Source organism: Furipterus horrens, unplaced genomic scaffold, assembly GCF_987537825.1.
Source record: "Furipterus horrens unplaced genomic scaffold, mFurHor1.1.pri manual_scaffold_5, whole genome shotgun sequence".
NCBI lineage: Eukaryota > Metazoa > Chordata > Mammalia > Chiroptera > Furipteridae > Furipterus > Furipterus horrens.
This window is the reverse complement of record NW_028327175.1, coordinates 51,358,283-51,576,773: the sequence shown is the minus strand read 5'-3', so window position 1 is coordinate 51,576,773 and position 218,491 is coordinate 51,358,283. Positions and strand designations below refer to the sequence as shown.

The window sequence follows — 218,491 nt, the reverse complement described above, 5'->3', positions numbered from 1 at the left end:
AATATAAAACATTTACAGTCATATAGAGTATTAAAACATTGTTTAACGAGTATTGTCCTTTTTTAAAATTTAAAAAGTAAATTGAAACTAATTCTATTTTGAAACATTTTTGAGAAGTTCACTATAAGTTCATGTTTCTGGAGGGATGGCAGAATCAATCAAACGACATCACACTTGAACTCCAAAAAGGGGGGAATCAGAGGGCTCAAGTGGGAGTGACTCAAAAGTGTAAAACCAACTACTCCCCCATCCACCTGGGGAGTCTATATTGACTCCCATGTTGAGGGGTCGCTGTGGGGGCCACTACAGGAAATAATCTAAAGAAGAAATGAGAAATATGCCCATCAAATGTGTGGAAGACATTTAACTAAGCAGCAATAATACATGTGTGGGAAATAGGATGAAGAACCTTCTTGCAACATTGTACATCTAGAAACAGAAAGTACATGGAGATTGTTAAGTGCTGTAAAAATCTCAGGGAAACAGCTGAGCACGTGCCACGCTAACCATGTAGCGCGGGAGCACTGTTATCAATCCACAAATATACATTTGTATCTTGGTTAGTAGGAAGGTCCGAAACGAATAAGCTCAGTTCTGTGTATTTTGTAGGAGCAGCAATCTTGGTTCCATAATTAAACCTTAAAATTAACCATTGCCAGAAGGTTGAAAACCCCAAAATTCAACAACAACAAAAATCATAATTTCTAACCAGTATTCACTAAATGTTTATTACCTGATGAATAACAAATAATTTCATCCAACAATCTTTAAATTGCTTAAAACTGACAATATTTAACTTTTCAAATTTCATATTATCTTATTCCTTCTGTGCTCTACTTTCTAAAAGCCTGATAAGTTTAGTTTTTATCAAAAATTCTTATGCTCTGAGTGAATAAACTGGTGGCATTATAAAATTATTTTAGTTCAGATGAAAAGGTAAATTCTTGCCAGACATTTCACCCAGGTGCAAATGATCTAAACTGAAACAAATGCAAATATAAATTAAAATATTATATCACTCTTAAAAACTCATAAACTATATTCTACCACTTTAGGCTTTATTTAGGTTTGGATTTTATGTGAAGCTTACCATCCCTGAAATGTTCTAATTACATAGCACAAGTCTTCATATTCAAAAGTGTTTCTATTTTAAGTCAGGATGAAACAGATTTTCTACACAAAAGCTCTGTTTCTAATAGGAATATCCCATGGTCACGCTTTATGCTCACACAAAGATGGGCTGTTACTGGAGAGTTGTTTTGTACGGTTGGTGTTTTTCATTCTCTAGTTTTTGTTCAAAACATATTCTTCATTTTAATCAGGAAGAGAAGTCTGTAATTTCTTCCATTTCAAACTCATCTGTCCATTTTTGCAGGTCTTTTGCATCATTTATCGTCCATAATTTTGTAAAACACTTTAGCCTTTTCCTGAAGAGAAAATAAAATAGTATTTATTTTATATATGAAACTGTTGGGGAACAATGCATCACATTGAAAGCTAGGAAAAGTCCATGACATCAGAGTCCCCGGCAGGGCTCTGTGGTCAGGAAGTTGTGCCAACGTCAGCGGGCTGGTGAAAGGAGTTTTCAGGGCTGCCGCCATAATCAAGCGACTGGGATTATCGATCAGCACTACTGCCTCCAGGCAGGGGACAGCCCAGCTTCTTCCCTTTTCTGACTCAGCCAGGGGCTGTGTATGCTCACATGAAAAAAGTAAAACTGATTTAATAAAACAAAACTAACTAATGAAAGAGTAAAATGCCAGCATAACACAGACCAGCTTTTTTTCTGAAGAAAGCATCCCAGTTTTCAGGGTCTGAAGCTGGAGTATCTGAGTTCCCATTACTGCTCCACCACTAACTACCTGTAGGGCCCTGGTTTCTCGGTCAGTAACAGTACCTATCTCACGAGGCTGTTATAAGGGTAAGTTAATGCATGTAAAGCAGCAAGAACAATAACTGGGTTAGTAAATGACTGCCCAGACTTGTTTCTGTGCACAGTAAGAATTCAATAAATATTAGCTATTATAACAAACCCACACCCATGCACAAGATTTGGTTTGGTTTCTTTGATCTGGCCAATGGAATTGATGAGATAAGGATGTGTAGTGAAAAGGTAAAATAATAAATATAATGTCCTGATAAATCATTAGATTCCATCCCAATGCAACCTCTTCCTACAATTCTCTGTCTTGTAAAGATAACTTTCTAGATTTCAGAATGTCAAATAGTAGTTGGAAAAGTTAAAACATTTATAAATTACCTGTGAATTTTTATTGCTCTTGCTTTTTAGGCTATATAGTAGCAATACCTTGCAAAATATCTTTTGTAGTGAAATTTTATTCTAGTTTCTTTAGGGAAAAAGAAAAATCACAGCAAGACAACAAAAGAGGAATTAAAATTGTCTTTGTACTTGGCAAAGGACTAGGGCTAAGTTTATTTGTAAACTCTCCTAGATGATTACTTTTCTCTCTGGAAAATTTTTATATTAATCTATTTTGTAATAAATGATTAGAAACAGGCTGCTGCTGATTACATCATTTGCTTTAATTTGGCACTGCAGAAATGATCCAGAACAGGCTGTCAATAGAGAAAGCTACAGGTCATTTGTACTGCAGCAATTTGGACCTGGCCCACCACCACTTCCCACGGCAAGGTGCGAGCACAAGGCAGAACCACAGAGGAAGGAAGAAGAGAAGCAGAAGTTGGTTGCACACGGTGTACTTCAGTTGGCACCCTGCCCAGGCTCTGTAGCTTCAGCTTCACTGGAGAGGACACTCCAGCGTCATCGCAAGATGTCGATTCAACACGGGAGGAGACAGATACCGTGTCACTCCCGAGTCGGACTGCACAGCCCTTCTCGGCGGTGCAGATAGACTCTTAAGAAGCTACACCATCGTCTCTCGAGACGGATGGCTGCCGATACGATACTTCAGTTGGCAACTATTTCTTTAACTAATACTAGGCATCAATATTTCAATTTGGTCATGATTTCCAGAACAAAAAAATATTATTATAATATGGTGGCCAAACAAGATTTTCTATTTTATCTACCACCTGTCCAATCATGGTCATTGTTATTGACAAAAAAGTAATGTCCTTCCCCCACCACCCCCGGAAAATCAGAATCTCCCTCCAGGTAGAGCAGGAGTCAGGCAGGAGAAAGATGAGGAGCTTATGTTGTTTGATAATATAATCTTATATTTAGTCAACAGAAGGCTGTAATTCATTATTTATTAATGTGATCTCTTCCTAGGAATATCTTCCTTCCAAAGTATACCTTGGATTTATATTAAGATTAGTTTATATACTGACTATATATAGGCTGGATATTAAAGGTAAAGGGCAGAATGCACTCACACAAGTATTCTAGGGGACAGAGAGAAGTCAAGTTTAGAATGAAATATTTGTCAAAAAAAAATCCACAGGGACTGAAATTCCAGTCAAGATGGAGGCGTAGGTAAACACACCTCACATTCTCGCACAACTACAGCAAAGATTACATCTAGACTACAAAACAAGTAAAACCCAGAGTTGTCATAAAATAGAGCTTTATGGAAGTCCAACAACCAAGGAATGAAAGAAGCCACATTCATCCAGACATGTAGGAGGGGCAGAGACACGGAGATGCACAGAGAGGAGGAGAGGCACGGAAACACGGAACAGAAGGTCCCACATCCACGTGTGGTGAATAAAAATTGGGAGGGATATCTATGGAGTGAGGGATCCCAGCCCTAGACAGACCACACAGCTGGGGTTCCAATGCCAGAAAGGCAAGCCCCCATAACTTACGGCTGTAAAAACCAGTGGGAGTTGGGTGGTGGGAGAAACTGCAGGATTCTCAGGAATCTCCTCTTAAAGGGCCTGCAACAGCCTTAGGAGTTAGGCAGACTCACTCCCTCTGGGATTCAGCACCAGGGCAACAGCTGGAAGGGCACCAGGGGCATATGGGGAGAAACTGAAGTGACTAGCAACAGGGCGAGTGCTGGGAGACAGCTTCCTCCCAGGCAAAATTCCCGAGGCTGAGCAGTGGCACTGTCTCTTCTCCAAGCCCTCCCCTACACAGAGCCACAGGGCATGACGCAGGTTGCCCCATCCTGGTAATTACCTAAGGCTCCACTCAATATAACTTACAGGTGCACTTTTCCACAACAGGCCATGCTACTAAGTCAAGGAATCAAAGCAGCTCTATGTAATACACAGAAACAAACACAGAGAGGCTGCCAAAATGAGGAGATAAAGAAATATGGCCCAAATGAGAGAACAGAACAAAATTCCAGAAAAAGAACTAAATAAAATGGAGATAAGAAACCTATCAGGTACAGAGTTCAAAACACTGGTTATCAGGATGCTCAAGGAACTCATTGGGTACTTCAACAGCATAAAAAAGACCCAGGCAGAAATGAAGGTTACATTAAGTGTAATAAAAAACAATCTACAAGGAACCAACAGTGGAGGGTATGAGGTTTAGAATCAAATCAATTATTTGGAACATAGGGAAGAAATAAACATTCAACCAGAATAGAAAGAAGAAAAGAGAATTTTTTAAAAATGATAGGATAAGGAGCCTCTGGAACATCGTCAAATGTACCAACATCTGAATCATAGGGATGCCAGAAGGAGAAGAGGAAGAGCAAGAAATTGAAAACTTATTTGAAAAAATGAAAGAAAACTTATTTGATTTGGTGAAGGAAATAGACATACAAGTCCAGGAAGCACAGAGAGTCCCAAACAAGTTGGACCCAAAGAGGACCACACCAAGACACATCATAATTAAAATGCCAAAGGTTGAAGATAAAGAGAGAATCTTAAAAGCAGCAAGAGAAAAGCAGAGAGTTACCTACAAAGAAGTTCCCATAAGACTGTCAGCTTTTCTCAAAAGAAACTTTGCAGGCAAGAAGGGACTGGCAAGAAGTATTCAAGGTGATGAAAAGTAAGGACCTACAACCAAGACTACTCTATTCAGCAAAGCTATCATTTAGAATGGAAGGGCAGATAAAGTGTTTCTGAAACAAGGTAAAACTAAAGGAGTTCATCAGCACCAAGCCATTATTATATGAAATGTTAAAGAGACTTATTTAAGAAAAAGAAGATCAAAACTATAAACATTAAAATAGCAATAATTCACAACTATCGACAACTGAACCTAAAAAGCAAACTAAGCAAACAAGCAGAACAGAAACAGAATCACAGACATGGAAATCACTTGGAGGGTTATCAGTTGGGAGGAAAAGGTGGAGAATGGGGGAAAAAAGAAGTACAAATTGGTAGGTATGAAATAGAGAGATGTTGAGAACAGTACAGGAAATGGAGTAGCCAAAGAACTTGTACGCATGACCCATGGACATGATGAACTAAGAAGGAGGGGATTGCTGGAGGAAATGAGGGTACTGGGTGGAGGGGGACAAAGGGAAAAAAACTGGGACAACTATAATAGCATTATCAATAAATCATTTTTTTTTAAATCTACAAAGTTACATGCAGACACTGACTACAATAACCTCGTTACATAATACTATTATTTTCATTCATATCCTGACAGAATTCTTAATTTCTGAATGCAAACATTACATATCTGAATGAAATATATGAAAAAAGAGGTACCCCAAGTGTTTTATATATTGAGGTTTCTTTTAATTTTTTTTAGTACAAATGAATGTTTTAAGCAACTAATGTGTTGCCACACATTAAGGAGTTAACTTAATTCCTTAGAAAAAATGACAGAAAAAACAATTTAGCAACTTCATAGATAGAGACTGGGCTAAGCTTTGGGAGAGCTGTTTTCATTTTACTGTAATTAAATGTTTCAGAATATTTGAAGAGGTGCTTAAAGGACAGTCCACTTCCTTGGACAACTTGAAGGTTTCATTATAAATTAAAAAATGCAACACAACCATTCTGACCTTTTCATATTTACTAATCCTTCCAGCTCTTTTGACTTGCTAGCTGCTTTCTTTAAAATTTCTCCAGGAACATCTGCTAGTTTAGCCACATTTAGTCCATAACTCCTTGCTGCAATTCCTTCGGTTATTTGATAAAGAAAAGTAACAAAATCAGCGGCTTCTTCACCTATAAAAAAATAAAGTAAAAACAAAAAAGGAGATGAAGAAAACCATGCCTGAAAGTTGAAGGATTATTAGAGGATTAAATAAGACATTTAAGTTTTCATAACTTAAATAAAATTTATAAACTGAAAAAGAAAGCCACTGTTCCATATCACCTGTTAGTTTCTTTGATCAATTTTACATATCCAGAAAAAGAATACTGTTTGAAAATGCTTTTGCATTTAGGACCTTTCAGCTTACTTAGAATAGTTTTTTTTTAAATGATTCATTGCAAGCTAAGGAATACTTACGTTTTATGCTGCTCACTGAAAATTTTGAAGTAAACATCTATATCAAAAAGAGTGATACATGCTACACTATAATTTCTCCTTTAAAAACAGATTTTTAAAGAAGTGTTACTCCAGTGAGAGAATGTGTACAGTCTTGTATGTATGCGATCTGTAAAGTAGCATATATAAAAGCCGTTTCTAAAAGTGCTATAAACAAAACAACAAAAACAGAAGGAAATAGTGCACGTTGCACAGTTTAAATAAGATGGAGAAATTCTGGTTTATTAAATATCCTAGCAACCCAGATCCCACTTAGGACTGACGAGTTTATTGCTTCACCTGTCAGGAAGATTCTTAGCCCACACCCCTGAGCTGTATGCCCTTTAGGAACTGCCTTAACTGAAAAGAGCTGCTTCACCCAAGGTCACGATCAATCGTCTTGAGCAGTCTGCACCCAGTGACAGTTTGCTGTGCAGGATGGCAGGCAGCTTCTGAGACGGCCACCAAAGATCCTGCCTCCTGTGTTCAGGCCCTGTCAGTTCTTCTCCTTGAGTGCAGGCTGGACCCAGTGACCTGCTTCCCATGAACAGAATATGGCAAAAGTGATGCGATGTCACTTCTGAGATTGGATTATAAAATGGTGACCTCTGCCTTGGGCATTCTCTCTTGCTGCTTGCTCGAGGGAAGCCGGTTGACATGTGGGCTGCTCTATGAGAGGCCTATCTGGACAGAAACTGGTGTCTCAGCCAACAGCCACACGAGAGGGCGGGGAAGTGGATCTCACTGGTCAAGGCTTGACGTGGTTGCGTCCCAGTCAGCACCTTGCTTGTAGCCTTGTGAGAGATTGTGAGGTAGAGGTGTCAGCTCAGCTGATTCCTGACCCACAGAAATTTGGACATAATAGTGTTTGCTATTTTAACCTACTCTATTTTGGGGTAATTTATTATGTGACAATAGATAACTAATAAAGAATATAAGGCCTGACTCTCTCACCCCAAGATGAGGTAACTCTGAAGGACCAGCCCAGCCTCAGAGTTGCCTGTAGGGCTGGCTGGAGCCTATGGCTGCATCCCAGCACAGACCAGCACAGCCCAGCCCTTCCCAGGCCAGCCCTTCCCAGGCCAGCCCTGCCCTGCCCTGCCCTGCCCTGCCCTGCCCTGCCCAGCCCTGCCCTGCCCAGCCCAGCCCTGCCCTGCCCAGCCCAGCCCTTTCCAGCCCAGCCCTGCTCAGCCCAGCCCTTTCCAGCCCAGCCCTGCCCAGCCCAGCCCAGCCCTGCCCTGCCCTCAGTGTTGATCATGCTGCACTCCTCAATAAACCTCTGGCTTGCAAATCTCAGGTTCAGCTCCCTGAGGAACCCAGTCTACATCACATGTACATACATATGAATTAAGAACTTTTAAAGAATTGGGATATAATGAAATACAATAATACAAACACAATGCTGCATACAATTTAATCTTTGATCAATCTAAAGCACATCGTGGTTATGCAGCTTTTATTATAAAACTCAGTTTAATTGCACTGTGTTGCAAAAATGTGCAAGATGAACAAGACTCACAATGATTTCTGATATCCTAGTATACTTACTGTAAGTTAATCAAGAGACTGTTCTCATACATTTTTTATTTGATAAATGTGTATGCATTGTTCTTTTATCAGCTAAAAACTAAAACATCAAGCGTGAACGCAACAGAAAAAACAGAATAATGGAATTTTCCTTAACCTCCTCTAAGAATTCAGCAAGAGGCAAACAATACTTTTCTAAGGGTGGGTGCTGGAAGTGGGAGGTGAAAAGAACGCCGACACTCTCGGGAATTACAGACTGAAACTTACTTTAAGGAGCACTAAGAATACCTTCTGCCTCCAAACAGAACTTAAGGAACACAAAGAACAGGTGAAGACAGGGTGGGAATAGACAGGAAAAGCAACGCGGAGAAACCAGTGCCTGCTGACCTGGATAACGCTTTGTTACCTGCAACGCTCACAAGACAAAAAGTAAAGTGAACTGCAGCAGGCAATCCAAAAAGCAAACTCTTCTCATCTTTAAGACAAATATTTTCTTTATCGCTTCAACAGGGTTAGTCCTAACTGATCTCCCTCATGCTGTTCTTCCTTAAAAAAAAAAAAAGATTCATTCATCTGTCTGCCTATCCATTTATAATCCATCCATCCTTTTCTGAAAGCCTACGAAACGCCACAAAACCCCTTTTCTTACGCATTTTTTTGCTTTATATATAATATGTAGTATATGTAATATATATAGCTATATAATTTCTTTTACATTTAATATAGTTATCAAATAAAGCTAAATTATATAAATATTGTTCTAAATAATTTATTAATATGCCTCAGTATTAATTATGGTAGTTTTTACACCATCAAAGTAAATAAAGTGACAACTCTTCCACAGTCACGTAGGGGACCTCACTATTATTTATATAATTATGCTCCCCCTCGCCTGGCTTTTGCCCCTGCCCTTCACCTCTCTTTGATGGGAGGGAGAAGGATACGTGCAGGGGAAATGTGGAGGCAGAGAACAAGGTGGAACAGATGGTAAAATAACTCTTTTCTTTACAGCCTCACAATAAAAATTCTTGGTAAGAATTTAACTTATAACCTATGACCATTTCTTAAGTGGATATTATTGAAAAGCTTACCTGACACTGCTTAAAGTAAGAAAAGTAGTAATTCCTGTTTCTGCTTGTTAGAGAGAAACAGCAAAACCTGTTTTAAAACCAAACTACTACAGGCAGTTTTGCCCTGGCTGGTTTAGCTCAGTGGATTGAGCGTCGGCCTGCGAGCTAAGTGTCGCTGGTTCGATCTTCCAGTCAGGGTACATCAGAGAAGGAAAACTCTGACTCCAAAAAACCTCCGCTGCCTTGCGGCATACCTCTTCAGGGGAAAGGCTAAGGGAGTAAACCCTGACAGAAAATCCGGAGCCGGAGTCCCTAAGGCGGTTTGACGTTGTAGTCAACACCGGCAACTCCTGCGGCGCACCTGAAGCCAAGCTGTATCGACTCCGTCTTTCCCTTGGACCCTTCAGCTGCGAAGAGAGGGGGGGTCTGCTGCATGGGCAACAGCAGACCCTCCATATTACCCTGCCCAGGCTCTGTAGCTTCAGCGTCATCGCAAGATGTCGATTCAACACGGGAGGAGACAGATACCATGTCACTCCCGAGTCGGACTGCACAGCCATTCTCGGCAGTGCAGATAGACTCTTAAGAAGCTACACCATCGTCTCTGGAGACGGACGGCTGCCGACGACGACTACAGGCAGTTATTAAAGAGATGTACCCTGATCAAATAGACTCTGAAATCACTTTTAAGGACCAATTCATTAAATTGTGAGGTTAGGCGACTTGTCCAAGATCTTATAGACTGGAATAGCCAAAAACACAGGCTTCTTTCAAATCCACTGCTTTACCTACCACACCATGGGAAAGAGATAACAAGAGTATTCTGGAAGCCATCCAAAGGGGTATTTGGAGCATTTTACTGGTGAGCTATGTAATGGCCTCTAATTTAGACAGAAGAGGAATTAGGTCAGAGGTATCAGCTGAAGCATAGCTACAGCCAGGAAAAATATAGGAATTGAGCAGGCAATGGAGCAATGCTTCAAATTGTTTAAGTGAAAATGATTTTCAGCCTAACGTTGTAGCCCTTGCTGAATTATATAGCAAGTATGAAGGCATAATGGAGATGTGTCATTCAGGCAAAATCTTAAAAATTTTATCGCCTTTAGTTGATATTATTAGTATCTATTTCACCCATAAAGAAAACCCTGATTTATAAAGGAGTTAACTGCCTGACCATTTCACTCAGGGAACAGTGTTCTCATATCCAGCTCCAAAAGTTGATCCTGATTACAATCTAGGCAGATCAAAGTCACACCTGCCATTCTCACCTCCAAGAACTGGTTAAAGAATGAGCATGTGATTCAATTCTGAAAATGAGATGGGATAATGATGAGATGCTAGTGAGCCTCTGAGAAAAGTTCCTGTGCTCCTAAGACAAGAGTCACAGGGAACGCTGATCCCTTCTTTCCCTTTGGACACTGTGGAGTCTGGATATAATGCCAGCAAGGGCTGCAGCCTTTTGCCACTGGCATGATGATGAAGCCAGCAGGGCAGGAAGCGGAGCCTGGAGAACTACAAAGAGGACTTGTAATGGGAGATTATATACATCCTTATTGTTTGAGCCAGCTTGCATTCAAGTGTTCTGTTACTTGCAATCAAATGCACAGTGAAGAGGGAAAGAGAATTCCTAGGACAGTGGTAAGGGCAGGTCTCAGGACAATAGCTGGGCGGCCTTGGGAGTAATCATGTCAGATAAGCAGGAGAACAAAGGACTCCCAGAGGAATGACCCCAACAGGGAAAAGTGGAACTAGCAGATCCAATCATGTAGAAAAGTGTCTAGAGGTGTTTTACAAAGCTATTGGAGGATACAGGGAGATTCAACCACAGATACAAATAAAACAATGAAATGAAAAAAATAAAAACAAGGCAATCATTATCTTCAGGAAAACAGAAAAAGTTGTACAAGAAAGAAAATGTACTTGTCTTCATACCTGGATCATGAGTAAGCAATGCTTACTGGCAACAATAGTGAAAACAAATGAATATACATAAAACAAAAAAGAAGTGAAACAACTATACTGGATGACAGGAATGGAAAGCTGAAGACCTCCATATAACACAATGAGAGGTCAATCAATATTAAGTCAAGCTGATGAACCAAGAGGGGAGAAACTAGAAGAAACAGAGGAAAGAGTTGGAAGTGGTTGCCTTCAGACTGGGAAGGGGAGATGGCACAGAGCGCAGGGCGGAAGCAGGGGACTACTGACTGGTAGCTTGAGCCTTTAAGCATCATTTAATTTTTTAAATTATGTTCATGAGTAAAACTTCAAATCATTAAAAAATAAAATGGCAAAATACAAGATGTAAGGCTCTGGGTTAGCAGTCAGTTTGTAACAAATGTTTATCACTGACCCTTCCCTATCAGTGAATCTATTTTGTTTAACTCACCACGTTTTAGCTTATAAGCTCCTCCTGCCACTTTGGATGCAGATTAATAGATATAAAACTGCTTCCATGAGATAATTTATGATGTGTTTTTCAAGACTATATGGTGGTGAAAGGCAATTGCCTAACATTACTTTATCTTAGGTCCAGGGCTTTGTTTTATTTGGGCTAGCTGCCTGATTTCTTTTTCAGGTTCATCCTTACTGCTCTTCCAAAATACAATTTGGACTAGAGTGTCTTGGATAATGGATTTTCCATAATAGCACACCAACTGTGTGACCTGTCACTGGCCAACAGCCTGGTGGCTTTAAAAAATCACTACCACAGGAGAAAAATTATGCTAAAATCTGCCTCATTACATATAGCACTTGATTTGTTTCTACTGGCTAATGGTGTTCTTTTTCATGAAATGTCTCATTTCTGTGACACTAATAGTAAGAGGAAAGGCTGGGAGAAATGCTGCAGATCCCACACAGAGGTTCTAGCAGGAGAAGAGAGCCTGCCAGCAGAAGACATGGTTTCTAGGCTCGGTTCAGCCCCTAGCCAGGTGGCCGATAGAGGCAAGCTATGTACTTCACCCGTCTGACATTCAGTTTCCTTGTCAAATTAAGATAAAACATGTCCAGTATAGAACATGGTGCTTAGTAAGTAATTAACGTTAAATAATGTTTGGGGGAAAATATTGGGCATTTGAAAAAATGACTAATCATACTCTACACTTCACTGTTATGGCATCTTTCCTGGGATCAATCTAAGAAGAAAACCTAAATGTCCCCCACAAGCCCACCCTCTTCTTGTAAAAAATGAGGTAAGGAATACCAGGGAAAGACTCAGAGATGGCAAGGATAAACGTGAACTCTATTTGACCCAAAGCTTAGAGAAAATTAATTTGGACAAATGTCACTTAAAATCAACATTCGCAGCTTTTATTATTAACAAGCAGTAAGTTCATGTTCCTATAAACTTTAAGTTATCAAACAAGAAAACCAACAACATTCTAGTGTACCTATTACAGGCATGTTCCATACCTGGATCTTGTCTGCTTTCATCCTCACTGACCAAGAATCCCATGTGATAATTCCCCACCTGTTGTGAATAATTCTTCTCTAATTCACACACTGGCGGATAATGGGTGACAAACAGCGTTAAGGATTTCACCTAAAGTAATAAGACATATAATAAATGTTATTTTAAAATTGTATTTAATTGAAACTTTTCCCAATTTTGTTTTGAAGAATTTTAAATCTTCATTAAAGTTGCAAGAAAAGTAAATGAACACCCGCATACTCTTTATCTAGACTATCATTAACATTTTGCCATATTTCCCTTTCCTTCCTCCCTCCCCACTCTTCTCTCTCTCTCTCTCCCTTGAACCATTCAAAAATCAATTGTAGACATCGTGACACTTCATCCCTACCTTCTAAGAACAAAAATAGTCTCCTACATAATCATAATAAAATTATTACACTCAAGAAATTTAACACCTATATACTGCTATTATATCCAACATAGAGCCTACAAGTTTCCCTATTCCATTAATGTTCTTTATAAATGTTCTCTTTTTAATCAAGGATCATGCAGTGCACTTAGTCATGTCCCTTTAATTTCCTTTTATCCCGTAGCGTTCCCCGGCCTTTTCTTTTTTGTCTTTTATGACACTAACATTTTTGAAGTACCCCAGAGAGCTGTTTTGCATAATGTCCCTCAGTTTAATCTGACTGACTGTTTCCTCCTGACTCAATTCAGATTACACCTTATTGCCATGAATATCATATATCTATGTAGGTGACATAGCCTTTTCAGTACATCACACCAGGCAGCACATATCAATTTGATCCATTATTGGGGGTGCTAAATGTGAATTTTGTTTAAGTAGGTGCCCAGAAAATTTCTTCATTGTCCTGATACCTCTTTCCTTTGAAATTAACAAATATCTTGTGGGGCGATATAGTACTTTGAGTTTCCAACAATCTTTCATTCAAAGGTTTTACCACCTAATGATCATCAATGCCTGAACCAATTATTATTATAGTGGTTAGGAAATTATTAGTCGGCATTCTATAAACAGTGCTTTCCCTTCTCCCCACCCTACCTCCACCATTTTAAAACATATTTTTATTTTGTTGGTATCAGTATGGACTCAATAGATTCTTTAATAAGCATTATTTTAAAGTACACATTATTATGTATTATAGAAATCCCTATCTTAAGAGAAGGTGACATCAAGTCATGGTCTAAAAATTAGTATAAGAGGGTCATTAAATTAAAGAACTCCAGTTTTGATTCATCTGCCATTCACCTTATTAAAAGTCAGAATGTGGGCCCTCTCTCTTACAACAATTACGAACAGAGCTATTAAGGCAGGGTTTCTTTGACAAGCTGCTCTTCAAATCTTTCCTGAAGGGTCTCTCTGAGGTGCCTTTCCTTGGGCTGATAGGCATTTCTCATCAGCAGCCTTAAGGATTTGCGCTAACCACTGCTCTCCTTGAGGCCACATTAGCTCACAGCAGCCACACGTAACCTCCCCCATTACTCCTCTCTGGTCGCTCTTTCCCACCTGAGCAATCAAAACACATCATGAAAATAAGTATTTTCATCCGTAAAAAGGATGGAGACTCTTGTTCCAGAAGAATCTTCTTCAATGACTTCCAAGATAAATTTTATCTAAAAATAACTTTCTTTACTAACATTTAATATATCCAAAAACTGCTAGAGAAGCAATGAAAACTGGACTGACAAATTCAATTCTGTCATAATTTGTTCCTGAAGGTTCTTAAATGAATCTTTGAAATATTACCAAACTGGGAGGTGAAGATTTGGGGGACCATGTTAAAGGGACTTATTTAAGAAAAAGAAGAAGATCAAAACTATGAACAAATGGCAATAAATAAATATCTATCAACAATTGAACCTAAAAAACAAACTAAGCAAACAAGAAGAACAGAGACAGAATCATGGATACAGAGAGTATTTTCATGGTTGCTAGATGGGAGGGGGGTGTAGGAGAATGGCGAAGAGGTGAGAAGATAAAGAAGTACAAATAGGTAGTTACAGAATAGCCATGAGGATGTAAAGTACAGTATAAGAAATGGAGTAGCCACAGAACTTAAACACATGACCAGGACATGAACAATGGTGTGGGGACTGCCTGAAAGAGTAGTGGCGGGGGGTGGGGGGAGTTGGTGACCATGGGGTAAAAATTGGGACAACTGTAATAGCATAATCAATAAAATATAATTTAAAAGAAAATGAGGGAAAGACACCGAGACAAAAGAAAGTGTAGAGCAAGATAAAAAACAAAAACCAAAGAGGAGATATGCCTGAGAACAGGTGATAGAGAGGGAGAGACAGGGATAGAGCAAACTGAACATAGACAGCAAGAGTAAATAAAAGGTAAGAGTGTGATGGAGAAGACAGGGACAGCAAGTTTGACACTATCAAAATTTCACACTGAGATGCTTAGAAATACACTTTGAAAACAGATATGCAGTGTAGGAGGGCTGTTACTGAACAGAAAGACACAAAGAGATAAGATCAAAGACCTTATCTCAACACCTTTTAGGACATTGTTGCAAAAAATTATGTCACAGGGTAAAAACAGCACTATCTTCTTTCTGTTATTTCCTCAAGGATTGGTTTGCAGGTGGATGGTCCCTGCTCTTGATATAGAGTTTGCCACGAATAATAAGATACAGTTCTGGGAGGCACATCACAGAATTAACAACATTATTTAGGGCCAATCTATCCAAGTTCAATGTATACCATTCGAATAATCAATTGCAATAACAGGGTCAATTGTAACAATTAAAGATACTTTTGAATATTTAGATTCTGAAGTCAGGAAAACAATTTGTACAGCATGTACCATTCATGTACAAAAAAAAAGAAGTAAGATACTTACATCTCTAATAAAATGCTCAAGTGTAGCATAAGCAATGGCAATTCCATCGTGGGTGCTCGTCCCTCTTCCCAACTCATCCATGATAACCAAGGACTGTGATGTTGCTTTTCTTATTATTTCTGCTGTGTCCGTCAGTTCCTCCATAAATGTACTCTGTCCTTTATATATATTATCTGCAGCACCCATCCTACAAATAAGATGAAGGCAGATTTTCCTCTGAACATTATTATTAGGGAACTAGGCATTATTTCCTGAACAATAAATATAAAGATGCTTAGGGTTCTATACACCTTGAGCCATTAAGAGCTCAAGTTACATAAAAGTAAAGAAAACATATATTGGATATAAAGAGTGCCTGATATTAAATTGCACCTGTAGAAACATTCTGGATAGAAGACTGAAATACTGGCCAGAGCTCCTGAAAAGAAGGGACACTTCCGACTCTGCCTTTTTCTGACCATTCATTTCAAATCAAAGTTTTGGTTCTTACAGGGGAAAACAGGGCTTTTCTACATCATTGTATTTAAAATCCACAAGTAGTAGAATATTGTACAATTAAAGGCTTTTTTACTAAAAACTAGAATTATAGAGGTTTCATAACTTCGGACACTTAATATAGGTTCCTAAAGTTGATTTCATGATACACCTCTTGGAGAGGTCAAGAAACAGGTCCAAAAAATGTACAGGTTTCTTTTTGCTGTAAGTCTTAGAGCCTTTACTATCGCATTTCTCTAACATCTCACCATGAACCCCTACAACGTCTACTGGAGCACCTGGTGATGATAGAACACATTTGGTCTACAGAACACATTCGGAAAAACATCTACTTAGTACAAAAAGAACCTGAAAAAATAAAGGAATATTTAGGTAACACTCACTCAAGATCATTCAGTTAATAGCAAAACCTTGAATTCAGATTTTCAACATGCTAGCTACCTTTGTGAATTCTGGTAACTATTTTCTAAGCAAAGTACCATCATCAAAGTAGTTTTGTTATAACAGTTCACATGTGACCTACAGAAGCATAATGTACCTTTTATTTCTGCAGAAAAAGAGCCTTGACCGTCCTGGGGCTGGAGCCCTGCGCAGGGCAGGGGAGCTGAAGTGTAAGTGCCCACAGAGCGTGGAGCCTGAGCAAAGCTGCCCTAGCACTGAGTGGCATTTAGAACTGTAATTAACTACAGCATCTGTGATGGAGCTGATACGGTTTAACTAACACCGCTGTCAACTTTATCCATTTTAAAGTCAATAACTATACAAAAAATAATTTATAAAATGTTGCTAGCTTATAAGCATTTTGGCTACTTTTTCAAAGTTAAAGTACTATTAATTTACACCTTAATTTTCAATGTTTACTAATATTTCCCCTACCAAAAAGCCAGAAGCATCAACTTTCCTATCTCTGCAACCACTCTGAAATCTTCAGAATCATGTTTGAACCCCATTTCACATTTTTTGGTTTTATTCTTGACAGGTTGTGAGCTGACAAAGAGAACAAATCTTTGACTGATAATCAAATAGCTCTCGTAAGGCAAATATTGGGGGGAGGGGTCTATGATTCTCAAGAATTAGAATTACAAGCAAACATGGGATAAGATTTCAATGCAATAGTGTACATATCATACTTAAGTGCTTTCTAGAAACCCTACAATAATACCCTGGTCTCATTGGCAATTTCAGGAATTGGAGAATGCTCTTGAGAAAGATATTCAAAGGTGAGATTTCAAATCAGAGAGAAGTGAAGAATGATGAATAAATAAAAAAGATGCTAGCTAATTGGTTATTTCAGAAGAAAAAAAACAAAGATGTGTCCCTATCCAAAATAAATTTATATGAATTTAAAAGCTTAATGTAAAAATAGAAACCATAAACACACCAAGCAGTATAGATGAAATTTAATCTCTATAGACAAGTGGCTGTGGGGAGGGGGGGGGGTGGCTTTATGTACATAGTGCCAAAACACGTGAAAAGCAACACCTCATGATACCACTGTGCCTTGCGGTATTTTTACAGGGTTTCTGTCCTTTAGGAGGCCAGGCCAGATTTCAGAGGATCTATCGTCAGGCCAGTGGTTTTCAAATATCTTTTTAGCTACTAAATTCTTTGTTCAAATGAAATTTTGCAAAGAAATTCACTCTGCAGAGGAGGTAAAAGAAAAGCCGACTTGGTTAAAAACCCAGCACTATTAGGTCCTTTTCTCCATCCCAAGGGGGCTCTTTGGGACTCTTTAAAACCCCATAGAACAGTTAGCATTCGGAGCCAACATGTTTCCTATTACAATTCTATTTTCCATAGCACCTGATGATAAAGTAGAAATGCTGCCCAGGAGATGCTGAAGAAATACAGGCTTATTAACCACTCACCGAGGCCACTGGGGAAATATGAGTTTATAACTGAGGGAATTGCATATTGATAAAAATATTTTGTTAAATTAACTTCTCTTAAGAAATATATAGTATGTTTATTTTTGTAATAAATTTCAATAATATAATGGTTTTATATGACCCTGATAGACATAGAGTTTTATCACTGAACACATTTTCCTTTTCATCTTTATTTATATTTTATTGATTATGCTATTACAGTCGTCTGATTTTTCCCCCACTGCCCCCTCCACCCAGCACCCCCCATCCCCTCAGGCAATCCCCACACCATCGTTCATGTTCATGGGTCATGTCCATGGGAATGACTACTCCTTTCCCTATGCTGTACTTTACATCCCCACGGCTATTCTGTAACTACCTATTTGTACTTCTTAATCCCCTCACCTCTTCATACATTCCCCTATATGCTGCTCTCATCTGGCAACCATCAAAACACTCTCCATATCCATGATTCTGTCTTTGTTCTTGTTGTTTGCTCAGTTTTTTAGATTCAATTGTTGACAGGAGTGTATTTACTGCCATTTTAGTGTTCATAGTTTTGATCTTCTTTTCTTAAAAAAGTCCCTTTAACATTTCATATAATAATGGTTTGGTGATGATGAACTCCTTTAGTTTTTTTCTTATCTGGGAAGCTCTTTATCTGCTTTTTGATTCTAAATAATAGCTTTGCTGGGTAGAGCAATCTTGACTGTAGGTCCCTGCTTTTCATGACTTTGACTATTTCTTGCCAGTCCCTTCTAGCCTGCAAAGTTTCTTTTGAGAAATCAGCTGACAGTCTTATGGAAACTCCTTTGCAGGTAATTATCTGCTTTTCTCTTACTGTTTTTAAGATTCTCTTTATCTTTAACCTTCAGTGTTTTAATTATGATGTGTCTTGGAGTGGGCCTCTTTGCATCCATCTTGCCTGGGACTATCTGTGCTTCCTAGACTTGCATGTCTATTTTCTTCACCAAATTAGGGAAGTTTTCTTTCATTTTTTTCCCAAATTTCTGGTTTCTTGCTCTTTCTCTTCTCCTTCTGGCACCCCTATGATGCGAATGTTGGAACACTTAGAAGTCTCAGAGGCTGCTTATACTATCCTCGTTCTGGGTGATAGGGGAAGCTATGTCACTGGACCCTATAGGACATCTACTACATTAGGCCACGCTACCAAGACAGGGAGTCATAGCAGCTCTACCTAATACATAGAAATGAACACAGGGAGGCAGCCAAAATGAAGAGACAAAGAAACATGGCCCAAATGAAAGAATAGATCACAACTCCAGAAAAAGAATTAAATGAAATGGAGATAAGCAATCTATCAGATGCAGAATTCAAAACACTGTTTATAAGGATGCTCCAGGATCTTAGTGAGGACCTCAGCAACATAAAAAAGATTCAGTCGGAAATTAAGGATACACTAATTGAAATAAAGAACAATTTACAACCACAGTAGAGTAAGTAAAGCCAAGAATCAAATCAATGATTTGGAACATAAGGAAGCCAAAAACAACCAATCAGTACAATAAGAAGAAAAAAGAATCCCTTTCATCTTTGTTACCAGTACACAACTGTATAACATTTTGTAATAGCAAATAGCTACCTTGAGTTTATCTTATGTTTCTATCCTTATTTCTCTTTGATCCAATGTCTCTGGATACCATATTACTCTTACATATCTTGCTCTATAGTATATATCCCAGCAAACTGCCTCAAGTAAGTCTTCAGAGCAAGGCAGGATATGAATTAATTAATGCTAATTAATTAAAGTTTGTAACTTTTTACTAACTCAGTAAGCATTTACTAGACATACTACTGAACAATGACTGAAATTTTTTAAATGTTAAAATATGCTGAAGATTTAAAGAACTGCAGAACATATATCATTATTAGCATTCTGTATTATATTTATATTCAAATGTAATAAAAAATGCATTTTTTAGGTTTCATCTTAGAATTAATTTGCTCTGGATTGACAGGTTACAGTTATGTGGTTAAGAGAAAAAATCACTGATATTTTCAGGAGAGGCGGCTGAGTAATCTTTCTAATAATCCCCTTATTCCCTCCTCACCTATAACCTTATATAGGTCAACAAAGGTTAACAAAGCATCAATGGAAGAAATAAGTTATTTTTTGAATTAGTTTCTAAATTCAAGAATATTTTCATGAAAAATTGAACAAGAATTTCTTTTTATGGGATTTTGATATTTTGAGGTAACATTCTAGATATTGCTAAATTATAGTGATTGGGGTGGGCCTCTGTCCCTTCAAATCACAATCCCTGGGCCTTACACAAGAAAAATGCTAACATGAGGGAGAAATACTGCAATTAACTGGGGGCTGGGGGGTGGGGGTTCATACTGAATAATAAGTAATTGCAGCTTAAATATCAAAATTGTTAAATAGAGGCAATGATTCTTTGTATTGCATCCTTTTTGACACACTTTAATTGCTTTTAAAATAATTGTGGGTTTTAATATGAATAAAATTTACCATTTTTAGGTGTATAGTTCAGTGGTATTAAGCACATTCACAATGTTGTACAGTCATCACCACTACTCATTAGCAGAACTTTTTCATCATCCCAAAACAGAAATACTGTGCCCATTAAAAAAATCCCCATTTTCTCCTCCCCCTAGCCCCTAGTAATCTCAATTCTACTTTCTGTTTCTGTGAATTTGTGTATTCTAGGTTCCTCATATAAGTGAAAGCATACCCTATTTCTCTTCTAAGTGCTTTGTATAGAAGGGCTTTAATGTTACCTTATTTTGCCTTCTTTTGGAAATTGAAGATCTTCTAGTCACTCCACTTTGCTAAAAAGACTTTGCAGAATTCTGTATCTACATTTCTTGGGATTATTTTTGTATATTAAGTAAATTTTACAAAAGAAAATTAATCTCCTAATTAACAAAGTACTCTAACTTTTGAAAGGGATGGTGTAAGTATGGAAGAAAAACAAAATTTAAAGTCTAGGAAGAGAAAAAGTTGCAAAAGAATACCAATTTTTAAAATATGTAGATACTGGATTGTATTTAAAAGGTATAAAATGCAAAGTAGTATATCTGTATTGCATATAATGAAACATAACCATTAACCCAGAAGTGGGATGAAATCACAACTGATTTATCAGTATATGTGTGCATTTTTTAAAAGCCTGGAAGTCCATATAGCTAAATAATAATGATATTTAGGTGGTGAAACTATATGTGCCTTAATTTTTTTCCTTTTTGAGCTTTTCAATAGTTTTAAATTTTGCACAATGAACAAACATTACAGTGTAATTAGAAAAACAAATATTTTTAAAAATCACAAATGATACATTTAAGAACCTTTTATAATCTATTGTATCCTTATATTAAGGCAGAGTAATTACCAGGTTAAATAACTAGCTTTCTTTCAGCAATATAAAAAAATACTTTATTAGCAGCAATGTAATTATTATAATAGATAAGAAAAGCTTTTGTTTCTCTAGTATAACTGTTTCTAGTAACAACTGCAATCAGATCACACTACGGTATGTAAAGTCAATTTACAAGAGCTGTAACAATGAACTGCAAATATAGCCAAGCAAACACCACTGTAGAAATCTTCCAATTTTAATTGAAACATTACTGAGAATCAAGACAGCAATCCAAGAAAATGCCAAACATGTATTGGCTCACAAGAAACAATGTTCATTGGAACAGTCTACAAAGCACATGTAGACCATTTACGAAGGATACAGGTGTTTTCCTATCAAAGGAAATCCACAATGTACTGATGGGGCAAATCATTCTCTAACACATCTACTAGCCCACCCCCAAGAATTTCAAAGGAAAATAACTAACAGAGCAAATGCTCTTTACCAGCCTTAACTATATCTCTGAAAATCACATATAATTAAGGCCATCAAGGAAGGGTAAGATTAATCAGGGTAATTAATAAGATCAGTAGAGGAGAACACGACATAAGTTGAGGATGCATCCTTGTAAGTGAACTCACATTATGAGCTCAAGCAAATTACCTCTCTAATTTTGTTTTCCTTCTGTAAAATGTCAAGAACTGAAATTGAACAATGGCCCCTAAATCTGGATATGTTTCAGATTTAGGTTTTGAATACAGAGTCCAAAGGTTCCCTTCATCATACTGTTACAGAATGGGGGTCTCCAAAAATCCCCAGAGCCTGCGGGTTGGGGGATGGGGAAAGGAAACAACTTTAAAGATGCCTTCACATGCCTGTGGCTAGTGGCTAGTGTCTTTGTTACGCAAATGGCTTTGGTTCTTCCAAGGCTCCAAGAAGATGGGAGGGGTTTTGGACCATGGAATGGTACAGAAAGAGCACACAGAGCCTGCGTAAGGTTCTGTGAATGGTCAGAACTGGTAACCATGCCCACTGCATCAGAGGACGCAGTCAGGGATTTAAAAATAAGCAGCAGACATTTTAGGGGGAGAACACCATGCAGCTTTGAAAGGAAAGGGAGAACTCCATGCGGTTTACAAGACTGGGAACTCCTTGCAGTTCTGCATTAAGAGCTGAAGGGCACCACAACAAAGGCAAAACCTCCCCAGTCAGGATCAAATGATTGGGAGCTGCCGGTAAAGCTAAACTGTGTCTGAGAAGTAGGAAAACTGTATCTCTGACTTTTCTAAAATTAGCCTGGTTTGGTAGGGGGAGGCAGAATTATGTGTTTGTTGGTGTTTTAAAGAAAATAAGACTTAATGGCGGAAATACGCATATAATCTAAATCTATATAACTATTAAATAAACAATTCTTTTTCTTTTTCACTAAACTCTGGTATTGAGAGTTATGCTTCTGGCAGCGGGCAATCGGGCCCCTAATAACTGAACAGCCAGCCCATGGGTCCCGTTTCAATCAGAGCAGCCCGTGGGGTTCTGTTACAATACCAACTATAACAGTAACTCCAGGCGATCTCTACTGAGGGGACCTGCCTAGAATCTGCACTTAAAACCCAACCATGAGGCACTGCATTCATAAACTCCAGCTATGAGACATTCAATGCATACAACCACTTCTCATCAAAAAGATGAAGTGAGATATGCCCTGTTGGCTATGACATGGTTACAGGAGCTAAATAAACCACAGAGATATTGATAAGGTAACATTTGTGATGCTAATAAAATTCATAACAGCCTCCTCATGTAGTAAAATATCACTTATCATGTGGCTTTTAGTGCTGGTATTTACTACCAGGTAGAAGATAGGTACTGATTCAACGTGTTTTCTTTCTGTCCAGAAGGATATGTGTTTTTTAACAGAGTACAAATACTCCACAGTAGGTGCTCAGTTATTTGCTGAATTAAACTAAATTGGCAAACACATCAGTTATCCATACAAAAGCAAACATTTAAAATAATTTAAGCATTTGAATGCCTATTACCTTCCAATTTCCTCTCAAAATGAACACACTGGTGCCATTCTGATTACATCGCATTCCTGAAGCTGGGTGCCATAAGAGAGTTTACATGGGTAGCATGGCATGAAAATTATTAACCAGGGACCACTTAATGTAAAAAACCCTTTCTACCAACATTTAACTGACATAAATTATGTTGAGAGAAGCCAAATTGTTTTGCTTTTTAAAAACCAGACTTAATAATTCATTGCTTTTCTAACACTTAATTACTGTGTCTAAAAAAGTGGAATGAGGTTTAAGTTTGCATTTATCAGGATAATAAACAACAGATCTTTCTTCGGTGATGTATTCAAAGATGGTAATGATCCTTAGAAATATGTGTCTAGAAATGGTTCACTGGTGAGTATATATATCACAATACACTGATACAAGTATACCAAATTAGAGGAAAATGTGTATGTTTGCCAAATTCTACTTAAAAAAAATGCTTCCTATTTAGGAAAAGGGTCATATGAGGTTACAGCATTCAAGAAAAAAAAGATTCCTAAAGTTTTCTGTTTACAGCTTTTCCCATATTTATTTATAATTCTTATAGCACAATGCACAGCACATAGTAGGCACTCAATGATTACTTATGAATGCATGAATTTAAACCTAGTGTTGTAAATGTCCTATTAACAGTACAAAAATAACCAATTTAAAGATAAAGTTTGGAGCCAAATTTTATGCACATAAAATGTTTTTTAATGTTTTTTTCCATGAGGCACAAAAAGGATTTGAAGTGATTTAGAATAACAATATATTTATAATAGAATTATAATTTCTATGAAACTAGGATTATAAACCATACAGTAGATTCTCAAATTTAAGGCAGCAAATTTAGCACAACCTTATAAAATGCTAATTTGGGATCTCACACTGAAGATTCCAATTTAATGGGTCTGTGATCGGCCTTAGAAAGTAGCATTTTTAACAAGCATCTCTGATTCTGCTTCAGCTGTTTTAAGAGTCACACTAGAGACATACTCCGTGCAAGAAAAGAAGGGAAAAACTAACATAAATTTGCTTCCACACCTGAGTCTTGAATTTAGCTCCTGCCTTCTTGGCAGTCGAGACCAGAAGGAATTAAAAAGAAAGCAGCCATTGGGAATCACCAGAGCGAGGCCTGGCGGTTTGTCAGGGAAAGCCAATAAACCACTTTAAATCTCTGTAAATGGCACGGCATGCACATACAGAGAAAAAATTCCTTAGCATTAACAAAGTGATTTATCAGATGGCACTTTGTGTGAAAGATAGTACGTAACAGAAATGAAAACATCCTTATGAGAAATTTTGGAGAAAATATAGAAACGTTATCAAACGGGTTATTTCTTACTCTAATTTAATTTTAAAGCATATGGAAAAACTGTTACACACTGCCGGTGAGATTCTAAAATGGTCCAGCCTTTTGGAAGAACAAGAAAGGTACATAGCCCTTACACTTCATAGTCCTGTGCCTACATAAAGCCTAGATTCAGAAAACTCATTTACGTGCACTAGGAGGTATGTATAAGGCAAGTATCAAGACTGTACTTGCAACAAATCTGAATCATGTTAAATATCAATCAAGGAAAATAAATCAACTATAATATATGCATACAATGGCATATCATCACTAGAGAAAAAAATGAGTAGACTAGGATTACATGTCCCCGTATAGATAAATTTCATAAACATAATAGTGAGGTGAAAAAAGTCACTTGCAGAAAGATACATAGTGTGATATGGTACCTATGAAGTTTAAAACCCTACCAAATAACTCTGTGTAATGTTTCAAAAACTGTATCTACATATAAAAATAGAGAAATTCATGGGATGGAAACCAGAGTCAAGAAGGGCAGTTACTCGGGCTGGGGTGGAGGGGAAGAGGGTTAGGGAGCAGCGAGGGCTTGCCTGTACTGGCAATACTTTATTTCTTTAGTGGGGTGTTAGCCACATGGGAAATTGTTACGTCTGCAGTATTTCATAATAAATAAATGAAATATATGAGGGCATAATATTAATCCATATCCTAGTAAAGATCCTAGAGATATAACTGCATGTGGTCCACAGAGACCACTTACCAATGGTACCAGGAGAAAAGGGTGGGGAGGAGGGAAGGGACAGGGAACAGCAGTGTGTCCCAGGGGGAGCTCTCTGAAGTCAAAGAGACCAGGAATCTCATCACAGCAGATGCTCTACAGCCACTGAAAGGTACAAGGCTAATCTGTATGGATAGAGAAATGTCCCCCATGTATTAGGAAATAAAATCAAGATACATAATAATACTGCTTAGTGTAATACCATTTTAAAAAGAGATTTATGTATACCTATAAATTTGTAAAAAATTATACAAAGAATCATTAAAAGTTGTTGACCTGAGGAGAAGGTGAATGTTTCACCTTATACCCTATTGTACTGTTAAATAGTTTTCATAATAAGCATCTATTACTTTTATAATTAAATAACTGAGCCCTCCAGCAAAGGATCACGGAAAGGCGTCTCAACCTTGGCTACACTTCAAAACCATCTGGACACTTGTAAAATTCAACTTCCACATCCTGACCTAAGCCAACTGAAGGTAGGATCCAAGTATCAATATATTTTTAAAACTCCATAAAAAATTCAAAGGTTTAAAGTCATTGTCTTAGATGTGTAAATCACAGTGTTTCTGTTATGAAAAGTAAAGACAACAATCTTGTATAATGGTCCAGAAAGAAAGCCATCAATTCCTAAAGGAGAGAGAATTAGCATATAGGTTGAATTAAAAACTGTTTTGGAAAAGTGAAGTCTGATATGCTTAAGTACTTGGGGAGGTTTAAATCTCAGAACCCCAAATTCTATGCTACTGTGTAGGCAAAAGAAATTTGCCCCAGAAAAAAAAGTGCTCCCAGACAGTAACCATATAAGCATTTCACTAGACTCCTATAAAACCTCTCATTTTGACTGATGCTGCCCTTCATTAATTAATTTCGGGGTGGGTTGGAGGGGGAGATTGTATTTTTTGTTACATGGGTTTATTTCAGATTTTAAAAATATTTATGAGCAAAAGAAAAGTCACCATATTCCTCATGATAGTTTGGAATACAGCCTTCTATCTGAATGGTTTTCTCTGCATATATTTACATATGTAATTTCTCATACAAAAGTGTACTCATATAGGATGCCAGTTTTGTAACCAGCTCTTTCTCATGCATTGTAACAAGAATATCTTTTCACTACCTCTGGATGGGCCCACCAGGACTGGATGCTGAATAAACAGGATGTGTTTGAAGGAGTTAATTCAGAATGAATACTACTATACTGAAACAATGAATTTGGCGCTGGCAGGGTTTAAAGCTTAGTTCTTTTCCATAGTGAGTAGTAAGCGGTCCAGCTCCTTAAGGCTGCTCCTGGTACATGAGATAAAGGCATGTCACCATACCAGCCACACGGAGAAAATGCCCATGTTCTAAGGCAGCACACTCTCTCTCAGCCACTTCCTGAGTAACAAGAAGAATGGTATGGCCAATGCTGAAGTCTCCTGTACCACTGTAGTTTCTACTGTGACATGGAAATATAACGGTCATCTCATCACAGAACAGCCTCAGTGCTGTGCCACACTTTACAAGTTAAGATTACTTCTTTAATAAGACCCTCCTCCCACATTTCCCAGTATTCCCAAAAGCACCATCATTCTCTGCTCTTGGTCACCTAGACTCGATGCCTTAATCTTCATCTCTAGTTCTTCATCTATTTTTCCTCATCCATTGTAGTTGCCAAGGCCTATCAATTCTCACTCTACAACATCTCTCCTCTGTCCTCCATCCACTTCCATTCCCATCAATCTAATAAAGAGTGACTATATTACCATCATCCCTTCTTAGAGTCTATCTTTCATAGTGCTGCCAGATTAATCCTCCCGAGACCTAAACTGTACCTCTGGTCACATCACGTTCCCACCTACAAGTCTTCAAGGATGCTCCACTGTCTATGAAATTGGTATCTACTTGCCTGATCCTCACTGAAGGGTCAATTCATTCAACAGCCCTGTCCTAGAGTGTCTGTTCTGCATGGTTCTAGGTTAAGAGGGGAGAGAAATGTACAGAACAGGAAACTCATTTTCTGGGAACAGACAACACAACAGCAGGGGTAATGTACACAAATAACTATAAAACTAAAGATGGATAAGAGTTTGAAAAGAGGGAAAACACATGTAAGGTGGATGTCCATAGATAAGAGAAATTAATTCTGGCCATGGGGCTCAAGAAAGACTTCATGAAGGAGGAGGCATCTGAATGAGATTTGGACCAACAGATGACACTTGAACAGGGAAAATAAAATCAGTGAAACAGTCATTTCAGTGAGGGACAGGCCAAGGAATGGCAGAGTTGCTGAAACAACAGAAGCAGCCACCTCCCTCAAGCCTTTTTGTTTTACGAGAAAAGTTAACCTTCATTTTGTTCTATTACTGGTATCTAAAAACCTTCCTAACTGTTATTCTCCTCACTGAGAAGATTCTCTTTTCAGACACCTTACATTACCCAAGATGTTTTTTCCTCCTTTTTCTATTTTTCTCTTTATTAAATCTGTCACTCTCCCTAATAATATAACCAAAATAAAATACCTAGTGCATTTTTCTTACAAAATAGAAGATTAATTACAATTTTAAAAACTGAAGAAAGAGTCTTTTAATTTCTCATGTTAAGTTAACTTACAAATATTTGGAGATCAAAATAACATCTCTTTGGTGACATGACATCAAATTGAATTTAGGTTGCTTCGCTTTGTTCACTCTCAGATTAAAAACCAAGCTTTAAAATATTTTAATGTTTACTCAAGTACATCAATATTAGCATGTGATATGTTCTGATGTGATTCCAGTGTCAAATAAATGTGAAGCTGGACAGTAAGTCAAACACTCCATATACACACCTTGACTATATAGACTATAAACTGTATTCATTTATTTCTAAAAATATAATGTAATAAGTATAAATAATACTTTAAGAACTAGCAAATCTAATGTCTAACCACTATGTTGTACAACTGAAACTAATAATAGTATTAAATGTCAACTGTAACTGAAAATGTTTTTTGAAAAAAAATATTGAGATAAGTTTGAAGTGACAGATTACTTGAATTAGTGGGATGCTCACATTATAAAGAACAAAAATGTCAAATCACTATTTTGATCACCTGAAACTAGTATAAATAACATAATATTGTAAAACAACTATACTTATGTTTAAAAAATTTTTTTAATTGATAAATCTGTATCAATAGATTAAACTATGACTTCTAGTTAGTGAGACCAGGATATTTCACCCATATTCCTAATAAGGCATAAAGTTTAGGTTTATATACTGAGGGTTAAGACCTAGTCAGTTGCATGTAATGTTCTTAATATGAGAAATTATCTTGGGCCAGTGCCTTTTTCAGCCTATTCTCAGTTCCAACCTACAGAACAGGGAGAATGCAACAGTTTCCAGACTGTGCTCTACAGAGCCCAGCAGCCAACTCGCCAAGCCTCCCACCTCTGCTTTTATCTGTTTAAATACTAATCTGCTACCTAAGATTTTCTTCAAAGTAAGAATTTAGTAACTAACAATAACTTGAAAAATACTGGACAAAATGATCTCCTACATTTCTCCTAGTATTAATATCCATGATGAAATGATTTCTTTAAGTTCTAAATATTTTAAGAGCATATTTGTTCATTTAAATATGTACCTAAAAAGAAAATTCATGTGACAATGTGGGCTTGATTTATTTCAGAAATATATTTAAATAGAAGTAACACTTTTACCTTGTGAAAATGCCATCCACAATTCCAATTGTTGCTTCCTCTGCAGGAACATAGGAGCCAATCTGAGCCATGATAGTAATCAGTGCAACTTGTTTTATGTAGGAGCTCTTTCCACCCATGTTTGGTCCAGTAATTATCATTACTCTCTCTGAGTCCCCCTGAAAAATTAAAAAGCAACTTCACTGTTGTACCAGGGGAGCTCTTATTTGTAATATTTACAATTGATTCCATAAATGGGAATGCATTAGGTAAAAGATTGTTCTGGGGTACCTAAATATTCACCAATTACATACACAGAAGCAAAGAGGACCTATTTGTCTTCACCCCAGTCGGTGCTACTGCAGAAAAGTGAATTCTCAGCAGCACACAGTCATTCCTCAGCATAAGAAGGGAAATTAACAAGAAGCAACCTGAATTGGTTAACCACTATGGCTTTCTCATTAAACAGTCATCTACCTGCCTATATGTGTGTTTTACATTGTTTACATTTAAAATCTATGAAATTCTATTTGTTTATCTTAAAACTACAGTTTATTATATGTCTAACTGCCCATGGCCCTAATTTGGAAGGACATAACTAAAGATTTTTAAATTGTAAATAAAACACTTTTTGTAACAGGCAAAAATGACACAAGAAATGAAAAATATGAATACTCCTATATCGATTAAAGAAATTAAATCTGTAATTAAAACCCCTTCCCCAAGAAAAACTTCAAACTCAGATAAATTCTTGCAAACATGTAAGAAAGAAATAGCACCAATCTTACTAAAACTCTTCTAGAGAACAGAACAAGAGGGAACTCTTCCCAAATCATTTCAGAAGGCCAACATAATCTTGATACCAAAACATGACAAGTACGCAAGACAGAAAAATTATAGGCCAATTTTATCCATACATATATATGTAAAACTTCAACAGCCAATCAATAATTCACCACATTAATAGAATAAAGAAGATAAATTATATGATAATCTCCAATGATACCAAGAAAGCATTTGATAAAACTTCATTTCCATTCATTAAAAAAGTACACGAAAAGAAAATAGAAGGTATAAGGGTTGGGGAAAAAAAAATGAAACTGTCATTATTCCTCTATGTCATAACTGTGTTCCCAGAAGATCTAAAAAATCTATTAGTATCAATTAATGAATTTAGCAAGATGCTTTGGTATAAAAGTCTAGCACTCCTCTTTTACTAGTATTACTGTATTCCCCTACCACAGCTGAGAAACAGAGCGTGGAGAAGCTAAGTACCTTGCCCAGCAATACGGAGCTACTCAGTAGCAGAACTGGAATGTTAAGTAAAGATCATCCTCTGACAGATGTTTCAAAACGGCAGGGGGTTGAGGAAGCCCTGCTCAGTGACATGGAATTATAGTCACCGCTAAATAAGAAAAGAGCTGCCCTAGCTCAGGGTCCCTGCCTGGGTCCACCACTGAGTACACTAGAATGACAGTCAGTCAGAAGATCCCTTAAGTCAGGAGATGCACAGCAGTAAGAGAAAAAAAAAAATGTCACATGTTAATTTCCAAGACTTGGGGAACAGCTAATTTTCTGCGCGCGCGCGCACACACACACACAAAAGCTTTCTCTCTTGACAGGTACAGATACTAACATCTATCTTTAAAAGGAATCATGGTAGGACTATTTTTATAGTAGCTCAGACTACTGAAAAAGCTTGGCAGTTTCAGTGTTTTATCCTGAAATGTCAATCAGTGGCAAGCTACAGTAAGAGACACTCTAGTGAAAGCCTCCACCAGACAAGCTCTCAGCCAAATCCTTACACTTTTAACCTAAGGCAAACTACAAACAAGAAGCAGGAGCATGAGGCTGGAGGGTACAGGCTGTACACTGAGATGCTAAGGTCAAGGCCCAAGTCCTTCTGCGCCTCGATGCAGCTCAATTTACATTCCACTAAGCACCAGTTGTCACTCAGCCCAACTCCCTCATTTTATAGATGAAAAAACTGAGGCTCCTGGAGTACAGTGGCCCACCCAAGGTGACAGTCAAGTAACAGCAGACCAGGAGTTGAATTTACGTCACCTGTCACCTTTAGGCACTGTCCTACTACTACACCTGTGTACCAAAAAGTGGTACGTGACAAAAATTTAAAAAACAGAACAAGAAAGTGCTAGAATAGAAAGAGATCATTCTGGCAGCGATGGTGAAGGCTCTAAAGGGACAGTAGTATATTTGGGGTCTTGAAGGATGAGTAAGGGTTCAGTCAGTGGAGATGGATAAAGGGCAGGGAGAGAGAAGAGGAACATTCTGAGCAGAAGAAAGAAGGCCAGGTCAGAACACTAAGAAATGTCATACAAAATGCCCCTCTTTTTCTGTTTCAGAAGTAGGAGGAAAGGGGCACCTGAGAAGAGAAGTGACAGAATACAATGTTCAAATGCCATTAATATTTCCTCTAAATTTTTAACAATATGATGCAATGATCTTGCTATGTGAAAAATACACCTAATAACAAAATCTATGAGACTAACCCAGCCACTGAATTAAATTAAGCTTAAAACTGAGACATATTTTACAGCATGCATTATTGTTGTTCTGCTTGGTAATTAGGTACAAAGAGTCAACAGCTTCTGAATATTATTGTGATTAGTCTTAACTTTTATATAGCCAAAACAAGCTCTTCTGCGGAGGCTAGAAGTATTTACCCTGGGAAAGGGAGGAAACGGGAAGATTGTGGTCCTTGGTCCCCTCCCATGCTCCCTCATCTTTACCTATAATGTGCCACACACCGTGCCAGGGGCTGAGGCCCCTGAGGTCTACCCAGTGTCTGCCCAGCCCCACTCTAGAACACACGGGCCCTGGATTTACCCTGGGCCACAGAGACCCACAGGTTCCAGCGCTTCCTGGGAATCTTCCTGCCCTGTACATTTGACTCACTTTCTTCCCTTCAATACACGGAGAAACTGTTGACCACACTTTTCCCTTTCCCCTTCCCAATAAGGTAAATTTTGTATTATTTCTATTTTAAAAACATAAACTAAAAATCCCAACTATAATTGCTGTAAGAAAACACACCCACCCATTAGAAAGTCATTTGGTTTAATAAACAAACAATCCCACGGTGCCAACCTCCTAGCCCTCCCAGTGGCAGGAGGGGCGACCTCCTTTTGTTCTAAGCAACCTTTTTCCTGTCCTTTTATTCCAGTGTGCCATCACAATATGACCACTTCCTGTGTGTGCTGAAGTATAAAAGGTTGGGCAGCCTGGCTTGCCTCAGAATACTTCCGGTTTGCCGAAACAGATCAAGATCACCTAACGCAGGTAACCTCTGGCAGGTCGACTCCCCCTCTGGGTATTAATTTACTCACAAGTATGAAGAGGTGGTTACACTAAACGATCCCTAACTTCCCTTCTAGCTATACAGTATAATTATTTTGTACATTGTGAAATGCTTATTAACATCCTGAAAAATAATATTTTGTTAAAAAAAAAAGGACAAAAAGTTTAAAGTGAGACTTGGAGATGGTTCAAGGCTTCCAGCTAATCCTTATTTATTTAACAAATCTGACTGAGTATCTGCTATGTGTCAGAGAACTGTGACTGATATAGTGGGATTATCACTAAACCAGGGAAGCATATTCCCTGTTCTCTTCAAGCCCACAGTTCACTGGGATCCACAAGCCAAAAAAAAAATAAAAAAGGCATTATAATTTAGTGGGATAAGTACTCCAATGAGGAAAAGCACAGAGTGCTTAGGGCATGTGATAGGGGTACCCACCCCAGCTCTGCTTAGAGAAGGCTTAGTGCAAGAGGTGACATCCAAGACAAGACTTACGGAATACGTAGGAGAGCGAGGTGGAGTGTGGGTATGTGTGAGGGAACACCATCTGCCAGGATCCAGAGGCACGGTAACCTGGGCCTACATGGCTGGGGTTTAAAGCATTAATGGAAGTGGGAGAATGATGGGATATGCCAGGAAAAGCCGTGTGGGTGCAGGGTACAGAAGGAACTAGAGGTGGGCAAGGTGGAGGTGGGAAGAGCTGGTGGTTGTAAAATCCACAAATACTCAGATTATAAGGGGAGGATAAGGGAAGGGTTTAAAAGAGTATTTCTTTCTATTCTTTTTGGAGAACTCAAACAAGGATTCCTAAAAGATGAGGCAGGACTAGGTCTGAAAGGATAGGAAGAGATACACACAATAGCATCTTGTTACCATGATATTTTTATTTTTTCATGTTCAGGTTAAACTAACTCTAAACTAAAAATAAGATAGAGAAGATGTTTAAAAGATTCTTGGAAAGGTCTCTTCATTTACACCTGCCTTCAGTGAAACTATTCCTCCAGTGTTAGCGCCTGAGAGGGCTTTTCAAAAACCTTCCTTACCTTTTTGTACAGTCTGTCTTAGTAACAGATCGAGGACCTAAACTCCCCGCATATCACTGTGATCGCTCTGAACCCCATAACTCCAGCTCAGACCCCTCTCCTGGTCATTCAGTCCATCTTTACATTAGTGTTTCTACCTAATGCTCCACAAGCAACTCAAAGTCACAGTGCCTTCCTACTTGGTCCTTTGCTATTTTTCTGCCAGGCCACCTACCAAAGCAGATCCACAATAATGTTAGTTCGTTATTGACTATTTAAATGTCCTCTAGTTTGAAATTCCTGTGAAGTCTGTTGCCAGTCTTTCTACTAGGCAATCTTTGAGTTCCCTTGTAGTCTTTTAAAGTATTCTATTGGTGTCAATTTAATTGAGTGCATCTGTGCATCTCCCACCAGATTAAGGAGGTATAGTGCATCTCTTTCTTTTTCTTTTGAATTTATTGGGATTTATTCTATTGAACTTATTGGGATTTATTCAGGTACACAATTCCACAACACATCATCTACACAGTGTTGTGTGTTCACCACCCCAAGTCAAGTCTCCATCATCATTTATCTCCCCCTTTACCTTCTTCTCCCCTCCCCCCAGCAATCACCACACTGTTGTCCATGTCCGTAAGTTTTTTCTTTTTTGCCCTTTTTGCTCAATCCCTCCACGCAACCCCCAACCCAGGACTTCCCGCTCACCCCCACAGCTGTAAGCCTGCTTATTCCTTTCTTCTTTGTAAGCCTGACATCAAACACAATACTGACGCAAAATACATGTCAAAATCCATAAGAACAAAATATTCATAAAATAATGCTGACAAAAAACTCATAGATAAATGGAAGGTTGTGAAATGTGGGGAAAAAAAAATCTTAAAACCAGGAGAGGAAAGTGGGCAGAAAGTTGGCTTGTTCAGAAGCACTATAATAAGTTCATGTAACACACAATCCAGAAAAGTATACTTATAACTGAATGTAAGAAAGACCACTGCTTAAAATTACATAATTATCAAAAGCAACAATGTCATTTGACTTTCAAAAAATTATTTTCAGGGTATATTTTATAATTAATGCCTAAAAAATATTTTAAATTGAGTTTTACATAGTAAGTTCTTTTTAACACTATCCCTTTATACCCTGCAAAATAGAATGCACTTCACCATAGCAACAGTTCTATATCAACTCCTACTCAAGTTAGAAAAAGCATATGTAAAAGAATCGAATATTCTGGAATATCCCAAGGTGCTTTGCTGAAATAAATCACTGCATTTATTTTATAAAAATTTTAATATAAGAGGTCAACATTTCTTTAAAACATTCTTGTAATTAGACAGAAAGCTATTTGAATTTCTCAAATCTGGCTTTACTAGATAGTATAATAGATTATTTTAAAAAAGAAGAAAATAAAAAAGGAAAAAAGAAACAAAAAAATCAATGTCAAGGATAACATGCTTGGGGTCAAGTTGGTTGGCATGCTGGGGGATGGGAACAGTAACAGGAAATGATGTTTAAGTGATTTATAAGTAAAATATAAAGCAAGGTACTAAATGTTACAACCATATTATTTTCTCATGAAAAGCTATATACCGTACTGATATTATGGGAACTGAAAATTCTTATGTTCGCATAATCTTCTTTTAAGACAATAAAAGCATTAGTACTTATTAACTTGTTTTGATAAATTAAGTAATTTACAAATTCCCTAATGAGAATGAACAAGTTTACAGACACTGGGGACCGGGTTATATACTACCAAAAATCTCTGTCTGACATCAAAATGTAACATTAAACTAGATGTAATTCAAAGCACTTCCTGCCACACCACCCTTGCGGCTTGCCAAATTCACCAAGTGCACATCTTGGTAACCTTTGCTCACAGCCCAAGATGACTGTTACATTCCCAAACCCCCTGATGTTCTTGGCTTCCTTTCTCTGATCTAATTTCCAACTGCTCCCCTACATTTCAATTCTTCCACTGTCCTCGGAAAAATTCCCTAATACTTCTACATTTCTAATCTCCATCTTTAACATTTCCTTCGCACACTGGCTTAAACTGAAACCTGGCTGTCACTCTCCTGCGGTCCTCTCGTTTGGATGCGGAGTTTTTTTGCCACATCCTCACAGCAGTATCTCAGAGTTTGGAGACTCTCCCACCTCTGCTTCTTTAGGGCTTTACTTGTCCTGCAGACATCTACAAACCTCCAGGCCCCAAGTCTATACCCTGAGATCTGATACCTAGACAACCTTCATCTTCCCCCCACAAATCCTACAGTTATCTTAGATGATTTCAACATTCACACGGGTGACCTTTCCCAAACTCCATCCTTGATGTCCTACTCTCCACAGCCCTTCCTAGGATCTTGACATCGCCCAGAAGAACATAACCTCTGAAATCCTGAAGCCACACATCTCATTCTCTGATAACGTCTCTCTCACTTCATTATGCCCTACATACTCATTCTTTGATCTCATCACCAGATGAATTTACTCTATGCTTAAAAAGACTCTCTCCTTGACCAAACTCTAGTCAGACCTCAAATTTGACCTATAAAAACCACACCTTCTCAGAACAAATCATTTCATTTACCCTCCTCACTGAGAGATCAAACTAACAGCTCCAGGCCACATCCTTAGGATGACTCCAGCTACCGTTCAAGTGCCTGCCTGAGAAAACATATATCGCTGCCAGGAGAATTTACTGTTTGTCTCAGCCAAAACCTGGTGGTAGGCAGAGAGGCCCCGAACCTTCCACTGGAGCAGTTACTTCAGAAAGCTTGCGATTATAAATCTTCCCCTGTCCCTTTGCGATGCAAAACCTCACCCACCTAGAAGTGAGTTCTCAAGGACACCAGAACCATCTCTTTGAAATATAAACATTTCCTTCCCAGTCCCTGTGGGAGGGTATGAGCACCAGTTGCCAGTTATTAAACCTAGACAGGTCTCACATTAACCAATCCCTTTTTGCTTTTTAAAATCTGCTCATCGCCCCCAACACCCCCCAATCCCCATCCTTGTTCTCTCATCCCACCTTTAAAATGCGCAGTCACTCATACAAACTGAAGATGATTTCAGTTCATACTGGACTCTTTCCCGTATTGCAATATTACTGAACAAAACTGCCCTTACCACTTTAATTAGCATATAGCTATATTTATCTTCAACCATGTAACTCTATGTAACACACACACACACACAGCCCCTCCCAGAAGTTCACCTTTTTCCCCAGCTTCAATCACTGTCTTGCTAGTACAGCAGTCCCCCCTTATCCATGGTTTCACCTTCCATGATTTCCATTACCTGAGATCAACCAAGGTCCAAAAATATTAAGCAGAGAATTCCAGGAACAGACAGTTCCTAAATTTTAAATTGCACACCATTCTGAGTACAGTGAATCTCTTGCCATCCTGTTACGTCCTACCATGAACATGAATCATCCCAAATTATATTGTAATAGCTTGTCTTCTCTGCTAGACCACAAGCTCTCTGAGGGCAGGGAGTATCTCTGACTTGCTTACAACTCTGTCCTAATGCTTGCTTCACTGCCTGGGGCTAAATAGGCACTCTGTAAGTATGTGTTAAATTAATAGATATTTAGGATCATTAATGTAAGAGAACTCTAAAACAGATGACAAAAACTCTTATCACTTAACTCAGACAAGCATCTCTGATTCTTTCAACAGAATAACTGAATACAGTGACGCACCAAAGCACAGAACACAATACACTGAAAGGAATTTGCAAAACCATGGTATGATCCACTCCCTTAACATCTGGGTTGCATAGGATAACTAATTAAGACTAATCCCTTAGTTGCTAAATCTTTTCCTCCACAAAACACCTTTCACTGGAAAAGCTCCAAATCAATATTTAGTAGTAAATATCAAAGTATAGGGGACTTCTGGTCAAGACGGCAGCACAGGTAAACACAGCTTGCCTCCTCACACAACCACATCAAAAATACAACTAAATTATAGAAAAACCATCACTCAAAACTGTCAGAAATAGAATTGAATGGAAGTCTGACAACTACAGAATTAAAGAAACCACATCCATCCAGACAGGTAGGAGAGGCAGAGATGCAAAAGGGGCTGGGCCCACATCCATGTGTGGTGGACAAAAACTCAGGAGGAATATCTCAGGAGTGAGAAGTCCCATCCCCACACCAGCCCCCAGCCCAGAGAGCCAGTGACAGGAAAATAAGTCTCCATAACTTCTGGCTGCAAAAACCAGCAGAGACTAAGTTGGTGGAAGAAACTTCTGGAGTCCCAGGCAGCTCATCTTAAAGAATCCACACACAAGACTTACTCAGACTCACTCCCTCTGAAATCCAGCACAAGGGTAGCAATTGAAGGCACCAGTGGCATACAGGGAGGAACTGAAGTGTTTGAACAGTTTTCTCCCAGACGAGAAGGCAGGCAGAGGCCACTGTCCCTTTTCTGAACCATCCCCCTACAGAGCCACAGAGCCAATAGGCAGGTGCCATATCTGAGATTCCATCAATCTGGCTAACACTATGTGCCCTGCCCTGGAGATCTCCATCCTACCCAACTTACAAGCCCATGCTTCACAACTTCCTAAACCTCTCAAACAAGCAACAGCTGACCTCAGTGAGCTATAGGCCCGGCACTAGCAGCAGCCAACCTAGACTCACAGCTTGGCTTCACCTGGGAATCTCCAAGCCCAGCACAAGGAGCAGCCATCTCAGATTGCTTTAGAGCCCAGGCAGGGTGGCCCTGGGCAAAACAGTGGGGGCTGACCTTGGCCTACACCACCCGGGAAACCCCAGAGCCTGCGAGAATCTTAAATGCAGCAAGAGAAAAGAAGTTAGTTACCTACAGGGGAGTTCCCAAAAGACTATCAGCTGATTTCTCAAAATAAACTGCAGGCTAGACGGGAATGGCAAGAAATATTTGAGATCATGAAAAGCAGGAATCTACAGCCAAGAATGTTCTACTCAGTGAAGCTATCACTTAGAATTGAAGGGCAGATAAAGAGCTTCCCAGACAAGAAAAAACTACAGGAGTCCATCATCACCACGCCATTATTATAAGAAATGTTAAAGGAACTTATTTAAGAAAAGAAGATCAAACTATGCACAATAAAATGACAAAAATACATATCTATCAACAATTGAATCTAAAAAGCAAACTAAGTAAACAAGAACAGAGACAGAATCATGGATATACAAATCATTTTGATGGTTGCCAGATGGGAGGGGTATAGGGGAATGGGTGAAGAGGTGAGGGGATTAAGAAGTACAAGTAGGTAGTTACAGAATAGCCGTGGGGGTATAAAGTACAGTATAGGAAATGGAGTAGCTAAAGAACTATACGCATGACCCATGGACATGAACAATGGTGTGGAGATTGCCGGAGAGAGTGGGGGTTGCTGGGTGGAAGGGGACAAAGGAGAAAAAATTTGGACAACTGTAATAGCATAATCAATAACATATAATAATAATAATAAATTCTAGCCAAGGATTAGTCCATTTAAAGCCAAAGTTAGAACTTGGGTAAATTTTAAAAAACATTATTTGGTATATAAAAGTTTGTGATCAATGTTATCACCTTTTACATATTTTGGGCATAATGCAGTACTTACTGATAAATTTGTACTATTGGGAACATACTGATCTTGTTCTCCCAGCAACACGTCAATCACAGGGTGCCGGCCATTTTTTATTATGATTTTCCTTTCTTCCTGTAGAGTTGGTCTGTAAAAAGAAGCATATTTTAATTAACAAGCATGAAAAATGACTTAAAAAGTCTCTAGGATAACGTAGAAAATTTCTGTGGTTAGTCTGTCAGATAACAAAACCTTAAACATGAACGTTAGGAACCTACGTCCACAAGTCTTTGAGTATAAAAGTTCAATTTTCACTATAAAATAAAAATTGGGAAGAAAATTATTATAATAATAGGTCTCTGAAGCACAAACTTTATCACAATCTTGTGATGGCTCCACTACTGAGATTTACCTTTATAAGATCCTTTTATTTTTTTTATATTTCTATTATTTTCTAAGATATTTTCATTAATAAAAATTACAGTTCAGATCATTACTATTTAAATTATTTTCAGTAATAAGAATAAAATAAAATCATGTAAAATCATTTCTAGATTTAATTATTACATTAATATAAATTATGTGTTGGACTTCGGGACAGAATGCCTTAAAATTTTCATATTTCATTTAATTAAGGCATCTTTGGTGTCTTTGGTATTTTTTTGGATACAAAACATTTTTATGCTTTGCTGGTCTTGTTTTGTAAGCTTTAATATTTGTTTCTATCTATAGCTTTATCTAACAGATCCTCAGCAGTCTTTGGAAGCTGCTGCATAGATGAGTAAGCTGTTCTATTGTTGAATATTTAAACTGTTCGGATTTTTCACTATTTGAAGCAATGCTGCAATGAACAACCCTATATGTGTGTACATATGCCTATGTTTCCCTAAGCTAAAGGAAATTTCTGCAGTGGACTTTCTAAGTCATAGTATATGCATATTTTTATTTTAATAGGTAAGAGGAGCTAGCTGTTATCAATTTGCCTTCCTACCAGCAGGATATGAAAGTTGACTTGTGTTTGCATATCTTCACCTAAAGTTGGTATTATCAATTTCTAATTTTTAATAATGTGGTAGTGAATTGTGTTATCTCATTGTTTTCATTTGCCCTCATTGACTAAGGCTGAACATCTTTTCCTCTACTTCTTGCCATTTGTTGGTCATTTTCATCATCATATCATATCAATGACCTCCTCAAGTTCTGACACTGAACTTGCACATATAAGTACATTTCTGAACTTATACCACCAAGAAATACTACTTTCCTAAAGACTTAAATTCTTCAACATATCTGGCTAACAAAACCCTAAGAATACACACTCACATTTCCCAAAGAAAGTGACTAAACTATCTTCTGAGTAAACAATTTGAAACCAATCTTTGGAAAAACATTTGTAACTACAGAAAAAGGGTAGTTTTTGAACTTTAGAGTATAATTCTAAGAACAGAATTTTTATCTACATGGGTTATGAATTCATTGTAAAAGAAAAAAATGAAACCAGCTGTAAATGGTATCAGCTTTAAAATAAAATCTGAGGTGCTCTGCCAAGTGCAACCAATGTATCATACTCATGACACTGATATGATTTCTCAGGTTTTCACTTTAGAATAAAATTTGGAGTGATTTATTCTGCTCTAAAATCTACACTGATTTATTCTGTTGCTACCAAAATTATATAATGACAAAACACTTCCTGCTAGAGTAAGAAGTAAATGATAATTCATGGAGCTGAGATGATAGCACAGTTAATAGTAAAAAGACAGGAAAATCATGTTGATGAAATCTTATGGCACTGAAGAAGATCTGAGGAAATCTGGATGCTGCCTGGAAAGAATGAAACAGTAAACTTGAATGAATTTATTTATTTTATATTTTTAAAATTACATCTTTCTCTTTTAACCACCACAGAGAAACAGGACATGATCTATATTAATTAAATAGTATAAAATCCAGAATACAAATTGAATAAGAAGACCTAGAATAAGAACTTTTGCCTAAAATGGATAAGGTATCTTAAGAGAAAGAAAAGATTGTAATTGATGAAGCCAAATAATCAATTTGAACTAACTGCAATAGCTCAAATGCACTAAAATCTTTAAATAAACTAGAAATCTAAGGGGAAAAAAGTATAAACTTCAGATTCTTTTCTTTTTCATGTGATAGCTATATTCTTTTTATTTTTTAAGTATGTTTTATTGATTATGTTGTTATAGTAGTCCCAATTTTTTCCCCTTTGCTCCCCTCTACCCAGTACCCCCCTTCCCTCCAGCAATCCCACCCCACCCCCCTTAATGTCCATAGGTAATGCATATAAGTTCTTTGGCTTCACCCTTTTATATATTATTCTTAACTTCCCCCCATTTTGTACCAACCAATTACGCTTCTTAACCTCTGCACCATTTCCCCATTTTTCCCCTTCCCCACCCCACCCAGGTAATAACCCTCCAAATGATCCCTATACCTATGATTCTGTTCCTATTCTGGTTTGCTTAGTTGGATTTTGTTTTAATTTTTTAGATTCAATTGTTGATAGTTGTGAGTTTGTTGTCATTTTAGTGTTCATAGTTTTGATCTTCTTTTTCTTAAATAACATTTCATAAAATAATGGCTTGGTGATAATGAACTCTTTTAGCTTTACCTTGTCTGGGAAGCACTTTATCTGCCCTTCCATTCTAAATGACAGCTTTGCTGAATAGAGTAATCTTGGTTGTAGGTCCTTGCTTTTCATCATATAGAATACTTCTTGCCACTCCCTTCTTGCCTGCAAAGTTTCTTTTGAGAAATCAGCTGATAGTCTTATAGGCACCTCTTTGTAGGTAACTTTCTGCTTTTCTTTTGCTGCTTTTAAGATTCTCTATTTTTAAACTTTGGCATTTTAATTATGATGTGTCTTGTTGTGGACTTCCTTGGGTCTAGCTTGCTTGGGACTCTGTGCTTCCTAGACTTGTATATCTATTTCCTTCGCCAAATTTGGGAAGTTTTCCTTCATTATTTTTTCACATAAGCTTTCAATTTCTTGCTCTTCCTCTTCTCCTTCTGGCACCCCTATGATTCAGATGTTGGAATGTTTAAAGTTGTCCCAGAGGTTTCTAAGCCTCTCTTCATTTTTTTCAATTCTTGTTTTCTCATATTGTACTGGTTGACTGTTTTTTTCTTCCTTATATTCCAAATCATTTATTTGAACCCTGGTTTCCTTCCCTTCACCATTGGTTTTGTGTGGATTTTCCTTCGTTTCATTTAGCATAGCTTTCACATTTTCCCTTATGCATTTGCCATACTCAAGCATATCTGTCAAGACTGTGAGCATCTTTATTACCAGTGTTTTGAATTCTGCGTCTGTTAGGTTGGCTATCTCCTCGTCTGTTAGGCTAGCAATCTCCTCATCACTTAGTTCTCCCACTGGGTCCTTGATTTGTTCCCTATTTTGGGCCATATTTCTCTCTCTCCTCATCTTGACAGGCTCCTGTGTTTGTTTGCCTCTGTGTTTTAGGTAGAGCTGTCCCACTTGTTATGTTGTAAGGGGCGGAGCCTTAGGGATTCGTCAGTACAGGGTGACCCGTTTCAGCATGTTATGGCGCTGTATGTGGGGGAGGGGTCAGAGAGGGAACAATGGCGCTTGCTCAGCACTTGCCCCTTTTCCAGGCCCTTCTCCCACTTTCATATGGGACTGGCACCTCTCTAGCTATTGCCCTGGCCATTGTACCCAGAGTGGGTGGGTCTGTGGACATTCTAGGGCCGTGGGGGCCCTTTAAACAAGCAGACTCTACTGAGAGACTAGCAATTTCTTCCTGTGCCCCAACCCCCACAGTCAGAAGCAATGAGGCTTGATTTTACCTGGTGCAGGAACTGTGAGCTGCACAGTCCAGTCAGGAGCTGGGAGTGCTCCCCAGGTGTCCCTCCCCACTTTTTAAAACATATGACTGCGCTTTCCACTGGCCCGCTGCCACCACCACTACCATACTGGGTCCTCTCCGCACCGGCTCCGCCCCTCCTATCTGTCTGGATGAGTATTCTTCTTTATATCTTTGTTTTTTGGACTTCCATGCAGCTCAGTTTTCTGGAACTTCCGGTTGTCTCTAGTCTTGAGGTAGTTATATTCCTTCTTAGTTGTGGAGGTAGACCCAGTGTGTCTTTCTAGGCCTCCATCTTGGCCGGAAGCCCTCAGATTGTTAAATACTAGCTTAAAATGCATTTTAGATAAAAGCTTCCTATTCCACAGCTATTTACACTCAATTTTATGGTTCTGAAAAGAAAAAGCTGATCGCATTACCTAAAGGCTATGGCATGATTTTTCATTTAAATTTTTTCAGATGCATTTTTCTAAATGTATGATATCCAATTTAGTTAGCACTTTAACATGTGCAATAGTTCCTGAAATTGCTTTATTGATAGAATAGGTGATTTGGAACAATTCTACTGTCGACAAATACAAAGTGGGTAAAGAGTAGAAAACAGCTACTTGAAGGGATCTAGGAACTAACAAGAGAGCAAGGAATTACCAGGCCTAGATCTAGGGTAAGACAGGTTTCCAGGAAGGGCATCTGCTGATGTCTGAGGCTGAGCACTATGGACATCTTTGCTCTGGACTGAGACACCCAGAGGCTCACAGACCCGGCCTAAGAATACATCTGAAGTAAGAAGTGCAGCCTTTGAAATCTTCGAGTCATCTCAAACCCAGAAATGGGTAAATTGATGTCAGTTTGTACATGTGTCTTGAGATGCCTTCTTTCAGACTAAGTACATCATCAAATTATTTCTACAAATGATCTAACAAATACACTACCCAAAGATAATCAAAACAACCAGGCATTCAAGGAGATACATGAATGAAAACGAGCAGACAGTTGAATTATCAACACAGACTTTAAGATAATTGTGCTTTCTGTGTCTAAGAGACAAAGAAGATTGTGGATTGAAAGAGAACTAAAAACTATTTTTTTAAAGTAATAAATTATTATGGGTATGAAAAATACAAATAACCCGTAAGTTCAGGTAATTCTTTCTGATTTTTGAATAAATAAACAGCTTTCAACAGTAACAGTTACTATTTACTAGTGCTTATCTTTTTTCTGTTCCTGCTTAGAAGTTTCATATATCTTCATCTCATTTAGTCTGTACAACGTCTCTATGTGAGAAACAGGTATTACTTAGTCAATGCAGAAACTGAGACTCAGAGAGGTTAAATAACTTGCTTAAGGTCAGCTGATAAGTAACCATATTGGTATTTAAAACCCCATCCCTGTCTGACCCAAAGCCAACACTCTGAAGGACATGCCTAAAATAGACTCAAATTTTCCTTATGCAAATCAAGGGGTCTCTTGATATATTCAATATATACTGGAAGATGAAAAAACAAACAAAACAAAAAAACAGGGGAAACATCAAACTGAAAAATCTGGGACCAAACTTGCATACAGCAGATACTCTAAAAATGTTTGTTAATTTTATGATGAGTCTAGGGATGAATCATAGTTTTACAGTGACATAATAAAAAGTATATTTTTACTCCTCAGAGAGATTTTGCTAAAACTAATCTCAATAAAATATTTCTACAATTTTAAGATTTACCCTATTTACTAATTCATAACTTTACTTCTTATGACTTTATATATAGATATATAAGAATTAAATAAAAGTACATGGTTAGTTAGTAACAGAGGGTGGGCTAGAACCAAGCATTCTGACAACAAATCTAGATACTGATTATTATATCACATTGAAAATTATATATTATGTGTAATACGTTATGTTTGGGTGTACATATAAATATACCTACAAACATATAGATAAGAAATTTTCAAATTGGTATACTGTGGCAAACCACATACCTGTCCTTCATTTTCCACTACCCATAACATCAGCAGCAGCAAATGGCAAAAGGCCACCTGAAAAAGTATAAGAAGGCACAGACCAGGCACAAGTATTCTTCAATGGAAAGAGCTTTATCTGAACACACTAAGAGCACAGGCTGTAGCCAATCCTCTGCTTAATTCAAAACGGAATCCATTAGGGAAAGTTTGTTTCACAAACCTTATGCACCAAGAAAGAACTCCTACTAAGATAGCAATACATAAGGAAGAAATCAAGTCAACTGAAGGTAGACTCTTTATTTTTCCAGAACTAGATTCAACTAAATTTATGTATCTCGTCTTTATAGACAATTAATAGAATATAATTTCCCCCATTTACTGCAATGTAAAGTTTCAAGTCTAAAATGCCTAGGCAAATCTGTTTATTTCAATCATCTGATGTGACAAGAAATTGGGCAAAAGTGAAAACACAAAAATCCTATTTTAAATGAAACTATCGCACCTGACACTGTAGGTACGCACCACACGTAAATGGACAACAAAACAAAAGGAGCCAGGCAGTGAAAGACAAATACCATCTGAACTCACCTAACACAGGACACTAATGAATAACACAAAAAACGAGCAAAAGAGAACCAGAGGCATGTAAACAAGGAACAGACTGACAGTGACCAGGGGGGAGGGAGGAGGGAGGAAGGAAAAAAAGAAGGGGAAGGGGTCTACTCAAGGAACTAGTATAAATGACCCAAGGACATGCACGACAGGGTAACAGGGTGGGAATGGACTGTGGAGGAAGGGGTGGGTGGGGTGGGGGGTGAGCAATGGGGAAAAAGGCGGGACAACAGTAATGGAAAAAAAATTTTTTTTAAAGGAAACAGAACAGCAAACTGAGGATATTCTTAGTCTATAAATGGCACCTTCAATTCTCCTCCCACAAATTAATAAATGCTTTACACTAAAGAAACAATTTTTGACATCCACCATGGGTACTATGCTAGGTATAGAGGACATTTAAATGTTTAAAAAGATATTTGGTACAAACTAGAGAGGAAACCAAGATATGAAGGAAGTATGAATAGCAAAACATTTCTAGTAATAAATTCTGTGTACCATAGGCACTGACAGACAGTATCTCTTCTGTGTTTTCTGCTTAGTCCTCACAATAAGCCAGTAAGTTAAATACTCTATAATGTTTCTTAGGGATACGAAAACAGTAAGGCTTTGAGCCTCAAACTGAATATTTGTGTCTCCCTCCCAAATTCATATGTTGAAACCTAATGTCTAATGTGACGATATTAGAAGCTGACTAGATCATAAGGGTAGAGCCTTCAAGAATTGGCTAGTACGCTTATAAAACAGACCCAGAGAGCCCACTTAGGGAGCCACCAGCACAAAAGTTCAGCCTGGGGGTCCCATGGGAGCTAGCCTGAGCACAGAGCATCATGGAAGTGGACCCACCAAGAGAACCCTCTCAGGAGCGGGCCCAGGCACAGAGCCACCATGGGAACCTAGATCATTGCCCAGAAAAGCAATGGGCACAGGACTGCAACCCCAGAGGATCTGGAAGGCAGGACCCACCTCCCACCAACCCTTCACCCCCAATCCCAGTGGCCCTAAAGGACAAAGAATTGAGCAAAAAGACAAGCTCAGGCTTAAGGTTTGGGCTTAAGGAAGAATAATTTGACAGCAATAGGGAGCAATCTGCCTCAGAATGACTGATACCTTAACAGTCACACACAGCTGACTGAGATATTTAAATGAGACTTCTATAAAGTTAAAGATAAAAAGTGTTTAAGTGAAAGGTAACAAATGAAAGTACTGCACCTTTATAAAAATGTCACCATATAAACTTAAAAATTAAAATATATAATATTCACCTCTAGAGTTATAGTGAACATCTGCTTTCACTGTATTCAGTGATACAGCAAGCAAGAAAGGAATTTAATTTTAAATCAAGTTAAGTGTATGACTTTCAGCTTCACGAAGAGTCCAGCATATTTGAGTAATTTCAGTATTTTGTAATAAATACACTAAAACTGATTGAATAATGTCATCTGATCTAAAGCACTGAAATAGGGGGGAAATAAAAACTATATTACCTGCAGTAATTTCCTTGCTTAGCGACCTTGGCCAGGGAGAAGATGCAGTCAACAGCTGCTAGGTGATGTACCGCTTTACACAAGGGGTGATAATGTTCACTGAAATTCCTACAGAAGCAACAACAAAAAGGTGAGCAAAAACAATTTCTTAGACTAATAAAGGCTGTATAATAAGCACTTTATTAGCTAAGAGAAGCTAAAGCAAAATAACTAGTCATAACTAGCAGCTACAAGAGATGGAAATTACATGGAACTACTTTCCTGTTTAATATAATAATTTGATTACTGAGGCTTCTTTTTGTTTCATTTGAATAGAATTATATACACTTAAAACAGCTTTTATAGCCTGAAAAAGAAAATACAGCTTTTATACAAAAATGTCTACGATTTAATAACATGTTGCACATTTCATCTCTTCATGACATTACAATTTAGATATAATTAACATAAATGTAACAATTATTTTCATTTAGCTTTGCTAACATTATGAACTACCCAGATAGGTCCGCTTCCCTCTGTGCTTCTCCATCATAGCATCAATCAAACTAGGAATAACAGTTTCAATATCTTCCTCTCACACTGACTGGAAGCTTCTCCATGGTGGAGTCCATGTCCATCTTATTTACCTATCATTACAGCCCTAACATCTAGCCCATAACCTTGAAGGCAAGTTAAGAAAAGTTTTTTTTTTTTAGTGATCTGCAGTTATCTTATTAATAGCACACACAGAAATTTATTTTTCTTTTTTTTTTTTAAGATACTGGTCATTGCCTCAAATCTTTGGCTAATTAATTAGCTGATGGTCTAGAAGCTGAGAAAACTCTTCTGAAAGACTGATTCAGAATAAACACAGGAATGTATGCAGGTGCTCTCTCTCACTTGCTCGCTCTTGCTCTTTCTCGCTTAAATTACTCTGGTATCTCCTGCACAGGTATCCCTTACATCCCTTTAAAAACCAACCCCCCAAAAGAGAGTATTATGCTGAAAGCTTCTCTTAAAATAGATTTCTCTATTGTACTGTGGGTTTCAGAAACTTTCAGATTTAGTCTGTTTGCTTCTTAGAAACAAAGGTTTTAGAGTGCTTTGTAGCTTGAAGTAGGTATCCAGATCAAGCTACTTGTCGGCAGCCGTCGTCTCGAGAGACGATGGTGTAGCTTCTTAAGAGTCTATCTGCACCGCCGAGAATGGCTGTGCAGTCCGACTCGGGAGTGACACGGTATCTGTCTCTTCCCGTGTTGAATCGACATCTTGCGATGACGCTGGAGTGTCCTCTCCAGTGAAGCTGAAGCTATAGAGCCTGGGCAGGGTGATATGGAGGGTCTGCTGTTGCCCATGCAGCAGACCCCCCCTCTCTTCGCAGCTGAAGGGTCCAAGGGAAAGACGGAGTCAATACAGCTTGGCTTCAGGTGCGCCGCAGGAGTTGCCGGTGTTGACTACAACGTCAAACCGCCTTAGGGACTCCGGCTCCGGATTTTCTGTCGGGGTTTACTCCCTTAGCCTTTCCCCTGAAGAGGTATGCCGCAAGGCAGCAGAGGTTTTTTGGAATCAGAGTTTTCCTTCTCTGATGTGCCCTGACTGGAAGATCGAACCAGCGACACTTAGCTCGCAGGCCGACGCTCAATCCACTGAGCCAAACCAGCCAGGGTTAAGATCAAGCTACTATATGATAATTATTCCTATATTATCACTATATTGATTTTTTAGAATCTGAAATTTCTGATTTTTCTTATAACATTAGAATATTTTATATGAATGACTTTTTCGGATACCAAAACATTTTAAGTATCCAGCTTTATTTTTGTGTTATTTGTGAATTAAAGTGTATTAATAGTATATTTTATACTTCTTTGAGTACACAGAACATAATGAATGTAATTTACCTATTTCTCACTAAATTAAAGTTCATCAAAACAAACAACATGAATCCCATCAATAGTGTTAAGAGTGTGTGCAAAATTCCAAACACAAAGGAGACTGGCCCCAGGCATCAGACAGGCTGCGCTCAGCTGCCACCTTAAAAATGCCTCTCAGTTTTGAGGATACCACATGCTGCGTGGACATAACACTCCACAGTGGCTGCCCAGAGATTATGCCTTGTCCTTCATGGTCTGGCGTTGGTTTACGGTCTGACCACTCATTAACCTCTTGGACTGTGCCTATTCTGTCCCTGCTCTAATTACTGACCCATCTGGTCTCCCTATCCTGGCACTCTCTCTTTTGCCAGCGAGCAGCCACACATGATGTTTCTGCCCTTGTCTCTCTGGATATGAGTGTCGAAGGCCCTTTGGCACTTAAAAAAGTCCACTTTTTCTTCCTCTCACTCCGTCCTTCTCAGGTCTTGTCTCCGCAACCCTAATTTGCTACCTCTCAGGTTGAGGGTAACTGCATCTGATGATATTCTAACTTTCCAGAACTGAAATGAGTGGCATAGTTCTCAATAGGGACCATTTTAGTATTAAAAAAAAAAAAGCAGGGAGGGATAAGGTAATTATTTTGCTATGGACAAAAAATGTTTTTTCTCAGGATAATTAAGTCATGAATAAAATAAAAAATGATGATAAATCTTAAACATCATCCTCATAACTCTTATGAAGCCTTGTTTGACTTCTTGGTATTTATCTATTTTCTATACTTTGCCAAATTTCAAAGACAATGTTCACTTAGAAAAATTACAAGCTGAAAATTGAGCAAATTCAGATAACAATCTGATAGACTGGGTTTATGTCATAGTAACATACAATTCTACCAGCCAACTTCAGGATGAAGCCAAAGCATATAATTTAATCTCTGGTCAAACGATACTGCTGGACCCATGGGAAGCAGATTAAGACACTTGGGATCTGAAGCTGTTATGAGAGTTTACCATCAGATGTTGCTCAACGGTATGTGAAGTTTCAAATGTGGAACGTATTTTTTATTCTTTATTTGAGCTACTATAGGAAAGACATTATAATTCAATCTTTAAAGAATTTGCAATTGAGGTGATTATTCAATAACCACAGCCCATCTTCTAAAACACAAAAGAACTTTTTTGAGTGTTTCATTCATAAAATTTCTTAGTCTTGATTTCTTGCAATATTTTGATCAAAAGTAATATGACTAATGCACAACAGTTAGTATCTTAGTAAGAGACAAATACTCTTGTGCAGCTGGTATTCAATCCTCTGATGTCAGGTTCATTGAGGTTCATAATTTTTAAATGACATCAGATTCATACCATCTGGCACCTCAATTAATAGTTTACATAACAATCAACGCTGTTCTCAAGTGGAAGTTATAACTGCAAATCTCTAATTAAATTTCAGTCAGTATTCTTTTTAAGATAAAAAAAGACTTTAATATATATTTATTTTGAAAGTAATATGTATATAAAACTTGTGAAATCATGTATTTGCAAAGTAAATTAAAATCTCCAGAAACCTTTCCATTCAGAAATAACCAGTTAATACTTGAGACTATATATACACACACTTATTGAAAAATATAAATAAATGACAATAAACATAGTTTATTTTTAATATAAAGATCTGCATGCTATACATATATGTGAATTTACACATACATAATGTATCATACTTTAATACTGTTTTGCACCCTTCTCTTCACTAAACAGTATATCATGAGTATCATAATCTCCTGCTATGTCATATTTAATGTTGGCTTGCTCTTAGCAGCAGCTCTGGACTACATCAGATGGGTGTATAATGAAAGCAGAATTCTCCTGGGCTATTTTGGCATAACGGCGCAGGCAGAGGGCTGATACAGTAAGAAAGATATAATGGTGGGTGATAGAAGAGAACAGTGAAAGAAGAAGAAAACCAAAGAGAGATTGCAAAGGGACAATAAGGAACAAAGAATGAAGGAGAATGCTCAAGATTTTAGCCTGGTAGACTGGACTTTCTTTAGTCTAGAATAATGACAGGGAGAATGTTAATCGATTTATAAAATCATGTACACTAAGAATAGAATGAATATGAATCACCTCACCAAATCCCAGAACCTAGAACCTGGCCCTTAAACCCCCAAAGAAGTAATTTCAGTCCAATTTTCATGTCCTCAGTGATACTACTAAGAGAAAAGCCAAAAGAACTATGAGACTCAAGGACCCCTAAAACCTTTAAAATGGGAAATTGTAAGTAAATTGAGAAAGGAACTGAATAAACTAAATTTCCATCCTTGGGTTCAAGAGTCTGAGTCAAGATAACCTCAACAGACTCAGGATACGTAAATTAGAATCTTTCTAATCCCATAATTCAACAGTCTCCTGGGCAAAAAGAGATGACACCAATATTTTAAAAACTGTCAAGTAGTATCTTTTGTTGTTCCTTTTTTTTTTCATTTGTTAGACTGGTTACTTTATACATATAAAGCTCCCTGAAGGAACTCACTGAATATTTACAGTTCAAGTTTTTAAAGGGAAAGACTAACAAATTCCTGTTTAGAGAGATGACTACAGACAGCTTCATCACGGACAGACTGCACAGCCTGAGAGTGAAGGGTACAGACCCTACTGTCAAGACACCCTGGCTTGAATCTGGGCTCCAGTCTTCAACCTATGAGCAACTTCTTATTTCTGCATATCATTTTATTCAGTTATAAATTGGGGGGTGATAATAATACTTAATCCACAGGGCTCTTGTGAAGACTGATGAGGCAGTACATATTAAAGTGCTCAGACAAGTGGTGGTTCAGAGCCGGTGCCGACAAACTCATGAAAGTCAGCTGTGCACATCTCCCTCACTCCTGTCCAACAGTAGCTTAAACTCAGTCATGGTGAAAGCATTTCATTACAGAAATGAGCAAACACCACAAACACTACTACTCTTCCAGAGAGTTAGCTGTTAACCAACACACTGCTGACTTAAACTTGTCAATATGAACACGAGTACTAATAAATCCAGAATATGAGACATTCTTTAAGACAATGGCAAGTACTCTCCAAAAATAATCTCATATTAATAATAATAAATAAAAAAGGTGGCAAACTATTCTAGATTGAAATAGATTAAAGAGACAGAACAACCAAATGCAATGTATAAAAGTTGATTGGATCTTTCACTTAAAAATGAGAGAAGTAATTCAATATATTCTTAAATATTAATTTTTCTTAGGTGTGATCATGGTGTTAAGATTATACAGCAGAATGTCCTTATTTTTATAAAATGTATACTTAAGTATTTAGGGGTGAAGTGTTAATGATGTCTAAAACTTACTTTTAGATGTTTCAGGAAAAAAAGGTGTAAGAGATATAAAATATATATGACAAAATGTTAACACCTGATAAATCTAGGTGAAGGGTACATAGGTATTCATTTCAACTTTCCCATAAATTTAAGTGTTTTCAAAATAAAAAGTTAGGGACAAAACAAAACAACTAACCCATACTTATCCAACTCTGAAAATGTTAAGCCTTTATATAAGAAAAGTGCACAAAGTCCAAGGTGGAATTTCATAAAAAAGACTCTATTAAAAATCCTTAGCAACAAAATGCTAGAACAGTAACAATACAGTATATATATTTGGTCTCTCACCAAAGACTAAGACGAGCTTACATTTCAATGGATTAAAAATAAAATCAGAGAACACATGTACTCAACTACTTTATGGCAGGTCACAAGCAGTAATCTCTACTTTTCTTTTTGATGGAAAGACTTTCTGGTCTAATTCTCATAGCAAAAAATCAGATTATGTTTTTCATTGTAAACTCACTCTAGAAAATCAAGCCATTCAGCATTGCAGTCAAGGACTAGTTGCTCCCGGAGCTGATTCAGACGTCTGTAATTTTCTACAATAAAAGGAGAGTGAAAGCGGCTCACAGCTTTTGTGCTAGAAGAGGGGAAAAACATAAGTAGGAAATCAAGGTTACTAAGAAATTAGTAATGCCATCTCTTCATAAAAATTAAAGTAGTTATTTATTATTTTCTGATGAACCTTAAAAACAAATAGCTGTTGGGGGAGAGAAATTAGGGGAAAAGGGGACAACTGTAATTGAAAAACCAAAAAAAAAAAAAAAATAGCTGTAAATAGAGAACATTCTTTAATTATGGCCTGATCTCTGTTGATTCCAAAGATCTTTGTTGTAAATAAAGTACTTAAGAGTTCATAGGACTTTGTTCCGTAAGCTTTTAAAATGCATTTCAAATTAAAACCATATGGCAAAGTCAAAGTTTAGAAGTTTCATTTCATAAGCAGAAAGCTTTTTCCTTTAAATTATACTGAATGAAAATGAGTGCTTAAAACAGGAAGAACAGAAGAAATAGTGAAGAAAAAAAAAAAAGTCCTGAGCCACAGCTCAGAGGTGGATATATTAGCGAAGGCCATATAAATCCTTATATTTTATACTTTTCTGTATCGTTAATGCATTCCAGTAAAAAAAGAAAGATATAGAGCATTATAAAGAATACAATGCATTAATTCAGGAGGCAAAGAGTTCTCATGATCTAACTGTAGAGTTACAGTGACCCTGGACAGAAAGAAATACCATGTGCTCCTTCTCTGATCTTGCATATAATCTCTGCTTCATGAAGAAGCTGTAGAGCACAGTGGGGGCTGCCATGGGTCCCCAGTCACAGAACCTGGGCCAAGGCCCCAACTCTGCCACTTACTCGCTAGCTGTATGACTTTGGGCAAATATAACTGACCTCTCAACATCACTTCTGCCATCTATAAAATGGGCATAATAATAGTATCTACCTCCTAGGTACTGCTGAGAGGATCAAACATATAGTGGTTAACAGAGTACCTCGTCCCTAGTACTCAATATTAGGATTTGTTCTGTGGTGGTCATGGCGGTTGTTACTGATGTTGATGTTGTTACTATGATGAGACCTTCAAAAAGAAAAGTCAGGGTTGAGTGATAAGCAGGTGATGACAGACTGTACTCTGTTTGCTCCCCATTCCTGTAATACACTGTCACAATTATCTTTAATTTGGCAAGTTACTGGACTAGGGGTAACCCTTTCACATTCAAAATCTGACTAATGATATTCTAACCTATCCCTGTCAGGACTCTGATGGCCAAACAACAGATTAAAAATTATAATGAATCTTCCCCAAACCATCATATTTATTCATTCAATTTACATCACAGAATGTTCAAAAGATGCTGGCACTGATTTATGTCTTGCCTGTTGCTTTTAAATTATGTCATCTAGCTTTCTATGCAAACATATTTATCATAGCTTTCTCTTCTGACAAAACTCATTTAGTGAGACATTTCAGTTACTGTTCTATGTAGGCTAACATGATTTCTAGTAATTTCTCTTCATAAAGCATATTTCCATTCATTAGCTCTAGTATAGGACAAAAGGAAAAAACGCCTGCAAAAACATCTCCTAAAATCAACAATACTCAAATGCCAATTACAGTTTCTGGTAACTTAAAAAAAAAAAAGGATGGTGTTTAGAGCTAAAGAAACCCATAGCTGGTCTTTAGCATCCTTTCAGAGTGGCAATGGATAATAATTTAATTAAAATAATAAATTAATAACCATTCACACACCATTGTCAAGATTTTCTTCCACTCTTAACAGAGTTCTGTCATACCATCACCAGCTATAGTCACTCCTCTACTAAGGCAAATGCAACATTTCCATTTCAAATTCATGCAAACATATTAATAACAGTAGCAATAAATATTCCACAAAGGATACTACTCACAGGAGGATATACTTTTTTAATACCACTTCTCTAAATGAATCCCCTTTTGGGGATTAATGCCTAACCAAGGAAAAAGGCAGAGTCTCAATGTAGTTCTCTAATTTTTTTGATTAATTTATTTTCATCAATTCATGATATAACTCACAAAAAAACGATGTAATGAACTATTATAACTATGTGCCATGGAAAGCATTGAGAATAAAGAAATGCAGAGCTCAGTGAAGCAGAAAATGAAATTTCAGCTTCATAAAGAAATGTCAAGTATAGCATTCATCAAAAAATTCAAGCAACCAAATTAATCTTAGAATTGGAGGTTCCTCAACTTTTTTCTTTCATGTCTTTAAAATGTACTCTGAGTTAAAAAATAAACAGTAATTTACAAAACAAGAAAATAAATGTTTACTAATAAAATACCCTTTGGGAAAATGTTTTAAATGAATGAAAAATAAATTTTTTCTTTGGTTAAATTTCCATAAAAAAAATGAAGGGTAAGAATGGCTTTTTATGTCAAGAATGTCATTATTATCAGTCAGTAGAACATAGATATACAAATGTCATTATAATTCATGTTAATTTAAAAATAGATATTTTTAAACCTACCTTCCAACCTTAATCCAATCAGTTGGTATACAAGATACAGCAGAGTTCTTTATTTCAATCATAAACTAAAATAAATATAAATAAGAATTAGATATTTAAATAATTAAGCATTATATTTTAAAGCTTTCTCAAATTTATGCTAAAATTAATTATAAATAGTAAAAATTATTCTAAACAATCAAAATAAATCCAGTATTGTTCTTGGGAGAGTTTATATGTGTCTATAAATCAAATATTACTACTTAGGGTTCCAATACTTTGGATAAAGTACAATTTGTATTGAACAATAAGTTTGTAATAAAAAAGATAATTTGGCACTTTAATGTTTATAATATTGTTTTGTGCATAGTATGAATGGTGATTTTCTTCATTAATGACCTGTATCATTTATTAGTACCCACTTATCTTAAGAATTCTATTACTCAGTAATAAAAATGAATTTATAAGTATATAAAATTGTTAATGTTCAATTATTAGACGTTATACAAGTTTGCAACATGGCCCCTCCCCTATTCTGAACAGAAAAGGATTTATTATCATAGTTTTTAATCCAAGGAACCTAAGTCCTCTAAAAGTATCCTCATGAAGGAAGCAGTGGCTTCCCCAACTATTAAGGAAGATATTTCTTCCCATGAGTACTTTAAGTTTTCACGTATATGAACCATATCTTCATATATCTAACTGTGCTCTCTATTAGACAGCTTTTCTGAAATCAGCCAGGAAGCAAACGAAATCAAGTTTTTCTTCCACACCTTTCATTTTTAGCATTCATTATATATCATCTCATCTTCCTGCTCACATTTCTATATTACTGCAATGAAATTCAATGTTTTATTCAAATAAATAAACTTATTTTGTATAGTATGGAACTCAGAAACTCTGTGGCCACCACTAATTTTAAAAGGCTGTAAGAACATTTTTACACTAATCAGTTTTATAACATTTCAAGTATTTATAATATGCTCATTATTAATAATATTAGCCTGGCTCTTGAGTTTATTTTTCTTTCAACAGAAATACTGTAGCTTTTACATTAATTATAATTAGAATAGTTAATTTTAAGAATTTACATTCTTAGCAAAAATTTTATAACTAATGATGTCCTCTTGTATTGAGAGGAATTAACAATTTCAAATCTGCCACACCCAGTTAAACAATTAAGAGTGAAGAGTCCAAAAAAGTCTGCTTTGCCTACAAAAAGTGAGGGTAAAAAACACAAAATAAACATCACGAATGGGAAAGATAAAAGCACTTTATGCTAAAAAATTCTGCTTAAATATTACTTTTAAATGTTCTATGAGAACACATATTAGTCTTTTGATAAAATAATTCTGGGAAAAGCTATCTATACCAAAGGCAAACTGAAAAATTTGGGAATATACTGGGTCATAGACATTTAGGAAAGACACATTAGACCAAAATTACTAACAGAGCTCCATCAGCGTGACTAAGGGATGGTGGGAATTTTGAAAAGGAGCCCAAACTGCCTCACTGAGGTCCCTGGGTGGCCAGCTACACTGGTTTGCTTAAGTAATTTGAAGTAATTTGCCATGACAGCGCTGGATTCAAATCTGTGTCTTATACGCATTACAAACTGCTACTGGTCATGGTCCTCAGGAGCAGCTTATAAAGAGTCTGAGCATAACTCTTCAATCTGTAAGTTCCAAGGGTTTACCTTCAGGACCAGAGCCCCTCAAGCAAGCCCCATGCAGAACCAATACAGGCTGAAGACAGTGTGAGCGTCAGGAAAGGCCACGTGGACCCCCTGCATGTTGAACCCCCAGGGTCACTTCCTCAGGCAGGTGGTGGTCCTGTGTTTCCTCTTTTTCTTTTTTTTTTTTTTTCCTTTCAGTGGTCCTGGGTTCTCAGCCTGTGTTTCTCCTCAGAATTGTCATCAACTAGCAGTTTTTTCCTCTTCTACACTGGTTATGGGAGAGGAAATTCTCTATTGCCTTTTACAAACATCCCAAGAATGGGCATAGAGGCCTTTTGTTTAAAGATTTTATTGCCAAAGAAAAGAAAACCAACTGAGTGGGAAATTAACATATATTTCAGAAATCTGAGAAAGTTCTCATAGTAGCTTTCCCTGCTCTCCAGTTCCTGACTTTCACTTCTTAGGTGTTGGTGAGAGAAGTCTGCCTTCATTAGTTCTAGTGATCTTTCATATGCTTCTCCCGGGTCCAAGTCTGCCGTGGTTAAATGTCAGGTGTTGTTACTCCAACTATGGCCTGCAGTACCCCTGGGCTGGCGTCGTTGCTAAATTGGCTGAAATTCTTACCTCAAAAACTGCTGTTTTCCCCAACAACACACTTACCCCAATTCTCTCCCCTTTTCTTTCTCACTCTCTCAAGAATTTTCAACTATACTTTTATGTATAAGTAAGATTTAACAGGATGCTTTCCACATCTTAAACACACTAAACAAATATTTGGATATGCTGCGTGCTGTGAATTAATACAATTTTTTGAAAGGTTTTTCTCCCAAATTTCATTTCTTTTCCTTAAGAATAATAACAATACTGCATCAAATCTAAGTATCCATCCCATATTCAAAGTTAGAGGAGAATTCACTATATACACAAAGTATGAGAGAGACTATCACAGAAGTAGTGAACTATGTAAAGCTATGTAAGTTTCTGCTTTCATTATTTCCTTATAAACAAATACTTTCAGAGTCAGACAATAAGGTACCACAGTCAGTAAGACTTGGCATTCTAATGAGTATATAAAAACTGCGAACAGCAGTGAAAAATGAATGTTGTCAAAAGTATCCTGGATTGACAGTCTGTCTACTTATTTTAGATAATGAGATCCATGTACCATGTGGGACTGCTATAAATAGGTTTACAAAAATTATTACAGAAGTTACTGTATAGAAGTAAAACTTCAGACAGAAGAAAAGGGTATAAAATAGAAACAAGCATATAAAATAAGGGCTTCCCTCCCTCCTCTCTCCTTTCCAGAGGTAAGCATATTTAATGAAGTTTGTTCTTAGTCCTTTAAGTATCTCAAAATAATCTGTTGATACCTTAAGTACAGATTTTTTAACAGAATTTGATTATAACAATGCCAAATATTTAGAGTTCATTTGGTGTTTATTTAAATGAACAGAATCACTAATTCTCAAAAATGTTATAAATGTGATTCTACATTAATTTGTACTATTAAAATTCTAAAGGTTTTTAAAAACCAACGGGACTCCATCCTATTGTTAATAACTAGGAAATTTCTTGCCTCAAATTCATCGCTCTAACCTAGTAAGGCTATGTAAAATATAAGATAATGCATCTCCCTCCCTAATCATTTGTAATCCAATCACTTCATCTCCTTGCAGTACTTTTTCTTAAACTTCAATGCTACCCTAATAAAGAATAACTAATTTAGTATCTTTAATAAATTCCTGTTCATTTTTACTTAAAAACTACCATTTGAATCCAGGACTATCTTCTCCAAGCATAAGCTTTATTTTAATTAGAATAGTACAAGCTCTAAAATGTCTGGATTTTATCAAATAAAATCCATGACATTGATATTCTTGAGTTAATATTGTGAGTACAGAGAAATAATGATATGGTAGAAACACTATAGTAAGACAAAACTGGGATGAAGCTGGGCTTCTGACGAGTGTAACTTACCTACATATTCCAGTTTTCTTTCCAGCAACACTGGAGAAACCCCTTCTTGTGTTATTACAATGATTAAATTAGATAATAGATGCAAAGCACTTAGCACAGTTCTAGACTTCAACAAGTACTTGATAAATGGTGACTATATTACTGTTGTTATTATATGAGTAACATCTGTGGAGTGCTTTATGAATAGAAAGCACATCTGTGTATTTTACACAGTTCGTCTTCACGGCAGTCTCACAACAAAGGTGCCCTTCCATGGTCACACAGCATGTGAGTGCCAGAATTGGCACTTACCCTCAGCTTTCCCCACTGTAATATCAGGCAATCACTTTCTACTACATATCTTTTATTGGTATTACTAAACAATTTGGATCATCTCATTTCAATAAATAGCCAGAACAGTGGCACTGAGGTCACTTGTCATTTTGCAAGGTCTTGATTGTAGGTGCAACTGAGACATACAATTAAATATTTGGTATTTGCCTATTCAAGGGAGAAAATGGACTGTAAATACTGTCAAATAATTTTTCTGTTATACAGAGCTCCATGTGGAATACGCCATAAAATGTTTGCCTGATTATAACATCTTAATAATTTTAGTCCAGAAGAAAGGCCGACTTAATGGTCTATTATTAATCTGTTAGATTAATGAACATAATTTACTATAGTTTCTTATTTCAAATAATCATATAAATCCACAATCTTTTGGCTAAATATACAAAACAATGTAAATATCTAAAATTTTATTTGAAAGCTTTTCCCCCCTAAGAAAAAAATCTACTTTTAAAATCCCAATAAAATGTTCACTTTGTAGAAATTATTCACAGATATCTTAATTTGCTATTTTAACAAAGCAGAATGTCTCAGTTTCCTCCAGTAGAATCTTTATCTTTTATTAAACGTAAGATCTAGAAGAGGCATGCCTCAAGACTCAGAACAGGACCAAAAGGAACCACTACCCTTAAAAAGCATAGTTTTTCATGGTTCTCATTCAGAATTAATATCAAACTTTAAACAGAGGTACACATAAAAACATTCTAAACAGTACCATAATCCCATGGAAGACTCACTAATGTAGGTTTTCACTATAGCTTTTGCTTTTTGGATTTTTGTTTTTTAGCACCTACGCTCCTAACTTCAGAGAATGCCCTGCCATTTAATCACTGTGTGATCCAATCACCGCAGGTGGTTCACTTTGTTTCATTTCATCATCTGCAAGCAAGGGACCAAAGACTAACTTCTCTCTCTTAGATTAGGGTAAATTAATTTTATAATTTACTATTGGCAATAATGAAGGTTTTCTATAGTTTTTTTTAATTGATTTGAGAGAGAGGGAAGGAGAGAGAGAGAGAGAGAGAGAAAGACACCGATTTCTTGTTCCACTTATTTATGCATTCATTGGTTGATTCTTGTATGTGCCCTAATGAGGACCGAACCTGCAACCTTGGCACATTGGGATGATGCTCTAACCAACTGAGCTACCCAGCCAGGGAGCTATACTATAATTTCAACAGATAATATTAAATGACATGTAACATTAAGTTGCATGATTTTGCCAAGTTTATTTACTATAGTAAATAAACAAAATACTTATTATAATAATTCTTATTTTTAAAAAAGGTATTATAACATATTTCTAAGGAACAAAACTGAAAATCTGAAAAAATGTTTTCATCCTATCCTCATATTTTTATTAACATTTTAAAACAGCTTTTTTACTGAGGAAAACAAATGCAAATAAAAATTTTAACATTACCTCCTGTCCTGATACTGTCACATATTGTGCAGAAGGATTTTTCAGTATTTTTCGTATTTCTTGCAGATGTATTTGGATCTTGTCAGTAACTCCCTGAATTTCATCCTTCCTCTTTTTTATCAAAGGGAAGTCAGAAAGGTCTTTGAATAATTCAGTTTTATCCCCAATTCTAAAAAAGTTTAAAAAAATGCAAATATATGTAATGAAGTGTATAACATACCAGTTATTATTTTTCATAGCATGATGAAAATATAAAACTGAAAACTGCCACTAAGTATTTATGGATAACTTTCTTAATTTCTTTGAAGACAGATAAGTGACTCTAACATCATTTTTGTTTTGCAAGTTCATGATTCCAATGGTAAAACCAAGAGATAAATTTAAACATTTGTTGTTTGCCTATTCAGAAATAAACACAAATATAAATACTGTCAAATCCTTTCTTTTATACAGAGTTTTCTGGGGGATGAACTGTAAAATGACTACTTATTAAAGGATAATTTTGCTTTTGCAGTTTCAAAATATAAGGGCAGACCCTCCCTCGAGTTCTAGCAAATGAGTACACGATGCCATCAAACACCCATTTTGGGATTAATAAACTGCTACTGCTTGCTCTTTCTGGACTTTGTATTTTCATCATCTGATACCTGAGTAAGTACTACATCTGTCCTAGGTGATAAACTGCCTAAATTTTACACAGCCAAGTGTTACTTCTAGATGGAATCCTTTAGTACCCAAATCACAATTCTAACTTCACAGGCAACTTCCATTACTTTCAATGATGCTTAAGAATCCACACATCATATGACAAATACATTAGGACAAGCAAATTAAAACTCTCACTGCTGGAAAGAAAGAACTAAGAGTCTGCTACTTACTTGGCAGCTTGTTCATTAAGTATCTTTAAGTAATGCTCCACTGGACTTAGGAGTTCAGGAATTTCTAAAAGAAATGTCTGGAGCAAGTCTGACTGAACGTGGGAATTAACAGCAGGTATTAATGCTTGAAATTCTGACTTCAGGTGATAAAGGGTTTTGACAATCAAGAAGAATTCTTTGGTGGAACACTGAAAATAGAAAAATACTTTACCTAAATAATATATAATACATGAACATAAAATTTAATTAGTGGTCAGAATAAAAGAAAAATTTAATTTATTCTATAAACTAGTTAATTGAAATAAAATACTGTTTATACCTTCTAAATGTTAAGTCAATAAACTTTATAAAATAATATTTTAAAATTATAAGAAAAATAACTTGGGATAGGGATAGCAAGGCCAATGCTTGCTCAATATCTTTTTATTTTCAAGTACATTGAGGACATAGCAAAAATACAGTAAAATGTCAAAAATATAAAGGACAATTCTGGGGAAATCTCTGTAAGACTTTTGAGAGATAGATAAAGGACAAAATTCCCCAAAATATAATGAGTTCTTACAAATCTTACATGGAAAAGATGAATAATCCAATAGATAATGGCTCAATGAACTGAATATGCAGTTCATAAAAAAAGAATGTCCAATAAGCACATGATTAACCTCACAATTAGGACTAGCAAAATAAAAATACAGGATAGAATTTTTCACTTATCAAAATACCGAAAATTTTAAAACTTGATAATAACCAAGCTACAGAGGGTATTTTTTAAAAAGGCACTTTTATATACTATTCATAGATAACCTTTTGAAAGACAATTTGGTATATCATCATATTAAAAAAGTACACATATTCTTTTATGAAGCAATTATACTTTTAAGAACTTAACTAAAAATATACTGTCACAAGTAGTGAAAATGTGTATCTGAATATTTATAGTAAATATTTTATAATATTTAAAAGATGGATAAGAAGCCAATATCCAACATGAGATATTAGGGAAAAACTCATACAAAGCATAAAACAGTTTTTAAAATTCAGATGTGTATATATTCTGATGTACAAATTTATATGGAATGCCATAATTTCAACATATATTAAATATACATAGTATACACATATCATATATATTTACACAGTAAAACTTCATTTCTGATTCTTTAAATTATGCATTACTCTATAGAAGTAAAAATATTTTAAAGAAACTTTCTGGAAGGGAACTCATGTAATTTATTCTGGGTAGTGGGTAGTATGTGGGGATGGTGGAGGAAGACTTTTAACTCTGTTTCATACCCCAGTACACTACTGTAATCTTTCAGATGAACATGAATATTTTTTACTTTGGGGTTTCTGAAAAAGAGAATGGGCTAAACATGGTCATCAAAGATCGTTTAAAAAGGCATGACACCACAGGACTATCTAGGAGAAAAACCAACAGCAACATCATCTTAGAAGTTCTAAAGTAAATAGACAAGTGGTAACTGACTCAGAAGACTCAAAATATTTTCATCTTAAGCTGGCCCTGAGGAAAACTAGGACTCAAACTGAGTTATACCAAGAATCCCAAAATACTTAGTAACTGGTGACACAAATTAGCTTTGGAAGTGAAAGTTGCAGGAGAGGGCAGGTAGAAAGGAACTGGTTAAAAGTGATGTAAGGAGCAATTAAATCCCTAGATCTCCTATTTCTCTCCACGCCACTGAGCAACCACAACTCTCCCACCCCACAGAAGACTAGTTTTAGTTTCTGGAAAAGGTAAAACATAGGCTATCCTGAATCAGCTTCAGGCACCTTGAAGGATGAGGGTACCACCAGTAGCAAGGATTAAAAGAATGGTTGCAAACTGAACACTGAGACTCCCGGTTGTCCCCCTCTAGATCCCAGAATACTAGTCAGGAGACTGAAAGAGTCTTTGGAGAATCTCACAGCCCAAGAGGAGAATTCTAGATACTACAGCAGTTCTCCCAATAAATGAACCACCTAGTTCACTCTATAGTTCACCTAATATTTTGCAAGTAACATACAGAGGCCTTCCTATAGGCATTTTCATCCTCCCCCTTAAAAAATGATCAGACATCAGATAAGAAATTCTAATATGCAATGCAAAGACCAAAACAATCAATCAATAAAACCTGATGGGAATAGAGCCTATGTAGATAAAAGAAAAAATTTTAATAGTAATAATAATAATAATATCCTCAATTAAACAGAATATTTCAAGCATGAAACAAAAATGGGATGCTGTGGGAAATAAAAACATTAAGAGAACAAGAAAACATTCTTAAAAACTAAACTATGATAGCAGAAATGAAAACTTCAACAGAAGAGATAGAAGATAAAGGTAAGGAAATCCCCAAGAGGTAAAGCAAAAGTATAAAGAGATGAAAAATACGGAAGCAAGTTGGATACTCAGTTCAGGAGATTCAATCAATTCAAATAAGAGAACCCAGAAAGAAAGAAAGAATCGATAAAATAATTCAGGAAAACTTCCCAGAATGTCAGGATTTAAGTTGCTATATTGAAATGGCCCAATATAATGAATGAAAATAGTGTTAAATCAAGACAAATCATCGTGAACTTTTAGAACACTGGGAACAAAGAAATAATCCTCCAGTTTCCAGAGAGGTGGAAAAATTAAGAAGAGCAAAAAGAGTCAAAGAATTAAGAATCAGAATGACTTCATACTGTGCAACAATAATAGTAGACACTAGAAGACAATGGAGTAACAAAATTCAAAGGAAAATATATAATTTTTATTGAATTTATTTGGGTGACATTGGTTAATACAATTATATAGGTTTCAGGTGTACAATTCTATAATACATCATCTGTATATTGTACTGTGTGTTCACACACCAAGTCAAGTCTCCTTCCATCACCACTTATCGCCTCTTTACCACTTTCTACTTCCCTCACTCCCCATTCACTCAGGTAATCACCATACTGTTGCCTGCGTCTACAAGGATGTTTTCTTTGTTGTTGCTGTTTTTGCTTAATCCCTTTGCCTTTTTCACCAAATCCTACAAACCCTCTCCCCTCTGACAACTAGCTGTCAATCTGTTCTCTATGAGTCTTTTTCTATTTTGTTTGTTAGTTTATTTTGCTCATTAGATTCCACATATGAATGAAATCATATGGTACTTAACTTTCACTGGCTTATTTCACTTAGCATAATGTTCTCCAGGTCCATCCATGCTGTCACAAAGGGTAAATTTTCCTTCTTTTTCATAGCCAAGTAGTATTTCATTGTGTAAATGTACCACTACTTTTTAAAAAAATCAATTTGTTGTTCCACTTTATTTATGCATTCATTGGGTAATTCTTGTATGTGCGCTGACAGGGAATCAAACCTACAATGTTGGCATATTAGGACGATTCTCTGACCAAATGAGCTACCCAGCCAGGGCATAGCCCAGGTTTTTTTTTTTTTTTTTCCTCTCATCTTCTGATGGGCACTTGGGCTGCTTCCAAATCTTGGCTATTGTAAATAATGCTGCAATAAACACAGGAGTGCATGTATTCTTTCAAATTAGTGTTTTGGGTTTCTTTGGATATATTCCCAGAAGTGGCATCACTGGGTCATAAGGCAGTTCCATTTTTTAATTTTTGAGGTAACTCCATACTGTTCTCCACACTCTGCATTCCCACCAACAGTGAAAAAGGGCTCCCTTTTCTCCACACCCTCAACAATACTGGTTTATTGATTTATTGATGATAGCCATTCTGACAGATGTGAGGCGAGATAACCTCATTGTGGTTTTTATTTGCATCTCTCTGATGATTAGTGACTTTGAGCATCTTTTCATATGTCTGTTGGCCACCTGTATGTCCTCCCTGGAAAAGTGTCCATTCAGGTCCTTTGCCCGTTTTTTAACTGGATTTATTTTTTTTAATTTTATTTATTTATTTATTTTATTTTTAGAGAGAGGGGAAAGGAGAAAGAGAGGGAGAGAAACATCACTGTGTGGTTGCCTCTCACTCGCACCCCCAACTGGGGACCTGACGTGCAACTTAGTCATGTGCCCTGACTGGGAATCGAACCAGCGACACTTGGCTCGCAGGCCGATGCTCAATCCACTGAGCCACAGCAGCCAGGACTGGATTATTTTTTTGGTGTTGAGTTTTACAAGTTCTTTATAAATTTTGGATATTAACCCATTAGCAGACATATCATTGAAAAACACATTCTCCCATCAGTGGGCTGCCTTTTCATTTTGTTGATGGTTTCCTTTACCATGCAAAAACTTTTTAGACTGATGTAGTCCCATTTATTTTGTTGTTTCCCTTGCCAAAGGAGATATAGCAGAAAAAATACTGCTATGAGAAATGTCTGAGTTTTTACTGCCTATGTTTTCTTCTAGGATTTTGAGTCTAACATTTAAGTCTTTAATCTATTTTGAATTCCTTCTTGTATATGGTGTAAGAAGGTGATCTAGTTTCATTTTTTTTGCACATATCTGTCCAGTTTTCCTAATACCATTTATTGGATAGAGTGTCCTTACCCCATTATATGTTTTTGCTTCCAAAGGAAAATAATTTGTAGCTTAGAATATCATAATCAAACTACAAAAAATGTGAAGGTAGAAAATAAAAGACATTTCCAGGCATCAATGTTTCAAAATATTTACTTTCAATACCCTTTCCTAGAATGCTTCTTGAGAATGTATTTCACCAAAAAGAAGAAATAAACCAAGAGGAAGACATGAAATACAGACAACAGAAGGTTTAATTCAAGGGAAATAAAGGGAATCTAAGAAGGTAGTTGTACAATAGATAAAAAGGGCAACTGGTCCAGGTTGGATCAGGTCAGAAGGGTTAAGAAAGTAAAATGAGTAAGACAGTTCATGAAAATAAATATCTTGAGGTAAAAGAGATTTAGGGTTGAGTTAATGGTAATTTATACATAAGTAGTATATGTAAAATGTACTAATGCTAAGAACATATTTAAAAAGACAATATTTAAGTATAAAGAATGAAGTAAATTAAGCAAAAAAATAAAAAGTTAGGACCAACTGAACAAAAGTTTAGTTAAAAGTGTATCATAAAACACCTCTTCTCCAGGAATGCCACTGTATGCTGGGGAAGATACATATAGGAAACTAGACTATTGGCATAAATGTGGAAACTAGAAGCTTTTTGGTTAACAGTCACTTAATGATACATCCTAACAAAATAGAAGAACTAAAAATGATTTTTTAATAGTAATATAAATGAGAATTGTAACTTGAAAAGCAAGAAAGGGGTTGATTTTTCATGCTTGGATTTGATGTAAAGTTTAAGTGAGCAACAGAAGCAGACTGAGAAGCAGAAGTGCTTTCCAATCAAGTCCTAAGTGCCCACTGCAGGTTGTGTTCAAGTTTCTTTCAATGGATCTGCAAGAAGGCATGATCCATTTACCATGAGGGTAAAGCAGCAGCTCCTGGAGTCCCCGGTTCAGCCCCATCTCCGCCAGCAAACTTCTCTGTGGAATAGCTTTAGACTTGACCCGCAAATGCACAAGCAGAGCATTGCAGAACCCAAGCTCCACGCTGAAAATCTGATTTCAAGCTGATACCAGTCTGGATAAGAAACTATTCTCACCTACGAGAAAATCTGGAATCACTGCCCTTTCAACATTTACTAAGTGCTAGTATCCTTTAAGTGTATCTGCCAACCTTAGCAGTTATGTGTCCCTTTCTTACAAAAAAGTTTTTGAGTAAAGTTAATTGGCTCTTGCAAATATCACTATTTTCTAAGATCTGAATTTTAAGTTCTATTAAAATAAGTGTTTATTTTATTTCAGGGTTAGTCCACTGGGATCCCCTATTATTATCTTCATAAAAATATGTGTTTGGGCCTATTCCAAGGCACTTTCCACACAACCAGATGGCCCAGGCTTACCACTTCCACAACATCCGAGCTCTGTTCCTTGCCACTTTATGAATTTCACATAATTGGCACAGTCTGTACCCAGGATACCACTCACCATGTGGTGTATGCAGCAGAAGATTATTTAGAGTAATCTAATGATAAAGAGCAGACATGTGTTCGATGGTGAGTTCCAAGAGCCAGCTTACTATCTATAAAAATTTGGCTTAAAGCTTTTAGACTTCCTAATGATTTGGTCTGTTGCCATATCATTTCTGATCTTCATTTTTCAAACCAATCTTTAGGCATATTAAGTATATTAAAACAGCAAACATGAAAACAGCAACAAGGAACAGCTTCTGAAGGAGTCTGACTTTAGTTCCTTTAGTAAAGTGTATTTTGAAACTCTAAAAGTCATTCTTTCTCAACATATTAGATACTGTTACAATGAATTAAGATTCTATACCGTATGAGCTCACTTATATGTGAAATCTAAAAACAATAAAACTAAACTCACGGACTGGTGGTTGTCGAGTGGTGGGAGTGGGTGCAATGGGTGAAGGTGGTCAAAGGCAAAGTTCCAGTTATAAAATAAGTAAGTCATGGGGATGTAATATACAGCACGGTGACTGTAGTTAGAAATACTGTATTCTATATTCAGAAGTTGCTAAAGAGAGTAACTCTTAGGAAATGGAGTAGCCAAAGAACTTAAGACACATGACCCATGGACATGAACAACGGTGGGGAAATTGCCTGAAGGAGTGGGGGAAAAAATCAGGACAACTGTAATAGCATAATCATTAAATATAATAAAATTTTTTAAAAAGCTATCATCATAAAAGGGAACCTTTGTGCACTGTTGGTAGGACTATAAATTGGTGAGGCACTATGAAAAAAGAATATAAAGATTCCTCAAAAAATTAAAAACTAGAATTACCATATAACTCTGCAAATTCTACTTCTGGGGACTTATATTTAGGAAATAAAAACACTAACTCAAAAAAGATATATGCACCCCTATGTTCACTGCGGTGTTATTTACAATAGCCAAGACATGGAAGCAACCTAGGTGTCCATCAACAGATGAATGGATAAAATAGATGTGACATATATATACAATAGAATATTACTCAGCAATAAAAAGGAATGAAATCTTGCCATTTACAACAACATGGATGGATCTACAGGGTATTAGGCTAAATAAAATAAATCAGAGAAAAAAAATACTGTATGATTTCTCTTGTATGTGGAATACCCCCTGCAAAATATATATATATACATATATATATATCAAACAAAACAAAATAAAAACAGACTCAGAAAGATATTAAAATGATAGCTGCCAAAGGAGAGGGATGTGGGAGAATGGGTAAAAAAACGTGAAGAGGAATAAGAGTTACAAACTTCCAGTTATAAAATAAATAAGCCACGAAGATGTAGAATACAGCACAGGAAATACAGTCAGTAATACTGCAATGACTATGCACGGTGACAAATGGTTACTAGACTTAGAGTGGTGATCACATTGTAAGGTATATAAATATCCAAACACTCAATTGTACACCTGACACTAATATACTATCATAAGCCAACCATACTTTGATAAAAATGTTATAAGTTTTCAAATAAGGAAAAAAAACTTAGCAACTACATGGTGATGGATGTTAACTAGATTTATTATGGTAATCATTTCACAATATATACTTATCAACTTATTACATTGCACACCTGAAACTATGAATAATATGTTATATGCCAATTTTTAAAAAGTATATTATGATCTTTAATAAGAGTTTTTCAACTTTATTAATACACAAACCTTATGAAATACAAACATCAAAGCCAGGTTTAAAGAGAGGCAAATTTCTGGTCAAGATGGTGGCATAGGTAAACACAGCTCACCTCCTCACACAACAACAGCAAAATTACAAATAAACTACAGAACAACCATCATTCAGAGCCATCAGAAATTGAGCTAACTGGAAGTCCTACAATTGTGGAATTAAAGAAGAAACCATATCAAGACTGGTAGGAGGGGTGGAGACAAGGAACAGGGTGGTTTCACACCCATGTGTGGTGGATAAAAATCAGGAGGTATAACTTAGGAGCAAGGAAGGGGTCTCAGCCCCATACCAGGTCCCCCAACCAATATTTCAAGTGACAGGAAGGTAAGTCTCCATAACTTCTGGCTGTAAAAACCAGTTGGGATTGGGGCAGCAGAAGAAACAACCGGATTTTCATCGCTAAAAGGGCCAGCATGGTCTTAGATCATACACAAAAACACCCACCCAGGGATTCACCACCAAGGCAGCAGCTGGAAGGGTGCCTGTCACACACGGCAAAAGGGTGAAATGACTGGAAATGGAGCAAACACCAGGTGAACCACCAGAAGCCAGAAGCCAGGGAGTGGCACTGTCCCCTCTCCGAGCCCTCGTCACACAGCCACAAAGCAGTAAAGTAAGTTGCTCCACCCTGGTGATTACCTAAGGCTCTGCGCCACACAACTTACACGTGCCTTTTCAAAACAAGCCACACTGCTAAAATAGGGAGTAAAAGCAGCTCCTTCAATACACAGAAACAAACATGGGAAGGCTGCTAAATTGAGGAAACAAAGAAATATGGCCTAAATAAAAGAACAGAACAAAACCTCAAAAAAAGAACTAAATGAAATGGAAACAGCTAACCTACCAGATGCAGAGTTCAAAATACTGGTTATCAGAATGCTCAGAGAACTCTTTGAGTATAGCAAACACATAAGAGAAGAAATGAAGGTTACGCTAAGCAAAATAAAGAAAAATCCACAGGGAGCCAACAGTGAAGGGAAGGAAGCCAGGGTTCAAGTCAATTATTTAGAACATAAGAAAGAAAGAAATATTGAACCAGAACAAAATGAAGAAATAAGAATTAAAAAAAAGAAAATGAGGAGAGAATAAGACTATGAGACATCTCCAGAAGTGCCAACCTATCAACCATAGGGATGCCAGAAGGAGAAGAAGAGAAAGAAATTTAAAACTTATTTGAAAAAATAATGAAGGAAAACTTCCCTAATTTGGCAAAGGAAATAGACATACAAGTCTAGGAAGCACAGAGAGTCCCAAACAAGTTCACCCAAAGAGGACCACACCAAGACACATCATAATTGAAATGCCAAAGGTTATAGATAAAAAGAGAACCTTAAAAGCAGAAAGAGAAAAGAAGAGTTATCTAAAGGGGTCCCTATAAGACTAATAGCTAATTTCTCAAAAGAAACTTTGCAGTCATGAAGGCACTGGCAAGAAATATTCAAAGTGATGAAAAGCAAGGACCTACAACCAAGATTACTCTACCCAGCAAAGCTATCATTTGGAATGGAAGGGCTAATAAAGTGCTTCCCAGACAAGGTAAAGCTAAAGGAGCTCATCATCACCAAGCACTTATTATATGAACTGTTAAAGGGACTTACTTTAAAAAAAGAGGGTCAAAACTATGAACATTAAAAAGACAACACACAACTATCAACAACAGAATCTAAAAATAGAAGAAAAGAATAAAAAAAGCAAACAACCAGAACAGAAATAGAATCATAGGTATGGGGATCATTTGGAGTGTTATCAGTTGCGAGGGGAAGGTGGAGAATGGGGGAAAAGTAGTACAAATTGATAGGTACAAAATAAGACAGGGAGATGTTAAGAACAGTATAGGAAATGGAGAAGCCAAAGAACTTGTATGCATAACCTACAGACATGAACTAAGGTGCGGGAGGGGGGGGACTGCTGGAGAGAATGGGGGCACTGGGTAGAGGAGGGAATAGTGGGAAAAATTGGGACAACTATAATAGCGCAATCAATAAAATATACTTTAAAAAAAAGATGCTGTCCAGAAGTGTAGCCACCAAAAACCCGAAGACCTTGGGTTAAATACTAATTCTCTTACTTACTAGCAAGTTACTAACCCTCTCTCAGCAGCATCATTTTAGCCAAAGTAATGCAAGCTGTTATAGCATTATATATAGACAGCAGTATACATAATTTCCCATCAGTACGAAGGTGATATACATGGTATTTTTTCAATGTCTTGAAGGTTTTATAAAGAACAAAGTGTCTAATGTAGGTGAATGACTTCTACAATAGGTATAACAAACATTTAACAACAAATATAATGTAAATATAACTAATAATTCTTTTAAATTTAGGCATATTTTGAAATAAAGTAAATTCTTTCCCTAAGTATGAAAAACCTGCTCTGTCATTTTTATGACTTAAACTATAAAGCTTAAATGATGAAAATCAAAATAATTCGTTTAACCTACCTTCACTATCTAAACTTGTTTGCATATAAAAACCACCACAAATACCATATAAGCAGAGTTTTCTTTTAAGTCAAGTAAAAAGCTATTCTGAGGTCAAAATAATTGGTCATCTCTTTTTAAAAGTAACTAGTCTAAGTAAATTACCTATTTGGATGATGATCCACACTATAAAGCTGAAACATGAGAATATTCTCTATTACAACAGAAGGGCCTTTATGTGTTGCTGTAGTTAACAGAAGTGGGCAAACTTTATTTTCACAATGCAAAAATTTTAGTAACCTTAATTTGTGCAGTTAAAATTTTTGAGGATTCTCTCATGCTATCTGCAACATTTTATAAAATACAGTAACAATATAACAATAAAGCTCTGAGATGGTTTCCTTTAATATGTGGAGTCTTCATACTGAGGAACATTATCAGTTTTAATAAATTTGATTTCTATCCCACTTACCTTTTTGTAATAAATGCTACAAAGTCCTCTCTCTATGTCAGGCAATTTCCATAGATGATTTTCTATCTGACCAAACACACTGGATTCTGACTGGAGAACTTCAGATACAGCATCCAGCCGAGCATTTATTTCCCTGTGAGAATAGAGTAATAGCAATCATGAGATATGTTAGCAATTCAGAAAGTAGACATTTTCCACTCTAAAGCCCAGCATTATGATGAACCACTTAGAAAAGCACAAAGAAAACTTCTCCTCCACATCTCTGGTCCTTTCTTGACCCACATTATTTGAATCAAAAAGCAGGTATCACACAATGAGTCATTAGGTGAGACAGAGGCTGGCTCATCGGGTTTTCCTCTTCTCCTGGGCAGACACAGAGACTGCACTTCTTAGTCTCCCCTGAAGTTAGGGAAGGCCATGTATCCAAGTTCTAGCCAATGAAATGTGGGTAGGAATAATTAAGCCACTCCTAGTCCTGACCCAAGAAAACCTCCTGTGCGTTTGCGCTCTCCCCCTTTGCCAGCTGAGCCCCAGGCAATCTTGTTGACTCCCTCAGCATGGGCCCATGAATGGAGCAAAAAACCTTCCAATCCCAATTCACTGCCCACCGGACTTATATTAGAAACAAGTAAATTTTTATTGTATTTCAACCAGTTGAGGATTTATGTGCTGTAACTGCTTGTGTCAGTTTGGCTACTATAATAGATCTACAACTGTCAACTAGATTTTCCTCTCTGACTAAAATGACTGACTATCTCAGTCAAAAAACAATTCATTCAGTTAACCAATTGCTTTGGTAGAAGAGTTGGTGGTGGTGGTGGTGGGTAAACTGGTCAACTGTTCGAGTGAAATGGGATTAGGCATGTAGAGCCTGAGCAAAGACTGGGAGCAACAGAAAGTGCAAAGGACGTGACATCAGGAGACATGGGCAACCAGGAACGCAGGGTTTTATCAATGCATACACCCCAAGTGACGGGTCACCTGGGAAGAAATGGTGAGGCTCTGTCAATTAAAAGTGGAAACCTAACTAAATGTGTCCTATCTGCGCTGTGGCCCATCTAGTTCCTGTAAACACCAAAGGCCTACACTAGGTATGATGGCCGTATGTGGTATTAAAGACTGAGACAAGTAAACCTATTTGGTGGGCAGCAGGCCCTCAGTAAGTGTTGTTTTGAATGAGCAAAGGAAAGAACAAGCAAGCAAATGAAAGAATGAACTGGCATTTGGGTGGAAAGGGAGACATTAGCTCCTAAATACACATCTGTTTTTCAAAGTTTTGTTGGTATCACACATATTCATGTGAAAAGGCAAACCTTACATCAGAATCCTGCCTGGATGACTGTGAAATTGAGTACTTTGCAATAACTGAATGCTTTTATCTTTATTATCTTTGTCCTCTGAGGCCATGTCTGTTCATGATACAGAAACTAATTTCAGGTCTCATTTCTGTTCCATTTTTCTCCGGCTGTAAAACAGGCATTGGTTAGCAGAACACAGCAGAACAAGCCAGAGCTTGGTAGACACACAGACTGGCTCTTCCATTCTCACTGGGGTGCTCGCTTAAATCCATCCATTTCTCTGCATCTCTACTGCCATCGCAGTAGGCTAAGTGAAAGATCACGTCTCAGAGAGACTACTACAACAGCCTCCTAACTCCCCGGCCACATCCACTTCTGTCCCCTTTTCCAATCCATTCACCGCACGTGAGCCTGAGAGGCCCTCCTAGAACCCAAATCTGTTCATGTCATACCTCTTTAAGCTCATCAATGACTTGCCGTTAATCTTAGGTTCAAATCCAGAACCTTTAACTGACCAACAAAAAAAACTGATCCCTGCTTCCCTCTCAAGCCTCACTTCAGAGTATGTGTCTCTCTGTTCTTCTCAGTCCAAGATTCAGACAGACTGGACTTCTGAATTGTATAACATCATAGCTTTTAAGTTTACTGCTCACTAAACTTTAAAGTCTTTTAATCTTTCTCACAGCCTACAAGCTTGACTTGTTTTGCTAAACACCCTTCCTCGGAAAGGACTTTCTAGATACTTTAGACCAAATTTAATCTTTTGCCATCCTTTTCCATACCATTCTATTTTCTTTCCATAGTGAAAACTGTAATTGTATTTATTTCCTCACTGTCTTTTCCACTAGACTGTAAGCTCAGTGAGAACAGGGATCATATCTTCATTCCCATAGTTCTGGGATCACAGTATGTGCCCGATAAGAAGTTGTTGAATTCAATTCAATTCAATTCAATTCAATCCCAAAGATTATATATAAAGTAAAGCAAGATGAGGTTAAAAAAAAATTAAATTTTCTTTGCATAGGATTGTTGTGATAAAATAAATCAATGTTTTACCCTAACTTTTAAGCAAAATGCTATACAAATATAAAGTTTTATTTTAATAACTCACTCATGAATAAATGAAAGATGACAACAAATGGAAGAGACTACGATGATGCTACAGATGGTATGAGGACAGATAAAATAATGCCATCTGTGAACATATAAGGCAGCCTATAAAAATAGCTACTCTCAAAAATTATAAAGGTTGTTTGAGATAAGAAAAGATAAAAGCAAAAGAGGTTAATAAAAATCCAAATCATATTTATGAAATCCACCAGAACATTTTTTTAAATAGACACAAAACTATAAATTTCTAGAAAAGAGACTAAAAAAGGCTGTGCTAAGTTGGTTTTCAATTTGGAAAAATACAAAGGTAATGGCTTTTATTTTAGCCTAATGACACCACAGGCAAAAGCAAGTCACTATGAATTATTCTGGATTTAACCCAGCCTCCATTTGTTATAGGGAGGTAAAAGCTTGGAGGTTAATAATTAGGTAGGTAACCTCAGTTCAAATCCAGGTTCTACCATTTACCAGTTATTTAGCCTTGCTCTCGTTTCTCCATCTATAAATGAGAATAATAATGTCCTCTCATAAAATTGTTACAAGAATTCAGTGAAATAATACGTGTTAAGCACTTCGTACAGTGCCTAGTATAAAGTCAAAATATGTTAACTGTCACCATCATCATTTTTTTCAAGTATATTTTGTTGATTATGTTGTTACAGTAGTTCCAATTTTTTTTCCCCTTTGCTCCCCTCTGCCCAGTACCCACCTACCCTCCAGCAATCCCACCCCCCTTAGTTCATGTCCATGGGTAGAGCATATAAGTTCTCTGGCTTCACCCTTTCCTATATTATTCTTAACATCCCCCTGTCTATTTTGTACCAACCGATTATGCTTAGTCCCTGCACCATTTCCCCATTTCTCCCCTTCCCCCCTCCCAGCTGATAACCCTCCAAATGATCCCCATACCTGTGATTCTGTTGCTATTCTGGTTTGCTTAGTTGGATTTTGTTTTTATTTTTTAGATTCAGTTGTTGATAGTTGTGAGTTTGTTGTCATTTTAGTGTTCATAGTTTTGATCTTCTTTTTCTTAAGTAAGTCCCTTTGACATTTCATATAATAATGGCTTGGTGAAGATGAACTCCTTTAGCTTTACCTTGTCTGGGAAGCATTTCATCTGCCCTTCCATTCCAAATGATAGCTTTGCTGAATAGAGTAATCTTGGTTGTAGGTTGCTTTTCATCACATTGAATACTGCTTGCCAGTCCCTTCCTGCCTGCAAAGTGTCTCTGAGAAATCAGCTGATAGTCCTACAGGCACCCCACTGTAGTCAACTCTCTGCCTCTCTCTTGCTGCCCCCAGGGCTCTGTCTTTATCTTTCACCTTTGGCATCTGAGTCATGATGCATCCTGATGTGGTCCCCTCTGGGTCCAGCTCACCCGGGACCCTCTGTGCTTCCTGGACCTGTATATCCATCTCCTTCGCAAAATTTGGGAAGTTTTCCTCATTTTTTTCAATTTTTGCTTCCGCTTTCTGCACTGGTTGACTGTTTTTTTCTTCCTTGTGTTCCAAATCATTGATTTGAACCCTGGTTTCCTTCCCTTCACCATTGGTTTTGTGTGGATTTTCCTTCGTTTCACTTAGCATAGTCTTCACTTCTTCTCTTATGTGTTTGCCATACTCAAGCATATCTGTCAAGCCTGTAAGCATTCCTATCACCACTGTTTTAAATTCTGCGTCTGTTAGGTTGTCTATCTCCTCATCTGTTAGGTCGGCTATCTCCTCATCGCTTAGTTCTCCCACTGGAACCTTGAACTGTTTCCCCTTTTGGGCGACACTTCTCTGTCTCCTCATTCTGACAGGCTTTTGTGTTTGTTGGCCTCTGCATCCCAGGTACAGCTGTCACTCCTGTTATGTTGTAACGGTGGAGCCTTAGGGATTTGTCAGTATAGGGCGACCTGTTTCACCACATTGTGGCACTGTATGTGGGGGCAGGGTCCGAGAGGAAACAATGCCGCCTGTCCAGCACTTGCCCCTTTTCCAGGCACTTCTCCCACTTCCGCACCGGACTGGTGCCTCTCCAGCTATTGCCCTGGCCATCATTCCCAGAGTGGGTGGGTCTGCGGACGTTCCAGTACCGTGAGGACCCTTCAAACAAGCAGACTCTGCTGAGACCGGCAGTTTCTGCCTCCACCCCAACCCCCACTGGTCTGCATAGTCAGAAGCAATGAGCCTTGATTTTCCCTGGTGCTGGGACCCTGGGCTGCGTGGTCTGGTGAGGAGCTGGGAATGCTCCCCAGGTGTCCCTCCTGATTTTTAAAATGTGTGACTGCGCTTTCTGCCGGCCTGACACTGCTGCCGCTGCCGCTGCTGCTGCTGCTGCTGCCGCCAGCCACTACCACACCGCATCCTCTCCGCCCCAGCTCCACCCCTCCTACCTGTCTGGATGAGTATTTCTTCTTTATATCTTTGTTTGTTGAAGTTCCATGCAGTTTGATTTTCTGGAACTTCTGATTGATTCTAGTTTTGAGGTACTTGTATTCCTTCTTAGTTGGGGAGGGAGACGCAGCGTGTCTGTCTACACCTCCATCTTGGCTGGAAGTCTCTTTATTTTTTGATACCATCATCATTTTTATGGTGGTCTTTATTGGCTTATAAAATGTGTTTGGTAGATTCCACAACAAACAGCATGGGGAAGGGGAGAAATGGCACCCAACATATCAGCCTGGAAATAACTATGTGTAGACAAAATTTAAGACACTGATATACGAAAAGTTATTTTGTGCAAAGTGAACAACAAGGAAGGATTACACAAGGAAAGCTGGATCTGGGTGTAGCAATGACTTTAAGTACTGTGTGGAGACTGGTTAGTAGGCTGCATTGAGAAAGAATGCCATAACCATTACAAATATCTAACACAGACAGGAAGAAGGTAAAAGGGTGTATGGTACTGTTTACCACAAGTCACTCGTAACTGAGACAGCTATAATTCTACTTTATCTCTTGTAAGCAGATCAGAATGCAAAGAAACAAAAATGACTTCTAATCAAGTTTTTAAAATAAAAGTTTGCATTAGTAGGAGTGAGAAGACTTCCAAATAACTGTAAAACAATATGTCAGACCACTAGAAGAGAGAACAATTACTGTGGTGCAATCAATCAATGAAAAAGATTTGGTGACAGTCAATAAAACAGGAAGTAGCACTGTCAATTAGGTGACAGTAAAGATATTATTCTGAGATGCCCTAGAGTATTCTACAGTTGATCTTAAAACATGATACATTCTAAAGCTTCCTCAATAAATGGTGTTGAAAAAACTGGAATGAAACTAGACTGCTATTTGACACCATACATGAAAAGTAACTCAGAGTGGATTTAAACACTTTAGACCTAAAACAATAAAATACACAGAAGAACCCCTGGCTGCTGTGGCTCAGTGGATTGAGTGTCGGCCTGTGAACCAAGTGTCGCTGGTTTGATTCCCAGTCAGGGCACATGACTAGGTTGCACATCAGGTCCCCAAAAGTCCCCAGTTGGGGGCGCAAGTGAGAGGCAACCACACAGTGATATTTCTCTCCCTCTCTTTGTCCTTTCCCCTCTCTCTAAAAATAAATAAACAAGTAAATAAATAAATAAAATTAAAAAATAAGACAAAAAAATACACAGAAGAAAACACAGGTACTAAACTTACAGACCTTGGTCTCAGAGAGATGTTTATGAATTTGACCCCAAAGGCAGCGAAAGTAAAAGAAAAATAAGTGATAGGGATACATCATACCAAAAAGTTTCTGCACAGCAAAGGAAACCATCAACAAAACAAAAAGGCAAAACCAACCATCTGGTAAAGACACCTGCAAATGATACTGCAATAAGGGGCTAATATCCAAAATATAAAGAATTCATACAATTCAACGACAAAAAAATAATACAACTGATAAATGGGTATAGAATACTTTTCCCAATAAGACATACAAATGGCCAATAGATATTTAAAGAGATGCTCGAATGTAGTAGCTATAAGGAACATGCAAATCAAAACCTCAATGAGATACTACCACCTCACACCTTTTAGAATGGCTGTTTTCAACAGGACAAGAAATAACAAGTGTTGGAGAGATTGTGAAGAAAAAAGAACACCTATACACTGCTGATGGGAATGTAATCTGGTACAGCCAGTATGGAAAACAATCTGGAGGTTCCTCAAAAATTAAGAATAGAGTTATTACTGTATGACCCAGCAATCCTTCTTCCGTGGTATCTACTAGGAAAATTTGAAAACATGTATTTATAAAGATGTATGTACCCCTTTGTTCACTGCAGCATTATTATTCACACTGGCCAAGACATGGAAACAACCTAAGTGTCCTTCAATGGATGACAGGATAAAGATGTGGGAACTTCTGGTCAAGATGGAGGCACAGGTAGACACACTTCAGCTCCTTTCACGACCAGGAGAAATATCACAACTAACCTCAAAAAATAACCACCCATAACTGCCAGAAAATCAAACTGTATGGAAGTCTGACAACCAAGGATTTAAAGAAGCCATATTCATCCAGACAGGTAGGAGGGGTCAAGATGGGGAGCCGGGGCAGGAAGGATACAGTGTGGCAGCGAAGCAGCAGCGACAAGGTGGCAGCAGCACCTGCCAGTGGAATGGGGCAGTCCCACATCACATGTGGAGGATAAAAATCGGGACACCTTGGGAGTGAGCAATTCCAGCCCCAGGCCAGACAGCGCAGCCCAGGGTTCCAGCTATAAAAACCAGTGGGGGTTGGAGTGGCGGAAAAAACTGCCAGTTTCTCAGGACAGTCCATTTAAAGGGAGGCACAGTCCTAGAATGTACACAAACTTACCCACTCTGGAAACTACCACGAGGGCAACAGCTAGAAGGATGCCAGTCGTATATGGGAAGGGAGTGAAGTGACTGAAAACAAGCGAGTTCCGAGCAAGCCTCCAGCAGCCAGGCAGTGGCATTGTCTCCTCTCCGGCTCCCCTCCACCCATACAGAGCCACAAAGCAGGTTGCACTGCCCTGGTGAATACCTATGGTTCCACTTTATACAACTTAATAGGTGCGTTAAGACAGGGAGTCAAATCAGCTCTACTCACAGAAACAAACACAGGGAGGTTGCCAAATTGAGAAGACAAAAAAATATGGCCCAAGTAAAAGAACAGAACAAAACCTCAGAAAAAGAACTAAATGAAATGGAATAGCCAACCTATCAGATGCAGAGTTCAAAACACTAGTAGTAACAATATTCAGAGAACTCATTGAGTATGGCAAAGGTATAAGGGAAGAAATGAAGGTTACACTAAGTGAAATAAAGAAAAATTCACAGGGAGCCAACAGTGAAGGGAAGAAGCTGGGGTTCAAATCAATAATTTGGAACATAGAAAGAAATAAACATTCAACCAGAACAAAATGAAGAAATAAGAATTAAAAAAAAAAAAAAAAAATGAAGAGAGACTAAGACAACCCTGGGACATCTCCAGAAGTGCCAACATACAAGTCATAGGGATGCCAAAAGGAGAAGAAGAGCAAGAAATTGAAAACTTACTTGAAAAAATAATGAAGGAAAACTTTCTTAATTTGGCAAAGAAAATAGACATACAAGTCCAGGAAGCACAGAGAGTCCCAAACAAGTTAGACCCAAAGAGGACCACACCAAGACACATCATAATTAAAATACCAAAGGTTAAAGTTAAAGAGAGAATCTTAAAAGCAGCAAGAGAAAAGAACAGTTACCTACAAAGGAGTTCCCATAAGACTATCTGCAGACTTCTCAAAAGAAACTGCAGTCAAGAAGGAACTGGGAAAGAAGTATTCAAAGTGATGAAAAGCAAGGATGCTACAACCAGCAAAGCTATTATTTAGTAAGGACAGGCAGATAAAGTGCTTCCCAGACAAGGTAAAGCTAAAGGAATTCATCACCACCGAGCCATTACTACAGAAAATGTTAAAGGGACTTAATTAAGAAAAAGAAGAAAAACAAAACTATAAACATTAAAATGACAACAAACTCACAACTATCAATGACTGAATCTAAAAAACAAAAACAAATTAAGCAAACAACTAGAAGAGGAACAAATCATATATATGGAAATCACTTGGAGTATTATCAGCAGGGAGGCAAAAGGGGGAGGAAGGGGGAAAAGGTAAAAGAATTAAGAAGCATAATTGGTAGAAACAAAATAGGGGGAAGTTAAGAATAGTATAGGAAATGGAGAAGCCCAAGAACTTATATGCAGGACCCATGGACATAAATTAAGGGGGAGATTGCTGGAGGGAATGAGGGTACTGAGCAGAGGGGGGCCACGGGGGGAAAACTGGGACAACTGTAATAGTATAATCAATAAAATATACTTTAAAGAAAGAAAAAAAGATATGGTACATATCTACAATGGACAACTACTCAGCCATAAGAACAGATTAAATATTGCCATTTGCAACAGTATGGATAGATCTTGAGAATATCATACACTGTAAATGAATGAAAAGAAGACACCTGAGTCATTTCATTCCATATGGCAAAAACATTGAAGTTGATGTTCTGGGATGACAAGAATTGTTTTGTACAAACAAAACACCAAGGACTAAATGTGGGTGTCCGTGGAGTCCTTCACATTTGGAGGTGAACTGATGATGACATTACAATTTGTTATGTATGGCCATCACTCAGAAATTCAGTGCGTGACCTACAGTTATTGCCTTGTAAAGTCATGTGATGGAGTCTGTACCCACTGGTTGCTATTCATTAATATGTCTTTATAATTCTAACATAAGGTTATTTAGGGGGAAAAAGTTAAAATGCAAACTGCTGAGGCGAGGTGGTTTTTGTTCTAATTTCTTCTGATAGATTTTCTCATAAGACAATTTATATAAAATGAATAAATTCAACTAGATATTAACACATTTTTCATGCAATATGGCTGAATCAATGACCTAAAGACATTTCTAGTAGAAATATGAGTCATGAGCCCTCTCCTAGGGCCTAACTATCATTACTTGGATCTATCTACGTTCACCTTTCACATATACCAGTCATTCAATGAGTAATTACTGAGTGCTTACAAAGTACCAATTGTAGAAGTAGTCAAAGATGGAAGGTAAAAGTGTGACAGCAGAAGCTAGTAAGGTAAGCAGGGACCTGGTCGTGTGAGTAATGCAGACCACGTAAGAGCTCGGACTTTATCCTGAGAGCCATGAGAGGCAGTAGCCAACATCTGAAAGGACAAACAGCAGCAGCAGGAAGACTGGCCAGAAAGGTGTTTCAGTAATCCAGGAGAGTGATGTTAATAATCTGAACTTGGGTGGAGAATACAGGAATGAAAATAGCTCATACTTTCAAGAGATATTAAGAACATAAAATTAATAGGAGTTGTGTATGATAAGGAAAGGAGGGGGGGGAAGGAGTAACTTGTGTAATGAGATGCACTATGATGCTATCCACAAATATCATGTTCAAAACATTACAGATCCTGAAAGAAAAGCTTTATTTTATGTATGAAATTACATTCTAAAAAACTATTATGAATATTTACCTTGTTGCAAACTGTAAGCCACCCACCCAACAAGCTTTCAAGGTCTTTCATTACTCATGTTCCAGTGAATCACCATTTGTACCAATGTAAAACAATCCATCCTTTTCAGAATATTAAATAGAACAATTTTTTGACAGCTACTCTCCATTATCAGTTTAGGCCACAATCGCGAGTCTTTGAAAAGAACATGATATGACTTCTGCTCTTGGTAGCAGTGGGAATGGGTACTTTCAGACCATCCTCACTGAGGACAATTTCAAATAAAGCATAAAAACATTCATAAAAGCATCAAAGAACTAACAAAATGGTCAGGAATAACTATACTAAATCTAAAAGAAAGGAAGAGCCCAGAGAAATAATCCAATAGTTAAAGGCACTTTTGCACTAAAGAGGTATACCAGAAGAATATGTTGTAAAAATGAGCTGGCCTCATAATAAGGATGAATCTGTGACCTGAATTGGCATCATTTGAATATAATGCAACATGTCAAACACTGAACTTGAATTAGGATGGTCCCAGACAGGTAGTGCCACCAAGAATCTGGCAGAAACAAATAGTTATCCTCTCTAGGAGAAAGCACCTTCATTCTAGTCCTCATACTATTCTTAAAAATATATTCTCAGCCTTGGCTGGTGTGGCTCAATGGATTGAGCACCAGCCTGTGAACCAAAAGGTCCACCAGTTCGATTCCTTATCAGGGCACATGCCTGAGTTACAAGCCAGATCCCCAGTTAGTAGCATGTGAGACAGCCAATCAATGATCAATGATTTTCTCTCGCACATTGATGTATCTCTTTTTCTCCCTCCTTTCCCCTCTCTAAAAAATAAATAAATAAAATCTTTAAAAATACATATGTGTATATTCCCAAATAATATAATCAGCACACAAAGAAAATTAAGCATAAAAAGAAATCAGATGAGTAAGAATCGATAGAAAAAAAAACATCATTAAAACAGACATACAAACTACCAAGCTTTGGTAAGAGGCAGGGGGTGCTGCTGAATGATTAGAATTACTCAAAAAATCAAAAAAGAAATAAAAAAGAAAGCAAATAAAACACAGAACAGGTGGGAGAATTAGAAATCAAATCAGTTATAAAATTTTCATTGCTTTATAGGTGATCTTTCTTTGCTCTCTCATTCTTTCTAAGATTTTTTTTATCTCTGATTTAGTGTCGTACGATTGAGCAAAATGTGGATTTTTTTGCAATTGCATTTTGGATTCAGTGTTTCTAAACCTAAGGATTCACATCTCTCATGAAATATAAGAAATTCTCATCTTTTATTATGTCTTTGAATATTGCCTTTCTTCCTATACCAATTTTCTTTTGCTGTAAAACTGATGAGGATTATGTTTAGACCACTTAATTCTCAACTTGTCTTTCACTTTCATCTTTCAGCAGCACACTGTCTCTCTGTACCACACCGTAGGTAACTTCTTCAAAGATTGCCTCACATTTCAGTTATCGCATCTATTCCTGTTTAACCCACTGTTGCTAAAAGCTGAATATGTATGGTTCTTTTTGAAAATCAAACTGATCTCTTTTGATGTTAGTTCTGTTCCGTGATCATGCTTTTTATTTTCTTTTGCATTTCTTTTAACTTGGCAGTTTGATATTTATCTTTCTAATTCCATTATCTATTCTACTGTTCACAGTTTCTGCTGACTCGCGCTCCTGGTTGCTTGTTTCCCCTCTTTTGTAGCTATGGTTTGTGAGCTTAGAGAAGAGCTTCCTCTTTGGGATTCCTCAGACGCCAGGACTGACGAAGGGAGGATTTGCATTTGCTTCCACTAGGAACCCTTTGGTACAATGCAACCATTTTAAATAAATTTCACGACTTGGACATTGCTAGACCACACAGATAGTACAGACTGGAATACCAAACCTGAGTGAGGGTGGTCCTGTGATTAACTTTTGGAAACTTCTCCCCCTTATGAGATGAGGCTGAGACAGATGTATCTCTTTGGTCCCTCTCTTTCCTGAGATTATGATCCTGTGAGTGTCCCACATTACTATAGGCTCCCGAACTTAAAACAACACAAGGTCCTTGACTCCTGTTTCCCTCAAGGCTTTTTAAAACCCAGTGCTGTTGAGTATCAACATCTTCACAGGCCTAAAGGGCAGCTGCAACACCAGAGTCAACTCACTTCCATTCATAGCTCCTTTTTCAATCTGTTCCCTGAGTCTTTCTCTGTATTTATTTATTTTAACAAGCTCAGCTATATCTGAAAAGGATGTTTGTTATACTTTATGGAACATTCTACTTGCTTCATATAGGGAAACATTTTTAAGACATTAAAGCCACAGAAAATGAAGTCCTCCCACAGCATTTTGAGTGGATATATTCTGAAAATCCCTACCCATAAGGGCATAAAGAGAGAAAGGAAAAGCTGGAAGAGCCAAGAAGGAAATATATATAGATAGATAGTCAGATAGATAGATAACCTTATTTTTCTTGTATTTCTCCTCCTCAGCCCAAATGAAAGTTACTATTTACTGCAGGTCATCTAAGCCAGCCTAGATCTCACTGGAGGCCCTGATACTGTTAGAACAACGTAAAGACCAGCTACAGGTTCCTAGATAGTTGCAACCCAAGAGGTGCTAGTTCACCCACACACATTTACAGTCAGAGAAGACATTTATGGTCAACTTTTTCTTGGCAGCAGCAGGCCCCTTTCTGTTTTCACTCACATTCACACAGCAAAGGCACAAGGTCAACACCAACCTATTACGGCTCTCAGTTCCATGCCACCTACTGCTCTTATTTTCCCTTTCCAGGCAGTACCGTGTCTCAATGGGCTGAGTAAAATCAGAGTCTCCACAGGTGAACACAGGTTCACGGAGCATGGGAAACCACAAAGAATAAATAGGGCCTCCTAGTTAACTTCAAGAAGTTCCAGAGAGTTAAAAATGGCATTGAGTTTTCTTGTTATACATTAAATGTTAAGTGGAGAAAATACATAACATCCTTTGAATCTTGGCCAAGGCTATGAATCAGAAATATAACCATGAATAATGCTCCAAATATAGAGGGTTACCAAAATAAAAAGTATTTAATTATTCAAGACAAATAACTATTGTGAACATGTACCTGGTGCTTTAGAAAACAAAAGTATAGTCAATTGCCAAGGACCTATATCCTAACACCCACCACTTTCAGTTTTCTTAATTTTAATTATTTATGTGATTTAAATGCCAAGAATAAACTATGCAGTCTTAATTCTCTTAAGTTATTTTCTAAAAATCTAATTTGAATTATAAAATATCCTTCAATTACTCTAATTGTGGTATTGAGCTACACAGTGAGTGACACGTAAGTATTTTATTTTAGATACAAAACTTCCCCTATTTGCATCTCCCTCACTTTACTAGGAGACTGTAACTTGACCGAATTAGATTAGAAACTCCTTAAGAAAAGGAACAATGTCTTGTCAATGAGACTAAACAATACAAAATTTAAAATAACTATCTTATACTATGAAGGGGAAGAAACAAAGTATAGAGTACTATATAATTATGCTCCATATATGTAAAAGGAGGAGGGACATATGTTAATATTTGCTTATTTGCTTTTTAAAACAAAAAATCTCTTGAAGGCTACACAAGAAGATAACAACTGTGATAATCTAGTAGGAAATGGGCACATGTGGGGAAGGAATAAAGAGGCCAACCTTTCACTACATATCTTTTCAGATTTTTAAATTCTGGAACTATGTGAAAGTACTGTCTGTTCAGAAATTTCGGTATGTTAATTTTTAATGCTAAAATAAAAGTATAATAGAGATGGCAAGATACTCACAAACTCTGGATATATTTTAGAGGCAAAAGCAGTAGGACCTAGTCTTAGTCTGGATGTGGTTGTCAGAAAGGAAATGTCCAGAATAAATGCTAGGTTTCTGGCCTATGCAAATTGTTAGGTGGGGCTGTTGGTTCCTAGAATGGGGAAACCAGGAGGAAGAACAGGGCTGACTACATCACATCTGAGATACCTGTGATATGCCTAAGTGCTTCTGGATCTAATGTGAATATATAAGCCTAGAGAGCAGAAGAGAGTAAGGACCAGAGATACAAATTTGGGGATCATTGATATTTTGATATTTATAGTCATGGGAACAGATAAATTTACATGGGTAGGACGAGAGGTAGTTAGAAGAAGAGAGAGGAGGGTAAGGTAAGGAAGAAAGCTGAGCTCCTACGGTTCAGGTCTCAGGACCTCCGACACTCAAAGGACACACAAAGAATGAAAAGCTAGCAAAGGAAACTTAGAGGAAGCAGCCAGCAAACCAGGAAGGAAACAAAAATGAAGTTTCCACTTTAGGAGAAAAACAAGAACAGACTGTACAAAAGTCCGGAAATAAAGTACACTTCAGTGTGTTGTAAAATCTGTAAATAGTAAAGAGCAATATAATCAAATATACATTTTAAAAACAATCTATGGATAATGCAGAGTAGAAATAGAGAAGGGCAAGACCAGAGGCATGAAAATGCTTAGCTTCCCCAATAAACAAAAATCCTTCCATGAAAAGACTTTGATCCAACTGTCTTTCATAAAAAGTGGCTTTCAGAAAGGCAAGAAGATAGACCACTATATCTTGCCAAAGATTCAACATTTTCATTGTTAATCAAATTAACTCATCCATTAGAAGCAACAAAACATTTCTCAGAGTCTGCTTCATGGTTAATACCGCTGTTCTGTGTGTGCCTGCATACATGCACCCATGCACACAAACATGCACATATACACACGCACACACAGACAGCTGTGCTTCCAAGAAACAACTCTCTCACTGAAGGAAATGCTTCTCTCCAACCTGCTGTGCCCACTCCAACTGAATATTTCCTGAGGCAGAGATGCCCTAGCAAATGTGGGTCTGGAGCTGCTAGTAATAATGGTGACAAAGTCATCAGCAGCGTGTGAGTTATCAGAGAAGCTGTGGCCACAGGCAAGATTCTAAGTAGGGCTGCAAGTAAGACATAGCCCCAGAAGAGAACCTGGGGTAACAACAACATTTAAGGTGCAGGAAGGAGAGGTACACGTGAAAGAAATGTGCAACTACTTTTGTTTAATATTTTAAAATGTAGAGTAAGTTACTGAATCTTGAATATGTCTATGATGACCAAATCTGCCTTGGAAATTAATATTTTGCCTAAAGCATCACATTAGACTCATCCCAGATTTTTCAAAGTTTCTTCCCCCTCCAATCAAGATTTACAAGCATAATTTGCATTTTTAGGCTTTTACCAAACTAATAAAATACATATTGTGTGTATATAAAAGATTGACAAGACCACATCAACTCAAAGCAGCAGAAGAAATTCAAAGATGGAACATAAAAAATAAATAAATTCAATATAATTAAAAGTTCTCAGGACTAATGGCTTGCCAATGTGACAGGCATTTATAAGAAACAGCCACAGGTGCCCTGGCCAGGTGGCTCAGTTGGTTGGAGCATCATCTGTACACCAAAAGGTTGCAGGTTCAATTCCCAGTCAGGGCACATATCTAGTTTGAAGATTCGAGCCCCAGTCAAGATGCATACAAGAGGCAACTGATTGATATTTCTCTCTCATATCAATGTTTTTCTTTTTCTCTCTCTTTTTCTCTTTCCCTTCCTCTGTCTCTAAAAGCAATCAATATATCCTCAGGTTGGAGGAGGGGGGGAAGGAGGACGAGGAGAAGAACAAGGAGGGGGAAAGTGAAGAGGAAGAGGAGCCGCCGCCACCACCAGAGAACTGCACTGGAGAATCTTCTTCTTGCCTAAAATTAACAGAACTGATCAAAAGTAACAATTACAACACATAAGAAAGTATAACCTATTTATAAAAACTTGTGTGGCTTCAGTAAAGTAAAATCCAGTCTAATAATCTAAGTGAATTCTTTGACTCAGTAAGTATAGGGCAAAAGCCAATTTATACGTTCTAAAAGTCACTAATAAATTCTGCACCAAGGAGGTCATTGTATAGAATAAAAGTTGGTGAAGTGAAAAATCCTCTGAAACTTGAAACATTTGGTCCTGGATTTACAAACTATGGGACTGCCTGGGAGCTAAAAAAGGCTAAAAATATAAAGATCTTAAAAGATTTAAAAGAATTCACAGATGACTGACAAATAATGGGCTCCTGGAGAGCTGCAGAAGATCCGCGTTATACTGCTAAATTCCCTTGTCACCAACTATTTGTTCTATGATCTCACCACAGAAGAAAACCTGGCCCTAAACTTAAATTTTGGCTGCCAATGTCAGAGACAGAATATTAGCCTGCATGAACCGAACCACTGATGTGATCTGTTTGGGGAATAAAAAGGCATTAAATATATAACTGACCCACTGACTAATCAGTTAAAAGATTTTCTCAATGCATTTCTTTGGAATAGGTTGCAAGTGTTGTTAAGATTTAACTGGTATTATTTTGAAGTGGATTTTAAAGGATTAGGAAGATAGAAGTTTTAAAACTATGACCTAAAACAAAAGGGCAAAGGAAAAAGTTTTGTGTTGTTTTCAGCTACATAAGTGCAAGGCTGGTTTTAACTTCACACTTTAAAGTGTTGTGTTCAATGGGTGGCATATTTTCTCTTAGCCTTTCTGGGAAGGGTAGGATCACAAGAGCTACATGATTCAGTCTCTAAAGAGCATACAACATGGTCTACTGAATTTATCTCAAATTAACCTTGGTTATAGAAAACAAATTTAGCCATGGCTGTTGTAGCTCAGTGGCTCAGCAACCAAAAGGTTGCTGGTTTGATTCCCGGTCAGGGCACATGCCTGGGTTATGGGCCAGTTCTCCAGTTGTGGGTGTGCAAGAGGTAACCAATCCAAGTATCTCTCATACATAGATGTTTCTCTCCCTCTCCCCCTCTCTCCCTTCCCCTATCTCTAAAAATATAAATAAAATCTTTAAAACAAAAAACAAATTTACCAATGAAAATAAACATTTTAATTTACATGAAAACACCTGCTAGTGCAACTGTTTCTGATGAATCGTCGTCGTCGTCGGCAGCCGTCCGTCTCGAGAGACGATGGTGTAGCTTCTTAAGAGTCTATCTGCACCGCCGAGAATGGCTGTGCAGTCCGACTCGGGAGTGACACAGTATCTGTCTCCTCCCATGTTGAATCGACATCTTGCGATGACGCTGGAGTGTCCTCTCCAGTGAAGCTGAAGCTACAGAGCCTGGGCAGGGTGATATGGAGGGTCTGCTGTTGCCCATGCAGCAGAACCCCCCTCTCTTCGCAGCTGAAGGGTCCAAGGGAAAGACGGAGTCAATACAGCTTGGCTTCAGGTGCGCCGCAGGAGTTGCCGGTGTTGACTACAACGTCAAACCGCCTTAGGGACTCCGGCTCCGGATTTTCTGTCGGGGTTTACTCCCTTAGCCTTTCCCCTGAAGAGGTATGCCGCAAGGCAGCGGAGGTTTTTTGGAGTCAGAGTTTTCCTTCTCTGATGTGCCCTGACTGGAAGATCGAACCAGCGACACTTAGCTCGCAGGCCGACGCTCAATCCACTGAGACAAACCAGCCAGGGAGTTTTCTGATGAATATTTTAACCAAATAAAGTACTAAGAATTGCTGTGGATGCTCAGGTGGATGTCTTTCCATCATCTAGAATGCAACACCCTTAGGCTGCCGCAGAGAGCCATTCTGTCTGCTCTTGCTCCACGAGGTATACTTATTTCACTTGAATACTGAACCAAAGTAGATACTTCCATTTTCAGAATTTCTTCTTTACCTAGTCAGCCTCCCCTGTTTGAAGGTCTTTGTGGTCAAGAAGAGAAATCAAAATGACTCTCGAGAAGCAGAAGTGATCTGGTAATCATCATCGTCAAAATAATGTCTTAAAGCTTATTACTAGCACTAATAACAATATCTGCTCTCCTTTTTTGAAGATGACTATTTCCTAAGCACAGTATAAAATGCAGCCAACAGTGATACTTTTGTGCAGTTTAAAAGAGAAATGCACTGAAGCCCCTAGCATAGTGCCTGGTATGTCATAAAGGCAGTCCTAGTTTACTCATTACTTACACCTGACCTCTCTTTCAGACGCCTGCTGATATTGATTTAGCTCAGTCCGCAGAACCTCTCCGTAAACCTGGTCACGAGCCCCCACCACCACCACTTTGACCCTCCTACACACAAGCCCAGCTCTGACCCTACCATTCCCATGCTCAGAATCACTGAATTAACTTCCTCTGCTATCACTGAATTAACTTCCTCTGCTACCAACTCCTCAGCCTAGCCTTCAAAACCCTCTATAAAAGGCAGCACCCCATCTCTCCTGCCCTTAGCACCATATTCTACTGATGACCCAAACTAACTGCAGAACTCCCTTTCCCCAACACACCCCATGTCTTCCAATCTGCAAACTGGCCCATTCTTGGGGACAAGGAAAAAATTCTCACAGTATCAGACAGTATATTGCCAGATACAAAATAAAATCTTCCCCAATTTAAAATTGGGTTCTTTTAAGTCACAGTAACCTTCGTTTCAAGGAGGTCAATAAACCTTTAATTTCCCAACTTTATACAATTTCAGATTAAACACACACAGGCGCACGCACACACAAATTGCCTTTACCTTAATTTAAGAAGAGGCTGAGTCACCCACTTCTTTAACTTCCGTCTCCCAAATGAAGTTTTAGTATGGTCTAAAACCCAAAATAAACTTCCTTTGGTTTTCATATCAGTCTAAGAAAGATCAGAAAACAAATTTTATTAACTAGACAATTGTATTTGTTCCAAAACTGTTAGTTGATCATGTGTCCTAATTATTCCATGTATCATAATTTTCAATGTTATATATGCCTAGCATAAAGTATGGCTCATAACAGGTGTTCATTTAATGTCTGATAAATGAATACATGTGTGTATATATAACATAATATATACATATATACAATGTCTGTCCGGAAAAAATCCAACCATTGTTAATATAACAAGAATGATTTGCACAACATCGATGCAACCTGGCAGCCAAGGATAGTGGACTGGAATGCACCTGCGTGAACAATGCCACTTCACTGTACTATTCAGTGTGGGTGGTAGACATCACTGAGTGATGATGTGTACTGTGTGGCTGTCGCTTTCAAAATGACTGAGCAAGTAGAGCAATGACTCTGCATCAAATTTTGCATTAAGCTTGAACATTCCTCTGTGGAAACTATTCACATGACTCAGAAGGCTGCAGCTATAGGTAACTGGTGACTGTCAACTTCATCACCAAGATGCACCTGCTCGTGCATCGTGTCTCGTGCAGTTTTTTGGTGAAACATTAAACCAACCAGGTGACTCAGCTCCACTACAGTCTAGATCTATCGCCCTGAGACTTCTGATTTTTCCCAAAACTAAAATCACCTTTGAAAGGGAAGAGATTTCAGACTGTTAATGAGGTTCTGGAAAATATAATGAGGCAGCTGATGGCGATGAGAACTGTGTGAGGGCCCAAGGTGCCTACTTTGAAGGGGACTGAGGCAGCATTGTCCTATGTACAATGTTTCTTATATCTCGTATCTTCTTCAATAAATGTCTCTTCTTCATAATACATGGCTGGATACTTTCTGGAGAGACCTCACATAAACACACACTGTATATATACAAAATATTGATATTTTGCACAGAAACGAGATAGTCTATGTGTCATTTTTTGTTAACTAAGAATAAATGATTCGGAAATCTCTTTTGAAATATATATTTGTCCTAAGCATTTTGAAAATATAATTATATGCTTTTCTGCCTTAGAAAATACAGTAAAAATAAGTTAATTTTCCTTGGGCAATTCAGTATCTCCCAATGCCTCAGAATTACTGCTCTGAAGACCGATGCTCTCATGACAACACTGGTCAAGTAGAAGGTGCTAGAGATCGACGGGAACTTGCACTGCCCTTGGGTAATTTACCCTGGAAGGGTTTTATTTTAGTCTATTTTATTAAATTCTTAGTAAAAGTTTATTAAATCCTTAGTAAAAGTTTACCTATTTATACTTTGCCATTTGAAAGTTGAGTCATAAAAACATTCACAATTAACTAGAGATGATGGTTTATTTTAACCAAGGTTTCATTGTATGACAAAAAGTCTATGAATAGATTAAATCTTGTTTGGAACATAAAATTGCAGTTTTCACCTGAGTGGTTTTGTAAAAACTTTTTCCTTTTCCTTCAAATTATCAAGCAGGTACTTACAGAATACCTCCCCATGTATTCAGATGTATAATTGGCAAAGGTATATTAAGACATTCCCTCCCTGAGGGCACTTATACACAAGTTTGGGAGAAAAAGACTCATAATTAGGACACAATGCCACCTGGCAAAAATAAACTATAAAAGGTACTACATAAGCTCTGCAGGCCTTAGGAGTTTAAAGCAGAGCACACACAGCAGCTACAGTAGTGGATGCTACCGAGGATGGAGCTGGACAGGCAGAGCTGACCAATGAGGGTCCAGATCAACAACAGCACCACCCTTTCTAAGACAAGAGCCTGACTGGAATGCCTGCAGAAGAAGACAGTGGAGGGGAATCATGTTCCAATTACCTGGCATCACTGGAGAAGCAGGCTCAGATGAGAGAGAGAGAGAGAGACAGAGAGAGAGAGAGAGACAAAGAGAGAGACCCAGAGAGAGAGAGACAGACGGGGGAGACACAAATTCAGTTATGGCTCTACTCTCCCTGACACCTCATTACCCCTTTTCACTGCTTACCCATAAGGGAAGCCAAAGCTGAAGTGCAAAGACACACAGATGTTCATTCTCAGCTTCTGTTTCTACAAGGACCCAAGTCTTAATTAAGGAAAGGATTTTTAAAGGGTATTTTGATTAGAGATGATTTTTGCCTTAGGAATGTGATTTCAGAACTGACTGCAGAGTAGTGGGATTTGAACAGGGAAAATGTGGTAGAATAAGGAAAGCTTGGAATGCTGGGGCTGTGTCCACAGGCTCGGACTGAGTTTCATCCAAGGAATGTATTTTTATTCCTACTACTGTTTCCTATCATGGGGATGTATATAGAGTTGATGAGAAAGCCTTGTGGGAAAGATTCTCACTTCCGGATAATAGAATGACAAATAAAAATGTTATTGAAGAAAAGTAAGGTGGACTCTAGTGTACAAGGATAGCTTGGAAGAGGGAGAAACTAAATAAGAGAAACTAATTAGTAATATACAAATACAGGAGTCAGGAGAATAAATTCAGCATTTAATATAATTCACAACTATAATAAATTTTTCTGAAGAGCTTTAAACTATGTGACTCAGATGGTTCATTTTCTCTACTACTTACTCAAATGACTTGAAACTGCTTTTTATTTCTATGATTTTGTTATGATAACATTAATTTTATAATATAATATCCATAACCAACTGGCAATTTAATAAATGAAAGCAATAATTTCAATGACTCCACTGTCTTCCTAATTCATTAATAAAGGGCAAATAAACAATAATAGGAGTTTGAAAAGGAAAATAATACACATCTTACAGTCTAATTGAATATCATGGTAACTTGTTTTATATTCTACGTAATGAAATAATACTGCAGACATTTAAAAAATACATAGAAAAATATAATCAAGCAGACAAAAAAATCCACTTCATATTAATTTTCAAAGATGATGTTCTTTCAAAGAAATTTTTGACACAGAAATTATCTGGATGAACATGTTACTTCAATCATTAAAAAGGACAGCTCTATAGCTCCCAAAGTAACCCCACAGAAGCACCTCTTGAGCTGTATTTGAATCTCCAAAGAGCGAGCACTACAATTATCAACTAACAGATAACAGGCAGAGCAGTCAGTTGAAGACAATACAGTACCGGTATTTTCAGCTATACTGCTAAAAGAAACTGCTACCTTATTCCAAATTTTGTTTTCAAAACCATTTTGAATCAACTAGCCCTCATGTTTACCTGACCTGATTCTGTAGGATTTCAAGATTCCTTAGTGTTGTTCCATTAATTGTCAAAAATTCCATTTCACTTGATAACTGTTTAAAATTCCTGTAAAAGAAAAAATATGAGCCGTGATGTAAGTGCATAAAGAACATTTAAAACACTAACTAGAAATATCCTGGTAACATTTGGCAAAAGTTAGCTCTTTGATAGAGAATCAAACCAAAAGGATATTATTGTCTTGCACTGATGCTGGTGTCATTAAACAGATTGATGGCAAAGTAAGGACAATTGCTCTCAAACCAAACACAAGAACAAGGGAGGAAAGTGTTACCAACAATTTTTTAATATATATTCCCAGAAGTAGAACCAAACACAATCTTTTATCATTGGCAGAGCACGTGGTACTGCAGTATCTTCAGGAAACAACTATGTAATTAGCTAGAAAAAATATGTCAAGATACTTAAAAATGTCCTTATTCTTTAATATGTAGTCATCTTGATAAACCCTTTAACAGATTTTAATCAACATTCTGATATGTGCAACAAAGGTTATTTACTCTATAATTAACAATGCATATTAAGGAGGCTACTGATTTAGTATAGAACTGAAAAAGTAGAAGCTATTACTTCCTTAAGCTCAAAGAATTCACTCTCCTTAAGTCCCCATAACTATCTCAAGTAGACTAAAAGTTCAATAAATTTCAAATAGACTTGAGCATTGAGTGGCAATATGATTAATAAATGTATGTACAATGTCATATTTGTCCTTATCAGTCTTTCACATTAAAAGTAATCAATGCATTACTGATACAGGAATTCAATTTCCTTTATAAGCCAGTCAGTCCTTTGACTATTGTGTCAATAGCACTTACAAACTTGATGGCTTAAAGGCAAGAAATAAAATATACTAGCAAGATCACTAAACTATTTGGAGGGAAAGCATGAGTGTTTCCATTATGAGCCTAGCCACACATCATGGCTCTAATAAGATTTAAATAAAACCCAGTTTCCCAAGCCAGTTATGGAAACAAGCCCTCATCCAGGAATCTAGAACCTAAAATCAAAGTCAGCATTCACTGCAAGATGCCTCCACTTCTAGATGACTCCTCAACTGAAGCGCCACAGCCCTGAAAAAGAAATAACTTGCTACTCATTAGGAATGTGGTCTAGTAACTGAACGCCATCCTTTGGCAATGTAATTTATCTGTGGCAGATCTGACCTAGCTTCCAAAGGATAACTTGTTAATGATTTTCAGAGGGAAGCAACTCCAACACCGATGGATACCAAGTGTACAGAGCCCTTTCTTTCCTTCTTACAGCAGTTGACTTAATTTGCCTTGCATTACCGCAATTTATGTTCTTGGACTGCCCTCATGAACAGAGCTTAGCTCCGTGGAGGCAAGGGTTATCATGTCATACATTTTGCACTACCTGTAGGTCCTAGCAGAAAGCAGATGCTCAACAAATGTCTGTCATCTTCCTATAGGGAAACCAGCGTGGGCTTATTTTCCTTTGCTTAAAAATGTCTGTGAACACCCAAGGTAGGTACTAAAATGTAAAACATTATTTTCAGGAAGAAACAATTAGGCAGTGACTGCTGTGAAGCTGACACGTGTCTGCAGAGCCTCGTGGTCACAAATCCAAGATGGAAAAGCTGACATCTAGACTCAAGAGTCGGTGTCTCACCAGTTTCCATGTGTTTAGATATAAGTCATTTACTTTCCCTGTTCATGAAAGTTGGGTTCAACCTACACAATTAACACTTGAGTACCTTAATCAGACAGAGACACTGGCATGAAAGAAAGACTAAGCAAGAACCCATAATCCAGCAGCCTTTCCTAAAAACATCTTAGCAAGCTGCCTTTATCTCTCCTGAATATCAGAGGTGTAAAATAAAGTGTCATTTAAGCAGGGGAGAGAAAAAGGGGGGAAATGGGACAACTATAATAGAAAAACAATAAAGAAATTAAATTTAAAAATAAATAAATAAAAGATATGTGGACTGCACTCTGGTTGGTGTGGCTCAGTGAATTGAGCACCAACCTGTGAACCTAAGGGTTGCAGGTTCGATTCCCAGTCAGGCACATGTCTGGGTTGTGGGCCAGGTCCCCAGTTGGGGGCGTGGGAGAGACAACCACACATCGATGTTTCTCTCCCTCTCTTTCTCTCTCCCTACCACTCTCTCTAAAAATAAATAAATAAATAAATCTTTAAAAATATATACATATATGTGGACTGTCCAGAAACACTGCTCTGGTGCCTTCACCCTCACAAGAACTTTTAAACCCAACAGTCCATACCCTGAAGAGTGGTGTCTTAGGTAAGGATTCGAAAGAATCCCGTTCCATCCATTATCTGAGGGTTTTGTCACCTCACACCCACTCAAATCCAGCTCCTCCTATGCCTTGATTGAACCTTTGATGCAAGGCACTGTCAGAAGATCAAGAAGACCCAGCATTAGAATTTCAAGATGCTTATAGAAGTGTTTACGTGACTGCCCCTTTGTGCCTGCTTGCTAAAAAGTATATGTGTTACAGAATTTTGTTTGGACTAACATACAACCTAGTAGACAGAGGGCTAAGGAGGAGGCTCAGAGCCCTAACTTACATATAATTACTGGGGTTCCCAATACTTACAATATCAAAAAGAACCAAGTAAACGTGAACAACCAAATTGGCTTAAGTTAACTCCTTTTACTGAGCTTCACAGATCTGTATATACAGTATTACAAACTGATAACAAGGCCCCTATATCAGCAAAATGATCACGGCTCACTTTATAATGATACTCGCTCTGTTGCAGCGGTCTGGAACCAAACCCACAGTATCTCTGAGGTCTGTCTGTATAGGTTCTTTCCTCATTTAGCAGTGTTAATGAGATGTACATATATTTTTGTTTGTTTTAGATTTGGTTTTTGCCATTACTGAACAAATCATCTAAGCCTCAAGTAGATGCTGGGAGAAGCAGAATTTCTTTAAGCTGATATCTGCATCAATTTTAATAAAAGATCAATCACTGAACAATCTTAAATTAGGCTGCTCCCTATGGAACAATAATTACCAAGCAATTATAAGAACCAATTTTGCTGTTGGGTTTCCCAAATATTTGGCTGATAATATGTTCTGGAACTGGGACTCTTCCATCCAAATACAAAAAAAAATTTCCTTATGTCAGACTTCTGTCCATTGGAAATTGTATAGATTTTTGAACTAAGGGTTGAATCTGCCAGCATCCTTAGGAATTCAATGGTATAATATCACTGATATGAAATACTCAAACAACTATGAATTATTTATCCTTTTGGAAGAAGCCAAATTTATGTGCTTTGAAATAAACCTCATAAACAATGCTTGGGTGGAATTCATGCTGTGTGAACCTGGAGAGAAATATTATAAGTAACATGGGAAAAATGTTATTAATATTTAAGAAAGGATGCTTTTGTTTCTTTAATTTTTAAAATGGGAGGAAATATACTTGCTACTAATTTGCTAGAAAATTTTAAGACACTATATCATTCCTAGACTAGTTAAAAATAAATAAACATCTTTCTGAATTAGAGACAGTAAAGGTACAGACCTTATCTTATCTGAAAGATCAACCCCTTTCAAAGATCCTACTTAAATTATTTAAAAATGCAAACAGACAAAAAAAAGTCTATCATGTTACACATGAAATCAAGGGTGAAAAATAGGTATCTATACAGTTTTCAGAAGTCATTCATTTACCATTTCCCTAATCTTTTGGTGGTTAATTATTATAAAATTTATTTTATTAAATTTATATATTTTAATTATTATAAATTATATTTCAATATAAAACTCCAGTTTTATTATAGATTCACTTCTTCTTTAGTTATAACTAAACAAAATGAGTATCTTTGCATTCCTAAATGTTTCTAATAACCATATTAGAGAGGAAAATAATAAGAAAGATGTTTTAACGGGTCGCCCCGGAAAACTGCCAGGTTCAATGATTCACTAGAAGGATACACAGGGCCCAGCATACCTTCATTCGGCTCTGATTTCTTACAGTGATAGGATACAAGGCAAGATTTGCCCTATCTAATAAAACCTCACTTAATCCATCCTTAAGAACAATTCCTGAAAAGAAATATTTTCCTCCAACAACCTCTGTAAAAGCACAAAGACCTTTAAATAAATGTATATCAAGATTTTTATGAAATATGCAACTTTTGTGAAATCATTTGCAAAACAACACAATTAAGTTTTCCCCCAATCACACAGCTCAAGTAAATATAATCATACCTTACATTGCTGAACTTTTAAAGCAATACAACTGAATTTTAAATACAGAAGAACATTCACGTTTTCCAAAGTAATCACTTTGAGAAGCAACATTCTTTTTCCAAGACATGAGAACTGTGGAATTACACTCTGGGAATTTATATTCAGAGTCAAATCACATGGCACCCATAAAACATCATCCCTTACATTTCATTTTTAAGCAAAAAAAAAAAAAAGGTATCAGTTTGACCACAATCTTTATTCATTAATCTTGGCTCCCAAGAGTATTTTTGCAATTTCTAATCAAATTTATGCTCACAGGATGAATTCCTCCTGTATTAACTGACTGCCTACTAGGTGCTCAGCATATGCTGGGTGATATACAATGTGAGGGCCTAAAATTTGGACCTCTTCATGTCTTTTTTATTTGGCTCTAGGGAAGTCAAAGGAGGGGTTACCCAACAGGCAGATTAGACACATACTAAGTCACCAGCAGATCCAGTGCCCTGATCATTCCCCAACAATACCACCAAACAGAAGTTCAGCTGCACTCAACTTATCAAGTCAGGTAATTTTAAAATAAGCTATTTTAATTTCAGTACAGATAAACATTTTATGTTTTAGTGCTTCATATTATTTTTATTTTGAATTACATATGAGGAGGACACAATAATGCTTTCAGATCCAAATTCACTTCTAAACACATGAGAGCCAGGTTTTAGAAAAAGTCAGTTTTCTTATTTCAATATTAATAGTTCATTACTGGGTGATGTAGAGATAGAAACAAAAATTTTCTTTTTTCAGAATCAAATCCTTCTGCTTTTATTTATTTTTAAAATTTTTTAAATTACAGTTCACATTCAATTATTATTTTGTGTTAGTTTCAGATGCATAGCACAGCGCGTAGATAATCATATACTTTACAAAGTGTCCCCCTTGATATTTTCAGTACCGAACTAGTAATGGGCAAGCTCTTAGTCACTAGTTCTACCTCACTTAGTTAGAGGCTCCCTATTACGAATAAGTTAAAAGGTAGATGGCTTGTCATTCTTTATGGGGATCCAACACAATCAACCATACACAGGAATCTCCGCAACGTTTTCTATTATTGGATCCTAAAGTAGAATCCATGAGGTACAATGCCAGGCTGCTACTTTTTAAAATAAAACATTCCGGCCATACCAGAACATACACATATTAATACAGTAACCAGGTTAAAAAATAAATGTCAAGCTGCACTTCCCTGTGCCCCCTCCCCCACCAACCTTTATGGTTTCCCCTCCAGCCCATCTTCTGAATTCGTTGTTGCTCATTCCCATGCATGTTCTTTAGACCTTCTCAATATATGTGTGCATCCTTAAGTAATACACACTACTGATTCACATGTTCCTAAGTTCATATAATAATCTGTGTTGTGTGCCCTTCAGCAATTTGATTTTTGGATCAATATAATGCTAATGAAATTTTTTAACATATTGATCCATGTAACTCTAGTCCATTCATTTTCACTGCTCTATGACACGAATGTAGGACAATTAACCTACTCTCCTGCCGATGGACGTTTCGGCTGCTTTTAAACAGGACAAAAGTACTTCCAGAGAAATGACATTCTGTTCTATCCTAAATACTACATACTAGAACATACATCCAAAAAAAAAAAAAAAAAAAAAAGACATTACAAAAACTCCCCCAGGGGCCTGCCTTTCTTCCACTCTCTCCAACAGCCACAAACCAGCACCACCTCTTTGTTCCTTAATTCACACTCAGCCATTTTACTAAGATAGGTCCTATCTGTACAACCACCTCTGCAGAGGAAGAAACAGTTTACTTATCCAGGATCAATATGATGGAGGCTAATTCTTTCCAGAGCCAAAGACAAGGGGTTGGGGAAGGTGGAATACAACAAGGGAAGAAAATTATCTCCCTACCTTTTTTTATTCCACTGGCTTTTAAACTAGTATTTTCCTAGAATGTCACTTGCCAGCTTTTAATTCTCTGAACTCTATAAAGTTAATCACTCTTTTAAAAAGCTGTCTATGTCAGAAGCTGTCCTCTTTGCCTCCAACTTTACGGCCTATGAAATAAGATCTGAAACCAAAAATAAGAAAGGCAGTGAAATTTTATGAATGCTTTTTAATACCACTTCTTAACACTACTTCTTATTACCACTTGCCAATTAACTGTGCTTTAGAACAAAGCACCATTTTGCAGTCAAAACTACATTAAACAGCTGATGTAAATACCAAATAACAGAATTCTTAAGGATTCTATCAATATTTTTATATCAATTAATATTGTTAATATTCTTCAGCAACAATACCATATAGTTCATACAATGCTTGCCCTGGAATAATGTGCTATCAATAGCAAGTAAACTTCTCTGAGTATAGTACTTACCAAATTCAAGAGATATTGCTAATATAACTAAGCCCACCCCTTTTTTATCTTTAAGGAATCACTTACTTGGGTTTGGAAAGCACCTTTTCCAAGTTAAATTCTTTGAGGTATTTTATTATGGCAGCCAAAGAGCAAATCACAGGCTTCGCCAAGTTAATGATGCCAGAAAAACTTTGAGAACCTAAAAAACAAAATATATATCTTCATTGGGATTATTATTCATCATTATTAAAAGCAAATGTTAAGTTAAATAAAATTTAGTTTATGGCTATTAAAATAACAGTTTAGACAATATCTCCTAAAACTGCTCTCTGAAAAAATGTAGATGATTATGCCTACCCAGAGTATTTGGACAAGGGCATTATCTGATGATAGAATAAGCCTTCTTGGAAAGCAATAGAGCAACTTTTTCAAAATGGAAAAGGCTCATCTTCTTTGACCCAGTAATACTCCAAATGCATGTCAAAGATGTATAAACAAGGAAGTTGAAAAATCTTTTACAATACTAAAACACTAGAGGCAACCTAACAGAATGTCAATAAAATAACGGTTAAATTGTGTTAAGTCCAAATTACTATTCACCTACTAATAGGAATGGCTTATCGCTATCTGTACTGATATGAAACTATCCATAACGTATTGCTGAGTGAGGAAAAAGAAGGCTGTATCATCATTCTCATCTCTCAGCAGGGATACTGCAACAGCTTTCCTCTGGTCTCTCAGCTTCATCCCTGTGCATTACAGGGCATTCTTAACCGAACAGCCAAAGAATCCTTTTTAAAATGTACATAAAATCAACAGACTACCCTGCTTAAAAGTCCTCCAACATCCTCCAACTCACTGAGAGAAAAAGCACAGGTCCTTAAGTCTACAAGGTCCTGCACAACAACTTGCCTTCCATCTTCTCTTAAACCTTGGGCTCCCCTCGTAGCACTCTCCCTCGCAGTTCCTTTGTTCCAGCACCCAGGTTCCCTGCTATTCCTTACACATACCAGGCACTTAAAATATGTTGTGCTTACTGCTGTCTCTGCCTGCAACTCTGCCCCTTCACATGTGCATATGGCCTTCCGTCCTTACTCCTTCAATCTCTGTTCACATCTCTGTTCCAGGGCCATTTTCTCAGTGAAGCCTTCCTTCACCACTCTGTTTAAAAGTTCACCCTCAGGGACTAAGAAGTACAAATTGGCAATTACAAAACAGCCATGGGGATGTAAAGTACAGCTTAAAGAATACAGTCAATAACGCTGTAGTAACTATATATGGTGTCAGGTGGACACCAGACATATTGGAGGGATCACTTTGTAAGTTATATAAATATCTAACCACTATGCTGTACACCCGACAATGATATAATACTGGATGTCAACTTAATTTAAAAATAAGAAAAGAGTCACCCTCTTTCTTGCCTTACTTTCTTCATAGAACTTATCAGCTTCAAACACACTAACTTACTTTATTGAACAAAACATCTCTCACTATTAGAATGTAAACTCCAAAGGGCCGGAATTTTTCTGTTTTATTCCTTATTGCATGCACAATGCCTCACATAACTGACGTTCAATAAAAACTAGTTGAATGAATAAATTCAAGTCATATTAAACAAATGTACACAATTATGTATGTTTATATGTATATAAACACATGTGTTTCATGTGTAAACATCATGTGGACTTGTACATTAAAAGATTCATATGGATTTGTGGGGGAGACTTTTACTTTTTTCTTTATACACACTGTTTTGACTTTTTTTGCAATAGGCATTTAATACTTTTAGAAATAAAAAAATATTACAAAATATCCTCCTCAAATCAGTAATACAAAGTATCTTATTAATTTCAACTATAGCTTTGTATAAAAATAAGGGGTAAATAAAGAGTTAAAACCCTTTCTCCTCTTCTGGGAATTTCATCTTCTTTTAACTTCCTAGCTCTGTTTCCCAGGAAACCTGATAGAGATGAAATGCCAGTGGGTTATGAAGTAGCACTGCATATGGTAAAAATGACCTGAAATCAGTAAATTGCACCTGAACTAGGAGAAATTATAAATACCTGATTCCAGAACTTTGGCCTTCCCTGAGAGTACACTGACTCCTTGAACTTGTCATGTCTTTTGTAGAAATCCCAGCCAGGGAAATGGGTTCCTGCAGGACACGGGGCTTCAGAGCCACACAGACCCAGCACCTACCTAGTGAGAGTCCCTTCTTTGCAGCTGAGCTGTTACTGACAGAGGAGGGGAAATGTAAGCACCAATGGCTCTGGGAACTGCTACAAAGACTGCTAAGGACTACTCCCACTAAAAGGGAAACATGTGCCCTGCCAGCAAGCTAGGCTGTCTGCCTGATATCCTAAGTGATCTGATGCCAAGAGGGGCTTATGGTAGTCTTGTGACTTAGTCTTGTCTTTCGTTAAGCATAAGAAGATGACCCCTCGGTGACATCGCAGACTGGCGTCATAGTGGATTACACGCCCAGACACTCCATTCAATTTGGCCAAGTCACCATGAGATTAAAGGGATGAGGGGAGAAATGTTAACAAGACACTGCTGCCTGGGAGGGAGCTGCTCTACCTACGGTCTAACAGTGAAAGCTCTGCAGCATGTGATAGGGATAAAAACAGACCTGAAAATTAGCGGGACTGGCAGGAAGGAGGGGTACAGACCAAAGCAAGCACTGATACCTGGTGAAGAAATGTGAATTAGACAATGAATGGTTACCTAATATATTAAGACCTTGTCATTAATGTTCTGGTTTTTAATTCTAATAATCAGCCTTTTGAAATGCTACCTTTCATGAAGTGATTTATCCAAACATCCTATAAAACAGCAAGGAAAATAATGGGTCATCTTTTAAGAGAAACAAGAAGGAAAATTGGTAAGTATCTCCTTACACTCCAATGAATATGTCAAATACATTAAATTACTAAGTGGTTATAACTACAAAGAAAGAACTACAGTGGTGTTTTTGATGAGTGCAAGAAAAATAAACTCTTCCCTTTACTTCTTCCAGTTATGTGTTGATAACTATTTAGTTTTCATTATATTGAAAGTCAAGCTTGCACCTCTATTCAAACCTCAATTCAGTTCAATCTGAGGACACAGGGCTAACATGTATATAATATTTACCATTGGTGTCTACATCTTTTGCGAAAAACTCTGTAACCACCTGGAAAGCATGGCTGTATTCAAAATACATGTTATCCATCCTTTCTACTCGAATTCTGTCATCCCGCACACTGAAAGAAAAGAATAATGAAAATGTCAAAGATAATTCTTCATAATCTTGAACTATCTGTATTTAGCCCTTAGCCTGACCAAAAAAAAAGTTATTCCTTATTCTCTACTAAATTGAAAAAAAGAAAAAAAAGATCTAAAGTTTCCTGGTTGAAAAGTTCCATTTCATAAAATATAATTATTATTTTTATAACTGGTATCTTATACCACCTAGCACACTGTGAATACTTAATTATATATATTGTCATTAAGAACTCAGTGAAATTAAGGTCAATTATGTTAAAAACTACAAAAAAAGAGAAAAATGGGAAAGCATCATTGTAATTTAATTACATCATCTAATTAAGTACTCCAGCAACAGAATACATCATCAGTAATTCTTTCTTTGAAGTACAGTTGAAGTCTATGTCTGGTGGACAATTTGCTAACTCTACTTATACCACAGCCTCCAGTCAAATACAGTAAATTCTCCTTAGGTCGACTCTCACCCTTTATTTAAAGTGGTTCTACAGTCTTTTTAAAATTTTTATATACAAATATATGAAATGTGTTTTTCCATGTTCACATACACATATATGATATACATATCATACATGTCATTGTTTTATAAAAACAGGATTGTATCGTACAAACTTTTCTGCATCTTGTTTTCTCACTAAGCAGTAACTCTTGGCAATCCCTCCATATGAAGTACCCTACCTACAACTCATTTTTTTTTAATAGCTGAAAAGTATTTCATAGTATGTAAAAGCCCTAACTTTTACATGCTATTACAACCATTTCTTTATTATATTCATTTGGTGTTAACATTTTGTCACATATTGCTTTAAAACATTTTAATCTAAAAAATAACAAAATATTACAGATGTATAACATCCCATTGTTAAAGAAAGCGTAATTTATTTATGTTTTATATGACTGGTTGTACTTACTGTTAAATTTACAGGAGTGGGCAGAAGTAAGTTAATGATAATAATAATACAATAAGTAATAAATAAGTAATAATACAAGAATAAACTCAGTTTCATGTACTTACAGCTGTAAACCTACTTTTGCCAATTTCTGTATTATAGATTTATACTGCTGTAAAGGAAACCTTTGCTTCTATTATATTTACTAAAGTATTATCATTGGTGTGCATGGGCCTATCAATTTTTATATGTAACAAGTATGCTGAACATTAATTGGGTTTTTTGTATCATCTGTTAAAAAAATTGTTTTTGTGTCTATTCTACAATTTCTATTCTTCATTTCTCTTTCTACCTCATTACACTGCTGGCTAAGACATTCAGGGCTGTGTTGAACAAAGGTAATGCAAACAGGCATCCTTTGTCTTCGTACTGACACTCACAGGAATGCTTCTAAAGTTTCAACTCCTAAATATAACATTTGCTGCAGGTTTTTGAACGACTTATTAGTCTAAGGTTTGGCAAGCTTCCCAGTTTGGGCAATAAATAAAACTTTAGCATAAAGCATTATTGAATCTTACCTAATGTTGTGTCTAATGTGTTAAAATGATATTGTGGTTCCTCTCACTTAATTTAATATATTCTTCACATTTTCTGATGCTGAACAATTCTTGCTTTCTTGGGATATAACATACTTGTTCCATGTTGCTCAAATGGTTATAAATTGATTTCTTAGTGTTTTAACTATTTTTCCGGGAAACTTGTTCCAGCATACCTGGCTTCAAAAGCTTTTTCTGTTCTACTACAAGACAGGCAGACATAAGCAGATTCAGGAAGAAATCTAAGAGGAAGGATTTTCTCCCATCTGTGGTGCTGAAGAAGGGTTTTTCCACCTTAATCCACTGGAGAGAGAGTGTCAGACTAACTATTGAAAATCTCTTATCAATTTTTATCTTCCTGTAGACTCCTTTAATACCTGGATTTTATGAAGCCTACGGCAAAGTTATTATTTAGTAACTCAAAAAGCAATGGATGACCTTACATGAGCTCCACAGTGTTTTTGTACAAGTTCCTAGAGTAAACACAAGAGGCAGCTGGTAACTCAATTACTGTTCTAATTAATGTTTTGTTTGATAAGCAGATAAGGATTTAGAAACCCATTAAATATAATAAAAATGGATTTGTCAGTTATCCTTGAGGCTTTCATGGAAGTATTATAACAGTGTTAAATTCATCATTCTGCAATCTGTACATTAAACATCCTCATGCAAATTCTTTTTCACAAACTGGTTGGAGTTAAAAATTTCACATCTGTGTTTTCCTTGATTTCTAAAATTGAGGGAAGTTGTAACACTTGTATACATAATGAGTAATACCCAACCAGAATTCTGTCAAACTAGATTTTAGTAAATTTCTACATTAAACTGAGAACTGTTCACCTAGATTTCCTCAAACTGCTGTCTACAGAATACCTACGTCAGAATCACGTGCAACACACAGTAAAAGCACAGATCCCACACCTCAAATGTGTCCAATGTGAACTCAGCAGGAAGCTAGGGGCTTACAGGGGTGAGTCACAGGCATACTGCAGACTGAAAACACTAGACTACAGGAACAATACTGGCAGCCACCCAAGAACAGATTACAAAGGAGAAATGTAAATCTTCCCCAATGATAGTCTATGTTTCAGATGCTCTATTTAAAAAGGGCAGTAAAGATCTTTTCACAAAAAAAAAATTTAAGTCAACTATGGTCACATACTTGACCTGGGTCTAAAATACTATGAAAACACCTCCCGTTTCCCACCCTCTACAGAGACTGCCTGTTCCTCCCTGCACCAAGGCTGTGACCCACGTTCTGTGCTGGATGGAGGTCTAACAGCAGGATGTGGGTCTCAATCATTACATGGAATACACCAAGCTAGACTGTTTTAAAAATAAGAGTTCTAATTTTTAAAAATTCTTTTTAGATGTGATATGCCTTTCTGTTGCCAAATATATTGTTTTTTGAAAAATTAAATGATGATAAAACTTTCAACAAGTGTGCTGCCCATACTAAAAAAAAAAGGGGGGGGGGGGCTTCAGACCCAATAATATCTTTTAATGTCAATTTGGTGACTCTCTGGTACTGAATAATAGACTACCTACAAAGATTTTGAACTAACATACATTCAATTGTGACCAAATAAATGGCAGCTTACCAGTTTTATGATCTAGTTTTTAGAAACTATCATTTTTGTAGACAAAAAGAGCCTTGTTAAAGACTGACAATCTACTCTAGGAAAACTCACAAGGTCTCTTCTGACAATGTACTTACTGATAATAATAATACTGATTGAGTTCCAGGCTTCCTGACTGAATGGTTAATTCTTTCTTTTGAGGACAGAATGCAATAGAGGTCTAGAATGAATAAAAGAGACTATGCACATAGTTACCGTGTCTCTATTTTAGAATTAGTATGAGATTAATTTTATCACTGCTTACAGTAGGGAACTATCACTACTCTCTTAGAAGACTAAGGGCTTTATGTGAAATTATAATTATAAAGACAACCACAAAAACAAAAATATCAGAATAACCCCATAAAAGTAGCAAGGAAAACAGACCACACAGTGAAAGATTCCTTAAAAGATATAAAACAGAAAATAAAACAAAATGATACGGGTAAGCTAATATCAAATATATCTGCCATACTGACAAATATAAATTTGCTAAACTTGCCTATTAAAAGAAAATTAATCCCAGATTGGATTATGAAGTGGGGGAGAACCTCTATACCAGCGGTTCTCAATCTGTGGGTTGCGACCCCTTTGGGGGGTTGAATGACCCTTTCACTAAGACCATCGGAAAACACATATATAATTTTATACTGTTTTTGTGATTAATCACTATGCTTTAATTATGTTCAATTTGTAACAATGAAAATACATCCTACATATCATATATTTACATTACGATTCATAACAGTAGTAAAATTACAGCTATGACGTAGCAAAAAAATAATTTTATAGTTGGGGGTCACCACAACATGAGGAACTGTATTAAAGGGTCGCGGCATTAGAAAGGTTGAGAACCACTGCTCTATACTATAAACAGGAACACAAATTAAATTCCAAAACACAATAAAAGGATAGCTGTAGGCAAAGGCAAATATATAAAAAGAAAGCTTGGGATAAGATTTTATTAGCAGGCAAGAGAGAATTCAGGACAAAAAGCATTAAATAAGACAAAGAGAGGCACTTTATAATAAACAGGGCACATTGGATGAAAAACTTTCACCCCTTGTTATTTTAAAGTACTTTTAGATTTTCAGCCCTGGCTGGTGTGGCTCAGTGGATTGAGCGCCAGCCTGCGAACCATAGGGTCGCAGGTTTGATTCCCAGTCAGGGCACATGCCTGGGTTGTGGGCCAGGTCCCCACTTAGGGGTGCATAAGAGGCAACCACACACTAATGTTTCTCTCCCTCTCTCCCTCCCTTCCCCTCTCTCTCAAAATCAATCAATCAATCCTAAAAAGAAATAAATATATAAATAAATAAAATACTTTTAGATTTTCAAACCACTGGAATATACTACTTATTCAAAAGTTAAATGTCTTCCTTAAAAAGAACAAGAGAAAGAAAAGGAAAGAATGGATAACAGGACTTGTGCAGGAGCTCCGAGGAGGCAGTGATCCACCTTCTTGTACTTGAACCTGGGATGCTGAAAGTATGGAGAATGAATGACTGAAGCAATCCTGCCACCTTGTGGAACAAGATGGGAAGGCAAACCCAAGGAGGAGAGACACAGAAGAGGCCCTAAATCCAGCCGTACCTGATACTAGCATACTTTCAAGCTTTTCACTTACTCAAGCCAATATGTTCATTTTCACCTTTAAAATAGTCAACTAGAAAGTATGGGATTTCTGGAAAGAAAAAGAAGTCTTTTGATCTCCAAAGAAAGAAGTGGACATAACTACACAGCTTCTTAGAAACATGGTAACCTCTACTGAAGTCCAGGAGGTTGTACTAAGGTGAGGAAAACCCAAAGTCTGATTTCAGAGAGTGAATCTGCTTCAAACCAAACCAAGAGGCAGAAAGAATACAAGTCAGAGATTCTGGAGACCAGGAGGAACCCCCTCCCAACCCTCTGCACAGGCAGAGGTAAAGGGGACCTTAGCCAAGTTACCACTAGGGACAAGAAATTAAAAAGCAAATTTAGGGCCAGGCCCCTGCAGAATTAAAAAGAGCTGAGATAAAGAAACACACTAGGACCTACGCCTGGAGGACAGGCCTGTTGGGACAAAACAGGAAGACTAAGAATTTCTTCACTCACTGTGTGAATTCCATGGGGCCTCAGGCAGAGCCCTAAAGCCCAGGAAGTAATCCAGCATGGATGATGCTTGTATTGTTCAAAAGACTAAGAGAGAAGGAAGGTATTATCTTAAATAAAAAGTCTCCCCCTAGTGGGGTAGCTCAGATGGTTAGTGTCATCCCAATACGCCAAGGTTGTGGGTTCAATCCCAGGTCAGGACCTATACAAGAATCAACCGATGAAAGTATCAATAAGTGGATCAATGTTTCTCTCTTTTTTTCTCTCTCCCCTTTCCTATCTCTATCTTACAAAAAAAAAAAAAAACTTCCATCTGCAAGGAGATAAGGAACACTAAGAGCGCTCACACTTGGGAAACCAAAGAGAAAATGTAAAGCAGAGGAAATGGAAGCACAAAGCCCTCGGACCTAAATAAGACATTCATGTCTGTCTGTAGCCAGGAGCTCCCAGCTCTTCTTCCCTGATCCTGGGAATCTTCTCAAAGGCAGAATTCCCTTGTGACAGTATTTTAAAACTTCCATCCTTTCTTAATGTTTCAGTCCACCACAATCCTGGTCTTATTACCACCCATCTACACATAACATACCTCCAGGCATGTGTGCGCATTCTTATTTAACAAGTGGGCTAAGAGTTACCTCCTCTAAGATGCTTTCCCAGAAGAATGACCACATGCTGGGACAGCCTGTGCTTTCTACTGGACACATGGGTCTGTGGTTGGTAAAGCAATACCTTCAGAAATAAAGCTACTTTGTTTTAAGCACACACATTTTTTTGTCAGAAACTTTATTGCCAGAGGTAGAAACACAAACTGTAATATGCATTATAAAGGAATGAAAATTTCATGAAATATTAACCAAATGTCAACTATGCTATAAAACATTACTCCTTTTGAAATGCAGAGGCAGAGGTGAAGGAAAGGAATGGTTGCTTCCCTGTGTTTTTCCTGAGGCTGTATAATGTAGTGGTTAAGAGCACATGCTTCAGAGCCAGGAAGTTTGGACCAAATCCCAGTTCTGCCACTTACTAGCTGTATAACCCTAGACTTAGCTCCTCTCTGCCTCAGTTTCCTCATCTATAAAATCTGTGTCAAAAGAATAGTAGCTCCCTCACAGGGTGTATGTGAAGATTAAATCAGTCAATCAATACAAACACCTTAGAACAGAGCCTGATAGTGTTAGCTATTGCTGTTATTTTTTATTACTATTATTATGTTTATTATTACCGCTATGTAGAATGAGAGATAACAGTAGTCATGTGCTCAAAGAAAAAGAGAAAAAAGGGGAAGAGAGTTTTAGAATAAAAGTAACTGGGCAGACGAGCACAAATAAACATGTCAGCACTAATGAATATTCTCAGTAGCTCGTTAGCCATGTCTCTATCAGTGCCTCTTTCACTCCAGGGTAACAGGATGAAAGTGGGGAAATTCTAATGTGTAATTTCAGAAACTGCAGCCCTTCCCCAAAATACCACCTCACCTACTCCTGATGCTTGACATGACTTTAAATAGACACACAGCATTTTCATTTCATAAGCAGAAACGAAAGGAGTTACTCAACAGTCACTTAACTAGCAGTCTTCAAAGATGAGAAAACAATAGATACAGAAAGACTATTACTATATACGAAGGAGAAAAGAGAACTTCAATCCCTACTCTCAGACTTTGCCCCCAAATTAAATCAAAATATTCAACAGTTAAAAGTAAAAGCTAAAACTATAAAACTTCTAGAAGAAAACATAAAAGAAAATCTTCATGACCTTGAAGTGGGCAAAGATTTCTTAGAACACAAAAAGCACTGACCATAAAAGAAGAAACTGATAAATTTGACTTCTATCAAAATTAAATCCTGTCCTTCCAAGGTCATCAAGATATTTAAAGTCAGGCCACAGAGTGGAGGAAAATATTCACAATACATATATCTGACAGTGGATTTTCATTCAGAATCTAGAAAGAATTCTTTCTAGCTCAATAATCACACAAGCACCCCAATTTTTTTTAATGGGCAAAAATAAAAAAAGATACAGGAATAACCAATACACACATGACAACATCACTGGTTATCAGGAAAAACCAAGTTAAAACCAAAACAAGACACCACTTCCCACTCACTAAGATGGCTAAAATTTAAAAGACTAGCAATACCAAGAATTAGCAAAGATGTGAGCAACTACAACTCCCCTGTCCTGCTGGCGGGAGCGTATAACTGAGGCACTGCTTTTGACAAACTTAGTCTGGCCCATTCTTACACAGCTAAACACTGATCCATACGGCCCAGAAATCAACTCCTATTTACCCAAAATAAAAACATATGTCCATAAAAAGACTAGCACACAAATGTTCTTAGCAACTGTACTGAAAATAGCCAAAAATCCAAATGTTCAACAAGAGAATGAATGAACAAATTTTGGTACACTCATATAACGTAATACTGCTAAACAATAGAAAGGAATAAACTACCAATACACTCAACAACACGGGTGAACTTCATAGGCACTGTGCTGAAAGGAGCTGGACACCAAAGAGTACATACTATACCAATTCCATGTATGTAAAACTCTAAAATAGTCTAAAATATCCTACAGTGAAAAATCAGATCAGTATTTGCAAAGGGGCACAGGGAACTTCCTTGGAAGACAAAAGTGTTCTTCATTGGAGTGGGGTAATACCAATGTATATATTTATCAATTAATTAACTCGTGCACAGATAATGTGTAAATTTTATTGTACGTAAGTCATACTTGATTAAAGTTAATAAAAAAATAAAGCTTTTGATATATGCCATAGAATTTATACAATCACCCTAACACAAGGTAAATTTTTTAAAATAATTTATGCTTCCTGTAGATAAAGATTTTTTCAATTGCATGACCACAAAATTATTACCTACCATTATATTTGCCTTTTAGAAAAAACAAAAGAAAACCTACTTTTCTGAGAATGCCAAAATCTTATATAATCCTGAAGAGGACAACCAGCATTAAAATATTCTCAGATCAGTGGAAATGCATATCAAGACATTTTTCTCATGCATGATTAAAAGCACTTTCTTGGCAATACTCACAAAATCAAGACCATTTCACTCAAATCAGATGCCTTTTGAGTTCATTAACAAGCTCATGCCTGCCTCAGACAACCTTAAAAAACTACCCTTCCTAAATGTTTTCCTCTATCAATACTAACTCTAATGTTATCCCAAGAAAGAGTTGCTTAAAAAAAAAAAAAAAATTTTGAGTATCTGGAATTCACAATACAATAAATTAAAAATAATACATAAATCTTCACTGTTCAAGTAGCACAGGGACTAATGAAAAAAAGAAACTGAATTATGTTAAAATGGGTTGAATTATGTCCTCCTAAAATTCATATGTGGCAGTCCTAACCCTCAGTGTATTAGAATGTAACCATACTTGGAGATAAGGTGTTTATAGAGGTAATCAAGCCCAAGTGGGGTGATTAGGGTGAGCCCTACTCAGGATGGCTGGTGCCCTTATAAAAAGGTGAAATTTGGACACAGAGACACACACAGAAGAAAGATGATGGTTTTCCGTGACTCAAGGAGAAAGGCCTGGAATAGATCTTTCCCACAGAAGGAACCAACTCTGCTGACCCATTAACTTTGGACTTCTGGTGTCCAGAACTGTGAAACAATAAATAGCTGTTTTTAAGTTACCCCATGTACGATACTTTGTTACAGCAGTCCTAGCAAACTAATGCACCATATATTAAAAGACTCATACTTATAAATAAATTACTGGAATACCAGGAAGATTGAGGAAAATGCTGAGGTTGTATAATATCTGCAATTTCAAGAGTGTAAACATTCTGATCATGGCTGATTCTTTTTTTTCTTTTTTTTTGCTCTTTAATTGTTATTCTGTTACAGGTGTCCGAATTTTTCCGCCTTTGGCCTCCTCCACCCAGCTCACCCCCTACTCCCATAGTCAATCCCCACACCATTGTCCATGTCCATGGGTCATTCATACATGTTCTCTGACTAGTCCCTTCCCCTACTTTTCATTATTATCTGCCCCCCACACCTCCTCTTTGGATACTGCCAGTCTGTCCCATGTTTCCACGTCTCTGGTTCTATTTTGCTTGTTAGTTTATTTTGTTCACTAGATTCCTCTTATAAGTGAGATCATATGGTATTCATCTTTCATTACTTGGCTTATTTCGCTAAGCATAATTCTCTCTAGTTCCATCCATATTGTTGCAAATGGTAGGAGTTTCTTCTTTCTTTCTGCTACATAGTACTCCACTGTGTAAATGTACCACAGTTTTTTGATCCACTCATTTACTGAATGAGCACTTAGGCTGTTCCCAGCACTTGGCTATTATAATCAGTGCTGCTATGAACCTCTAAAAACAAAGCAGCAAAATCATACAGATTCCCTAAGCCACAAAGAGAATTCTGGAGGATGAAGATGCACTCACTAAGCAGCACCAAAATATAAGTTTTCCACTTTTGAGGTTAGAAGAAAGACACCCAATAAACATCTCACATCACCACAGCCGCAGGACCTACTGAATGTCAGCACTGTTTTCTACACAGAGCCAGTATTTAACTTGGAATTGTAGTTTTTTAAAAAATCATTCTTCATATCTATGTGTTTACAGGACATTGCACTACACCAGCACTTTGACAAAGGAAGTATTGTAGCATATAAGATAATGGCAGGAGTGAATAAAACACACACTGTCCCTGAAGTAAAATCTGTACATTGTTAGTTTAGAAGAAAAGATAAAGTGGAAGTAAATATGCAACCAGAAAGCAAGATGGAAGCTTCTCTCCTCAAAACACAGAGCCTGAGAAATAATCTAAGGAAGCCCTTTTCTCTGCAGTACCGGGAAAGTGATAGAATGTGATGAAGCTAAGCTCCATGTCTCTTTGTAGCAATAAGTAGGTGGGAAGGAGGCAGGATATGACAATCAACTTGCAGGCCAGGCTGTTCCCGCTGTTCTCTGGCAAGTAGAAGAAGTAGGATTTTATTCTGTATGGGTGGGCAATCTCTTGTCTTAATTTAATCACTCACAAGTAAACTCTGTGATATGTGTGTGGGGCTGATAGTTAAGAGTTACATAAAAGACTGTCAAGTATACTTACCTATGTGGTAATCCATACATAAATGATACCCTGACTTAAAAACTAGAAATTACTCAGACTCAAAAAGGCCAATGATCACTTTATCAACTACTTCCAAATCCCCAATGTTTCAGTCAAAACTACAACTATTATTTATATTTATATTTGCAAAGAAAGTAATGTCTACTTCAGTAGTATAAAACACCTGTCAATTTTCAGCTAGTGTGAAAAATGAGGCAGAAGAAACGGGACATCCAAGGAAGAGAGGAAGTGGTTGACCTAATTCCAGTAAATAGTCACTGAGTAACAAAAAGCTCTTTGAAAACACAACCCACCTTAAGAAAAAGATTTTATACATCATTACCCATACCCACACATATTGATAGTGTATTGCTCTTTGTTACTGTTACAAATTACTACAAACTTAGTGGCTTAAAACAACACACATTTATTATCTTACAGGTCTGTAGGTCAGAATTCCAACACTGGTCTCACCAGGCTAAACTCACGTGCCAGCCGGACTGTGTTCCTTTCTAGAGGCTCTAAGGCAGAATCTGGTTCCCTGCTTTTCCCTGTTTCCAGAGGCAGTCTACATTCCTTAGCTCGTGCCTTCTTCCTCCATCTTCAGAGCCCATTTTGGTGGGTCAAACACTGCATCATTGCATCATTCTGACCTCTTCTTCCTTCTTGTCATCTTCCACATTTAAAAGACTCTTATGATTACTCGGACCCACCTGGATTAACCAGGATAATCTCCCTATCTTAAAGTCATCTGCATAGCAACCTTAATTCCTTTGCCATTTAACCTAACATATTTACAGGTTTCAGGGACTGGGACAAGGATAGCTTTGGAGGGCTAGCATTCTGCCTACCACAGATATAAAGAGGTAGAAAGACAAATGAGAGACTGATAGATATATACAAATAAATGCTACTTGACCATCTGTGTCTGTTTCCTCATTTATAAAAATTTATAAATTACATAGTAGTTCCTATATAATAAGAGTAACTACTTCAAAGAGTTGATATGAAGATTACACGAGTTAATATGAGTAATGGCCACAGAATATACCTGGTGTATAGTAAGAGCTTCGTTAACTATTTTTTACAAATTCTCATATCATCTTTGTTGAAACTTTTCTCTCATTACAGAATGTACGTTCCCAACACCTGTCCAGTTGTGTTACCTAGCCCTCTAGACCCTCTCTTGCATGAAGCTTCCCTACATGGTATTAAACTGCATTATCTAATAGAGTGGCTACAAGTCATATGTGGCCACTGCGCACCTAAAATGTAGCTCATCAGAATTAAGAGATATTGAACATAAGATGTTGTCAGCCAGACTGAGTTCCTTGGTGGCTGGTTGTATTTCTACTTCTGGGTGAGTCCATGTGTGTGTGGATTGTCTGACAGAGAAAACATATTACTCATTTATTGAAATTTAAATTTTTAAAAGTCAAAAGAAAATGGAGACTTCGAAGCTATTGGAGCAAGAAAGTGAGCCAAGGGACCTAAACTCTACAGAAGCAGACAAAATCCAAAAGAAACATGTTCCTTACAAAGACTGTGAGGAAAAGGGAATATTCAGGTGATAATTTTTCATAGGCCTCAGGTACCCTGTTCATAAACTGGTAGTTTCAGATTTCTGTCCTTATAATCCATTTTGACCTGGCAGGCCTTGAAGGATTAGTTATCGATTCAGCCCTGTGGTAGCGGCTGCCTATGAACAGCATTGGGGCCAGGGACCTTCAAGACTTTCCCTAAGAGGAGCAGAGACAACTGAACTCAGGAATTTATCCACAGATTGTATGTTGGAAAACTAGAGGGGGCTCATCTGACCAGAGAAGGACGCCTTCGTCCCAAAATTTTAAATCTACCATCTGGAACACCTTGTTGTTTACTCTGTGAATCTGAGAAACCTTGCTCCATGTTCTCAGAAAATGCTTACAGCTGTACAGACAACTCTGCTGGTTTATTTTTCCACACTTCACACCTTTCTGTAGCCTTTTCTAGGATGGCCTTGGTTCCCTGATAACCATGGAAATGGCCCTTAGTCAGTGATATATGCAAGGTGCTTAGTTTCTAAGTGCATTATAATTTTCTTACTGGATCATGGTTGAAGGACAAGAGTATAGGTGAGTGAGGAGAAATCATCCAGTGTGAAACCAATGGCTAATAAAACCAAGTTTTTCAAATAACAGGAATCATATTTTACAATGTTATTTGAGAAGTTGCCTTAGAGGTTCCAAGACAGTGGGAAAATTGAGTCCATTTCATACGACCAACCAAAAGAATATACCTCATCCTTTTAAGTCATTGCTTTCAAAGATAGCTTCTTTTAAAGACTGAGTTACTCTTGTAACTCATAACCTTAAAAAATAGTTTTTAGCTCTGGTCAGGTGGTTCAGTTGATCAAAATGCCATCTGTACACGAAAAACTTGCAGGTTTGATTCCTGGTCAGGACACATACCTAGGTTGTGGTTTCTATCCCTAGTCGGTGCATGTATGGGAAGCAACTGATCGATATTTCTCTCTTTCTCATTGCCTCGCTCTAAAATCAATAAATATATCCTCAGGTGAGGATTAAAAACAAGGTTTGTATTAAATATTGAGTACAAAAGAATATTTATGAAATATATGTAAGGTATAACAATTCACAATACAGCAAAAACCTGTGTACCAGCTACCTATTTTAAGGAAAAAAATATGACTGTTAACTTTAAAGATTCCTAGATATCTATATCCATTCTTTTTTTTCTTTCCCCTCACAGCTAACAATTATGCTGAATTTTGTGTTTACAATTCTGTTGCTTTTCTTTATAGTTTCCACTATTTAACTATGCACGTTTCAGTTTCATATAAATATTTTATATATTCTGTGACTTGCTTGCTTTTTCTATATATCATCCTGAGATTTAGCTATATAGCTATAATTCATTTTCACTGCTGTGTAGTATTCCATTTTATGACCATATTACAGTTTTTAATTCATTTTCTATCGATAGAAATGTTGGCTGTTTGAAAGTGTGATATTATAGTACTATTATAAACATTCTTACATATTTTTACTGATGGATATGCAGAGGTTGCTCTAGGGCAGAGGCTAGCAAACATTTTCTGTAAAAAGACATAGAGGAAATATGGCCATATGGTCTCCGTCACAACTACTCACCTCTGCCATTGTAGCATGAAAGCCGCTATGGACAATAAGTGAAAAGAATGAAAGTGGCTGTGTTCCAGTATAAGTTTATTTACAAAGGCAGGAGTGACAGGATTCAGCCACTGTTTGCCCACCTCTGTTTAGGCTATATATTAGGAATATGGTGTCACTGAACACAGGGTATTTGAAGCATGCAAATACCTTCAACTTGACTAGACAATGTGTACTCTTTTCCAAAGATTTTTCTATTTGTTCTCTTTACTAACATTTGAAGTTGTCAGAATTTTAAATTTAGGCCAATCTGGTAGATGAATATGAAATAAAATCTCATTTTGGTTTTAATTTATGTTTCCCCAATTAAGGTTGAGCTTTAAAAAAAAAAAAAGTTTATCGGTCATTCCTTTTCTGTAAAATGCCTGATAAAAGTCCTGTGCTGACCTTTTTTTAAAAAATTAAGAATAAGTATAAAATATACAATGAATTTTTAAAACTCAGTCTATAAACTTTTTTTAATTTTTACTTATTGATTTTTAGAGGGGAAAGGAGAGAGAGAGACATCATTTTCTTGTTGCACTTACTGATGCATTCATTGGTTGATTCTTTTATGTGTCCATACCAGGGACCAAAGCCACAACCTTGGTATACTGGGACAACATTCTAACCAACTGAGGTATCCAGCCAGGGCTAAAAGCTCAATATATAAAAATATATATATATTAAAAATTGCATATAAAAAAGGATATAAAATTAATGTTGAAATACTTTTGATATGTTGAATTAAATGTATCATTAAAATTAATTTCCTGTCTCTTTTTATCTTTTTTTAAAATCCTCATCTAGGAATATGTTTATTGATTTTAGACAGGGGGTGGGGGAGAGAGAAAGGGAGGGAGAGAGAAAAACATCGATGTGAGAAACATCAATCGGTTGCCTCCAATATGCACCCCAACTCAGGATCAAACCTGCAACCTAGGTATGTGCCCTGACCAGGAATCGAGCCCACAACTTTTTGGTGTATGAAACAATGCTTCAACAAACTGAGCCATCTGGCCAGGGCTCTTTTTACCTTTTTAATGTGGCTACCAAAAATTTTAAATTACATTAAGTGACTCACCATTGTGGGTCACATTACACTTCTGCAGAGTGCTGCTCTAGACAGAATTATTAATCTCTCCCACTCATGTAGTCTTAGTATTTAGTTTACTTTTCTATCACACACTAGATCAATCTGCTTTGTATTGGAGTGATTTGTGTATGTTCTGGCTCTCCCATAGATTGGTAGCCCTTAATAGGTAAAGCTCATGAATATTTTCATCTCAGTAAAATCTGTGGTAATTGCACAATAAGTGCTTGTGCAGCTGAGTGGAAAAAAAAATTATTCAACTAATATGTTATTTGTATACATCATTTGATTTACTGTTAACAGGAATGCCCAGAAGTCAATTTGTCACTCTTTAAAGCAACTTTTTCTTGGGTTAAAGATAGGATTAGGATGTATAGCAAATGGTAAAACAAAGTTTCATAAAACAACACTTAGCTTATTACATACAATGCACCCATCTATCTTCAACTCTATGCTATTCTACCCACTTCTTTTAAAGTGATCACCGCAGCCCATAAAACTGCTTTATAATCCACTAATGACTGGTGACCACATTTCAAAAAGCACTGCCTTGATGCGCCAGGTCCAGGCCTTCCTGGATTAACACAAAGCATCTTAAAGATGTCACGTGATACTTAGCACTTCTCTGATCTCAATGGCTCCGCCAGATAAGGAATTAACCCTGCGGTGTGGCCGTGCTCCCACATGCCAGCATGGAAGGCATGCAGATCCACTTATGACGCACTCTCCTCCCTGACTTTCTATTAGGCCTGGAAACAGAATGGTATGTTCAGGGTCCACTCCCCTGAGAGGCAGATCCCAGTTCAGCCTGGCCAAGAAGAGCTGGTCAGAGCTGAAGGTACGAAGCACAAGAAAGAGTTCATTACAACACCGAGGGAAATAGTACTAGGAACTGGCCCAAGTTTTGGAAATGCTCGGATGTAGTGAGCGCCCAAGCAAATGTGGAGAAATGTCATCAACTCAGTACTATGTATATTAGATCAAAAATATATAAAATCAAATACTAGACAGGCATTTTTCTTAAAGAAGGGGAGAAGGAATAAGGGAAGGAGGGAGAGTAAGAGAGGTGGGGGAAAAATGGTAGAGGGGACTTCACAGACTCTTACTGCTCCATGGATTAAGGCTTGGTCCAGTGGCTACAAAGAAACCACAAAAAAGAGGATAGGAGGGAAGAGAAATTCTTGCCCAAAAAGCAAGAGATAAGAGAATATCAGAGTAAGCAAGAAAAATTATAAAAATTAGTAAGAACTCTTCCTTCAGTAGGTTTGATGTGAAGTTGCTGAAAAAAATTAATAACACTATAATAACTAAGTACAGTGTCAGAGTGGTACTAGACTTATTGTGGTGATCATTTCAGAAGTCATATAAAAGTCTAATTGCTATGTTGTATATCTGAAACTAATATGTCAACTGTAATTGAAAAATAAAAAAATATATTAAAAAAGAAAAGAAACGACTAATAAATAAGTCTAAGTCCACAAATGCTCAGAGATAAGTAAGTCCAGAGGGGTTCTGAGACAAACTAGCCTCAAGTTTCTGATATAAGGTAGACAGTGAAAGAAACTACACTAGAAAGGACAAAAGTGAAAGGACTCTCTCTTTGAGCTCTGAAGAAGAGAAAAAAATAAATAATTGGAGAGATCCTAAGGACAGATTTCAATTAAGGAGAGTCTTGTATTTATTTTGTTATTAGTTTATATCTTAATGATAGAAGGTAGACTTACCAGCATCAGGTAGGACGGGAAATCTAGTGGACTTTGACACTTACTACTTCGGTAACCTAATAACTTCAGAATAAAATGCTTTTTAATCAGTACATTTTGCGCAATTAAAGCTTCAAGCCAAAATGAACAGGTGTATTTACAAAAGTGTAAGTATTAACACAGTTTTGCACATCTCACACAATTGCTTCCCACCTTTCTGTTCAAGCTGGCCCTGCCTTGGGAGTGCTCTGTAATAATCAGTAAGATCATTCCTCCAGACTCTTCGAAGGCTATTTCTTCTTATTCCACTACCATCAATAAACCATTTAAGCTTTTCAAGAAGAGATATTCCTGCGGAGTAATACTCAATGAAAGACACAAGAAGGTTCCTTACTAAGATAAGCCCTGCTGCAAACACTTATAGAGTGACTATCAGCTATTAATTTATCATGTTTTAAAATATGAATTTTCATATATATGTAGGATGTTTAAACAAGCTAATTTAAAGTGGTATTATTTTTTTATTTTTTAAGAATAAAAACAGTAAGGAAAAATGATAGGGAATTAATATGGTCTTCCCAAAAGAAGTAAATGAGTTAGCTATGTCCATTCCATTTCAACATACATTTATCATCCCACATGTTATATGTGTGAATTTCCAGCTACTACAACAATCCCTGTTTACAAAACCCAAATCATTTTTCCTAAGAAAAACAAATAGGAAATAACCATTATTTTCCTTATTCCAAAAGTCATTTGCTTAATTATTCATTTATCAAGCATTTATTAAGTACGTACTAAATGCAAACTACTATGATAGGTGCTGAGAACACAAAAGATCGTTATGTTATAGCTTCTACCATCAGCCACCCCTTCTCAGTCTTTTTCACAGGAAACTTTATCCAACCCTTCCTTAAGACTGCTTTCTCTCCACTGTTTCACCTTCGATTCCCCTTCACTTTCAAGTTACACTACCCTTCTCTCCAAACCCCACTTCTGTCCTGCCTCAGGCTACCGTGCCCACTCTGGTAGAGAAGACAACCAAACTAGTTTCTACTCCCTAAGAAAACCACACTCTCTCGCACCTCCTTCTGCCTTTCCGTTATTCTTCGAGTCTCCATTCCAGCACACTCTTCTAGGAAGCCTGGCCTAACTCCTGCAGGCAAAGGTACCAGTTACTCCCTAAGACCTTAATAACTGGCACTTTTGTTCTAATTATTTATTGCCATGATTACCATCCCTTAGTCTGTAAGAATCTGGAAGGTAGGGATTTTACTCATTTTTATATCTTCACCAGCTAGTAATGAACTTGGCATAAGCACCCCATAAATGATTTTAAGAATAAATGAACGAATGTATGATGTGTAATTCAGAGGACATACCAGGAAGTTGAGAATCTACTGGACACATGTATCAATACAGATATTTTTTAGGGATAAGAAAAGGATAATGAATTAAAATTTATGGTTGGTTATCTAAATAAATAAAATAAACTTGAAGGAAGAATAAAATACCTTAATTAGAAATGTGAACTATTATGAAAAAATAAAAAGTAATCCATCTTCAGGCCATTTATAGGCCTCAAATTAATCATTTGTTATTTCTTTGAAATTCTCATTTAGATTTTTTTTTCGTTACAGAAATGATCCCATTTATGTTGAATTTATCTCAAACACACACACAATCGAAATGGCAAGATAAATGTGACAAATATTGCCCCTACAATGTGCTCAACGCAATTATCTAATTTAAATCATTGCCCCTCCACCTTCAAAATGTTGCCACATCCACGAACACATTATCACTACAACCTATTAAGTTTCTGTGAAATTAACCCATATTTTATCAACTTGATTCTTTCTACACCATACAAACTTATGAAATCATGGATTTGATTGACTAATTATATGATTGTAATATACCTTAAGTAAATATTTAACTATGAAAGTAAAAAAGATTTATCTGAGAACCACTTAGAATTCTATCAGATAAGTAAAACAGGTATAACTCGGCCGACTTGTATCACCCACCTACAAACCATCCTGCTCCAGAGCCCTTCCTCGCTCAAACTAGGACTCTGCTCATGGTACATGCCCTTCTCTGCGCTCTCTGAATTCACTTGATATTGCATTTTCTTCCAATAATTTTGATTTTTGAACATTAATACTTAATTTTTTTGTAATAAACAAGGATGGGGAAACTTCATAAGAAGGTAGGATAACTTAATCAACATGAAAACATTCTAAAGCTAAGATTTAATTCCAAAACTACTTATTAAAGTAGTTAAAAAGTTTTTACTTACAAAAATATTTCAACAGTAGTAGTGGGAATTTCAAAAAACAAAAGTAGAATTACCCATAGTATCACATTAATGATCCTTTTAAAGGAGACTTTGCTAGCATGGGTGGGGGGGGATGGACCATAATTTTTCCTGTAATGTTTCTTTATATATATTCTCAAGACAAACAGAAAGGGTAACAATCAGAATAAAACATTAACTTCCTAAGATTTAAGCTGAAATCTTATAAACATATTTAAATAAAGATAATTAACCTAAGAAAAATTGATAGTTCATCATTATTTAAAAATAAAAAGTGTACCTTAGTACAATCTTTGACCAGTTATTCTAAATTACCATATGATGCAAAGTAAATAAGTTTATACTTTGAGAAACAAAAATATGTTTCAGTGGTCTTTAAACTGTGATCCACAGAATATACAAAATCCTTTGGAGACCTCTTGTGGTCAAAGTTAAGAATACCAAAACAAATACATAGGGGACTTTTAGCCTCTTCACACAACATCATCAAAATTACAACTAAAATACAGGAACAACCATCACTCAGAACCATCAGAAATCTAGCTGAACACACGTCTGACAACTACGAAATTAAAAGGACCACATCCATCCAGACTTGCAGGAGGGACACAGACATGGATTGGGCTGGTCCCTCATCCAAGTGTGGATAAAAATTCTGGAAGGGTATCTCAGAAGCGAGGAGTCCCAGCCTACACCAGGCCCCACAACCTGGGTTCCAGTGCCAGGAAGATAAGTCCCCAAAGCTGGCTGCAAAAACCAGTGGGGATTGAGTGGTTGGAAGAAACTGCTGGAGCCCCAAGAGGTTCCTCTTGAAGAATCAACACACAGACTCACCTACTCAGACTCACTCCCTCTGAGCTCCAGGAGCTTAGTGAGGACCTCGGCAGCATAAAAAAGATCCAGTCAGAAATAAAGTATACACTAATTGAAATAAAGAAGAATGTACATGGAAGCAACGGTAGAGTGGATGAAGCCGAGAATCACACCAATAATTTGAAATATAAGGAAGCAAAAAACAATGAGTCAGAACAAGAAGAGAAAAGAATCCAAAATAATAATAAAGTATAAGCAGCCTCTGGGACAACTTTAAGAGGTCCAACATTCATATCATATGGGTGCCAGAAGGAGAACAGAAAGAGCGAGAAATTGGAAATCTATTTGAAAAAATAATGAAGTAAAACTTCCCTAAGTTGGTGAAGAAAATAGGCATGTAAGTCCAAGAAGCACTAAGAGTCCCAAACAAGATGGATGCAAAGAGGCCCACACCAAGACATATCATAAATTAAAATGCCAAAGGTTAAAGATAAAGAGAGAATCTTAAAAGCAGCAAGAGAAAATAAGTTAGTTACCTACAGGGGAGTTCCCAGAAGACTGTCAAAAGAAACTTTGCAGGCTAGAAGGAAACGGCAAGAAATATTCAAAGTCATAAAAAGCAGGGACCTACATCCAAGATTGCTCTACCCAGTAAAGCTACCATTTAGAATGGAAGGGCAGATGAAGAGCCTCCAAGACAAGAAAAAGCTAAAGTATTTCATCATCACCAAACCATTATTATATGAAATGTTAACGGGACTTATTTAAGAAAAAGAAGATCAAAACTATGCACAATAAAATGGCAATAATACATATCTATCAACAATTGAATCTAAAAACAAACAAGCAAACAAAAACAGACCGATCATGGATATAGAGAGCATTTTGATGGTTGCCAGATGGGAGGGGGTGTGGGGGAATGGGTGAAGTGGTGAGGGGATTGAGAAGTATAAATAAGTTGTTACAGAATAGCAATGGGGATGTAAAGTACAGTGTAGGAAATGGAGTAGCCGAAGAACTTACATGCATGACCCACGGACATGAAGAAGGTGTGGAGATTGCCTAAGGTAGTGCAGGGTACTCCGTGGAGGGGGGCAAAAGGGGAAAAATCAGGACAACTATAATAACATAATTAATAAAATATAATTTTTTAAAAACTATATGTACACTTTAAAATGTATATTCTATAACTCCAAGCCATTCTTCTACCTTTTTCCACATAGTTTTATTATTTCTTCAATATTAAAAAGATATCAACCAGTAACTGACAAAAGTGCTATTTTTACCTTCAAGTTTACAGCAGAAGAAAATGAGGGGATTTTAAGTCTGAGACAGGAGAATCTACCTATCACTATTTAAAACAGGCAAGAAAATACCAACAAAACAAATTTTCTCCTCAAAAATTCAATGCTATATTGTTTACTGATAGGAAACATGGAACAGAACTTTGGCAAGGTATGTTTTTCATACCTACTAATTAAAAGCATTCCTATCCCAGTTGCTGATTTTTTTTTTCTTTTCTTTTTTTAATATGGCTACAACTTGTATCTGAGGTTGATAAAAGCTAAATCTTATGGCTGCCAAAATGGACCCACTAGCATTTAGGGGAGAAATTAAGGTAGGACCACACTTCACACAGTAAAGCAAAATAAAGAAAAAGTGAATTAAAAGCTGAATGCTAAAATTAAATTAAATTTTTAAAGAAAAATAAATTGACTAAAGTAAAGTATAGATGTTTATTAAAGTATTTTCAGAATGCCAAGAGATCTAAGTGTAAAAATGGAATTCTACCATAAGCATGGAGGACTTAATTGGTCCAGTCTACTAAAAACACAAATAGTGAGTTAAAATTAAATAAAAAATGTTTCTTAAAGAGAGTTGAAAAAAAAAAGGAAAGGAAAGAGGAAATCCCCAAGAGCCAAAGCAATACAAGAACCAGCTGTAGATGAGAGAAGACACCATAAAGGCGATGCACATAGAAAAACAGAAGGTCCAATATACTTTTCTTCTTCTGATAGGAATTCCAGAAGAGAACAGGGGAGAGGCAGTATTAAAAGAAATAATGGCAGAGAAGGAGGAGGAGGGGCAGGGGAGCAGAGGGAGGGAGAGAAGAAAAATTGCTTCCACTACAGAGAGCTTTCTACACTGTATTAATTTACTTAATCTCCATACAATCCTGTAAGGTAAGCACTCTTATTATCCCTATTTTTAAAGAAAAAGAAATCAAAGGACAACACAGTTGAGTAATATAGCCAAAATCACTAAAGGAAGAGCCAATTCTCCAACCCAAAACCTATGTAACGGAGACACCTATTTAACCGCTTGACTTCTGAATCTCCGCTTCTCCATTCTGTCCATAAATAGAGACTAGTTTTAGACACTGCACAGAAATGTGGGTTAACTTTTGACTTTGCTTAGTCTGATACGCAAACAAAATAAAAATTACATGTGGTCACTAAACACAGGAAGAATTACATACTCTCTATGATAACCAGAGAAATACAAATTAAAACAAGACAAAGGCAAAGGCAGCCACGGAATCTGGAAAACCCACAAATGTCACCCAAACTATCTGTGGTAGGCCAAATGGCTTTTACGTCACATCTGATGAATAAACATTTAGGCATATCACCAGGCAATGCTGACTGCCAGCCAAATAATTCAGTTTTGACAACATCTTTGTGGAATGTTTTGATATTTTACTAAATTATGCCCTCATTGTTTTATAAAAATAAATAGATATCAGAAATGAAAGTGTTGATTCAGTTGATTGACTTTAATCTCAATTACAGTTGACCTTTGAACAACTCAGGTTTGAACTGCACAGGTCCCCCTATATGTAATTTTTTAAAATAAATAGTCAGCCTCCATATCAGTGGTTTTCACATTCACAGATTAGATCAACTGAGGACTGAAACCAGTATTTTCAATGCAAGCCTGAAATCTAAGGCTGAGGAGGGCCGATTGTATGCATTGTTCTGCACTATTTTATATAAGGGACTTGAGCATGTGTAGTTTTTGGTAACTGGGTGGAGTCCTGGAACCAACTCCTTGCAGATACAAAAACTTAACCAACTTGGTAAGTCTGGGTGGAGTCAAAACTAATACACAGATTTTTAACTGCTTGGCAGGGGTAGGGGTGTCAGTGCACCTAACCCCCAAGTTGTTTTTATGAGTACCCACTGAAATATTGGCAGATAAAACAATGTTCTTTAGGATTTGCTTCAAATGAATAATCCAAGGAAGGAAGGAGTAGGGGTATGGATGAAGTGAGACTGGCTGAGCGGAGAAATGTTAAAGCTGCTAGCTGAAAGATTCATGGGGGTTCACTATACTATTCTGTATAATTTTGTATATGTTGGAAATTTTCCATAATAAAGTAAAAAAAAAAAGGGAAATTTTCAGTAAAAAAAAATAACAGGATACAAAACCGATTCAAAACATAAACCCAAGTTCATAAACAAAAAAAAGGTGATCTACATCCTTAGAAATAATATACTAAAATGTCTAACAGTAATTATCCGTGGGCTACAGTATTTGAGTTATCTTTTTTTTGTAACTCTCAACTTTTCCTACATAAACACAGACTAATGTTATAATCAGAAAAAATCTATTATAAAAGCATGTTTGAAAGACATTTGAGTCAAATGAAAAAGGCACATTTTTAACTCTAAGAACAAAGAAACACATGGAACTTTACTTAATCAGTTAGTTTGATTTTCTAACTGATCTGTCCGCTTACTAACTGAACATCTTTATGGGCTCTCCTGCATAGTCAAATTCCTCAATATATGAAGGCTTCTTACGGGAGCCCCAGCCCCTTCCAGTATCTTCTCCCACCAAACTCCTCCAGGTGGCAGTAAACAGAAACAGACTCAGACGGAGAAAGATGACAGCTCGTGGAGCGGGTGGGGTGGTTAAGGGGTGCAGGGATCAAGCAAAAAGGGAAAAGGACTCGTGGACATGGACAACAGTGGGTGATTGCTGGGGGGGGCGGGGGGGAAGGGGAGTAAATGTAATGGATAAAAAAGTACAATAAAGATTAAATTTAAAAAATAAAATTATATTAAATTAAAATAAATAAAATTTTAAAAATAAATTAAGTTAAAAAATAAAATAAAATAAAAACTAGGCACCTTTATGTTTGTCACTTAATACGCCTTGTTGATTACAAACTGCCAGACACAGAGCACAACCACATCTTCCTCTGTATGCCACAGTGCCTACACTTGCCTTATAAATAAGAGGTGTGACCTTAGATCTAATAAATAAAACTCATGGACAGAGTCACAAATTGAAACTTATAGCACAGATAATGTATTTTCAAAATTATATGAACTTTCTAAGAACTGAACTCTAAATTATCTCCAGAAACTAAAGATTAATGACCAATTAACAAGATCAACTTCTAAAGTCCTAGTGATACTACAGGTAATTCCGTTTTTCTTTTTAAGTTTCTACTACTACTGTTGAAATATTTTTAAAAGTAAAAACTTTTTACCAACTTTAAATCTAAGTTTCAGAACCTGCACCGTTCTCCAGTGCTGTGCCAACGTACCTGACAGCGGTGGCTTGGTGGAGGAGCGCCTCTGTTTGCTCTGACAAGCGTGATGGAAGCAGCAGCTCCACCGGCTGCAGGCTCAGTATCCGCGTTTCTAGCTCCGAACGGGAAGCAGAGTCCTGGAAACTATCAAACACGACCTCACCTGTGGCAGGCTGCACTCCCTGAAAACAAATAAAACGCAATGTCACAGAAAACATGTTTTCCCAATTATAACTATGGCACAGCATGAATAAGCATGCAAATAGCAAAGACGACACACTTACTAGTATGTGCTCCATTTCTAACGAGACTGAAATCTGTCTGCTTTCCAATACTCCTAATGAGAAGTCAGACCCACCAATATCCAAACTATGCTAGACGGGATTTAAAAGCAATACCGAGTCCAAGTCCTCCTTGATCTAACACACCTGACAGAGTCACTGTGACAAGTTACCAAACCCTCATCTTCCTCCTCTCTAAGTGGGACTAAACCAGCCTACTTCATAATTTTATTGAAAGGTTCAAATCAGAAAACATAAATGCTTTGTAAACCATATAGCACTGTACAAAAGCAGTTATCACTAAAAGTACTTAACTGGTATTTCCCTATTAACCTGGCCAAGCGAGTAGTAGTAAATTATCATCCAATTATATAAAATTGATAAATAAAAAGTATAACTTTGGCCCTGACTGGTGAGGCTCAGTTGATCGAACATCATCCTCCAAACCAAAAGGTCACTGGTTTAATTCCTAGTCAGGGCACAGGTCTGGGTTGCCAGTCAGGTCCCCAACTGGGGGCATGCAAGAGGCAACCAACTGATATTTCTCTCACGCATCGATGTTTCTCTCCCTCTCTTTCTCCCTCCCTTCCCCTCTCTCTAAAAATAAATAAAAACTTTTTTTAAAAAGTATAACTTTAGCAAAAAGATCAAATATAGCAAACTCTGAATAAACCCCAAGCAGATTGTCCATCCAGGGACTAACCATGATAACGAAAAGCCACCCCATCACCCCCAGTCAATAATAACAAAGATAAACTGGAGAAGATCATGGTTTAAAAGAGGTGAAAAAAGTTCTTAAGCAATTTACCCAAGGTCACAGGGTGATAAAGCAGCACAGCCAAGATTCATGTAGTCTGACTCCACAGGCGACACTCTTACCCACTACGGATACTTAAGAAATGTGCGGAGCTAGTTACATACTGTATTAGCTCACAGGAGAAAAAACAGCCAATCCCTACACTCACATGTGGCTGATGGAAAGTCAGCTGATACTGTCTCTTCTGAAAACAGCCTGGCATTTTCTAGGAAAGATGAAAACATCCACACTCCATAACTCAGCAATCCCTCCCCTACATACGTACTGTTGAGAATCTCAGACACATGCACAAAAAAGGTCTATAGCAGTGTTCTTTGTACAACCAAAACTGGAAAGAACATATATGCACATCAACAGCATAATGAATAAACTGTGGAGCACACAATGCAATACAACACAGCAACTGACAATGGAAGAACTACTACAGTAAAATATGTAAATAAATCTCATATGCAAATAGTACTTTGTAAACAAAAGCAACAAGACCCCTCCAAAAATAATACATACAATATGTTCACATTTGTATATAGTTTTAAGGTGGTAAAACACACTAAAAGCAAGGAAATTATTGTCATAGAAATCTGGATTGCAGCCCTGGCTGGCGTGACTCAGTGGACTGAATGCCAACCTGCAGACCAAAAGGTTGCCAGTTTGATTCCCTGTCAGGGCACATGCCTGGGATGCAGGCCAGGTCCCCAGTTGGGGGCTCAATGTATCCCTCCCGCACTGATGTTTCTCTCCCTCCCTTTCTTCCTCCCCGCTCTCTAAAAATAAATTTAAAAAATATTTTTTTAAGAAAGAAAAGAAATCTGGGTTACGATCACCTCTGTAGGGAAGGGACCTTCTGTAGACAGTGTTGTTCTTCCTGACCTGAGTGCTTACCTCACATTACATTGTAATTATGCATTCTGTCTTATGCCCTTTCTTCCTCTTGAATATTTTATAATTTTTGAGAATCCTTCGGTTTTGGTTCAAGCAACCTCCTTAATTCTAGCCCAAAGGCCTTCCTCTAGAGCCCGGGCAGCTGCACTAAATTATATTAGTATACATATATGTTTATTTCCTAATCTACAAACCAAACATTTACAAGAGCCACTGATAGAAGTTCAAGTAATAAATTTATCAGCCAAGCATCCCTCCGCTTTTTTAAATCAGAGAAATGGTTTATATTGTAACACCTGCAACATCTGTTACCGTGTGATACGTGACACTGAGACACCAAAGTCAGTCTGTGTAAAACTACACCCCCAGAATGAAGACACAAGGCATGATCTCAGCACTACTCCCACAGTAAAGCCTTTGATTTCAGACAATCAGTAACCAAAACCTAATTCCTAGGTAGCGAATGGGGAACGAGTGACACTCATTACGATGAGGACAAATCCACCAATAAGAGTATTCAGAGTAAAGGAAGAAGCATTCCACAGCAGCCACCTTGTGTTTGAGAAGTCGGGGCAAATTCTGGGGGCCTTGTCCAATAAAGAGTCGGATATAGGAGCCTGGAGCTCAAAAGAGAGGTGCAGCCTGGGCCCAGAGCTCTGGATATCTTCAACCCAATAGGGGTTGTTAAGGTCAAAAACAGGTCCCAAGAAACACCTGAGATGCAAACTACCAGTCCTCATTTTTCTCGCATCCCAGTTCATACACTGTGGTTAGCTTTGGCAGCGGGCCAGAGGGTATTTCTAAAAGCCCCAAGTTATATACTATCAACTCTGTTCTTTAGTTTCAGGTAAATATAAAATAGCACGTTACCTACAGTAATTCCTAAAAGCAAATAACCTTACTATTCATAAATAAATCCAAGTGCCCGTCACTAGAAAAAATGCTTCTCAAGGATAAAAAACCATTTAAAGCTACCAAACAGTAAGGCTAACTCCCTAGTGAAAGGCTTTTTGGTTAAGTAAATGTCAAGTTAGCAGAGTAATGTAACCAGAATAAATTAAAAGGTCCTTTGGAGACATTTGGGTTGTAAGAATTTTTGTTGATATTGCAGCTAATTTCAAAGAAAAAACAAAATTAGTTATTACTTAGGCAAGGAGTTCAACTTTTGCTTAACCTTCAACAGAATAAGAGAGTCTAACAGTTCTGAAGAATCCTAAAAAGTCTATGATTTTAAGCAGAGTCCATGCAGGTCTGCAAAGAGGCAAATCTAGTCACAAATTGCCAGAAGACAAGATCAATAAAACTATGATTCATAAAGTATATTTATGTGGAAGGCTGATTGTAAATATTCATAACATTAATTAAATATGAAGTTTTATATTGGCCCATTATCACCTCTCCTTTCTTCTATCCTTTCCTCCAAATCTATACACAACAATTCCATATCAGTGTTTAATTTCAAACCTCTAGAGGAAATCTGTAAAACCCTTTGCTATCCACGCATGTGCTGGTTTAGTGTTTTATTTTGCTATTGGTATATTGTTCACATTCATGCCTATCACTGTGTCTGTCTTCAACCCTAAACTCTTAGCGCACATGAACAGAAACTATCCAGATCTCTCATGGCATAGAGTGCCAAGTACCCATATGAGAAAACTCTAACTAGTGACTTAACATATAAAATTATGAAAAGAACCTTTTTTTAAGTACAATTACTTGAGGGCACACTTCATCAGATATCCTCATTATAAACCATACATGACTGCTCATTTTGAGATACCATGAACATCTTTTATTTGTTCTTCACCTACAAAGTACTTACCACAATTCCAATGAAAATGTTCCCCTTTTTTTTGTCCTTAATATTTTCCTTATTTTCACAGATGCACAGAAGATAGCTGGTAGAAGTATCAGTAATTAACTCATCAATATTTATAGCATCATCCAGCTGGACTAAAGGATTCACATGTAATAATTATTAAAGAAAAACATATGCTACGTTCCCATTAACTGTTTTCTCCTTTAAACTAATACTTCATTTTTCCAGGCATTTTTATTCTGCAAAAAACTTAACAGAATAGGGCAGATAAGTGGTGATAGAAAATAATAAATTTAAAAATAAATTTTAAAAAATCTCCCACACAGCAATCATTTTTCTGATTTACTCCGATCATAGTTATATGCCTTCTGTTCCCAAAGACGTAAGTCATGAAGACAGACAACTAATATCTTCTCACTTCCACAGGGCCTAGGAGGGTCCCTCAGACCCTGTAGAAACCCACGCTAATCCTCTTCTTTAGACATGAATCCTTAACAATCCCCTAATGTTTAATTCCATAAGTCAAAGCATGAATACACTAAAATAGTATAAATTACTTTCCTCCTTTAAAGTGCCTAATAGCTCTCAGAAATAGCAAGAGAATTTTTCAAAGACAGGAAAAAGAAAAGGAAACAAATACACACTCATGTATATAAGTGCGTGTGTGTGTTGAGTCCATTAATTAAATTATCAGGGATAAATAATGATTTTAGACGAGGTCAGTCTGGAACATCCAATCTGGGGATCAGCAGATAAGAGCTATAGCAGGAGCAAAAGAGAGGAAGGAAGGGGTACTGTTTTAGAAGCAGGCTTCGATTCATGATTTAGGGTCCATTTTGAATGACAACCATTCTCTAGTCATAATATTTAAGTATATTTTATTAATTATGCAGTTAGTTGTCCCAATTTTTTCCCCTTTGCCCACCCCCCTTAGTTCATGTCTACGGGTCACATGTGTTTTAGCTTCTCTTTCTCCTATACTATTCTTAACAACCCCCTCTATTTCGTTCCTACAAATTATGCTTCTTAATCCCTGCACCATTTTCTCCCATTCTCGGCCTTCCTCTTCCCAGCTGATAACCCTCCAAATGATCTCCATATCTATGATTCTGTTCTTGTTCTATATGTTTGCTTAGTTTGTTTTTGTTTTTTGTTTTTAAGGTTCAGTTCTTGATAGATGTGAGTTTGCTGTCATTTTAATGTTCATAGTTTGGATCTTCTTTTTCTTAAACGAGTCCCTCTAACATTTCATGTAATAATGGCTTGGTGATCATGAACTCCTTTAGCTTTACCTTGTCTGGGAAACATTTTATCCGCCTTTCCATTCTAAATGATAGCTTTACTGTATAGAGTAATCTTGGTTGTAGGTCCTTGGTTTTCATCACTTTGAATACTTCTTGCCAATCCCTTCTTGCCTGCAAAGTTTCTTTGAGAAATCGGCTGACAGTCTTCTGTGAACTCCTTTGTAGGGAACTCTCTTCATTTCTCTGGAACTCTCTTCATTTCTCTTTCTGCTTTTAAGATTCTCTCTTTATCTTTAACCTCTGGCATTTTAATTATGATGTGTCTTGGTGTGGTCCTCTTTGGTTCTAGCTTGTTTGGGACTCTCTGTGCTTCCTGGACTTGTATGTCTATTTCCTTCGCCAAATTAGGAAAGTTTTCCTTCATTATTTTTTCACATAAGTTTTCCAATTCTTGCTCTTCCTCTTCTTCTGGCGTCCCTATGATTCGGATGTTGGAATGTTTAAAGTTGTCCCAGAGGTTCCTAAGCCTCTCATCTGTTTGTTCATTTTTGCATTCTTATTTCTTCTTTCTATTCTGGTTGAATGATGTTTACTTCTTCCTTTTGTTCCAAATCATTGATTTGAATCCTGCTTCTTTCCCTTCATTGTTGGTTCCTTGTAGATTTTTCTTTATTTCACTTTGTGTAACCTTCATGTCTTCCTTTATTTTTTGCTATACTCTACGAGTTCTCTGAGTATTCTTATCACCAGTGTTTTAAACTCTGCATCTGACAGGTTGGCTATCTTCATTTTGTTTAGTTCTGTTCTTTTATTAGGGCCACATTTCTTTGCCTCCTCAATTTGGCAGCCTCCCTGTGTCTGTTTCTGTGCATTAGGTAGAGCTGCTTTATTCTGTCTTAGTAGTGTGGCCTATGTAGTAAAGGCACCTATAAATTGTGTGGGGCAGAGCCTGAGGTAATTGCCTAGGCAGGGCAACCCACTTCATTGCTTTGTGGCTCTATTTGTGGAGCAGACATTGCCACTGCCTGGCTTCTGGCGATTATCTGGTAGTCACCCCATTTCCAGTCACTTCACCCATTTCCTGTATGCAACTGGCACCCTTCCAGTTGCTGCCCTGGAGTTTGCATACCTTCAAAAACCATGCAAGTCCTTTACATGGTGAAAATCTGGCGGTTTCTTCTGCCACCCAGTGCAGGCCCTTAGGGAGTAAAAATCCAGCAGTTTCTTCCCTTGCCCCAAACCCCACTGGTTTTTACAGCCAGAGGTAATGGGGGTTTATCTTCCCAGTGCTGGAACCCTGGGCTGTGCAGTCTGGTTTGGGGCTGGGATCACTCAATTCCAGTGTATCCCTCCCAATGTTTATCCACCACACATGACTGTGGAACTATCCATTCTATCACTTGTCCATGGCAAGCACCTCTCCACCCCATTTCTGAGACTTTGCCCCTCCTACTTGTCTGGATGAAGGTGGCTTCTTTAAATCCTTATACAGCTCAATTTTCTGATGGTTCTGGTTGTTATTTGTTTTTGAGATCTGGTTGTAATTCTTTCTATGGTCGCATGAGGAGGTGAAGTGTGTCTACCTACACCTCTATCTTGACTGGAATTCCTTAGTCATAATATTAAAAAAATGAAACAGTCTTCCTAATTTGGGTAGAAGCTAAGCAGGTCTCTAAATAAGCAGATTTGTAACAAACTGTAACAGAAATATTACTTTCACACAGTATCGTTTAAGATCTCATCCCTACATTCTTTTTTTGTTTTATTTTTATTGTTTATACTGTTAAGAGTTGTTTCTGCTTTTCCTCCCTTTCCCCACCTCCACCCAGCTCCATCCACCCTCTCCCTACCCCAAGCCAGTCCCCATACTGCTGTCCAAGTCCATGCGCTGGGCATGAATGTTCTTTGGTTAATCCCTTCACCATCTTTCATCCCATGCCCCCACCCATATTCTTTTATTCTGAAAGACCTGACTCTACTCCATAGCACAGATTTTAAAATACATCGTTATATCATTTTATATATAATTGTTTGGTTTTTAAAAATTAAAATAAATTTATGACTTTGTTATTAAAATCATTATGCTTCAAGTAGCTCAATGAATTTATGATTGATCATAAATTTGGAAGCAATCATTGTGCAGACTAAGGATTCTTACAAAGTGAGAAAACTTCACCTATAACCTATTTTCAAAAATAATACAATTTTTATGAGCTAGCAATTAATGAAGATGGCCTATGTTTCATAAACTGTGTGCTGGCTCTGTAGTTTTCTTTTCTCATTTTGAAGTTAGTAACTTATTTTTTAGGCCTTGTTTCAGGAAGATCTGGAGGAGCTTACAGGCCTAAGTGCCTAACAACTGCCCACACAGGTCTAGGAAAGATGTGATTTGAAATCAGTAGCTAACCTGGCATTATCTTGTATCAGGCTGTCCCTTTTCTTGCTTTTAAAGTATGACAAATTCTCCTTTTACTATAGCATTCAGAAAAAAAGGCTTGTTTCCTGCCATTTCCAGCCCACAGCTCTTCAGTAACATACTAATCAAAGATCAAAGTATCACTCAATCTCATCAAAAAGATATCCAAAGAATAGCTTTTTTTTAAATGCTACTCATAACAAATATTTCTGAAATTTAAAAGAAAATTCCTATTCAAAAAGGATATCTTCTCCAATAAGTGTAGATTTTGTATAAATAGCAGTCAATTTCCGGGAAAAGACTGAACTTTTGTTGTCCCCAATGGCCTTTAATGCTGCTGTTTCAGTTTGCTTCACAACTCCCACCTTCAACAAAAATAAGAAATATTAAATATTAAATGTGATGAGAATATTTTAACAAACATATTTGGAGATTTTAAAAGGTCAATTCTGAAACACCAGTTTTTTAAAAAAATTTACCCTAAATATCTATTACGTTAAAACTCATGAAGATATAATTCTAATAATTATGACATACTTTCATTTCCCCAAAATGCCAAATTCCAAAACCAGTTAGAGCCTACCACCTTATAAAACATGTTCTCTCTCTGGAAGAGAATTGGATCCCCTGTTCCCACAAGTCAAAGCCAAAGCTGACCTTATATCCCTTTGCCACAAGGCGGCGAACGTGAACAAACAGTCTGTGAGTAGGTATGCTTGCTGTCATAAAGTTGTGATCTAAATGGCAATAAATATTGAGCTCCCGGGCTGCAATCTAAAAAATTGAAAAAGAGAATATTAATAACTTTCTATTTCATGATTCCCTGTATGGTATTTGTTTACTTTGTTAAAAACTCATCAAGGCATACAGGTTGGGTTTGTGCCCTTCTCTGTGTGGTGTATGAATAAAAAGTTTAAAACTCATTCCCTCTGTAGAAGCCTATAGTTTAATCTAGTATTTTTGGCAGTTACCATGGCCCAATCTCAGGGTCAACATCTGTATTGATAAATGACTCGGAAGAATATGACAGGTCTTCTTCTATGTCATTAGCTCTATCAAACTGTAGTGTTGAGATTTCCCTATAATGGAATTAGAATAAGAAACTATAATGGAATAGGATTTAATATCATAGCACATGCAAATAACTAAAAATTAGGAGATACTAAGGGTATGGATACATAAATTATAAACTACCTAGAGAGAAGGTATCTTTGAGGAAGTGGGAAGAGAACCCCATAGTCTGGTTAGCTAATTAAAGATGCATGAGTGATGGAAATGCAGAAGCAGGTACTATCTCCTGACTCCCTGCTCTGTGAGACAGCACCACGGCTCAAGAGACTGCCCACTAGAGCCACAGAACTCTCATTAGAACACACTCACGCCCCTACCCCACCCATTTCTGAACTGTATTAGTTCATCACTGCAGGGTAGGGCAGGAAAACATCAACCTTTACTACAGTCAAGTCTAAATCTATCATTTGATCTAGAAAGCAGAGGAGAGAATAGCATTTCCTTTCACCCCTTCATTTAGAGGATGCCAACTACATATTTGTGCCTGTCTGTAGAAAACATGCTGACCCTGGTTCAAAGTCTGACTTCATAACACAAAACATGGCATAATGTCATCTTAACTTTCCTGCCACAACAGGACTAGAAAACTGGAAGAAAAAAGGTTGGCCAAGTCTTCACTTCCCATCCATGAGGCAGCAGAAGTGCCACCTTGTCATTCTCTGATAGGGGACAATCCAACAAGGCCTAAAACTACAGAATCATCAAAATCACCCAGGACTCCAACAAAGCATTTCCCTAAGCTTGCCCTTAAATGCTCAAATTCATTTCTAACTTTCTTAACTCAGGCCTACATCAAATACCCAAAGTTAAATACAAACCCAACTTAGACTAAGATAGCAAAATGACTAATATAGGGACCTGGATGACTTCAATCATCTATTGGTCACTGGCAGAGTTAATGGGCTTTTCCACTGAGACTTAACAATGTTACTTATGAGCTGTGAAAATTCATTAATTAAGGGTAAAATGAGGAACTTACATCTTAAAAACTTTTTCTTGCTTGAGTCATTAGGAAACATAGATACATGATTATGGTACATTAATTAATTGATTCATTCCATCAACTTTTGGTGGATAAAAGCTACTGAGTTAATACTAAGCACCAACATTCCAATAGGAACCCCTCACTTCCTTCCCAACAAGTCTAGCACTCACCAAGTTTGTGTTTATTTTTAGTTTTTACTTTAAATGGCAGCATTTTTAAAGGGTAATTGATTACATTCACTTCTACAAAAGGTCAGAAAACAAAACAAAATACTGGAAAATATTTAAAGCTAGACAAGAAAAACATAAAAACAGGTTTGAAAACACAACTTACCTCTGCATCTTCCCCAAAGAATCTATATTTATAGCCACACTCCACACACAGAATGGCATCTTTCTGCTGCTGCTTCAGTTCCATGTACTGTAACTCTAATGGTGTGTAGATGCTTTTGCTCCTTTTGTTAGGTGGTTTATAATCAGAAATTTTCTGTAAGTTTTTATAACTCCCATGTGATGATCCAAAATGACTGAGATCAGAAAGTGTCTTGTCCTGACAACCAAGTGATTTTTTATAGTTAAAAAAGTACTAACTATAACATAAGTTCCAAGAAACAGAGAGTGCAAATTTGATACAAAGATAACAATCGGTGAGCCTGAGAAGTACAAAGCGATTTTTTGTAGGTTTAAAATTTTTTCGAAAGACAAAAAAAAAAAAAAAAAAAAAAAAGAGCCAAACTAAACTACTGTATAATTTTTAAAGCAAGTTTTAAAAGTCTAAAAATTTTAATGTTTTATAGACTTTTTACTTTAATTTCATTAAACCCATTGTAATCAACATTTCTCTTTTCATTATTCATTTCAGGTGTGTACGGCACAGTCAGCAGGCATGAATCTGTCTCTAGATGTAAGGCAGAATCACCTTCAATAAGCATGAGAATAGCTAAAGTTGCAATGTCTTACATTTCCAGCACAGTCTAAAAGATAGTATATTCCATAAATACTCCAAGAAGAAAACACGATTAGAAATTTTAGAAAAGTGGTGTTGTAATTTACAATATTTTTAAATTAAATTTATTGGGGTGACAGTAATTTAGAGATTTCAGTGCTTCTCCGTGTTTTTTTTTTTTTTAAAGGAGTTCATGTGTAATTTAATGACTTATGGTTGATTTAATTACTAGTATGCTTCATGGAATAAAAATAAAATAAAATAAAAAACTTTTGTAAGGTATAAACCACAAGGTTACATTTTCAACATCAGTATTCCTGCTTTCCCTACTTTCCTGTATGAAAACCATAATTAATTCACAGCTCAGAGCAAATTCCTTCCTTATAAGACTTATTCATACAAAAGGTAAAATGAGACAAATCTGTAGGATGAAATTAACTTCTAAGTAATTGTTACTATGTCACTGCCAACATGTAAAAAAAAGTTACCAGCTACCCCTGGAATTAAAAATATAGCCTTAAAAACTAGGGGCCGACAAGGGAAGAAAAAAGAGAAACGTCCTATATGGCCCAGAGGGGAGAACTCCGGTCCAAGAGAAAACCCAGAAACATGTATTTTACACTTGCTAAACGTTTTAAAAATTCAGCTTGGCTGGGACAGTAGGTATAGATGCAATTTATCTGAAAGTGTAGCCCAGCAAACTTCTGAAGATGCGCAATAACACAACAGTTAGGTATGGAGTGGTGCAGCAAGAGGAAAGTGGGTCAACATATCATACTGGATAAAGTATTTGCTTTTAATTTTGATGGGGACTTTCTTCTTCATTTCCATGACTTTTTTGTAAACTGCAAGAATACTACATACTGAAAAATGTAATACTTCAAAAAATATATTCCCTAGGGAGGGAAATTTAAAAGTCCTTCCTATAAAGTCCTTCTTCGTATGTAGGATGAGAGTAGGCACCTAGGAAAAAGTTTTATGCATACATAAGAAGTCTGTCCAGAAGGTATCCAGCCATAATATGAAAAAGAGACATTTATTGAAGAAGATACAAGAAACATGGTACACAGGACAATGATGCCTCAGTCCCTTTCAAGTAGGAAACTTGAGACCTCACACAGTTCTCCCAATAACCATCAGCTGCTGTACTGTGTTTTCTTGAATCTCATCAATGGTCTGAAATCTCTTCCCTTCAGAGGTGGTCTTAGTTTTGGGAAAAGCCATAAGTCGAAGGGTGAGTTCTGCTTCTGGGCTGTAGGGGGTGTACTGAGTTACTGGGTGATTTGGTGTTTTGCAAAAAAACTGCAGGAGACATAATGCATGAGCAGGCGTGTTACTGTGATAAATCTGCCAATCACCAGTTGCACATAGCTGCAGTCTTCTGAATCACCCAAATAGTTACTGCAGAAGACTCTTCAAGCTTAACACAAAATTTTATGCAAATTCATTGCTCTACTCACCCAGTTACTTTGAATGCCACAGCCACACAGCACACATGCTCTCACAATGGTGTCTACTGCCCCACTGACTAGTACAGTGAAGTGTCATTATTCACACATGTGCATTCCAGGCCACTCTCCTAAGCTACCAGGTTACATCAATGTCATGCAAACCATTCTCGTTCTATTAACAATGGCTGGACTTTTTAGACACACAGGGTTGTTGACCTCACACTAATGGTCCCAGACCATTGGGCATTTAAGTTTATTCAGTAGCTTTTTGCCATTTGTCTGTGACCTTCCATGCCATCAAATACTCAGCTAGCACTTGTAATAACTTCCATATACCATTTCTAGGTGTTCCTTCTAACTTGTTACTTCTAAATTTCTATGAATCAGAAATGCCAAGTTAGCCGTTCTATTCATAAAGCAATAGTAAATAAGCTTCTGTGAGGCCCTAGAGTAAATTCTTTAATTAATAAATTGTGAGCTTCAGTAGACAAACTTATTGACCTCTATATTTTATGACCATTAAACTCTGGTCAAGTGCTTTTAAGTACTAAAAAAAATAAAAAATAAAAACAAAACATCATTTTTTTCCTGATGATCTAAGATAAGTTAATGGATGCAAGCTTGGTATTTTTTCTGAGGAAAGAATCTATAGCTTTCATTAATTTTAATCACTCAAAAAATTTTTAAAGACTATTCTGTAAGAAAGGTGTCACTCACAGAACCATGAGGACGCAGTGAGCAGAAGAAAAGAAGTTTATTGAGGGAAATTAGCAAGCAGGGAGGAAGCCATGCTGCGAATGGCCCAACACCGGGCTCCTACAGAAGGAGGGGGTTATTTTATAGGAGGAAGAAAAAAGAAACTGTTGAATTCAGCCATTTTATCTCGTCGCTGGAGTCTGAGGGCTGCTCAAGGCCAAACGGAGCTCGGGTTGATGCACCCCACTATCATGGAAAACTCCCAGGCAGGGGGGATGGGGGAGGGGGGATGGCGTTGGAAACCAAGGTTGTCATATTCCTCTAGTTCAATGGTTCTCAACTATGACTACACATTAAATCGAGAGCTTTTTAACACTATTCGTGTTGTAAGAAACAAGGAAATAGTGACTCCCAAACCAGTAGAAAGATAGTCATCACCAGACAAAGGGAAAATGGGAGAAGGGAGTTGACAGCATTAGCATATTTACAAATCATAAAATGGACATCCTGAAGGGGGAAAGATAGCCATCACCAGACAAAGGGAAAACAGGAGAAGGTAGTTGACAGTAGTAGCATATTTACAAATCACAATAGAGGCATTTAGATAATCCCGTTAGGTTGTAACTCAGGAGTAACCAGTAATAGAGAAACGGAGGAGGAGGGGAGGGGGACCTAAACACATTACTATAAAACCAGTTTTCTTTGTCTACTTGGCACCCACATTCTCCTGGTTGAGGGTGCACCTGACTCTGCAAACTTGTGAATAAACGCCTCGCTTTGCTGCTCAAGTCCTGTGTCCCAGTTTTTATTGTGAGCATTTCTCATAATGTCCAGTTCTTATTGAAAACTAGTTATAATTCTAAGGACAAGTTCTTACTACCAGTATTTTTTTTTAAGTTCTCCAGTGATTCTAATTTAAAGCTGGGCTAAAAAACACTATTCTGATTTGTAGATTTCAATGACAGAGCAAGAGTTAAATTTCTTGATTTTGCAATGATGAAAAACATTAATAAATTATAAAACAGTAGGAGAAATGTATTCATTTGGTTTACCTTTGAATTTACTTTGTATCAGCCAAGCTTTCAACTGAAAACCTTAAAACATCTATATAAGCTGCCGATCGTGACAATCCAGGCTAATCATGACAACTACTAGCAGGACTATAAGAAACTGTGCTTGTACTATCAATAAGAATCCCAAGTCAGTGAATGGTTTCTGATCCAGGCACCATACCTCAGAATCACCTGGGGTTTTTGCTTTGTTTTGTTTTAATACAAACCAATTCATCACTCCTTAATACAAGGTAAATCAGAATCTCCAGGTATTTCAAAATAAAATAAAAAGTAAAAGCTCCCTTTGTAGGAGATCGTTTTGTGTAGTATAGAAAGTTGTAACCACTGCACATGCCAGGCCTGAAAACGGGAAAGACCTGACTGAAAACGGGAAAGACTTGACCGAAAACGGGAAGCAGCTGGTCGCATGCTCCAAATACTACACCACTGGTCACACGCTAGGGGGAAGGAATAGGAACGTAATGTACCTTTTGAGGCCTGTCCTGCTTTATTCAGCTTTAGATCTGTATCAGCAGGATGTTTAACTGTCAACAGAATCCTTAACTCAAGGAGTACAATCTAATCTTTTGCAATGTGGTCTGACCAGAAAGTCTAACCTATTGTTACAATGTATTGATCTATGTTCCTCTTTCATAATCCTCTTTATGGTTGTGTGGAGGGCTGCTTTTGAAAGCCAAGCATTTCTGCATAGCTAACTCAATAAAAGCTCTACTGAGAAAGGGATCAGCAGCATTGTTCTCTGAAGAGTGCTCTCCCTTCCTCTCCAGGTCATTCATCTCTGGGTCAACTTCTTCATCTGCAATTGGGGAACTGCGAGTCAAGGAACTCTCACACCCCTTAACTAATTCAGATGATCATGCCCTGAGTGGGCCCACAGAACCTAACGGCACCTCAGAAACTATTATTCTTGGTAGTTGGGTATTCATCTATATAATTGTTACATACCTTTTGACTAGTTTGAGATTTGGAATCTTCGGAAGAAACTGCATTCTTTGCACGCAGAAGATCAATATCATCAAAATCAGTACATTTTGGCAGAACTGCAAATCTTTCCTGAAGAGGCTCTCTCCAGACTCTATTTTGAGGAGGGGCGGAATCGCAGCAGAATTCTTTCAGTTTTTCCAGAGACTTTGAAATAATCCTGGTCCTCAGACATTTCTTTGCCTCTTAGCAAATCATAAGAAAATAAAACAGTAGTATTTTGTCTCATTATGTCAATTCATAACCAGCATAGGGTTTTTAAAGAAGGAGTTTTGTCCTAAAGAAATAGCTCTAGCTATAATACAAGAAAATAAAGAAACTTGAGTTCAAGGTAAAGATGGCATACTTGAAACATCTAATTTCTAATTTCACTTGGTCCTAAAACCCCATTAGAAACTACAGGGCTTTGGTTGTTGTTGTTCGGTTTTGTTTTGTTTTGTTTTAAGCTATAACTCCATTAGTACAGAAAGAAAAGGGGAGGTGAGAAATGCAAATAAATATCTGATACTAGACGAATGAATATGCAACAACCAATTTAGCATACCTGAAAGCTAAATCCTAAATCAGTAGTGAAGAAAACCAAGACCCAATCCTATATTTACGACACAAAATGCTTAAAAGGCTCAGGAATTAGGGCACCAGTAGCTCTTAAACTAGAATAAAGGAAGGTCCTAAAATAAAGAGGATTGGTTCAAAGTAATTGACCCCTAGCCCTCCTATTCTACCCTATGTTCAAGGGCAGCTGTCCTTTCTCACGTCAGCAGAGAAGTGGAAACTTCTGTGGAAAAGGCAAAACCAGGCACAACTGAGTTGCAGTACTTACTGTGCCTGAACCAAAAGAATACTAACGGAAACAGCCTCACTGTATGCTGAGAAACACAGCCTCTTCTGAGAGCCTCTTCTCAGAACAGTGCCCTCCACTAAGGCAGTAGCTGGGGAGACTCTGGACTGGGAAATCTGACCAGCTCAAAGAGAAAGACCTAAAGATACTGACCCCAGGAATGCAATCAAGGAAACCAGACCACTGCTGCACTCACACCTGCTTTCCAGCCTCCACAGGTTTACTCATGCTATTCTTCTTCCCTGGTACGGCCTTGCCACCAATTTTCATGTCAAGATTGCACTCATTCATCAAGAGCCGTCTCAAAGCTACCTTTCCTATGAAATGCTCTGCTAATTCCCCAACTTAATTAAAAACTGCCAATTAGCAGTTATCTATAAGCAATTAATCCATAAAAAAAAAAAGAGAGAAATAATCATTTACTCGTTATCTGCTTTATGACAGAAAACATTGTTACCTTTTAGAGCAATACTATTTAGGTAGCTACTATTACATATAAGGAAACAGGAATTGCACTTATTATCTATCTCTTACCTTCCTTTTTAAAGCAAAAGCATTCTGAGGGCAAAAGTTGGGTTTTGTTCATGTGTAAAAGTTTAAAACTTTTCATATTTCTATTTAAACCTCTTCTTAGAAGTATACTTTATCTTATCTCTTATTAATCTCACAGCTAGAAAAATGTCTGTGTGAGTCTCTTTGATTGGATATATTCATCCTATTTAGTATTACTCTCTTCCTTTCAAAATACTTACTTGAATCAATCTTCAAAAGTGTAAGTTTGTATATTACACATAGGCTGTCTTCCTAAGGATAAAAAAAAAAACTTTCCCAGGATGGGGGTGGGGTACAAATCTTGCAAAAGAAAGAATATGTAAAACTGACGTGTTATAAAAACTTGAGGGGATGGGGATGTAAGTACAGTACAGGGAACAGAGTCGAGAATATTGTAATAACTATGTACGTTGCCAGATGGGTGCTAGACTTATCAGGGAGATCACTTTGTAAATTATATAACTGTCTAATCACTATTGTGTACACATGAAACTAATATAAAATAATATTCAATGTTAACTGGAATTTAAAACAAAAACAAAAACCAACACTTGAGGTGAAGCAGCCAGCAACTCTTCTGGCTGGTGGACACTCTTTTCTTCCCATTACGTTTTTTTTTTTAAGTAAAATGTAAAGTTCATATTTCAAAAACTTCCATGTCTATGGCCTTATTTCCACAAGCTTCAGAGTTCACCTGACTGGATCTGGAGCATTGTGGATCTAGGGGCAAAGACTTAATGTGTGTGTGTTGAGACCCTTTGATGGCTTCCTTTCATGCCCTCCTCACCATCCTTCCCTACCCTACCACCCAACTTCCACCACTGCCAAGGAAGATTCCACCTCCAAGCTTCATCCCTGAGCTACTGTGAGTTCAGAAAGGCTTATGTCGGTGCAGGTATGGGGATAATGAAGAAAGCATTTCCATTTTCCCTTATCACAAATTGTCTGAGACCAAAAACCAGAGAAAAATCTGCTCAACCACATACATATCCAACACCACCTATAGATATATGGGACCTAAGGAATGGTGGTTTTATCCAAAGCCTTTTCATGTACAGAAAAAGCAGCTTCATGCTAAAAAAGGACAGGCGAGATCTACATGTCTTGACATTGAAAATTGTTCAAAATGTTCCGCTAAGTGGAAAAAGAGTTGCAAATTAACACATACAGTATAAAACAACTTATAAAGTGTCATTAGCTAATTTGTGGGTCTATGTATGTACCTATATATGTGTATAAATAGAAAAACCTGAAAGAATATACAGTACCCCCCAGAATTAGCAATAGGCCTCACTGAAAGAGAGGGGTTACAGGGTCTTTCACTGTCTACCTTTTACATTTCTGCATTGCTTTTTTTAACAAACATGTTTTACTTTTATAATTAGGACAAAATTAGCTAGAGGGAACTATAACCAAACTGCAGGACTCCAGCTCTTATCTCCACTCGTACACAAACCACCACCACTTAATGGAGTGGGCCACTCCATAGCACAATGGAGATCTTTCTCCACAAAAAAAAAAAAAAAAAAAAAAATGGCACAACTCTCTGAAACAGCCTCTTCTGACCCCTAGATAATGCAAGGATATCAGAGCCATGACTGGTGAGAATGAAAAACCATAACCAAACAACTTACCAAGGTTCCCAGACATTACTGAATCACTTTGTCCTTCCTTTTCTTTGACTTTCTTGGCTTTCTTTTTAACAGGTCCATCATTCTCTAGTGGTCTCTTTTTACGTTTGTCAATTTCTGCAACCTATAGAAGTTAGAAAAGGATGTGTTATCTCTAATCTCAAAACATGATGTATGCGAAATAAGTTAAGCCTTACTTCTGAATGACAGCAAGGACCTTGCCGTCCTCCTTCCTAGCATCTTCTACTTTGATGTCTGAAAAGACCTGTGGGTCAACCTTTTAACTATCAACAAAGACAAGCTGGAAACTGACAGGTCATGAGTCTCAGTATCTCAAGCCCTGCTACAATTAATTAGAACCAAGCTGCCATCTTTCTTTACTCAATCAGCCTTTATTTATCTCAAATTATATAACTTGAATTACCCTACTTACATACATCAATAAAATACCTTTAAGAGAGAAAATATTTATTTAGAGCTGTAATTAGATAGACAATAAAAGAACAGGATCATTTTTGAAATGTTAACTGTAATTTTTATGTTCACCACTGAAGATGCTACAAGATTATAAACATTTGTTGGTAGGAAGTCTGTCAAAACCTTACATCCTTCACCAAATTCTAAATGGTGGGTATAAAATAAAATCTTGGTGAGTCATAAATATGTGGACTATCATCAAAAAACAAAAAAAAGGAGAGAACTAATCACTATACGGAAAAAATATATATAAATTAAGGGGATACGATTTTGAAGCAGCCAAGCTGTCACTCTCATTAAAATTTAGAGGGTGGCAGAAAACAATCACCATCAACATCCTCAGTTTGAGAAATACTGAAGGAGGGTACCCAAGGAGGGCTCACCCCTGTGGCAGTGTTCCTGGTTAAAAAAAACAACAACAAAAACACAACTACTTATTTTACTCAGTTGAAGAGTGGCACCTAAAAGAGCCCTAACAAATAAGATAAATAAAGGTTATTTTCAACCTTCAATCAGGTTTTTAAAAAAAAAAAGAGGGAGTAAAAGATATATCCTCTGCCCACAGGCCCCTACCCTCATCAGAATAAGAATCAGGAAACCTGAGTTCCTGTCTCTGGTCTGCCATTAAGAATCTGTGTGATTCTCGGCCTCAAGTCTATTACCTCTAGGGGAAACTACAATTTTTGAACGACACTTAGAATGGAGGATGGCCTAGCTTTCCACGCCTTCACCTGCCTGAATCTGGCCCCTTTCTCTTCTGGCACCATCCTCTTCGTAATTCTCGCGCACGTGCCCCGCCTCCTCCCGGCCCACCCACAAGCACCGCCCCCTCTCCCGACGACCCCGCCCCGTCCTGGACCACACCCACCACGTGTGGCGGCAACAGAGGCTGGAAAGTGGACGCTGGAGGCGCTGCGGAGTCAGAATCAGGTTCACCCTTCTCCCCTGCACCCGTGAGGGAGGAGGTGGATTTCAGGCTTCCCGCAGGCTGGAAGAATCTGCTCAAAACCGCTTGCCTTGTAGGGGACGGGCCAACAGCGGCCGCGCCATCGGAGGCTGGCTTTCGGCGCGACATCGTGGAGCAGGGAGGGACACCCCGGAGGCCGGGCTGAGCAGGAGCGCGAGCCCGCGGCCCCAGTTCCCGAACGTCTGCGGGGGCGAGCACGTCGCGACCCAGCTGCGCGCCAGGGCAGGGGGCGGGGAGAGGGCGGGGAGGGGGCGGGGTCTCGCGTGCACAAAAGGAATCGGGAGGGGCGGTGTGGCCACAATTTCGCGCCAAGCTTCCTGTGGAATTCCGACGTGGCCGGCCAGTTCCGAGGGTTTTAGTGCCGCCGTCATGGTTCGTCCCTTAAACTGCATCGCCGCTGTGTCCCAGAACATGGGCATTGGGAAGAACGGAGACCTACCATGGCCCCCGCTCAGGTGCCTGCGGGGCGGGAATGGGTTGGTGTGAGGTGACAGAGGCTGGTACAAGCTGCCCTTGGTGGAAGCAGCCGGACCTGGCGGTGCTGGGCCTACTCAGCGCTGGAGGATGGGGTTGGACTTGCGACCTAACCTGCCATGAGCTGGGCCTGGGCTTCCATGAGCCGGGAGACCAAGTTATTGATTTCCGTCTCGTTTGTGCTGCCCCGAGAGGCATTTTCCCCGCGGCCCCCTGCCCCCGAGCAAAGTCCTAGTCCTGGAGACCGCCACCGTCCTGCGCACCCTTTGTCGGGCGCGTTAGAGCTGGAGCCCACGGTAAAGTGTTCTGAGTAACAATGTGTTTCTCTAACTTGTAGGAATGAATACAAGTATTTCCAAAGAATGACCACAACCACTTCAGCAGAAGGTAATGGGGAATTTTTAAGTGATTGAGGTTCCCCAAGGGTCCTGCTTGAGTAAGGTTACCAGTGCAGATTTTACTTAAATGTGAAGTTTTCCATGTTAAACTGGGACCTTTTGTCTTACCACTGATCTGTATGAAGTTTGCGAAGTTCTTTTAAATTTTCTGTGGGCGCGCATGTACAGCTGAGGTATTGGGCAGAATTGGCAGCTCGGTAGAAGTTGGCTCTAGAGACCAGAGAAGGCCTTTGGAATAGCAACTGGAAGAGATGATGAAGCCTGAACTAAGACAGTGGAGGCAGTAAAAGTCCAAAGAACGGTTACATGATTCTCGATTTGGAAATCATATTTTCAGCTTAAGAGTCTGCGTGATATGGAAAATAGTGTGCAACTGTAATGATTTTGAGGTGCTTGTAGGATATTCAGGCATACGATCCTAGGGGAATTGAGACACTGGAAAGAAAAGGATAACCAAGGAAAAGAATATGGGGTTGGAGAATACCCATTTAAAACCTAAGATCTATAGTTGGTCATAGAAGGAGGAATAGCAGAGTAAACAGAGACGGTCAGAAAGGAGCAGGGGCAGCACAACTTTAACAGAACAGATACAAACTTGGCACTTAGGTCACTGATAGAGACAAGATGGCAAGAGCTTGCAGCTAAAAACTTGACATGAACCACCCTCTATAATCCTAAGTAGTCTGGTAATAAGAGGAAAATACGGAAAAGTGCCTAGTCTTAATACTTGTAGTTTGTAAGTATTTAGTGTTTTTGTTTTGAAAAAATCAGGCTAATAATGATTCTTTAAGAAAAGGTAAATGCACTCCTTTTTGTAGTAGTTTGTCACAACATACCAAGAATGAGAAATGTGTATGTTCCTTTGATCCAAACATTTGACTCACAAGCTTTTTTCTCCTAAATTATTAAACCAAAAATGGAAGCTATGTGTATAAAGTTTTTAAGGAAAGAGGCACCAATTGAAAGTATTTTAAGTAACTGAGTGAACTATTATCTTATCTTTTAAAGTATGACTATCAATGTAAAGTACACAAATATGAATACTATATCAGTTAAACAGTACTTTTTAGATGTCAGACATTGTTCTAAGTCTTCTAACCCCACAGTCCTAGACACAGGAACTACAAGGTGAGGTAAAAGGAGATTTACAGTTGTGAGTACACAACACACAGCTTATTCTTGTATTATTACTTATTAATTATTGTATTCTTCATATGAACAACTGTAAATCTCCTTTTGCCTAACCATTTTATAGATATGGATAGTAAGGCACAGAAGATTAACATGACTTGCTCAGTAGATAACAATACAATCAATTTGAGTACTTTGACTGAGAATCATTGCTTTTCACTACTATATTATACATGACTACAATTGATTAAAACTGTGTTGTATATAAGTTGGATAAAGCCAAAAGGAAAAATAATTATTATATTTAGATAATGGGTGATAAATAATAAATTTTAGTAAAGTGTTACAATTTTTTAATTTTTTAAAGCAGATACACTGGATGTCAATATGACAATTATATGTATGCATACATATAAATATATGAAAGGCTATATTTCTAAAATATGTCTATTCTTTCTTTGTGATTTTATAGGTAAACAGAATTTGGTGATTATGGGTAGGAAGACCTGGTTCTCCCTTCCCGAGAAGAATCGACCTTTAAAGGACAGGATTAATTTAGTTCTCAGTAGAGAACTCAAGTAAGTACCACAACATAAATTCACCACACGAAAAATCATGTCCCAGCCCTGGCTAGTGTGGTTCAGTGGATTGAACATCAGCCTGCGAATTGAAAAGCTTCCAGTTAGATTCCCAATCAGGACACATGCCTGGGTTACGGGCCAGATCCCTGTTGGGGGTATGCAAGAGGCAACTGATCAATGTTTCTCACCCTCTTGTCCCCTCTCTAAAAAGAAATAAAATCTTTAAGAAAAATTGTGTCCCATTTCTTATGTTAGAGGTCAGTATAGGACAAAGTAAAGTACTATGAATGTAGCTATTGATGAAGCTGTGTAATCACATAGGTGATTAGAGGAAACAAATAAGCAGTTATTTATGCCACATCATTATAATTTACTCTGTTACTTAAATGAGTGATTTTAGCACCTTAAAAAGGTTATATTAGGGATAAGTAAGGGAAAGGATTAGTCAAAGAACCCGTATAAAAGACTCATGGACAGGGACAACGGGGAGGGATATGATTGCGGGAGAGGGGGTGGGTTGGGTGGGGGAGAGAAATTAGGGGAAAAGGGGACAACTGTAATTGAAAAACCAATATAAAAAAAAGGTTATATTAAATCTCACTGTGGTAACAGAATTGCAGGTTTCCTTGAACCATTTATTCAGTTCAGTAGGGAGAAATATCAGTTACATAATGTAAATTAATAATTCTTTTCAGCTGCACATAAAATCATAATACATATGTTTGGGGACTTGCCAAAATTAAGTGGCTATCACTGGACCCAGCCCTAAATGCAATAAGATATAAATTTAAGACGGGCAAAAGAATTGGTCATAATCTTGTGTCCTGTTTGTTATTCCTAGTTTACCAAAATACCCAAATAGTATTTTGTACTTCTTTACCTTGAGTTAAAAAATTTCAGTGTATTGAAATGATCCTAGAGATCCTAGGAGAAGGAAGTATGTCCAGTTGGCCTCTGCCAGGAATTTTCTGTCCTCTAAGCTGACATAGTTAGTTCCTGATGCCTGGAAATGAACTGGAAAGCGGGAAGGCCAGGGCACATGGGGGAGTCGATAGCATTAAAACTTCCCATGAAGTCAACTCCAGTGCTTTTACCTTCACCATAACTTCCATGTCATAACTCCACGTGTGATATATCCTGATTTCTATATATTTTTGTTGTTGTTTACATTGATCCTAACCCACTAAAATAATTTTCTGAACCTCAAGGGTCTGTCTGGGGGCTGGCTGGCCTGAATTGGACCTTAAGGGAAAGTTTGGGATTGGCATGGTAGTTGTTTTTTAAACTACTAATATCATCATTAAAAAAATATCTTACAGGAAATTGGATTACACAGTTGTTGGGGCTGGCTAGGGAAGTCCAAAATTTGTAGGGCAGGCCATCCAGAAGGGGTGGCTGGAACTCTTCAAAGGCTAAAGCTGATGTCTGCAGGTGAAATTTCAGGGAAACCTCAGATATGTGTTTAAGGCCTTTCAATGGATTGAATCTGGCGCACCTAGATTAAAGTCATCCAAATATCAACTTTTAGTGTCTGAATAACTGAGGAGTATAGCCTAACCAAGGGAACACATCAAAGACCATCACACCATAGGAAGGAAAAAACATTGCTTAACTATAGGCCAAGGGAGTTCAAGCTTCTATAGACTTGTCTCCCAGATCCCTCCTAGAATGGCATGAGTAAAAACCTGTAAGGAAGTGTACTAGAATACTTGCATTGATTGTCTTTGGGTGATGAGGAATATGTTGATGTGCATCTTGCCTCAGTCTTCATACTGTACTCTTTCTCCTGGTTGCTAGGATATTCTGTTATCTTTTTACTTGGTAAAATCCAAGTAACAAACTATTATCATTTTCAGAGATTCTTTAATAGTGTATTATTGAATACTAAAGATTATTTATGGCTAGCTTGAGCTGAAACAAAGAAAGAAATCTCAGTGGGAGAGGTGTTCAGTTGAACCAGTCGTCGTCGGCAGCCGTCCGTCTCGAGAGACGATGGTGTAGCTTCTTAAGAGTCTATCTGCACCGCCGAGAATGGCTGTGCAGTCCGACTCGGGAGTGACACGGTATCTGTCTCCTCCCGTGTTGAATCGACATCTTGCGATGACGCTGGAGTGTCCTCTCCAGTGAAGCTGAAGCTACAGAGCCTGGGCAGGGTGATATGGAGGGTCTGCTGTTGCCCATGCAGCAGACCCCCCCTCTCTTCGCAGCTGAAGGGTCCAAGGGAAAGACGGAGTCAATACAGCTTGGCTTCAGGTGCGCCGCAGGAGTTGCCGGTGTTGACTACAACGTCAAACCGCCTTAGGGACTCCGGCTCCGGATTTTCTGTCGGGGTTCACTCCCTTAGCCTTTCCCCTGAAGAGGTATGCCGCAAGGCAGCGGAGGTTTTTTGGAGTCAGAGTTTTCCTTCTCTGATGTGCCCTGACTGGAAGATCGAACCAGCGACACTTAGCTCGCAGGCCGACGCTCAATCCACTGAGCCAAACCAGCCAGGGGCTAGTTGAACCAGTAAATCTCTTCAAATGATGAGTCTAATTTCTTCTTTATGACCCCTCTGTGGTATGTGTAATTAGGTTTGGTTGTTTAATATACAAGGTTTGTCTAGAAGGTATCCACTCATGTAATATGAAAAATAGAGACATTTATTGAAGAAGATACAAGAGACATGGTACATAGGACAATGATGCCTCTGTCCCCTTCAAAGTAGGCTTTCCTAAGAGTCCCCAGGGAAATTGGGCCAGAATTCCATCTGCCATGTCATCTTTTTTGACATCAGGCACAGTGGAAAAAGGTAATGTTTATATGGTACCTGGGGGATAATCAGGTGAGCCTTCCAAAAGCCATAAGACAGAGGCCTGAGGGCTCTGCCTAAATTAGGCCACTCCATCCAGGGTCTGAGGAAACCAGAAACTGACATCCTTGTTATCCATGGCCACCAGTTGAAAACGTATTGTCAATATAAGAAGTTGCAGCTCAGGCTCCAACATCAGACTGCTGGAGTTCGAATCCCAGGATCACCATTTCCTAGCTGTGTGACCACTGGTTGCCTAACCTGTCTGCCTCAATATCATCTGTAAAAATGTGCCTATGTCCTGTGTATTTACATAGGACAGCTAGTAACATGAAGGGTATGCCTGTAAAGTACTGCCTGATCCCACTACTTGAGAGAGCAAATAGGCACTTCAATAAATGTTAGATGTTTTCTTTCTAATGTAACAATCCATCAGGTAAAAAGCAGCCTCCCTTGAATAGTGCTTTTAAGGAAAGGTATGGAAATATGGTATGATGGGAGTGCCTACTATGTGCACTTTTTATGCCAATCCTTTGAGGGAATTCAAGCCTCTTAAGATCCAAACAAGATATCAAGCATGTTCACAGGCTTCTTGACAGAGTTTGTGTGCTACCACATACCACCTCTCCGTTGTCCGGGAATCCCATCTCTATTAGTTTGGAATAATTATAGGAAGGAAATTTAGCATTGAAATAAGTGACAATATTAAGTGCTTGCTCTGTTATTTACTGTGTTAGTTTCGAGCATTTGTGCTGTAAAGGAGCTAAGGAACTAATGAACTCAAACATTAGCTCAACTCTTTGCTTTTTTTCCCTCCATCTGGGAGTCCAGTGTTTCCTGTGAAACTTATTTCTAAATCCCTAAATAGCAACATTTTGCAGAAGTATTTCCTCCTTGCCTTTGTTAGATCTAAAATCTGAAATAAATCTCTAAATCTGTTCTTTGTTTCCCTTTCCAGACTCACTGTAAAAGAGCAAAGTAGTAGTCTTTACCTTAATCCCTGAAACCATTTTCAAACCATTGTTCCACAATCTTCACAAAATAATTGCCCCTTTCTTTGAAGTCCACATGCTTTTATACCACCTTGTAAATCAGTCACCATTTTCCATTCTACCCTATGTCCTGTCACCGGTCCCATTCTAGACATTGTTTACTAACTAGATTATCTTCTCTCCCAACTCCAAATGTCTCTTCTGGATTCATTTATCTCCCTGAACAGCATAATCCAACCCTGTCACTGCAGCTGCCAAGTACCTCAGAGGGTCCCTTGGCTCATTTAACCTCATCCTGGCCTCCAGGTCTTTTTCCAGCATGTACTCAAAATACATTCTTTGTGCTATCTTAACTCCTTTAGAGATGACGAAGAGTGAAGTTACAATTTGTATCAAGGAAGTGAGGGAGGAGGCAGACAAAAGAATGAAAGCCTCATTGTGCACATCCCTCGTTTATAAAGGGAATTATAACCCTCCACCCACCCCCACCCACAAAACACAAACCGTTGTAGAGCTTGGGAGACATTGAGCTACTCAAGGTATGCCCTGAAATTAATTAGCCTTTCTACTTTTGGATTTTTAATTACAAAAGTAATAACATGTTCACTTTTTATTACTTCATTCATTTCTGTATTATTTGAAACATGAAATTTCTTTTCCCACTCACGACATATTAAAGTTTAATATTTCTAACTAGTCACTCAAGTATATTACTTTTTCCAAAATTTTATCATGAGACGTCACAGTAAAACTTTACAGTAAACCACATAGCTTCTACCATTAATATTTTACTGTTTGTTTTATCATTCACTCATTTTTCAGTTAGTCTTGTTCTTTGTATGCATTTCAAAGTAAATTGCAGACATTTTCCCCTACATACTTAAGCATGTACATCATTAGAGTTCAGTATCTCTATAGTTCTTTCCTTTTGAGATAAATATTACATACAATGAAATATACAAGTCTTAAGTGTATATTTCCTAAGTTATGACAAATGTATGCATCTATAGAAGTCTGTTATCAAAGATATAAAACATTACCATAAACCCCGGTAAGTTTCGTTATGCCTCTTCCCAGTGAGTCTTTACTCCATCCCTCCAGAGATAACTACTATTCTGAATTTTTTTTTGCCATAAATATCTCAAGATAACATAAGTGTTTTTGTTTTTTGATTCATTGTGGACCATACATACACAAATGTGGGTTAAATTACTTATTGGTCACATGCCACACTGATGTTGACTTTTTTTTAAGGATTCATATTTGTGATGATTTTAGTTTTATAATTATTGCATCCTATACAGATTATCTGACTAGTATGAATGGCTTTTGTAGACATTATATGTAATTATTGTGCTTAATCTCAGGGAACCTCCAAAAGGAGCCCATTTTATTGCCAGAAGTCTGGATGATGCCTTAAAACTTATTGAGGAACCAGAATTAACAAATAAAGTGGACATGGTTTGGATAGTGGGAGGCACTTCTGTTTATAAGGTAAGTAAAGTTATCTATAAATAGTGTACAAAGAAGTGTTCTACTCTACTTTCTTATAGCTTCCCTGCCATCTGTGCTTTTTAAGTAATGAGCAAAGGAAGTACATTATCCCTACAGTACGTTAGACATATTATCAATCTGAATTATTTGTTTCTTGATATTGTTGAAAATGGTACGACACTATAAATAAAAATATACACATTTTTAAGTCTTTACCAGTTTATATCCTACTCAAAATAGTTGATGTTTCCAATTTAAAAAACATTTAAATCCTTCCCTTAGAATTGTACTTGGACTGTACTGTTTTCTCTTCCCTCGTGTGCCCTGATACACTGAGTTATCTCATTTTCTTCAAGGATTAATACATCTCTTACTGAGAAATGTACACTTTCAGTTGATGTACACCAACCAGATGTGTATGGATTTGTTAAGAGCAGAAAGCATAGCCTCAACAATTTTCATATAATGTGAGGGGTTGGGAAAAGTATTTTACTATTTTATATCATAAGGGAAAACAGTAGGTAACAGAGAAAATATCCCTTGTTCTTTACTGCCAGCTTTCAAAAATTTTGAGGGTAATAAAAGGAATTTTCTTACTCTTTTAAAACACTCATGAAAGATTAACATTTATGGGGAGGGAAAAAATCAGCCCTTACCCTTTGTGAGCTTGTTGTAACATATGTATACTGAAGTTACCTGAGAAAAAAGAGGTATACCAGGATATTAGATGGGATTACAAAAAACTGTTTCTTAGGTTCCTGTTTCTGCAACCTTTTAAACAATATAAATACTTAAATTCATTCATATAATTTGATATATCTATATGTAGTAAATAATAAGGAAGTAGAACCTCCAGGTTATAATTTTGTATTATCCACCTACCTCACATCACAATAGCTTGTGGAACATTTAGGCTGCTCTTCGCATGGGCCAGACTGGGCCTACTAGCCTGTTTTGGTAAATGACATTTCATTGGGACACAGCCACAGCCATTGGTTTAGTATTACCTTTGGGTGCTTTCACCTAAAAGGTAAAAGAAACCATACGGCCCACAAAGCCTAAAATATGTACTATCTGACCCTTTATCGAAAAGGCTTGTCATACATCATTAATTTGGTAAAGACTTTGAAATGCTGTTGTGGTTAGTCCTATTCAGTTTTCCTAATTATTAGTACGGCAAGAATTGGTAGAATATTTTATTTGTTTGGGGCAAGAGAATAAATGGCATAATACTATAATCTGCAGAACTGAAAAGAAAAAGTAAAATTTGTTCTGTGCCCTAATTTGAAATTTTTAAGATAACAAACACTTGAAATTTTATTTATATGTGTGTTTCTTTTTTCTTTTTCAATCAAGAGTTATTGCTTTCTTGGAGCGGCACTTAGGACTCATGGCTTTTTATCAATAGTATTCTAGGCAGTAGTTAGAAAGGTCATTAACAATATGAGGCAAAATACAATCCTTAGCAACAAGAGGCAGAATAAATTACCTACAAACATTGTAACTATCTCCTGGGAAATGGAAGCATTATTAAATTTTATGTAAATACACTAAGTATGCCCTTGGGATTTTCATTAGTCAAGGTCTCATGAAATTATACTATTTTATCCATATATGTATATGTAAATTTTTCTATAGCCAGTAAGTAGATAATTTGGGGTTCTTATTTCCTAAGCAACCATCAAAGAAAAAAAGACAAAACTGAATGCTTAAATGAAAAAAGAGTTCATTTAAGCAAACTAGAGGCCAGAATATGTTTTAATTCCCTCTAATAATTATTGATAATGATTAGTGCCATTCTCAACATAAATAGGGCATGCTTTGCAGGGCTTCAAAGTAAAGAATTAAGATATTTAAATAGCATGCTATAGAGGTTTATGCAGAAGCTCAGTTAACTTTGGATTTGGCAAGACTGAAAAACGACAGTGGAATGTTGGGGAGGGAATTCATACCGAGTTGATTCTCGCAGCAGCGAGTGAGAACAGGAACACAAGATCCACCTTTTAACTCCCATAGCGGTGGGCTAGACAGCATGCAAATCCTCTGTGCTGCCTGAACAACGGGGGCTCATATATATATGAAATTGGACAAAAGTAGCACGGGGACAACCAGAACTGAGATAGTGTAACACTTGTGCACTAAGGCAAGCTCTTAGGTAAGGGTGACCTGGGAAAACACATGCACGTGAAGGCGAGAATCCAAGCTCCATTCACCCTGACACAACAGAGGTAACAAGTCATGTAGCAGGTCTTAATACCCAGTACAAACTTGACTACATTATTAAAACAAACAAAAATTTTGAGTTTCTATTTCTTTTGACACAGATAAATAAGGAAATTGATAACTTTTGTTTTATTTCAAAGGAAGCCATGAACAAGCCAGGCCATATTAGACTATTTGTGACAAGAATCATGCAGGAATTTGAAAGTGATGCATTTTTTCCAGAAATTGATTTGGAGAGATACAAACTCCTCCCAGAGTAAGTAAAGTGTTATCAATTAACCTGAAGCACTTTTGGATTTCCAGTTTAAGAACTATAAGAAAGAGTATGTCTCTACAGATTGAACTTGGGGTAGTAATATATTTTAGAGCCAAATATTATAGAAATTTCTGGAAATCTGCTTTAACAGACTTGGGAATGATTTTACCGAAATCTAGAGTAGTCCTTTGTTCATTCATTCTGTGAGGTCTGTGTTTAGCATCAAACACTGTCCTGGGCATTGGGGAAAGAGTGTTTACTGAAACAGATGCTGTTCACTATTCTCCAGATCACATTTTGGTAGTAGAGAGGTAGAGTGGCAAATAATAGATAAACATCAGAAGAGTTGCTGTGTGGAGAATGGAAATAATGTGATGTGATAAATACTGTATAGTCTGAGAAGTTCTTTCTGAAAAGTGATGTCTGCACTAGGATCTAAATGACAAGAAGAAGCTAGCCACACCAGAAGCAGGGAAGAGCATTCCAGGAATCAGAAATAGCCAGTGCAGAGACCCGGTGGCAGCACCAAGCTTGGCAGGTCCCCTGAGCCTTGAAAGCCACTGAGGGCATTCTGAGCAAGGGGAAGGCCCGAAGGGATCAGGCCAAAGGCAGGTTTAGAGGGCTTTACAATTGAGTGATGTTGTTCTAGCTGTTTATGGAGAATGGACCCGAGAGGACAGGAGTGAAGCTGGGAAACCAGTTAGTTACAGTACTTCAGGTGAAGGGTAAAGGGTGAAGGGACTTAGATAGCAGTGGTAGAGATGGAAAGAAGAGTTTACACTTGCTCTACTATGTAGTTGTGATTTTTGCATGAAACTGTCTGATTTTGAAAGCTCATAGCATTTTTGTTGAAAAACACTTTTCAGCTTAAAGATTAATTATATCAACACTTTCAACTAGCTTTTAACACATTCTTTCAAATAGTCTCAGTTGAATCCAGTCATTATTCTTTGAGTGCATTTTTGTAAATACTTCCTAAAAACATTCAGAGCCAATTCTGAATAAATGTATGGCTAAGCTTTAGAATAATAGTTTATAGAGTAATAGGTGGCAGTCCTGAGTCAAATGAAATATATAACAGATTTTCTTGGGCTCTAAACTAGCTCTAAACAGCTAGAGTTCAGGCTTTTGCTTATAGTTTCCAAAGGTGACTGCTTAGAAAAGTCACACTTACTAATTTCATATATATTTATATAAAAATATATATGTGTTTCTTTGCCGCACTATATATATTTTCTCTTATACTGCTTAGGTTGCTGATTGTCACATTATATGAATATTGATCTCTGTTCCTCATTTCTTATCTTTCTCTTTGCTACTAATGAAAGAATAGATTACTGTGTAAATCAGCTTCATATTAAATACTTTTCCAAATCCTATGCTTCTCAATCAGAACTCTTCCAAAGCTCTGATCCTTTTAGGATACTTGATAACTTAAACACCATTCTGGCTCTCTGACTCATAGAAATGAAATATTTTATATCTTTACTGAAAAATGATTCACACATCACAAATTCACCCATTGAAAGTATACAATTCAGTGGTTTTAGTGTTTTCACAGAATTGTACAGTTATCACCACAATCTTAAGTTTAGAACATTTTCATCACCCTCCATAAAAAACGTGTACCCATTAGCAGGCATTCTCCATTCACCTACCCTCCTAGACCTAGGAACCATTAATGTATTTTCTGTCTCTATAGAGATGCCTATAGAATTGGCTTCTTTCATTTAGCATGCCATTTTCAAGTTCATCCATGTTGTAATACAGGGATGGGCAGAAGAGGCTCACAGTTGTGAATATGTGAAACACAGTTTATTCTTGTCTTATTCTTTATTAATTATTGTATTATTTTCCATATGAACAACTGTAAAGCTGCTTTTGCCCACCCCTGTATATATCAGCACTTGCTTCACAAATTTTCTCCCATTATTTAAATGGTCTTTTCATTTTCTATTTCTAATGTTTTTTTCATTTATACTTTTTTTTTCTTTTCACTTTCTAAATGATATCATTTGTAGCACAAAGGTTTTTAATTTTGACATTGTCCATTTTTTCTATTTTTTTCTTTGGTCACTTGTCCTTTTGGTGTTACACCTAAGCCACCATTGCCTAATCTGAACTCACAGAGATTTACTCCTATGTGTTCTACTTAAAAGTTTTATAGTTTTAACTCTTGCTTTAAGTCTCTGGTCCATTGTAGTTAATTTATGTATAGTGTAAGGAATAGGTCCAAGTTCATTCTTTTATTAGTGGCTATCCAGTTGTCTTAGCACTATTTGTTGAAAAAACTATTCTTTCCCCCATTGAATTATTTTAATACCCTTTTCAAAAATCGGTGGACCATAAATCTGAGGGTTCATATCTAAACTCTCAGTTCTGTTCCGTTAATCTAAATGTCTGTTCTAATGCCAGTACCACACTGTCTTGATTAATGCCACTGTGTAATAACTTGAAATCAGAAAGTACCAGTCCTTCAACTCTGTTCTTTTTCAAGATTGTTTTGGCTGTTCTCGGTCCCTTGCATATCCATATGAATTTTATGACCAGTTTGTCAATTTCTGACAAAAAGCAAGCTAGGATTTTGATAGGGATTGTATTATATCTGTGGATCACTTTGGAGAGTACTTTTTGTCTTCTAAACCATGAACATATGTCTTTCTACTTGTTTAGGTTTTCTTTAATTTCTTTCAGCAATGTTTTGTAGCTTTCAGCAACAAGTATTTTATTTTCAGACTGTTCGTAGAAATGCCATTGGTTTTTGTGTATTAGTCTTGTTTCCTGCAACCTTGCTGAACTCATTAGTTCCATCTGTTAGTGGATTCCTTGAGTTTCTGTATATAATACCATTTGCAAACAGAGATAGTTTTACTTCTTCCATTCCAATCTTGATGTTTTTAATTTCTTTTTCTTGCCAAATTGCCTTGGCTAGAACCTCCAGTACGATGTTAAATAGAAATGGCAAGGGCAAAACATACTTGTGTTGTTCCTGGTCTTAGAGGGAAAGCATTCAGTCTTTTACTGTTAAGTATGATGTGAGCTGTGGGTTCTTCATACATGCCCTTTATCACATTGAAGATCTATTTATGCTTCATTGAATGTTTTTTATCATGAAGGGACATTGGACTTTGTCAAATGCTTTTTCTGAGTCTATTAAGATTACGTGGTTTTTGTTTTTAATAAGACAAAATACACCAATACTAATACACTATTACACTATTACATTGCTTTGGAAGTAATGTGTAGTCCTTTTTATGTGTTCCTGGATTTAGTTTGCTAATATTTTGTTGAGGGTTTTTGCATTTATATTCATAAGAGATATTGGGCTTTGGTTTTTGTTGTTGTTTTTGTTTTTTTTGTAATGTTTTCACCTGGTTTTGGTACCAGGATAATAATGGCCTCATAAAATGAGCTGGGAAATGTTCTCTCCTATTTTTTTCAAAGAATGTGTGAAGAATTGTTATCAGTTCTTCTTTAGATGTCTTTGAAAAATTTAATGATGTATAGATTCAGGTAGGAAATGCTGTGCAAAGCCAAAACCCAAAGAAATTCATCCAAAATGGACCTTCTAAACAAAGTTATGTGAAAAAAATAAGAAGTCCTTTTCTCCATTGCAGAATTTTATGGTCATCTTGCTTTCAAGCCTGTACCAACAGCCTCTTTAACATGGGGTGGAAAGAACCCCATTAGGAGAGATATAGAGTAGGTCATCATTCATGACGTAGAGAAGGAAATCTCTGAAGACAAAGAGAATATATGTTATCCCTAAAAGTCTGTAACATTGCTCAATTTTTGAGCTGTTTTCTCTCCAAGCAGCTGTACATTTGGGAACTTAGTCTTGCTCCGTACTGTTGGGAATTTAGTCTTGTTCCCTACTGTCCAGAAATGAACAGTGATCATTATTCTTTGTTCCCCATAGCAACCACTTAGTTTATACCCTCATTATCACAATCAGTAGGCCTATTGTGAATTCATAGGTTTCAGTACAAACACACTGTTCTTTATAAACATCATACTTCCTGGAAATAAACACACTATTATAATGAAATCTAGATGAAAGAGGACATTTGTGAAGAATGAAGAGAATAAAATTAAGAGTGTAGATGAAGCCACAAATGGTGGAAACCTAAAAGCAGAAGTTAATTTTAACAAAGTAACATGGTTTTACTTTGTATCTGCCTCACCACCACCAGGGGCCATTGTCTATGCAGTTACTCTTTTGACAGCACCGTGCCAGCCTGTCCTCTAAAGCTACACCCTCATTCATCTTACCTGGAAGAAATCTTTCTACGTATCTTGGGCTATTTCACACTAGACTCCAAACAAACCTGCAGGCCCCAGTATTTTATGCCAACAGTTTTTTGCTTAAGGAGTTCCAAAGAGGCTTCTTTTTCTAGTTACTCACCTTTCATGTGACCATTCAGAAAAACAGCATAACAGACCAGAAGTATGCCTTTGAGGCAGTAGTTGGCTCCAGAGCTGGGGCCAGATGCCCCTTATCAATGGACAACTTCAAGTAGGTTTCAGATGGGCTGATGGTTCCTCTTCTGTTCTTCCTGATTGACCAACAGGACCCTGGCATATTTGTCCACTTATTCGTGCATCTCTCTCCTCCTGAGGCTGTGGTTTCTATGGAGTCGTCATTTTGTTTTAGTTGTGCTTTGTCCCGTATAGATAACTGTTTCAAGAACTGTATTTACCTATTCCTTAGACTTTCCATCAAATCACCTCTGTATTATTCTCACAATGCTTTTTCACTTCAGATCTTATGTTTCTTTTATTCATTGGCTTTCTGAAATGCTTGAAGATTCTAGAGGGCAGTCTCTGTCTGGGTGGTTCATAACAAACAGGAGGTTTTTCCTTCAAGTCCTGTTAGACTTAAACTCGGAGTTAAAGTGTAGCTCTTAGGCAATATGCCCCTCAGAAAAATTTGCAATTACGGTAATGAGGTGGTTATAATCATGGAAACAGACTGAATATGTGAATATTGTGGAAAGTAAAATTAATCTTAAGCAGAATTAAATTTTAGTTTTATAGAGAAGATTATCATTAATACTATGGCTAGTGACCATGTCCAGCCAGTAGCTATTTCTTAGTTCTTATTTATGGTTTTGGAAATAACTTTGATACTTTGCTTTTATCTTATTAACTGACAATCTTGGTAGTCGAGAATTTTACACACAAAAAAATGTACATGTTGCTTTTGGTAATTAATTCCAAATATATTAAAGTCATGGTTAAAAGTTGGCCTACTAAAATGATTTCTTTAGGAAAGGAAAAAGCTATCCTACTACTAAAACAAACAGCTCAGAAAACAGTAAAAAGAAACATAGCTTTTTCCTCTGAAATATAAATTATTCGAGAAAAAAGTCTTTTTCTTTTCTTTATTATGCTATTATTTCATGTATATAATTCTTTTTATCAGACTGTCAAAATTTGGTCAACAAAAGTTTGATTGTTTTTATTACTCAGTATTGTGTTGGATATTACATAAGATTTAAATTTTTTCCTGTATTACCCTCGCCTACAATGAGTTTAGAAAATAGGGGAACAAAACAAACTAGTAATATTAATAGACAACATTTGAAGAGCATTTAATGTAATGTGCTCACAATACTAAATTCTTTATGAGGCTGACAATATTTTATTGATAGCCAAGTGTCACACGCAGAACCAGAGTCAAACAGAAGTGTTATTAAAGCAGGTGTTCCTGGCCCCCACCTGAACCATAGTGGGATGCAGCCCATGCAACACTAAGGAAGCGCATCAAGATTTGGGTTGGAAACTAGAATGGTCAGAACAGCCTTCAGTGAAAGACCTAGATTTTGTTTGTTCGTTTGCTTGTATTTTGTTGGTGATTGTATTTTCATCAAGTCTTAAGACTTGCAGAATGTTCTTAAGAATTGTTATATTAACTGGGTGACAGAGTGGAAAGATAAAAGAGAAGCTGCTAACTGCAGTTAGTGTTTGGGGGAAGAATTAGGAATCAGAAGGAAAGGAAAAATATATACTTTTTTTAAAACTTCCCATACATTTTGAAATTTGCCTTTTGTTTACATATGTAGTGTATCTGCATATTCACCCAGCTTAACAGTGGTTTATGCCTTTTGGCTTAGATTCAGGGAAGTTATCTTTTTAATTGATACATTCATTAATTATATGTATATTTCTTTAACAGATACCCAGGTGTTCTTTCTGGTATCCAGGAGGAGAAAGGCATTAAGTACAAATTTGAAGTATATGAAAAGAATGATTAATGTGAAGGTGTTTTCTGATTCCTTTCAATTTGTTCCCCATCCCCTCTAAATAATTATATATTTAACCTTAGAAAAAGACTTTTGTCAGTTCAGATCTTATGTTTCTTTTATTCATTGGCTTCTGAAATGCTTGAAGACTCTAGAAGGGAGTCTCTGTCTGGGTGGTTCATAACAAATAGGAGGTTTTTCCTTTGAATCCTATTAGACTTAAACTCAGAATTGAAATGTAGTCATATGATAATTGGATATGGATAATTATTTGTAAGCAATGTGTTTTGATTTATTAGTCTTAACCTTAACTAGACTTGGTTAAAATTAATCTTAACTGTGCTATATCAGATACCATTTGTGAAACATTTCTTGTTATAAATGTCTGAATGTCCATCAAGGACCAGGATTAGGTCCCCAGCACCTACCTAGGGTAACATACTACCAAGACACCACAACGGGAGAGTCTGCTGGTAACATAAGTTGAAGCCATAAGTATTGAGATAAGAGCTAGACAAATCTGTCCAAATGTCTGAAATGGATTATAAACAGAACAGTTAGACTAAGATATTAAGAGAAAATTAGGTCAAAACAGGGACCGTTAATTACTCTATGAATATCGCACTTCTGAAGAAAGTTCTGTTCACTCAGAGAATCAGTAAGTTGAAAACTGCATATATTCCATAGGGATAGTAAAGAGGCAAGTAGAAGACTACCTTTTTGATCATTTAAAGAGGTGTCTGAGGCCTTTTAAAAACTTTGTTTCTGATCTTCAGTGAGATTCCATGGAATGATACAATGATAGAACAAGAATAGGCTGCTCTTCACACAAAAAAGTAACCTAATAAGGATATGGCTAAAATTAAAAATTCAAAAAGAATGGATATTGCTATAAACCAAAATTAGTAAATTAGAAAATAAACCTCATAAAAAATGAATATTAAAACATGTTCTATCCATGTTAGCTAATGTTTGAATTTTAGGGTATCAGAAAATAACATTTTCTGCCTTTTAAATTGGTACAACCTTTTTAGACAACATCAGTTAAAATTCAGAATAACCTGGGTTTGGACCCAGAACTTCCACTTGCAGAAATTAATCCTGAACAAAGAGATGGACCCAAGAGTATTTATTGCACCATTTTTTTGAATTTGGAATAATATCTAGAATTTTTTATATAGGAAAAATTATGCAGTAAACTGTTGACAGTATCATGGTTGGATGTGTTATTTTATGCATTGGGTATGTCTATTGTTATTAGATTCTTTGAAAAATTGCTTATTTTCATGAAAAATTAAGATAATAAGCTGAGCCTTTACGTTCAGCAGTAAGATTAGGATACAGAACATTAAGAGTAAAAAGGAATTTCCTAAAAACCTTTCATAGAAGGTAAAAACAGATCGCACGGAAGAATAGAAATCAATACTGCCTAAGATTTACAAACCACAAGAAGACAGTGGAGCTCTCTACAAAGAACATAATCTGAAAACTATTAGTATCCAGAATTTTTAAAACCCAAGTATTAATAAGAAAAAGAAGCAAGTCATTTAAAGAAGAGGAAGCTCAAATTCCATAAATACATGCAGGCATACATCACCTTTAGTAACTGGGGAGATGCAAATTAAAACTGCACTAAGGTACCATTGCACGTGCACCAGATGTGGTATTCTCACCAATACTTGACACTCAGCCTTTTAAAATGTTGACAATATTTATTAAAGATGAAGATGCACATTACCCTCTGACCCAGAAATTCTACCCACAGGTAAATACCAAGAGAAAACCTCCTACATATATATGAAGAGAACTGTAGAAATATGTTGCAGCCTTGTTTTAGTTGAAAAACTAAAAACAACCTGGAAGGGCAGTGACAAGAAAAGGCATACATTACTGTCTTACATGCGGTTTCCCTCAAAAGCAAATCCCAAGACTAAAATTTAAATGAAAGCACCAGTTGGTGTATGGTAAAGTGAAACTCAGAAGGTAAGCCAGTTCAAGGTCAGTGAGCAGGTTCCTGTTGGATAACAAGCTCAATACTGCTAAGGTACCTTCTGGGAAATGGAGGGAAAGAAAAATGGAATATTTAACCCCTATTCATCATTGTTTGGGGGCTATTCCCAGGGTCACCAGTTCCCTGCCCTGTGAATGGGCTGAACATACTTCAGCTGATAGATAGAGCCCCGGGTGTTTGATTTAGAAGCTGCCGGCACGCACAGGACCAGTAAATGCTAATCACCTAAAGTAATTCCATGTTTATGATCATGTGTGTAAGATCTTCATGCTTTTTTTGTAGTGAAAAGTACAGAGCTATACATGGTTTGTTAATATTTTACAGAATCAATAGGATACTCACACACATATATACATACATATATTTTTATACATGTATATCTTATTTTCTAGATATAAGAAGAGATTTATTTTAAGGAATTGACTCGTGCAGTTATGAGGAATGGCAAGTCTGAAATCTGTAGGGCAGAGCAGCAGGCTGGAAATTCAGCTAGGAGTTATTGCAATCTTGAAACAGAATTTATTCTCCAGAAAACCTGTTTTTGCTCTTAAAGCATTTAACTGATTAGATCAGGCCCACCCAGGTTGTTGAGGGTAATCTCTTACTTAAGGTCAACTAATTGTAGGTATTAACTATATCTACAAAATACCTTCATAAAAACACCTAGATTCATATTTGACTAAACCACCAAGTGCTAGAGCCTAAGTTAACAGAAAACTAATCAAAGCAGTAGAAATGTGATTGTGCTATATGCCTCCTTGGAGTCATTTCCTTTTCACATCAGAATGCTTTTTGAAAAAAAGACAACACTCTTAAGCATTAATGCCACATTTGTGGGTTCATCGTGATGCTTCTTCTTAAAGGATTTGTGGTTCTAAATAGAATGTTGACCACACTGGAGGTTTCTGATTTATGATTGGATCTTAGTTGTCTCCTCTGTAGTTCAGTAATTTTTCAAGTTCAGATTAAAATTTTTAAATGAACTCTTAAGATGGTCTTCTCTACACCCCTGAAAATCCAGTTCAGGTAGGACATCTCACGCTTGCTTTTTATCGGTGCCTTTCGGTGTTTGCAGCTTCTAAAAGAATTCCTTTGGAAAATCAAATCTGAAAATATTCAAAGGGCTGGCCTGCAGCTCTGCACAGTTTCAACAATAACATCCATGGAACGTAGTTTGTTCAAATCTGTTTCTTTTCATAGCCTGTGGCTCTTAAGAAATTTCTGGGAAATGATTAGAAGATAAGCTCTTTTCAGTCGGTTTCAAAAGGTGACCCCCAGATAGATAATCGTCAAGTACAGGCATATTTTCAGAGAAATGAGGTGGTGAGCAAAACCCTATGAGCAGCCATTGTCCCTGCCCATTCAGCGCTTGAAAAACAGTGCTGAGTGCTTGCCGGGCATATCGGAGGGCCTGCTGCCTCCACAGGCAGGTGCGTGGGATGTGATCTGGGGAGCCTCAGCATTCCGTATTTTAACTTTTCAACACAAATTCTAAAGCCAGGGACAAGGGCGGAAAACAGCGAGGCTTCAACATGAGTCAGCCCTCACATCCGTCCTTGAGTCGCTGTTAGGTGGAACCATGTAATTGTCTCACTGGAGACCTGCAGAAGGAGCTGGTGGAAAAGAATGATTTGTACCTGAAATACATTCACTAGCTTGTGAGTCAATGGGCCACCTTGGATAGCAACCGTGATCTTGGCATTCTTTGCACTCTGCAGCCTTGAGAGTTGAAGGGTGAGAAGACCACGTGCCCAGGTTACCAACCTATATCCCTTTCCAAGCCTCTCCCACCTGACGAGCTGGGGCAGCAGGTGGAGGTGGTGAGTTGGGGCAGCTGGAACTCCCCAGGATTTGGGTCAAAAGAGAACAGAGAAGGCGGATGCCATGTACAAATAAGCACTCATTTAGGGCCTCTTCTGTTTTTTGGGAACCTCCTACTGGCCTAGCTTAAATTGAGAGGGAATTTGGTTTGCCTCACTGGATGTTTGCTCCCACTCACATGACAATCACAACCTTGTTCATTGTCATTAAAATATATTTAATATGCACCCTTTTTACATGGTCTTCTGCCAAAATCTGCACAGATACTGCCCCTGGTCCTGAAAAAGTGGAAAGAGCACTGGACATGGGGAGAGAAGGCTTGGGTCCACCTGGAAATGTTCTTCAAAAACCTAAGTTGCAGGGAACAAACCCTCACTAGACTCACTTCATAGTGACAGGTGGGACAGGGTGCTGACCGTAAAGATACACACACATTGAAATAGGAATGTGACACTATTGGGAACCAGGGGTTTGGCTGATTGTCAGCTGTGGTTTCTCTCCTGCTCTGTCTGATTCAGTTCATGCACCTCTTCTAAGTCCAGCCTCTTCCCACCAAGACTTGTTTGGGATCCCAACTACTAACTTCTTTTCTGTTTCTTAATTCAAATTCTCAACCTATAATTTGATTGTCCCAGCTCATCTTTTAAAGTCAGACCTTATAATAGCCCAGTAAGGACTGGCTGCTTGTGGCACGATGTCAATCAACTCCTGGATCCAGAGAAGCCTTGAGCATTCTACTTCCCTCTCTCAAAGTGTGGCAGACCAGAAATTCTGAGGCTTGGCTTGTTTAGAACACTTGGGCAGGTTATTAATCTCTCCCACACCCCATTCATTTCCTCAACTGTATGATGGTGGTGGCACCAGCCCCAGCCCACAGTTATCACTCGTGCACTCAAAAATCATTTACTGAGCTTCTACACAAAGCACCTCTATTGGGATCTTTCCAGGCACTGTGCTCAACCGTGGGGGTACAGGGTGAGCAGAACTGATGCATATCGGCCCTCAAGAAGTCCAGATCAAACAAGATTGCAGCTGTGAAAACAGTCCTGACTTCTTCATTCATTCTTTTATTCAAGGGTTTCTTGAACAAATACTGTTAAGTCACATCAGCACCAGGAACCCAAAGATAATAAGACATGGTTTCTGATCTCAAGATGCTCATGGTCTATTTTAGAAACAAACAGTTATGGTGCAAAAGCACAAGTTAGCAGGCAGACTATGAGATATGGAAAAGGGAACCTCAGCTTCGCTAAACAAGTCAGAGAAGGCTCCCTAGAGGAGGCAACACCTGAGCTGAGATGTGAAGCATGGGGAGGAGTTTGTCAGGTGTTCAAGCAGAAGAGGGGCATAGGGAGAGTAGGAGCTATGGGTAGACATTCCTAGCAAAGTAATATACAAAGCGTAGAAGTTGTAGAAATGATGGGGAGTTCTAAGATAAACACTCTGATTACTGAACATAAATTTAAGAAGTATGGCCCCAAAAAATTAGGCTACAAAAGTAATGGAGGCCAAATTATATAGAACCTTAAATGCCCTTCTAGGCATTTACCATTTTTCCCCATGCTTGGGGTGGGGGGGGGGCTGTGAAATAATTTACAGTACTGGATTAGTCTCAGTAATTGATCTGAATGAACCATCTCAGATATGTTTCACAGTGAGCATCCTGGGGGGCAGAGCAAGGCTAGATCAGAGAGGGACAAGACCAGAGGCAAAGAAGCAATAAGGAGCTGTAATAGTCCGAAGGGGAGATGATGAGAACCAAAACTGATAAAGCAACAGTGGGTAGGAGAGGAGGTGAGCATCTCCAGAGAGCTTTAGGAGGTAGAATGCACAGAACTTGGTGATTGTTTGGAAGTGGGGAAGAAAAAAGTTGAGAAGATAACTCCCAGGTTTCTAGCCTGGGAGATCAGGCAGGAGAGGGACCCTGGGCCCAGGAGAGGGAGTCCACGAAGGAAGCAGGCACGGAGGCGCTAACTCCCACACGACAGGTGGTGTTGGAAGTGCCTCGGGAACAGGCAAAGACGCTGAGTGGCTCTGCGGCTTGATTTGCAGGCCAGTTGCCAAACACGGGGCTGCAATGAAGGTCTAGATGCAAAGCCATCAAAATGTGGAAGCATGAGACTGAGGCCAAGGGCGCAGTGTGAGGGTGAAAGGGTCCATGGTGAGGAGCATGGGAGGACACCTGCCTGCAGGGTGGAGGCCAGTGAAGGGAGCCTCGTTGTCACTGAAAGAAAAACTCGCCATTCCTAAAACTAGCTACTCACCTCCATCCTGCTGCTTAGCAGTGTGCTCTGGACAAAGAACAAATCATTATTCCCTGACAGATTAGCGGTGTTTGCCTTAACTGAGAATTCGATCCGGCCCAGGACAAGGATAAACTGTACTTTCAGGTAGGTGCGTGGGGGAGGGGGAGGGAGCTTAGGGGAAGATGTTCACTGAGAGGCTCAGTAATGGGCTGTCTTTCTTATGCTCCGTGAGGCTCTGGCCCAGTCCAGAACTCCGACTGCTCTGCACTGATATATTTATCTATCCCAACTTGTGAACACAAGAAACTGCACTGGGAAACACTTGTTCTAGAGAGGATTTAAGATGGGGAAGACATGTACCTCTAGGTCAGCTGAAAGGAAAAACGTTAATGAAACCGAGACTGAAGAATAGAAGCAAGAGGCGAAGTGCTGGAGATGGAGGATGTCCCTGAGGGCTCCAGAGCAGATGAAGGGAGCTGGCCTTGGAGAGCAGGTGGCAAGAAGGAAGGAGTCAGGAGAGTGACCCAGCTCACTGGGTAGAGGAAGGGGAAGGAAGTCACACGTGGAAAGGAGAGACTTCACACACAGAGCTGAAATCGCTGTGATTATGGAGACATTGGAGCAAGTCTTTCTGAGAAGAGGGAACAGGTACTTATATAATGTGGGCTCCAGAACTGGCAGCAAGGCAAGATGGAACTAACTGGTGAGGGACCACAGATTAATAGAGTACAAGCCAACACGTTTAAATATAGTGTACATAATATCTGTCAAGGTTATGTGTATTTAGAGATGAAAATAGACATCTCCTATTTTCCAGTTTTTAAGTACAAAAGGACCCAAGGAAAGTCATCACATTTCCCTTGATAAACCCAAAATAATTTACAGAGAATACTAAGAGAAAACACAGGGACTGAGGTTTAGGCAAGCAAATACATGGCAAGGGACTCTCATGGCCTCTAGGAGCTGAGAATGGCTTCCAGCTTACAGAACAAACAGGAGTCCTCAAAGAACTGAATTCTGCCAACAACCCGAGTGAGCTTAGAAGCAGATCCTTTGCCAGTCACACTTCAGATGAGACCACACCCCGGGTGAGACCATGTGCTGGCTGACACCTTGTGGCCTTGTGAGGCTTTAAGAACAGAACCCAGCCAAGCCATGCTCAGGATCCTGACTCACAGAAAATATGAGATAATAAATATGTATTTTTTAAGATGCTAAGTTTGTGATAATATTTTTGTGCAGCAATAGAAAACTAATAGAAGGTGTAATGTTTCATTTTACTTGTCAGGGCCACAGGGTGCTCAGATACTTGCTCAAACATTATTCTGGATGTTTCAATGAGGCTGTTTTTGGAGGATGTTAATGGTTAAATAGGTAGACGTGAGTAAAGCAGATTGTCCTCCCTAATGTGGGTGGGCCTCATCCAATCAGTTGAAGTCCTGAAAACAAAAAAAGAAGGCTGACCTTTCTCAAAGTAAGAAAAAATTCTTCCTGTCTGACTGCCTTCAAACTGGGACATAAAGTTTTCCCCATGCCTTCAGACCTGAACTGAAACATCAGTTCTCCCTGGATCTCAAGCCTACCAGCCTTTGAACAAAAACTACATTATCGAGTCTCCTAGTTCTTAGGCCATCAGAATGCAAAAGGCTATACAGATGTCACTGCAATATTCTTTCAACTTTTCTACATGTTTGAAAATAGCCTAAATAAAAATTGGAGAAAATGTTCTGAAGTCAGGAAATGTCAGGAGACAATTCAAAGGAGGCTCCTGCAAAGAGTCACCAAACTTCCTCTCTCCCTTCTCAGCCTCCCTCCTTTCCCTTTCTCCCCTCAGTGAATCTAGTACTTTACTTAACATGAGATTTTATGACACACAATAGACACTGTAGTTAAACATAAGTAATAAATCTACTCCCGTTTTGTGCAGATTTATGCTGTATAAACATTGCACTGAGAAAGTTTGGCCTTAACCTTTGTTCTACAAATGTTTCAGAATTTTTTCTACCACCGCATTACAAGATAAATGTCAATGTAATGAAAGCTTTTCTATAAAACTCAACAGCTTCAGATCGCCTTTAATTTGTAGTCATGAAAGATAAAACTACATTTTGTTGAAAATAATTTCAAAAGCTCTTAAGTTCCCACAAGAACATAATGCTGCTCTTGATTCTGCATGAGGTCAGTTAAATAAACTCCTGGGGGTCAATTAAGTAAACTTGTCAAAGTTTGCTTAACTGTAGTAAACTAACCTCCAGGAGTAATCAGCCAAACTGAAAACATTACATAAAAAGAAGGTTTTACCTACAATTAATATAACCACTTTTATCAGAAACCTCAATCATTACACATAGCCAAGTAGCTGTTTTGCCCCAGGTTGCTTTTGCTGTTGTGACCTGATGAATTATCCCACAAAGAAAGTGAATAAGGTTAGCCACAGGCAAATGTTGGAAATATGTCTCAAATTTGTTTTTTGAAAAACATACCTTGAGGAAACCTATAATGACTGAGGTCATATTTTAAGGAGATCTGTCACGTAGTAGAGCGGTCCTTCTCCACTCTGGCTGCTCATTAAAATAACCTGGGGAGCTTGAAAAGAATTACTGATGCCAGAGTCCTCATCCCCTCATCCCAGAGAGCCCAATTTTAGTCTGCACTGTGGCCAGGACATTAGAATTTTTAAGCTTTCCTTGTGATTCTAACATACAACGAAGGTTTAAGAACTATGGTAGCAGAAGCTCAATACATAGTGAGTGAATAAATGAACTCTACATATTCCAAAGCTAATGTGAATCAACCTGAAAGCACTAAACAATGGTAATCTATTATCTAGGCTGCTTGTGCTATTCCAAAATGCACAAACCAAGAAGGAAAAAGAGAGTGAGACAAAAAGGATTCAAAATTCTGTTAGATTAGAAATACCTATAGCAACAGGTGACACTGAGTCTGAAAAGAAAGATATGATAACCTGAGAGCTGCCTCAAGGGTACACTCAAGGGCAGAGCTAGATATTGGCATAAAACAAGACTTTTAAAAAGCAGTGTTGTCTGGAGATAGCCAGGGTTGCCATGATATTGTGAGTAACTGGGCACTGCAGGAATTCAGCCATTGGATTTTTTTACCTCCAGGCGAGGCTGTTTCAGAGGATATCCCTGACCCAGGTGCTATACTAAGCATATTTGTTATTTTTTGGCCATCAAATATCCCTTTGCTCTTTTCCTAGTAACAGCCTCCTAGGGTTTTTTTTTTTGAAGGCCCACTCTTCTCCCACTCTCAGTTCTAGCTCTAGGGAAAGAACATTGATCTACACCCAACTGGAAAAGTATGGTCTCCCTATACGGGACGGGTTCAAGAATGAACAAATAGCTGGAGTTGAGCCAATCACAGCCAATGAAATTAAACTCTGGAATTTCTGCTTTCATTTCTGAAGACTCTCTTCCACTAGCTTTAAAACTGAGAGTGTGATGTGAAAATATAAACTCAGAGATAATGAAAAGAAGAAAATGTCTAAATGATCTTAATAATAACCTTAGAAAGATTAAAGAAGATAACATATCTGTGTAATGAAAGAATGCAGCTATAGAAAAAGAATCTTAGATGCCAAAAAAAAGAGTTCTTGGAAATTAAAAAATATGATGCTAGTGCTCACAAAATAAATTTAAAAATCAATCAATGATCAATGTACAGTGGCCATGCCCAGTGTCCTCAGCAACATACCCCATTCAGTGGATTGCTTAATAAATCACCTTGTATACTAATGACACGCCTGGATTCTGCAGACAACTGTGTATATGAAGTACTTTTGATATTTTCCATAAATCTCAGTTGTTAAAATATGATGTTAGTAATGAAAAATTCACTTACAAAGTTGAAAGATAAAGTTGAGAAAATATTACCAAACATAGAAAAAAAAAGAGATGAAAACAGGAGAGAAATTACATATATGATTAATCCAAGAGGCTTAACATGCTAAAAATAGAAGATCCAGAAAAACAAAAGAGAGAAAGTAGAAACAAACAAATTATCAAAGAAATAATGAAAGAAAAATTCCTAGAACCGAAGAATAGGAGTGTTCACAGTATGAGGTTCCACCACTAAAAGTCCAGCAAAAATAAATGTAAAAGACCCACAGTGAGGCATATCATCATTGTCTCTGAGGACAAATTCTTATTGTCACAGGGCTTAGAAGAAAGTACAAATCAAAATGTAGCATTAAAGAAAGGTCTTGCCCAGATTCTGAAATGCAAACTCAAACAATGCTCTGTTTTCATAAGACATATTTTTAAAAGGTTTTTTAAAAATTATAAAAACATTTAAAACTTATTATTTTAAGGAATGCTATAGTGACCTCTTTCATAAATATGTCACAAACCAAGATTTTCTGATCTGAACAAGGCTAGAAGAGAAAGTAGTTGACTTGAGAATGGGAATCAGGAAAATAACCTTCCTTTAGAACACCATCCAGTGGACGGGGAAGACCTCTTGCTTATAATTCCAGAATGTTACATGTGACTAGCTAATTTCTCAAGATGACTTCTTAAAGCTCAAAATTTTCTCAATAAAGGACTGAATACAAAATTTTATTAATGTTACAATTGCTTAAAATATTCCTATAACATGGCAAATCATAAAAATTTAAAAATTAAAGTAAGAAATTTTGATAGTATGTTTCTATCAATGGTGTTTTTATTCACTCATATATTTTCTTAATATTGTTATATTAGTTTACAATTAAAATATTAAGTTCCTTTGCTTTTTCCTTTAAAATATTGGCCCTAAGTATAAAATAATTACTTTTAATTCATTTTGTTTACTCTCATGACATGTTTCAAAATAATTTTGTCAAGAGCTAAGCATTCCATTTAGTATTAGGAGAAGTAAAAAGTTAAGAGATGTTCAAGCTCTATAAAGTTGAATAGAATATCATTTAAATGACAGGATATAATTACAGATCACTAAGAACACGGTACAAAATGTACCAATCTCACCTCTTCATACTTAGCTGGGAACAGAATGATGCTTCAGTGAGATATGAGATTAATAAAATATCAAATAAATAACTCTGGAAGAACCATATCTTCCTAGTTAGAGCTATCAAAGCTGGGAGAATAAAATCTGTATTAACCATAATGGAATAGAATCTATACTATTATACAAGTGTGCCATTAAAATCCACCTTTTAATTTCATTTTATTGTGTCCTAAGAATGCATGTGCAAATAAATGCTCTATCTAAACTCCTAAGACACCTATAGGCCAATACCATATCCTGTATATCCTTCTGTTGTAGTTTAAATTCCTAGACAAGGTCTGGGAATGTAAACTAATGCAGGTCTAGCTGCCTGCCACCATGAAAGCCAAACTTGTAAGTGAGGCGCTGGTGAGAAGAAAAGTGGTTTACAGTATTTCCTCACTTATCGCGAGTATTACGTTCTAGACCCTCCCACGAAGTAGGACCCTTACATTTATTTTAGTATTTTTATACAGTATTCCCTCACTTATCAGAGGTATTACATTCCAGACCCCCCCACAAAGTAGGAAACTTACATTTCTACACTCTTAAACCTACGTAACTTTAACAACATAAGTATACAGTACTGCAAAATCCTGCGATATAGTGAGAAATCCGCAACGAATAATTAAATATAATATTTTTTAAAATCCCACAAAACAGTGAGGCCACGCTAAGTGAACTGCGATATAGAGAGGGACTACTGTACATGGAAGCAATCATTCGGTCCTTAGTTTGTATGTTGACTTCTAAAAAATAACCCTTTCCTTCTTAGTCAGATTCTAAGCCCTGTAAAGTTAAGGGTCATGTCTCTGAGCTCTGACTTGCTAATAATGTCAGCTCAACACAGGCAGTGAACGTTGGATGACTAATCACCAGTCGTCCTCAGCATGATGGCTCATTTTAAACTGCAGAGAGAAGAAATCAGCATGTGGAGAACAAGGCCACCATCAGATTTCCAAGTCCGGACTCAGTATGAGGCTTATACTGGGATTTCTGAGATAACCCCATAGCTTAATAATAAATACCCACTTAGCTTCAGCAAACATGAGAACGCTTGTGTTACTTGGTACAAAGACATGTGGACCTGACATGAAATGAGGCCCTGGAATGTAGTTGTTAAAGGAAATGTGCAACTTCTCAGATAACCTTTGACAATAACAACTAATTAAAGCAGAAAGCCTCAGAGGCCATTGGAATGGACTAAATGACTCAGAAGGCTTTTTACTGAGAGCTCTATGAGTGTAGGGCTTGATTCTGGGCATGTGAGTATAGCAGATGCTTTTGATGCCTCATGTCCCATCCCCTTGGACCACCTTAATTTCAGCCAGGCCCCCATTACCTGAGAGTGACCTTGAGAATGTACCTGTTAGTAATGAAGGCTAAGCCAAATGAAATGAAGGAAAATTCACACAAAACCAATGGTGAAGGGAAGGAAGCTGGGATTCAAATCAAGGATTTGGAACATAAGGAAGAAAAAAACAGTCAACCAGTACAGAATGAGGAAACAAGAATTGAAAAAAATGAGGAGAGGCTTGGGAACCTCTGGGACAACTTTAAATGTGCCAACATCTGAACCATAGGACTGCCAGAAGGAGAAGAGGAAGAGCAAGAAATTGAAAACATATGTAAAAAAATAATGAAGGAAAAATTTCCTCATTTGTTGAAGGAAATAGACATACAAGTCCAGGAAGCACAAAGTCCCAAACAAGTTGGACCCAAAGAGGACCACACCACAACACATAATTAAAATGCCAAGGCTAAAGATAAAGAGAGAATCTTGAAAGTAGCAAAAGAAAAGAAGAGAGTTACCTACAAAGGAGTCGCTATAAAACTATCAGCTGATTTTTCCAAAAAAACTTCACAAGCAAGAAGGGACTGGCAAGAAGTATTCAAAGTGATAAAAAGCAATGACCTATAACCAAGATTACTTTATCCAGCAAACCTGTCATTTAGAATAGAATGGCAGATAAAGTGCTTCCCAGACAAAGTAATGCTAAAGAGTTCATCATCACCATCCCCTTATTATATGAAATATTAAAGGGACTTATTTAAGAAAAAGAAGATCAAAACTATGAACATTAAAATGACAACAAATTTACAACTATCAACAATAGAATCTAAAAATAAAAACAGAAACAAACTAAGCAAACAACCAGAACAGGAACAGAATTATAGGTATGGGGATCATTTGGATGGTTATCAGCTGGGAGGGAGAAGGGGGAGAAATGGGGAAATGGTGCAGGGATTAAGAAGCATAATTAGTAGGTACAAAATAGACAGGGGGAAGTTAATAATAATATAGGAAAGAGTGAAGCCAAAGAACTTATATGCACAACCCATGGACATGAACTAAGGAGGGTGGGACTACTGGAGGGAAGGGGGGTACTGGGCAGAGGAGAGCAAAGGGGAAAAAAAATGGGACAACTGTAACAGCATAACAATAACATATTTAAAAAAAAAAAAGGAAGGTACCCTTTAAATACTTTTTTTTCCTTTCTTGCTTTAATCTCCTTTTTCTGCTTTCTAGGATCACATCCCAAATAAACTACCTGTTCCTGTAACAGTGGGGAATTTTAACAGCAGGGAATTATAACCCGCACACCATTCTTTGGACATTGTTTCTGTAAATGCTGACTCTGACTGATATGTAGTGTGTGGATAAACAGCATGTTTGTATAAGAATCCTAGAATCTAACTTCAGAAGAGAAAGACTCTGACTTCAGTCATCCCACCTCTGGGAGATTTGCTGACCTTCAATGGTAAAACCAGGATGACGTAAAGTCAGAATAATGAAAACCAGGATGACACACAGCAGATCTTGACCAGTTTCAAGGTTCTTATCAGAATGAACTGTGCTGGTCTGCAGGGAGAGAGTTCCTCAACCTCCTCCCCTTTATATATTTGCTCTGCTTTCCCTCTTCCTCCTTATAAAAATCTCTGCCTGTACTGAGATGTAGAAATGGCCTTTGAGACAAGAGTCCCCCATCTTTAAGGATTACTGGCATCTCAATATGTATCCTGGGTGAACTCTTTTACATAGTCATAAGCATAATTAATCTAAACTGGGATCAAGGAACACTTAAAATTCAGCCATAACAAAAGGTTTCTACACATGCACAAAAAAGTAGTTTTCTTTTCCAAGAGCCTTGACACATAGGTATTTTTCCACAGAACTTAGAGATACAGATTTCATTATATTTAGTATGAAGATCTCATAATCCCTTTTAACATTTCATGCTTAAATGACTTCCTTTGGATTGGAAGCAAAATTGAAAGTGACATTAATTCTTAATTTTCAAGTTCTTAACCTCCCCATTCTTTAAGAAATAGAACATCCTCAACTTAAATCCATAAACCATCAAATTATCCTATTATACAATGATTAGTTATCATCTAAATATTACTTTAATATAGACTATAATAATTAGTTATTTTATTATACTACTATGTAAAAACACCAAATATTTTCAGGTATTAAAAACTATTTTTGCCCTGGCCAGCTAGCTCAGTTGGTGAGAATATCATCCCAATACACCAAGGTTGTGGGTTCAATCCCCAGTCAGGGCACACAAAAGAAACAAACAATGAATGCATAAATAAGTGGAATAATAAAGCGATGTTTCTCTCCTTTCCTCTCTCCCCGCCTTCCTTTCTCTCTCACTAATCAATAAATAAAATATTTTTAAATATATATTTTTAAATTGTATCTTAACCAGGTGATCACTTCTTAGTTCTCTTTCTTCCATCTAATATTTGTTACATAGGAGCTACAACTCAGCCTTGTTCTTATTTAAAGGTTCCTTTTTCTTGGAGTAACATTTGCTGGAGTCTTCCCATTAAGACTTGTCTCAGTTTCGCCTGCATTTTCTAGTCTTCTCTGTACTGGAACCTACCCCTCAGCCCACCTCAGCCACCTACACCAACATAGTCACCAGCCTGGTTTGGAGATAGGTTTTTGGAGGGATTTTGTTTTCTCTTCTTTTTTTTTTTTTTTTTTACTTCAGACCCTTTGCTCATCCAGCATCATAACTTTAAAAAATACTAAGAAGATCTATATTGGGCATAAATCAAATGATAAAAAGCAACTCTAAATGGCAATAGCATGCAGGAGAGATGAGTTATCCTGAAGCACAAGAGTGCTTTTGACACATCCCATCTGTCAATAATGTAACATTAAAGCATGCTGCATAGTGGTGATGCCTGAGAAAGGAGCTTTATTTTAAATACTTACTTTCAAGCCTAAATGAGCCAAATTCCATCCTTCCAAGTGATTTATTAGTTCTTTGGGGGGATATATAACCGATATCTGCCTGAAGTGTAAAGTGAACACCTGAAACTGAGGGAATAATTCTACCTAATGACCAGACAACATCAATGATTGGTAAGAAGAGCAGTCACAACCAGACTCTTATTGCATGTCAAGATCCAGAACAAAGGAAGAAAGGACCAATATTCCAGAAGTAAACCTGAATTCATGAGTTTTAAAAAGGCAGCAAATACCAACCGGGTTTTTTTAAAAGTGTTTAAACACGCAGGCTCTTTGTCCACAGATCCTAAGGACAAGAGGAGGAATTCAGGTCTGGCCCTGGCTCTAAGACTATCCTATTCTCAGCCAACCCTGCATTCCCACAGCATCTTGGCGTCTACTCAGACGTTCTTTGAGGCAATGCTTTGACTTCATGACCTGACTGTGCCTGCCCGGGCGTCATAACCAGACACTTTTTTATCTCAGTTCTGCAAACTATATACCTGTCTGTGCCACTCCCTTCCCCACCCCACCTGTCTTTCCTGCCAAATAACACAATTCTCCAGGAGTGGTATCTGAATATAATCTCTTCCCTTCCACTAACTGACTGTGCAATTTAGGGTAAATCATTTAGCTAAGCTGAATTTAAATTTTCTTATTTGTAAAATGAGTAGTCTGGATGAGATGGTTTCAAGGGTCTCTGAATCCTAAAATACCACTGCCTTTCTGCCAGGCTCTTGGAGACTGTGGCCTGTCCCTGATTAGTCCTTTGTCCATTGAAAGGGTGAGGAGCAATTAAGTGCACATAACAAACATGTTACAGCACAATGTTCTTTGTAGACTATATGCTTTCGTCTCAGTTGGACCCTTGAAGTAACTAGTTTTTAAATTAATTCTTCCTAGTCTAGAATTGAATGAGGTACAGAATAATATCAGTATCTTACCCTCACATAGACTATGAAACAGCCAGTGTTTTTGAAAATCATAAAACCAACACCAGCCAACTTCACAGAAAAAAATTATTGGAAGAATACCAGGTGTCTCAAAGAATTTCAGGAGAACTGGAGAGTTAGCCTTGGATACAGGAACTCAGGGGTGCACGACAAAGTCAAGATCCCACCAGAGGTTCAGTCAGGGTCGGTGCTGGCCTTGGCCTCATCAGGCCTAGACACTTGTTACCACCTGCTCAAGGCTCACTTCCACCCAGCCATTCTGAATGGTTGCTGGCTTTGTTGGCTCTCCCTGGAGATCCAAACTCTTGGCAAAGGGCCTCTGATTGGCTGAGCCTTGGTCAAATGTCCACGGGCAGGTCCAAGGAATCCAGAGGGAACTTGTCTACTCCTCTCCAGCTTCTAGAAGGGGAAGCCAGATCTTGACCTGCACTCATCTTGGATTCACCAAAATAGAAAGGGTGTTTGGATGCTAGACAACCAAAAATAACAAATGTTTGCTACACAATTTTCTCACTTAAGATTACAAATTTAATACATCCTGGAGACATGAGTAAGAAGTTAATCGTATTACAGAGAGGTTTACATCTGCTCCATTATTCCAGCACTTCTTAATCTCTTCAATGATTTACATGAAGCAATAGTGGGTCCAGTTAATGAAAACATATTCATCAGTATGCTGACTAATTTATTGTGCTGGCTTTTCATATTTACGTGACTCCCCTGCACAAAATGAGTATTTGGAATAAAGAATGAATCACTGGAAGAAAAAACACATCTTCATAGTTAGCACAGGCTGTCATTGACTTTTAAAGTAAAAATAATGTCTGGTATTTAGTCCTGGTCTAAAGTTCTTCACAGAGCTGATGTTAATTTCCCTAAGGTGTTGCATGGTCCTGGTTTTATCTGTGTTACCTAGAACTTAGATGACAGATGTCGGAAGAGACACTAAAGCTAAGTCTTCTCAGCCTCTTGCCAGAACAAACTCACTAAGCCTCAGAAATAATTCTTCATCCTGAAAACAAAAGTGGCAAGATGGCTCCCAACCATAACTACTGTTAGGTGGAACACTCCCAAAGCCGAGGTACTAGAAGAGAGTTTTGTCAAGGAGCTCAAAAATCAAAACAGACTTCCAGAATTAATGGTAAACTCACAGAGAACTTGTCTAAAAAATTGCAGGGGTATCAGCATGTAATAGGCCTTTTGTTTTTGTATGTTTTTAAGATTTTCAGGGGCCAATACCCGACCCCCCCCCCCCAAATAAACCTCCATAAAGAGAAATAAGCAGCCAGAAAACCAGAGTCCTTTATCCAGGAACTCAAAGCTGCACCCACACTGGTCTCTCCAGTGGCTCTGATTTCCAGTTCAGAGGAGAAGCAGGTCCTGCCAACTGCTTAAGGATGTGGTTATTCTGGTACAAAGAATGTATTCATTATAATACAGGATTGCATGAATGTTACATAGACCCTCAAATAACATTGACTTTAAAAAGATAGACATCTGTTTCTCTCCATGTAAAAGTCCACCTAACTCTTCACTGGTATGATACCTACTTGTCCTTTAGGTTTCACTGGAACTGTCACCCCCTCTGAGAAGCCTTCCCTGATGCCACCTAGATAAGCGAAGGTATTCTTACTATTCTCTGAGCACCTTCTTACTTCTCAATTAAAACGATTATCATACTTCGTGTCATAGGTTGTTTAATTTTTCCAAACATTAGAATTAACAACACAAGGGTAGGGACTGTTGATCTTGCTCATCACCACAAGTCTTCAAAGAACAACTCCCACCTGCACATTACAGGTACTTATGTATTTAAAGTATCTTTGTTGAATGTTCTTAAGGATGGCAGGAACTGAATACTTCTAGCTTATCAAACTGAAGGCTGTTGCTCAGGAAATTTCAAAATAGTAAATAGTGTAAAAAAACAAATCAGTGAAATATTAACCATTTTTTGCCTTAAGACAATTGCAGATGTGAAGAAGAGCAAGAACGGGTATTTCCATTTGAAAGACCTTAGCTTATAGAGCATGGGTCAGCAAACTTTTCTGCACAATATCAATAAGTATTTTAGATTTGGGGGGCCAGATGATCACTGTTGGGTTACTCAGCTCTACCGTGGGAGTGGGGAAGGTGCATCATGTACACACACTATGTAAATAAATGGGTGTGGCTGGGTTCCAGTGAAACTTTCTGAACACTGAAATTCAAATTTCATACCGTTTTTATGTCATGAAATATTCTTCTTTTGTTTTCAATCATTTAAAAATGTGAAAGAATTCTTAGCTCATGGTCCTTGCCAAAATAAGCAGCAGCTAGACTTAGCCAACAAGATTTAATTTATCAACCTGTGTCAGAGAGACATTTTTGACAGAGAAGACTCTCCAGCTTTGGTTGGTTTCTTCAACCCTCTACATGTTCAGTGCAATACACATTCCTAAGCACCTACTATATGTTCAGCACTGGGCCAGAGGCAAAGATGGTTAAGACATGTTCTCTGTCTCCAAGGCCATGTGACATGGATCCCCCTCGTCCCCCCCCCAAAAAAAATCAAACTGGCAGTGAGTGTTAGGTGTCCTAGGGAATCCACAAACTGTGGGTGCAGCCTTTGGTTAAGGGACCAAGTACTTCATGGCAAGGTGTCATCTGAGAGGCCATGTGGACCCAGGAACCAGCAGGCTGGGACCTGGGATAAATCCCACAGGGAATACTGGGCAGTTAGACTAGGGGCGGAGCGGGGAGCAGGCATCAGGGGCCAGCATAAAGCTTAGTCTGGTGGGCAACTGAGAACCAACGGGAATGATTAAACTGTTACCAACAATGCATCAGTATTTTAAAGTTCTAACTTTCAAACTATTAAAAAGTGGTTTCTGACGCTATCTGAATCCTTTTTCTTTTACTAATTTGCCAAATATTTTACCTGAGAAACTCTCCTGGGGACAATGCATTGAGTTCAAGGAGGCCCGGAGGAGAAAATGCCATTAGCATACTCCAACAAAGAGGGTTAGTGTTTCCCCAGGGGCTAGATTTATAAAAGGAGTTACTGGATGAAAAAGACAACAAAAAGCAAGAAAAAAATTATAATTTCAAATAGTCATTAGATTTTTGAAAAAAGCTGAACTTTCAGTTTCACAATGCCTTTTCTTGCTCCTTATTAAATAAGAAATCCCAACTTCTGGTCAAGATGGTATCATAGGTAGACATGGTTCACCTCTTTGCACAACCACATCAAAATTAGACTAAAATATAGAACAACAACCACTCAGAATCATCAGAAATTGAGTTGAATGGAAGTCTGACAACTATGGAATTAAAGAAACCACCTCTACCCAGACTGGTAGGGGAAGCAGAGGCACAGTATGGGCTGGTCCCTCACCCACATATAGTGAATAAAAATTCAGGAGGGATATCTCAGGACTGAGGAGTCCCAGCCCCACACCAGGCCCCCAGCTTAGGATTCCAGTGCCAGGAAGGTAAGTCTTCCTAACTTCTATCTGCAGGGACTAAGTGGGTGGAAGAAACTGCTGCAGCCCCAAGCAGTTCCTCTTAAAGAGCCCACACACGGACTCACCTTCTCAGACTCACTCCCTCTGAGCTCTAGCACTGGGGTAGCAGACTGAAAGGCACCAGTGGTATACAGGGAGGAACTGAAGGGTCTGGCCTCAAGGTGAACAGAGGCCATTGTCCCTTTTCTAAACTCTTCCCCTACAGAGCCTACAAGCTGGTGCCATATCTGGCATGCCATCACCCTGGCTAACACTGTTTGACCTGCCGTGGAGATCTTCAGAGACTCTACTCCACCCAACTACAGGCCCACCCAAGCTTTTTTTCCTTATGATTGACTGGTCTGGGCTCATGCTTCACAACTTCCTAAATCCTCTCAAATAAGCAACAACTGGCTTCAGTGAGCCGTGGGCCCAGCACTAGCAGCAGCCAGCTTAGATTCACAGCTTGGCTTCTCCTGGCAATCTCCAAGCCCAGCACAAGTGGCAGCCAACTCAGATTGCTTTAGAGGTCAGGTAGGGTGGCCCAGGCAAAACACAGGTGGAGGCTGACGTTGGTCTCAATCACCTGGGGAACTCCAGAACCAGCACACCCAGTGGACAGATACAGACCACATTGGAGCAACACCACCCTGCCCATGCACAGCTGATCCTCCTTGGACGGCAGAGGTTGGTGGTAAGTGGTCATATCCAATCCCTGTAGCTGACTGACCTCAGTAAATTCCTTCCATTGATCTGCCAGCAGGAACCAAGGCTCAAATACAAGAGGTGGGTGTACTCAGCCTACATGAAGGGCACACCTCAAGTACCCAGCTTGAATGATAGGGGAAGCTGTGCCACTGGACCCTACAGGACCCCTACTACATTAGGCCACACTACCAAGACAGAGTCAAAGAGGCTCTACCTAATACATAGAAACAAACACAGAGAGGCTGCCAAATTGAGGAGATAAAGAAACATGGCCCAAATAAAAGAACAGATCAAAACACCAGAAAAAATAGTTAAACAAAATGGAGATAAGCAATCTATCAGATGCAGAGTTCAGAACACTGGTTATAAGGATGCTCAAGGAACTTAGTGAGGACCTCAACAGCATAAAAAAGATCCAGTCAGAAATGAAGGATACACTAATTGAAATAAAGAAACAACAGTAGAGTGAATGAAGCTGAGAATCAAATAAATGATGTGGAACAGAAGGAAGCAAAAAACAACCAATCAGAACAACAAGAAGAAAAAAGAATCCAAAAAAATAAGGATAGTATAAGCAGCCTCTGGGACAACTTTAAGAGGTCCAACATTCGCATCATAGGGGTGCCAGAAGAAGAAGAGAAAAAAAAGCAAGGAATTGGAAATCTATCTGAATAAAGAATGAAAGAAAACTTTTCTGATTTGGTGAAGGAAATAGACATGCAAGTCCAGGAAGCACAGAGAGTCCCAAACAAGATGGATACAAAGAGGCCTATTCCAAGACACATTGAATTAAAACTCTACAAGCTAAGAATAAAGAGAGAATCTTTAAAAAAGCAAGAGAAAGGAAGTTAGTTACCTATAAGGGAGACTCCATAAGACTGTCTGCTGATTTCTCAAAAGAAAATTTTCAGACTAGAAGGGATTGGCAAGAAATACTCAAAGTCATGAAAAGCAGGGACCTACAGCCAAGATTGCTCTACCCAGCAAGGCTATCATTTAGAATCGAAGGGCAGATAAAGAGCTTCCCAGACAAGAAAAAACTAAAAGAGGTCATCATCATCAAACCATTATTATGTGAAATGTTAAAGAGACTTATTTAAGGAAAGAAGATCAAAACTACAAACAATAAAATGACAAAAAATACATTCCTGTCAACAACTGAATCTAAATAACAAACAAGAAGAACAGAGACAGAATCATGGATACAGAGAGCGTTTTAATGGCTGGCAGATGGGAAGGGGTGTGGAGGAATGGGTGAAGAGGTGATTCAGAATTACAAATAGTAGTTACAGAATATTACATGCATGACCCATGGACATAAACAGTGGCATGGGGATTTCCTGTGAGAGTGAGGGGTTGGGGGCTGGGTGGAGGTGGGCAAAGGGGAAGAATTAGGACAACTGTAATAGTATAATCAATAAAATCTGATTTAAAAAAAAGAAATCCCCATCTGTTCCTGAGGAGAAAATTCTTCAGTATTTCACTGCCCCTTTTGGCTTTGAAATGGGAGTCTTGTTGGGCACATGAATAAGAAAATAATAAATCACTCTTTCATACCAACATGAAATACAGGAGGCAGGAAAAATGAACTCAATATACAAGGATAGAAACTGAATTCTCCTTCCATTGGTTATAAAATGTCACATTGTTCATCCAACCAAAAATTCAGGACAAGTCCTGAATTAAAAGATACTATCTTGAGACATAGGATGCTCAGGAAATGGAAGTGACATTAATCTACATGCAGTGATCACCTCCTTCATGCTGACACAGCATGATGGGAGATGAGTAGTCCTATTGCTGGCACCCAGGTGAAATGGCTTGGCTGGAGAGTCAGATAGAGTACTGCAGCTCTGTCTTCCACTCCAGATTTCACCCACTGCTTTTTCTGCCAGTTTTATCCATCACCTTTCTCTCTTCCCTGGTAATAGGATTCGTGGATAAGGGACTCAAGTACAGGTTAAGTGGCAATAAGTGATGAATTTCCACAAACTACATTGGTGTAATATTAACATTTTAATTAAAAATTAATTATTTTAAAAAATTAATTATTTTAAGTTTTTGAGTAAGTATTATATATATAGTTCAAAATTTCAACCATTATAAACAGACATGGAATAAAATCAAAACAAAATTCCCTCCCGCCACTCTACAGGTATGTTATTACAATATCCTAAATATCCTTCCAGAAATATTTTATGCATACTAAAAGCAAATGTGTTTTTAAAAAATACTATTTTAAATTATTAAAGTAATTATATTAGTTGAGGTAAAAGGCTGGAATGAATATGTCTCAAAATGCAATGGCTCAATCAAAGTAGAATTCCAGGGTAGTATCCCAAGTCAGTGGGTGGCTCTGTACCACGCAACCATTCAGGGATCTAGGCTTCCTGGAAGCCCTGCCATCTTCAGAAAGGAACTCTAGCCATTCTCATTCCTGCCATGGGATGGGGAAAGAGCAGAAGGAAAAAGGCCAGGGGTTTTCCCTTATGCACACTTCATTTCTGCTCACTCTCTGTCGGCAAAAGCTTAGTGACGTAGCCCCATTAGCTGCAAGGGAAGCTGGTAAATGTTGCTATATCCCCGCGGTAGCTCTGCTACCACTCTTGTGGTTGTGCTTTGTCATGTTAAGGAGCTTAGCCCCTGGCTCACTCTGTACAGATCACCTTACAGTGTTTTTCCAGGTTGCAGACAAGTGCCCTTGCCAAGTGAGGACAGTACAGCTAATATCAGGTTGTAATGTTCAACAGACTGTTACTGCAAAAGAAGCCCTGGCTGGTGTGGCTCAGTGGATTGAGTGCCGACCTGCAAACCGATGGGTTGCCAGTTTGATGACCAGTCAGGGCACATGCTTGGGTGGTGGGTTGGTCCCCCTTTGGGGGTGCTTAATGATAGGATCTGCCGATTGCCCATGCAGTAACTATTCTCCCCTTTATTAATGTATTTAACAACACTTTTATAGTGTTATGATCTCTGCACTTTATAAAAAAAATTCATCTAATCTTCATAATAACCCTCTGAGGTAGGCAGTGGTGGTCCAGTGCCCAGTTTACAGATGAGGAAACTGGGACACAGAGGTTAAGTAACTATGCAGGGTTGCAGCTAGAAACCTATGCTAGTCTACATTCTTACCAACAGAACCCTGATTATATTTTAATTTCAGTGAACTCAGTAAAAAAATTTTTGCTTCCCTTCCAGTAGAGGTAGCCATGTGACCTAGTTCAGGCCAGTGACTGTAAGTGGAAATCAGTGGGTCAGGCACCAAGGAAGACTATTGTTTTACTGGGGAAAAAAAAAAAAAAAAAAGAGGAGGGATATAAATTGCATATATCTTTTGCCCTTTGACACATTTTGTGACCATGAGATGAAAACTGAAGACGGTTGAAGAGAAAGAGAGAAATACCCAGCAGCACCAGCCCTAGACTTTTGGGTATATGGAAAAAAAATTATATATATATACACCCATTTGGTTAGTACACTAGAATTAGGCCCAAAGCTATCTTCACTGGTATTTAAATTTAGATCCTGGTCTTAACATTCCTAAAGTCCACAAGTCAATTATTGCTTATTATTGCTTTTTAGGGGTGCCCCTGCTGGCCTCCCTTTCATTAGGCCCTGTGTCCTCTTCTCAGTCTAATATTCATTCCCTCTGCATCAGGCCCCAAGGTCAACTCTACTCCCAGTGAAGTCAGCCTTTCTTGTCAAAATGCACAGCTATCTAGATCCTCATGGTCTTAAATTTCTGGATTCCAGAAGAGGATTTTGAATCTACCCACTTAGGTTCTGAGGAAGCACTCCTAAAAACCGAGTTCTATTTGCTAAGCCACTTACGGAAAAAAAAAAAAAAGTCCAATAAAAGAGTCATAGACATTTTCTAAATTTTGGAAAATCCCAGCCTTTTTATAATGTAACAGAAGCCAGTGTGCAGAGGCACTAACAAAATGGACCTCTCAACACTGGAGGACTTAGTCTTCAAACCCAAAGAGCCATATGAAATATTCACCTGCTCCAATACAGAGCAGATACAGAGGCCCAGCTCCTACCTCAGGAAAGAGATGGCTCAGCCTAAGGACTGCGGCCTAAGGACCAAGGGTTGGGTATAAAACATATTCTATTGCTATCTGGTAACCTTCAAAGGCTATTTTGAAGCTATTCTTTTATGGCAACTTTTCTTTCTTCCCATCCAGGGGAATGAAGGGCATAGTGTGGGGTACCTACATGTGGACAGCTGGGGGTTGGGAGAGACTGGGCACATCTACGGATTTTAAGCATGGACTCTTAAATGGAGTAGTTAGCCCTCACTTCCAATCTTTCTAGCACGTCAGAATATTTAGTTGTTGTTCTTTTTTCTTCCCAGAACAAGAAAGCAGTCTTCTCCCAAAGATGAATCAGCAACCCACCCCAACTAAGATATAAAGGTTTATAAAATGTTGGGGGCAGACTCAGCCAGGGTGCTTCCCCTTACTAGCACAACATGGACAAAGAAGGAAAGACATGAAGAAATGAGTGGAAGGGAACCAGATAGAAGAAAATTATGAATATAAGAAGCACATGACCTCTGTTTTGCTCAGTGTGACAAGAAGCTTAGTGTTTAATGTTTCCCAACAGCCTTTCTAATCCTAATGAGAGCCCTTCCCCTCCAGAAGATAATATTCACTGTAGTTGAATCTTTTCTTAAATGAAAAAGGCCTTGAAAAATGTATTTGCATCTCAAGAGCTGAAACTAAATATTTTCTCTATTGATGAGAAGATCAAGGCCATGGACAGTCCAGGCAAGGAGAGAGCGCTGTGGCGTGGCCACACTCACCAGCAGCAGAGAGCCCCGGCTCCAGCCCCACTTCGTCCTCTATATGAAAGCGCTTGCCCCAGACATGTTGTGGTGCCAGGATGGTGGTGGCCAGAGGTGATCAGCAGAAGCACCAGCCTCCCTCTCCTGCCTATCAGCCCCAGCACAGGGCCCAGGTCATTAGTCATTAACAGCCCTTGTCCTCCAGGTGAATTGTATCTCAGAGCTTCATTGTCCTTTTTTTTTTTTTTTTTTTTTTTTTTGACCGGCCTCTCTCCAACCATCCAACATGTTCCAATACCCTGCTGATAGGGATCATCATCGTCATCATCATCATCGGCAGCCGTCCATCTCGAGAGACGATGGCGTAGCTTCTTGAGAGTCTATCTGCACCTCCGAGAATGGCTGTGCAGTCCGACTCGGGAGTGACAATACCTGCTGCACTTGTTACAGGTGAAGGCAGATGGCTGTTGTTGCTGCTGCTGACGCTGCTTCCGCCTCGATCTTTTCTGGACCGCCTCCTCGTTGCGCGCAGCCTCTGCGCGTGACGTACCTTGCCTGACCGCGAGCCTCCAGGCTAGGCGGTCATCTGCTTGAACTTCCCATGTGTTGAGATTGATGGAGCATTGTGTCATGTCCTTTTTGCAGATGTCTTTGAACCGCAGTTTTGGGCGCCCTGTCATCCTCTGGCCTTCTGCTAGCTCGCCGTAGAGGAGGTCTTTGGGAATACGGCCTGCATCCATTCTTTTGACATGGCCGAGCCACCTGAGGCGTCTCTCGCTAAGAACTGCATGCAAACTGCTCATGTTGGCTCGCTTCAGCACCTCGGTGTTGGGAACCTTATCCTGCCAGGCGACATGCAGGACGCGTCGCAGGCACCTCATGTGGAAGCTGTTGAGTTTCCTTTCGTGCCTTGCGTAGGTGGTCCACGTCTCACTGCCATAGAGGAGAGTGCTGAGTACGCAGGCTTGGTAGATGCGCAGTCTGGTTTACTCAGTGAGGCTGGAATTGTTCCACACTCGCCGGTTCAGTTTGGCCATAACTGTGGCTGCCCTGGCGATTCTCCGGTTGACCTCCAAGTCAACTGACAGAGAGCTCGAGATGGTGGACCCGAGGTAAGTGAAGTCGTTGACAACCTCCAGGGTGTATCCGTCGATGGTGATGCATGGGGGAGTCCCCGTGCCTTGAGCCATAACATTCGTCTTCGTCAGGCTGATGGCTAGTCCGAACTCCTTGCATGCGTGGGAAAGGCAAGTGACTAGCTGCTGGAGTCCCTCTTCGGAGTGTGATGTCAAGGCTGCGTCGTCGGCGAAGAGCATCTCACGGATGAGCACCTCTTTGACTTTGGTCTTGGCTCATAGACGGGCCAGGTTGTAGAGCTTGCCATCGGATCTGGTGTGAATGAAGACACCCTCGCTGCAGTCCTTAAAGGCGTATTGGAGGAGCATGGAGAAGAAGATTCCGAACAGCGTAGGCGCGAGGACGCAGCCCTGCTTTACTCCGCTGCTGACTGGGAAGGCCTCAGAGGTTGCGCCGTTGTAGGACACCGTGCTGTGCATGTTGTCGTGAAAGGACATGACCACAGCAAGCAGATGTGGTGGACAGCCAATCTTCCGTAGCAAGCTGAAGAGTCCGCTTCGACTGACCAGATCAAACGCCTTCGTGAGGTCGATAAAGGCGAGGTAGAGTGGTTTATGCTGCTCGTGACACTTCTCCTGCAGCTGGCGTAGGGAGAAGATCATGTCCACTGTTGATCGGCCAGCTCTGAAGCCACACTGGGACTCTGGGTAGACGCGGGAAACAAGGGTCTGCAGGCGGGCAAGAGCGACCCAGGCGAATACTTTGCCGACGACGCTGAGGAGAGAGATGCCCCGGTAGTTGTTGCAGTCGCTGCGGTCTCCTTTGTTCTTGTACATGGTGATAATGTTGGCGTCTCTCATATCCTGGGGGATGTAACCCTCCTTCCAGCAGAGACAGAGTAGATGGTGGAGCGGCTGTAGCAGGACTGGTTTCCCGCTCTTTAGGATTTCTGGAGGGATTCCGTCGCTTCCTGGTGCTTTCCCGCAAGCGAGGGGGTCGATGGCTTTGCCGAGCTCTGCCGCAGTAGGTGGGGTGTCTAGCTCCTCCATGACTGGTAGGTCTGGGATGGCGTTAAGAGCAGTGTCTGTTACGGTGTTCCTCGTCGCGTACAGCTCGAGGTAGTGCTCGGTCCACCGCCGCATTTGCTGTTCCTGGTCAGTGATGACCTCACCTGTCTTGGACTTAAGGGGGGCGATCTTGGAGGGGATTGGGCCTGTTGCCTTCTTGATACCCTCATACATTCCTCGTGCGTTGTCTATATCAGCGGCTTCCTGGATGCTTCTGCACAGGTTTAGCCAATAGGTGTTGGCACAGTGGGGGGCGGTCTTCTGGACTTTGTTCCTGGCAGCCCGTAGAGCTTGAAGTGTACTGGGAGTGGGCGTGGCCTTGTAAGCCAGTAGGGCCTTCCTCTTAGCCTCGATCACGGGTTCCATTTCTTCCCAGTGAGCCTCGTACCAGTCAGCGTTCTTCCGCTCTTTCTTCCCGTAAGCAATAATGGCGGAGTTGTATATGGCGTCGCGGAGACGTGGCCAATTGGATTCGATAATGTCATCTGCCGCCATTCCCTCGCCGAGTGCATCTTCCATCCTGTTGATGAATTGCTGGGTCTTAACTGGGTTGCTGGCACAACTGGTGTTGATGCGTGGGCGACCCTTCATCTTGGAGTGGTGCAACCTCTTCGGCATTATGCGCACCTTGCTTACCACGAGGGCATGGTCCGTGTCGCAGTCTGCACTGTGGTAGCTGCAGGTGAGGAGGGTGCTGCCAATATCCGTTCTTCTGGTGATGACGAGGTCAAGCTGGTGCCAATGGCGGGAGCGGGGGTGCCTCCATGACACCTGGTGGATCTCTTTGCACTTGAAGAATGTGTTTGTCACACACAGGCCGTGGTGACACGAAAGCTCAAGCAGTCGCTGACCATTCTCATTGATCTTTCCTCTCCCAAAGTTTCCAAGGCAGGTGGGCCAGGCCATGTGGTCGGCTCCTACTCTTGCGTTGAAGTCTCCAAGGAGATAGAGAGCGTTACTTCTGGGGATCTTGGGTAACGCTTCGTCCAGTGCATGGTAGAACTGTTCTTTCTCTTTGGTGGTGGCGCAGAGGGTTGGGGCATACGCGCTAAGAATGCTGACTGGGCCAAAAGTTGTTGACAATCGGAGGGTAAGTAATCTCTCTGTGCCTCCTGTGGGTGGCTCTATGGAGTTAACAAGCGTGTTCTTCACAGCGAACCCAACACCGTGCTGTCTTGGTTGGTCCGGAGACTTCCCTTGCCAGTAGAAGGTGTAGTTGGTTTCTCTGATAGTTCCGTTGTCGGCCAACCGGGTCTCCTGTAGAGCCGCAATGTCGATGTTTAGTCGTGCCCGTTCCCTGTCGATGACAGCGGTTTTCCTGGCACCATTGATCCATGGAAGGTCTGCAGTAAGTCCGGGACACATGGTCCTGATGTTCCAGCTAGCGAGGCAAAGAGCTGGAGGCTTCTTTCTTGTTGTTTGCTTGGAATTGCCTGGTGCGAGTGTTTTGTGGCCCACTTTTCAAGAGACGCCTCTCTGATCCCCACGCACCCAGTGGGGCAGGTGAGCCATGGCGAGACGGCACCTAATTGGCTGGGGGCTGCCCAGCTTGAGGCAGGCGGTAGCTGTCCAGTGAGGTGCGGTGACCTCTCTCACCGTCAGAGGAGACCCCTGGCGCTCGTTTCCTTCGCCAATCGGATGAGCTTATAACCGGTAACTGTCTCCTCCCGTGTTAAGTCGACATCTTGGGATGACGCTGGAGTGTCCTCTCCAGTGAAGCTACAAAGCCTGGGCAGGGTGATATGGAGGGCCAGCTGTTGCCCATGCAGCAGACCCCCCCCCTCTCTTCGCAGCTGAAGGATCCAAGGGGAAAGACAGAGTTAATACAGCTTGGCTTCAGGTGCACCACAGGAGTTGCCGGTGTTGACTACAACGTCAAACCGCCTTAGGGACTCCGGCTCCGGATTTTCTGTCGGGGTTTACTCCCTTAGCCTTTCCCCTGAGGAGGTATGCCGCAAGGCAGCGGAGGTTTGGAGTCAGAGTTTCCCTTCTCCTTAGCCTTTCCCCTGAAGAGGTATGCCGCAAGGCAGTGGAGGTTTTTTGGAATCAGAGTTTTCCTTCTCTGATGTGCCCTGACTGGAAGATTGAACCAGCGACACTTAGCTCACAGGCCGACGCTCAATCCACTGAGCCAAACCAGCCAAGTCTGTAGAGAACTAAATAGATTAGTGGTTGCCTCGGGCTGGGGGCAAGTAGGAAATGGGGAGTGGCTGCTAAGGTACAGTTGGGCGTATTCGGTGGGGTGATGAAAATGCTCTAAAATTGAATTGTGACAACTCTGTGACTATACTAAAACGTATGGAACTGTACATTTTAAACGGATGAATGGTAAATGAATTATAGATCAAGAGAGCTGTTGCCATTTTTAAAAATCTCAGCAGGCTTTACTGTAGAAATTTAAAAATTTTTTAAATTTAAATGGAAATTAAAAAAACCCTCTAGAAAAAGACCTAAGTCAGAGGACTTTTGTCTTTGTTACTATTCTATTTTTTGTCTTTTAATTGACTTGTCTTATTTTTATTCTTTTTTTAAGTATATTTTATTGACTATGTTGTTACAGTAGTCCCAACCTTCCCCCTTTGCTCCCCTCCGCCCAGCATCCCACCTCCCCCCCAGCAGTCCCATCCCTCCCAGCCCATGTCCGTGGGTCATGCATCAAGGTTCCAGTGGGAGAACTAATTGACGAGGACATAGCCAACCTAACAGATGAGGAGATAGACAACCTAACAGATGTAGAGTTCAAAACACTGGTGATAAAGATGCTCACAGGCTTGACAGATATGCTTGGGTACAACAAACACATAACAAGTGAAGGCTATGCTCAGTGAAACGAAGGAAAATCCACACAGAACCAATGGTGAAGGGAAGGAAACCCGGGTTCTAATCAATGATTTGGAATATAAGGCAGAAAAAAGCAGTCAACCGGTGCAGAATGAGGAAGCAAGAATCGAAAAAAATGAGGAAAACTCATTTTGCAAAGGAGATGCACATCTTGGTCCAGGAAGCACAGAGGGTCCTGGGCGAGCTGGACCCCGATGGGACCCCACCAGGACGCATCATGATTGAGATGCCAAAGGTGGAAGATAAAGACAGAGTCCTGGGGGTAGCAAGAGAGAGACAGAGAGTTGCCTACAGGGGACTGCCTGTAAGACTATCAGCTGATTTCTCACAGGACACTTTGCAGGCAGGAAGGGACTGGCAAACGGTAATCAATGTGATGACAGGCAACCTGCAACCAGGATTACTCTATCGAGTAAAGCTATCATTTGAAATGCAAGGGAAGATGAAGTGCTTCCCAGACAAGGTGAAGCTAAAGGAGCTCGTCATCACCAAGCCATTATTATATGAAATCTCAAAGGGATTTCTTAAGGAAAAGAAGATCAAAACTATGAACACTAAAATGACAACAAACTCACAACTATCAACAACTGAATCTAAAAAATAAAAACAAAATCCAAATGAGCAAACCAGAATAGGAACAGAATCATAGGTATGGGGATCATTTGGAGGGATATCAGCTGGGAGCGGCTAGCTGGAGAAATGGGGAAATGATTCAGGGACTAAGAAGCATAATCAAAATCGGTCAGTACAAAATAAGACAGGGGGGATGTTGAGAATAATATAGGAAAGGGTGAAGCCAAAGAACTTCTATGCACGACCCGTAGACATGAACCAAGAGGGCTGGGACCGCCGGGGGAAGCGGGGAACCGGGCAGAGGGGAGCAAAGGGGGAAAAATTGGAACCACTGTAAGAACAAAATCAACAAAACGCACTTCAAAATAATAATTAATAAATAAATTCACACACACCAGAACTATTGGGAAACAGATACTTCTCCAAGGAGGACATACAGAGGGACCATAGGCATATGAAAGGATGTTCAACATCACTAGCCATCAGATAAATGCAAATTAAAATCACAGTGAGAAAGTGCCTCACACATGTCAGAATGGCCACCATTAATAAATCAACAAACAAGTGCTGGCGAGAATGTGGACAAAAGGGAACCCTAGTGCACGGTTGGCAGGAATGCAGACTGGTGCAACCACTGTCAAAAATAGCGTGGAATTTCCTCGAAAAACAAAAAATGGAACTGCCTTTTGACCCAGACATTCCACTACGGGGATTATCCCCGAAGAATCCTGAAACACCAATTCAAAAGAACTTATGCACCCCTATGTCCAGAGCAGCATTATTGACAATAGCCAAATGCTGGAAACAGCCTGAGGGGCCATCAGTAAATGAGTGGATCAAAAAACTGTGGTACATTTACACAGTGGAACACTATGCAGCAGAAAGAAAGAACTCCTAACTTTTGCAACAGCATGTATGTGACTGGAGAGTATATGCTACGTGAAATAAGCGATTCAATGAAAGACAAATACCATCTCACCCATCAGAGGAACCTAATTAGCAAAAACAAACGAATGAGCACAGCAGAACCAGAGACATGAAAACATGGAACAGTCAGAGGGGAGAGGGGAGGGGGATAATGGTGGAAAGAAGGGGAGGGGACTTGTCAAAGAACACATGTGAATGAGCACGGACAGGGACAACAGGGTGGGGATTGACTGTGGAGCAGAGGTGGGCTCCGCACAGGAGGGCAAAGAGGGGAAAATTGGGACAACTGTAATAGGATAACAGAATATTTTTTGAAAGGGAAAAAAAACCCACTAAGAGGAATTCAGATAACATGTTAAAGGAGTAACAAAATAGAGAAAACGCAAAGAAAAGTACATCTTTGTTTACTCATAAACATTAAGCCAGCTCCTAAAGTTTAACTTCTAGGTAAACAACACTCCCCCGGTTTTATGATGCACTACTACTAAACAAAATCTTCATTGGAATAACAAGTTCTTCTCTATGAAATTTCCCATGTAAGTGAAACTAAATTTCTCCCTAGAGACAGTTCCTTTCCCAGAATGGCCTAAGCTCCATAACCTACTGCCTAGAACACAAAGAGACTAATCAAACCTTATCAGCTTACAATACTCAAAATTTGACTTTCATGAGAAAAGTTCATAAATTTATATTTGCAAATGTAATTAATATCACTAAAATCAGAGGTTATGGCTTATGTTCACTAAAACTTCGATTACTTAACGGTCTTATTGAAACTATTTTCTTATAGGACATTTGCCATAAAACTATATATTCCAAGAAAGATATCATCCAAAGAAGCAACACATTCCATTGTACAATTTTATGGGTTTTAAAAATGTTGTTGGTAGCAACTTGAAATGCTTTTGTCTAAAAAATAAACAGACAAATAGGTATTCAAAGATGATTCTGTGTGACAGAACTTCTCAGTAATTGAATAAATAAAAGATCAAACTATCTCATCAATAATTTCTAAACCGAAAGCAGGACCCAGAGATTGAACTCATGACCAAAGCATCACGACCTTCCTCTAAACAAACTTTGGACAAATCAAAAGAATTAGAAGCTACTGATTATACCACAAATTATTACTCTATTGACTTTGTCATTAAAAAAATCAGCCACCATGGCCAGGTGGGCCCCCATTGTACTAATGCAAAGTGGGAAGAACACGCCCTCCCATCACGGGAGGGAAGTTATAACCTGCCATAGCATCACCTAGATTCAGCACAGGTAGGTTCCAGGTTTGAAATACAGTGCAGCTACAAGTGTGTCTAAACACAGGGATGATGCTAAGACTTGCAACAATAATGGCTGTGACGCAGCCAGAAATGCCCCCAGTGGTCTGACAGAAGGTGGAAAGAGACATGTCTCATGACATACCTGTATTCTCCATGGTGGTGGCTGTTGCAAGTGTTGGAGATCTTGTACGCCAGGTGGACTGCAGGTGCACTGGTGGCAAGCGTGAACACTAGTGCCTGTGATCATGGGGAAGGTGTTATACTCTGCAATGAGGTTGTGGATGTTCCTCCTCCTGCAGCAGCCATGCTGTGGCCAGATGGATCCCCAGTTAAGAAAAGAGGTGGTGACTTTAGCCAAGGGAATGTTGCCACTGGGTGGTATGTGGTCAGAATTAGGAAGGGCAAGGACAGGGGGCAGTGGTTTTCCTATGGAGCAGGAGTGGTGTCCATAGGCTCCTCGGGGTCCATGGCAGGGATTTGGTGAACTGCCATAGATCTTACACTGCCACCTGGAGATGATAGGATTGTGGTGGCATAGTACGGAGGAGTCGTGTCCATTTCGGTGTCATCATCCTATAAAGCGGGCCGAGAGGTCAAACGTGTAGATGCTCTGGCAGTGATGGTAACAGGGGCCTGCCCCATTTGAGTGGCCAGGGGAAGGGTTCCTGCAGGCACTGAGGCAGGTGGAGGCAGAGAAGCAGCAGGCTGAGTGACCTGTGTCTTGTCCCCCGCAGTCTTTTTCCTTGGACCCTCAGATCTTTCCATGGTGTGCAGCTTTGGGTCCATAGCAAGGCAAGGAAGTTTAGCAGGCGGGGACAGCTCACCTCGATCCCACCGCAGTGGTGGCAGTGGAAGCAAGAGCGGCCCAGACTGCTTTCTTTTGCGGGGCCTCCTGCTGGAAGAGGCTGGGGGAGAATTGCTGCTGGATTGCTTCTCCTTACCTACACATACTGAATCTGGAGTGCTGGGCAGATGCCCACTGCTGTGGGGGCTGTCCCCATGATCCTGCCCTTTTTCCTCTACCTGGCTGGTCTTGTGTGCCGTGCCTTTTGGGGACTCTTCCCGGACCTTCACCACAACCTCCTTTGGGAAAGGAAGTGGGACGATTATAGAGGGTCCCGGCTCCTCAGCCTTGACTGCCTGCTCAGGTGGTGAGCGCAGGCCAGAAGATCTGCGACCTGAATGACGAATAGGGCCCGGTCTCAAGCTTCCAGACCTCCCGGATGTACAAGCAGGAAGCACAGGCTTCTGCGGGGGGTCCTTCCATTTCACCAACCGGTGGACTTCCAGAGGGAAGCACACAGTCTGTGGGAGAGGACACCGCCCTCTTGGGACAAGGCCGAAGGCAGATGGACCAGGAGCATGACAGAAATGAAATAGTGGGTGGAAATGGCTGACAGCAGGGTGGTCCCAGCCAGGTGGGCCATAATCACGGGTGACAGGGTGATGGCCACCAGGCAAGGGATGGTGGCCACGGCGGAGGCGGCAGAAGAACAAGCGAATCCGAGAAAGGAAATTGCCCATGTAGAGGCAGTTGTGCGCCAAACGAACTCAAATAAGAGTGGAAACAGGGAGAGTCTCTCCTTTGCTTCCTCCTCCTCTGGGGTTCTAGCACGCACTGAACTGACTTCAGCCAGGGCCTTCTGATGTCTCCATGGAAACATCAATGGACCTTGAGAGGTCACAGAGGAAGGGGCGGGGCCTCCCTGAATGGCCAATCCCATCATGACCTTCTAGCACCTGGGACCTGCATCTCTGTGTAGCAAGTGTTTGGCACCTGCCTTGCCCTCCATGAGGCCTTTGTCCCATACCACTGAGGCCCCACCTGCCTGACATCACCATGTCTGGCCACTGGCTCTGTGGGAGCTTTGGCGCCTGCCCCACTGTTGTCCCAGGGGCCAGGTCCTGCTCAAAGTCAGTACGGGAGCCACCCGGCTCCTTCCTGGACATGGCCCACCTCCTCAGGGGACCTTTTCAGCTTCTCTTGGAAGCCCGAGGCAGGTGCACTTTCTCCATGTCTGCCCTGGCCACCAGCCTCACCAGTCAGCTATGAAACACTGTGAGGTGGAGTGGACACAAAGCCCTAACCAACAGGCTGCTGCACCTGGAGACATCCCAGAAAAGAGCTGGCAGCTAGCAGGGGTGTAAACCCAATGTGCTGAATTACTAATGAATAAAAAGGGAAGGAACTAATGGAAATCAAAGCATACTGAATTGCTCAGAAGGAACATACATATATATTAACTTTAGAATTTGTTAAACATGTGAAATGTTTAAAAACGACTATTAAGATAAAAACAGAAGCCTGGCTGGTGTGTTTCAGTGGAATGGGCGCCACCCTGTGAAGCAAAAGATCACCTGTTCAATTCCCAGTCCGAACACATGCCTGCGTTACAGGACAGGTCCCCGTTTGGGGGCATGCGAGAGGTAAAATCGGTCAAGGTATCTCTTACACACTGATGTTTCTCTCCATCTTTTTCTCCCTCCTTTTCCCTCTCTCTAAAAGGAAATAAATAAAATCTTTAAAAAAAGAAAACAATAGAATTAGCTATAACTTCCAAGTCAGTAGAGAAAACACAAAGTAAAAATATTTCAATCATTCCCAAATAAGTCACTCTAATATTAGAAAAGAAGAAAAAGCAGGATAAATTGAAAGCGAAAAGTAACTATTAGGAAAAAGTACAACTCCATGAGAAATATAAGTAATTGATCAGTTCAAGGCAGATATTTTCAGATTGTTAAAATATCCTAGCTGTATTGTTTAAAGAGACTTGTAACACATAAGAACCCAGAAATATGTTTAAAAATCAGTTTGTTAAACATAGGTATAGCTATATTATTATCAAACAAAATATACTTAAAGGTTTAAAAAAAGAGAAAGACATTGCTAAAGTGGAGCCTGTAACATAATTTAATACTTTCATTCCCTAAGAATACATAACACGATAATTCTAAATTACTTTGTGCCTAAAAACAAGCCAAAATGGACATAAAGCAAAAAGGGAAATAATTACAAAAGAAATTGACAAAGTGAGTCAAGGCAATTGAATGTACTTGGATGCAGAATATATTAAAACAACTTTTTTAGGAACTGAGAAATAAGTAGGCAAAACAAGTATGTGAGCTTATAATAGATAAAAGCATTGAAAATTGGAGAACAGCATTGAAAAATTGGAGAATAGACACGTTTCAGGAACAAAGGGGACATTTATGATAACTGACCACATATTAGGCCATAATTAAGCCTTAATAATGGAAAGACTCCCAAATCAGCAAGTATGAGTTTGCCAGTCACCCCAAGTTTGTTTTTCAATCATGGTTTCCTTGAAAGCATTAACATAACTCGCAAACACAAGATGAAGGTGGGAGAAAAAAGAGTTCAGAGGGACATATGCAGTACCATACCATTCACACAAAAGACTCACAAAGTCAAAGATTGGCATTAGAAATTTCGAAATTCAAGAGATGCTAACTCTTACATTCAGTGCATGAGGAATAAAAGAAGACCAGGAACACTCAGATTTATTGTGCTATTTAATTTCTTAAAGCTAGTACTTCCACAAGTATTCAGAATATCACCTTTAGACCTTCTTACATGCCTGGAAATTTTATAATAAAAAAATAAACTAACAAATAAACAAATGCTCTGTATATCTCTTATTGGGAAAGAATAAAGATAACATATTGCTTGTAAAAGGGATATATTGTTTCGATCCCTCGAAAACAAAAAGAAAACAATGGAAGCTAATTTTATGTTGGAGGATATAAATTTCAAAAGGTGAACCAAAACAATGTAAAACAAAATGAGCAAAATCCAGCAGTTGCAGAGTATTATGTCCTTCAAAGAAATAGCAGAAACCTTCCATTATATGTTTTCCAAGACTGTATTATGCCACATGTTAATGGCAATTTTGGGTGAAAGATCAGGAAACATTTCACATTGTATCACACCTTGGAGAGACACAAGGCACATTACTACATGAATGAAATGGTTCTGCGAAACCAGCTGTGAACTAAATGTTTACTTTCATTTAATTTCAAGTTTCCCAAACTCATTTGATCATAGACCCTTCTAAGAAATGACTACTAGCATACTTCCAGGAGATTAATGTGTCATTGAACAGAATTCAGGAAATATCCCCACAAAATTTTATTTCCTAGAGTCATAACTAAGTGAGGAGTAGTTTACTTTAGCTATTTCTAGTTCATGTATATGAAAAGTAACGCGTACTCAATAATTCTTCAGGTAAAAACACCCAAATAATATTTTTCCTCCCTATGCTTGTCTATTGTCATTTTTGTTGCTAAAATTAAAAGAGAGAGTGTTCTAAATACATAACAAGACGTGTTAACCATCAGGCCATTATTAACTATTTACTATCAGATATTTTTTATTCAAAATATTTTTATTCCATTTTACTTTTCACTAACTGCAGAAGCAAACCATAGAACACTAATCAAATCCAAAACAAAAAGATATAGAGTAAACCTATTTGAAATTCAGCTATAACCAATATTATGGTCATAAAGGTCAGATAGACCTCATTAGATAGACTTTTTCTTAATATACACTGATAGGGATAGTAGGTTAAATAAGCACCCACCCTGCAAAGAGGTTCATGTCCTAACCCCTGGTATCTATGAATATGTTATCTTATGTGGTAAAAGAAACTTTGCAGATGTGATTAAACTAAGAATCTTGAGATGGGAGATTATTCTGGAATATCTGTGTGGGCCCAGTATAATCACAAAGGTTTTTGTGGGTTATTGTAAGTGCCACAGGAGAGTCAGAGGAGAGAAAGGCATGTGACAACAGAAGCAGAGTTAAAAGAGAAATTGAGATTTGAAGATGGAGTAAGAGGTCATCAGCCAAAGAATGCAGGCAGCCTCTGGAAAGTGAAAAGGCAAGGAAATGGATTAGCACCTAGAGACTCCAGAAGATAGCCAGCCTTGCCAACACTTACATTTTAGTCACGTAAAACCCAATTTGGACATCTGACCTTCAGAATTATAAGAGAATAAATTTATGTTGTTTTAAGCTACAGAGTTTGTAGTAATTTGTTACAATCAGCAATAGAAAATGAATAAAATAGGTATGATAATTAAATCACCTACTTTGAAAAACTGGCAATATCTACAGCAGCTGGACATATACCTATTTCATGACTCAAATTCAACTCCTAGGTATATGTACCCAACTAAAATGTGTAATATGTTCACCAAAGACATCTACTACAATGTCCCTAAACAGCATTATTTGTACTATCCCAAACTTGAGGATTAGTAAATGTCTATCAATAATAAAATGAATAAATTGAGGTACATTCACACAGTGGAATACTAAGAAAAAAAAGAATTGACCGACTGTGATCATAGACAGTATGCCGCTCGTAAACATGTCTAGTGAAAGCCAGGCAACAGAGTAATTCTGTATGATACACTTGCTATAAAGTGCAAATGCAAGTAAAAGTAATCTGTGCTGGTTAAAGCCACTATGCTGTCCCCCCACCCCCAAAGGAGGGATGTGAGTCTTCTGGGAAGCTGGTAATGCTTTGTCTCCTGATCTTAATGATGTTTCAGTTGTACAAAATCATTGAACTTGTGAGATGTTCATCTTTTATTATGTACTATCATATACATAAATAGAAACTTTTTTATTTTTGTTTTAATGGGGAAAAGGAGACCTGTACCTTCATGCAGGTTTTTCCAGTTCCTCCTCAGGAACCTCCAATGTACCCAATAAATGAATGTGGGCACAGGGCACACATCCAGGATTCCAGTTCCCTAGAGCCCAACTCTGGGTTAAAATGTCCCGTGAACTTGCTTTACATATATTCACTGAAGGGCCCATTTCAGTGAGTTATTTTCCTAAATAAAGGAAGCCTACCCAGAGATAAGTCTACTTTCCCCTTTCAAGACTCAAAACTACAAACTAGTTTTGATTGACGTTTTCTGAACAACAAAAATTGGTCAGGGTCTTTTCTCCACCAGCCGATCCCTGATAAATGGAATTATAGAAGCGTTGCTTCTACTTGATTTCTTCTCTTTCTTGTCCCTCGGTGAAGTTTAACACATAGAATGTACTTTGTACCCTAGCTAGTGTAGCTCAGTGGATTGAGCACCGACCTGCAAACCAACAGGTCTCCAATTCGATTCCCAGTCAGGGCACATTCCTGGGTTGCAGGTCAGGTCCTCAGTTGGGGGCATGCCAGAGACAACCCATAGATGAATCTCTGGCACATTATGTTTCTCTCCCTCTCACCCTCCCTGCCCCTCTCTCTAAAAATAATAAATAGAATATATATTTTTTTAAAGAATGTACTTTGTGAAATTTTGTTACAGTGCTATATTAATGTTTTAATAAAGTTATAATAAACTCATAAAAACAAGAACAGTTGCTCCCACCAACACCCCAACCTGAAGTGGGGCTTTGTCTTCACCTAAAGGGGTACAGGGACAGGAAATGGGATGAGGGAGCGGTGGGGACAGACACATAGATCAGCCGGTGGGTATGAACTGGGAGGAGGGATATACAGAAGAAGACAGGGAATCAGGGTCCAGGTTGTAGGGGCGGCAGTCGGAAGACCCTGTGGTCTCCACTCTGGGCCAAGTCCCACAGGCCAAAGCGCAGGGATCGGTTTGAGTCGGGAGAGGGGTACTTCTGGGGACAGAGGTGGGGCTTAGGAGGCCAAGCTTTGCTCCCAGTGGTCCAAACCGACTTTGGCCCCGCCGCCCCCAACCTGCAGGGCAGCCGAGAGCTAGCGCGCGTCACTCCCAGCGGAAGCGTCTGGCGAGGTGCACGCCTCCAGGCCCCCCTCCGACGCTTCGATGCTCCAAGCCCGCCTACCCCCTCTCTCAGACGAACAGGGGCGGGGACACGGTGGCATCTACCAGAATCTGCGACTCACGCCGCTACAGACTACAATCCAGCTGGGACGACGCCCTGGGGCCACTGGCGCGGAGGGTCCACGCAGAGCCTGGGAGGAGGAAGGCGCCGCCACAGTCTCGACAGCGCGTCCCAGGTCAGTGTGCGGCGCTGCATCTGCAGGCTGCACTTGGGGAAACTTTGGTTTACGTATTGGCCGCCGGGAAGAGGGCAACGAGGGCGCAGCATGGGGTTCCCGCGGCCTCTGTGCACCGCGCCCTGTGCGTTCAGGCCCGGGGAGCCGCGCACCCTGACACTGCAGTGCCTCGAGAGGCGAGCGAGACCCGGCGCCAGTTGAGGACCCCCAAGCTTAAGGGGCCTGTCCAGGGACTCAGCCCCGCCATCCTGGGCTTTGCGGCGGCTCAAGCTTGGACTCCGCCGAGATGCGGGTTTCACCTCCTTGTCCACCTCGACGCGGTGCGGAATGGATGAGGCCGCTCGTGGCCGCAGTATGTCTAGGAGAATGCGGGCAGGGGCCTTGCGGGCGCGGGTCCGCGCCACAGCCGGAGCGGCGCGCGCTCATCCGCAGGAGCGCGCGGGTCGGAGTGTCGGACTTGGGCGCGTCTCCGCAGGTGCCTCGGGTGGCGGGGCTGTGGGAGGTGCAGGCTGAGCGCGGAGGGCCGGCTGGAGGCTGCGGAGCTGTTCGCAGCCACTGACTCGACAAATGGGAGCCACACAGGGGCGGGTAGGTGGCACTCGGCGCCTCTCGGGTGCGCACAGCTTTGGCACCAAACCCTGGAACTCCTTATCAGAGAGCCGGGGTCCAGAGGTGCGCCTGCCACTGGATGGGGGCAATGGCTGCAACCCTCGAGCAAGCCATTTCCTAAAGGAGGGCCGCGTCCTTCGGGAGTGCGGCGTGGGAACCAAACCGCAGAGGCTCTGGGCTGAACCGCTTGTCGTGGATGGCGATCGCCTCAGCTTGCCTGCTTAGCTCAGAGACGAGGCGACGAAAGGCGCACCCCACCCCCATCGATGCCCCGGCGCTGTCGCCCCAGTCACCTTCCTTTGCCCTTCTCCAGCAGCACCTCGGGATCGCTCCTTCCGCGCCCCGGAAAAACTGAGGAAACCAGCTTGGTTCCTGGAGCCGAAGGGGGGACTGTGGAGAAGCTGTCAGCATCCTCAACAGCTTGGAAATCCCTTCGCCTTGGTTGCCTGAGAGTTGGAGGTATAGTTTTGCGTGTTTGTATGTGTATGTTCTGGGATGGGGGTCTATGAGAGAGGTGGAGGTGTAGGTGCCCCAGAGGCTTGAGGGACAGCGAAGTCACTAAGAGAAGACACCAGCCCTGTTGGGGTATGTGTGGGAAATATGGCAAACCCTATCAGTTGCTCCTTCCCTTGAGCTATTTCTAAATATTTCTTACAAGCGGTGCTAGGGAAGAACACTTTTCCTGGAGGACATTACGTTTCCTGGGACAATCTCCGATGCATTTTTTTTTAAAGATTTTATTTATTTATTTTTAGAGAGAGGGGAAGGTAGGGAGAAGGAGAAATATCGATCCCTTGCCTCTCGCATGCCCCCAACCTGGGACCTGGCCGGGAATCCAATGGGCAGTCTTCGGGTTCACAGTCAGTCCAGCACTCAATACACTGAGCCACGCCAGCCAGGGCTCCAGTGCAGTTTTTGTTCAGGCACTACCCCTTTCCTTGCATGGAGAGGAGACACATTTCACTTGTGGCAGGCAGACTTGCCTCTTTCCAAGTGCAGCTGGCCTCTGCATACTTGAGCTCTGGATTTTTGCAGCTCTGGGAAGGGCAAGGCAGCACACCTCCAGTCCCTAGTCCATCTCACTCAAGGCTGTGCTCTTCTGTAGGCCTGTGGGCTACCTCTCTGCCTCTCCAGGCTGTGGCAGCCATCTCTGCTCTACACTCTTGTAGGGGAGCTGAGCATCAGACCACCTGGATATGATGATAGAGAGCCTGGGAGAATCCTGAGCCAGGGGTTGATAGCAAATAGGAAGTCGGTGTGGAAGGAGGATTTAAAAGTTTGCCACAGGTTTTCTCCAAGTGTGCATAGGAAGCACTTCCTATTGAATGTCTGTGATTGGAGCCTGGAATCTTATTTTTAACAAACTCTTCATGTGATGCTTATGTCCACAGAAAGAAGAGAGTCCATTGGTATAGGGACCTTGGCCTCCCGTTGTCAGACTCCACCAGCCCAAAGGATTCTCATTTACTGATGCGTGTTTAGAAATTGACATTTATTGAATTCTTAAGAGGCAAGTGTATTAGGATCATTTAAATCCTCACAATCAGCTACTGTAAAGTAGATTCTATCCCCACTTTAGGGATGAGGAAACTGAAGTTCAGAGGAATGGCTTCGTAAGAGTTGGTAACTGAGGGAGAGACAAAGCGCAGCTCTCTGATACGCAGCCTGCTGCCTCCTCTGAGCAAGCTTTGTCCTTTTGTGGGCAACAGGGAATGGGACAAGCAGGAGGGGCTGAATTTAGAGCCTAAAACCCACTTGTTAATTTCCACCCCTTGATGCTCTCCCTGCACCACCGTGGCCAGACAGCTGACAGTATGAGAGGGAGCGTGGATACTTTTTGGAGGTGGAGTAAAAGGCTCAAAGGAAAATAACATTTTTCTCGGAATGAAAGGAAAACTGGAGGTGGCACGGGGAGAGAACACCACAGGAAAGGCCCAGCCTATCTTCTCCAAGATGGCTTTGAAAGCACTTCAGCCCACGGTGCACAGCGGAGTGAGATACCACATGAATCTGGTACTTAACAACAGAATCCTACTCTGTGGGAAGCTGGCCACCCAAGAGTCAAGGAGACATAAGATAAAGGACACCGGAGCTTCTAAATAAGCCCTGGGGAGCAGGCAGATAAGAGGAGGGACTTGGGGAGAGTTCTTTCACCTTTCCCTTTGCAGCCTCCTCATCTGTACAGACTGGGGGCCTGATCTGCAGCTGCAGAGTGCCTTCCAATGCCAGCAGTGTTCACAGGGCAGGCTGCATCTACGGAGAAGATCCCCACCAGACACTTTCACAGACTCATAATCAGTGAAATAGAATTAAACGAACAAACACTGCAGGGATGTCTTAACAAGAAATGAAAAAAACTAGACTCCAAATGAGAGAGATGTGTGCAACAAATTATTGGTATTTATGTAACTCTGAATAGTGTTGATTTCCTTCATAGGAACTGGCAGCTGGATGACAGAAAAGCGCATCCAGGGAGGGAAAAGATGTAAATGGAGTATGAAATTTTGAGTAATGTTTTCAGGTAACTTTCTATTTCCATTTAGAGTGGGTGTCTGGAGGGACGAATATAGTTATGGTTTGAATTGCTTCATCTTTCTACAGATCTTTTTAATAGGGCTCATAATTCTCAGATCCAGTGCTTTTTACTTCTTTTTCCTGACTTCCAGAATCCTGGTAGCAGAGCAGAAAGCTGGAGGGGGTGGGGGACACCATTCAACCTGTAGACTCTCACTTTATCCCCCTGTTCTCAGCATGCTACTTCCAGGTTTGGAGCCTTTCTAATAGTCCATTCAGAGAATACATCTTTGTGGGGGGGGGGGGGTTGCCTAAAAGAGAGGCTGTCTGCTGTATTGGGTGGAATAAAGTACCTGGGGGTGCAGCTGTTCTGTCCACAGACTTTGAGTCATCCCCTCATTTTCTGCCCCGTGCCTCATGGCCACTTGCTGTGTCACTGGGGGCCTCCACATCCTGAACTTCATGGGTCCTGCAGGTAAGCTGGCTCCCTGCTCACCTCCCTGGTGATTTCTTTGCAGCCTCCACTACAAGAAGGCAGTTTACTGCACCACCATCCCTTCTCTGTTTCCAAATCTTTTTTGAAATTGCTCCTCTGATATCTGTCCTCCAGTTTTCTTTGTTCTTCAGAATATATATCTTTTTCATTTTTTAAATAACTAAATTGTCATTTTAGTGGTGTCTTGGGAGTAGAGAGAGGAACCAAATGAGTACGGTAAATACATAATGATGAATTGCAAGTGATGTTAAAGATGTGTTCATTTTAAAATAAAAAGGAATTTATCCAGCTGTTTAATAATTGATAGCTTATAATAATGTTGAAATTATTGTACTTTGAAAGTATAAGGAAAATGTACCTAAAGGATGTCTTTGTTCTGTATTTCACTTAGTAGATACTATTCATGTTTACGAAATATCATTCGCAGATCCTAAAAAAAAAACATTTAAAATATTTTATCTGTTATTTAAATAGGATGTGGATTAGGGACATGATAAAAATAAAAGGTGGCTAAATTCTGAGATAAAATTTTTATAAGAGAGAGTACAGTGAGTAGGAAGTCAGAAGAAAGTCTCTTTGTAAACATTATCTGGTTTCATTACTCCTCACCAGGGGATGGGTGCTATATGATCACCCTTCCACAAATGAGGAATCCAAGACATGAAGAGGCTGAGAGACTCCATCAGGGCATTCAGCTAGTAAGTAGGGAAGTTGGGATAAAAATCTGGATCTGTCTGACCCCCCAAATTTCTCTAGTTGAACTGTTATCTATTTGGAAGTTGTAACTCAACTTGGGAATCATTTATAAGCTAGATTTTAACAAAGGGTCTGGCTGAATGTGAAGATGGCATCAGCACTGGGTGCTCCATGCAGGTTTCACAGGAGACAGGACATTTCTGAACTAAGGTAACTGTAGGTGAGAGAAGGCATCTCGTCACAGGTAGGACGTACCTCTAGGAAGAGTAACAGGTCAGACTTCCTTGTCGGCGTTTTTGCTGTGCCATTGGCTGAGGCAAAAGAACCAAGCGAAAGAGGATGAGGGCATAAATAAGACAAGGGGACTATTCCAAAAAAGGTGCTGATTACAAATGAGACTCTAGAAACCCAACCATGTACACATGTGGAGAATAAGAGGGAAAGGGGGTGGGGAGAGGTGGAGGAGGGAAAGGGGGAGACAAACGGTAATGGAAGGAAACTTGGGGTGTGAACAAACAGTACAATATACAGATAATGTAGAGTCGAATTGCACACTCAAAGCCTATATAATTTTAGTAACCAATGTCACCTCAGTAAATTCAATTTAAAAAACTTAAAGACAAAAACATTCAGAGTTGCTCTGCTGAATGTGAACAGTTTAAAAAGTAAGCAATCCAAGGGGCTTTATAATAAAGAGTAAGCCTCATGGAGCTGTTTTCGGGGTAGGGCGTCTGCCTGCATCCACATGGCAGAGATTCACGGGTCGCCTGGGGCTGGTGGAGCCACCACTTGGCTTCTCCGAGGCCCGGAGCCCACAGCAGCCTCTCTGCACACAGGGCTTGTGTGGCACTTCTCCCCTAGCACGCCCGCAGCCGGTGCATTGCTAGTGCCCCTTCACCTCCCAGAACCTCCTGACGCCAAACTTGAGGAAAGTTATGACAGAAACTAGTCCGGTTTAGAGTGGTGGAGAAAGGCTCTTAATGAGGATAGGTGAGAAGGTTTGAAAATGTTTCTCAAAGTTTCTTGTAAGACTTTATGGAAGGAAGGAAGAAGGAAGGAAGGGGGGGAGGAAGGAAGGAAGGAAGGAAGGAAGGAGGAAGGGGGAATTATAGACTAGAACGTGATGTAGACAAAAAATAAATTAAAAGATTGCTTTTAAACAAGATTCACCCAAATACGAAAAACTAAATGAGAGTATAATATAGAAATGTGGTATCTAAGAACTTGTTCTTATTTGAATGATATGTTTCTCAAATGCTACTTTTGATCAAAGGTGTTTTTACATTGTTGATACTGTTCTCTTGTTGAAATGCAGTTACTGCGTGGTTTCTATATTTGATATTATGTCCCAGCTCATTTTTCTACATCCTCCTTGCTTTATTAAACACATCTGTGTACAAAAAAATGCTAAAAGCAGGTTTCTTTTGCATCACAGTCTCACGTGAGCTCTTTTCCGATGCTTTGCATTCAGAATAGACTTCCGAGTTGGGATCCACCAACCAACCCTGAAATTCCTAAGTTCCTGAGTTGCAGGTATGTCAGCCTCTCGAATAGCTTTTAACTAATATAAAATCACAGCATTCACTTTCATCGTATTTATACATGTGTGTATTGAGTACCTCTGCGTAGCATCGGGAATGACACTGATGTGGAAATGAGTGACGACATTCTTTTGAATACTGCTTTTCAGGACCTTAGTGCTAAAGCTCCTTGCAAGCCTAGGCATAAATGCTATTGATAAAACCACAAAACCTGAACTAAGTTGTGAAAACTAAGACCTACTGTGACCCTTTATAAAATTTAATTATGGGACATATCCTACAGAAATGCTGTGCTCTTTTCTGTATACATGTTCCATTTTACAGTAAATAGATAAGAGCAGTATCACACAAAAGAGTGTGAAATATGTACTATCAATAAAAAATTATAATGAAATGGACACCTGTATCCATGCCACCCAGGTTGAGAAACAGAACATTACCTGAACCTTAAAAACCCCTGGTGTCTCCCTCCTAAATTGTATTGTTCTCTCTACAACCCTCTGCCCTCAAGAGATAACTTTCTCCTAATTTTCATGTTAATCATTCTCTTTGCTTTTTTTTTCTTTAGTTTCCTATTTATGTACGAAGCTTAAGTAAAAATAATTGTCTATTTTTAAAAAACTGGGTAGCGAGCACAAAATTGGATGAATAAAGGTCAATATTGCTAATACAGGGTGGGGCAAAAGTAGGCTTACAGTTGTCAGTACACAAAACACAGAGTTCTTTATTATTATTTATTAGTCATTGTATTATTTTCCATGCGAACAACTATAAACCTATTTTTGCCCCACCCTGTATATGATGAAAGCTCTCAGGAGAAGATGAGGTGAAGAGTATCTGGATGTTAGGTCACCTCAAGGTACCTGAGCATTTACAAGAGCCCATTCTGAGCAAGATCAAGAGTGAGTCCTGAGAAACTGGGGGCTCACTGTCGCAGGGCTTCTGGCAGAGCTCTAGAGCAATGCTGGGTATCCAAAGGGAATGGGTGTTTATTCTTTCTCCTCCGAAGCTCACCATGACTGATCCCCAGGTCTCAGAGCAGGTCCAAGCAGAACCATTGAGCAGGGCTGAAATGAGTTCCTTTGGCTGTCCCAGAAAACAGGGCATCAAGGAGAGAGAAGAGAGGTGGTTGGGACAAAGCAAGTAGATTACAGAACTGAGGGCAGGCTCACTTGGGGATTTGGTCCTCAGTTGGCAAGATGGTAGAATGGCAGTGTGATCTCAGAGGGGATGTCTGCACGTTCGTTATCCTGACAGCACCTCTCACCATTTTCCTGGGATTTTTCAGTGTCTCTCCTCTAATATAATCTTTAGCCTCTGGTATCTCATTTCTTCTTTCTTGTTCTACCATTTCATCTTGGTAGATTACATCTGCCAGTAGATTCTAATTCTTCAGTGTTGGTTTGGCTAGGTATAGAATTTGAAGCTGGGAATCATTTTTCTTTCAGGTTAAAAAAACAAACAAACAGTCCTCCATTGTTTTTCATCACTCCCCACCTCCCACCTGCAAGTTTATGGAATCTTTTCTGTTTTCAGTGTTCTAGAAATTTATAACCATGCGCCACGCTCAAGGTTTGTTTTCACTCGGTGTGCTATGTTCCAGTTGGGTCCTTTCAATTTGGTAATTCACGTCCATGGGTCTAGAAAATTTTCTTGACCTAATTGACCACTTCCTCTCCTGCTCTCCTCTTCTTCCCATGCCCACTATTTCCTCTTGCTGGAACTTCTGTTAGTTGGATGTTGAATGTCCCGGTCTAGTCCTCTAATTTTCTTATTTTCCCCCTTCTGTTCCTTTTGCATAACTGTGCTAGAGATTTTATCAACATTATCATCCAACCCTTCTATTTAGTCTTGCAATTTGTATCATGTGTATACCTTTTGAGAGTTTTTCCATAGTCTCCAACTAGTCTTTTTTTTTTTTTTACCTTTTTTTTAAATGGAAACTTATTCTTGTTTCTTGGTTACAACATCTTATCCCTTTGAGGATAATGAACTTTTGCAATTTTCATTTATCTAATATCTCTTTCCTCCAGGCTGCTTTTTCTTCCTATTTGTTTTGGTCTCTGTATTTTTATTCTCTGTTTGGACTGTCTCATGACTAAAGGGCTTGGATTAAAAGCCAGTGAGAAGCTTGCCACCTTTTGGCTTCACTGTAGGATGGTCTGGGTGGCTTGCTAGGGAAGCCCCAAGGTCAGTGCTTTAGGGCATCTTCTCTTTGGTAGGTCACATTCTTGAGAGAAGAGTGTAGCAATTTTCACCTGAAGGATAACTGTATGGCTGCCAGCCTTCTTGGAGCCACGTTGGAGCAGAAGTCCCTTCATTCATTTTTGAGAAAAGAGACTTATTTCCCTGTGTTCTTGTCCTCAAACATGCCCGGTGCCTCCTAGTCCGCTGAGCCTCTCACCATTTCTGGAAAATAAACCTCTGGACATGTCCTTAGGTGGGAGGGGCAGTCTCCTTCCCTCCCAAGGACTTGGAGTGGAGGAACCACCTGAGGCACCAGTTCTCCACCTTGAATGTGCAGACATGTCACCTGGGTCTAGGTACACTGTAGGCTCCAATTCAGCAGATGTGGGATGGAGCCTGAGATGCTGAGCAACTAACAAGCTTCGGAGAATGCTGCTGGTAATAGTCTAAGATGGGATCCCTCTTGGAGTAGTAATGACCTAGGGATCTCACTGCTGATCCAACAGCTTTTCACCCAGCCCTTCTTACTGTAGCTGTACTCTGCACCCTCCTGTGTGGAGCTTCCTGCCCTGCCTCTTTCGAGGATTCTGCAGTTCACAGCTTTACCACCAATGACTTGAAGCACAGCTTTTTCAGGTTGGCTGAGTCACTTACCACTGGCCCCGCTGCTTCTGGCTTCCAAAATGTTGTCATCTTCCCTCCTCTTCCTGCTATCCTTGTGAGTTTATGTCTTTCTTAAAAATTATTTAGTTTTAGGGGGTTTCAGGAAGGGGCAAAACTAGACACGTGTGTGTACTGCCATATTCACCCTAACTATAACCACCTTCTAAAATATTTTCCTGGAGTCCAGTTATATGCACATAAATAGAGCCTGATTTATGATAAATAACTGTGCTGTTTTAAGCTTCTAGATCTTTTCTTTTTTACAAGGAGCATTCTTTACTTCTCTTTTCCTCTTTTGTCTGCCTGTCAAACTCTTACATCATCCTCAAGACCCATCTCAAATAATTGGGCTCTGTGAAGCACTGTGTGTCCCCAAGCCACTGAAGCCTGTGTGTCCCCACGACTTCAACTCATAACCAGCTGCTAATGCAGTATCTCTTCCAAACAACTGTGTAAGCTCTTCAGGGCGAGGGCTTGCCCTTCTGTAGCTCAGTGCCCTGCACATATTAGGAGTTTATAGCTGTTTAACAAGTGAATTAATTTCTGTGTCATGTCTGTCTTTCTCCTTTGTCTTCATTTTCTTTCTGTTCTCTTCATCTCTTCTGTCTGTTAAGAGATGCTTATATTTCTTACCTATTCTGTTATCCAGTAGAAATTCCTGTCCCATATTCATAATTTTAAAAGTAAATTAGTAGAATAAATAACACTTCTCAGTTTTTAAAAACTACCTAATTAAATGAAATAGATTTAAATATTATATAAACTCCATCTGATTTTTCTCCCCAGTTATAAGGACTGTTAAAAGATACACAATTCCTCAGCTCTAGATAAAGATATAATTCTTATCAACTAATGAAATTATCTGTTGAAGGAGCTTGAATCTAAATTATCTAAATGAATATTTTTCAGTTTGCCTGATAAAAAATAAAATGTTTATAAAGTCTGTGTGTCTTCATTTACGTTTCCAGCCTAGAAAACACTTTTTTTCAGGGCAAATGTACTGCTGTCAAAATTTAATTCAGCAGTGTGTTGCTAACCCCATAATGAAGTCAGTGTATGATTTTCATAATGGAATCAAGAAAAATAATCATACATTCACCATTTCTATCTCAATGTGAATTCCAAACTCTGTGTCAGTTATTGCAACATCTTATAGTCAAGTAATTTTCACCCTTTAAAAGAAACATGAAAAAATTGGGACAACTATAATAGAATGAACAATAAATAAATAAATAAAAATTTTAAAAAGATTGAAATGCCCCTCAAATTGAAAATCTAAAAATAGTTGCATTATTTAACTAAAGAGCATTTTTAAGTAGTAATTTAAAAATAAGAAGTTTTTGCATTAAGCTACCATCAACATGCTATATTTTAATTGATTCAGTTGAAATGACAGAATCTTGGCTTTTTGCTTCAATTTGCATTTTAGTATAATTTTTAAAATGTTTTTCACAACTGTAAAATAAGTGGGTTATTGTTTAATTAATGTGGCATTTAGCGAAGTACAAGCTTGGTTTTGTTACCAAGCAAAGGGGGGTTCATTCACATGGCGCCTTGGTGTAACACTCAACAATTAGTGTTGAGGAAAACAGGTCTTTATTTACAATATTCCAACCTAGGGTGGAGGGAGCTGTGAGTACTCCTGCTTGGATCCATGTTTTCCCCTGAGACCCAGCACTTCCCTTGCTCCCCAAAGGGCTATAAGCCAACCCCAAACCCAACAGTTCCCCATTCCTTAGCTATCAGCTCGCTCCTTCAGGATCTGGGGTACGTTGTCATCAGCTTCCATATAATAGTCCAGGGAAACAAGTGCCATGTTACACTGGATCGTGGTGAAGTCCAGGAAAGGCACCAGTCCTAAGAGTGTCATCTCCACATGTCCCAAGTTCCAGGAGTCCAGATAGAGTCCAGGTCTGCAAGGTGGAGTCCTTGGTGGCTTCAGAGTCAGCTAGAACAGGCAGGACCAAAGCAGCAGCACGCCTGCTTTCTTACTAGCCCAGGCTGCGTGGCTGGATCCTGGCTGCAAACTGCACAGCTACATCTCTTCACATGGCTGCTACAACCTGCTCCACCATCACACTCCTTCCATTATGCTGCTTCTTATGGCGGACGGCCCCCTTCTTTCACATCAGACTTCATGGTGGACCGCAGGGCCCTTCTACAGTCTTTCAGACCATGTGGCCCAGTGCGCCAGATGGCTGCTGCCTTTCATTTAAATCCTAATTGCAACCTGTGATGCCATGGTATGGTGACCAGTCATGACCACCCACAGGAGATCTTGCCTAGGCCCCGTGAGCTTTCTGCTGCTCTCTGGTCAAAGTTCCTCCCGTCTCCCTGGCACCAGGAAGTGGCCGCAACTATCTGCATAACTAAGAAACTAGCTACCAGCCATAGATACACAAAGTCCCTTAAAAACTGTATTATCTCCTCCACCCCCAAATCCATGGGCTTTGGGGAATTTGGTGATGGCTGTCTGCCTTGTTACAGTGTTGTAGCATAAATATTCAGTGAAGATTCAGAAAGAAAATTTTAGTTTGTAATTTCCTAAAGCTTGTTACTGATGTAAAATTTTTTATTTTTCAGTTCATTGTTTTGCTCTGTATTTATTAATAACAATCTCATTTATGTCTTCTTTCTCTATACATATTTCAGAAACTGTCAATAACAGCTTGAATAGAAATGGGGACATTGATTCTGGCTAATCTTTTGGTCTTCATCTTCTTTGATAAACAGGTATTGATTTCTGACTTTTGAAGATGGATGAAGGTGTAGAAATTTCAAGTGATGGAAATTCCCTGATCAAAGCAGTCCATCAGAGCCGGCTTCGCCTCACAAGACTCTTGCTAGAAGGTGGTGCCTACATCAATGAGAGCAATGACCGTGGGGAAACACCTTTAATGATCGCTTGTAAGACCAAACATGTTGATCACCAGAGTGTCAGTAAAGCCAAAATGGTTAAATACTTGTTAGAAAACAATGCTGATCCCAACATACAGGACAAATCTGGGAAAACTGCTTTGATGCATGCTTGCTTAGAAAAAGCTGGTCCTGAAGTTGTTTCCTTGCTCCTACAGAGTGGGGCTGACCTCAGCTTGCAAGACCATTCTAGTTACTCGGCCCTTGTCTATGCTATAAATTCAGAAGATAGAGAAACCCTTAAAGTTCTACTTAGTGCTCTCAAGGCAAAGGGAAAAGAGGTCATTATCATAACAACAGCGAAATCACCCTCTGGCAGGCACACTACCCAACAGTACTTAAATATGCCTCCTTCGGATATAGATGGATGTCATTCCCCATCCTCTTGCGCCACTCCTTCAGAAATAGACATAAAAACAGCCTCATCGCCACTTTCAGTCTCTTCTGAAACTGAAATGACACTTTTTGGCTTTAAAGATCTGGAGCCTTCAGGAAGTCGTGAGGATACCTGGGATCCAGGATCCCCTGTGAGGAAGCCTGCTGTGGCCCTTAATGGGCCCAAGCTACCCCAGGCTCCACCCTGGATCAAAAGCTCATCCTCATTAATGCACCAGAACAGAGTGGCCTCTTTGCAAGAGGAGCTCCAGGATATCACTCCAGAGGAAGAATTATCCTACAAAACCAATGGGCTGGCACTTTCCAAGCGATTCATCACTAGGCACCAAAGTATTGACATAAAAGACACAGCATATTTGCTAAGAGCCTTTGATCAGGCCAGCTCAAGGAAGACGTCATATGATGAAATAAATTATCAATCATTTTCTTCAGAAGGAAATCAACAGTGCGTTGAAATCCCTGTTGATCAGGACCAAGACTCTAACCAGACAATATTTGCTTCCACCTTAGAAAGTATAGTTCAGAAAAGAAATTCAGGGGCAAATCACTATAGCTCTGATTCCCAGCTCTCAACTGGTCTAATCCCTACAACTTTAGAGGATGGCAAAGCCTTTACAGGAAAGAAAAAGATCCTCTCACCATCTCCATCCTTGTTGTCAGGGTCCAAAGAATTGCTGGAGAATATCCCCCCAGGACCCCTGAGTAGGAGAAATCATGCAGTTTTAGAAAGGCGTGGTTCAGGAGCTTGCCCTTTAGATCACATTGTGACCCAAACCAGACCAGGATTTCTGCCACCCTTAAATGTGAATCCTCACCCTCCCATATCAGATAATGTTAACAAGATTTCCAGCCTTCTTTCTTGTGGTCAAAAAGTGCTTATGCCAACAGTTCCTATTTTCCCTAAAAGTAAAAAAATGTTATTGAGGAGACAGTCATTGCAAACAGAACAAATTAAGCAGTTAGTAAATTTTTAAGATACAGCTAGAAAGCACATTTTGTTCAAATGTCGGTATCAAAGAAATGGAGAACTAGAAAAGAGATCTCAGATGTTCATTTTTTTAAATCTTGTAATTGGCTGACCCATAATGGTTAGGGGGTTCAACATGTAGTGTGTATCATAGTAGGCACTGTGGACACAAGTAATACACAGTTTCCGGTAAGGGAATTCTCTCAAAATTAAAGCTGTTTTTTCTCAAAACCTCCAAGTCCAAGCTTTTAATTTACACAAAAACCAATAAAGAAAGATCACATGGGTTGGAGTTAACTAAATGTTTTTTCAGATTTGCTAAACAGTAGGAAATATTTTCTTCAAATCAGTTTTTTTTTTAACATTTCAAGTCAGTAAATAAGATTGTTGTTTTCCGTCATGCCAAAAGCATAAAAAAACCAAAACACTAACAGCTATAAAATGTTCTATAATCTATAAACTTAAGTTATTGTTTATAACAATAGAAACAATGAATTAATTCTTTTAAAATGTTGATGCAGGTAGTTGAATACCTAATTAAAATTTTAATTGTCAACCATTGTAGTAGACTGGATTAGCTAATATTTCTGTTGTCAGCTTCATTCATGTTAAATGGGAGATTAGAGTTTTTACATGCTAGTGATAATCTGTGCCAAGTGTGTGTTTTTAGCTTTGTTTTGTTTTTTAAACATTTAAACAAAAGTGTTATTTTATGAAGTTCTTCTTTCTCCATATCCTTTAATTCCTGTTATTCTTTTTGAAGCCTATCCATACGTTCCCGATAAAAAGATATTTTAAAGTTAAAAAGCATTCTTCTTATATCAAATTATTCTTGTCTTTCTAAAACCAACCAAAAAAATCTCAGAAGTCTGAGATTTATCACAAATAGAAACTAAATGCCTGCTTCATTTTAGGAAAGAAAAGCTGATTATTAGATTAGGTTAGCTAAAACTAAGAAAGCCAATAGACAGTAAATTACAAAATGTACTAAATATGCAGTCAATATTAAACAATATCTTTATTTCTGATATATAATTATTAGACATTTATATAATGAGGATATATAAGGATAATTTCCTTAGTGTGGCATTCCAATCATGTAGTATTTTAGGACCTGTGAATTTTTAACAAAATAAGTGTATACCATGCTACTATTATAAAACATTGTAAAATGACTTATCTGTACAATTTCAAAATATGGTGTTTATACAAAGAATCCTTATTTCAGTCTAGCAGTTTACAACAGAGAATAAATCAAACTGTACAAAACCTGAGTGTATTTGATGTAATATACAACTTCTCTTTGCCTTCTATCAGTAAGAGGAGATCTTAACAATTGAGATGATGCTTTTCTTAGTAATTTGATATAAGCAAGTTGTAATGTAGGTAGTAATTATTTAATTTCTTACGGCTTTTCTTTGAAAAAAAAGCTGGAGGTGTTCCATTTACTGTTTTTGAAGAACATTATTATTAATTATATTAGAAATATCTTTTTGATTCGGAACTTAGAATTGTACCTGGTGTTTATAGGTAATTAAACTCTTTTTGCAAGTTCTAATATTGAGGAAAGTGCTTGGCTTCAAGTTGTAAGAATACAGGTTGGAAGAATATGTTAATAGATTAGTTCAAAAAATGGTATCAATAAAGATTTTAAATTTTATTTTGATTATCACTGGCTTTTATTTACCTCAAATACTAATGATAACTATTTCAATATAATCTCAAGAGAAATTGTGACACATATGTTACTTTGAGGAAATAGAAAACTGAGGAGTAACTTTTGTTGCTATTCTCATCCAAACATAAGAAGAATAAATTAGATGGTATTAAAACTTTATTGGCCATACTTGGAAGATCTTTTAATCCTAAGAACACTAGGGACTGAGGTTGTTTAAGCCTGGTTGTAAAGCCATCCCATGGGACTTCTCACTCCATTCAGTAGACTGTATCACTGGCATCCCAATGGTAAGTCATGGATGTTTGCAACAGGACTCAGATATGTATGCAGATCTAGAGCGTTTTTTTGTTTGTTTGTTTGTTTTGCTTTGTTTTTGTTTTTTGTTCTTGAGTTCACAAAGTAGCAACAGGCTCCCACAGCCAATATTTCCTTTACATTTTTTGAACTCTCATTACATTCTTTCACTAAAAGGAAAGGATATAGAAGGGGCAATGACCAGTCTTAATGAAGATATACAGCAGCCACCAGATTTAGCCAGGCTAGTCCCTCAAGTGTGCAGAAGCATAGAAACGAAAAGAACCGCCTTAGAAGACAGGAGGCTGGGGGAGCCCCTTTCAAGCCCTGGCTGTTTTCTCTTTACTCCGATGGTGGGACTGTGGGGATAGTTTAATTACTTAAAATTATTTTAAAACATGTAGTAAAGTATTAATAGCAATTATTTGGGAGAGTCCTTTAAGAAACTGGTAGAATTAAGTAAAAAAGAGCATGATTTCCAAAGTTAGAATGAG

General features: G+C 38.5%; 3 protein-coding genes across 5 annotated transcripts; 2 read left to right on the top strand and 1 right to left on the bottom strand.

Moving 5' to 3' along the window:
• Positions 1–742: 742 nt before the first annotated feature.
• Positions 743–146,597, bottom strand: MSH3 (mutS homolog 3). 2 transcript variants are annotated; one of them, XM_090278976.1, is made up of 24 exons: positions 146,310–146,597; positions 144,965–145,085; positions 141,902–142,122; positions 137,125–137,340; positions 135,393–135,509; positions 134,983–135,100; positions 131,079–131,224; positions 127,292–127,458; positions 103,208–103,317; positions 100,154–100,268; positions 93,467–93,551; positions 90,144–90,253; positions 71,686–71,818; positions 61,100–61,287; positions 60,222–60,390; positions 54,835–54,899; positions 52,286–52,402; positions 46,577–46,684; positions 38,704–38,815; positions 28,780–28,937; positions 15,255–15,441; positions 12,382–12,511; positions 5,901–6,066; positions 743–1,427 (listed from the first exon to the last, which is right to left on the bottom strand). In XM_090278976.1, exons 1-24 carry the CDS (start codon positions 146,511–146,513, stop codon positions 1,319–1,321), a joined length of 3,372 nt encoding a protein of 1,123 aa, XP_090135102.1. In that variant the 5' UTR covers positions 146,514–146,597; the 3' UTR covers positions 743–1,318. The 2 variants fall into 2 exon arrangements, with proteins under 2 accessions (XP_090135102.1, XP_090135101.1); XM_090278975.1 differs by having other exon boundaries at positions 146,307–146,538.
• A 120-nt stretch (positions 146,598–146,717) lies between these two features.
• Positions 146,718–163,076, top strand: DHFR (dihydrofolate reductase). 2 transcript variants are annotated; one of them, XM_090276429.1, is made up of 6 exons: positions 146,718–146,860; positions 147,217–147,266; positions 148,881–148,986; positions 154,137–154,263; positions 156,627–156,742; positions 162,921–163,076. In XM_090276429.1, exons 1-6 carry the CDS (start codon positions 146,775–146,777, stop codon positions 162,997–162,999), a joined length of 564 nt encoding a protein of 187 aa, XP_090132555.1. In that variant the 5' UTR covers positions 146,718–146,774; the 3' UTR covers positions 163,000–163,076. The 2 variants fall into 2 exon arrangements, with proteins under 2 accessions (XP_090132555.1, XP_090132556.1); XM_090276430.1 differs by lacking the exon at positions 147,217–147,266 and having other exon boundaries at positions 146,804–146,860.
• A 45,720-nt stretch (positions 163,077–208,796) lies between these two features.
• On the top strand, positions 208,797–217,685 carry ANKRD34B (ankyrin repeat domain 34B). The gene is made up of 2 exons (XM_090276426.1): positions 208,797–208,888; positions 214,480–217,685. The coding sequence occupies exon 2, from the start codon at positions 214,503–214,505 to the stop codon at positions 216,030–216,032; it is 1,530 nt and encodes a 509-aa protein (XP_090132552.1). The 5' UTR covers positions 208,797–208,888; positions 214,480–214,502; the 3' UTR covers positions 216,033–217,685.
• Positions 217,686–218,491: the final 806 nt, after the last annotated feature.

What these genes read in the sequence shown, in the direction of transcription:
- MSH3 (XM_090278975.1), bottom strand. Translation starts at nt 146,513, where the DNA reads ATGTCGCGCCGAAAGCCAGCCTCCGATGGCGCGGCCGCTGTTGGCCCG. An exon ending in TGACAGTATCAGGACAGGAG is followed by an intron (nt 54,900 to 60,221) that starts GTAATGTTAAAA and finishes TATTTATTTTAG; the next exon opens with TTTATGATTGAAATAAAGAA. An exon ending in CCAATAGTACAAATTTATCA is followed by an intron (nt 28,938 to 38,703) that starts GTAAGTACTGCA and finishes TTAATTTTTCAG; the next exon opens with GGGGACTCAGAGAGAGTAAT.
- DHFR (XM_090276429.1), top strand. Translation starts at nt 146,775, where the DNA reads ATGGTTCGTCCCTTAAACTGCATCGCCGCTGTGTCCCAGAACATGGGC. An exon ending in GTTCTCAGTAGAGAACTCAA is followed by an intron (nt 148,987 to 154,136) that starts GTAAGTACCACA and finishes GCTTAATCTCAG; the next exon opens with GGAACCTCCAAAAGGAGCCC. An exon ending in AGATACAAACTCCTCCCAGA is followed by an intron (nt 156,743 to 162,920) that starts GTAAGTAAAGTG and finishes TTTCTTTAACAG; the next exon opens with ATACCCAGGTGTTCTTTCTG.
- ANKRD34B (XM_090276426.1), top strand. Translation starts at nt 214,503, where the DNA reads ATGGATGAAGGTGTAGAAATTTCAAGTGATGGAAATTCCCTGATCAAA.